General features: G+C 41.6%; 3 protein-coding genes across 10 annotated transcripts; 2 read left to right on the forward strand and 1 right to left on the reverse strand.

Moving 5' to 3' along the window:
- Positions 1–1134: 1134 nt before the first annotated feature.
- GPR143 (G protein-coupled receptor 143) lies at positions 1135–19919 on the reverse strand. Its single transcript, XM_029999256.2, has 9 exons — positions 15393–19919; positions 13898–14344; positions 12087–12196; positions 9362–9456; positions 7916–8008; positions 7305–7414; positions 5840–5948; positions 3128–3245; positions 1135–1818 (listed from the first exon to the last, which is right to left on the reverse strand). The coding sequence occupies exons 2-9, from the start codon at positions 14139–14141 to the stop codon at positions 1519–1521; spliced, it is 1179 nt and encodes a 392-aa protein (XP_029855116.1). The 5' UTR covers positions 14142–14344; positions 15393–19919; the 3' UTR covers positions 1135–1518.
- Positions 19920–29680: 9761 nt separating this feature from the next.
- On the forward strand, positions 29681–162056 carry SHROOM2 (shroom family member 2). Of its 8 annotated transcripts, none has more exons than XM_029998794.2 (12): positions 29681–29775; positions 83893–84044; positions 112896–113000; positions 115313–115444; positions 120749–123398; positions 125374–125477; positions 142598–142675; positions 143601–144359; positions 148021–148572; positions 149484–149664; positions 154429–154701; positions 159204–162056. In XM_029998794.2, exons 3-12 carry the CDS (start codon positions 112900–112902, stop codon positions 159468–159470), a joined length of 5097 nt encoding a protein of 1698 aa, XP_029854654.1. In that variant the 5' UTR covers positions 29681–29775; positions 83893–84044; positions 112896–112899; the 3' UTR covers positions 159471–162056. The 8 variants fall into 8 exon arrangements, with proteins under 8 accessions (XP_029854654.1, XP_029854646.1, XP_029854648.1 ...); XM_029998786.2 differs by lacking the exon at positions 29681–29775 and adding an exon at positions 29851–30132; XM_029998788.2 differs by lacking the exons at positions 29681–29775; positions 142598–142675 and adding an exon at positions 29852–30132.
- An 11174-nt stretch (positions 162057–173230) lies between these two features.
- On the forward strand, positions 173231–183688 carry CLDN34 (claudin 34). Its single transcript, XM_029999107.2, has 3 exons — positions 173231–173323; positions 181086–181221; positions 182569–183688. Exon 3 carries the CDS (start codon positions 182623–182625, stop codon positions 183265–183267), a length of 645 nt encoding a protein of 214 aa, XP_029854967.1. The 5' UTR covers positions 173231–173323; positions 181086–181221; positions 182569–182622; the 3' UTR covers positions 183268–183688.
- Positions 183689–212801: the final 29113 nt, after the last annotated feature.

Consider the following 212801-nt stretch of genomic DNA (forward strand, 5'->3'; position numbering starts at 1 on the left):
AACCAAACACAGCTCTGTAAGGATCTGCCTAAATAATAATCTGATCATTGTTTGATACCTTTGTATCAAATGATTAGTTCAAGAAGGCGATTTATTTAGAATAGCAAATCAATATTTTTCTGTATAGTTTCTGCTGATCCTGCATCTTTACCCACCCTGGGACTCCCCTGAGTAACACAGCAGCTTAAGCTTCGTGTTATTACTGCACTAACCTTTCAGCTCTCTGTTATAATCTTTTTATTTTGTTTACAATAGCTGGGACTGAACTGGGTTGGAAAAGAAAGATGCGGACAGCCAGTGAAGTTCAGCCAAAGTGGATGTGAACAGGGTTTAAAAAACAGGGGGGGGGGCAGGGAGGGACCTTGCCTGGGCTCAAGGGGCTTCCACCGTGCCATCGGTCAAACTGTATCGTAAACAGCTTCCAGCACAACCAGACGTAAATCGTACTACTTCTACTTTTGATAGGAAGTTAAAAGCCTGGGGTAGATACGGTCATCATTTTTTTCTTAACTTTCAACCAATCCGGGGAATTGTTTGGATATAGGTACTTAGGGCACTGCACCAAAAGAGGTATGTATCTGAGAAGATAAGGAGAATGGATTTAATATCTCTTTGTTCAGATGAAGACATAAAACAGAGCATGCCTCAGAGAAAGGACTATTGATTGTACTTATTCTGGTTTTTGATGAGTACTCACATCACCTAGGTGTCTTTTGCAAATGTTAGCTCTTAATGCACTTGCCGTTAACAGTCATAATCCTGTTAGACAAGTACATGTAAGGATCAAACTTAATCCATACTAAAAAATAGTTTGAAGGGTTATTTTTGCTTGAACCAAGAGTGAACTGGAACCATTGTTCTGAAGTGTTTATGGACCCTAGGCTGGGCTTCATTTTTTTTTAAAAAAAGCCTTTCAGCTCCCTAGATAAAACCAAACTGAAAATTCATATAAACAAGCTAAAAGAAGACTATGTCAGTGAGATTCTACACAAACAGGAAATATTTGTGCTTATGTCAGTTTGCTGTCACTAATGTTTTACCAGAGTGTCAAGGCTGGAAATGATGTCTCAGAAATCCTACAGCTGTAATTCTGGATGAGGAATTTTATGCTAGCAAGGCAAGCAAGGCAATACATTTAAAAACCCAACATATTAATAGTCCATTTATTTAAACAAAAGACTCTTCTACCATATGGGGGTTACAAGAGAGATTAAAACAAAATGGATGAAAACGAATCATAAGTAACAGAGATCTTTGCAGAGATATACCCCTGCTGAAAAAGGATCAATCAGGCCTTTATACCTGTTAATGCATCTCCTATAAAGTAAATGAAGACATAAACCATAATATCTGTCTCACACGCTCTCTCTCTCACACACACACACACACACACACAAGTTATAGGATATGCCATCAAGCCATTGGGCACAAACCTAATTCCAGAGCACGCAACAGTTCACACAGTGCCGTGGTTTTATTGACAACGTGAGAAGTGGGCTCCAGCTCCGTGCCTATAAACTACCAGCCCTGGTAGATGGGAGAGCTCCTGGTTAACCTGTCATCACCGCTGGTGTTACCTTCAGACAACATGCTTATAGCCTCATCGGTCTGCTGGCTGTCAGTTGTCGATATCTTCTTTGAATCGTGGATGTTGCTTTGGTAGTTCACTGGTGAGGGATAGGCATTTTCACCCACAGTTGATGAGGACATTGATTCCCAGGGTATTTCTCTTTTTCGCCATTTCAGGTCCACTCTCCATCCCGTCCAGCCATAGAAAGCTAACGTGAAGAGGAAGCCTTGCATCGGATTAAGAACCCCCTAGGAAAGAGAAGCGCAACAGGAGTTACACCAGCAAGGCTCCATTTTCAACTCCAGCAAAACTCTTTGCACGCATTAACAACTTCCCTTTCACTGAACGATTGCTGTCTTTAAAATATGCTATTTGCATGCAAATAAAAATGTGTGGTTTTCCCATTGCAGACACAAACAAATCGGAGTGAAACACCACGACCTGTTGTTCCAATATGCTGAGGTCATCCCAGTGAACAGTAAGCACCAAATGGTTTTCTAGCATGAATTTTAGCTGGTCAACTCCCTGATGTGTTTTTAACTTCCCCCACAAGGTCTAAACTTTTTTATTCACAAAAGCAAATACTATATTTTTCACTAGAAGCCAAGTCAAATATAGGAGAGTAGACACTAGCACACATGAGTTTTTTTAAAATAGCAGGAATTGAGCTGTCTGGAATTGCTGCAGATTCCTGAGGCAGTGAAAATGTCCATCAAAGTGGAATGGAAAAATGGAGAGAGACACTGAAAAAGAAAATCCCAAGTGATTTCCAAAAAAATTCACTCTCCAGGTGAGCAAAAGCAAGGTCCCTGCCACAGGAATGTGTTTGCTCCTTGTCAGAGGAGGTTGTAGCAAATCCGTTACATCGCTTAGCTCTTCAATACAGAACTGCTCAAGGACTTAACTACACAAAGCGTGCTTAGGCCTTACAGGTATTTAACAGCTCCAGAATAAACTCTCTTGGAAAAGGAACCTGCAATATTCCCTCAAATATTCCAATAGGATAAAAAAAGTTAGGGTACAGTAAGAGGCCGGCATTGTACAGCTATTTTTCGGTGCATTGCTTTCAAGATTTTTCATGTATTTGTCCCCAAATAATTATCCAAATGTCATGATGTAAGATGCAATTATTCTTTATAATAAAGAAAATCCTAGTTACAAACAGAAAATTACCAGAAAACGCCCATTTTATTGGGGAAACTTCAGGAATCATGAGCTAAAACTTTGTAGCTTGCATTATGGCAGAGGTTAGCAAGGTTAGACTAGAAATCAGTGTAGTGGTCTGTTCTGGATCTTAAAATGGGTAGCAATCACTCACAGAGAGAATGCATACTCCAGTAAATGGGAGAAAAAGTTGGCCTTTGGTACATTTTTCACAAAGTTTATAAGCAAAAAGCACTCCCAGTGACTACTCCCTTCTCACTCTTTCTGCTTTTCTTCCTTCATTTTCAGAGTGTTTATATCCCCCAAAATCATAAACCACCCGCTACACTGGTCCTGTTCCACCAGTCGTATAAAAGTGATTTCTAAGACTAAGCAATGTCACAGGTGACCTACCATTATAATCCATGTGATCAGTGCAGCACTTCTGATGTTTTTCAGGGGTATTTCATTGATATCTGGCTGCATTTCGAGATAGAACAAAAGGCTCTCATTGATGATATTGGATGACCAGCTATTGCAGGAGTAAAGAAGATGACAACAGTTATACATATATATGTATGTATATGTAAAATATGTTTTACTTTCAAATTATAGAAATTAGGATCACTAATAAGAAGAGTGAGGTTTTTTTTTTTATGTTAAGTCTCAATCTTAAGGGACCAGTAGGTCTCTCAGATCATGATCAAAAACCAGACACTTACCTACTAGCCCAGGCCTAGACAAAGAAATCAATGTAACAAAAAAAATTGAATCTGATTATTTGAGCTTGCTGCAGAACAGTAAGTTGCAGGATAAAATTGAGATGATACACAACTGTGATCCATAATGGGAATATCATGCATGCTGACTTCTTTTGCTTGTGGCTTAAAAGGATAGTGCTTACAGGTAAGGAAACCAAATATATGCATATGTGTTGTAAAAGGCTGCAGAAACTCCAGCTGGCATTAGAATTTCAGGGTTAGATTACAGCAGACTTTCAAAATGTCCATAAAAAAACTACAACGCAAAACAAAAGTTGACTTTAAAACCCTTGAAAATGCCATCAAATTTTTGGAATAAAGGTAATTTCTGTTTCCAAAGAAGGATGAGCATAATCACGCCTCATCCTGTGAAAGAAACTGAGGATATTCTACACTAAATAAAGGTTATAGCAAATGGCTGTAACTTTTAATGACTTCTAAACAGACAGACCAGTGTTTCTTTATAGTTTTACTGCAGCTTCAGAAAGGAAATTATCAGAATTCATGTCATGCTTTCTAAATGGGTTTATACATGTCCTTCCTGCAATTATATTTTTATCACAGTGTAAATCCTCCTGCTCTCCCCTCCCAAATCTGCAGGCAGCTCTTCTACCCCATGTTGCCCCAACCTGCTGTCTTCGACTAATTCATCTCATATTTGACTTCTGGGATGGAAGGGACTCTTCCCTAAGCTTCTGAGACAGGACTGCCTGAGTCTTTCCCTACAATAACCTTTGAGAGAGTTTTTGCACTCTAAAGCTTATGTTTTATTAGGAGAACGAAACGCAAAACTACAGCTGTGATTATTTCATTTAATAGGAAAACCTAGAATGAGACAGCATGGAAATAAACAGATGTCCCCACTGTGTCCTTGGGGAATCGGTCCTTTCTCTCATGCTTGCTCCCAGACCAGAAACTGGCCACCATTCCTTAGGTTGCAATGCACTTCTGCCGTGCCTCTGGGCTCTTTGTTTCCACAGCCCTGGAAGGCTGGCTAAGTCTCTGCTCCTCGTTATTTCAGCAATTTCCAGGAAGCCGTGCTGCGGGGTCCTTCCCTGCCGGCTCGCCCCCTCCCCTGCCGGCTACCCACCCTTCGCACTAGAGACCCCTCTCCCGAGGCAAGCGGACTCTGTTCTTCCCCAAGAAAAGACAATCGTTTCCCTCCGGAGCACTCCGGTTTACAGCAGACAGAAGACAAGAATAGAATCATAGAATCATAGAATCATTTAGGTTGGAAAAGACCTTCAAGATCATCGAGTCCAACCTTTCTCCCTTCTCAGCCTTTTAAAGCAACGTAACATGCATTAATGTACCTGCGTATACAAAACGTAAGTAGTTGTAGAGACTGTTAAGTTTGGCCAAGTCATTTCACTACTCCAGGACCATTTCCTTCCTCCCCGTTGCTTGTGTCACCCACGTAGGTAGCAAACACTTCACAGCGGGGACTGCTTCTCGCCAGCTCATTGCACAGACCCTTGCAGAGTGGATCACCACTCCTTCTGGGGCCTTTAGCGCTGTGTGGTAATTGTGACATCGCAGTAAAGAAAAACATTTTCTCCAAAAGCAGGCCCTATTCCAGCTCAGTTTTGCTGTGTGCTCCCAGTACCTCCAGTTCCAGTTAACCACTCCAGGATCTTTCATACTGGGTGGTGCTGCTGGAGCAAAGGTGCAGGGATTTAGGGATGAGGTGTGCAGCGTCCCTCCTTCCCCACTTTCTTTGTTCCCTCCCTCTTAACTCCTTCCTGTCCTCCCCCAAAGTACTATTTTCATGGAGGAAGATGGAATATTTAAAAAAAAAAGATTAAATGATCAGAAATTTCACACACAATCATACGGAGATTTCTTTTCTAGCATATGACCCTGTATTTCCAGTTGATATCCGTGCTTTTTTCACACACGTGGGATCTGCAGACCACAGAGGTGGTTGCATTATATAATCATAGTCAGGACCATGAAGCCGGTTGTAGTAGCATATTTAATTGTAGGTTTTCAGTGACGTGTTTGGTGACAAGAGGCTCTGAGAACTCTTGAGTACAGAAAGCCATCTATCAGCCCATGGTGCTGGGGAGCTGCTGTTCCAGACAGCTTTAGTCTGGCCCACCCTTTTTTTTTTTTTTGCTATTGTTTCTTGGGGTTATTGTCTTCCTGTTGGTTAAACATTTTTTATCATTTCCTTGCAGCCCTGTGATGCTACATGAGTGATTCAGCTACTTTGTGAACTAGTTTAGAGCTACTTCTTCCTTAGACACCTTCCCTTCCAAGCATAAAGACAAACACATGAAGCAACCCATCAGACTCTATTCTTGTCCCTGACCCTCTCCAGCTGGGAAAAAGGCAGTTTAAAACAAAATAATGTACCTCTTACCAAATAATGAATACCAGCATAATTTTGAAGAAGCGGATCTGGATCTCTGTCCCCAGACGTCTTTCATTCTCTGTGTAAATCCCTTGTCTCCCTTTCAGTAAGGAGGCAACTGGAAAGTATATAATTATGTTCATTAATATACATGTATCTTGTTAGTTATAGGCACAAGGATCCAGAAGAGAGATGTCTGTAAAGAGGGAACAAAGGAACAGATGGATTTGTCTCCAGCAGCAGTTCAGAAGCTGGAAAGACCATCATCAAGGAATCTCACATATAGCCTAATACTAAAGGAAAAGAAGTACACATTATGGATTCCTAAAATGAGTGATACCCCACTAGCTGTTTTTTCTTCTGTCAATCTCACTGAAAATAGAAAACAGTATGGTCAACATACTTTGCTTTTACAACAAAAGGTAGTGGTTACAACTTCTGTATAACATGTGATATAATGATAAATTTATTATGTGATGTTTAGACTAAAATAGAATACATTCTATGCTATTATGCACATTATATTTCATTGGTCAATTGATACAGGATTGGCTACACCTCTAAAACTTGACAGTGTAATGTTAGCAAAATAGACATTATTATGCCACATGCTATTCAGATGTCACAAGGAATATACATATGCACAAACACAAATATACGCAGTGTGTCTTTTCCCATACAAAAAGCAACTTTTTATACGAACAACTTTTTAAAGGGACAACTGTTCTTTTGAAAATTAGTATTACTGAGGGATGCGGGATAGATGGGATGAAGACTGAACTGAGAATACAAGGTCTTCTGTAGCTGGTATTATATATTCAATGTGTAGATGATAAGTATGAATTCAGGTACTGCAAACATCTAGCACTGGTCATACTGCATGCAAAGAATGCATTGAATCTGTGGCTTTTTTTAAGTTTCATTTCTTCAAAGCACTGGATAATAAATTAAATGGGAACTTCAAGATCCTATCTGACTTCTGTACAATTCTCATTTGTTTCATAATCTCAGAATCAGGAGTGACAAAATTCTGATTTTTTTTTTTTTTTTTTTTTTTTTTTTCCTCCAGGGCTGCCAAGAAGTTAAATCAACTATCAGATCTCACCAACATTATCTTTAAACCAGAAAAAGTTACATTCCAGAGTGCGGGTTGGTACCAATACTACAGCAGAGTTAAGCATCCACTACACACTGCCTCAGATACTTCAAATCAAGAGTAATTTAGTAACATAGAAACACCCCTGGCAATCTGCATAGCTTGAGTATGCCATCAGAGTGTCTCTCTAGGGCAAATCTCCCATCAAGATGGTATCTTCATTTCAATAGGCAACTCCCTCCCACCCTTTGCTGTATCATTATGATTTAATGAGGAGCTATCCCACATCACTGAATACGCAGGCATGACTTTTTACAGTATTGTTATGTTGCTAAATCACACACACATACTGAGCGATGCTGGCCACTAGGAACATACCTGCTGATACTGTCCTCCTAAACAGGATTGGGTTGACCACCAGCACTAGCAGGAGTGGGGCATAGGTTGTGATGTAATGTGGGATTGCATGCTCCAAGCCATTTTCACAGCTGAGAAGAAATCATTAACAGCTTACACATTATTTTTCCACAGCTGACAGTTCTGGCTATTCTATCTATGTCACCTTCAACTTAAAAAAATAAAAGGAATGAAGCGAACAGATGCTAAACTTTTAATTCACAGACCTTCAGCACCAGTTCACATAGGACACAAAGCTGATTTTTAACATTCACTGCCTGTGCATTTTTTTCTCAAATTTAAAGGAACAAATAGAAAGCTAAAACCAAGAGTGGGAGAACGGTGGCTCATGGCAGAAGCTGTATCACAGCCCTGCTGCACGCCAAAGTGCATGTATTGCCTGGCAAATTTCTTCAGGGCCCCCTGAAACCCGGGCTGGTATTTCTAGAATACTCACCGACCCAGTGGGACACGCTTGTCAAAGACCAAAAAAACCCCAACATTTGGATGTCTGTCTCTAAAGCTGACCGAAAGACATTTGAACGACCAGAGAGTGCTATGATTTCTCAGTCTGTTCCCAGAGCCCTGCTTACCTGGAGAGAGAAGGGTAGTAAAGCAGTGCAATTCCCTCCACGCAGAGCATCACCGCGAGGCCCCACGTCATCATGTGGTACAGCACAATCGTACTGCAGGCACCAAACAGGACAGCAGTAATTAAAGATATCAAACGTTACACTTTCCACGTTGCAACATAAAAAGAGGAGCCTCGCTGAAACAGAGCTTTACAGATATGAAATGCTGCAGAAACAACACTGGTGGTACATTAAACTAAGGAAAGCAGGTGGGGCGGGGGGGGGGAGTCAGAAAAAAAGATGAGCCAAAGCGGTTGTTCAGGCTTGCACACAGAAGTCCTGTGTCCTCTAACCTATAGGGTGGAAAGCCTTTCCCTTATCCCCAGATTTCCAGAAGGAACCCCTGCACCCTTCATTTCTCCTGCAGAGAGCAAATTAGGGGATTAAAATGTAAGAATGGAGCCAAACAGTCAAATAAACCACCCTTCTGTAATTTGCAGAGAATTATGTTCAACTTTCAGAGTTGGATACTGCTCCCATCTTAGGGAGATTCAGATCTGTGTGTGTAGAAAGTCTTCCATTGTTTACTTTAATCTTAGAATCCAGCCCAAAATACACATGATTTTTTTGGTTAACGGGGATGGGGGAAGAAGGTAGGTCCCAGTTGTTTCAGACTAGAACTATGAGACTTCACAAAATGAGGTTTATCCTCTGCAGGCTGAAGTTAACTCAGAAATACCCATTTTGATAACATCTACCAGACGAACCATGTCTCCAGTACCTGATTCCTCAGTATCATCTGGAAACAGAGTCACATAATTCCACGTATAGCACAGCAACTGAAGGTCATTTTGCCTTTCTAACAACCAACTTAGAAACACCTTTTATTTTCTGCCTGGCGTTAAAGCATGGTACTTTCCAAAGGGTTTAGGTTCTTCTGTTGCAGGCATTGCAGAAAAATGTACAGTAAATACGTATCGTTCTTAAAAAGTTTACAAATGTGATCAGAAGCGTAATAATGACAACACTGAGAAGTGGATAAAATAGAAAATCTGAGAAAAATACCTGGAGAATGAACTATATGAAATTGAGCACTTTCCCCCTCCCACTTTATTTTCAGGATAACACTTTTTTTTTTCACAAGAATCAATTTTGAGTACGGGGTAGGGACAAAAATTGTTATCTTGCTCCAATAAAGTTTATAGAGCCCAATCTGCTCCCTATTTTTCCAAGGGTTAAATGAATCCAGTTACATTTAAATTCCAGTTGGACATAAACAAATCAATATCTGAGCACTGCCCTGGCAATTTAAGCACTTAGCACACCACTCATCCGTGCATTACCTGGTGACCGTATGAAGATCAGATATTTGTACAACCTTCACTTACACACTCAGATAGCTGCAGACAAACATGGACATACAGTGTTGGAAGGAAAATAACAGATTCAGAGCTTTAACTCTGGTACCTCAGTCCAGCTGATCTTCTTACCACCAAGTAAGAATCAACGGCATAGCAAAACAACCACCAGAAGCCAGCACTATATAATAGCTGGATCCACATCTGCAGGGAAAAAAAATGCCAAATATCACAGCTGCTTCTCAAGTACCACGGGGGACAGGGGAGGGACTCAAACCTTTAGCCTGGTGATTTGTTCTTTAAATGCGTGTATTTTCCAGCTGAGATTACGAAGTATGAAATCTTACTCAAAAATCACAGGAACAGCATTGCTGTAGCCAACGGGTCAAGTCATAGGTAAATTGTACAGCATTTGCTTTCACAGCTTACTCTCATTTAGAGAACCTGCTATTTACCTCTCCAGTCCTAACCCTCAGTGTTGTGAGTGAAGCCCGAAGAAATTTATAGTGAGGATGTTTTAATTTTAGGTTAAAATTTTAGTAGTTTCTCAGTAGCTGAGGCATGAAAATATGACGAGGGCAGTCATCACCACAGTGTGCCTGTGCATCATGGGTTCTGCATGTGACGGGTGTTTCCTCCATGCACAAGAACCTGATTCAGGGAACGATTATTAAGAAAAAAAGGTCATTAACAAAAATATCACTCATCTTCTGGAAAAATTATCCTTACTGAACTCTCTGACTGATTTCTTCAATAAAAATCCAAAGGAAACAGGTTCAAGTCAAGTTAAATTCTACAGTGTTCATGAGCTGACCCTATGCATTTTTCCCATGAGCCTACATAAGTGACCTTTCTTTGCCACTGTTCATAAATTCCAAATTTCTTCCCCATAGGAGCTGGCTCTTTGTAATAGCCTGGAACTATTTTAATATTTTGATTACCTTCCCCCTGAGCCCTCTTTCAGTTCTTATCTGAATATCCTTTATCACAGCTCCATAGTAGCATCATTTTACAGCTGGAAAGCAACATACTTGTTACTGAGCCAAACGTCAGTGAATAGAGGTCTACCATTCCTCCCTTCAAAAGGCAAATCAAGCTGGGAAATATTTCCTTTCACCATGGGTGTAGACCCTATGCCTAGTCATTTGCGGCACGAATTATTCATTATTTAATTCAAACACCATGACATTTTCCTAGTGCACAGGAGCCAGAAAATAAAATTCCAGTCTTCCTTCTAATGCGCTTTACTCACAGGACTCAGCATGTAACTTCATCTGCACTTTTACATATTTGCTGCAGTTGAAAAATGTGCAATTTACTATACATACACACACATACAAAAATAAACTGCAGAGTCCTTCCACCCAGAAAATCCAATGAAGACAAGACTGTCTCCAAAAATAATATATCAGATGCACTTAAAACCAAAATCTTCATATGCTATCTCACTTTTTAGAAAAATGACATATCTTGCTACAGTGCCTGAGAGGGTACCCCTCTGCAAACCAAAGGGTGTGATTCAAAGGATATGCCTAAAGGCCTTGCTATTTGGAGTTTGTATTGGCTTGTGCTTAAGTAAAATAAAACAATAGTACTAAAGAAAATGAAAATAGAATCAGAAACATTTTATTAACTCACATGAGAATATGTTAGGGAAAGTGAATGGAAGGAGGGTCGTTTTTCATTCCAATATAATTAAATCTAAGTTTAGCAAGTGACTCAAATTACAGCACTTTGCCAGAGCCCAAGAAAGGGAAAATAAAAATTGTGGTAGACCGCTATGCTGCTCACCATCTAACCTGAGATCCAAATGAAAAACAAACAGTCTGCATACAGTATCTTTGTCACAGTATTTTTATACTACTTTTTGTGTTAAGGGCCAGAAAGTGAAATTTAAGACATAGGGAAACATGGCTTTTGAATAGGACATTCTTGCTACAAGATACTGATGTTGTTGTTTTCCTCTTCCTCAAAGAAAACAAATCAACGTTTGCATCTAAAAAGCGAAACTTAAACATGTATGATGGAATTGAGAATCGATAGATGCGTACAACTGGTATTTGCTTCTATGGCACAACACTATCATGTCTGAAATTGTCATTATATAGGCATATAAGGTACAGTGAGTTCAGTTTGGCATGTGTTATTTTAAAACTACTGGAGCTGAATAATTTTGTTTACATGCAGCATATTCCTTCTATATTGTAAACTTTGAATTGTAACGCTAATACTGTTATTGCTCATGTATGAATTCGTTGGGCCCCCTATGTTCCTGTTGAATTTGGGTAAAATGATGGTCTGTCTTATTTGTCATTTTGGTAAAAAACGTGGCCTTTTTTCTTGTACAGTAAACTCAAATTATATGTCTCAGTACTGTGCTTGTAATATTGGAGTTTTAATCTGCACTTTTGGAACGCATTTACACTTTCTTATTCTTGTGTTTTAATCCAGCAGGTATTTAATTAGACTTGGCCAGATGCAGTGGTTGAACGCCCATATAAGCAGCAATCTGAGCTGTAATCCCGCATAGCAGGGACAGACCTCCTGCCAGCAGCTTTGCGCCTTTGGCTGTATTTATCCTGCAGCCCCTCTGCGTCTAAAACGCACGCTCTCGTGCCACAAAAGCTAATCTGAGCTACCCGAGCTGCTGGTTTCAGTCGGCCCCCGCTGCCACGGCGCAGGCTGCGATTCCCGCCGGAGAAGGCGGGCAGATACCCTCGTGCCACGGGTGCGACGGAGCCGCCGGGGCATTAGCGGTGCTGTGCCGGCACAAACCAAGCCGGCGGTTTCGTCGAGCGGGAGCAGGAGGAAGGGGAGACGATCTCTGTACCTACCGCGCTCCCCACGCAGAAAGCAGAAGGCCACACGTCGGTCCCGTTCGCCACAGAAATGTTAGCTATGAAGCCTGGGAAGCCTAGCCATACACTTGACCTGAAGATCATACCTAAAGAAAAAAAAAATGTCTTAATGCTTTGAACCTGCTGGTGTGATTTGAATCACATGCTTCTCCCCGGCCACATATTTCACATCGCAGCCCAGATTTTGTGCGTCCACAGGAAGGCTACGGCTGCAGAGGAGCGCAGCAGGAACAACTGCACCATTTAAACGTCGGTGAAATCGCTCAGGGGAAGTAGCCGCAAGAGTCTGAAGCTGCTGGGACTTGAAATGTTATGTAGATTAAAATCTCACTTACTTACAGATACTGTCATGCGCTTCCCTAAAATAAATCGGGTGGCATTTAACAGATTGACATAAACCAGTAGCTAACTATTTACAACTTTACCAGCATTTATTCATAAGCTAATGTTAATTTCTCTATAATCCCTTATTGCAGAAAAAAGTTATTTCCCACTTTTCGCTGCCTTCATTTTTAAAAGCAGCTCTTTTCCTCTCTGTCACAGGACTGAACAAAGCAGGGCTTTGGAATTAGGTGAGAACAATACACATTTTTTTAAATGAACTTACAGTTTGTTAGTGAGATTTTTGGGGTTTGCTTGAAATAATAGGCATTAAAGCACCAACATATGGCAGAACAAAACCACGAGGTTTCCCACCAAGAGAGAACAGTTTCGCACCCACCAGAGTCTAATTCAAAGACAGTGATGGATAAATAGTTTGAGTTTGCTGGTGAAAGAGGAAAGGGAGAAAAATAACTTTATTTACTGCTGGCCTCATCTGACTGAAAGGACCTTTTCCAGATGAATGCACACACATTTTTTCCATCTCTCTCTCTTTTTTTATTTCCCCCTCTATCATTTGTTTTAATATTGGTACTTACCATGTACCATGAGAGAACCTGGCTAGGTATGAAAGGGGAAAAGACCTGAAATCCCACTCCTTCCCCAGGCAGTGAGAGAGACTTACAAAACAGCACTACTTCTGTTATCTAATGTGAAGGGAAAAATGTTACTGTAGAAACAAACTCATCCTGTATTTTCATAGCATATGTCATGGTAATTTATACCTAATTTGGCAGTAAATGCCATAGAGTGACAGGACAGATTTAGACACATTAGTTTCATTTTGACTCACGAGTTTTGTTTTATTCTCTGTTATATTCCTCCAGCCTATCAGCCAGGGGCCGGCAGCAGGTTGTCCTTGATAAGGGAGCTTTGCTCACATTTCAAAAGCCTGTGTCCAGCATGATCTGTGTACAGCTGCAATTCCAACTCGTCTGCTGTCGATGTGATGTGCCCAGAGAAGTGGCTGGCACATGAACAAGACGGCAAACGTGGTCTGAGAGGATTTAAAGACATATAGGAAGTGTTTTTCAAATGTAGTCCTAAAGATCAGCTGAGTGTTTGATGTCAGCTTTAGTTTTAAATGTGCTGCCTCGCCTCCGCTTTTATGCTTTACTCTGAGAACCAGCCACTGCTGTGGATTTTAATTTGTTTGAAAGCAGAGATTTTGGTGTAGATTTGTCAAAAGCTTTTACTTCTAAAATGTAACTATTAAACAAGACCTTTCTCCCCCCAAAGGCCCACCACTTTCTGATCTCACTTAGCCCAAATCTTCCTGTGAATACATATAGCATGTTTCCCTCAGAAATCTCTGTTGTCCACTCACCAGATTCATTTAGCTACGGTACCTCAGAGCAACCAGAGCCTGCTGCAGCAAAGGTGAGGGACATCAAGCTGGCGCTTACCTAAGCCACCAAGGATGTCACAAATGGAGATAAGGAGAAGGATGGTGGAAGAGGAGGAGGCTTTGGGCATCTTCCGCGGGCTCTGTCCCTTCTTCGGCAGGAGCTGCAGGATGGTCAGTAGCAGACTGACAGAGGCGCTGCCAATGCAAACTCCACAGAAGACTTCAGGCTGGAAATTCATCACTAGCTGGGTAGCTGCATCCCGGTTCGGGCAGCAGTAGGTTTCTAACCTGGGAGAAGCCATGAAGCGTCCGTCTGGTGGAGGGGCCCCACGAACAGAAGAAAATGCTGCTGCTTCCCCAAGGCAGCGTTCACTTTTTCTTCACCCTCCCCATTAGTCCTCGGTGGTGAGAATCACGCGATTGATGGATCATGTGCTGCTGCTGCTGCTAGAAGTAAATCCCCTAGAGCTGCCTTTCTCAGCCTCTCCTAGCAAGAAGATCAGATCTGAACAAGAAAACACCATGTAATCTGAAACATGCCCCATGCTTGCTCAGAGCCATTGGCAACAGTTCACTCACATATTTCTGCTCGCGCAGTATGTGATACAGGAAGACTTAAACTCATCAGAGCATTAAAGATCGTTGAAAATAAATAAGGATGCAGATACCAAAGGAGAAGCATTACATTTTAATTGTGTTTCTCTTTAGCACCATCCCACACAGCACCCTTTAATTACTGCAAATTAATTGAAAAGATGAGTCCAGACACAAGTAGTCTCAACCTTTACAGGGAGGAGCCGGGCTATAAATCCACACCCAAATCTCAATTTTAGTGATCCAACCCACCCATCTCTGTAATTAAAATTAGAATCACGATATCATATCACTGGAGAAAGAGATTACATTTAGGAAGACAATATTAACCTCATCCTATTTAAACCGCAAGCACAAAAAGTCTTCTCTTTAGTCTGTACTGTCTGCGTCAGATCGGCTTGACATAGAAAATTCCAGGACTTTTGATTTCTCCAGAATATTTTTCTTTTTTTTTTTTTCTTTTTTTTTTTTTTAGTTTGGTAAGGGTTTAATATGAAAACAGGAGTTTGACATGTAATACTTGTTTTTACTTTGTAAGCTAGACAGTATCTTTTAAGTCAGGGGTCCTATTAGGCACAGCAACAAATACTCACAGTCATAAATAAAAAAAGTAACTCTCCCCTCTCCGCTGAGTTTCAAACTCCCTGCATCAGCCCTCACCCCTCCAGAAAACTTGTTTGTAAGAACACGTTCAGGAAATACAGGAGGGAGCATTGCCAACAGACTTGAAGTGAACTGGATGTTAAATAACAGTCATGGATTTTATAATCAGAACAAACGACCTAACCTTTTCTTTCTTTTTTCCCAATGGCCCAGCTTACTTTTTTAGCAGAAATTCTGAAGGCCCGATGAATGACAGTGGGATATTTTGCATGCAGGGGTTAAAAAACACAGAGGCTTCAGCCAGTATGTTTGCCCTCAGCAGAGAAAACAGCCACCAGTCCCCAGTAAAACGGTACCTGCCGAACTCTTCATTATGCAAGACACCTCGTACACTCGATCCCAGCCCAGGATCGCCGATGGGGGCCGTGCAGCCTCCCGGCGCGGGACGGCGGCGGCAGGGCTTGGGTGGCCGCTGAAGCCCAAGCCGCCGGGTACGACGAGCGTCCCGTCCGCCCAGCCTGCTCCGCGGGGCTCCCCGGGGCCGTGCCCGGGCCACGGCACCCAAAGGGCGGCTTGCGGATTCAGACTCCTACACGCAGGTCTCCATACACCAGCGAAGCGTCTGAAGTCCCGTTAGAGCCAGTCGAGATCTTCGGCGGCGATGCTTAGAGGCTAGGCTTAGTCTAGAGAGCTGTTCGGCTCTTCCTAAAATAAATGCCCACGGTGAGCTGAGTAGGCTCCAGTGGCTGTAATGGAAACTTAGGCATACACATCATCAAAGGCTCTGAAATCCAGGCAGCTGAGTTTGAAGCTGAACGTTTTTGCTGGATGTTTTTGCTGCTTTCCAGCATAAAGAGATTTTCCTGCTCCACGGATGAGGAGGATAGGTGAGTGAGCTGGATGTTGCAATCCTATGTTTTGCTGCTACCACGTATACAAAAATACACAGGACAGCAAGGTTGCGAACCAGCTTGCCCTGCTCCAGAAATACAAACTCTCGTTGACGTAAAGGAGAATACCTATGCTCTGTTGTCAATACAAGGCTCTGTTTTCAGTACCAGGTTGGGACTCCTCAGACTTTACTCCACCTCTGTTAGAGCAGTGGTGCATGGAGTTGCCACCTCTCTGTCAAGATATTGCATTGCAATCTACCTGGCTACTCAGGAGCAAAAATTACAGTGATTCCACAGAGACATTATTATTTAAAATAAAGCCATCGTATACCACATATAGAATGTAAATACATATAAATTAAAATAAATCATGTTTGCTCTCATTTGAAGGTAAATTTATCTTGCCTGGTTTATACTTAGAACAGAAAAACTTTTAGATTATTAGATAGAGAAACTGTTGAATAGAAGCCTTTCTTTCCCACTATCAGTTTCTAAAATTGTTCCCCTCACTATTTCTGTTGCCATTTTCCCTCCTTCAAAAATTTGAAAAGCATGTCAAATTGTTATCCTAATCGTTTGTTCTGGCTTACGGATAGGAATGTTTTGTGTGTTTTGCTTTTTTTGCTTATCATTTGTTTTCATTGATCCTGACTGTGATCTTTGAGTTTGCCCATGTGGATTTACCATTTCATTATTTTACCTTCTCCCTCCCCTTTGTTCAGCCACTTTGAAACTACTTTCATTCCTCAGTTGTAGTTTTATACTCTGGAGATTAATTTTTTAATCTTTCTCTCCTTCTCTCTCCACAATTTCGCCAGCTGAGCACCCTATTTTTATTGCTTTACTTCTCTGAGTGGAGGATTGCTTTTTAACCTCTTATTCTGGGTCCCTTCCCCCCTACTCTCTCAGGATTTGATTACATAGTTACTTACAGAGGGAGTAAGTGATTTTTACTGGAAGCAAAGCATATGACCTGTAGCATACCTAATACAAAAAGAAAATAAAGTGACTCATGAGTGAATGGATACCTGCCATGATACAAGTAGATGTGTCTTTACATGCGGACATCTGAGGCTGAGTGGGAGATGGATCTGCCAAATTAATGAGCCACCCAGTATCTCAGCTGTTAGGACCTAGCTAGTCTCTGGCCCTCATTGGTGGGCTCGAAGTATAAAGTGTCATAACAGTCAAAGAAATTCAAAGCTGGTTTGGCAGTCTTATACCTGAGATTAATTTGGCTTCTCGTGATTATGAAAGTAAGAGGATAAAAGCTGGGGACAAAGGCAAAGGAAGCAGAAAAGTAATGAAAGAAACTAAGAGAAGAGTTATTTTGCCTTGTTAAGGAACATTATTTAGTATTCAATAAAACCTACATCATTCTAGACGTCCTAATTCCCTTCCTTCTGAAATTACTGACACAGTTCCCACTGCCACCAGTGGTACGAAACAGACCCACAAACATGGTACGTCTCATTTCTGCACCAAGGCAGGATCTCAATTAGGCAAATGGTGTAGCTTGGAGACAACCATTAGCACACATACAAGAAACATTAACCCCCTCCCCTGCCAGCATTGCAAATACCAATTAATCAAACTCACAGTGTAAGTACAACACTGAAAATTCCAGTCCTGGTTTTGTACATTAGCAACAGTGTGAGAGAATGACAAAAATACTGTGCTCCTTGCAAGGAGAAGACATGTGTACTCCATATGCACAGCTTTTAGAAATACCTACTCACGCTGTCCTTGGACCTGGGACATAATTTTTCAGTCCAGTCCATGTTCATCATTAAGATGAAACACTAGCTTGCCTGCTTCTAAGGGAAAACAACAGGTTTACAAAAATATGATAGGCATGCATCTCTGCTGTTAAGGAGTGTGCTATAGCTTATGCTTGAGTGTGCAGTTACAGATACTTTAATCACTGTTTTAATTAAATCTGGGACTACAGCACTGGTTTACAAAGAAGAAGGAAATTTATGGATAGAGAGATGGAGGAGGAGAATTTAGTTTTGTTTATGTGTGTGATTCAATGCATCACTGCCTGAATTTACAGCTCCCAATAAAGATCTTAGCCACCTTACAAAAATAAAACCTGTATTTTGTCAATGGTTCATGATCTCATAGTCTTTTACACATTACCTGACATAACATTTACCAAACTGATGAAAGCTGGGTCCGTCTTCAAGCTAAATGGATGCAATATAACCAGTTATGTTTTCCCCAACAGATCATGCAATATGTTCTCAAAGGCCTTAACATACAAATTTTCTATATGCTTAGCATTTATCCACATTCATTTTATCCACACAGACCTCCTGCAATTAGATGTAGTTTGGAAGAAATAATAAGATATGTCCTTCTCATAATTATCAGTACTAATTTTTAAAACTAACTTTAAACTGGCATTTTACTTAATGCATAACTGAAATGAACAGGGAAATTCACAGCCCATTATTTCTATTTCAAGTTTTCTGTAAATTTAGGCAGACATATTGGAACAACAGTAATATTCAAAGTGTAACATCTGCCATGATTATAACGGCTACAGACTCCATTAAAAGGAACTGGAAGAAAAACAAAGGTATCGCTTCCCTTCCCTCAGTGATTTGAATATAATTGTAGAGTTGTAAATTATTAATTTACATTTAAGGATGGTGAACATTAATTTAAAAGGATGAGAATGAGTGTATATCTCCTTTGCATAAAAATAATGTTTGAGTTCTTTTTGTTTTCTTTAAGAATGAAAACATAAATACATGAAATGAGTGTGCATTTCAACAGCTCAGTAATTGTGTGTATTTGACTGATGCAATCGTGTCACACATATTTTTTTGACTTCTTATATACCTTCTCCAAGGAAATGTTATCCTACCTGACTTTTGTGAAGAAATGTACACAAATTAGTTATTGAAACTGTGCCTGTTATGCATTTAAATTAGTAAACAAGGTTTATACAGATGAATTACAAAATAACTGAGTAGAAAAAAGCATCCATGGACTGGAGAAAACAATTTTTGCTTACGGATTGGAAAAACAAAATCCCCGATTCTCTGTGCCAGCACTGAGAATATTACGGTCTCTGAAACTGCATTCAGACAGATTTTGTGGCCACATTTCTGGACAAATCCCACCATTAATCATTGTCATCGCTATATTAGTTCACAGAATAAAAAGATACCTCCCTTTCAGCATACATGTAATAAAGAGACCTCGTCCCACATCTACACACACTACATGGGATGCAGTTTGCATAGGAACAGATTGATGAAAAAGAGCCTGAAAAGAAAGAATATTATCCTTTCCACACACAGTGATATTGAAAATTGGATCTTAATGTTTGTAAGCACGTAGAGGGTACCCTGGCCTACAAGATGTTGAATGTCTATCCTGTCCTCAGTATCTTCCAAAGTATCCTAGGCCCCACTACTTCTGCATTCTCTTTCAGAGGTTACGTTAGTTGGTTCCCTCAGGAGAAATTAGGTGGGATACTCCTATATCCTTGTATGATTGTTAGACTGTGGGATCTTGTTAGATTATATCTCCCACCACCCAGAAGTTATATTTTCAAAGCCCATTAGCACTAGAAAATTAACTCATAAAACCTCTAATTCCCAGGCCAGTCTATGTAACCAAATCAAAATACATTACAGCACTAATTTCACAGCTCTTACAATGCAAGAACTCTCCAAGGCTCTGTTAATTAAACTGCTAAAAATCTCAGTGTACCATGGCCAGTTAGATGGTCTTGTTGAGCACTGTAATCAAGTATTGAAGGGAATTCTGACAAAGCATGCGGTCCAGGTCCAGACCACAGAGAGCAGCCAACGCTCCCCTTTGAAATCCCATGAGCATCACTGGGTTTCTTTCCTCTCCAGTGGCTGCATGGCCAGCAGTCAGCCCTGCAGCATCTTGGGACTGGGTGAAGGAAAGTTGCAACCTTCTGCTCCACAAATTGTTGTCTGGTAGTTTCTGAAATGAGAAGAAAGCTCAAAAGCATGGCTTAGGTGGCTCAGGGAATCAAGAGGAAACGCAGTAATAACAGCAGAAACATTATAGTGCAGGAAGCACTTAAGAACCACTCTTCTGACTTTTCCTTTCTTCAGGACTGAAGATCATGACTTCATTGTCAGAGGTGGACTTCGCAGTCCAGGGTGGACAAAGTAATGAGACTGACCCCTCAGTAGCCAAAGTGGTTAACTGGATATACCCTTCAGGCGAGCAATACGGCTACACTATACATTTATATTATAGCTTGGCTACCTCAGCTACTCCCATTAGTCAACTTCCTGGGAGCACGACTCCAAGAAATTAGTTGGTCCTAAAACTGCTTCAGAAAATGCAGTGTTCTGAAACAAATCCTCTGTGTACCTTTAATGCTCCATAATTCAGACCTTCAAAAGAAATCAACCTTTGGGGTTGTTATAGGATCTATGTTACCACAGAAGATGGGCAACAAACACCCCCCCAAAGCTGTTTCCTCAGGATCTTACTACGCCCTGCTGACACGAGTAGGCTTTACACAAAATTTAGACTAATAAAGCAGTACCTCCCACAGCCTTATCCATTCTAAAAGTCGAACAAAAGCCGGGAAAAGCTAATCTGAATGTTGGCACTTTTTCTCATTTGTATGATGCAGTAGGATTCCCTCAAATGTCCCATCAACTGCTAACTGTTCTGCCTTGGTCTCCTGAGACAGGAGACCACATCTATACCTTTAGTATAAAGGGGCATAGCAGTCTACGGGGAGGTGGCATTCACAGAAAGAACTTCTGCCCCCCCTGGATTCCTGGGCATGCTCAAGCCAGCCTTATATCAGCCCTAATATCACCAAATTCATGGAATATCACAAGTCTGGCACTGCTGGACCATAGCCTCTTGTGCATACCTGATGCTTTAAGGCAAACTGGCATACCACTGCAAAAAAAAGACCATTTACTTTATGCTGTATGCATGCATGGACTCTCACAAGATGCTACATCCTACGACCTCCACCTGGACATGGTTCATGTTCTGTGTAACCAAGCTGAGAGTAGAAAGGTCATTTGTAATGAAGGAATTGTGTCTATTTATAGAATGCACTGAGAGATTTATTTACACATTGCTGATAGGCAGAAAAAGGAAGGTCTGTTTGGGGTTAGCTAGCAAACGAAGACAAAGTCCAAGTGAAAAATACCAGATTACAAGGCTTTTTGTCTGCTGTCATACATACTCTGGCCTCTTGCTATTTATCTACCCTTTTAAAAGCCTTTCTCTGCAAAAAGAGCATTTGAAACCCTCCCTTTGGCATTTTCCCTGATCACTCCTGCTCCAGTGATCATCTTCAAGTACCGAATTTAGAGGTAACATTCTGTAGTATCAGAGTTTAAATGCATTAAAGACTGCTTGTTAGCCTCTGAGGCTATGTCCCTCACGTAATTGAAACAGGCCAGTGCCTGGATTTCAGCACATAAGGCCAAGTGGCACAGCACAGTTTGTCTAGAGAATGTTACCATGTAACTTGTGTTATCAAAGAAGATGGACAATGAAAAACACTCCCTAATGTACCATGATCAGAAATGCAGCAGTAAGAATAAATATTACAAATGATGCTTCGCTGAAATGATGGAACATCATGAAGCAAAAAAATCCCAGGTTAATGAAGTTGCAACACACACACACATATGACTACATATATCTATATAGTGTGTATATATATATGCATATACTGCTGAACTCTCTTCCAGAACTAAAAAAGGGTGGCTTCTAAAAAAGGGTGGCTTCATCCGTACTGCCTCGTAGTAACAGTCACTGGCCCACGCTATGCCCCAAACGGTGTCCAAGCATTGCCTAGTTAGCCCGCTGACAATGAAACGGTACAGACTGTCATGTACCAGCGTTTCAACCTGTATGCTCTCACTCTGCTTTTTCGTTTCTTTGTAAAGTGGTAGTCCGAGATGTTGTAATATGATTTGACAAAGGGCCCTAATGCAGGAACTGGAAAAGGAACAGGTATACAGATACCAGAGGGACTATGGCCCAAGGTATGACTTAACTTGTGCCTGAATTTGCCTACGAGCTGCAAATCCCATCCCCAGGGAAAGCTGGGTACCCATTCACCTCCTCTTGCTAGGTTGTATGCTGTCTTCTGACTCTGCAAGCACACGAGGAGTTGCTATTGCCCTTTGATTTTCAATCTTCTTATCAGGCAAAATCATGAAAATTATAAATCCTGAAGCACGCTATGGATAACTATTATGAGTGTTGGACATGACTGCTTTTTTCTCTGACTACAGGTCTAATAGGTCTCAAGATCTGAGCCAAGAATATTATTGTTTGCAAATCATTACATTTTTTCTCTTGGTCACTCACAGTCACCGTTTGTTCTGCAGTGCGTGCTCTTCACCCTCAGAAAATTGCTCTGAGGCACAAAGCATATGTGATGTTGTGAGAATAAGTAAGAACTGAACAAAGTTTGAATCAAAAACATGGGGATAGAAATACCAGAGTATCATGAAATGCTATTCTTTCACAAAATTCAGCTTTATAAAAAAACCTAGATAAAGAACACAGAAGCTTTTTTTTTTTTGGCCCTAAAGAACTGAAGAAGTCAACATATATTTGAGTATTTATCTGAAAGGTTGAGAACTTCTAAGGGTTTCTCCAGCACTAATTATGTGCTGATGAAGCCTTATTTGTAATACAGGAGAAACAAGACACACTTGGGAAAGGTGCCTAAATCACAGAGGAAACATCCTGCTCGAGTTCTTCAACATGGTATTTTTCATTCTGGGAAAATGGATAATTTGTTGAAATCAAAGTGTTTTGCAGAAGAGCATGATTATGCTGAATCCATCAGAAGAAACATGGCAGGTTTCCAAAGGAAACTCTCCCGGTTCCCATCTATGCCAGGATGTCTGTCTCTTGGACTGCTACCGAACCTGTTTCTCCAGGTTCTCAGGACTTTCAGACTCCACAATAAACTGTCAGCAGCTTGCCAAACCTTGAATTACTTGATAAAAAAATTCCATCCACTTCTGCTACAGGAACTTCTTATCACTATTTCAGTTGTTTTGGTCTTTGTGATGGTTATTTTTGAAGACATTCAGTTTCAAACAGGAAGGAGCTGTAAGCCACTGTGCAGCTAGAAAGCTATAATCTGATCGCTGTTGGTGAAATGTGGTGGGATGAATTCCATGACTGGAGGGCTGCAATCAATGGCTATAAACTGTTCAGAAGGGACAAGTAAAGTAGCGGGGGGATTTCCCTCTACGTGAAAAAAAAATGGCTTTATGGCACAGAGCTGTCTTAGAAAAGCAGCAATGAACAGGTTGAGGTCATATGGGTTAAAATTAGGGGCCAAGCCAACAAAGGAAACCTCATGGTTGGTGTTTACTACAGGCTGCCCAGTCAAGGGGAGCCTGTTGATGAAGTAGTGTTACTTCGACTACAGGAAGCATCATACTCCCAGGCTCTGATCCTGCCAGGGGACTTCAATCACCCTGACATCTGCTGGAAAAGCACCACAGCAAGCTGTAAGCAGTCCAGGAGACTCTTGGAGAGCGTCGAGGATAATTTCTTCATCTAGGTGATAGACAGCCCAACCAGAAGAGAAGTGTTACTAGACCTGTTGCTTACCAACACGGATGAACTAGTTAGATATGTCAAGATCAGTGGCAGCCTGGGCTACTATGATCATGTCCTAGTGGGATGCACACTCTTGAGGGATATGGGCCAGGTGAAGAGTAGAGTCAGGATGCTGAATTTTAGGAAAGTAACTTTCAGTTGTTTAATAAATTAGTGGATGGGACCCCCCAGGAAACTACCTTCAGGGACAAAGAAGCTGAACAGAGCTGGCAGCTCTTTAGGGACTTTTTTCTTAGAGCACAGCAGCTCTCAATTCCCACGTGTAAGAAATCAGGCAAGGAAGGCAGGAGGCTGGCATGGCTCGGTAAGGACCTTCTGGTCAAATTAAAGCGTAAGAAGGAAATGCACAGGCAGTGGAAGCAGGGACATGTATCCTGGGAAGAATATAAGGATGTTGCCTGGATGTGTAGGGATGGGATTAGGAAAGCTAAGGCACAGTTGGAGCTGAATTTGGTGAGGGATGTTGTCATGGTTTAAGCCCAGCTGGTAACAAAGCACCACGAAGACACTTGCTCACTCCTCCCCGCCCCAGCCCCAGTGGGATGAGGAGGAGAAAATATAAAGAAACGCTCATGGGTCGAGACCAGGACAGGAAAGGATCACTCCCCACTTATGGGCACTGACAAAAGACAGGCTCAACTTGAGGAAGAAACAACATCAATTTCATTTACTACCAATCAAATCAAAACAAGGATACTGAGAAGTAAAACCAGACTTTGAACTCCTTCCCCCCAGCCCTCCCTCCTGCCCGCCTCAGCCCCACTCCCGGTTCTCTCTCCCTCCTCCCCCCAGCGGCGCAGGGAAACAGGGGATGGGGTCAGTCCGTCATACCTGGTCTCTGCCGCTCCTTCCTCCTCAGGGGGAGGAGGACTCCTCCGCACTCGTTCCTGCTCCGCCGTGGGGGGTCTCCCACCGGAGACAGTCCTCCACCAACTTCTCCAACGTGGGTCCCTTCCACGGGCTGCAGTTCCTCACAAACTCCCCTGCCGTGGGTCCCTTCCCTGGGCTGCAGTCCTTCAGGCACAGCCTGCTCCAGCGCGGGCTTCCCCATGGAGTCCCGGCCATCCTGGGGGGCATCCATCCCCCTCCTCTGGCGTGGGCTCCTCTCTCCCCGGGCTGCAGGGGGGCATCTGCTCCCCCGCTCCCCTCCATGGCTGGGGGGGACAGCCTGCCGCCTCACCGCGGGCTGCGGGGGCATCCCCTCCTGCCTTCCTCCCTGACCTCGGTACCCACAGAGGGGTTCCTCTACCATTCCAATCCCCCGACTCACTGGGGGTTCCCCTTCTTAACTCTGTTCTCGTGAAAGATGTCCCTGCCCACGGGACGTTGGACTAGACGATCTTTAAAGGTCCCTTCAAACCCAACCATTCTATGACTCTACACTTCACTGTATGTTTTGCTAAACGTACCATAAACACTACATAGGATTAACTTTTGCTCCACATACAATATGTGCATGCCTGCCTTATAGATTTCAGCAGTAGTATTACAGATTGCTGTGCCAGTGGAATTGAGGTCTGTAGAGAGCTCTCCAGGAACAAGATATGCAAGTCCATAACTCATATCTTGTAATTCGTTTTTCCCCTGAGTTCTGGCAGTATTCTCACTGGATTCACAGTATTCTTACAACTCTAGCCTTCAGAAAAGAGTTTTTGAATCTTTTCATCTTCGCTGTAGAGATCACACGATACATACATTTCTATCTACCAACATTTCTTCCACCACTGGTGACTAAAATGATATTTCTTCAGCAACTATGGTAGCTGATTACATAGAAGAAGCTGCATTGATACAATTATCAAATAGCTAGGTTATTTTGGCAAACACCACTGAGAACGTGTATGAGTCTGCTCTGCCTCTTTGCCGGAGGGTGCAACCCCTCTAACTGAGCTGACCGAGCAGAACGTGTGCCATGGATCAGCTGCTTCGTTTCATAGCCCAGCATCTTAACTTAAATTGTCGATGAACTATGCATGCCCCAGGGCATCAATTTTTTATTTCAAATGGCTGAGGCAGAGGCACTTTGTCTCTTCACCGAACTGTGATGTTTGGTGGTTAGCTCCAGGAAAGGAGTGGTAACAAACAGTGGGAGGTTGTAAAGGCTTAACTCACCTCAATAATTTACTTTGTGACTATGAGTCAGAAGCCTATACTTCTTTTAAATTTCTCAGCTGCTGGGGAAAAAAAAAAGCCCTGCTGGCATTGCAAGGTCCAGCACAACGAATGCTCTCAAGCCTGAGAGTAAAACACCCTATTCTAGAGTCATCCTGCAGGTATCCTGCGTAATTCAGTGCAGGGTGTCTTAAGGAAAAGATATGTGGTGTATAGCCACAAAGGTAAAACAGGCTGTGCCTTAACAGCATACTGTGCCTGATACTGTTAAACAAAATCCTGCCATAGAGGAGTTTATTCACAGTTTTGGTAATCTCAACGACTAAGTACGGAACAGGTATGCAATCTGTGCAACAGAAGGAATGAAGGCCGAGTAAATTTGGTAGAACAAAACTTCACTTGAAATTGTTTTAATTAAGCTTCAAGTACCAAGGCAGGAAGACAGATGAAGTACTGTGGAAGGAGCCTGGTTTACTGCAGAACGCTTTTGTTGTTACAGGGCAGGGACTTGCAACCTGGGTTTGTGGGAACCATCCCTTAATGAAGTCTGATAGCTCCTTTTGCATGGCAGGAGGAAGTGTTTGGGTAACTTTTGTATGTCACTTCAAAGTATCTTTGATAATATTAATGGCACGTGTTATTACAGAAGGGGATCCCTCTTATACCACATTGGTCACAGATGCATCATTCTCTGTCCTTAGTGTGAAAAAGTCCGTTACTTCCTTTCATACCTTTACAGCACCCTGATATATCTTGCATTTCTACCTTCATTGCTAACTTCTGTATACTCAGACAACATCTGACAAGTGAAACAACGTAAGGGAGAAAACTGAGGATATGGTCACTGAGGCTTTTGTTAGACAAATACAGTTATCATTGGTTTTCTTATCACACAAATGAAAAGTAATATTTTAGAATACATTTACTAAATCCTTTGTTCTTTATAACTATCTGAAACCTTATGAAAGCTGGCAGAAGCTGCAGAAATTCAAATAATAAAATTATCACAATATTTTAAGAAGAGCACGAGTACAAGTCTCCAGCTGGGTTCTGAACAAGCTTCAAATCCCACAGAGAGGGAGGATATAAAAGATCTGAAGAGAAATTTGACCGATATGACAAAAGAGAATTCCTGTCTTGCTTTGCCTTGTCAAACTTACATGTATGAGGAACTTTACATAGTAGTCTCTTAGTTTTCCATTGGTAACATTAAAAGCAAAAAAGGTGTCAGGCAAAATAAAGAAGTCTGATTTCTGAACTGTCAGCCACAGGTTGAGGATCTGCTTGATGACTGTGTCAGACTATCAGGCTCTAAGCAAGCATGAGCTCAAAAATTGTTCTTTACTGAGGTCTCTTAATTGGGAGTGTGAAAGCTTTCAGATATTTTCTTTAGGCAACTGCTTTCCCGAGGGCTACTTGCCCACATCTTCCACTGATGTCATTACAGTAGCAGATTTTGATGGTTTTCACTTGGCTTCCTTAACATAGATGCCAGTTCCTGGCTCTAGATATTCCAGTTTTAAAATCTGTGCTCAGATTTCATCATTCTTCAATACTGGATTTATAAGACCAAATCAAAAAGCCACAACAGGAATGTAAATCTTCAATTTCTTATGGACAACAAAAAGTTCAAGATGAAGAATGAATGTTTGGCAATTGAAAAGAAGGGGATACAAATAGAGAAGGCATTTTGGAAGCGTAATTTGCTCTTCTCGTTAATGATATAAGCTATCTTATCTCCATTTCATTTCCATGTGCATACTTGGGGATACACTAAACTTCAAATTGTTATTCTGGATCTTTCTTTTACCATCATGCTTCCAAACAACAAAATTGTACACTGCAGCTCTTTGAAACTTCCAGCTATAGGTTATTGAGTATACACTGCGGTGTTGACAACCTGATATGTGTTACACACACATAACTGAAGACTTTGTTTCAGATTCCAAGAACAACTGGAGACAGGACATGGAGAAAACTATTTGTATTTCCCTTCACATGTGCCTTTTTTTTTTTTTAATATATTATTTGTCTTACAATTAGCACTTGTCTATACGATAGAAAAGAATTAGAGAAGAAATCTGACTGACGATCTGCAAGCCATTAGAGGCCTTAAAGAGCTCAATGCAATACATAGGTTTGGTCTAAGGTTTTCATTTAGCAGGATCCTCATAGAAGTATGTGTACGTTTGGGTGCCCTCTCCATGGTTCCTTCTGTCCCTTAGTCATGAGGGAACAACAATCATCCTAATCAAGTATTTTTCTCCTTTCTGTATGTCCTCCAATCTGCTGCTGGGATTGATGACCTCAGATGCTCTCAATCCTGAAACCAGTTTTCTTTAGGTATTAGAGAAACATACTATAAGTAATGTTGAAAGTATTGTAGAAACAAATTGCTTTAGTGCAAGGCAGGAGAGCTTTCTGAGGAATAAACCAGCTGAAACAGGAGTTGGAGGGTCAGACTACATAATGAGAATGGCGTAATGGCCACTTTCAGGAGCAAAATATGTGAACTGTCACATATATACAAAACCTTGGAATCCCACTACGTATACCAGGCACCTCCATGAGACAGTTTGTCACACATGGAAGTACCTTGAGGTTCACTAGTCTTTCAGGAACTAAAATACAGATTTTTCTGCGTCCTGGATCACGCAGTACTTCACCTGCTTGACAGTGAAAAGCAAAGGAGGATCGTGTGCTGGTACTCAGGTACTCCAGGCCAAGTCTGGTCCTGATTTAAACCACCGAAACCTCCTCTAAAGTGATGCAATTAAGCGGAGAGACTGAAGTCCAGCAGGAAATAAGCATTTCAGCCCCAGCCCCACCACGAACTCAGCAAAGAGGTCAGGCAACCCCGAACTCAGCATTTATCTCCCATCCGTAAAATAATAATAGAATAGCCCTGCCTCGCACTCCCTCACCAAACTTTTCTGGCAGTCCTTTTGCGACCCAACCGATGTCTGGGACTGTCTGTGCCACCTAAATCGCTTTCTATTTGGGTTTTTTGGGGTTTTTTTTTTTGCTGTAGGCTTCACCTGCCTTTACCACCGCTCCCCGCCGCCGCCGCCAAGCCCGGCCCGGCCGCGTTTCTGACCCCTGAGGCCTCCGGCCGTGCGATCCTCCGGCGCCGGGGCTGCCGGGGCCCCGCGTCCCCGCGTCCCCTCACCTCAGCCCGGCCCCGCCTCGCCCCCGGCTGCCGCTAGAGGGTCTCGGCGGGCGGGCGGGCCGGGCACGGCGCAGGCTGGGGCCCCTCCCGCCCCACAGGTGATGGAGGCAGGACGGGGCGGGGGAAGGCCCGGGAGAAAGCGCCTCCCGCCGCCGTCTAGCCCCCCCTGACCTGCCCTCCATGTTGCCCGGCTTCCCTCCGCCAAACGCGGCGGCGGGGCGGGAAGGGCCGCCCCTCCTGTCTCCTCCACTCCCCGGCCGGCCCGGCGCGGTCCCCCCCCCCCCCCCCCGCCGCCGCCGCCGCCTGGCACCGCGAAGGCGGGGCGTCCCTGGCCGGGGGCAGGCCGCAGCCGCCGGCTGCCCCTTCCTCTCCCACCCCCGTTGCTGCCGTGGGGCCGGAGCGGCGCGGCCGCCCTCCCTCCACCTGCTCGCCGCTTTTGTTCGGGGGAGGAGAACGGGTTGGGGTGAAGGAGAGGGGCGGCCGGCCCTGCGTGTGGCGGGGGCGGCACGGCCCCGGGGTGACTCGGGGCTCACGGACTTTGTCGCCGCTGCCTTTGTCTGGCGGCCGACCCGGGGCTGCTCTCCCTCCTCCTCCTCCTCCTCTTCGCCTGAGGGGATCGCGCTGCAGGGCTGCCCGCTTTTGGGGAGGGGCGAGCTGGGGAAACCCGCGGTGGAAAGCGGGTTTCGCCCTATTTTCGGGGTGAGAGAGAGGGAGGGAGGCGGGGGCGCCTCGCCTCGCCTCGCTCCTCCCGGCGTCCCGCCGTTTGCCCCGCCGCCAAGTTGCCACAAGTTGGAGCCGCCCCCCCGCTGCTGCCGCCGCCGGGTTCTGGCCTCGGCGTGAGACAATACCGCGGGCGGCGGCGGAGGAGGAGGAGGGGGCGGGCGGGATCAGCCCTCTCTCGCCGCCGATGGGGCCGGGCTGGACGGCGCTGCGGGGCGGGTAGGTGGCTCCGCGGGCTGCCGCCGGCTGGCGCGCACCGGGGAGCGGCCGGCAGAGGCAGGCGGGCCCCGGCCGCGACGAGGCGGCGCGGGAAGGAGGAGGAGGAGGAGGTGGAGGGCGGGGGGGGGGGGGGGTCGCTCCATGGAGGACGTGGGGCTGCGGAGCGGGCGGGAGCGTCTGGCCGGCGGCGACCCGCGGCTCGGCGGCGGCGTGCTGGTGGAACCGGTGATGGTGATGGTGGAGCAGCGGGCGGCGGAGGGCTACAAGCTGGTGGAGGTGCTGCTGACCGGCGGGGCTCCCTGGGGCTTCACCCTGAAGGGCGGACGAGAGCACGGGGAGCCCCTCATCATCACCAAGGTGAGAAGCGCCGCGGGCGTGTGTGTGTGTGTGTGTGGAGGTGGGGGGGTCCGGCCGGCTCCGTCGCGGCGTGCCCGCCGCGGTGACAGCGGGCCCGGTCCGGCCGCGCCGCCTGCCCGCAGCCCGGGGCGGCCCCGCCGGGCGCAGGTGCCGGCGGTGGTGCGGAGACCCCCCCCCCCCCCCCCCCCCCCCCGAGGCGGCCGTTCGTGCCCGGGGAACGGGCACCTGTGGGCGCTGGGGTACCCGGCACCGGCCGCGTATGCCGGCAGGTCTGGGGGCGACAGGTTGCTGGGCGCAGTCCGCCCCGACCGACCTGCTGCTGCTGGCCCGCGCTTCCTCGCCGGTAAAAAGCCGGGGCGGTCGTCGAGGGAGCCGGCAAGTGGCCGGGGGACCCGAGACCCCGTGCTGGGCCCTTCCCTCCGTCCCTCCGGGCTCCCGGCGCAGACGGGTACGGAGAGTAGAACTCCCGGCTCTCGGGCTGAGTTTGCTCCGCTGCTGTTGCACTTGCAAATTCCAAATGATGAGGGTAACCTTTTGTATCTCCCTCCTTTAAACAAAAGGTCCTGTGGATAGGGACCAAATCCATGCTCCGAAAATGGGGGTGGGGGAGGGGGAGGCTCCTGGGCATATCTGCACTTTCTGGTTGGGTTTTTTTTTTTTTTCTCATTGCTTTTTTTATATGTCCTTGTATACTTACAGCTTTAATCTCGGTGTATCGGGCATGAGTTAGAGAAATACATCACGTTTTCTAGAAAATGTTTTTCATCTGGGTGTGTTTTGACTTAAGAACCCCCATCCCCAGTAATTGTTGGGTTTTGCTGTTAAGACAGCTTTCTTGTTGCACAGTGAAAACACATTAAAATAGATCCATGTGTAGTTGGGGAAAAAAAATCCTCATTAGCAAAGCGCATTTTACTCAAGATCTGTAGGAAAGATGTATATGCTTTGTCTGCAAGTCCCGTGGATTCTGCCTGTTCCCATTTTAGAAGTGCACAGAGAGTGTCAGAGGTCAACAAGTCCTGGTTTATCCACAGCAGAAATTCTTCTAATCTTATTTTTCAGTTGGTTTCATTGTCAGTTGTCTAGTTGGCTCCCTTCTCCCACCCTTGAAACAACTGCATTATGGACTTCACAAGTTAGCGCTTCTGAAACCATCTTTTTCTAGAGCTCTTCCCTACTGCTGTTTTTCAAGAAACAACAGTGTCAGAAGATGTATATGCTGAAAAATGACTGGGTGTCTGTTGGCCTTTTGCCAGTACCCTGAATTACAGAATATCAAACCTGGGAGCTGTTTGAGGAAAGGAGAACAGAGCTACTTACTATGTCTGTACTAGCTATCAAGTGCCAAATCAAATAATTCCACCTTTCTGGTAATGGCTAATAAGTGCTACATCTAAAGACTGATCAGGGATACTTATTCGTAATGTTACCTAGGTATTAAGTAACAGGCTTAAGTATTTGTGGCATGAGGATGTGGCTGTGGTATGTAGAGAGAAGTGTCTGGAGATGGGAACCTTGTAAACTGGGTCTGTTGCAAAGGAATAATTAAGTGGAACCACAGCCTTGGTATCTCCTGAAACCGTGCTCCTGTGTGGAAGAGAAATCTGGGTCCATCGGTGCTGACCTAGGAAGAAGAGATGACCTGGATCCTTGCGGCTAAATTTTGGAGTGTATTTTCATTTGCCATTGTTGGATGCGAGTATATAGAACTAGTTTTGAAACCAGGGACTGGAGCTCGTGTCCCCAGGACTACAATTCTTTTGCTGCAAAATCTTCCTTGTGATTCGGCCCACTCATCTTGGTATTGAGTTTTGTTTTTTTCTGTACTGCTTCTACTGGTGGAAAGCTACTGGGAAGAATAATGCCGGGTGGTTAAATCAATCCCTCCTTGCAGTCGGAGGTGTAAAGTTTGTCTCCTCTCAGCTGAAGAGAGCCCTGAACTCGAGTTACCCCCTTCCTGAGCGCACGTCGGGATCGCCGGGCTGCCACGGAAGAGGAGATGCCGCTTCACCTGCGCTTCTCCTCTCCCTGTGGCGTGTGCTGTCCCTTCTCAGGTAGGCTGGTGGCTGGTCAGTTGGGGATCGAAGAAAACCCACTGGGCCGAATCCTTCAGGATACCTGTGGAAAAATTCCTGGGTTTGTGGATTCAGGCTGTGCTTAAGTGTGAGCTGGCTACGGAGCTCTGTCTCACTCTGGTCCAGGGCAGCTCTGGGGAAGTGAGGGTGGATGACGCCAACTGCCACTTTTTAAGGAGAGGAATGTGACAAGGTGTGAATGGAGTCTCAGATAGCAGCTACTTAAGGGGGATTTCTAAAATTCTGCCTGTCTCCTTTTTTACCGTTGTCTTAAAAGCAAGATCAGCCTTTGAAGAAAGTTGCACCTTTATGTAAAGGCTGGGAAGTCTGTGGTGTAAGTATTTCCTTCTTTCCTTAGCATGTATGGGACAACTATCGTAACTGCCAGAAAAGTAGCACCAGAAAATACTGTAATTGAAAAATTAGTGAGCAAGTGTATGTTGTTCATTTTGCATCACTTTCTGCGTAGCACACCTCTTGGGTGTTAGTTCCTCTGGTTGTGTGGCTATTTCACTTGCTGACAGGAAGGGAAACTTTTCGTTACAGATACCATAGGGAGAGTCTAGGGCAAGAAGAGCTGCAAACACTACTTGGGAATTTATTAGCTGGAAATCTAGTCAATTAAAACAAGAGTGTCCTTTGATCCACCAAACTACCAATAATCAGGCAGGGAAAGGCGTGCTAAAGAGGAGAAAATGTGTCCAGCCTCAGCAGGGGAATAAGCATGTGCTCAGCGGCTGGAATGTCCGGGGGGGTGGGCAGCCTTCCCTGTTTCATGACAGCGTTTCTTTCTCTAACTGAAACAAGGCTTGGAGAAACAGTCCTGAACCGGGCAGGTAGAATATCAAGTTAACCTGCCAGGCGTGAGCCTTTTTTTTTTTTTTTTTCTTCTTCTTCCCCCTTGCCCTTTTTGTTGTTGCTGCAATAGGCACAGAGGAAAAACGGTGCATGATACAGCTTGCTCGATCTTTAAACATAGCTGGTCTTCTAAAAATTGCCCCACCCACGTGCAAGTGGTGTCGCTAATATTTAAGAAAAATGTCTTTTAGCGTTGTTGTTGTGTTCCTTACTATTATTTTTATAATGTCCCTTTAAAAAAAAAAGCTTTACATTTTTTCTGATCTCTGCATGTGTGTATGATAACATTCCAAAAAAAATTGCCCAAAGGCAGCTTGTTCTTGCCTAATTTGACATCTTGAAATAAAGAACTTGCTTTTTATGGCAACATGTGTATTTCAACAGAAGGTGAAATGACAACTTTGAGGACTTTAATTAGAAGTCTCGCAAGCCTCAGTTTGGTTTTTCCTCTTTTTAAAGAAACAAACTCTGAAGAGGGAGATCTTACTGGAAATAATGGCAATGAAAAGTTGAGGTGCTCAGGTGTAAATCTTGTGAAAATCTCCCATAGCTGCATTATCTTGATTACTTTTACTTTAAAATTACTCTTATCTGAGATGGCCAACTTGTATTGTCAGTCACAGCATTGATTGTGGGTGATGGATAGAAAGTCATTTCACTTCCTGTACTAACAATATTCTTAGGAACTCTGAAGTTGTTCTGCAGTCAACGTTATCCTTATTATATTAATAAATGTGAAAACATCATAGTTTATACGTTTCAAGAAAGATCAACGTATCATTTAAATTCCTCTTTAGTATCAGCTTTACAAGGGCCTGCAGCCGTACCTCCTCCAGCTATGATCTCATTGCAGGCTAATCAAGGCTGGGCTTGGCTGGTATTTCGGCAAGATTTCCAAGTGAAACCTGGACTGTTGCAGGATGTTTTGTTGTTGATTTAGTAGATAGAGTTCTTGTCTCCTGAATCAGTGCTGAATTCATGCCCCAGCTGGAGGTGCTGTCTTTCAAGAAGAAGCAGTATCAGACAGACTCCGAACTTTTGTTTATTTCTCTTTATTACATTGCACTTTCCTAATGTGCTCCTGTTTCTGGTTAGGTGTGAATTGTAATTTGTTTAACCTAATAATTATTTAAATTGTATAAAGGAATGCTTCTCTACTAATTGGCTGCAGGACTTCTCCTTGTGACTTGTATCAATTTATTATTTCAGTAGTAAGGGAAGCAATTACTGTTTTCATTAAGTAATTCTTTATCCTTTGGCCTTAAACATATAACTAAAAGCAATTACTTGTATTGCTATGCTGCAACAATATTTAGAGAGGACCCCCCCCCCCCTTTAATGGCTGTATAGAAATTAATCAAAAAAAAGACATTTTCAACCAAATACCGGTTGCCTCCCTCAAGTTAGGTGTTTGAGGTGAGCTGCATTGCTCGTAGACATTAACAATTCTTAAACTTGGCTGTGAAGCTTGATGGCCAGAAAGCCAGCATTTAGTGGTAATCCTTGGAAATTACTGACCACTTTAATGTAAATGCAGTCATTTGTGTAAACAGCTGATTTATAAGTTATTAGGAGGCATTGTACTGTGGCTGAGAGAATTCTAGGTCTCTGTACCCTGACAAATGTCATTCACTTCTTTCAGTTCTAGAAAGTTAATACATGAAGGATTATTCGTTCTATTTTATTTTCTATCCATGTTTTCTTGGTCATCAAAACCAAGCAAAACTACTAACCTGTATGGGCCATAATTTGAACATGTATCTTGACCAGCAATTTTAAAAGAATGTATTGAATCACATTCTATATTTCTTCTGAAACCTTTATTCAACTTCTTAACTTGTAAGAGGGGTTTATTGTTTAGGAAAGGTTGGTCTGAGTTGGACCTTTTCTTTGTGCTGTTAAATTTGACAGTTGAGAAATTTTAGGAAATGTTTATATATTAGAATGAATGTTTTAGAATTAAAATACTACCATGTAGCTATTTATCTTTTTTCCTTGTCAAATATGTTAAAAGTTGGGTTTTTTCAGTGCTACAGAAACTGGTTTGAGTGGTGTTTACTTTTGTGTCTGGTTGCTGGATCCCAGGTTTCTGTTATTGGAAGAGATGAGTTGGTTTGCTTTGATGCAAGAAGATATTATTGCTTTTTACTTTGGTAAACTGACTCACGAAGGGAATGCTTTCAATTTTAGCACTTTAGTGGCTGTTGAATGAGCTCTCCATCATGACTGTTAATTTACTGGCAGAATGGAGCCCACCACAGTCATATGTGGTGGTAATGATCTGGCTGTGGAAGTCCACAGCTTAAGATGGGTTTTTTTTACAAAAGCATTAACAGTTGAAATGCCACCAGTATTGGAAATTGCATTTTAAAGCTATCTTGGATATGGCTACATGTGATCTACAAACTGTGTAGGGAGTTGAAATGAGAGGTTGGTTTAAAAGGCTTGTGACTTGAGAAGTTTCAAGTCAGTTGAGTTACATGCTTAGAAGTCAACAGTGTGAAAGTGCAATTTAAGAAACGGTGTGTACGCGCTTGCAGTCCTGAAACTGCAGTTTTCCTTTGTGCGTTTCACGCTACATTTCAGGACAAAAATCCTCCCGAGAAGGAGTCAGAATGCTGTGTTTAAAACCAGAACTAAGAAGCTTCCTCACAGCAAGCAAACTTTTAACTTTTGGAAGTACTGATTGCTTCCAAATTGCTTGTTTTTCTCTCCTCTGCATTTCCCCCTTCCAGCTACTTAGGCAAAAACTGTCAAATCTATCATGATTTTTTTAGTTTAAAATACAAACAAAAACATACACATCTGTGGAGTCTGGCAAAGGAATTAGTGTGTTTTGTGGGAATAGTTACTGCAGTAGGAGTTAGACAGTGGGATTGCCTATTTGAATGTTTATTAATTTAGTCTATTTAAAGGGCAGTTTAAACTTATCTTCTTGTTAGTGTCTGTTGCTACTTTTCAGTATGAATTTTGAATGCTACTATAGACATTAGCATAAAAATAAATGACCAGCAAGAGACCTCTTGTTATTGCTTGCTGTTGTCAGAGGATTGCCAGTAACACCATTTATTACCTAGTAATGGTCATGCTTGTGTTTTTGGTTTTTTTAAGAGGAAGAAACAGTGTGGGCTTGTGTGGTGTTTGTGCATATGCTACATATGCTTTACTCAATAGTCTGTATATATTTTTTCCTGTAGAACTTGATTCACTGTGGGTTCTCCCGCTTAATATTTGAAGTATGGGAGTGTGGAAAGAACAAGGTCAATGGGAAATGAAACCCGGTCATGAATAGATTAGAGAAAACAACTGTTTAGTAGTAAGCAAGCCAATACTACACCACATATGTGAGCTTTTTTCTTCCTGAGGCAAGCCATTTGTGTTTAGTCTTCCTATGCATTTGTCATCTATACAGAGAATACCTAATATGTATATGGATCTAGTTCCATGGGTCGCTATTACAGAGGTCTGAGACAGGTCCAAGCCATTAAACAGATTTTTCACTTGCTGTGTTTGAGAGAAAGTGCATGAGGAGTTTTGCAGAGAGGTAAGGTAAAAATTGATGCAGTTATGTTGAGAATTCACCTGTTTAATCTATGCAAACTTGCTTTCTATTGTCTGTGTTTTCAGCCTATTTGATATAAGGTCAGTTGAAGGTTTTTTAAAATACATATAAAGAAAAATACTGATGCCTCTGTGTAAAACTGGGTTTTTAGTTTTGGAGGGGGTTGTTGGAGTTTTTTGGCTTATCTTTAAGATAAGAAACAAATTTGGAAGCTTTCTAATCCCACACAGCACATTATTTTCAGTTTCTTACAGGTTATGCAGCAGATGTGCTGTGCTATACCCATCCTCCCCCCCACCCCAAGAATATTATCGCCACTCTGGTGGTGAATTTTTAGGAGTTTAATTTTTGTACTACTTGTAACTTCACAGATATGGTCATGCACAAGCAAGATGGACTGTGAAGTTTATGGAATGGGTAACTGAATGCTTTTTGTTTAGATGCATTCGTTCAGTGATAGGAAATGTCTACAAAGTAGACTGTAACCAGTTTTTAAATTCAACTTGGTGTAGTTGTAGAATGTGTTTGTATCCTTCATATATACTTTCCAAGCAGCAGACTTTCGGTGGTATTCACCCAGACTTAAGCTAGATGTTTAATAGAGGTAGGTATTTTTGGAAAGTGATTTAGTGTTTAAATTAGACGTGACTTAAGTGCTCTGAATTGCTTTCTGAAGGTGCCTACCATTCATTTGCTGTCAACTGTGAGAAGCTGAGGAAACCCGTGGTTCCTCGACACATGCCTAGATGCCTATGAGGTACCTGTACTAAGGTGAAATACGCTTGAGCAAGATTGTCGTCTGCGTATTTGCAATGTGTGTGGCTATACCTAAAATTGTTGAAAAATTCTTTATTTCTCTGATTGTGCTTTGTTTCTGAACATCACAGGAACGTAGCTTCTCAGTGTGATTTATAGAGCTAATCAGGGGAGAGTTGTAGCCTACCAAGGACAACGACGTTTGTGAAGTTAGGAGAGAACTTCCTTCCCCTCCCTGTAAGTTAATACAGTATCAGTATTCAGTCTTTAAGAAATTCAGGGCATTCTTGGTAAGCACAGGTCAGGTCACGAAGATAAGGGAATGGCTTCTGCAACATAACAAGTTATTGGGGGATCTTCTTAGTGGCATTTGCGTGTACCTGAGAGTCATTGTGGTGTGCCGAACTCCCCAAGGCAGAAAGAGACGACTGTTGGTAAATGCTGGAAATACGGCAAATTGCTGCTTTGAGAAACTAAATAGTTTTTGTCAGGTACACAATGCTCGGGTTGGCTTTTAAAGTAGAAACAGATGGAGTAGAGTGACAACAGAAAAGAGGTGGTTATTTCAAAGCTCTTCTGAACCTGGATGAAATGGCAAAATCAACTGAAAGCTTTAAACTGTTTAGGCAAAGGCAGAGTAGCATCGGCACTGAGGGGAAGGCTTCGTGTCCTGTGTCCCTATACTCCTCCTGCCTCACCCTTCACCACCCTTCCCCTCTGCCACCAGCCCTGCTTTCTCCCCCTTTAAATCTCTCTCTCCATTTCTAAAGTATTAGATTCTTTGAAATATTTAAATTCTACTTATTTATCCACATTGATCAACTCTGATATATGAGTTAGGAAATACGTTGTCATGTTTCTTAGATACAGAGTTTCTAAAGAATTGTACTTAGTTAGGAAGTTTTTGAAGGATGTAGAGTGGCCTGTTGTTCAAGGGTGGTACAAAGGGCAAAAAATAGCCTCGGTGGCTGAAGCCTGGAAATAGGGAATATACGGGGACCTCTACTGCCATGCTTGAGAGGCTGTATCCCTTTGGATAGCTACTAACAGTGCAATTTCATCCATTCTTGCAGTCATTCTTCTAGCTGAACGACCTTTTAGAAGGAAGATAGATTGTGATTGGGGGTCCTCTCATTATTGTGGTTGTAGGTGGCCTTATCAGATGCTTTCTTTGCTTCAGGCTCTTAGCTGTTCTGTCAATTGTGTTTCTGAGATCTAGACCATTTCCATACTCACAGTAGTCTAGTCCTTTGCTGTGTGTTTGTGTCATCTACAACAACAGGGTGTTTAATGTTCTGGTAATAGCAGAGACAGTTATCTCTGAGCAGTTTGGCAGAGATTCTAAGAATGTTCTTGCTAATGTGTGAAGTTGAATTCAATTTGGTTTTGTTTAAACTGTAGCATAACCTGATGAAACTAATTCAGAGCTTTTTTTAAATGGAAATATGAACTTCATTCTAAGCTGTGCTTTTTCTTTTAAATGGAAGAAGATCCAAGTGTTAGTGAAACTTACTTGAAACAAAATCCAGAGCCTTTTAAAATGGCCAAACGTTTTAATTTTAGAGTAACAAATTCTTCATCCTCAGTCCTTCTATTATATTCTCTCTGTGATGGACTTGCAGTGAAGTCTGAATAACTGAAGTAGGAAGGGATCTGTCAATGGGGAGCATGAGAGTACAATAAATTTGTTTGAAAGTGAAGCACAGGTACCTATTGCTGTACTTGAAATTGCAGTACTTTTCCTCTTCAGTAAAATAGATTGTTGTTCTCAAAATCCCTTCACAAAGCTTTAAAAACAGATTAGTTTGGATTTTTTCTCTCTTGAGATAAAACATACTTTGTTATACACTTGCTTTGAAAGCTTCCAATGTAAACTATGAAACAAAGAAGTATCTCCCAGTTTCCCAAATACATATAAACTACTTGGCATTCTTTAGGAAATAAACTACTGTTTTGGTTCAGTGAATACTGTAAAAAGTTACCGTTGCAGGGTAACTTATTTGGAAGCTGTGTATTTTTCAGTAAAATACTGTAATCTTTTAGGATAGTATCATAGAAACATGATTTCATGGTAAAGGAAGCTAAACACTTCCTACACAGTATCAGTTAGTCATCACTGTGTTAATTTTCTTAAACAAATTAGATGCAAAAATGAGTTTGTGGGTGTCTAGCTGGCTGATATCTGATACAACGAATTCTCCAACTCCTGATGCGTATTTGGATTTTGGATAATGAAATGATTACAGTATTGTAAGTTGCTTTCTTTCCTCTACAAATACATGTTTTGTTGATGCAAAAGAAAGGAGGACATTAGATTTTCATTAGAGACATTTGCAGTTGTCTCTTTTTTTTTTTTTTTTTTTTTTTAAATGGAATAGCAAAGCATCCGTTTCAGTTATCCATTTAAATAAAAGAAAGATGCAAACATACCATCTTGACATAAGGTAGTGTCTTGTTGGGTGTTTATATGTGGAAAGAACTTTAAGATAACAGGGAAAACTTGAAGCTTTATGTATCTGTTAAATATAATTAATGTTTAGAATAGTTAAGTCAAGATTTAAGAGAAATGTATACTTTCAAAATCAGCTTTTATAAACAATTTGTAATCTGTTTCTTACAAGACTATTTTGGTAAAGTGCCTTTATTTCTAAATATAAAGGCTTCTGTAAAATTAGAAAGCAGTGTCGTGTTCTGAGGCTGGAAGATGTTATATAAATACTGGATTCTCTTATATGGAGCTCTAATGCTATAATGTTATTTCTACTTTCCAAAAAAATGGTAGGGCAAAACTTTAAAGCTCTGAGGTAATTTTTTTCCCCCTTTTAAACTATGTATTCTTAGTATGTGCAAGAACTTCTGTATTTCCTATTATTTTTCCTTTCCTGTGTTTTGTAAAAGGTAAAAGCCAACAGTTTGCTCCCCTGCTTAACTGCAGTGATCTATTAGCAAGATAAATTTTTTTTCTACTGTCTTTACCTTCTGGGAACTAGATGTTTTTCCTGACTGCTGGGGGAGATTGCTATCGAGAGCAGAGAGGAGGGCTGCGCCTTTCCTGACACCTTGGAGACCTGAGGAGTTTCTGTGATTGCTCAATCTGAAGTTAGGGAGGGGTGTAAGGCAAGTCTTTTGTTGCTCAACTGAATTTCTTCTGGCTGATTAAGGAAACTGTCATCTTAAAAAATATCGTAGCTGTGACCTGTTATATCAAAGCTGTAGGTGATTAAAATGTGAGGGTGGAGAGACAGCGTGGTGCTTTGGTGGTGGTTTGGTTCCATGAAGCCAGTGATGAGTCCGGGTTTGCAAAGCTTCAACACAGAACCCTGTGAGAAGCAAGGAACTGGAAGTGTTAGCCAACTGAAAATTGGGAGAGCTAGTAAATTCATTACCTCTTTTGCCACAGGTTGCTTGTGTACCTGTGTGGAGTTGTATGGCATCTTTGCCTCAGTGTCTGGTGTTGAATAGGACTAATAATATTTCCCTACTTCACAGAAGTCTGTTTCTCAGGTAACACCTGACATGGAAGTGCTGAAATATTATGGTGACAAAGACTTTATAGTCTTTCTAGTAAAACCCAGAACCCGAATAGATGGAAATGCTAGGAGTACATAGAGTTGTCTTAAAAGGCTATAGTTGTGCGATTCTGTCAGGAGTAAATTCTTCTCCACAACAGAAAACAATGTTTTCTCATTGTGTATCTCCGGTGTTCGTCATAAATAATGAAGTGTACAATTAGCTCTTTTCTCACAAAATTAAACCCACTACCTACCCAAAATGCACAGATGCTCTCAGTACCTCAGAAAAGTAGAAGAGATGAATGGAGAGAGACAAGCTGTCGGCACCCGAGTGGGAAGAAAAAAACCCCCATAATGTGGATTTCTTATATGAAAGGTCAACCAGACATTGGAATCTGAGATTTGAAACACTTGTTAGCAGTAAAGCTTCATAAGGAAATACATTTTTGTAGCCAAAATACATGTCCTTGCTGACCACTGGAATTTCCTTCAGTTTCTGTTGACTATGACCTACTTACAGCTCTTTCATAGAAATATACTTTCAGCCGCTTCAAGACTGATGGTGAACTTCTGGTTCATCATCGTCTAAGGTGATAACATAGGATACAAGTTTCAGCAGAATGAAGGGAGCATGTACGTGTTTTCTTCTAACTGCAGACAAACTTAAAAATTTAGTTTCTTTATCTGCACATCAGCAGCACTAACTGGAGACTACTGTTTGCTCCAATATATTGTATCAATGATTGGTACAGTCGCCCCACATTTCAATCTAAAGGTGTTAGGCTAGCATAGACTTTCCATCCTAAATCCAGTGCTGCAAATAGTAGGTCTTTAGCAACCTAGTTTATTTTGCTGAAGGCTGACTGGGGAAATGTTGCATGATCAATTTAATTAGCCAATTAGAGGGAGTGGAGATGAGCAGTAGGGAGTGGCAACATCGTGGTATACAGTCACACACCCTGCACTGTCTTACAGGCTGTAGTCCAGCTGACTTCCAGTGAAAATTAATTTGAAGTATGGAAATCATTTTAGAAAACAGGAGATAAGCATTTACAACTTCTGAATTCTCATTAATGAGCAGTCTGAATCCAGACCTTTACTCTTTCTTCATGTTGTGATTTTAAAAAAAATGCATCCAGCCCTCTTCTGAGAACAAAATGGACATAACTGTTATTAAGATCAGAGTAAAAAGAAAACAGTTTTGCTTGTTTTAACTCTTTGCTACCAAAAAATACTTCACGTTTGAACATCTAGGGGAGCCTGTTCACTAAATCAACACTAAATTAAGTCATGACACATTATAACTAGGTCTGCATCTGTTGTGGGTACCTCTTTGTCTAAAGGCTTGGAATTTTCTGGGATATTTGATTGATGTTGGCTGCAGTTTGTTATGGCCATGTTTTCTTCTCTTTGAGTTCTGGGAAAGTTTCTGTGAGGACTTTTTTGTTCATCTTGTTTTGATGTGAAATGAAAAATTGGTTGTATACCTTCTAATAACATGCTGCTAGGGATTATTACTTTTAGAAAATGTTTTTGAACTTTAGACTGAAAGGTTTTCTTTCAGATTTCTGATTTAACTTTTTTGTAGCAGTTCCAGTGCTAATTTAACTACTTCTTGGTCACTGGAAAGCTGCATCTAGATCTAGACTGTTACAAAACATTTCAAGGAAAATTCTTCATAGATGCGTTTGACTCTGTTTAATAATAAGACTGGCTTCCACCATCTAAAACACAGGTGCAGTTAGTGACCTGAAAAGCAGCTCCCCTCCACCCCCCCAAAACCAATCAGTCTTTAGACACTGGACAGTAATTCTCGTTTGCAGTAAATCAATGAGAGGAAGGAGAAAGCATGCTATTTGGCCATGAAATTTAGCATGTTATCATGTATGGTTGTAATGAGTGTGGGCTAGGGTTGTATATGTAACACTTAATTACAGAAGTCTTAAATCATTCCACAGAGTGATTTGCTCTGTAAATTTTACATTCTTGTAACAGGTTTTATGTTTGTTTGCTTTTACTTATTTTTTTTTTCTTCTAGAGAAGACAGAAGGAACGTGGCGTCCTAGTGGCGTCCATGTAGTTTTATCAACTGAACTGCAATTTTCCAAACTAACAGGAGCAGCAATAGCTTGTTGTTTCCTGTGGGAGTCAACACTAGGAGGTGACTGGGGTACCTTGCCCACCAGGTTTAGGTTTCTCTGCTGCCAAAGTTATGTTTGGATTCAAGAACTCAGTCTCTAGGTTCTGGAGGGAGCGTGTCATAGTTGCCTCTTCTTTCCCATGCTTGGTCCCAGCCTTTTCTTATTTTCCTTTAACCTGTTCCAGTTTTACCTCTGTCTTACCTGGAAGTCTTTATCCCTTATCATTCTCCTCATCTGAGTGGTTCTGGATTCAATTCAACAGACAAAATCTTCCTCCTTTACAGGTTTCTCTCACTCTGCTATTTCTATCCCTAGCTCCAAATCTTGTTCCACCTTTTTCAGCCACGTGCAGTTTGGCTTGCTTGGCCTCCTTCCCTTTTCCTTGGCACCTCTCTGCTTAAAGCCCCAAACCTACCAAATGTTTAGCATGGAGGATCTCCTCACGGGACTTGCAGTTGAGTGAGACTTTGAATAGCTGGATGCTTTCAAATGTGTTTAACTCAAACAGCATAAGGCATATATGCACGTAGACAACCATGTGCGCATCTTGGATGCTGTCAGGTTACTCCTTTCACTGAAGCAGGGTTCACTAGATTGTTTCAGATTAAGTTGCCAGTTTTGCTTTTTAACGTAAGCATTTATTTCTTCATTTGATTTCTTCATTCGTTTCTTGGAACTGGATGAACAATTTCAGTTTAAATTTAAGAAAATTGAAGGTTTGAGGCTGGCGTGCACAATGGAAAGTTTCTGCCTAACAAATTTGAAATATGGCAAATTCATCAACCACTGAAAGAAAATACGATCTCATGATGGGAAGCATCAAACAACTTTGATTACTGAGGTGGCTAATACCACCTGTGGTTAATTACCAAAATGGATCTTAGAGTAAGATGAGGAGATCAGATGATTTTTGTCAAACTATGGCTTAGATCCTACTTTATTAGAAAGGTGTAATATAGAAATAAGAGCAACAAAAAGATGTCTGCTTTTGTTTGTATTGAAGTTTATGGTACAATGAAGAGGAAGTCGAGAGCTTGCAGGAAGAACAGTGATTTTTATGTTTTTGTAGTTGTATTTGAAGTTACTCAGTCTGTTTTTTTAATTCAAAGCCAGAATACACATAATAGACTGTGACCTGAAAAAGTATCCTGTGAATATTGTACGTAACAGAGCACATTGTTTTTTCTCTATCTCTGTGACTCATGCAACCAAGACATCTCATCCAGCTTTAGTTTTGAAGTAGAGTGTCTAGCAAGGTTACTGGATGTTCTGTATTGTTTGATGATAGCTGTCCAGGTGATGATTAAATTGTAGCGAAGCACCAGAAGAATGTGTCTCCTCTGAGATATTCTGAGAGCTATTTCCCTTTCCGATTAGGCTGTGAGTTGAGGCAGAAGGAGAATGATGTAGTAGTTACACATTTTAAAAGGAGAACTAGCTTTAATGTACAGTGACAGAAAAGGAATTTTCCATTCTTGAGCACATATTATTCAAAGCTTGCAGTTTTGGAAGGAAAGCAGGAACACCTTATGACCTCCAGCACATTCCAGTGTTTTGTGTTTGAGGTGGTTTTGTTGTTTGTTTTTTAAAAAGTGACGGTTTCAAATGCATTTTGTTCTTATCTGATTTATGTTCGCAGATCCATTTCCTGAACTGGCCAAAATTCTGATGATGGATGCCACTTTTTCCAAGGGTTTCAAGGTTATATAATTAAAATTAAATCTTGAAGTTCAAAAGCTTTAGTTACTGAATGCTGGACCTCAATCTCAAAGCACTGGAAAAAACCCAGAGTGTAAGCTGTATCTCTGTTACAGCACTTGTAACACAGTGCAAGTTGTGCACATAGGATGGGGACTGTCTTAGAAGGCAAGAAAAGCCTCAGATTTTTAATAGGCAACCATGTGAAGTTTAAGATGCATCAAAAAGGGAGTGCAGGGTCTTGGGTGTTAGAAACAAGGGTGCAGTCACCATAAATAGGTGGGGTTTTTAATCTGGTGCATGACACTTGACACAGGCTTCGAGTTTATTAGGAGGACATTGAAAATTGAGTAGGGTACTGGAGAGTGGCGTAACAGTTGCTTAAAAACTGACAAAATGTATTTTACTCAAGGAAATTGAAACACAGACCAAAATTTAATAGATTTTTAATCTAACTAACATGAAGCCTTGCCATGTTTGAAACAATAGTAATAGTTTCTAACCTTAAGAGGAAAGTTGCAAGGCATATTGCTTAAAGTTTTCTGTTTCTTGGTGGGTTTTGGGTTTTTTGTTGGTTTTTTTTTTTGAAAGATACTTGCTTAATGTAAAACAAGTTATTGGGCTCAGTATCAATGTACCTGGAGGAAAGCAAATCAGAAATAAAGTTGGATTCTGAACTGATAGACCCTTTTAGTAATGTGTCCATTCACAGGTATTTAGTTTCTGAAGAAACAGAAATGGACATTGGGATTCCAAACCAAAAAACTTTGAGTTGTATGATGGCAGAGTAAATGCTAGCAAATTGTAGGATCTGTAATCTATAAAGCCATTAATTAGTCACAGAGGAACTGAACAGTGAAACTTTTGACTGATACCATTCAGGTTAAGTACCGGAAGAAATGGGTTTTGTTTTGTACTGCATTGTGTTTGCAGGATACTCAAATGAAAATATGTGGCTTTGTTAGTAGTTAAACACAGCTTTGGATCCCTGTTCTTCAATGGTCATAAGATTGTTTATATAAGATATGTGATCAGGTCTTACTCTGAAATAGTACAGTATTTTCATTTATTAGTTAAACTCCAGATGACTTTTGAGATTAGAGTGGATAGTGTTGGAATTTCTTAGTCATTCCTTATATTTTTATCCCTGTTTTCTTTTTTAAAGGACAACAATTTCTTCAGTAGTTCTGAAAAAATCACTGAGATTACTTAAATACAAGTTGTAATTAAATCATTCTACTTAATGTCATATCGCTGTATAATGTTTCTGTATTCTGTATTATTTCCTGCTCGTGTCAGTGATTCTTAACCTTATGTTTAGTGTCATGTTAGTGTTTGGAGGTAAAGCTTTCTTTGTAGATTTTTCTCTGAGGTGTAGAAAATTCTTAAATCTGCCCATTCTCTTTTCTAAGGGCCCATCTTGGCAGGGAAAATAAGATCCTTAAGATATTTAGGGTTTAAAATGAAATTGTATTTATTAATATGGATTCTTTAGTTTTCTCATTACTTGTACAGTTGGTTTAATTCCTTCTCATAGAGTTTGGCACACTGTCCTTAATGATGTGTAAATATATCTGAATCATAACCTGTTTTTAATGAAAACAAAAGATGATGTGCTGTACGCTAGGTAGGAACATGTTAAAAATTCTTTGGTACTAAGGTATAACAAACCTCAGTGACTTATTTCTTCCAAGATACTCCCCATGTGTATGGAGGCCTATAGTTCTGTGAAATTCTGTTGGTGCACATCCACTTGTTCATATCTGTCAGGCATTTCATTTCTGCTTTTGAGTTCAGATTATTTCCAGATCCTAGAAAATTAGCTATGCAATAAGGATGATAAATTCCCTTTGAAAAACAGATGCCAAAAAGATTCTGGCTTTTTTTTTGCTGGATGTTGAGCCAAACAAAATCTCTCTTTTGTCTTAGAAATCTCTGTCAGCCACAGGATTTTTCCTGTGCCATTGTTACTGACTTATCTGCTTGTGTTCCTTGGAAAAATTTGGAAATACTCATTGCATATTGAAAACAATAGAACAGTGTGTGTAAGAATGAGCTTGTATGGGTTGAATTGCCACCAGCTTTTTTTCAGCTGTAGAGCAGCTTCATCTTACTCCTTGAAGCATGTTGGCAGACAGTTCAGCGAAGAATACTGCAAGTAGTGACATGGCAGTAGAAAGGAATATTTGAAGCAGACTTAATATCAGTGCAATAACATACTGGGTATTGCTCAAAGGTAAGCTAAGCAAACACTGCTCAGGGGATTGTATAGTACAAGCAGACCATCTTTTTTTTGAAGACTAGATCTGGTGGTTCTGGTTCACGTGCACTTAATGTCAAATATTGTCTGTCTTTTCTGCCAGCGGTATATATAATCTGAGTGGAGAATACCTCTAGAGCCCTCTGCTTCTTAATATTGATGGACAGAGTAACCACTTCTGTAAGACTGGGTAGCTACCATCGCTTAAGAAAAATGGCCAAAAATGTGTGGACGCAATCTGTGACATTAACATTCATTAGTCTGCAAGTGTTGATCCATCATCGACAGCTGCATTGTAAGATGGTAATGGTATAAGCATCAGACTTGATTATGGATTTGAATGCTTGTGCAACTACTTGCATTTTGCAACTAGTGACTATATCTGCTAGTGGTGGCTCCTCGTTTTCCTAAGAAATGCCAAGTGCGTAAGTAACTGTACAGCATAAGGCATGGTGCTCTGAAAAGATGGTAGTCTAGCAAGAAAATGGGTGGACACACCACCTGTTCTCTGGTGATGTGAAATTTACTTCCCTTTAACAAAACAAGATGTAGCCCTCCACTCTTACGGGCAGCCCATGTGGATCATAAAATAAACAGAAGGATTAAAGCATAAGGTTGTCCACTTTGGCTGGGTTTAAGCAATATATGCTATAGTTTGTAGGCTTCACATTGAAAATTAAACAAGAAGTGCTTGAAGAAAATGTTTAAGTGCGTTGTTCCCTTAATATATGTTTCGAAGATGGAGTTGTAAATTTCTTCAACTGGAGTCTGAGCTGTACCACTGGCACTGGTGACAAGAAACTTCAGTTTGTTCTGCAGAATCTTCTCAGATTCCTCTCTGAGAGGAATCTGCTTGTCTACCAGACCAACAACATGCTGAAAGCTGCCTGAAGAATACAATAGCAAAATTTCTGAAATTTTATGAATATGTAACTTCTTAAAGGTGAAAACCTGTGCTCTCATATTGGAAATGATCAGCCACACAGCTGTGGGATTTGGTATGCCACGCTTAAAGACAATCCCATGATTTGCTTGGGTGTGGAGACCTGAAAGGGTGTGCAACAGCACCAGAGGTAATTACACAAGATCACAATAGCAGCAGTTTGTGGTTATCTCAGTGGCTGTATCAGTTTTGTGCTCATAATTATCACAAGGAAAACTTCCTAAGGGAACCTGTGTCATATTGATGTATGGTCACTGTCATAACCTGGCAGGAGTCAGCTTTGTGACTCCTTGAGCGTGGGAGATGTATCAAGGCATAGTTTCTGTTTGCTTTGTAGTTTCAGAGGGAAAGACCTGTGGGAAATAAGTGTGGCCAATACATTTGCAAATGTGATAAGCTCTTAACATGCAGGTCATGACCCTTAACGATGTATTGGGCATCCCCACTGATGAGGAAAACATCTTGGTCTTGCCAATCAAAGATTTCCATCGAGGGCTAGACATTTTTTCCTGACTTGCTGCAGTCTCTGTATAATGACTGTTGCAGGAACATTTCTGTGTATTCTCAGAGAGCAGCTTCTCATTTCTTTCACATTTTAAATTTCATACATTTAGAGAGAACCAGTATTTTCAGAGCTAAGAGAACATACCTTGCTGGTTCACAGAAGAAAAAATAGTTACAGGATAGCTCTGGAAAACTTAGAAGACTAGTAATTTTGATTGAAGTTATGTTGCCTAGGAAGATTCCTGTTCATTTTATTTCAATGTGTATTTATGGAGTCACTGCAAGTAAGAAGGAAACTTATGTGAACTATTTTTATTTAGTCATAAGTTCATGTGAGTGGACTAATTTTGTTTGGTTACACCTTGGCCTATTCTGAGATTTTGTAAAAGCTGAGTATTTGTCAGCTCCAACAGCATTGGAGTTGCAATTTCCTCCTGAAGCTTTAAAATTCTCAGCTGAAATTCTTTTATTTCATAAATGATAACTGTTTGCACTGGTGAGTCTGTCAGTGATGAGCCTCTGTCAGTATTCACTGACAGAATAGTGATTCATCTACTGTCCAGTCCAAACCAGAGAGTCTGATAAACTAGCTGTGCTTTCAAGTCAGTAACATTTCCTTTTTTATAAATAAAATAAATAGCAATATAGATTTGTATCAATCCATTGCATTTTTCAAGCTTCTGTTTGACTTTGGCATTTAAGTATGCTCAAAATGGTCTTACTGCTCCACATGCAGTGTTGCCATGAATCTTACAGGGTGAATGGTACTACAGGGTTTAAGGATTTTTATAGAATAACTATATTGCCTTTATTTCTTTTCCTTTATCATTGGATGCATTTGTCCTTGTATCCAGAGTCAGAGCTCTGTTTTTTGTAGCTCCTTCATTGGAGATAGCCATCCTCTGAATATCTGTTTTATGGATGTAGTCTTCCAGTGCTGTTTTCAAAAACCTGTTTACTCTTGCCAACAACATCTGCTACTCCTGACTATCACAATATTGCTTAGAGACATTGTGACCTTGCACCTCTTTCTAAAAATGCCTCACCTGTAATTGTTGACAGTATCCTTTACTTTCAAATGAAAAAGGAAATTAGTTTTTGTTAGTCTTGACTTGCTAACATTATGTGTTTTATGGTAGCTGCTACATAGGCAGTTTAATGTGCTCTTTGTGTTATGGATTGATTTCCTCCTCCTTCCCCCTCACCTTCCTCCTCAGCATCGTGAGACAAGGATATTGTCTGGGCAGTCATGACTGCTGTATCTAGGAACAGGAGGGCAGCCATAGCAACTAGGGACAAAGTCTGCTGGACCTTGTTCCCTGGTTTCGGAAGTAACTAGGAGTTAATAATTGAGGAAGGGTTCTAAGAAGCAGAAGTATAGTATAATTTTTTTTTTTAATTATTTCCCCTCTCCTTTCCTTTTGATACGGTCTTTTAATAGCAAGTTAGGGCTGTCTGAATCATTTGTGTTTAAAAGTAAATTATCAAATTCATGGCAGGACTGGTTTTTGGTTTTTTTTTTTTGTTTTGGTTTTTTTTGTGGTGGTTTTTTTTGTGTTTTTTGTGGGTTTTGGTTTTTTGGTTTTTGTTTTTTGTTAACCTCACTCTATTTTTAAACTTTTGCCTTTCCCAGTATCTACTAGCAATGTTTCATGCCTGCTTTTAAGGAAAAGGTGCTATTTTACACAGCTGTCTAACTGGCTTTATTATCTTTCTGAAAAACAACAGGCCATCTCGATTTTGTGGTTTCATGATAGGATGTGTTACAGATTCTTGTGTTATAGACTGATACATAATACTCTATAATAACTCTTCTTGCCACATCTTTTCTAAGCTCAAGTCTGTCTGTCCTAATTAAACTCTCCTCATGTAAACATTGGTCAGTATCTCTGACCAGCCTGTTCTTCTCCTTTAGATTTCTAAATTCTGCTGGATTCTTCTTTGGGTGGAATGACAAAAATTACCTGAAACTTTCAGTTTATGATACCATAGGGGATTGATAGACACAGTACCATCATGTGTGAGTGAGAAGGGAAAGCTGATCCCTTCCTAATAATTCCAGATGTTTTTTTTTACTTGTCTGCTGTTGACCACTGAACTGCTGTTTTCAGAGCATGGCCTACCATGATGCAAGTAAAGATCTCTGGCAAGCTCCCCAGTGCTTGCCTGTGGGTCTGTGTTTATTGCTTGGGGGTGTGTGGGCGAGTTTTGTGTGTGTGTTGCCTTATCTACAGTAACTTTAAGCAATGCAGTCTTTATTGCGTGGCTCTTTGCAGCCAGTGCAGCTTTGACTAATCCAGGTAGTCTTGCATCATCAATAAACTTTGATTGTTCATCCTCTTGCAGATGGCTTATTTAAAAAAAACAAAACAAAAAACACCAAAAACGAAACCACAAAAAACCAAGACAAACAAACAAAAACCCCAAACAAAACCCCCAAACAAAAGATGAACAGCACAGGCCATGCTGTAGGTGCCAGTGAGACTCTTGGTATCCTCTGTATATTGTGAAACTGGCCTTCTTATTTCTATCCCTTGTTTTTTCCTTACTGGGTTTTTAGAGAGGAATTTTTTTAATCCCATGACAGCATAATTTTTTAACAAGTTCTGGTAAGAAACCCTGTAAAAAAAAAACCAAACCAAAACAAAAAAACCACTTCTGGGGATGGGGGGAAATGAAAATAAATCGTGTATTGCTTGGGTAATTCTTTGCATTGAGTCCTTCAAAGGATTTTAACTCAACTATGACACAGAAGCCTGCAGAAATCACACTCTGCTGCTGCCTGCTGTGTGTTACTAATGCTGTCTCTTCTGTTGGATGTAAATTGGTAGAAACTATAGTATTCGTGTACTTACCTGAATTTCTCAGGACTGTTGTGGGGCTGCTTTAGAGGTTATTTTCATATATTGCCTTCATTTTGTGAGGTAGCAAGGTTGTTTTAAATGAGAGGTTATACTCTGCAGTATGAGTTGCTTTAAAACATATTCTGATCTTGGTTTGTTGAAGGTTGTTGTGGTGGGTTTTTTCTCCCCCTTGCTGATGCTTCAGTTTGTGACTGTTCTACTGATTCTTACTTTTGTAAGAAATTACTCTGGTATGTAGGAATTTCTAGGATTTTCTCTGAAACTTCTTTTTCTTGAAAATTTTACAGAATGCTTCACTTAAGTGTTAGTGGCAGTGCAACATCTTGCTGAGTACATGTATTGTACACAGGTCGTTACTCAGGATCTGCAGAGTTTTTGACTGCAGCTCCAAATTTTTGATTTTGGCTTCCCAGATCAAATACTGAGGCTCCTTTCTTGATCTCCAAAAGTTTCTAGTTGGTTCTTGGCATTTGTTAGAATAGCAGCATTGTGATTTTAAGTGAGCAGGAAAGGCTGAAAACAAAATAAAGCTGTATGGTCCTATTACTCTTTAGAGAATGGCTTGAAATAAAACCTGATTTGCCGTGTGAGTGATGTGCTTGATCTCACAGACACCTGGCCAAAAGCAGTTTTAACAAGCAGCTGTATTTTGCATTCCATAAGTTCTCCTATACCTTGTTTATAAGACAAGAACCTGATCCCATTTTCTGGTCAGGGATAATTACCAGCAAAATTTGAACATGAGTTACTTTGGGGGTTTTTTTTGTGTAGTCTTGCATAATAACAGTCCGTAGCCTAGTTATTTTTTTTATAAATTATTAAGCATTCTTTAAATTATTACTTAATCAGACAATTGGCCCTGTCTTCTTTCTAGGAGGCAGCTGTTTCTCAGTAAGACAGTCCTATTTGTTGGACTCCTGTCCAGCCAGTCCTTCCTGGATTTGTTGGACAGTCCTGACTCATTGATCTTAAAAGCTTTATTCGGATCATCTACTGACTCTGAAGCTTGACATTGCAGGATGGCTGGGCCCAAAACCACTTGCATACATTAATAATGCTTTCTGTGGTTTTTCAGTATGTTCTTTTTCCATCTGTGGTGTGGCATTACCTGGCTGTATTTGTTTTCTTCCATTTCTCAAGTGCTTAGACAACATAATTCCCTCATCTGGCATTGTCCATGTACGGACATCATTTGCTTTTCTCAGGCTCTAGGAAGCTGTGCAGCTTTTGTTCTGCATTAAAGCCATAGTTACAGTGTTGCTTCCCTTATTTCAAGAAGAGTTCTGAGCTGTGAGTGAGCTTTCTGAAATGACAAGTCTTTGGATAATTGGGGTTTTTTTCAAGGTAACTTGTGCCAAAATTGAAATTATTGGAAAATAAGGGCATGTAAGGTTATCTTGTGAACTAGGTTTTACCCAAGGGCCTGGATCTTGCTTCAGGATTTGTTCGAAGAAAACACTTCTCTCTTCGAACCTCATTTTGGCAAAAGAAACTTCAGTGTAAGATTCAGGCTTCCTTTGTAATCTCCTTTTTCTGTTATTTTGTCACACCCTTGTTCACTTACATCTGTATGAACTCAACTATGCTTCACTTAAGAGAAAATACCATTGCTCCCAACATACTGTGTGGGCTAGCTGGTTGGAAAATACAGCAGGCTGGCTTCTTAGCTGAGCTGTGGGTTTGATTTACTGTAAATGGGCTAATTAAATGTAAGATGCCATACTGCTCATGTTTGGGTGTAAGTAAGCTATGTAGCATTTAGCCCAAGTTGCTTACAGTTTTCTATTTCTGTCCATTGATTTGTTGTAGTTATATATAAGGAGATAATATTGGTATAACAAAACTTGAAGTAAAAAGTAGAGAAATAGGCAAGACAAAAACTGTTTTGTGAGCTGCTCAGGTTGTGCTCAGCATTTCTAGATCTTTTTCAAGTGTAGAACTAGCTCAGATTTTTGTATTTTGTTGTTAAATAACTGAGAAGAGATTTGTTATTTGTTTTTACAGTTGTTCATGAGAGTCTTAATAAAGACTAATTGATGAAGGATCTGTACTTTTTAACCCTTTCATGCAGAGAGACTTAGCAAGCTTAGTATTACAGTACTTTCAAAGAAAGAATAGAGTGGTAGTCTGTTATTACTATGATTGAGATCAATTAAGCTGTCTTAAGGGCCTCATTGTAGAAACAGCATCTTTTGGCATTTGATATTTTTTTTTCTATTTGTTTGGATGAAAAACTTTTCAAGAAATTTGTGGGTGCTGGACCCTCTCTCTTCTGTAACTGAGATAAGCAGTAAAATTCTTACACTAGCAAAATTCACCTATCAGTCTGTTCAGTAGAAGACAGAATTCTGTCCTCCAGCCTTATCATTCTACCATTTTGTACCATCTGTAGACAATTATAAAAACAAGGTAAGAAAATATTGTTTGCTTTTTGCTCTATATAAATAAATGGAAGTGAGCATAATAGCAGCCAAAGGAAACATTCCTCTGTGATTGCAGCAAGGTTTGTCCAAAATAATAGACCCTGTATTTTGTAAATGTTTGGTTTGCCTCTGATGTTTAACATTTGAGGCTCTTTAATGTATTTGGGTGCATACCAGGCTAAGTGTAAAATTTCAAAATCCATTGGTGGAAGTCTTCTAAGACAAGACCACCTGCTGTGTTTGCTCTTCTGTTTCAATTGCTCTATTACACAATTTCTTCCGTTGCCAGTTGAGGAAGATGGAGGAGGCCACTCAGTTAAAGTATCACTTGGCATTAAGTGTTTATGCTGGTCGCCGATTTCCTGGTTTAGGAACAAAAAGTTTTACACAAATGACTTGTAAGTCTTCTGGATCCACAGAACGATGGATCCGTCTTTATGTGGATCCAACCCAACAGAAAGCCAAACCAAGGCTGAACTGCTTCTGCTTTCCATGAAGTGATGAGGTGACTGCAAGACTGTAGTTTCCTGTGCACATCAGCAATTATTCTCAGGTTTTAACACTGAAGTAGCTGTTGAGACTGTGCGTGAAGCTAGCTGTGTCACTCTAGTCATAGCACTACTGCTGGTTAATGCACAAATTGTTAGGAATGATAAATTCTTCAAGCTGTAAAAGTGTCTTCATGTAAGTGTTCTTACGGAAATAATAAGCGCTTTGGTATGGGACTTTAAATAAACCATGCAGAACTGTATGGTAAACAGTAATAATTTTGGCCAAAAAGCATCCGAGTCAGCACAGAAGACGATCCAAAACATTTCTTTGTCTTGTGCAAAAAATAAGGGCTTTCCTTGTACTGAGAGGACAGTAGTGGTCAGCATACCTCTAGTTTTACAGCCAGCCTTCTGCACCTGTAGAAGAAAATCAGATTTGTGGATGTAATCCAAATGATGGCATTGTCTCTGTACCTTACGATAGGTCTGTGACTCTGTTGACTAAATCAAAAGCACAGTCAAATGAGAACCTCTAGAGTTAGTAAGAAAAATTAGGTCTTCTCCTTAGTCCAATCCTTCTCTGTACAAGAAGGCCTCTCAAACATTTGTAAGTACTGATGCAGAATGACTTGCCAATCTTTGAGCCATTTAAAAAGCTCAGCTCTAGCAGCATTTCAGTTAAAAGCCACTTCAAGGAACTGAAGTTCTTCTGGGTAGGGTGGTGCTGGTGTAGGAGACCTTGAAATCGTGCTACAGAAACTGCTGCACGTCCTCTTAGCCACAGTTAATGCTGCGCGAATACTGTCAAGTGATTAAATTTGCATCTTAGAAGATGTAATGAGGAAATCATGCTTTAATACAACTTAAAGTATTAAGATAAATCACAGGCAATTTAATACCATTTTAGAGGCAACTCAAATGTGTTCTGCCACCTGGGTCTGTCACTGTAGTAGTAACGTCCTGGTAAGAAGGACAGATTTTACTCTCTGGACTGTGCTGTGCTGAGCACTTCTGCAGTAATGTAAACAGGTACAGTAATGGGAAAACAGTACGTAGGGGAGCATAGAATCTGTATGGAAGAAGCCCTGTGAATGTTGACTGTTGAGAATATTTTTAGATTTAAAGACCTTATTTTGTCCAACTCTGAGTTCGGTTTGTATAGGAATGATGTTTTGAGGAAATCCATCTTATATCAAGAAAATTAAAGGATCTGAATAAGAGACATCTTCAGTGTCTACAAAGGAAAGCATCTGTAGCTCTTATTGTTTTAACACTGAAAATAATGCTGCTTAGTAGACTGGATTTCATTTGCAACATTATTCTGTAAATACTCTAATGGCTAATGTTGTAGGTCAGTTCTAGGGCGGGTGATGTAGAGGCCATTAGCCTGTGCATTCTTGGTCATCTTTTGATAATCTTCATTGCTGCTAATCTTTTAAAATTTATCTGAAAATGAGTAACAAAAATTGTGAGGTGATGTTGTCCAGGTTTCTATGGTGGGAGTAAAGATGGTAGTCTTCCTCAGAGATAATTTTTGGTTTGGTTTGTTTTTTTCTGCTGTCTATTCTGTCTGTGTGTTTTACTCTCCAGATCTTAGTTGTGGTCGGTCCATGTCCTTTCTACCCCAGCCCCCAACTCCAACACTGGAACAGCTCAAGGTCAAGAATCTGGCTGTTAAAGGAAACTGTTTTGTTTTGCATCAAGATTAATGGAGCTTTAAACTAACCAGGAGAGAAGAATTGTTCTGCTGAAATTGTTAAACATATCCACCCTTTTCAGCAGACGGGTTTTTGTTCTCAGTAGTGCTGGAAATTAGTTTTTAACAGATTGCACAAGCAGTAAGATATTCAGTGCAAGTGCATAATTCCTTTTTAATGAAAGGTGAGATTGGATACGTATAAAAGTGGCAATCATAATTAAGAACTTAAGTAAACCCTAGTGCATAGTATTGCTCAGTAGGGGGTCATTCAGTTAGAAATAACCTAAAATTATAGTCCTATGCCTTTGTCTGCACGTATGCTTTATGTTAGCTTACTCGAACAATGAGATACACTGACTATGGTTCACTTTTCCAAGTGATTTGATGGAGACATGGAGAGAGAATACAATGAAGGCCGTCCTTGTTATCTATTCAAAAGACATAATGGTTCCCACTTTTTGCTCTAAACATCTTCAGGAGTCCTTTGGGGAGCAATATGGCAGCTGCTTAAGTAATTTTGGAACAGAAAAAAAAGTAAAACTCAAGCAGAGGTGTTTTGTCAGTAGCATATTTTTCATATGTGTTAACTTCTGATGCTGCTTCTTCCCCATCGCCTTCCAGACACACTTTGCTAGGCATTCTGTCTGGCTTGTGCAAGCATTGAGAAGCACTACCCAGCAACATGGCTCATGCCCTCTCTGTTCAATTCCATGTATTGGAGGGTGCGGTACTGGAAGTAAAATATGGTATCGCCACTCAGTTCTGGCTCAGTCCAGAATAACTTTGGCCGACTACAATCAGGCGATAACTTGCTAATCTTTCTGATGAGTAGGAGGAGTTCACAGCATGTACGCTGACCGCAGAAGCCTACGCTGTCATTTTTCACTGAGAGGTTATACAGTCCAGAGATGAAATGTTAATGTTTCCTTTCAGCCATACACTTCCAAATTTCGGAGGCCTTTTTTAGCCAGTTCACTTGCATTTATTACCGGCTGAAGTATTAACATCTTCTGCTGTGCAGTACTTTAGAAGTACAGTTATCTGTTTTTATTTTCTCCCTGTAAGACAGGTGATGACCCTAGGGGGTATAAGGCAAAGACCAACAATTGGGGGGTTTCTCCTGCAGCTGGAGTTTTCTAAAGAAAATAAATCAAATCTGAATTTGTACAGGAATGTTTGCCTTGCATTCCACACACTGAGTCAATTTATCTCAGGGGCTCTCTTTTTTCCTCCTCCCCACCCTCTTTTTAAAGGCTTGGTGACTGGAAAAAAAGGAGGGGTGTATGGTAGATTGTAGAAAGAGATTTTGTAGCCACTGGTGCCAGGAATCATCAAGGAATGCTTAAGTAGTGCCTCTTGTGACAGCATCCAGTCTATTGGAAAAGCAGCATGTGCCATCTGGCTTCGATTTTGACTTAATTAAATGCATGCAGCCGTTTTTAACAACTCGGCTAAGATTCAGCTGTCTTGACATTTTGTAAAGAGGTAGAGTTTGGATTTTGTTGGGGAAGCTACAATAGTCACCTGATTTATGTTGTTCAGTTCCTTTTCAGTGTGGTCTGTGCAGTTTGCTGATATTTGAGTGACAATTCTGTTCAAATAAACTTTTAAGACCTGCTGACTCTTGGAAGCCTAATTCAGTAGTGTTTTTCCACTCTAGATTCTGGGATTTTTCTTAGAACTGCAGTTATTGTGGAATTTTTTAATAGTGAAAGGAGATTCTTAAGTTCAGCCAAGTCATTTGTCTAGGAAAAAGGCAAGCTTTGTTGAAGAAGTTAGGTTACTCCACCCAAAGACTCCATATCAATGGGATTTTAGCTCTGAGTGGGGAGGCAGGAAGGGGAAGGATGGGGGGAAGGAGGAGAATGCCTTCTTTGCTCTTAGCCAGAGTCCTCCTTAATGCAGAGAATGGCAAGGAACTACTTTTCATGGCCAAGCAAACCATCTTGTACTCATGAGAGCCTATCCTTTTAGTTCTCTTAACTGTTGTTTCATCTTGCATCTTTAACAGCAGCTTGCTTACGTGGATGAAGGATGTTGAAAAAAATCTCCGCGAACTCCTACCCATGGAATTATAATTAAAAAATACTCTTTTGTTGTTCTGAGTGCTAGGTATCTTGATTTTTGAGGCTTTATCACTCTGATCTTTAAAACTTTCAAATAAAATTCAAGGGAAGACAGTTTCACAGAAATACTGTTATTTTTATTTAGCCTCTAGGTGAGATGAATGAAGACTCGTTCAAATTGCCCTTTTTATTCTTACATCAAGTTTTATCAAGTTGACTAGCGATTATGGTGAAGCATTAGTGTAAAATAAGTCTTCTACCATATTTCTGAAACTCCCAAATGGTCAATTTTTCTCTTTTTCATCCATCTATTGAGGATTACCCCATTTGTTCCCATTTTTATCATTGGAAAGGGTATATTCTTGGAAGGCCCTTGCTGAAGAGGGATTAGTTCTATAGTTACATGTGCAGGAGTATCTGGCCCTTTTCTAGTTCTATATTGCAATAAATGTTTTTGCTTTTTAATCTTTCTAGATATCTTATTTTTAGCAAGTTATCCTTGGCTCCTTGCCACCCATTGTATGAATGGAATTCTACAGCTCTCGTTATGAACGTCAGTTTGCTTAGACCTCTTTAGCTGATTCAGTAAATACAATATCCAGATCCCTCCTGCTGTGTCTTAACAGCTGTGCTGCAGGCTTGGGTTAGATTTAACATTTCATTTACATCCTTCTCTTTTAACCCCTCTCCCCCCAAAACAAACAAAACCGCTAACCTGTAATGGGCACTCTGGCCTGCGAGCGTTCAAGAAAGAAGCTTTAGGAGCTACTTAGTGTGCCTTCACATCTCCATTTCTCTTTACCCGTTCACGTTTGAAATCAGGATTTATGAAAAATTGCTGTTTTGACAACCTTGGTGATTGGTCCACTCTCTTTAGAAGAAAACAGCATGAAGAGATAGCTGTCAAACTTCCTTATGCAACTCTGCTAAACGTGTCTTAAGCCTGGCCTTGAGAGCCCTGTTCCCAAGGGTGAAGGACTGCTGGAGTTCTGCTTTCATACATGTTGAATTCTTGGCCTCTGCATTCAGACTGCTGAAAAAGGTTGCAAATAATGTTTCTTGCAAAGGAGGCACTTACTAGCTATAACCAAGAACATCTTCCTCCTAATGTTAATCTGATTACGGTAGGACTAATTGACTCAAAGCAGTTGAGAATCGAGGAGCTTCAATTTCTTATTGTCCACCTGTACGTGTAATCATCAGGATAAGGAGGCTGGGTATTTGGAACAGCTCAGATTATTGGGAATGATTTTCTCAAAATCACTTTGCTAGTATGCATTGCACGTGCATTATTATTTTTATTTACTGCAAAGTCAAATGCTTGGATTGAGAAGCCCCCAAAACTTTCCTTTTGTTGATTATGAACTGAGTATCAGAGCATGAGATTCTTTTTCCCTCGTGTGAATGCATTTAGATTGTTTTGCTTGTGTTTATCCCAAGTCGTTCTAGTGGGAATGCTGCATAGCCTCTCTGGGCTTGAGGGTGGCACTATTGTAGTGGTAGACATGCTCTTATATAATTTTAAGGAGGCATTTGTCTACTTCTCTCTGATTTTTGGTGACACACTGGTAATATATTCAAACAACAGTCAGTTTTACTTACCATGAAACAGGTAAGCAAGGCAACGGAAGCTGGGATGTTGGAAATAAATCTCCTTCAGGAAAGCTATCTGATGGTTCTGCCTGTTTTGTCTCTGCCCACATATTTATTTGTTTGAAGGAGACTATAGGACAGAAACTCGAACCAGAATTAGGTTGGGATAAGAGGAAAAATTATTCAAGCTAGCAACTCTTACTCAGTTGGATTGAAGTTGGCCACAAGTTCATTTGGCACCTCCCATGATTTGGGATTGTGGGGCATCACTTGAACCCTAAGAGACTGCAAACTAGAAAAATGTCTGAAATTGTAGCCAGGTTGTACTATGAGTTCCTGATCTGAGAGCAGGAGTGTGATTTCTTACCTTCATTGTGTATATGCATCTGTGCTTGGGAGCCCTTTCCCAGCTGATGGTGTAGCAGAGGAAGCTTTGGGAGTTGACTGTATGGAAGGTCTGAGAGTTGAACCTGCTGATTAGTGGCTCAGCTGTAGAGTAAGTCAAGAAGGGTATAAAACAATGGAAACCACCATTGCTTTGAGTGAGATTACCTCTCTACATTTCTTCTTGTATGTTGCTCTTGTATGAAAGGTAGTGAGCCTATCTTCTCTAACCTGCTACTGAGTTGACTTCTGCTTCTTCTTGATCCGCAGCTTTAATTTTAGTTTCATGCTTATTCTAAGGTTTAGCAAAAATGTTTGTTTGCTTTGTACTTATCTTTTCGTAGATACTCCCTATAGAGCACTGAATCAGTGCTTAGTGTTCTGATGAATCACAGAGCATTTTCTTGTGTGCTTCAATGGTAAGTTTAGCAGATGAAGAAACAGTCTCCTTGAACTATGTTGTTGTAGTGCATAGTAGACAGGTCTTGGTGCTTTACTGAGGCTCTAAAAGACCATGATGGTGCAAGCTTTTCATTGTTTGTACAGTTAAGTGTGGTTCTACATTCCCTGATCTCTTGGGGAACTAACTTTTGAACTTGAAGATACTTCTATGGTTTTGGTTTGCTACACTTAAGGTACATACAAGTGCATGCATGTAGTATGAAATGGGGGAGAAGGGCCCCTAAGGTCAAGATCACCTTTATGTGAATATCTTCATCACCCCTTCATATTTCTAATTGTGAAACAGTTACTTAGAGGAGGGATTTCTGGCCAAATAAGCAAAGAATGTAAAAACAAGAGGTCTCAAAGTCCAAGGGCCTGACCCCTTCAAAAACTAAGGAAGAAAAGAGCTATCGAGCTGACTTTTCTAGGATTATTGATCTACTTTGATCCAATGTAGTGCTTGTCATATGAGAATTTGAAGGGCTTTACACTGACTACGGTTTAAATTTTATTCAGAGAACCAGCACTGTGTCTTGTATTAAAACATCTGTATGTTGCACTAAGAAAAAAAAATTAACGTCTTTTGTGTAGCACAATTGACTTGGTTATTATAACAGAAATTGTTATGATTTTTGAAAGTACTGATTGGAAGACACAGGACAGTTACTGAAAATTGAAAATTAAAAAGCTTACTGGGAATTTTTAAACAGGAAAACAACTTTTCCTCTCTCTTCACCCCCTTTTTTCATTTGAGTACTGGAAAAGAGAGAGAGTGTCAATACTTTAATGAACAGCAAGGAAAGTTTTTTGAATAAGTTCTCTAAGACTTTGTATTTTCAAAGAAAGTTTGCTTTAATGTATATTTTCAGGTAGAATATTTTGACCAGCTTCAGTTTTATGCTTTCATAGTTGTTGAGATTTTTAATGACAAGAAGAATGCAGATTTCAAATCATGAGGGGTTTGTGCGTTAATTAGGGTACATAGCCTTTTCTCTGCCAACAGAAGGGCATATCCAGCAGTAAGTGTCATAATAAATCTTGAGTGGGTAGTTCAGAATTTTTTTTTTTTTTTTGTTAACTTGTGTGTATGTGTGACAAAGGGAGTTTCTAATAAGGATGAGTATCTCTGGGTGAAGAGAGAGGTTAAAGCAAGCCAGTCTCACTTCTTTTAAATGTTTGGAGTTTTAGACCTAAGAGAAGAATGAGTCTTCTGTCCAATGTGGATAGGCCTTGCATTTTCTGGATCTTCTTGATTGAAACCTGCTCTGTGACATGTAGCCGGGATGCTTGAAGACAGACCTGTTCCATGGGCAAAACAGAAAGTGGAGTGAACCACATACTTCTATAATGTAGGCACATTCCTCCTGGGCAGGGAAGTCCTGAAGGGTTAAGGTGTTCCTCACAGCTCTGCGAGTACCGCTGCAGCCCTTGCACCTTTACAAGCTGTAATACAGGTAACTACAACATATGAAGTATCTTCGTATTTACAAGACAGCGAGCACTGTGGAGGGTACAGTCGCATCCGAAGCCATATAGCCATATGCATGTTTTGTGGGTGGAGATTTGGGCTGCAATAAACTCCTTAAGTTACATTGCTCAGATGAGAAAGCAAAATATTATTTGTACAGTGTCAATAGTTGAGTGTGCATATATTATATAGATCCCTTTTAAAATATGGGAGGGCTACGACCTCGCATTCCAGAGGAGATTAAGTAGAAAGCATCAGTAAAAGCCGTCTGTAATCAGATTCTCTGCACAGTTTTTCTTTTAGTGCTTTTGATCCGAGATGAAGCCAATGAGTGATGTGAAAGTCACTTTAGCAGAGCATGAAACTTCCTAACTTCATGCATTTGGCACATGTTCAAATGGCTCTGTGTGGGGTCAGTTGTACTTTAACCTTGAGCTTTAGGCATGCTGCTAGAGAGCCCAAGCACTTTTATTTGTCCTCTTCTTTCCTTGGTTAATATATTCTGTCTTAAAAGTGAAAATATTTAACAGAATGACATTTTTTTCATTTTTTCCACAAGTCAGGTGTTAAATGTTATGATCCAGATAACTTTTCTTTCTTTAACCACTCTCCAAATTCGAACTACTATGTTAAACCAGTTCAGTTTGGGAGCTGGCCAAAATTAGCTGAGGAGTTTCTTATCTAGCCTAGTCATTCTGCAAGCATTCCCTTAAAACTCTCCCTGAGTCCAGAGAAATGAACTGGTAAAGTTTTGCTGTGTCTCAGCTCTGCCTGCCCAGCATCTTGGCAAACTATGAATTTAATAGAAATGTGCTCTAGCATTAAATACTTTGGCAGTGATCCTCTTTTACTGTTGCTATTTCTTTGTTGCATTGAGCAAATATATCGCAATATTGCTTTCATGCCAATTAAAGCAATAGGTATTTGTTGTTTGTGGTTATTCCATACTATGGGACAGAGCTTGATACTGTCTTTTGTAGCAGTATTGTGTTTGTTCATCTGTCTTGTGCAATCTGTACAACTACCAAAAAAAAAAAGCTTTTCATGACTGGTGTTTTGTGGCAGTTTCCATGAGTCTAGAAGAAAACTTGTTAAATGTCAACATGTTTAGACATTACCCTAAGATAATTCCTTCATGGTCTCAAATGTTGCCAGTGTGTCCATTTAACAGAGAGGATTTTTGTCTCTTCAGCCACAGAACAACTGCTGAAAAATATACCTCACTTGACTGGGTTATTTTGCTTGCTTTCCTTCTCCCCAGTTAATTGATTTGGATCACTTTTTTGCTTGGCACAGTACTTAAGTCAAATTGGTGTACAGTAAGATTCATGCTTTGCTACATGTCTTCTCATACCACAAAAAATGTTAGCGCCTTTTTTTTTTTTTTTGCCACAAAGCTCCTTAAAACACTTTTGCACTTCTGTGCCGTTTACTGAGAGACAGGCAGATTTTGAAGGCTGGAGTGTGGTTCTGTATTTCATTTCTTCCATCTATCAGTTTGTTTAGCCTCCGGGATGTGATCATTTGCAAACAATGCACAGCCTGGTACCAACTATTATAAATTTGTCAGCCACAAAACAACAGACAGAATCCCTAACTCAAATTTTATACGTCGTAACTTTTTTCCCCAAAGATAAGCTGAATATTTGATAGGCTTAGGCAAACCTGTAAATATTTCAACCCTATTAAAATTGCAATACTGTAAATATTTCAATGCAATTTATACTTGAGATAGTTGTATAAATATAATGTTCAGCACGCTGCAGAATAACGCTCCAGCATAAAAACTTTATGCTTGAAAGCAAAGGGAGGGGTCTTTATTTTAGGGTGAAAGAGCAAAACTGCTACCTTAAATGTTCTTCAGTTTTTCTGTGCTGTGATTTGCCGGTGTTGGAGCCCGAGTGTTTCACAGCAGGTATGGCTGGGGCGGGACGAGTGCCTTCGAGGAGGCGAGGGGCCGCCGTCGGGACCTTCTGTCCCGCACGGCGTTTGCACGAGTAGGAGCAGAGCCGACGAAGGCACCGCGTGGATCTTTCCGTGCCCGCGGAACCCCGGGGCCGCTCAGAGCCGTCTCTCCGGCCGGCGCCGCAGGGCAGGCGGGCAGGAGCTCCGGGAGAGGACGTGGTTGTGCGGCGAGGCCGGCAAATGTCACCTGGCCTCTCGCAAGGGCCAGCTCGGCTTTGCTTTCTGGTCCGGTGCCAGGAGGTTGCTTTGAGTTGTTGTACACCAGCTGACGGAATTACCCTTTGGTTTTCCCCCTTAGTAACAGGGCAGTGTAAAAGCAGCCATGAAGTTCTGTAAGGGCAAATTTTTATTCAGCTTTGTGTTCTTTTTCCCATTTTCTTTTCTTTTTCCCTTTTTTTTTTTTTTTTTTTTTGGTAATTGGGAAAATTGCTGTTACTTTTGAAAAAGCTGGTACGGTGTTGTAGGTTAAAGATGATGCTACTCTGTGAAAGGAGGCTGACTTGGAGTTTTGGGGTTAAAGTAAATTCTTCCACTGTGTTCTTAGAAAATTATGATATGTTGCAAAATGGAGTTGCCTTAAAGGTGCTTTTAAAAAGTATCATCCGCTGTACTGAAAATATCCATAATGTTGACGTTGATTAAGATGTGACTTTTTCATATTTTTCTTTTGCACAGGATTTAAGTATGTGCTGATAAATCTTATGTAAGATTCTTTTAACCAGTAAATGAACTGCACTTTTTTTACTTGTAATCTTGTGGTAGAAGACTCAGAGTTTTCTAAATGAGTATTTTTTTTCTGGCCCTGTGCTGCTTATATTTTAAATCCTCTTGACAAGCAGGGCAACTGTTGTGCTCCTTGCACTTATGTATAATTAACAAGCTGCTTGTATTGCCTCCTAATCTAGATTATCTTCCTGAAGAAAAAAACGTTTTCCTTTCGCAAAGACAAGAATGAAAAGCAGAGGTGCAGTGTTATAGCAGCATGGAGGAATAGCATTACCAATTAATAATACTATCAGGACAAGGAGACTTGTGTTCCTTATCACAAGACAATTGCACAATTTTTAAAACTCAGCCAATTTTTCCTTGTTTGTATTTGACAGGCTCTCTGTAAGAATCCTGAAGATGCACATTTGGTTTAGTGTGAAGTAGGCAATGTTTTCATTGAGTTTCGAACTCTTAGTTTCCCATTTGTAGGAAACTTTTTTAAATCACCTTTTCACAGCTTTAAGCTGTTTTAGTGAGTAAATCATAGCATCATTAAGTACACTAACTTACTAGTTTATTCACTGTTTTGTGCTAAGCTCTTGGAAAATTGATACTGAGATAGCCAGCTATAGTTCGGATGTCAGATGATATTGCTGGCTCTGTGGCAGCAGACTGTCTGGTCCTGTATCTTTCAGAAGATCACTGTAGAGAACTTTGCATGTGTAGCAGAGTTTATGCTACCTGTATTCCTCTGGAGATTTGTTTACAGTGAAGTAATGAATGGGGAAAACTAGTAGCCTTTAATGCAACCCACAGGGTAGTGGCTATGCTGGGTAGGACTGAGAGGGTGAACTTTTGAAGCAAAACGAATACTCTTTGTAGGCTTCCTCTTTCACTCCCAGTAAGTTACTATGCAATATAGGTGGGTGTTGGACCCCAGAAGCGCTTCAGTCACTTCTGTTAAAAACAAAACTATCCAACTAAGAGGTCTGTTCTTTGCATTTTATGCCTCGCTGATAAATAAGAAATATGATACTTCCAACGTGAAATGAAGTGCAGTGGTATTCCAGAAATAGTATATGGATATTTCTCTGGATCACAACCTTTAAACTTCATGGAAGAACCACCGTACAGAAAAAGTTCTAAAATAAGAAAAGTAAACCAGTGAAGAATTCAAAGGTTATGTCCTAAAAAGATAGTGCTTTCAGCAAGTTAATTCCTATTTTGAAACAGTCTTGAAATACAAATAATAACTATAGTAGATAACTGATAAAGGAGGAAGGAGAGAGGGATTGGTATTTGTAATGAGAAAACTATGAATAGAAGACAGAAACAAACTTGTGGTTTGGATAACCGCATGGAAAATGCAGTGAGATTTTATTTGTAAACTCAAACTGGGTGATGCCCAGACAGGGAAAAACCTATGACTGATAACTGTTACGGATCTGTTGTAGCTGTAGAATCCTGTATGTAGCCAACCAGTCTCTCAAGCTTCATGTAACTAGCTAATATTTCAGAGTAAGAGAATTCCTGCTTTTTCTGTACAGAAATATAAACCAGTGGCTTAGAAAATGAAGGAAGGAAGAGGTACTGTCCAGTAGATACACCATGCTTCCTTTGACTGGTAATGTCTATGCACTTTAGAGAGCTTCGTGAAATGTTTTGTCTTAAAGTTACTTTATACAGCTCGGAAAATAAAGTATGTGAACACAGCAGGAGTCCCTGCAGCTTTCCTCAAATACTGAAATGGAATTTTTAGGTCTTTTATTGCACAGTTATCTAACTTCCTGCACTTCAGTCTTACTCATGCTCTGGAAACCCCCTAATGTAAAAAGCCGCAGTTCTTCCCTCTGTTGAACAGCTCAAGAGGTATCAACCACAGCCCACGCTGGCACAATACTGTGGCTGCTAATATCTGCTGTGTGGTACGGACCCAGACCGACTTAAAGGAACTACTGCTAGCCCATCTCTGCCTTCCTGTATCTCGGAAGGAACGGATGTGTTTTTCTCCACAGTACACTAGAAGTGAAGAGTATTGTTCAGCTTACTGGGAGGAAGCTGAGAGTTTTGGGAGGTACTCCCAGAAGGCACATCTACACCTCTAGAGACAAGAACAAAACTCAAGAACACCAGTGCAACTTTCCTCCAAATTCACATAGCTGCATGTCTTTCTGGGGTGTCTGTGTAGTGTTTTTCTCTTGCTCAGGTGCATTCGAAGGTGTAGACGCATGTTTCTGAAACACTAGATGTACGTAAACAGGAGGAACTAAGCCACCTGAATTCATGCTTCTCATAGTCCTTAGCTATTCTTGAGATAGAGAAACTAACAACAACACGGGAAGTATAGGGATAGCTGTCTAATAAAAAAAAAACAGTGGGTTGGTACTGACTTGCTTAGTAAGAGGCTTGCAATATGTTCTTATTTTCAGCAGCCCGCAACTTTGATCTGTAGTAATAATACACTCTTTTAATATTAAAAACAAAAGCTCCAAATCTACTTCTAGGTATACCATTTGTTTTACCTGTTAACAGGAGAACTGTAGTTCTTGGCAAAAATAGCCAGGTTCATCTTCAGGAGCTGAGATGACAAATACCTAAAAAATGCATTAACTGATCTTCAGGTCCATACTTAGGCCAAACAAAAAACTCTAGAGGCTTGCAAATTGGTCATTACAGTGTCTGATGTTTAGCTCTTAGGGTCCATATAGGGTTTATAGTAAAGAAGCACTTGAAATAGGTAATTCAGAAACCTCCCTGTTAAGCAAGGAGCTGCTTAAAGAAGTATCCCAACATGAACATCTGAACAGAGAAACAGTCTGAATTCTCCCCCGTTCGTTCAAAGAGGGGAGTCGGGACTGCAGTAGCAAAGGGAATTTACAAACCACAAGCTTAGGGTGAACTGTTTCTTCACTCCCCACCGCTTTCTTCTTTCCTTCCTTTTTCTGAGTAGGGGATTATTAATTACTCTTCTTTTAAAGCAAATGAGGCAGCAGCAGAAGCGGTGCTTGCTCATCTTTTATGTTCTATCCGCATGTTGGGATGCACGTCCAGAAAATGGGAGGTGTTTCTTGCTCTGCTGGAGGACAGTTAGAACTTGCACCTCCTATAGCTGGGAGACTGCCCTAACCACCAGGCTGGCTGCTGGGACATTGCGGTGCTGCTCAACCACTGTGCAGAAGGAATCCTGGACTGGTAGCGGGGGGGGGTGAGAGTGCAAAGTGAATGTGATTAATTTTTTTCCTTTTTTTTTTCCTTTTTTCTTTCTTTCTTTTTTGTATACCATGACTAGGATGCTTTTTGGAGGAGAGGTGAGTGGGCAGTCTTAGGTACAGATTTCAGCTCCTAGTATTTATGTCTATAATGAGGAACATAAAGTGCATAAACACTCGTGGAAGCAGAGAGAAACCTGCAGTTACTCTTCTCTAGGAATATGCCACATCTGTCAGATGTTTGGCTAAAAGAACATCTTTCCCAAAGCCCCTTCCTAGTAAGTTGAGATTAAAATGTGTTTCTGCATCATTAGCATTTAAAGGATGGGATATACTGAATCACCTAAAAACCCAACCTATTCAGCTGCAGCCCAGTCCTCAGTGTAACTACTGAGAGACAGAACCACTCGGCGATGACTCTCTCCAATTAATTTTTTTTCAGCATCTTAAAGTACACCCACTTATTCTTTAAGCAACTGTGAATGAGGAATCCCAGGAAGGATTTACCGGTGGGTAAAAATGCATTCATTCAGCCACGGTTTGAGGCTGTTCTGGGAAACAGCCTGTTATTTCTATAGTAAAAGAAGGCAACAAACTGCCTTGTTGGTAAGATTGCGTAGACTAATGCACAGCCTGAAGTAAGCTTGAGCTATAGATTTTAAGCTTCAGCTGGGAAATGGTGGAAGACCTGTTGGATGATGGCTTTACCTAAGAATGCAAGGTATTCTCCAAGTTTCTGGAAGTGGTATGGTTCAGCCCTGCAGGTAGCTGTGTACCAGTGAAGACTTAAGCCTGCGTGGTCAGCGATCCAGAATGAAGGCAGGCACGAGGCAAAGGCAGCAGGCATCTTCAGAAACCAAATTGTTACTAGAATTACATGCCGCTGAATGCAGTTTTTATTTAAAAAAAAAAAAAAAAGTTTTCATCCTCATTATTGAGTTTGTGATGCAACTAATGTAATGCTGATCGTAGTCTTAGATGCATAACAGAATCTTCACCAGATATTACAGTTCCTGAATCACAAAATGTCAAATTATCCTATAGGAGGCTGGTCAGCCTCTGTGCCCAAAACAAAAGATGCAGAAACATGTTGCCTGTTTCATTTGGAAAGCAGAAGGCTTTCCAGTTGCTGGTTTAGTCAAACCTTCAACTTCCTTTTACCGTCATAAATAAAATCTTAATAAAAGGTTTTTCCTACAATTTAGAGTGTAAAAAATTACTGAATTTAGAGAGAATTTAAATACAGTGCAAACAAAATTTTGCAGTATGTAGCTGTTGTAATGTTGTACGCAGTTTAAATATTTGAGTATCGTTCAGAAGAGTAGATTGTTTCTCTGCTGTTTTTAGTGGTGATAGATGTTTCTGTTGAACTCAACATGTAGCTAAGTCCTGTAATGCTTTGTGACCTAATGATCTTTGCAGGGTGAGTTTAAGATGTGCATTGAAATTTCAGCCTCCAAGTTGGTGTTTACAAAAATACGCCTCCTTTGTGATTGAATCTCAGCCTACATGCATCGATCTTATGCATAAAACAAAATTCAGGGTTTTTTTGTCTAGGGAATCCTTTGCACTTCACCATTTGAATAATCAGGTCTCTGCTCAGCATATGCTTTTGGGGGAGGGCAGATTGTGGTGACAGGCTTGAGAATGAAAGGCAAGTTTTGAATGTAAGTATTGCCTACAGTGGGCAGGCTGTCCAAAAGACCATGCTGCTTGTCTCTGAAGGTGGTTATAAGAATATGCCTGTGGGAAATTGTCAGGACTATCAAACCGTGGGTTAAAATACTGCTCTGCTCCCAGCTCTTGCATACTTCAGCGTTAGGCTTTAAGACCTGTCTTGTCTCAAAGGAAAACAGCTGTTTCATGGTGTTCATAAATAATACAGACAGTATCTTGTGGGTTCCACAAAATATTCAGTTTCCTTAACAGCGTTACAGACTCGTTTCAGAACGTCAGTACCGGCAGTCTTTAATGGTCTGTCAGTTATCAAGATGTACAAGTTCAAAATCTCCTGTGCAGTGTGATATTTAGAACAGCGAACCTCCTGGCAACACTGACATCCTAAACTGGCGTGCGAAGACATGAATTTTTCATTAGTATGGTTGCATACTGCTTGAATACATGCCTCTGAGAAGTGTTCGTGTTCACCAGCATAGGCAGCAGTGGGAGACATAAGCCATATGTATGATGACATGCACATGTGCATATATAGTGGGAAAATAGGAGTGTAATTATAAATTTTCTCCTATTGTGCAAGAATTATTGTACAAACATTCTTCCCAAAAATTCCACTCGTACTTGAGCAAGTGCTGTGCGGTGGAGTTGTGACTTGTGCTGCATGAACAGGATGTGCCTTTTACTAAGTGCATCTGCACATATGACAGATACTTCTGCCAAACAGAAATACAGATGTTTGTCAAACTGAGTAGTTTTGTCATAATTAAATATATACCCTCTTAATCAGGAAAAGCAGCTAATTGCGTGTGTAATGTTTTGATATTTCCTTAAAACTTTTTATTTTTAAGTCTTTGGAGTAATGTGCCTGCTCTAAGAGCTAATTATGTCAGCAACATGTGTCATACAATGAAGCTTTTGAAAAAGAGCCACAAATGAAAGCCCATTTGGAAAATGTCCATTTAGAGTAGTAAGCATACTCTAATTTCAGAATATAAGAATTCTCCTGTGCTACATCACAATTTACTGCTAAATCCATGCAGCTTTTTGAAGCTCCTATTTGTTTGTTTTGTATAAACTTCTGTTATTTTAATCCATGGTGATTTTAGTGCATTAGTTGCTAACTGACAGCACAATTCTGTAATTTCTGAAGAAAAAAATAACCATTGTCATGTGAGTATGAATTGCATGACCCAGTATAATGATCTTATTGGTTAATTATCTCTCATTAATCCTAGGAAGAATTAGACCTCTAAAGTAGAGAAAAGGTGGCAAGATACTCACAGAGATGCCAAAAATGCTTGCATATCTAAAACCTATGGTAAATTTTTCATGAGGAAGGAATTTCTTCTAATGTTCCCTGATATTAAGTAATGGATTTGTAAGGAATGGTATCTAGAACAACTACACAAAAGGAAGAACCTGAAATTATGAACACCTAGGTCTGTTTAGAAAAAAGGAAAATTTCTTTTTTTAAGAAAGATTTTTTTTTTTTTTTTTTTTTAAATCTGAAATATATGGCAACAGAGTACTGACGGTTAGGGGAAAAAGGGCAGGATACCATAATGTGAATGATGTCTAGGGGTATAAATTGCTATAGATTAGTCCCTCACCACAGAATTGGATTTTGTTTTTTTCACGTTCCTGAAGAAGTCTCAGAACAGACTTAAGGTGTTGGTGCTTAATTCTAGCTACATGGATGTTTCATGCCCTGTTCAGATGAGTATGTGCCCTAGGAAGGTAGATGGGTACTATTTCATCTTGTCAATAAACTGCATAAAAACACTGGCAGGCTTTTTATTGACATGCTTTAATTATTATGGCATCATGAGAGATTTACACTGATTGCATTAGCAGTCTGTCTCTGTAAGAGCGACTCTGTCTGACCATACCACTCAGCTCAGATACTGTAAGTTGACAAGGTGGAACAGCTTGGGCAGGAACTGCTGTGCAGTCCTTTCTGCAACTTGCTTTGTGAACTTTGTTTGATAATTTGGGGAGCAATTGTGCTGTAGTTCGTGCCCTAGAAAAAAATATTTAATACTGTAATTAGTGTTTGCTTTCTTCATCTTTTCATGTTTGAATTCTGGGTGAAAGTGGAGTGGTGGAAGCTCTCTTCCTTTACTGGGACACTGATAAACAACAACAGAGGAGAAACTAAGGGCAAGGTTACCCAGACCTCTTTTGTTTCTGTAATAATACAGATTTTTGTTTTCTTGAGGGTCATCCCACTAGCTTCCGAGTTTTTATTGCTTTAAGAAAGAAGAATTGCAATTGCATACAGAGTGCACAGCAGAAACATGGGTTTGGTAGAGTGGCAACACATACCTGCATCTATTCAGTCTGAAGTACTACATACTTAGAGTAAATGGGGTTGTCTAAATAATGATGAATTAAGACAGCTTTACGGTTTGTTGCCCGTTTTAACACTGGGGTAGGGGAAGAAGGAATAAATGCGTCTTCTTGTTTGAACTTGGCTTTAAATATTGGAATTGTTGAGGAAGATGGTGGCAAAGGAAGGCTTCAGTCTGTAATTTGGGTGCTCTGTGAGCCTGAATATCAATTCTGAACAGGGAGCAAAAGTTAATGTAAAGAACAAAGTCTGTTGTCAAATTTTAAACCCCTCAAATTTTAGAAGGAGCCGGACCCTTTTGAAGGTTTTTTTGTTTTGTTTTCTTTGCAGAGAAATGGGTAAGGGAGTCAACAAATACGACATGTTTTTAAAATTCAGCACCTTAGAGAGACTTTTTTTTTCTTTAAAGTTGAGTAACAATGCGAAGGGGAGCTCTTGTTGAAGAAATTGCTGTTGGTTCTTATGAGAGCACGTCATTCTCTTCTCAGTAATGCTTATGTCTGTAAGATTGTTGCTTAGACATGTAACGTTATGTTCTGCTCACTCTACTGCATAGCAGTGGGTTTCTAAATGAATACTTCAGCAGTAACTATTAAAAATTACTTTTACTTTTGTGATAAAGTCAAGTTTTCAGGAGTTGATAAGAATATTCTTACAAGAATTATTGGGGAACGTTATACTTTCTCACTGTCTGAAAAATGAGCATCTGTGCTATGACAAAAATGGAAGGTTCCACATAGCAGGCGTGACTATAATGCAATGATGGTATGAGTATGTCAAGATAAGTATTCTGTTAAAAATGGGCTGTTTGAGAGAAAGTATTTAAAATGGAAACCTAATACTGTTTGTAAAATTCCTGTGGCTTTTGGCAGACCCATTACAGTGCTTTTTGAAACTTAACAGGCAATGAAGCAGTTTTTTCTGTTGCTGGGTCTTAATCAGTACTACCTGTGTCTAAAGTATTGCTTTTTTCTGGAAACTACAGCAGTCTGTAAATATAGGCATAGATGCAACTTTAGTTTTATGTAAAAGGTTACATTTAGACTGAGTGACTGAAGGAAATAGGTGAAATTTATTTTCAGTAAGTATTCTGTTGCCGTCTACTAGGTCTTTCAATGTCTTCCTTTGAGGCATGTCAAAGTTCTTCACAAAAAAAGTTGATGAAACCAGACTTTTCCTTTGTAATTAATGCATAACTGTACCTACATGACCATACAGACACACCAATTTTTTTTTTCCTTTGATTTGTCAGTACATCCTACCCTTTCACTAGTTATGCAGGGGTTTTTACAGGCTGTTGGATTGCATTCAGTATGTTATTGTCAAGGACACATTGGCAAGCTGTGACGTTATTTTCCTGGGTTGAACAGGAAGGCAGAAAGATAAGCCAACCTTGTTGGAAGTGTATGGTAGTTGCAAAGTAAAAAACCTTGAACCTTATGATCATAAAGATTACTTTGTCAGGTTGTATTTTTCCTCTTGGAAGTCTGTTTCTGTTATCAGTCTGAAAAGATAAAATGTGAGTTGTTTCTATGCATAACCTCTTTTTTAACCATTCTTATCATTGTTCATAGTAGCTGAAAGTACAAAAATGTAGACCTATAAAAAATGCTTAATGTTAACTGCACAGATTACATATATAAACAGCCTATATATATATAATAATCCATAAGTAAACTTGCACAAGTAAATATGGATAAGCCAACCCTTTCAAATTTCTCTGGTAGGAGGTTTGTTAGAGTAAGTAAACTGCATATAGAGAAAGAAGTTCTCTTTTGGCCTTTTGGCTATTTTTTTTCATAGCACAGGTATGTGCTCCTTTCTTATACAGGTTATTTTGTCATTTTGGAAAAAAGATAGGAAGGTATGTTTAAGAACAGTGTGAGATATCCGTGAGTTCAGATGGGTTCCCTTGCGTTGGATGCCATTAGCTTCTGTGAAATGCAAAACCAAACTCTTGGCTAAAAGTAAATGGGAGTTATTTCTCAGTAGTTCTTGTAAGACATGTACAGCTTGTCTGGACAAACGCTATACTAAATAACAGCAGTAGGAGGGTGTCTAGATGTTGATGAGGTGCTAGAAAAATCAAAACTTGAGCTATGCTTTGCAAGTGTTACGTTGGTGTGAGGGAGGAAGGGGACTGGGGTTCTCCGGGTTCAGGATCAGCACCACCAGCAGGCTTCTTCCACCGCCCCTGCTTCCAGCACCTCCATCTTTTCCACTCTTGTCTTGGCCTTATTCTTACTCCAGGTAAGGGTCCGTTTTTGCTTTGCTCTTGCCTGGGTGCCAGCCTGGGCTCATCAGGACTGTAACGGCTGGGAACCTTCCCTGCCGGACTTGTGCTGCCCTGGAGGGGCTCTTGCATAGAAAGATCTCCAAAGACTACAATTTGTACCTGTTGAGTTGCTCTGTGGAGGTGGGATATACGCAGGCCTGCTGGTGTGAGTTATGCGGGCTGAAAAGGCCTGGATATGCTTCTAAATGCTATTGTGGTAAATCTCACAGAGTTGGAAAAAGCAAATTTTATTTAGAAGCTGTAAAATGTGTTTAGCAAAGCTTGGGTACTAATAGCAAAAAAACCATCCCTGACACTAAGCAGTCCCACCTTCCTTTTCCTGATACATTAGCTCTATGCTTTCAAAGCATCAAGGTGGTTTTTAGTTTAATTTTTTTTTTTAATTCTAGTACAAGTGTTCGGCAGTGATGAAATATTTCCAACTTCCATTGCTGAAACAATGGAATCACTTTGAAAAAAACTTTAAAAATAAACATCTGTCGTTCAGTTTTTAAAATCTACATGAAGTCTCTCTTCCTAACACTTTTCATCTGGAAATTGTTATCATTAGTTTCTTGGGGCAAAGAATCATTAAATTTTTAACTTCAGATACTTTAATTGGTCCTCAATTTGCAGAGCTCGTAATGGCCCTGTGATTTAAATAGATTAAGATATAATAACAGTATCCTCTTAGAAATAGTAACAGGTGATTTGTAATCAGAAAAGTCTTCTCACAGGCCAATGGTAGGTATTGTTTTGAATGTAGGTTGGAATAAAGTATTAATCAGTTTATGTATATGTATTAATTTTTAACAAGGGAAATGGTGAGTGCTCTACCATACTTTTTAAACACTTCTGGTTTGAGGAACTCTGAAGTTAGGTTTCAGCCTGGACTCCGTTTTTACAGCTGTAATAAATCCCCCACAAAAATGGCCTGTTCTAGTGGAAGTGACAGCAAGCCCTTAATCAAAACAGTGGAGTGGACACAATTATAAAAATTGAATAAGTACTTAAAGAACTGTACCAAGTGACAGCTTTTCAAAATATGGTGCTTTCTTTAAAACAAAACTCAAAAAGATCGCTGGGCAAATATCCAGATGTTTAAATACAGCAAATAAAGAGCAATTGGAAAGGGCCGTGATAGACCGTGTCCTATTACTGAACTCTACCCTTTAAAAAAATGTTTCCAAATTGATTTTTAAGAACCACCTGTTAGCAGAAGGCAGCGCTCCTGCCAGCCTGACAGCTCACGGTCTGCGTGGCGCAACGGGGGACACTTTGAAAGAGCAGCTGGCCGTGGCGGGTTTCTCTGCCTGGTCAGAGGTTTTGCGACGATGACCCTGAGCCATTGCCCTCGGGTCTAGGGAAGAAAGAAACTGCTGTTAGGGAAATACATTGCCCTGGAATAAACGTTCCTAAAATTTAGTGCTGTTTGCTGTGGTGTTTAAACATAATCTGGGAAGAGCAAGTATGGGGAATGGCTGGTGGGGTGTGAAATGATGATACCAGGCAGGAGGGAAGTTCTGGCTTCTCTGTTAAGGTAGAGTGTCACCAAATGCAGCAGAGACTTACCTGCCTGATCAAAGTGCAGCAATTGCTAAGTTAATAGTATTGCATAGTACTGCGTAGGCCCAGATTTTGCAAGTTGGTAGCACATCCATCGTTAAGCTTTCTTTTTTTTTTTTTTTTTTTTTTTTTGTATGCTGTTCCTTAAAGTTTGCATTGCGTGGTTAATGCTGGTTGTTGGACCCGTGGTCTGTGGGGAGAGGTGGTTCGGGGTTACGGGTACCCTCCAGTGACTTGAAGGTTTGTGTGGAATTCCTTGCTTTGCTGCAGACATCCTGCATCGTTTTGGGCCTTGTTTCCCTATGTGCTTCTGAGCCCATCTGTAAAAGAGGACTAGAGTTAGTTCCCAGCCAGGTGTCCTTCCAACAGTCTCTTTAATGTCCAAGTACTAAATCACACGTGGGAGAGAAAGGATGTGAAAGAATGTTAAATCAAATGTGTTAGCCTTGCCCAGCTTCTAGCGCATGCATGCCTGTGCGAGATGCCTGATGTGTACACACCCGTTCTCTGTACCAGTCTGGTCCTGTTGCAGTTTGCACCCCTGTTTTATCCTGCCTCAGTTTGACCCATGAATCTTGCTGGTGAATGCAGCCCTTGCTGCTCAAGACTGCATTTACAGAACATGTAGCTGGACTTAGGTCAGTTCTGTTACTTTTATGTTGATTCCTGAAAGTTACACAAATGCCAGGCTTGAACTTTAAACCTATTTCTCCTTTGTTTAACTCTGTGCAAATCAAAATAATTAACACTTCCTACATTTAACTTGTTCTGAAGATCTCATACAAAGATCGTTAGTTTTTTGAAAAAAATCCGTATTAGATGCTCATAAGATAAACAACCACAGAATCATTTCTTGGCTGTACAAGAAGTGAATTATGATAAAATAGTTTATCATGGCCTATAGCAGAATGCTGATAAATGGTGCTGTTTTTTCCTGTGTTTGTCCCTGGGTTTGGGTTTCCATCCCGTCTCCCACCCTGTCCAAAGAGAGCATGGACAAGAAACCGTCGTCATTGTAAACAAAACTAGATCTTGTGTGACATGGCATTTCCCCAACCTGTCTCCTGCTTGTTTATACAGGTGCCTATAGAGGAATGTGGGTATTTTAAGTAAAGCGTCAGATCTGATAAACACAGAAGTGAAGGGGTCACATTCTAGAAGTGGTGCTTACCATCAACACTGCAGCATTTTAAAGCTGCAAATACAGGCCATTATTTTCTCTTTTGTGTGTATTGCCAACAGTGGAAATAGACTTGTAAGTGTCCTTTGAATGTGTTTGTGTATCTAGCTGTTAGACTTTTCTCCACAGCTCAGCTCTTCCCCCATTTCAAGACACTCTCTCCTTCTCACAGGAAGAATTTCACATACCAGTTACATGTGTTGTTTTTTTCAATCACTTTTTTTTTTATCTTATTATCTACATCTTGTATTGGTGTCTCTTCCTGTTTTGCGGATATGGTATTTTATAAGCAAAAATAAATTTGGGAAGATACGACAGTTAATGTAGATACCGTTATGATGGCAGAAGTCTGCAGTTCCAATCCTCCCTGATGCAGGGATCCCAAAGTTTGCCTTTGCTCTTGGTTATAGGGAGGTCATCAGGGACAGCAGGGTGAGAGTTGGATGCTGTCCAAGCAGATGCTTTTTGTCAACAAACATCCTTTTCATCTCCTTTTGAAAACACTTTTTTTGGTAGCAATATCAACATCCCTGCTAAGGATAGGAAGTCATGGTGTTTACTGTTGTTAATTCAGCATAGTAAGGGGGGTATGATTTTTTTTTTTAATACATATCAAAAGCATGGTTTGAGGGCGTTTCTAGAACTCTTTACTCATCCAAGATGGGCGGTGTAACTATACCTGTTTTTTGAAGGCTTATGTCCATTATTTATAAGAAAATAAGGTATTGATTGGGGGTTTTTTTGTGTGTGTCTTTTGTTTCCTGCTATTGCTATAAAAATTTTAAGATGTATACTTTACGGGCATTCAGTTCCTGCAAGTACTCCAGACTGAGCAGAGGGGTTGTTCAGTTTACATCGAGTCGCATCTGCCTGCTGACAGTGACTGAGGCAGATCTCTTCTTGTTGACTCCTTGCTGGGTAAAAAACTGGCTGGGTGGCTGAGCACAGATAGTTGTGGTGAACAGAGTTTAATCCAGTCGGTGGCTGGTCACAAGTGCTGTGCCCCAGGGCTCGGTTTTGGGGCCAGTGCTCTTTATCAATGATCTGGACAAGGGGATCGAGTGCACCCTCAGTAAGTTTGCGGATGACACCAAGTTGGGAGGGAGTGTTGATCTGCTGGAGGGTAGGCAGGCTCTCCAGAGGGATCTGGACAGGCTGGGTCGATGGGACGAGGCCAACTGTACAGGTTCAACAAGGCCAAGTGCCGGGTCCTGCACTTGGGTCACAACAACCCCATACAGCGCTACAGGCTTGGGGAAGAGGGGCTGGAAAGCTGCCCGGCAGAGAAAGACCTGGGGGTGCTGGTCTCTTCTATCTACCTCTACAACTACCTGAAAGAGGTTGTAGTGAGGTGGGTGCTGGTCTCTTCTATCAAGTAACTAGTGATAGGACGAGAGGAAATGGCCTCAAGTTGTGCCAGAGGAGGTTTAGATTGGATATTAGAAAAAATTTCTTCATGGAAACAGTTGTCAAGCATTGGAACAGGCTTCCCAGGAAAGTGGTCGAGTCACCATCCCTGGAGGTATTTAAAAGACGCTGTGGATGTGGTGCTTAGGGACATGGTTTAGTGGTGGACTTGGCAGTGTTAGGTTAACAGTTGGACTCAATGATCTTAAAGGTCTTTTCCAACCTAAACGATTCTATGATTCTATGACTGTTCTTGAAAGACTTCGTCTTAAAACCTCCCTCTGCATTTTCAAGGCTTTATTTTCAGCTATTGGCCTAGTTTTTCTGGGCACCTGAAATTCAGAAAAAAATGGATGCTAGTTAGATAAATAATGTGGGCTTAAATCTTAAAACTTGGGCTTAAATCCTGAACACAGCATAGCATAGCTGATTCTGTAGATGGGTGAGTGAAATACATTAATGTTTGAGGTGTGAAAAATAGTTGTGAAATTTTCAAGTGTATTTGCTAGTTCTAAAATGTTCACGTGTTTTGGTTGGGATTTACACTTCTAGAGAAGGTCTGATGAGATGGAAAGTTTCTCAATGGGTAGATAAATAAAAACAATAAATTGTAAGACTAGTAAACAGAAAAACAGAAAACCTGAAGGAGAAGCTGGAATGGCACTGTCTCAAGTTTAAGCAGAGGAGGCAGGTTAGTAGGGCAATATTTTTTAAGAGGTCTTTTCCTCGTGGATTTTTTTTGTCAGCGTTTCTTTAGATGTATGCAAAACCCAATGCTTTTGTTTAGTCATTATGACTAAAGGACTTCTAGTGTAACTGAAGACATTGTATTTTTCCTGTCTAGCTAACTTTCCCATTTCCACTTAAAAGTGCATTGTCAAGTGGAATTGCATTCATACAGCCGTTCAGGGATCTGACTACGAAAGGTTTATGTTTAAATTTGTTCAGCTCAAGGAGACTTCTACTGTGAATGGATATGTAGTTTTTATTTTCCCTAGCTGCAGCTGATCTGGAGACAACATATTAAAGAAAGCTACTTCTATTTTTCACTAAGACAGCTTCAGCTTTGTGCTCAGGTTTTGGTTTTTAAAAATTTTTTTTGAGTTTTTTTTTTGATTAATGTTGTTTTGGACAGCTAGAGTCTCTTTGGAAAGCTTGCACTGTGTGGAATGTGTAGTCTCCCTGCTGAAATGAAAACTCGGAGGGGGTAACTGAATACTCCCTGCCGTCAGTGCATTGCCAGCCTGAAGAAAAAACAAACATGCTTGCTGAGAACAATGAACATTCCTTGAAACCCTAGGAGACAGATTTTTGGCCTTTTTTTTTTTTTTTTTTTTTTTTTTTTTAAGACAAAAAAAGACCCTGTTGAGGTTTTCAGGCCCAGGTGGCAGGGCCCAGGGCCTTCTCACTCCTTGTCATTAGGTTCATGCCTTGCTCAGGGCATAAGGGTTGGCATCCACATTTTGGAGTTTAAAATGTGTCCTCTTACAAGATTTTTTTCTCCGCCCCCCCCCCCCCTCCCCCCCCATTTGACCTTCTCCCTACAGTTCTAGTGATTGAACTCAGACTTCCATTAATATTTTTGTGCTGCTTTTCTAACCTGCTGGGGTTCAGACCTCAAAATGCAGTTTATTTAGTAGTAACCAAAAAATGCATCTCAACACTTGAAAGACTTGCAGTTGCCTGTTAGGAGGCTTGAGATATATGAGTCCCACGCTGCCTGCTCTTTTGTTCAGCTCTGCCGGACTTTAGGGTCCCTTGTATGGGAGCCACTCTGTACCTGACATCCCTGAACTGAAATCTTTCCTTGCATCTAAGCAATTTCCACTGCTACACACTTGTTTTCAACTTTACTGAATATTTGCAGCAATAATTAGGTATTCTGGTAAATTCTTGATGTTCAGAGGATATGAAAGAAGATCAGAGGGCAGGTCATAGCTTAAGAGCTAGATGTATCGGGATACAGAAACTTGCTCTGTCTTTAATTATCTGTGGCTTTATTAAGATAAGTTCTGGAAATATATTTGCTTGATTAGTATTAATAATGAGCTTTTTAGAATGGGATATAAGACCAAGCATTTTTCATTGCATTCTTTTTGGCTTAGATTTACAGGTCTGAAGATTTTTAAGAACATTTATCCTGAACTTATATAAAGAGAGCTTTTATGTGCCTGCAGTGAGACTGCTGTGGTGTATGAGATCATCCTAATGTACTTTCATCAGGAGATATTGCTTTTTTTATTAGGTTATTTAACTTATACTGTTGTTGCTGGAGTGTTCCTAAAACCTGTACTGTGAGCTTCAGAATTCATGAAGTTGGGTTTCCTCTGGATTTATCTCATTGATGATTGACTTTGATGCCTCAGAAGATGGCAGTTCTTTATGAAGATCCCTGCAGTTGGGGCAATTACAAGGAATTATTCTTTGTAGGTTCACTGGCATTTAATAATGTGGGACTGGGAGATACTGTAGTCAACGCAAAATATAATGAAGACATAAATGAAAGTCTTTGCTTTGAAGACAAAATGTCAAATCTACAAGAGGTGGGATACGGATTGTGAGCAAGTGAGGGAGGAATGAAATTAAATGCGCACATCATGAGCCCAAGCATCTCAGAAGACGGAGGCTGTGTTGACAGCAAAAGACATGGGAAGAAACTGAGAAAGCTGAGGGCCTGAATTGCAAAGTGTTCAACACCTACAGCTATATTTAGACTTACAGAAGCGTAGAATCATTTAGGTTGGAAAAGACCTTCAAGATCATTGAGACCACCTGTTAACCTAACACTGCCAAGTCCACCACGAAATCATGTCCCTAAGTGCCACATCTACACATCTTTTAAATACCTCCAGGGATGGTGACTCGACCGCTTTCCTGGGCAGCCTGTTCCAATGCTTGACAACCGTTTCCATGAAGAAATTTTTCCTGATATCCAATGTAGACTCCCCCGGCACAACTTCAGGCTGTTTCTTCTTGTCCTATCGCTTGTTACTTGGGAGAAGAGACCGACCCCCACCTCACTACACCCTCCTTTCAGGTGGTTGTAGGGAGCGATGAGGTCTCCCCTCAGCCTCCTCTTCTCCAGACCAACCAGCCCCAGCTCCCTCAGCCGCTCCTCATCAGACTTGTGCTCCAGGCCCCTCACCAGCTCGGTTGCCCTTCTCTGGACACGCTCCAGCACCTCAGTGTCTGTCCTGTGGTGAGGGGCCAAAACTGAACATGGTATTCGAGGTGCGGCCTCACCAGTGCCCAGCACAGGGGACGATCACCTCCCTGCTCCTGCTGGCCACACCATTTCTGATGCAGGCCAGGATGCCGTTGGCCGCCTTGGCCACCTGGGCACACTGCTGGCTCATATCCAGCCGGCTGTCGACCAGCACCCCCAGGTCTCTCTCTGCCGGGCAGCTTTCCAGCCCCTCTTCCCCAGGCCTGTAGCGCTGCGTGGGGTTGTTGTGACCCAAGTGCAGGACCCGGCACTTGGCCTTGTTGAACCTCGTACAATTGGCCTCGTCCCATCGACCCAGCCTGTCCAGATCCCTCTGGAGAGCCTGCCTACCCTCCAGCAGATCAACACTCCAGCCCAATGTGGTGTTGTCTGCAAAGCTACTGATGGTGCACTTGATCCCCTTGTCCAGATCATTGATAAAGATATGTCGTGGTTTAACCACAGCTGGCATGACGCAGCTACTCGCTCACTCTCCCCCACCCAGTGAGTGGGGAAGAGAATTGAAAGAAGGTAAAACTCGTGGGTTGAGATAAAGACAGTTTAGTAGGACAGAAAGGAAGAAAATAATAATGATGATAATAATAATAATAATAATAATAATAAAAGAATTAGAATATACAAGTGATGCACAATGCAATTGCTCACCACTCGCTGACCAATGCCCGGTTAGTTTCTGAGCAGTGATCCACCCCACCCTGCATGAGAATATTTATTCTCATACTAAATCCAAAACATAACACTATACCAGCTACTAGGAAGAAAATTAACTCTATCCCAGCCAAAACCAGGACAGGAGAATGCTGTGGGAAACAGTGTCAAAAGCTTTACTGAAGGCCAGGTAAATAACATCCACAACCTTTCCCTCATCTGCTAAGCGGGTCGTCTTGTCATAGAAGGAGATCAGGTTGGTCAAGCAGGACCTGCCTTCCGTAACCCTGTGCGGACTGGGCCTGATCCCCTGGTTGCCCTGGCCATGCCATGTGTTGGCACCCAAGGTGATGTGCTCCATAGCCCTCCCTGGCACCGAGGCACCGAGGTCAGACTGACAGGTCTCTCGTTCCCCAGATCCTCCTTCCAGCCCTTCTTGTAGATGGGCATCACATTTGCTAACCTCCGGTCAACTGGGACCTCCCCGGTTAGCCAGGACTGCTGATAAATGATGGAAGGTGGCTTGGGGAGCACTGTCACCAGCTCCCTCGGTACCCTTGGGTGGATCCCATCTGGTCCCACAGACCTGTGTGTAAGTGGTGTAGCAGGTCGCTAACCGCTTCCCCTTGGATCATGGGGGCTTTGTTCTGCTCCCCATCCCTGTTTTCCAGCTCAGGGGGCTGGGTACCCCAAGAACAATTGGTCTTACTATTAAAGACTGAGGCAAAGAAGGCATTAAGTACCTCAGCCTTTTTCCTCATCCTTTGTCACTGTGTGTCCCCCTGCATCCAGTAAAGGATGGAGTCTCTCCTTAGCCCTCCTTTTGTTGTTAATGTATTTATAGAAACATTTTAGCTGTCTTTTTATGGCAGTAGCCAGTTTAAGTTCTAATTGGGCTTTGGCCTTTCTAATTTTCTACCTGCATAACCTGATTTGAAATCAGTTCAAACTGTTGGTACTTGCTAGTCTGGCTGATCAAGCTTTTGAGATTTGTTTTAAATTTTGAAAATGAGTAACTCATAATGTGTTTTTTTTTTTTCCTTCATTGGGGTGGGAATTGCCAAAACCTGACTCTTTAATTTATCTTGTGTGTGTTTCGCCACATGTTATAAATAGTTGTGTAAAAATTCAATGCATGTGAGAGATGCCTGTGGCAGCAAAACAATCTTCCAGTGAATTTCCCTTAGTGTTGCTGTGTTCTTCAGTAGTGTGACGTGTTGTTTTTCTTCCTTGGATCTCAGACCATGATCTCTTCTTCCAGCCAGAGCTGTTAGCTGTATGGATTGTAAATTCTCAGATATTTTCCTAAATGTTATGTGCCTTATGAAAATCACTTTATTTCCTAGACCTGCTTATAAAGCAGTATTTGGGGGTTTCATTGCATGCCAGATTTTTGGAGTTGACTGTGTGGTTAATGTTATTGACTGTGTGGTTAATGTTTCTGTTTACCTTCTGTAGAGAACCAGATTTTAAGATGCCTGCCCAAAACTCTATTTGCAAGTAGAATTACCTGTACAGTATTGAACGGAGCTCAAGATTACAGATGCTTTTGACTCCCAAATTTCCATGAAGCTTTCTAGTTTTCTCTGAAGGTTTCTCCCCCTTCCTTTTCTTTCCTATTCTAATTGTCTGTGTATCATTGCTCTGTCTCTGTAGCATTTTTGAATGTTTTTTTTTTAAATTACTTTAAGCACTTAATTATTGTATTAATTATTATATGAAGCCAATATTGAAAGCTCATTAACTTAGTGTAAAGGTGGCACTACGCAACCTCAATGTTTCAACTGTTTCATATGCTTTTTCTTCAGATTGAAGATGGGAGCAAAGCTGCAGCTGTGGACAAGTTACTGGCTGGGGATGAAATTGTTGGCATCAATGATGTGGGCCTTTCCGGCTTCCGACAAGAAGCAATCTGTCTGGTGAAAGGTTCACACAAGACACTGAAGCTTGTAGTAAAAAGGTAAGCTTGTGTCGTTCAGCTGGAAAACCAAATGTATTTCAGGCTATAAGCTACTGGGCAACTAAATTTGCCAAGACTCGGCAACATGATCTTTTCATTCAGAGTTATTAATGCGCACATTATGCGGTGTTACCCTCCTCCCTGAACACAGACTCTTTATGGAAGAAGACGTGGGGAGAGGTAGCCTATTGATCAGAGCAAGAACTGAGGCAGTATGTTCTGTGAATTCTGTGTGATGTGATGAGTCGGGACGCTGTTCCTTTCTGTCCTCCTGAAGTGCAGGGCCTGAAGCCGGCTGTCCAGCCAGCCCTGCTTCCCCGCCGTTGGTGAGCCGACATGGGCCATGCTTTCTAGAGCGTTTGCTGTGCAGGCCAGTTGGGCTGTGAGGAACGGGTTACATGGGAAGCTTTTGGAAAAGCTTTTTCCCACTTTTTGAGGATATTTGAGGTCTCAAGCGTTTCTGATGTGGTTTGGGTAAAGAGTACTTTCAGTTAGTTATTAGTGAAGGGGAAAAACTGAAATGGTTTATCAAAACAGAACACATTTTCTGCATGGAAACTTTTTGTTTCGTCATTTTGACTTACAACTTTTAAGTACGCACTTTTTTGCTAACTTGAATTAAAAGTAAATTTCATAAAATAATTTTGACAAAAGTGAACAGCTGTTAAAGTAGGTCAAATCTTGTAACTTCTGAAGAAAATTCAAACCAGGAAATTTGAACAACAAAATCTTTCTCATTAATTTCCTACTCTGATAAATCAGTATTTTCTAATTAATTACTTTTATCAAATTATACCAACCAGTCTTTCATGTGAGAATTTTGGGTGTCTCTGCAACAAAATTCTTTTTTTTATTCTAACAACACAGAAAATGGTGAGAATTGGGGTTTGACAGGTATGATGATCCAGTCTGTAAATAAAACCATAGTTTGAGGCTGTCTTAAATGAGGACTGTCTTTTGTGAAATAGCACTGATAGGTAAGAGGTACGAAAGCATGCTTTTCACCTTTGGTTTAAGAAGTTTTTTTTGACAGGAGGAATTATGGGAACCTGAATCTCTTCCACAGGTGATAGTTTTTATCCTCACCAATAGCTACTTCCGGAAACTTTTCCAAAATTTTTGTAGCACTAAAGCTAATAAATGCAAAATAAAATGCATTCACAACTATTATAAATCATGTTGATATTCAGCTGTTTCAACTTGCACTGGCTATTCCAGTAAAAGCACTTTTGTTAGCAGTGGTTACATCAGCTGTTTCTGTCACAGAAAGGGAGAGCTTCAGGGTTGAGAAGTTTTATAGACGTTGAAGAATCTGCCAAGACAGCAAGTCTTAATTACTACAAAAAGCTTTAGACCAAGTGGAAAGATTCCCTCTTTCCTGGTGCTTTTCAGTTTTATGACAGTAACTTGCTCAGAATCTGTGAATTCTGATCTATCTTTGGAAATGGCAGAATGTTTGATGCTGAAATAACACTCCTAAGAGACACAGCTATGCCATTCTTGTCATTCACAAGTACTTCACTTCACACATGTGATTTTGGAGAACTTTCGTACAGCTAATCAAGCACTGATTTGCTGCTGGGGATTTGCGGCTGTTCTCTGCAGGCAACAGAGCCCCATTGCTATGCATGCCTGTGTGCAGTTCGGTGCAAAGCTGATGGATTTTCATCAGTCCTTTCTCATCCCTCCTTTTTTGACTTCCCTAGCACATGTGCAACGGGCAAAAGCAACCTAGCTGTTGTAGCCAAGAGGCTGAAATAGTGGCTGTTTTCCCTAACAACATTTTTGTCTTAAGTTCATGAAGACTTCGACAGCTCCCAAAAGAGGCAAGAGCCTTTTGGGTCATTGACAAGCCTGCATAATATTAGATAAAATTTCATAAAACTTACTGAATGAAATTAGCTAGGGCTTTTGTCTGTGGTTTTTCAACTTTGCTCTTTCTCTTGGAAAGTTGCCTTAGGACATCAGTCCTTTGACGGTCAGAAACCTTTTAACGTCCAGTCTCATTTTATTCTTGGCCAGCTTGTTCTCATGCACTGCTGTCTGTGTGCTGAAATAGCTTTTCTTTTCCTGTTGGAAGTTCAAATGATGCAGGTTTTATAAAAGCCTTGTTGCATGCTTTCTTTCAGAAGTTATGGTTTGAACAACAGTATTGTTTTGTTTTGTTTGCCCTAAATCTTAGGCTGAATTTTTATGAGTGCTTTAAACAGTCCTGTCTTTAAGCAAACCAGTTGTTTAGTCTTTGTGAGAGCACTCCTGCAGGTCTGGATTGAATTGGATCAGGGAACTGATCTGACTGCAAAATTACTTGGGGAAGTAGGTTTTCAGCTGGATAGGACCACCACTTTTCAGAGGCAGTCTGCACTTTAATTAATTACAGCAATCTTGAAATGGCTGCCTTAGCATTTTTAGACTATTTCAGTCTTCTTTAGATCCACCCTTACTGTTCTCTGGGGAGACTGGGGAGAGTCCCACAATTCCCTTTCACTGAGTTACATATGAGATGAAGAACTGATCTGCAAGTTGTCTTAGCATCTTTTTGCCTGCTTGCCCTGTGTCCTTTGTCTAGCACTGTGATATTTCTCTCTAGTGTTGGATTTAACATTTTATTCCCTGGGGGTGTCAGTGCAATAATCTGAAGCACGAAATAGACCGATGGTTTGAAGTTCCACAACCCAGTCCTGAAGGTTAAAAGAATCTTTGTTTTAATCATGTTTGTCCTTGCTTTCAGTGAGAGTTAGCTTGGGAAGCCAACATCTAGATTTTATGTTGAAAACTTTTTTCCCTAGGGTTGTTTGTGGTATCTATTTCTAGACTGATCCAGAGGTGAAGAGCAAACTTTTAAAAAACTATCAGGATGTGGAAAAATTACTTTTTCACAAAATTATTCTGGAAAGTAGAGAACTTCCTTCCTATTAATGTCAGTAGAATTAATCCAGAAAAAACAGGTTTTATTTGTCACTGCTGAGAAGCATGTCCATGTGAAATTCCTCCATATGGGTCACTCCTTCATGCAGTAATGCCACATCCTGATCTTATATTGATCTAACTATTTCTGTACCTGGGAAGGAGTAAGGGCATGCTATTTTCAGTTTAGAAGTCTAATATACTTACAGCCAAGACTAAGTGAAAAAGTTTTGCCATGGTGAGTAATGTGTTTCATTCACAGCAATTAACTTGTTGACTGTGGCAAAAGTTTCTCAAGGGGCTGGTGGTGTTCAGCAGTGGTAGCTGGCTTCCACAAAATTATATTTACCCACTATTTTTAAAGAATCTGATGCTTGACTTGCATAGGGAAAATAACATTGGTCTCTAAATAGAAGTGCCTGCAGTACCAAATACTCAGCATAAATGAGCTGGCTATCAGCATACATGCTTTGCTGTATTTTTTGGAAACATAGCATAGTTGTGGTCTAAACCAAATCAGGACTGTGCAACTGGCTCAACAACAAACATGATGTTTAAGTAGCTTACATATATTGATGGTTGAACAAGTGCGGTATACTTTTCGTCTTGGATTAAAAGAGGACTCAGGAGGCTTCATGTTGCTTTCTCAAGTGCATTTGTCAAAACAACACATCTTAATTACTTGCTAGTTCTTCAGTGTAGTACTGAGTTGTTTCTTGAATAGATTCCTTTCTTAGGAAAATGGAACGGAAACTGTGCTTAGGACATTTCTTACAGGAATTGTATGTGAATTTCTCTTGGTTTGGAAAAAGACGTGTACATGTCTATATGTACACATGTAAAATTGCTCTGAGTGTTCATATGAGTGTTGATACAGAGGTGGTTACCATATTCTGTAATTTAACTGTTCTGCATACGCTTCTAACTTAAATTCTCTTCTAGTTATTAAATATAATCTCTATTCCTTTGCACATGCTAGACATAAGTGTACACCACAAATCCATTAAAGTTTTGATTAGTTTTTCACTATGAATTCATGAGACACATTAACTGTTAAAAATTGACACATAGGTGATGCTTCCATTTGTGGTTTATTAATGTTAAAGAGAGGATGGGATTATATGGGCTTTGAGAGCCACCCTAAGAAGTTATGCGAGGTTGTCCTGCTGGCTGCTTGAATCGTCTGTTAGTGGCAGTGGGTGGGCAAGGGAGGGAGTAGCCATGGACGACTTCTCCTCAGGGCCTGCTAGTGATGGGAAGCTGGACTTTCAGTTTAACCTGACCAACTCTGCAGGTACTGCAGAGAACCAGCCTTAAAGTTCTGGAGTAGTTCTGGCCATGTTGTGTACACATGTAAGCAGGCGTGTTTTCTTTCCTTTCTATAGCATTTCATTTTGATGCTTTTGCGTGGCCAAACTGCAAGCTGGTTTTGCAATGCTGAGGAGTCCCTTGTTACAGGAGAGGGAAAAAGCGAGAGCAAACACACTTGCCATCAGAAGCGTAGTCTGAATGCTGAAATTTACCGTGCAAAATCCTAATAAGGGAAGTGAATGTCATGATATGTGAACTATAAACACCTAGGCACGGAAAGTTAGGGTAATCTTTATTCACATGGCACTTCGTGAAGACAGACAGCCATTCAATTGAAGCACAGCAGAAGGAGAGTTTTTAATGAATGTCCCGAGGGCTCCAAGATTGTACAGTACTGTCTCAGAGACCTGAGAACTGAGCAGAAATCCAGGAATAAAAATCTGACAGTTATTTACAGCATTCAGGTGGAAGATCACTGAAATTTAATCATGTTCTGAGCTGAAACATGCTCAACACCACCAGTGACCTTTCTGTAGTGGGTTTTGTGTAACTTACCAAGGGGATCTAGTTTTACCCATTTATGACTTGTGGAGCAGCTAGCTGTGCACCTCGTAGCTCCTTGTGGCTGCAGGAGTACTCTGTGAAACTTAGCAATATCAATTTGTGAGATGACTTGGGAAGATGAGGGATTTGCGTTTTCTGTACAATTACAAGATACAGACGGAGGACTGCGAATTCTGCCTCTTACCTGTATTTGGCCACTCGATAGTTCTAGTTTTGTAGATATCAAAATTGTTCATATAGGAAATGAGTAGAAAAATGCATGTAGCTTTGTAGATTTTTAAGCAAGTATTATACGCATTTAGTCCACAGTTATGGTTAAGTATTGCTCAATAAACTAAGTGCATTTGTGGAGAACCACTGTTGAGTAAGAGTAAAATCCATTTTGCCGTTAAATTTTATTTCATTGTTTCTGGAACTAGGGTCTGTTACAGCAGAACAAATAACAGTGATTTCTCTCTTGTTGCCCAGTAGCCATAATTCTTCGTTTTTGAAGATTGACCTTGGCCTTAACTGACCAAGAACAGATTTTTTTTTTTTTTTTTTTTTTTATGCCTGTATTTTCAGCCAGACTTTGGAAATAGGTAGGAAACTGCAGTATGACTTTACATGGCTGTATCTGCATGCACATAACATTGCTTTAAGAAGTAGGCAGGTGTGATAGCCCCTCGCTACCCATGTTTCTTGGAATTGATGTGGGTGTGGAACAGTATGTGCCTGTGCAGAACTTCATTACACACGCCTTGGGAGTGGGCATTTGTAACAGACACACACAGCTTTAAAGTTCAAGGCTTGAACATTTCTGTGTGGCTGCAGCTGGTGGAAGGGCTGGGCTGTTAAATTCCCATTTTGCAAATTCACTTGAGAAATGGGTCAGTGCATCGCTGTAGGCCCACTCTTCCGCTCTAAAGAGGATGGCCGGTTTTAAATGTGTGCCAGATCCGATGTCCTACCAGCCGTTGCTGCTGTCCGGGTCTTGCGATGGAGAGCGGAGCAAGCCACGTGTGTCAGGATATGTGACAGGGTATCACCAGGCTGGGGCCTCTCTTTTTCTCCTTTGGTGCTGCCAGTGAGTTAGCATGGCTCATGGGGGGTGGCAGGAACCAGATAAGCACAAACATGACGTGTCGTGCAAATTGCACAGCACCTGCAAGCCTGGTTCAGGAGCCCTTGGGGTGGTTGTCCTGTGTTTTAAGGAGCGCCTAGCAATCCCATCAGGATCTTTCCGTGAAGGAGTGTTTAATGGAGCAGCTGCCAAATAAGTCAGTCCATACACGCTCAGTGGGGGTCTACGGAAGAGGCCAGCCGGCGTGGCGCTCCCCTCCCACTCGGGCATGCCACCCACCTCCTCCACCGGCAAACCCAGGGCTGGCTCAGCCTCCGCTGTGCTCCTCCTCCTCCTTCAGCTGTGAGATCCTGCGCTACTGACGGAAGGAATAGACACGACAAAAGGAGGAGGGCACGCTTTCATCTTGTATTTTCAGCACGTTATACCCTGGAAGAGTCCTGATGAGGACCATTTCCCCTGGTTGCCTAACTGTCTGCACAGTCATTTAACCAACGTGTTAACAGTGTCAATCCGCATTCCCTTCACCATGACCCTAGCAGCACAACCCAGGTGTTCGGATGTTTCCCATGCCAGCTGGCTTTTTGGTGGGGTGTACATCTAAAAAGCAATTTTATTTCTTAATTTTCTGCCTACCTCACCCATTTCTTGGTTGCGTTAACGTGATTTGATTCATGCTGTTAGTGACACAGTAATGGACACTTGAGGTGAACATAAGGTTCCGTTCCTTCAATTGGTGGTATATTGTCCCTGGTTTCAAAGAGCAGATTGTTGTCTTGTGGGTTTGGATGTTTGTCTTATACAACTGTCAGGACTCTCTCAATACATATGTTGTGACTGACGTGTTTTCATCTTGTGGCAACTTTCATAATTTATTTCTTTACAAATCTAAAAAATCTAGCCTGTAAAGCTTGAAAAACAGAAAGCCAAATATACAACAGATGTCACGACGTTCTACCAAGTCAACTCCATTAGGGTGATGTTTGGAGTACTAGGAAGGGCATAGACATTTCCTTGTAGGTAAAAGGAATCCTCTATAATTTGAATATGCTTATTCAGAAGGTTACTTGTGGCAATGCTATTCAGTTTTGTGAAGTAATTACCAAAATTAGGCAATGTTGCTTTTTTGTGGAATGGAATATGCATCAGATGGTAACAACCTGTGAGTCATGACTGGTTTTAGGTTTTGGGTTTTTTTTCTTCAGTCCTGCAAGCACTTGTCGAAATGGTTAATTTTGAGCATGAGTAGTCTCATCCAATTTAGTGAGAGCACTCACATGACTGAAGATGAAAAAGTATACAAGTGCTTACAGGATTTAACCATAGCTTTTTACCAGGCAGTACATTGGATTTATTCTTAAAACTGGTGAATTTCAATGTAGGTGGTGGAAACTGTGATATGTAGCCCCTTGGGTGAGAGGGGGAAAACAGGCTAGCCTTCTAAAATTTGGGGGTCTGAAGACTTACTCATTTCACATAGTACTTTCACATGCACATAGAGAGGATATTTTTTTGTGTGTTTGATAATACTGTAGATCTCTGCAGACTCCTGACCGAAACAGAATTGTAACCCCATCCATTAAAGACCAAATAAATAATGTTTTTATGTCATGAATCTTCTTTGCATTTGAAAGGAATACTTTACCATATGTTGTATGCGTTTTGAAATACTGAATTGTTTGGGGTTGCTTTTAAGCACTTAAGAGCATTGTTTTTTTTTAAACACTAGTCAGGAACTTTGACATGCACATGTACAACTTCAGGAGGGTAGTAATAATACTCCTATTTCAGTGTGTTGCAGTTCTCCTTGTGGTACTTTTATTTTAGGTTACATATTTAACCTCCTGAAGATTAAATGACTGACAAGATTGAGAACTTGGACGCTTCTTAAACATTTCAGTGTCAAGTAGCCTACTGTGTTGAGCACAGAGATTTTATGCTCTACTTGGTCAAGTAACTGCATGTAACACCTTCCAACTTGAAAAGATTATAAAAAGGTTTTAAAATAATTTCTGAATCCAACCCTTAACTCCAGAAATATGAGCACTTAAAAGAAGGGCAGGAATGCAAGAGTGTTGCAGCTTTAGTTACTGAATAACTGAACAAATTTGCATCTTATCTCTTAAACAATAAACCCATTATTTTATGGTCATTGCTGCTGAATCTGCATAATACTGGATCACCTGGCAAAACGAAGTCTGGCACAGAGACACAGCTACCACACTGCTGAGTTATACGGCCCTTATGCTTTTAGTCCAGCTTCATGCTGCGTGCAGAGTAAGGACAGAGTGACAAAAGCCGGGGTTTGGGGAAGTTTCTGCTGGGTTGCAACTGAAATCAGAGTCAGCTCTTTAGTCTGGCTCGTGAAGCAGCCTTTTCGGCAGGTGGGCACCCAAACCAGGGGTGGCATCTGATGGGGAAGAAAGCGCTATGGGGGATGGTAATGTCTTCAAAATCTGGTCTGTCATAGGACATGTCAGAGCAAAACAGCTTTCCCAAATAAAACTCGAAGCATCTTAGCTCATGGCGTTGTTCTTTGTGGAGGCTCAGTAATTTGCATCATGTGGCTATAGTGTTTTAACCAGGAATGAGACAAACTAAGTCTGGGCTGTCTCCTGAAATGCCCTGGGACTGGAGGAACTCTCTTTCCCCACTCCCATTTTTTGGGTCACCTTGGACGTGGTTAGGTAAATTGCAGCTGAAATTGGTGTGGGAATGCACCACACCTGTGTAGAAACACCGGTATTTGGAATGTGGTTTCTGAGGAAACTCAATTCGTTCGGGACAGCTATCGAATGGTGAGCGCATTGCAGTGAGCGGCTGGGAGGCAAAACACGCTCGTTGTTCCTGGCCACAAGCAACCCGAGGGCTTCCACGGCCGCGTGCTCCAGGGATGCAGCAAGTTCCTTCTTGCTGAAGGCAGCACGTTGGGCCAGGGTAGGCGGCCGTGCGCTGCTGCGCTTGCTGACTCCGTCCTGGGCAAAGGCGCTGGCGGGGAGCGCGTCCAAAGGCTGCTCTGCTTGCTATTCCTCGCTCCTGATCCTTCGCCTCGGCCATGGTGAGACAGCCTAAAATCCCCTGTGCGTTTAGACTCCTGCTGCTGCTGTTAGTGTTTGCCCTGTCAGAGGCTGCGTTTTTCTTCAGCGTTACTGGTGAATTAAGCCTTTTTTGTATTTATGTTAAAGGTTAATTTCTTTAGCGCCTTACTTACATAGCATGATAATTTCCAAAATATTTGAAAGTAAACCCTGCTGGAACCACTGTTTATAGCTGGTTTTTCAATATGTGAAGTATTTTAGATGCTTCCAGATGATAAATAATAATTTTTAAAATGTTTTATCATCCTTTAGAGGAATTCTAATAAATCATGGCAAAAGCTGAGGTAAGAGAATGACATCAGTAGTTTAATGCTATCTAGCCATCAAAAGGTAGCAGAACATGCACAAAATAAGGATGAGGAAAAAGTATTTATGTAGCTTATATAATATACCATAAATCCCAACATCAACACTTTTATCTCAGACATCCAGATGTGCCTGTCTAGTTCGCCAAGGCAGAGTGAGGAAAAAGAGTTCCAGAATATGAAAGCTTTATCATAGTAGTCTATTGTGAATTTAGCAGGCAGGAAGATTGATGATGTTATACCTCATACAACTTAATACCTCATTGTCGACAGTGCATATCTTATTTATAAATGAAATTGCTGTTCCATCCTGCTCAAGCCTGTACAATTGGGCTGAGGTACAAGGAAAACCAGAGCAAACTGTGATGGTGAAATCCCGATTTGCTGAAGTTAATGACTGAACTCTTTAAGGGCACTAAGACCTGATAATTTATTTGCATTTATTTGTTTTCACACACTGAAGCAGAGCATTTTGCAGGCCTCTCTAGTTTCTTTTTATGTAAAATACAACTTCCTAGGTCATGGGATAGGAAGGGAGCTACTCTGCTGTGCTGCAACAAGGTAAGACTCCTTCCAGAATGGCTTCTCTTAAAAGAGGCACTGTTGACCATAGTGCGGTGTTGCTGTTTGCTCTGTTTTCAGATGCTGGGTGACTCATGGGAAGAGAAAGCAAAGAGCAGTACTACAGACTTTATAGGTCTTGCTATGGTTGAAAGCAAGGCAAAAGGTGATTATGTAGATCTTTGTGTAAATTTTGGTGGGTGAGAATAGGCATTTAAGGTAGGATGTGCTGTTTTGCTAAAATTTTAGGGATTTGGACAGAACCTATATCATAGAATGCTGTCAGTTACTTGTCTGTCAAAATACTGGTTCAATTTGCCATTCTGAGACATCTGAATATTAATAGGTTGCTTTTATTAGTTCTTCTCTATCTTTTAGAGCCCTTCCCTCCCCCCAGAAGTCCATAAATCAAGCACATAGGATCATAGAATGGTTGGGCTGGAAGGGACCTTAAAGATCATTTAGTTCCAACCCCCCTGCCATGGGCAGGGACACCTTCCACTAGACCAGGTTGCTCCAAGCTCCATCCAACCTGGCCTTGAACACTTCCAGGGATGGGGCATCCACAGCCTCTCTGGGCAACCTGTTCCTGTGCCTCACCACCCTCACAGGGAGGAACTTTTTCCTTACATCTAATCTAAATCTACCCTCTTTCAGTTTAAAGCCGTTACCCCTTGTCCTGTCACTACATGACCTTGTACAAAGTCCCTCTCCAGCTTTCCTGTAGCCCCTTTTAGCTACTGGAAGGCCACTATAAGGTCTCCCCAGAGCCTTTTCTTCTCCAGGCTGAACGTCAGCTCTCTCAGCCTGTCTTCAGAGGAGAGGTGCTCCAGCCCTCTGATTACCTTTGTGGCCCTCCTCTGGGCTCGCTCCAACAGGTCCATGTCCTTCTTATTTTGGGGGCCCCAGAGCTGAACGTGGTACTCCAGGTGGGGTCTCATGAGAGTGGAGCAGAGGGAGAGAATCACCTCCCTCGACCTGCTGGTCACTCTTTTGATGCAGCCCAGGATATGGTTGGCTTTCTGGGCTGCAAGTGCACATGGCTGGGTCATGTTGAGCTTCTCATCAACCAACACCGTCAAGTCCTTCTCCTCTGGGCTGCTCTCAATCCATTCTCTGCCCAGCCTGTATTTGTGCTTGGAATTGCCCCAACTTATGTGCAGGACCTTGCACTTGGCCTTGTTGAACTTCATGAGATTTGCACAGGCCCAAAGCTTAAGCCTTTTAGGGTCCCTCTGGACACTATACCTTCTTTCTAGCATGTTGCCCACACCACACAGCTTTGTGTTTTCAGCAAACTTGCTGAGGGTGCACTCAATCCCACTGTCCGTGTTGCTGACAAAGAAGTTAAACAGTGCCAGTCCCAATACCAAACCCTGAGGAATGCCACTCGTCACTAGTCTCTACTTGGACATCGAGCCATTGACCACAGCTCTTTGAGTGTGACCATCTAGCTAATTCCTTATTCACCAAGTGGTCCATCTGTCAAATCCACGTCTCTCCTATTTAGAGACAAGGATGTTGTGTGGGACTGTGTCAAATGCTTTTGCGCAAGTCCAGGTAGATGATGTCCGCTGCTCTTCCCTTACCCACCAATGCTGTAACCCCATTGTAGAAGGCCACCAAATTTGGCAGGCACGATCCTGTGCCTTAGCATAGTTTCCAGGAGGATCTGCTCCATGATCTTGCTGGGCACAGAAATGGGACTAACTAGCCTGTAGTTCACCGGGTCTTCCTTTTTATCTTTTTTTAACATGGGGGTTATGTTCCCCCTTTTCGAGTCAGTGGGAACTTCCCCGGACTGCCACGACTTCTCAGATATGATGGATAGTGGCTTAGTCCCTTTGTCCACAAGTTCCCTCAGGACCTGCAGATGCACCTCATCAGGTCCCACGGACTTGTGCTCCTTCAGGTTCCCTAGATGGTCTTGAACCTGACCTTCTCTGACAGTGGGTGGTTCTTCATTCTCCCAGTCCCAGCCTTTGCCTTCTGCATCTTGGGCAGTGTGGCTGGTGCACTTGCTGGTAAAGACTGAGGCAAAAAAAAAAATCATTGAGTACTGCAGCCTTCTCTATGTCCCGGGTAACCAGGTCTCCCATTTCCATCCAGAGAGGGCCCACATTTTCCCTAGTCTTCCTTTTATCACCAGTGTACCTATAGAAGCTTTTCTTGTTGCCCTTGACATCCCTGGCCAGATTTAATTCTATCAGGGCTTTGGCTTTCCTAACCTGATCCCTGGCTACTTGGACAATTTCTCTGTATTCCTCCCAGGCTACCTGTCCTTGCTGCCACCTGCTGTAGGCTTCCTTTTTGTGTTTGAGTTTGTCCAGGAGCAGCTTGTCCATCCATGCAGGGCCTCCTGGCACTTATGGTGGTTTTTGTTTGTTTGTGTTTTTTTTTTTTCAATTCTGCGTCAGTTCTTTTTTAGATATACTTTTTGGGAGTTACTTCCTTTTATGATAAGATACTAGAAGCTGAAAACGCAAAAACAGGAACTCCTTCTGTTTTGCATGGAAAAAAAAATGCTGCAGTTCCATTTGCTGCTTCCAGAAAAATACGCTGACTTTGTTGTTGTTGTTGTTAGAATTTGTCAGCACTTTTCTTGGAAGGGCAAGAAGGGAGTACAAGGTATTAAGATACTCGGTGTATAGAGATCAAAAACAACCAGCAGAGCCACAAACACAGTTTTGCTGTTTTAGCTCATTGCATTGAGTTTTAGTGAGTTACAGACATTTAAAAAAAATGTGGTGGTATCAGAAAACAACCTGGTAATTTCAGGTGTCTCAGTCAGAGTGAGTCATATTAAAGGTTCCCAAAATTCAAAAACTGCTGAGTAATCTCCCTTTGAAAACAAAAAGAAAAAGCAATGAACATGTCTCAAAGTCCACGTTCAAAAATGGAGACACCCAGAATCTCTCCTGACTTCTGAAGATCACAGCTATAGCAATTAAATGTCTGAGGACTTCTTTTAAATGTGCAAATAAGACTGCCTGACCACAACAGATGCCTTTTTTTTTTTTTTTTTTTTTTTTAAATTCTGAATAGTTTCAGGTCTCTTGTTTTCTCTGTGGTTGAATCCTTTGCTGGTAGCGCTCTCTTGTGGCTAGTGTTTTCATTAAATGACTTAAAAGGGATTTCAAATATATATATATAATTTAGAGATTTCTGCCTTAGAACAGACACAGTCTCTTTTGGATAAGCATTCCTAAATTAAATGTGGTAATATATATTTTGATGATGCAGGAAGGTCAGTCTAGACAAAAGCACCCCAAATGTGCTTGCCAGAAGATCTCGAAGGGGGCACGTGTATTGAGCGTTAAGGTTTTTAACCATTTTTCATCTTTGCATTTTTGGCGAAAAGCCATATGCCTGAGCAAGGGCAGGTGAGAGGCGCGGAGGAGAGTGAAGTCCGCGTTGGCAGCCAGAGTCAGCTGGAGGAGAGACTGGGACGGGCACCTTCGGCACCAGATCTCGATCGCAGATGCTGATTTTCCTGTGGCGCTGCTCTCAGCGATGAGCAGGTTACTCCCCACAACTTTGGTTATTAAAACAAACAAAAAAAGGATCTGGGAAACCTTTCCCAGTGAAACTGATATGTGTGTTCCCAGTGAAAGCTCTTCACCCTAAATTGCTGTTTTCTGATTCCAGGGACGGGAGAGGAGAAGATGTGGGGGGGATAACTCTTGAAGTGTTCTCTTTTTGAATTACAAAGCTCTTAGCTGGTGTTTTGTTTTTCAGTAAGATGGTAGAGCCTTCTGGAAGCTTTAGATGGTGGCATGCAGGCGTTTCCTTTGAACTAGGAACATACAGCTTCCTCTCTTAAGAAAAGAGCAGTTATTAATGAAAAGTTGTTTGGTACTACTTAGACTTGATACCATCGTGATTACAAATCCAGTGTCCTAGCTCTATAAGCACATCTGTGTTAATACCAAGTGTGTTAAGTTGTCTGTAGGCTCCTTTTCCTTCTACGCTGTAATCCAACAGCAGCTAGAGTAATGATCCCAGGTTATTTACTTGGTTGTACTTTCTTGCAGACAGGCAGGTTTACACTTGAGATAAGGCCTTGAGTGAGAGGGGTCTTCGTGCTCAAAATACTTAACTGAAAAGTCTCTGTTCTTTGATAGGCTGAAATCTTTGTGCATGGCATTTGTCTGGTCACCCACCTTCTCTGATCTTTGGATCCTATGTGTAAAATAAGCACAGTAATAATCCCAGTCCTTTCAGGGATATTTACAGCTGTTTTCCAGCAAATGTAGTGCCATTCCCAACAGTCCTTGTAGTGATGGTAAGATGAGCTTGCTTTGTCTGCTTGCTGTTCTGGCTGCAGTCTAGCAGGACAGCTCATCAGTCTGTGATAGCAAATTAAGACTAGAAAAAAGCTTTTTAAAGCCAAATTAAAAATCCTATTAGCCAACTATATTTTGAGGTTTGAGTTTTCCTTTTCTTTAAAATTAGGGAGATACTTGCTTTTTAACTTGTTTCTCTTGTTTTTTTACCACTGTACCAATGTAATTCTAATACTTTTTCAGACAGTGGATTCAATGGTACTCACTCCATGCAATTTATTCTTCTGTTATACAGAGTGAAGACGGGCTTGCTGCTGGAAATTCAGGAAAAAAGTTCTTATTTCCACTTGATTTTACTTCTCTGTTTTGGCAAATAAGTCACCAAGTATAGAATAGCATTTGTCAGCTGGTCTTTGCATCCTCATTCACACAACAATAACTCCATGTTTTATAGACTCTTTCAGAAACAATGTCAGAAAAGTGACCCATCAAACGAAAGTCTGTCTTTCTCTGGACTGAGTGTGCATGTGCACACACATGCATGTGTGTTAATGTTGATAAGCAAGGGATCACGCTAGGTTACCTTTATTCAGACTGCTTCCAAAACCCCCTCATTATGTTAGATTTAACATCTGTGAGAAATCACTACTCTCACCTTTATATAAAGTACAGTAATTTTTTGATAGAATGTTGCAGTCTGGCTGGGAAAGTTTTAGCCATATACCATCTAACTTCCAGCAAGTTCACACAGTGGAGCTATTGAACTTCTTTATTATTGCATAATTCTGCCATATGCTGTCTTAACTAGACTTCTTATTAAAATCCAAATATGCCTGCATAAAATAAGACCACTTCTTGCCCTTTTGCCAACCTTGTCCTCCCTCCTGAAGTTTGAGGATTTCTGTAGATCCACGGTACTTCCAGCATTTCCTTTGTGACTATAAGCACACCCTCCTTTGACCTGTGAAAAGCCATTCATTTTTTGTATGCAGGATGTGGGTCAGTCAGTTGGTAAGGATGCTGCAGTGCAGTCAGCTTCTCATGGCAATCAGTCTGCTGTGTTTTTAGCACAGAAGAAATAAAAATGTATAGTCATTTTGTGTTTAGTGTGATGGGTCAGTAAACCTAAGGAAAACCTGATCTCGGCACATAGGCCAGTATATAAGAAGAAAGTTTCTCCCTCTCATTCTCCTAGACTGATCCTTAAGGATACAGCAGAACTAATCTTTTTCATTTTCCCCCAAATAAACTCTGTACAGCCTGTTGCTGTATCCTTCACATCCTCAGGTACGATGATGGTCAGCAACCTTAGAAAGCTTACATGTGCAAATCTGGCCAGTGGCAGGGGATTAATGGTGTGACTATGGAATAAAGCTGATTTTTTCAAAAGATTATTAAAATAAATTGTCCTTTGAAAGAATTCCCCAGAATTTGTAACATCGGTCTCCCTGGGGGATGGAAGGACGTATCTGCCACTTTTCTCCATAGGCGATGATTTCCAATGCCTTTCTGAGTCCTGGGGTTATTATTTCTAGGGATATCACAGGCTGCCTCTCTTTTAGAGGAAGCACTGCTCCCTGATATGGCTGGCTGGTTGGTTTTAATGTATGGGAAAAACATCTGTAACTCAAATGTTATTGACAGCCCATCAGATCTTAAGAGGCCCAGGCTGTTCTGGAGATTTTCTTTTAGCTTTGCTCCTTGAGCAGATTTGTCATCTCACAGGTGACATTAACTTCTTTACAATGCAGCGCCCTAGACTGGTTTATTCACCCGCATATTTGCTTAGAAGATTGCAAAAGGAAAGGATGGGACAGCTGAAAAAAGCAGTTTCAGCAGCGTAATCTCAGTGTATTTTCCAGGTGCCATGTCAAACACCACTTCAAATTAAGAATAAAAGCCTCCCCTCCCTCCTCCTACTCCAGGAACAGTCCTCTGGTTTCATTTTTTGGGCTTTGCTCAGCTTTTGCCCGCCGAGTTCCGCAGGCGGTGTTCACCGGAGTCGGTCGGCGGAGTCGCTGGTGTGACTAATCAAAACTGCTATGGCCTCTTAGCGGGGAGCGGTAACAAGGCTCCTTTGTGAGTCTAATTATATCCCCTAAGCTGGCACAGCGGCGCGGATTAGTACAAGAGGAGGACAGTTGGTCGCGGAGGGCTGTGGGGTCCCATGCTCTGCCCGGCCGGCGTTCCCCGCTTTTCCCGGGGACGGAGCCCCCGGCGGGTGCCACCCACACCCCACGGCCGGGGCCCCGTCGCTTTTCTCTTGGCCCAGTCCCGCTCCCTGACGTGGAGGCTTGCCTGCCAGCCGGGAGCCATGCCTGGTCCCTGAGAAAGGGCTCTGGGAAGGAGGCACTGCCCGGCGCGGTGCCCGGGTAGGTACCTGGGGCTGCGCCGGAGAGGGGAGCCTGCTGCCAGGACGCCGGCACCTGATCCGCTCCGGCAGCTCCTCGCCCCTACGGCCCCGTCGTTGCGATAAGCAAGCGCTCGGGGCTTTTTTGTACCTTATTAACTTGTCCGGGAGGGTGGGGAGAGGGCTATGCGGGGTTGTCTCAAATGCATCCGATTAAAATTTCGTCATAGGATTGTTGAAGCGGAGTCGGCAGGTGTGGAAGAGGGGAGGTGACTTTGAGAAGGGTATTTTGTGGTTTGCTTGCCAGTTCGCCTCCCGCTTCTCACACGGACCTGGCTTCGGCGTGCTTTGTGTCACTGAGCAAAACAATTTATCTCCCAGCGAGGCCGTGCGCTGGGGTGGTTTGCAGTTGCTACTTCCTAAGAGGTCTGCAACTAGTCTTCTCGGGCCGGTCTCTTCATCCCAGTATGTATCGTAAGGACAAATGGAGTAGCAGAGTCAGTCTGTTAGTGAAACTTAAAGTGTCAAGGCCTGAAAGTTTTTCAGTCTTGAGCTTTTATTGGTGTGAAAACAAAATTCGATGGAAAGAGTTTCCCAGGCTGTGAGCCGTTTGCCAGCTTGTGCAGAGGTTACACAAGGATGCAAGGGGATTTTTACAGAACAGTGCAAGAGGAAATGAGTATGCTGCTAAATGTATGAGACCAAAATTGTTCCTCCCTGTAAATCTAAAGAAGGGATTGTGGGATTTCTCCTTGGGAAGGGGAGAATTATGAAGTAGTGAGCAAAACTGGGGGGGCAATCTTTTAAATACACTTGTGTTACGCAGTGTGGGGAAGGGGAGGAAGGGTGGTAAATGATAAATTTGGCAGAGTAGGATTTTTTCCTCACTGCCAGGCAGTTGCTGCTTCCTGCTCTTTAAGAACATATGCTGTGAAGGTGGGGTGCCGGAGCAGCGTGGGCTCAGGACGTGTTTCTGTCTCTATCTGCTTAGCGGTGACCAGACAGAGCAGCCAGCTCCATTAGAGAAATCCTTAATCTAGTGGGACTAATGGAGCTTCCCTCCAGTGTGAGCTGCTCAGATGGGAACTGCCCGTTATGTTTGTGGGGCAGAATCCCAGAAGAGTTATGATCAATTTTTGTGGGTTACTGTTTGTTTATAATAAAGCATAATAATACATAGCAGAGAATTGGTACATAAAACACATCACACATTTCTGCTGACCTTACTGAACTTTAAGTGAAGCTATAAAATACTGGACTTTCATTAATCACTTGGAGCTCATATGTAGTATTCAGTGTGTCTCTTTCACTGATCTTTTTGCATATATGGAAGACATCATTTCTATTCTTTGAGGCTGTTTAAGCTTCCCTGAGGGAGCCCTATACCACCCTAACGCCAGCGTTACAACCCAATTTTGTTTTCCAGCTGAAGACTAAATCTAGTACATATAATGCAAACAGCTGAGTAGTCACTGTTAGAGCCATATTCACTGCTACAGGTTTAAAACTAGTGATGTAGGCACAACTTGCATGTGAATATAGTATTGTTACTTGTGAGATTGTCTGTAGATACCTTGCATCAGGATTCATACCTTGGTTTATGTGGGAAAAGTGCACGGATGAATTCAGTTATTAAACTACTCATTTGCTTCAGAGGGATGCTGACAGCCCTTACAGCTTTTTAACACACAAGCTTTAGCAGCAGGAGTAACTGTTTATGAATACTAGCTAGAGCTTTTTTTCCCATGTTTTGTCATCCATTGTAACTGATGTGGCCTTGGAAAATCATTGAGGTAGTTTCCGATTTGATTTCTTTGTATCCAAGCGCATGTTTCAACTTGCGGTTTTTTAGTTTTATTTTTGCCAGATTGACTCTCTTGTAAAACTTATTCTTGGTGATAATTAGGGTGACTAAAGATTGAGATCTGAAGGGATGGTGTGAGGTGGGCTGGAAGAGGAATAATCTGGTGAAGATTTGTGTTGTTATTGCTGTGAAGTGTTTCTGTTTTCAATCTTGCTCGGAAAATAGCTTTTATTTTACTGGGAAGTGACTGAACCCAGCTTTCAAGTCTAATGACGTTAAATTGGGTGCGTATCTTGGCACGTTCAGTTTCTGCAAAATAAGCCTAAAAGCCTGCAAGAACATTATCCACTAAACAAAATCAGCTCTGCTCTGGGAATCCCAGAAATCAGAGTTGTCTGGGCACTTTTAAACTTCCATCTCTAAGTGGTTTTAAGTGTTTTAAGGCTGCCATACGTCTGCTCAAAGTAAGGCCTGTATGTGTTCCCAGGGTATCCAAATCAAGGGAAACAGCATTGTTGCAGTTAATGGGTTAAGTAGGGTTTTATTTTTCTGATCAGCATAAATTCACTGAAGACTTGAGTGTGTTTACACAGTGGCTAGACTGGCATGGGTTCTTCACCTGGGCCAGCGGCTTGGACCGGCAGCTCTAGGAGCTGCTGCCGCAGGGGTGGGCGCAGGGGACGGCCACTTATCCGTGTGCTCCGCTGTTTCTCTGGGGCAGGGGCTGAGGTGGCTGTTGTGGGTGAATCTTTGGCAGAGGTATCGCTGGTTTGATACCCTTGCATTCATTGCATTTCCTTTTCGTGAACTGTCAGTCCTAGTTCGTGTCTGCGTTTCTGGAAGGGTCTCACGTTACTGAGTGGAGAAATCAAGCCTTTTATTTTCAAGGTTCAGAGGTACCCCTCGGTATGTGTGATGGAGGGAGGAGGGTTTGGGCAGGGAGTGGAGACAAGGAGAAGTCTGTGTATCCTGTAGGTACAGTACTGTGCGCAGAGAGCAAAGGGACCCATCTTCTCCAGGCACAGCTGCTAGTCCTTTTGCAGTAAGAAGAGTGCCACTGTCTTTGGATGACCCAGATACTCGCCCGTAAGAGAGACGATGCAGGGGAAGAAAGGTCATTCTTACCAGTTCTTGCTCCTGTGGCCATCAGCTGGATCTTAGTCTTGTTTAACCACTGTGTCCTTATCAGCACTGTCTTGTAGCAGGGAGGATTGAAGGTGGGGTCCAGCTCTGTTTCTGACAGAATAAAATGTCAGGAGGTGAAGCAGGACGTAGAGCCAACCTCAGCAGAGGAGCCAGCTTCTTTCACTTGGCCCATTGCGGACCCTCTAGGGATGGAGGGCAGTGGCCTTGCCTTTCTCAGGGTAAGGTGCAAATCTGCAGCCCCACAGGCTGGTAGGAGCTCTTGTTGACAGCAGTGACAATGTTATACCTGCCCATGCAGATCTCCTCTACTTCAATGAAGAGTCTCTACACAAAATGTTGGAGATTGGGTCTGAATTAATACAGGCATAGGAGGAAAGGAGCTCATGTTCCAAGAAGTTGCAGGAAAATATCTGCCCTTAGCCAATGGAGAAATTGTAGATGGATGCGTAAGTGTTTCAAATTGTACTGCTTCTTGTTATAATGCTGTTAGAGCTGCAGTCATCAGTTGGAGATTAAGGAGGGGATATAACTTGGAACTGAACAATTAGCTTCTCCACCTGAAACTTGAGCTGCCCCTGGGAGGTAAGGAGGGAGAGGTAACCTCAGAAGATGATTGTGCAACTATAATCACCTTACGCCTTGGGCTTCCAACACGTTAAGGCAGCTGAGATTTCATGCCCAAGTTATGAGATCTGTCATGTGCCAAAACTCTTAATGTCTGTTTTAATCTGAAAATAGTTATTATGACAATAAAAATGCTTTTTAAAACAGTGCCGTATATCACAGAGTGATTCACAGTTGCATAGCTATCTCCAAATGTCACATTCAGTAGAAGCACTATAAATTTCTTACATACACTTGTATGTTAGCCCATAAGTGGCTCTTCTGGAAGGGGAGGTTTTCTTCCCCTTCCCCCTTTAATTATTTTTTTTTTATGGAGCAGGTTTTTCTTTCAAATCTCTGTTGTCCTTTGGAGACCAAGATGCCTCGAGGGAAAGTTTCTGCATAAAAAGCTTATTCAGTTCTTTATTAATGTGGAAAATACTGTAATTTTTTCTACAGTATTGCACTCATCTTTTGTCTCAGTTATGGCTAAGCTGGAATAAACGGGTCCTGGATGCTGTGTGACGTGGCCAGTATTTATTTGGAAGATTACTTGAGAATGCAAGTGTTGTGAGAATAGGCTAAGAAGCAATATCTGAATACTTAACAAGTGCACGCTCTTAAATAGATGAGCAAAAAGACTTCATGTGGGCCTGTTGGTTCTACTTCTCATTCTAATGTTTTTTCTGGCTAAAAAGGACTATATCATTGGTAATAGAGACCTGTGGTATTGTTCTAAATATTTATTTCATTAAATATCATTCCTGCAGCGCATCTGCTTTTGCCATTCCTCTTTGTGAACAATTTTACCACATAACGTATTGTTAAGGTTGCATTATCCTTTGCATTTCTATGCCACCACTACCAGCACAGTTTCAACAGAGATTTAGAAAAGACTTTTGGGTAGGGAAGTCTAAACTGAGCCACAAGTTTTGTCATTCCGTATGAATTCCCTTACTGGTCCTGTTAGCTGGTGGTATTTTCAGTATTCCTTCTCTTAGGTCTTGCTGAACCGGAGTAATTTCTGCTGCTGTATTTGGGGAAAAAAATGTGGTATGGCACTTGAAAAAGTTTCAGAAAATGGGAAAGCCGGAATCTGACTGTTGCTCTGATGTAGAAATAGTTGGAGGGTTGAGTTAGAATACTGATGCAGAAATTCAAGAAACAGGAAACTGAGTTATTGCTGGTACGGCACTGTTGGTCTTGTAATGTCAAGATGTCCATAACTCTTTTTTAGTGTAGTGGTGATCTCGATATTACAGCTTCAGACTGGACAAGAGGGGATAGTAATCATTCCCTGAAGAAAACGGAAGCTGTTTGTGGGCAGTTTGCACCAGTTTTAGACTGGGAATAAGATGCTTCTGTGTTTCAGAAGTTGGATAAATAATCCCCACCTTAAGGAAGGACAGGTACTGGGTTTAATTTTTATGCATGGAAATTTATAGTTATGGTATTGCAAATCTAGAGGTGTTGAGAGCAAGATTTTTACAGAGCTCAAGATACCGCTTTTAAGGTCTATAGGCTGGAGAAAGCTCAATTGCCAGTGTAGGGTATGTCAGGAGTAAATTGGGGTTGGGTAGAGTGGAGCAGAGGGAGCTGAGAGAATCAGAGATTTCTTTTTGAGAAGAGTATCATGTTTGGTGATCTTGTTTACTGTACTTCTGAAATGTTCCATCAGAATCCACAGGACAAAAGGCAGATCCTTCTCTTCCTGTGTTTTCTTCATTCATGTTGAAGGTCAGTCAATATACACATCCACACACGGTGTGGGATTATATTTTTTTAGGCATACTATGTTGATTATTCTTAGCTTGTAGATAATGTGGGGGTTTTGTATGTAGATATGTTGAAATTTTGTAGGTTTTGGAAGGTTCCGCTCTGAAGACTAATTTGAATTCAGGCCTGCAGATTATCCCTAGACTAAATAGATTTTGAAGGCAGTTTATCTAAACCATTAAATAATTCTTACCAGCCATTGACAGAGCTCTTAAATCTAGTATAATTAACTAACCTGATACACTGAATTTAATACATATTCATTGTTTTCGTACATGTTTTAACTTGATTTTAAGTGACTACAGTGCCATCTTCTATCACTGCAACTTTCCTTCTGACACTGCAGTAGATCCACAAAGAAGCCTGTCTGGCTGCCAGCATAAAGACACAGGTGGGAAGAGGCCGTGTAGGAACCGGCCCGCAAAGGGAGTGCAAGCTTGCCGTGTTCTTGGAGAGGGGAAGGTAGGAATAGCCAACCCCAAACAAGCATGGGACAGGGGCTGGAGAGAGGAAAGGATGCAAAGATGGAGGCGGTGATGGCACTCCAAGGGGTCTTGCGCTGGTGACTCCAGCCAGGGAGATGGTTGAGCTGAGCAAAGAGCTCCCGGTGCAGAAGGTGAGGATAGGAAAACTTCTTGCGAGGAGCTTCTGTAATTGCTAGGGATTAGGAATTGGGTGGACTGCTGTTAGACCAGGCTTGTTCATTGCTTCATGGTTATTCAGTTGTTAACAGCTTTCCTTGATCAAGACACAATTTTCTTCACCTATAATGTCTTTTCAATACACTTTAACCAGAAAGAATAATAGTTTACTATTTGGTAAGTTAGAGGGATTCACAAAGTTGATTAGAGCCCAATCCTAATTTAGTTTTTTCTGCTTATCAAAATAATTTAAACTTTGAAAAGGGTTGAGTACACTAGGGCAGTCATAGATTTGTATTAGGATGACAAGGCTGCTAATGACTTTTCTCTTTGCTTGAAAATTTTATTCTTTATTTTTAATTTCTGTACATGGGTTTTGGTGTTGCGTGAGACTACCAACTGTTCTCTCTCAACTGTTCATCTTCTGCAGTTTGTGTGTCTGCATGTTACATGCACAGTCTTAGACGTCTGGGTTTTTTCGCCTGTGGCTGAACCAGCCGTCACCAGACAAGGGGATGTAGGCAGCAGGGCTCAGCTGTCTGAGGTCAGAGAAGAGTTTTTTCATATACCGAGCCGATTAGTTTTCATCATTGGTTCATCCCATTCCAGTGGAGCATGTCACAGGGGATTTTCCCAAAAGAATAGATGCTAATAAGGAGAGGTGGTTCTGACAGACAGATGGGGTGCGTGCTGCTGTTAATGAAGAGAAGCAGAGTCTTGAAACAAAAGCTCTGGTGTGGCTCTAGTGTTGCCGGTAGTAATTTGAATTGGTGTATGTCAGCCCTCCTGTGTTTATTTTGGAAAACAGTGCACAGCTGGCAAACTAACAGCAATGTTGCTGTTGATGATTTCTGATACTGACCTTCACCTTTAAATTAACTTTCCTAGGCTACCGAGCTGGCGTACTAGTTTTTTAAATCTCATATAAGCAGCATTTGATCAATTATGATGTGAAAGCATTTCCTTTTAATCTTCAGCAGATACCTAATATAACAACCTTCAACAAATTTTCATCCCAAATAAAGTTCCATTCAGGCATTTTTTTGTATTCAGGGAGTAAATGTGAAAGAGAGGAGATGATGTGGGTTGTTTTTATAAAGCTCACTGTAGATCTGCAGATGTAAAAGGCATTGCCTTAAAATACTTACCGTGATGATATTTACCAGTAGTTTTTCAGTTTTATTGCTCACCATGAACAGGCATTTTAAACATTTTAAGTTTAATTTCTATAAAAGTGAGGGTGTGATGTCTCCACACAGCTAACTTAAAATTTCAAGTCCTGATGTTTCTGCCTCAGCTAGGAATGCCCCGTTTGTTGGCTTTTGAGAGGGGTTTATGCAGTCAACTCTGTGCCTCAGCCAAACAAAGCCTAAATTTACTGTCCCTCTTTGAAAGGACATTTAAGGCTGTCCTGGATAGGCAGTGTGAATGCTGGCATAGAATGTACTTTAGAAAAAGTGTTTAAATTGCTGCTGTGTAGGCTCAGGACAGCAGGAAGTTGGGGCATCCAAGGCTGAATCTGAGTGAAAGGCAGTAGGACAACCTTACAAAAAGGGAACAAAGCAGTTCAGGCTGTGATGCTCTAGAAAGAAACAGGGAGATGAATTCAGAAGTGGACTGTGGGTCAAGATTTAGAAAGGTTTTGGTATATTGGGAAGACCAAAAACTGGTGGTTGGAGTGCAAAACCATCAACCTGGACAGAGAAGTTGTGGGCATATTTTGAATTCTGAAAAGCCTGAAAAGTGGCTTTGCATATGTGTATGGATATATATGTATATATCTATACATATATATATACACACATACATATATCTCTATACATATGTAACTTTTTTGAATCATCCATATTGGTTAAGAATGACAGACCGTGAAGGTTTACATCAAAATCTATTGTGGGAGTTTTTTTAATTTGGGGGTATCATTCAATACAGAGTTGTTGCATGAAGATTTTCAGGGGGATTTTCTGTGGTTTTTTTCCTTCTCGTATTCTTTCGCACATACATACCACCCCCCTTTCTTTCTCCATTTTCAAAGAAATGAGGAAGAAATAAAGTGGGAGAGTAACCGTGTTCCGGAAGTGTTCAACCTCACGTTTTGGATGCTTTGTCCTCTTTTTAATATCATTTTTACCCATTGTTTGGTTCTCTGTTACATCCAAAGATACAGACAGGTATGTCGGGAGGCGGGACAGCACTGAGAATGACAAGGGGAAGGGAGGAGGGTTTTGTATTGCACTTAACATAAAGCTTCTTTATGGAATTGATAACAACTGTTTGAGCCTATATTAGGGTAACTCGTGGATGTATTGAATTATTGAGAATGACACGAAGCTGTTCACATTCCTTATATAGTTTTGCTGCTGGACCTTGGTCTTTTGCCAAATTTTAGATACTTCATTCCTATATTACCTTGGCAGGTAGAGCTGCCTGTGGTGACTAACATAACATGAAGTAACTGGAATTCTGTGACTATAGTTGCCTGAGAGAGAAAACACCTCATGTCTTTGTCTGTGGAGGGTGATGACTCCTTCAATACTCTATAGAAAGGAATGTTGTTTGTCTGTTTGAAGGGAGGGTAAGAAGAAGGAAAGAAGACTTTTTGACCAAGTAAGTGCTCTTTCCAGAAAATATGTGATTTGTTCAGGTAGCAATTTTATCTTTTTTTTTTGGTTTTAGAAACAAATCATCCTATTCTAATCATGAGCTCCCAGGTTAGGCAGTTGGGTGAGGTCTTCACAATCTGCAGGGAAAAATACATTGAACTATTTTTGGAATGAAAAACAGTGACATTGTTAATTTCTTGTTATTTGAGGCCCCTGTGGGTAACTGCAGCTTCATGATGGTTTTCAGCCTGCTTTTTTTCTGCCAAGGATTCAGAAGACTAAAAAAAAACCCAAATAATGTTTTTCATAAATTAAGTGATTTAGTAGTTTATTTACAGTGGCTTTTTGCACACCCAATTAATTGCATTATATGTTGGTCTTCTAGTGTATTTTAATCCATTGAGCACAAAATTGGTAAACAAACAACCAAAAAAAAAAAAGGACATGGCTTGGAAGGACTTTTCCCCCAGCACATGCAGATTTATAAAAAATTCATTAATGAAGTGTTGGTATGTCTGGCCTAGTGTTATTTTAAAGGAGGTGAGGTGAGAAAGCTGGGAACTGTGAAGCCGTTTGGGATTTATAAGGGGACAAGCAAGGGCACCTGTGCTGTCACTACAAATTCTTGAGATTTTTCTCTATGTGGACTAAAAAACAATGGATGAGTGGCTTGCTGAGGAGATCCTAAAGACTGAACTTCTCATAGTTAACTTGCATGGTTGGCACAGGGCAACACAGTTCATAACTGGCCGTCTGAACAATGTATGAGAGGATTTTTTTTCCGTAGGACAAACAACGCATGACTTGGTTTATTTGGCTTTGAAAGAGTCCGAGGGCACCTTGTGAGACGTACCATTCAGTACGTGCAGCGTCCGAGCGTGCTTCTTGTTTGAGAATGCCGATGAATTGTGCGTGTGACCTTTAAGCACGTGTAGGTTTCCATTTTATCTCAGCACTGCAGCCTTTCTGCGTTTCCTTAGCGTTGCATCCTTGGCGTGCAGGCAGGGCAGTCTTCTAGCCATTTACCTTACACTGGAATTAGGACAAATTCCAAGTTGTAGGCAAGGTTTAAAATAACTGCAAGTAGTTTGGGCCTCCTGCTGCAGCTGTGAAAATGTGAACTCGGGCTATTTTAAAAACAAAGTGCTGGAGAGAGGCTTTGCTTTACTGCTGGAAAGTCTTGAGTTGCATCTTGGTGAATGGAGGGAGAACAACTTTATTCTGATAGCTGCTGTTCGGTTTAACTACACTTACTGGTTCCCAAATTCTGGGGCTTGCAGGGAAGTTGTACCTTGAAACACGTGGACTATTCTGTGAAACAGTGGTCTGCAGCTTTGCGAACAAAAATGTTCTGTAGAAACTAAAGTGTCTGACAACTGAATATGTTATTTTAAAGAATCTTTAAATAATGACGACAACAGTTTTAACTTGGAGAATTAGTGCTGATGGTGCGAAACTGTTCTTTGTAGATAAGGCTCGGTTTTGACTGAGGCCACTGACTCATCCCTAAGTTAGGAAAAATTGGGAACTCTTGTCTAAACCTGGGTTTTGTTTCCTGGTGCAACTGAACAGTAGGAAGGAAGCATTGCCTGCGCAAGGACTGCCACCAGCTGCCCGCTTCTGGCTGGATGTGCCAGAGGGAGCCCTGACTAGAAAAGATGACTACTGATTCGAAGCGGTGCCGCCAATTCTGCAGCCCACAAAAGAAAAAAAAAAAAAAAATTACCATGCGGTGTTTCGGGGCCACAGAACAGCGTGCCGCTTTAACGTCCCGGGGAGGGATTAATTAGCAGGAGAAATAGTAACAGTAAGAGGGAGGAAGCGCAGAGGGGAGCTGCAGTTGAGTGACTGGCTCTCCACAGGAGGTGCCTTCCCTGTCAGGAGCGGCGTTCCCGCCGGGCGGGGCGGGGGCGGGGCCTGGCCGTGTCCATCTCCTTCGCGGGGGTGTCGGGCCGCGCGGTAGTACTCCGCGGAGGGGGGGGGGGGGGGAGATTGAAGCCGTCCGCGGGACGGACGAGCTCAGCCATTTTGAAGAATTGCTTAGATTTAACGTGGAAAGTCATGGTACGGGTCGGTGAATCTTGGGCGACGTAAGGACGTGAAATAACGGAAGACAGCCTTGAAAAAGGGAAGTGACTGAGCAGTCCTGGTTAAAGTGCCCCATTAGCATGACTGTTCATTTTCGGGGTTCCAGAGTTTTACCTGAAAAATCCCCTTAGGAACTGTTCATTCCCTTGTTCTCGAGATGGGCCAGAGCGGCTCCGTGTGGGTATGTCACCGCTGCTGGTATTAAAAACGCTCCTCTGAGCTAAAGAGAAGGGGCCAGTAATGAGGGATGAAAAGCTGGTTTTCTGTTTCAGAAATACAGTACAGCCTCTGTCGTGCGTAGCTGCCGCTAGCTGCAGTGAAAGATTTGCAGCCTCGCGCTTACCCGTGAGCCTGCAGCCAGGCCTTCCGTCTTTGTTGGCTCAGCAGAGGGCTGGAACGAAACGTTAACAGACAAATAAATCCCAGCAATTGCTTCCCGCCTGGACGCAGGCCCCTGGAACCGCCTGTCCTCCTTCTGCTTTGGGACTCCAAATGCAAAAAAGCCTGTATGATAGGGTTACAGTAAGGGTGCTCTTTGGTAGATGAGAATAAAACGAATTCTACTGGGGGGCGAGGGGAATACATGCCTCTGTTGGTGTATCTGCCACCCTTTTATCTGAACGGTACCTACAGGAGTTCAGAATGTGTTTGAAAACAGAGGAGATGGCTCGTATTCATTGGCATTGTTGTATGCTGAGGTAGTTCAGTTACTTTATTCGATTTCCTGTCTACTTTTCACTGTTAAGATATTTTCTGACTTTTGTTGTTGTTTACAGATAAGTCTACTTGTCCAGTTTAATTGTTTTTCTTCGAAGTACATCTTTTCTGCCCCCCCATCCAGTCAACTCCCTCACTATTGCTGCAGCAGTCTAAACCAGTATCTCTCAACTCTACAGCCTGTGAAATTCAGTGTCTTTCTTAATGACTTCCAAGCAGTAACTATAAAAGGACAGGTTTATTCTGAAAAACTGCATTGTAAAGGTTGTTTTATTGCTAGAGTATTTGCATACATGTGTAATTGAGACCACTATCTTAACAGATTGCTTATAGTCAATAGAAACTGTTTTTTTACCTTTGTATCATATCTTCAGAGCTTATCAGCATTTTCCTTCCAGCAGCTTTTGTAAAAGCACTGGTAGAAAGACAGTCTCAGTGAAATGCTTTTATTAATGCTTCCATTAATGCTAGAGGTTTTCTGGGTTGTAGGTTCAGATGATCTCATTCTGTCACTCAGAATTAATACAGAGATATTACATTAGAATATAAATGCTCAGCTTCCAGCATCTTTAGTTGCCTGCAAAATATTCATGTTTTGAGTCTTTTAATCTTTTCTTTCCAGTCCTCCTACCCATTTGTGCTGAGTTTTGGAATCAATATTCATGCTGTGCTCCACTTACTAGGAAAAATTGTTTCTTGACATGCAGGACATAGTAAATGTAATTAAATTATGAGAGTCCAGCAGAAAGCATTGTTGACTATGCACAGTAAATTAATTTTTAGTCATGTTGTGGACTTCAATGAAAGCAGGTGTCTACATGATTCCACCTTCTAGGTATCCCACCTTCTAGGTATCCCACCAGCATTTTTAGGCTCTTCAGTGTATTACGTCTAAAAAAAAGAACTCTGAAAAATATATGTGTCCACAAATAAAAAAAATGAAACAGAATGTGTAAGTTCTTTTCCACTTGACTTGCTTCATGTCACAACTCAGTCTAGTATGTTCCTCCCCTTGCTTGGCTGCTAAGGAAGATGAAAGTGGTGGTGGATATTGTAGCACAGAAAATGCCATCTGAAAATGATGTTCATGTAGCGAGAGACTATCTTATGAAGATCTTGAGAAGTTCCATGAGGTACAGTACTGACTTTACAAGTGCATCCCTTCTGTTCCTTCCCTCTGATTGGATTCCTCCTACCATTTGCCAAGGCCATAGCAAACTGTTGCAGAAGCCCTCTTCCCAACCTTAATTTCCTTACGCTCCAAACATTGCCTTGTATAGTGCTAGTTTTCTAGTCTTGTGTTTCCTTAGTGGTGCATCATAGAAAAGTAATTGTCTCATAGTAGATAAACCTTTTTGCTGAATTGATGCCTAAGAGGTCTGTTGCATTTGCCTAAATGGGTATTTGTGGTTTGCAAGCTGGTATCAGTACCTTTTAGAGGTGAGCTGTGGGGGAAAAAAGCCCTTCGATGTTCTGTGCAGCTGAACAGTGGAATGATTTTTTTCTGTACCTGAACACAGGCTTGGGGCATGCAAGGACTGTCTGGAGCCCATCATTGCATGGCTGAGCAGAATCTTTTGCACTTGTTTGCTCTGAGAGTATTGGGGCTCTTCCACTCACTCTCTGAATTTCATATCCTACCAAGAAGAATATAGTGATGCTCTGCTTAACTGTTTTCTCTTCCGTCATGCTAGGAAGAGTAGGCTTTTGTTTATGGAAACAATTACTTCTTTTTTTTAGTGACAGTAATGATGCTACACTTCTTAGTGAAATTACAGCTTCCCTGTAGAATTAGTATTCTTTTGTAATCCTGCATGCAGAGTTTGGAAAGGCAATTCATCATTGAATCCATAAGATCTTCCTGAATGTGCTGCAAAAAGCCATGTACTCAAAATTTGACCTGTTTTGAAGATAGTGGGTTTATAATGAGCTTTAGTTTTGTTCTCTAAATCCAGTGGCTGTCTGATAATCCAAATTTATAAAAAGGGGGAATGAGTAAAAAAATTTAGAACTGCCTTTAGAGTTCAAGCTGAAAATAGGGAACAGTTTCTCAGCTTAGCAAATGACTTTCCTAACTCAGACAAATTACTTAACATTGCAGTAATAAACTTCATAAATACATAAGTGAAATACATAAGTGCATTAAAAAACCCTCAAGAGCTAAGGTCCTATAAGCCTTTGTTTCAGACTGTGACTTGGAAGGATGGGATTTGTCTCACCTTATACCTCGTCTAAATTTTAAATTACACTTCCCCCAGGATGAGCCAAAGAGAAGGGCAGGATGAATTACCTTCAAGAAGTTTCTGCTTCGTTCCGGGGCGACTGAGAGGGTCTAGGCAAATGGCCTGTGCTCGGTATCTGCTCACTGAAACAGAAGTAGCTGAATTCCACCCAAAAGGCTTCTTTAACATTGCGGGAAAAAGAATGCACTTATTTCATGAGTGCCAAGAGGTGTTACAAACAGCAAGCTCTTGGAAGGAAGCGCAAGCTGTTGTTACTAATTCCTGAACAGAAGGAAGGGGCAGAGGACTGTAGAGCAGTTTTGCAGAAAGGTTTGCAAGGTACAAAGCTCTAACAACTTGCTGTTGTACTTCTTAGACGGGATCTCTTCAGTTACATGAGCATGTACATTTGGAGGTGATATCCAAGTAGGTATTTGGGGACTTAGATGAATCGATGAACCATTTTTGGAAAAAAAAAAAGTTTGTTTTTTATTTCTTTAAAAAACAAACAACAAAAAAAACCCAAGACAAACAAAAAAACCCTGCATACCTGGGGTGCCAAACATTTCAAGACCTGAAGCAGAACTTCGCTGAAGTTAAAATTATTAGTTACATCACTCTAACTTGTGTGAAACAATGTACATGGCTTTATTCCTTCCTGTCATTAAGTGTTTTCTTCCCACCTCCTCCCATAAGCACATACCTACAGTACAACCTTGCAAAGCCCTACCGTACTGTTGTCATGTTGTAAATGTCTCGTAAGTCCCAGTATTAGCTTTAACTGTTAAAGCTCTGGATACATGTCCAGTACTTTAAAATTCGTTTGCCTGTCTCCACCCCTCATAAAAACCACCCCACCCCCAAAATACATAAAATTAAAAACAAAAACAAAACCCAAACCCCAAACAACCAAAAAACAAACAAACAAACAAAAAAACCCCACCAACAACCAAAAAAAACCCCAAACCAAAAAACAACACCCAAGCACAGACCTTGGAGAGTATTGATGTTTCCCTGCATCTTGAGCATTTTAAAGGAATGCTGGTGTCTTTTCAAAACTGCCATGCATGTAGAAAGTTGTCTCATTTGCTGTCATTTAAAGTCATTATGCCTCTGTCTTATCTGTATAGTGTTTGGCTACTGCCCTGGTAGATTTTTTGCTGCGTGTCACTTTACTGAACTGTTTGCATTAAACTAGTACACTCTACCTCTCTCGTTTTCAGAAGAAATGACCTAGCCTGCAGGCCTCACTCCTGGCACGCAACCAAATTTACAGAAAGTCAACCTGAGACAGCCACGTCACATGTTTCCTCGTCCAATGCCTGCACTTCCTGGCACTCGCGCTATCATGCAAGGTGAGTCTCTGCTTAAGTTACACGCTTTAAGCTCCAACAGCGAGACAATAATAATGTAGGTCATGTCGTTGAGTGTTTTTTAAAGCAAATACAAATACAGAATCGTTGTGTTATACATCTTTAGTATTGACTGTCCTTTCAGTGCTTGAAGGGGGAGCGTGGGAAGTTTGACGTATGGATGAATGGATTTCAGAAACAGTATGTGATATGTGCGTGTGATTGAAAGGTAAGAAACTAGCTTTAAAGGCAGTCAAAAGGTTATGTTTCTTGTTCTCCATTTCCTTTCAGTGTCCACTGGTAAAATCCTAAACCTTTATAAGCTAAAAGAAACCATCAAAATTAACATACTTAAAGTGAAATAGTAAAGGGAGAAGAAATTGAAAAATACTGTTTCAGGCTATTAAAAAGCCTTTTCCTAAATGTAGGGTGCAGAATGTTTTAATGTTGGACTTTAAGGTATTACTGGTTTTATTAGTTAAACTGTCTTTCCGTAATCTGATCTTCCCTACAGCTGTGCTCTTGCTCGTGTGGAGAGGTAGTAAGACCAATGATTTTCAGTCCTATTTAAAGCACCTTAATATTTGTTAGGTCTTATCCAGCACTAGGGGAGAAAGGCTGGCACCCTTGTGAAACTTTAAACTTTTAGGTAACGCCTGTTTGTGTCTGGTTACAGGTTCTTGTTTGTTTCTTGCTCATAGGTGACATTTTCATGAGGTTTTGTTTTGTTTTTTCTTTCGTTGCTTTTCTCTTAGTTCCCATTGGGCCTTAATTACACTGAGCATTAAAGAAAATTAGTCTGGAACGCAATCCCAGTTTGGAAAATAGGCTTGTGTTTTCTATATTTACTGCTGTACGTTCTTTGTCATTATTTCTTGATGTTAATTTATTGTGGTAGTTAAAACAGAAGAACATTCATACTTTAAGATTTTATTTTATTTTTCATTTATTTTTTACAATCATTTTTACATCATTTGTTTTCTTTGGAAGCCCTCTACTGTTTTTGAAATAACTTGCTGTATACCCTTGAATAAAGTATGAATGTTAACATTTAGACAGAAAGGTTTTTTAAATGCATTTTGTAATACTTCATTAACAGAAGTTTTAGCACATTATATTTCTCAAATCCTCAATTATAATTGCTGCTGTTTTGCACTGATTTAAAGAGTTTGTATTTAAATTTCATGTAGATGGGCTGAATTAGATTTATAGATTTGAAGACAGCAAAAGTCCTTGTACATAGAAGCAAAATTCAGAAATTTCTAAAAACTTTATAGCGTCCTGGTTGCAATGCTAACTCAAGAGTATTTCTACTTTCGGTCTACTGAGTCTTCTGACTGAGCTGTAAATCAATATATGCTTCCTGATGGTTGTCCTTGTACCTTGTGAAAGTAAAATACTGCAAGACACATGTCTCAAAGTGTGATTTGATAGGAGCTGGGCAAATAACAATATTTAAAAAAGAAAAAAAATACTGATTTGGTTCAAGGCCAGTTTGGAATGAGCTTTGGGCAGGAAATTGTGGGTGTAAAGGAAAAAGGGGAGGGGAATAGAGCAGTCCTCTCCCCCCCATATATCAGAAATAGCAGCAACTGCTGGTAGACATCAGAATTAGTAAAAAGGGCAAATTCTGCTTTCTTAGATGCTGCTGAAAGAGTTAGTGGCTTTAGCACAGTCTAATACCAGGTTTCCCAGGGCACGGCCATCCTGAACCCCTTGGCTGCCTGTGCTGCCCACTTGAAAAGTGATGTACTTGGGAGATTTGTCGGTCCTGGTGTCTGTTGCCCAAGACAGTTTCAGTGGCAGAGCTGACTTCAGACTGTGGCTGCTGGAGGCCCAGCATTCCCAGAGTGCCAGCCCAGGGATTTGGGTATTTTGAGGATCCCAGTTGCAGAGGGGGAGTTCTTCGGGCTTGCTCATCTGCAGAAAGAGAAGGTGAGCAGCTTCAGAGGTTCCCCACTTTCAAAGTACAATCCACAAAATCAAGAAGCACCCTGCGCTCTTAAGTCAAGCACCAAACTGAACAAGAGACACAGTAATCAGTAGCTGAAAGCAGCAATATGCAAGGAGATAATAGAAGTAGCCTGAGGAGGGGATGTTTCTAGCCCAAGGATCCCATCCTTGAGCTATTTCTGGAATTTCTTGTCCTTCCTTGAGCTAAGCATTTGAGATTTGGTATTGACGGCCTAAAATCTCTTCTGAATGTGCCTGCCTGCATTCCCTCTGTGAGTGTGAAAACTAAACCACTTGTAAAACATGGAGAATTCTATCAGGGGGAGAGATGCTTTTGCTTTCTTCCAAGTAGGATATACCCGGATTTGGCGGCGAGGGGGGGGGGGGGCTCAGCTGGACAAAACAACCCTCTGAAAATTGTCCTTACTACCTAGGTAGATGCTAGATTAAGCTATGGGTAATTCAGTTTGGTTTGGGGGGGGGGGGGGGGGGGGGGTGTTGGCTCATTTTGGTGGAGGTTTTTTGCCAGCCTACTGGATTTGGACCTTTGAGAAGGTGCATGTTGATAGAGGAAGACAGACAGACCGGAAGGGACTGTACCAGTGTAGATAAGAGAGAGGGTAGTTCTGGAGCCCAGGTCTCCACATCCACCACTATATGTGTATTTTTTTATCATGCGACTTTCATTCAAAAACTGTAAGCTATCTTGGGAGCACTAGGTCAGGTCTAGGTGCCTCTCACACAAGGCTAGAGGGTTAGACCTTGTAAGCTTTTGGTGCCTTCATTTCCCTCTGTGAGTCTTCTGCTGTCCTTTTCACAGAAGTCATACCGTAGCAACATGGATGCAGACTTTTTTCCTAGCCCACCCTAGACTAAGGCTGAGTGCACTTTTCTGGGAGGTGTGGATATGAACTATCTTAAGTTGCTGAAAGTTTAGACCCTTCATTTTCTTCCAGTAGGATATACTATAATAGAGGATCTTATAATTTTTGTTTTGTTTTGTTTTGTTTTTTGAGCCCCTGGGTGTGCAGTTGAAACCAACAACCTCTTCTACTTTGTTCTAGCCTTACAGGTGTGGGTGTGAGGCAAGTATGCTTTGAGAAGGCTGCTTAAACTGAGTTTTTGGGGCAATTAGGGTCAGGTACATCTGGTCTGTAATCCCATGCGGTCTGAACGTGGTCTGATTTGCTGAGATCATGTCATTTCTGGGAGGGCCCAGAAGCAGAAACTCATGCCCCAGGGTTGGTGGGGTGCTTCTTGGCCAAAGTGGCCAAGGATGGTGTTTGTAGATTATTCCTGGACTTCACCTGCCAGACTTCAACCAGCAGTGTAGGTGTTTTTATGAATCCACTCTAAAAAAGGCATTGAGAGAAGGATATCCTGGGATGCCAGGCTCGGGGAGAGAAATGGCTCTTGAACTCTATTCCATGTCAGGGTTCATGGGAGGATTGCCCTGCAGTTAGGAACCACAGGAGGCCATGCTTTGCAGTAACACACCACCAGAAACTTTCCTGTCCTTTCTTTGAAGCTTTTGCTGCATCTGCTGGGTTTCCCGTAGGCGTTTTTGGGCAGGCCTTTGACCTCGTATGCTGATGATCTCTGCTTCACATTTGATACCAGCAGATCTACATGAGAATTGTAAATTGAGGGTTTCCTGCACAAGTGTCATCTTTATTTTAATCGATGCCCAGTATCTCCTTAGTGCTGAAGAGGGGGGAAAAATATCAGCAATTCATAGCAATATCTGGCTTACATTCTTCATTAACAAAGGCGATCCTAATAATGACCAAGACATTTTTTACATGAACCACAGTATCTGCCTAAGATGACAATTAAGACCTTTTTAAGTATTCAGTAAGATGTTTTAAAATGCTGAAAATAAAAGAATGAAAGAACAAAAAACCCACAAGATGAGGCCAATGCCAGTGTATCTTGTTAATAAAATGCTTTTAGAAAATAAGCACCAAGTATACCTTCTCTTATTTCACATAAAGTGCTTTTGACCATGTTGTATAAAAAAAGTTATAAAGGCTATAGTAATAGAGGGGAAAAAAGCAATTCTCATGTTAATACTGAATTCCAAAGAACTGTTGTTGACCTTTGCAATATTTTTGACAGAAAAAACGACCTGTATCACCCTCTGTATTTTTTATGTGGACTAACGTAATTTCATTGCTAGCTTTCACAGGTTGCTTTACTGCAGAAGATTTGATAGATGCTTCATATAATTATAGCTACAGGGAAGTGGAATAATTCTGGGATTTCTACCCAAGGGGCTTTGCATGCAAGGGCAAGAATTTGAATTTGGTATATAAAAGCAGGAGGGGCTGCCAGTAAAGTTCAAACAAGGAGATGTGATGAGAATAATTGGAAAGACTATCGTCTCAGCATGAGTGTGTTGGATTGACAGGGGCTGGGTGCTGTGAAAGATAGGAAAGAAAGAAAACAGAACAAAACTGATTGGGTAGAAAAACAACAGAAGCAGCAAGATTTTGAAATAGTGTTCTAGGCAAATGATCCAGAGAAAGTACAGTGTCAAAGATGACATTTCTATAGAGGAAAGAGTGGCAGAGAAGAACTGGTGGCGGTAAGGATTCTTGAAGGAAAGTCAGCAGCTTAGTTTTGGCCATGCAGACCTTACGTTACTTGGGCATCTCCTGACATTTTCCTGTCAGTGTTGTGGATCTGGGTGGAATTGAATGATGTTGTGAGGTTGTCAACCTGAGAGTGGTTTGAAACCACACTGATAAGGTGCATGCGGAGCCTCAGAACTAAAATGGTGGCATTTGAGGCAAATGTTTTTAGTGAACCTCTGTTTAGAAATGAAAATATTAAATGGATGGACAGATTCAGATAAGCAGGACAAGGGAGTAACTTTATGGGCTGAAGAAGTTTAGGGTGAGATTACAAAAGATGAACAGGGAAGTACATGACTTAAATAGCTGGAAGAATCAGGGTGCCTGGAAAATAAGTTGGTGTTCGTCCTGGGAAAGAGGGAGCTAATGGAGCTCAAACTAAATGAGGCTAAAAGTAAAGGCAGCAAAATCAACAAATTGCAGAGGGAGAGGGGAGCCTTCAAGGAGATAAATGTGCATTACTTATTGGTCAACTTAGAAAGGGAAATTGAGTTAGTTATTAAGGTTTCAAGCTTTGAATCGGTGGCAGAGTATAAAGATAAAGCCTTGACTTCGTGTTCAAACTTCCAATTTTATTAGATTGTTTGTCTCGTAACTGCTATGCAGATGGATCTTAACCAATGTTAGTAAAATTGGTGGCTATGTATTTATAATTCTGTTGTGGCATTTTTTGACTGGTATATTTATGCTGAGGCTTTTTGTTTATTTCCTACCATAGTTGTTCTTCTCATGACCTGTCAAACTCATGGGATCAGTCAAGTCTACATCGCACTTCTGACCAATTCAGCTCTTTGGGAAGTATGGACAGCTGGGACCACACTCCACAAGTAGCCCAGTACGGAAGGCTTTCTTCTGCAAGATCTAATAGTAGCATTGATCATCTAGGGAGCCAAAGTAAGCGGGATTCAGCCTACGGGTCTTTCTCCACAAGTTCTAGCACCCCTGACCACACTCTATCCAATGCAGACACTTCTTCAACAGAGAACATGCTATACAAAGTAGGCCACTGGGAGACTGCTAAGCACGGAAATAAGTCTGGCCAGTTCTTGAATGACAGCAGTGGAATAGAGGACAAACCTGGGTATTTGCCAGCTCCCATCCAATATGAGAACAACAGAAGTCCTAGAATAGAGGAACACACCGATGGCAAGCTCACTAGCTCTGGAAGATCCAGTTTTGGACCTGTCTGGTATGTTCCTGATAAGAAGAAGTCTTCATCTCCTCCCCCCCCACCTCCACCTCTTCGTAGTGACAGCTTTGCTGCTACCAAAGGCCATGAGAAAGCCCATGGCCCTGTGTACTCAGAGGGTGCCAGCACGCAGCACTTTACAGCCCTGAACCGGTCTCAGCCCAGAAGTGACTGGAACTTGGAAACTGTGGAGCAGCAGCGGCGGCCCTCCAGAGCATGTGACAGGAGGGTCAGCAGCTCAAATTATAAATCTGATCTCAGTTCAGAACACACTTTTTCTTCAGCTGGTGAAAGGTACAATAGTAATGCAGGAACTGTGAACAAACTGCAGTCATCCTTGTCCAGCACAGATGTTCGGTTTGCACAGCCTACTTACAGTTACCACCACCAGCACCAGTACAGTGATGAAAGCACTTTTTTTCACAATGCAAGAATCTTAGCTGCACCTAAAGATCAGCAACATTACCTGGCCTATAGTGGCATTCAGGAGTTACCTACAGATCATTTTCATGGCTACAGTTCAAACCAAGCCAGTCTGCTCAACACTTCCTCTTCTTCGAACAGTGCTGCTGAACAGAAGCTGGACAACACTGGACAGAGTCGCTATTATTGCGTGACAGCAAAACAGCCTTCTCAGGGAAGCTCAAAGCCACTACAACTCAAGGATGACAGCTGGAAATCGGCAGTGGGGACTGATGCATTGCTTGGACCTCATGAAAATCCTGCAGTTGTCACAATGGTCCAAAAACCAAAATACTATCTACCTCAACAACCTGTTGAATCCTCACTGAAAGGGTGTGAGAACAGTAGTCATTACCCAGTGGACAGAGAGGGGGATGCTAGGTGTGCTGTAGTAGAAGAAGCTAAAAAACCCAATCAAACTGAAAAGTCTGGACAAAAGAAAAACTTTGAGAGCAGCTCTGAGGAAAGTGAAACAAGGTACGGTCAACAGGAGTATGTAAAGGGCTGTGTCCTTACCACTGAAAACAGATCTGCTCAGAAAGATTTTAAGTGGGGGAAAGATGAGAGTAGCAAGATTTCTCCTCAGAAGACTCCAATGTTGCACTCTTTAGCTCAGGAAGGGAAAAAACAGTCTGACAACAGCCCAGAAGCAGTACCAGAGCGACAGGCCCCATTTGACACTCACTTGTCTAAACAGGCACGAAGGAGCGATCGTTTTGCAACAACCCTGAGAAATGAGATCCAAATGAGAAGAGCGAATCTGCAGAAAAGTAGAAGCACTGCTGCATTAGTAGGGTCATCTGAAACGGAGGAGTGCAATGAGACCTGGAAGCCAGATTCAGCAGAAAATGTCACTGCCTCCCCAGATGCTAACTTTACCAGCACCTACAAAGATCACCTCAAGGAAGCACAGGCCAGGGTTCTGAGGGCGACGTCCTTCAAACGGCGGGACTTGGAGCCCAGTCCCGCTGAATATCTCCCCAGGTCACCTGAGCGGAAAACTGGTAGTTACAACTCCTCATTATTGGCTTTGGTTTCTGAAGATGTGTCTGGATTCCTCGAGGCTACACAAGCTAAACCGAACCCTACAGGGAGTGGCACTCATCACGTTTCTCGGATTGGAGCCAGGAAGAGGTTCACAACAGAGCAAAAACTGAAGTCTTACTCTGAACCGGAGAAGATGAATGAGGTGGGGATGTCAGAGGATGAGTGCCGTGCTCATTGCCGTCCAAATACATCTGAAGAAGCCCTGGGCTCGTTTGCGGACAGGTGGAAATTTTTTGAAGAAACAAGTAAGCCTGCATATAGGAAATCAGCACAGAAACCAGCTCCCCACAGTCTAGCTGAGGGGCAGCCTGAAAGGCCAGATAGGAAAGCTCACGGTGGACAAGAGGGAGACGAGTCATGGTATGAGAGAAGAGGTCGGGCAGCCTCTGTTGGACTTGAAACTGCACATGCTTCAAAAGATAATATCCACCATCGTAGCAGCAATAAGGCTGCTGATATGATTGTGAAATCTGAACAGCCGCAGCGCCTGGGAACCTTTGCAGAGTATCAGGCATCATGGAAGGAGCAGCGGAAGCCGATAGAGCCAAGGAGCTCAGGAAGGTACCATTCAGCCGATAATATTCTTGATGCAGGCCACGAACAACATGAGAAACCCCAGTACACCCATGAGAGGTCTAGATCATCCCCTTCTACTGATTTCTACAAACAGGTACAAGTGTCTATCGCATTATCCTTTAAATTGCCTGAGGTGGGGGGCAGGAGAGCGGTGGAAGGGGAAAGAGAGCATTTTTGTGAACATTTCCAGTTTAGAAGCACAATGTAGCATTGTGTTTGCCTTTTGTCGGTAAAGGAATAATTGTTACAGGTAGCTCTCATAAGTAAAATTAAGAAGATCAAAGTTTGTATTGCACAAGAACTGAATGTAGCAAAGAGCAACTGGATCAAGTAATTTCTTGTGTGTTGTAGCCAGATGGAAGAAAACTTGATTTGATGATATCCTCTTTTTTACAGTAGAGGTGTAGAAGGATCAAAGCAATCTTCACCCAGAGTTATTTCTTCATTGGTGTGGCTGCCTTACCCATTTTAAGGCTTTCAGTTCTCTGAAACTATGAAGAAAAATGTTCCAAGGGGAAATAATATCTACTTTTGTGCAATTTTGTTAATGGTCTAATCATTTGCCATAGATGTCCTCTTTTCTTCTAAACTTGCTTGATGCAAAAGCTACATAGGACAAAACTTCTGCCTAATACAGTTTAGAGATTAAAAATACGCCTGTTAATATTAAAGCTACACTACAGCAACAAGTGAAACTGCTTAGTGTTTCATTTTATGTCAGTTTGCTTGATTTAAGATGCATAAATTCATTCCTTAGAGAGATGCCAAATGTCTGTTCAACTTTCAAGCAAATACTAAGTTAATTGTTAACTGAGCGGGGCCAGGGAATGGTTGGCAGGTGTCAGGAGAAGTAAACAGAGAAACAAAGTCTCTTAAGTTCTCTGTTTAAAAGATGTTGTTCAAGCTGCTACAAGATTGCCTGATATGTATAAGGAGTCATAGTGTATTCAACTTGCGTTGAACTTCACCTTACGCAAGAAAAGAATTGAGGCAATGCAAGTGTATCTTATTTTTTCCTTTTTTTTTTTCCTTCCCTCTTGGTAAAAAAATTGCATACATATGTACATACACATCCACACGGCACCTCTGTGTGTGTGTATATACAGGGAGTAGAATGAGAATAGCTCAAAAAGAAACAAAGTATGTTTGTCTCTAAAAGTTGTGGACTCTTTTTCGTTAAGTTTTTTGTGGCTTTAAGTTTTGGAAAAGTTATTTTTGAATGCTATGTGCAGACTTAACTATGCGGATAATTTACTAGGGTAGAGATTCCAAGCACTGGATATACTCACCTGGAAGTTATTTTGAAAATTAAATTAAATAAATTATTTAATAATTGCCTACCCAGCAGAAAAATCACCATATAATCTATTCCATGTATGCATTTCTGGTTTATTAGTCAGTGCCTTTGAGTTCAGTATAGGACTCCTGGGGCAAAATGCAGACACCTGTTTAGGCACCTGGAAAATATGGTGATAAGTGCATTGAAGATGCTTACAACAGACTGAAGTAAATAAAGATGTTGTTTCGCATATATGATTCAGATGATTCCAGTGCTAATGCGCAATTAAATTTCCTGTAGGTTCAGTGTTTGTAATGCAAAACTATGCTTTGGGTGTGGTTGTTTGAAGATAGTGAGATAATAAAATTCTGGAACAGTGATGTTGTATGTTTTACTGAGAAACTAAAGTACATGCTTAGGGATTGAAAAGCTGGTGTGTACTTGCCTCTTCTAAACCATGAGCAACTCTTCTGTAAATTCGTTGCTGCATTTTTTTTTTTGTCTTTGCCAAATAGAAGTTGTGAAGGTTTATATAAATGTTAAGCTCTTCTGTAGATCAGCAAAGTAGAGCAGTAACTCGAGCACAGCCAGGTCGGTAGTGCTGCACACGAGTTCACATAGCATACTGTACTACTTAAAACCAAACAAGCTTAAGACATGCTATGCTGTTGACTTCATGTATATTCAAACAGAGCAAACCCACAAATAAGAGGTTCCATAATCACAGATTTTTTCGGGAGTCTGAAACATGATGACTTGGTGTCTTACTTGTGCTATAAACCATTTTTAGGAAGTCTCAGTTGAAGTAAGGAGGCAAGCAGAGGATTTAAGGGAAGATGGGGAGCGTATTTTCTCTAAAGTTAACAATCTGGATGAAAGGAACTGCACTCTAAGGTAAGTATTTCTTAATTTCTGGCTTTAAGAGATTTCTTAGGACAACTTTGATGTGATTTTTTCCTGACCCAAACTGGAAGTTTTGCTATGATGATTTCAGAGGTTTTGTAATGCTTTTTTCCCTTGTTTCCCTCCTTCTCCCCACACACTTCAATGTGCATGATAGAATTAATGTTGGGACTGAAATTTATGGGGACTCTAGGGTGAGCTTGAAGAAATTGTCAAGTGTTGAGTGTATTACAGTTTGTTTGGAGCCAGATGATTCTTATTTGTGTGCATGAAACGATGCAGATATTTTTCATATTTATCAGTTACAGGTTTTTGGTGGGGGGGAGGGAGAGGGCGGGGAGGGAATGCTTGAGGTTTCCCAAAAGAGTTTTCCAGTATTATCTGTGGCAAAGACTGCATGCTGCTGGAACATAGTAGTGCTGTAAATTGGACTTTTCTCTACTTGTGCCTTTACAGAATGCAGTACATGAACAGAAGCCACCAAAAGTTGTTTTTCCATTTGACGAGTTCCCCTTTTCTCTGTTAATTCATGTTTTAATTAAACTGTACAATATTTTCAGACCCTTTTCAAATGTATGACTGACTGTATGGACAATGCAGTTAAAAACCTTCAATGTCTAGGGGGGTGCCCTTCTCCTGGCCCGCAGTTTGCTGGAGCCGTTGTAATGTAAGCAGTGATTTCAGCGATCGCTGATACTGCGGCTGCTTAAGTGGCGTGTGGCAGCTGAACTGAGATGGTGCACACATTGCTATCGCCAGGTTTGGTAGCTCTGGTTTTTGTAACAGGAGAAACACATGTATACGAAAAATAACTTCCATGGGCTTTCCTCAGTTCTGTAAGTGGTATTAATCTCTCAAGGGGAGAGAAAATTACGAACTGTCGCAAACGCATACTCTAGTTGTGGCTGTAAAAGCTTGTAAAAAATTAGTATTCATTCATGTGTTTATACAGTTGTATTTTGCATTGCTTATGGCCCAGCTGAAGACACCATCTGCTATTTTTCTAATTCTTTGTAGCCCTTTGTACTTACCGTAGTGATTTCAAAATGAATAGGCCATGAGGGTGTGAGTGTGTGCGCAGGCGCGTGGAGGGGTGATTGGGCTGGAGGGGAGGGAGAGGGGGAGGCGGCAGCACAATCAGCCAGGAGCAGACGAGCTTCTGTAGGCAGACAGCATCTCTGGACAAGTAAAATTATTTCCATCCACCAGTGCTGAACCCTAGTCACAAAAGCATGTGAATAATACTCCTACGCCAGCATTTTAGCAGTGTTTGTGCAGCACAATTCTTGCTTTATAATCACGGAATCCATGAAAATCACGTGACTGGGCACCAGCTGCAATAACCTTTTTTTTTTTTTTTTTTTTTTTCTAAGCCGAAGCCTATTTTGACATACTATTTCAGATGTAGTATTTGGCCATTTCACCGCGTTACAGGAGGTTTTGTAAAATGGTCTCTTTCGCAGTCTTTCCGTCAGCACTTGTGTTATGCAGAGGGCTTATATGTCTTCCATATTCAAAAAACTAACTAAATAAATCTGTCATTTGGGAATTTAATTTCAGTGCTGTGAACTACCACTCCATGATGATGAATGGCTGTCCTATGGGAAAGGATATGTATTTCCATGTGCTCATTTTTTTAACAAGGCATTCTTGTGCTCAAAACCGACTGGACTCATCATGACATGAATTGATTTTATGATTTTTGAGCTGCCCTAAAGGCATTTAGTTTCCTACTTTTAAAAGCTAGCAATCTGCAAATGGCTAGCAAATCTACCTAATGCATGGTATATTCTAGAACATGAATATTAACCAAACCTAAGGTCTTTCTTGTGGTCATATTTAATACTTTCTTTGAAAATTTGGGTTTGGATTATATTGCCGATGGCCCTTATTTTTTTGCTACTGGGGCCTGTGTGCTACAGTTGCCTTTGTGCTACCAAAGCCAGCATGACCGTGCTGGACATAGGAGCGGCTCTTCAGCATTTGCGTGGGTTAGATGTGCAGGGACCCAAGCTGAGAGCCAGCTGTGGAGTCCACAGGTGCCTTCTCTGGGTTAGAGACTGCCCAATGCTACAAGGTGCCTCTGGCCTCACTCCCCGCCAGTTGTTCTGGAAAAAAAAAAAAAAAAAAAAAAAAAAAAAGAAAAATTTGCGTTTTAAATAAACTTTGAATGTTTACCATTACAGCGTCCCTGATAATTTTCAGGAGAAATATGAGTCTTTTTAATGCACTGAATCTAGAATAAGAAAAGGTTGGAGTATTGTAACAGCAAATGGTTAAAAAACAACAAAAAGAAGAGTATGATAAGCAATTTTTTTTCTCCTGGGCTTTTTGCCTCTGGTTCATTTTGCTACAGTATTTTTTTGGTGCTGTTCTTTTTTTAGCACACAGTTGCAAAACCTAAATTAACATTACTTCGAAAAATTGGGATTTTTTTTTAAGTTGATGAAGATAATTTGCGAACTCCTTTCATCTTTGGGCTGTATTTTACCCCTCTGAGATTACTGAGTGCTTTCAGTGAATTCAGGTTGTTTCATCTCCCTCTTCAGAAAAGCTACAACGTGTTCTTCCGAATTGCAGTATTTAATAGCTTGGAATATTATTTTTTATAGGAAGAGAAAGTAGTGGTCCATAGTAGCCATTATCATCTCTCATGGAAGAACCAAACCACTCTTGTTATGAACCTACAGGCATGCAAACAGTCATCTGACATGAGCCGAATATTTTTATACTGAGGCTTGATGTGATTCTAAGTATGTTCTTAACTTTAGGACTGCTTAAAAGTGTTACACAAGTCTGCTCATCTGTAAAACAAAAATTGATGCTTTTTTATGTTTAATGATGCTACTCTTTCTATTTCAAATTAGTTACAAAAGCTTAGCTTTTTACAGATGTAAAGTCTATCCTTCTTGAAACGTGTCTCTCTCTCTGTATTTGTCAAATGACATATGCTGGTTATATAATTAACTTCCCTATAGAAGTCTCCACAATTTCTAAACAGACATAGCCCTTCAGAAGGTTAAAGGTGGAAATTGGTGCTCTCCCCTGTAGTCTGTGGCTTCCTGCAGGATGACACGGCACACATAAAAGTCAATCTACATCAAAAGAATAGTGCATTATGATCTAATTCTTAAGATTGCCATCTACTAGAGATGTTCACAGCCATTGCTTTTATTTACTTTCTAAGAACATTTGACTTGTATCTCTATTAATTTGTTTCTGCAATGTCTATGAAAATTACATAATTTCAAAAACTGAAAAAGGATTTATGAGATCACAGGTCACAGAAAATCTTTCAACATTTAATAGGTGTCAAGTACAAGAACATGTGCATGTCAAGTATAGGACCACAGCATGACTCAACTCTAATTAAACACTGAAAGATGTTTCTTTTCATTTTTTCATGCCTTAGCAGTTGCTACTGTCTGAGCTCTTGAAGACAGAGGAACAGCCTTTACCGTACAAAACCTAAGTAAAAATCATTTCTTGATGCCTAAGTTGACCTAAATGCCCAGGTTTAATGTTATAAAAAAATCTTTGACAAGCCAGAAACAGGAGCCTATAGAGAGGTTCCCGAATTCATTATTAGGCAGTTCATAAGGAAACTGATTTTTCAAGAGCTGGTAAATATCTAGCCTCCAGACTTACCAGGTGATGCAACAGCAAATTATTTTGCAAGGAGGAAGGAGAACCTTCAGCAACACAGGAATGTGAATAATCTTATGTCTTCTGAATCAAGTCAGATGGAAAAGAATTTACAAATGGGTGATACTCCATTAATATATGTGTTTATATATATCAAGCATATATGGATGTTTGTGTGTGTGTGTGTATACACACACATAAAACATACATGCGTGTTTTGATAGTTATTTCTCTGAGCTTGTTCTGTTTTGTGACTATTATAGGGGTTGGGGGTACATATCTATAAAGACTAACTAGCAGAGGAGAAAAAAACCAATCCACATTACACATTTGGGCAAATTAGTTTCTCATGTAATCTCATGTTTACAATGATAATTGGTGTAAATTAGGCATTGCAAAATAAATTAGACATTGGAAATACTCATAGAAACTACCCCGTTTTTTATAACTCCAATAATTTTAAGTTCTATATTTGGGGTTTTTTACTGGGCTGTCAAAAAAAGTAGTATAGTAGCAATAGACAGTGGTAGTATCTGCTTAACGGGGAACTTAGGTATTGAAATGCAAGACTGGAAGGGTTTGGGTTTTTTATATGTAGCAAAAGGGCCGTTTGCTTAAATAGTTAAGAACTCTGCTTGCAGGCATTGCATGACATACTGATTTTAAACTTAGATTCTTTATTTACGGTATATACATTGTTAAGAGTCAAATTAAGAAGTTTTTCCTGAATGGATATTGCAGGATGAGTGTGTCTCAATCATTGTAGGACTTATCAAGATATCACCAGAGCTATATAAGCAAAATGTTTTCACCCTCTTCCCTTTTCCTCTTGAGGAAGAAATAGTATGATCTTGTGCAACTGCTTCCTTACGAATCAGTGAAAAATTACTTTGGCAAACATTTCATGCATGTATTAACAAGCTTTATGGTGTGGAAGAGGTGTAAGTTCTCTGTTTTACACTTCACCTACAACTGTTGTAATTTTTCACATAAATTCTTCTAAAGGAAAGAAATACTTCCTATCAGTGTGCTAAGTGTAGAATGACCTAACAAGTAGTATTTTGTAGAAAATGAACTAAATATGCATGATTACTTTTTTATCTAATGTGCGGTGTACTAACAATTTCTGCATTCATTTTCTTCAAGAGTTTATAAAGTGAAGTGTTCTCTTTTTAAAATCAATTTAAGTATAATAAGGACTATTATAAAGGTTTGAGTGCTCTTTTTAAGGGAGATTAACTATTCAGTTAAAGGGAGAAGAAAACATGCTTTTCATGTAGTCAGAACATACCAGTTTGTTCGAAGTAATGCTTCAGATATCTGAATTCCTAATGCTAATGAATTTGCATGTGAAAATGCCTTCTTGCATGAAGTTAGAAATAAAAAAAATTCTAAAAATTGCAGTTTTCCCTTTCCAGCAGGTTGTGTGCAGCTACTTGGCATCTGGAGGAAGTGCAGAAGAGCCAATGTGCATCCTCACAGGCTCTTAGCTATTAACAAAGACTTAAGTACGTAAGCTGCTGAAGCCCTTTCTATTTACATTAGCGTTTCTTTATCATGAGATATGGATTATTAATGCATCTGTCAGACCACTTTTTTTGCCAGTGATGTCATTGTATGTATCATATGGACTAATGGGTGATGCAGTACAGTCTTGGGCTGTTTCAAAGTTTGTATTTTGTCTGAAACTGGGAAAACACTTCTGTGGCTCTTCCCATGCATATAGAGGCAACAAAGGAGGGAGAGTCTGGCAGCATCTATTCATGTATTAGGAGTCTTCTGCCAACTTTTACCTTCCTTAGATTTCTGTAAATACTTGTAATTAGTACAAGTTTCATTGCCATGAACCACTATGTCTTTCCAGCGTACTAGTGTATGCAACTGACTAATAACAGCTAAATAAATATCACACTTTGAGACAGACCTTGAATCACTGACACATGAAGGAAGCTAATGGAAGTTAATGCTTAAAAACACAGGCCAAAGGTCTACCTAAGCAGGTTTCTTTCCGCTGACAGAACAGTAGCAGATGCTCGGAGGAAATAAAAACAAGGCAAACATGGAGCCATGCTGCTGCATATCCTTGCCCAGCCTCTGCTGATTTGCAGCTAAGAGGTGCAGTCCCAAGTATTTGTGGTTAACAGCCCTGGATAAATTTTTCTTTCAGAAAAGCGTCTAACTGGTTTTGGACCCACATTGACTTTTGACATTCGTAGCTTTTTGTGCTGATGTGTTGTGAGGAAAATCACCTCTTCTGCAGGGGGCGGGTGGGGTGTCTGCTCTATGAAAGCTGTTGTATGGCTTTGCCCATCCTTATTTTCTTCTTCTGTGTCTTCCTGCGTTCTCATATGTTCCTTTTGGAGCAGTGGGAGAACTGCAACAACATTAGGGTGCACTATGAATTCATAAAGTAACATAATGTTTCCTTTATCTTGACTTTTTTTTTTTCTTTTACTGCTGTGGAGTACAGATGATATGTTCATAGAACGGTCTGTGAAATCCAGCTTTTCCTTCCTGCATAACAGTAATTTCAGTTATACATCATTGTATATGTTGCTGAGGTATAGGAAAAGCTATCCTGTGGGTTATTTTGCATTTATTAAATCTGAATTTCATCTGTTGTTTTATGGCCAATTTGCTCAATGGTAGAAAATCTTTGCCTTGTGTCTTTATTACTCAGAATAATTTCCTTACAGCAGCAACTGTTGCCACCTTCTTTTTCACCCCTTTTGTAAACCATCTAGATCTAACCAGTCCTGTTAATCCTGGGATGATGCAAGTGAGGACTTTGTCCTGTGGCAATCAAATTTTTAACAGCCTCTGGTGAGGATAATTTTTTTTTTTTTTTTTTTTTTTTTTTTTAGAATCTTCTAAAAATCCAAATGGTCTCTGTTATCCAGATCACTGTTATCCACATGTGTAGTGACTCTTTCTAAGAATAGCAGTAAGGCATCCGAGAAGCAGCTTTTCTGTGCAAGCCCAAATGGTTGTCATTTTAACATGCTAGTTAGTGCAGCTGCTGAATCTTTTCATATAATTTCTACCTGTTTGCTTAGTTTAGATGTTAAGTTTATAGTTCTGAAGTTCTCCAGATTCATAATGAATAATTTTTTTATTGTTGCTCTCTTTCTCTCATTCTCTCTCCAACACCTTCACACTTTCCCACCTTCCCTCCCTAAACCTTGCATGTGTCACTTTGCCCAAGCAGTTGCCCAAGTATCAGAGGAATGGGTAGTTGTGCATCACAGCTACTGTTTCAGCAATTTCCTGTGGGAGTTTCAGGTGATTATCATGTAGTCCAGGTAACTCATGACTACCCACTTAATGGTGGACAGCATCTGAGAGTAATTCCCGCATAGGCTTGTTTTATTCACGGAGATGTGAAGGGGAGTCCATGTCAATTTTCTGCTGTGGCCTTATTTTCCTCTTATTCTTACTATTGTACTTTTGGCCCTATAATCTGTCTCAGATACCTGCGTTTTGAAAAAAGCGCCTTTTTTTTTTTCTTTTTTTGTCCTAACACCTTTAATAATTTGTACCTCAGTCTTTTTTCCTCTTTTTCTTTTTTCCTTCTCCCTCCTTCCCCCACCTTTCCCCCACCTTCCCCCCCCCTTTTCTCCCCCCTTTTTTTACCTTAACTGTGTTTATACATCTTTTTTGCTAGAATAGTTTTGGGTTTTCCTCATTTGGGTAGGACATTATTTCTCTGGTGGATGTCCTTTTAATTACTGTTTAATCCAGCCGAGAGAGGGGAGGAAAAAGGGTGGTCTTCTGGGGGTTTTGGTAGGTGTTACACATTTTCTCTGAGTTCCATATATAGTATCTTCTGTCGCATTTTATCTCTTAACATTATACCATCTGGCTTTTTCCTTTTAAAAATATTCCTTTCATGTATGTAAATGCCCTTTTCAAAATTAAATACCACAGTGTGGATTCTTGATCTTTCAAGAATGATTAATCTAAATACATATGGCCACTGGCACAGGGTAGCTCTTCAAGTGGCAATGTTTTGAACCAGATTCTTCTCATACCTCAGGATCAAGGCAGGAGTTGCGTGATAAATTGTCCCAATTGCAGCCTTTTTCTTCCTCCTGTTGTCCATTTTAAAACTTTCAGGCTGCTTGAGCTGAGAGATGGGTGGTTCTTCAAGAGCATCCTAAATGCATTATTTTGCCATCTAGGACTGGTCGTGGCTAAACGAGCGTGCTAAACCTTGCAGGCTCCTCTCATTGCCTTCCCATTCTGCACTCTCCTAGTGGTGCTCAGCCCAGCGGCTGTCAGGTGCACGTCCTGCAGGTCGATGTGATGCTCCGCTCTGGCTCAGCAGCAGCTGCTGGATGTCATTAAATGGGTGCTGGACCGTCTCCAAAGCCTGCGCTTGGTTTACAGTACGCTACAGTAACGTCACCCTGTTTCTCCCCCATCCAATTTGCTCGTTCCCCACACCCTTGAAAGTGTGGCTTCTCCCTCTGCCTCTGTTAGGTGGGTTTTGAATCCCTGTTTCTAAATGTGAGGGTAGCTACACCACCTCACGTACCCCCTTTTGTCTACTTCCAGCTTCTTATTACTGAGTGAAGTTCCTTTCGCTTAATTGCTGCTGGCACATCTGTTCTCCGCTGTGCATGCAGTGACAGCTAGGGCTATGCGAGGCCACCATGGTCTGATAAAAGGAAGTGTTGGAGGGTAGTTTCTTCTTACGGAAAGTTTCCTTCCCTGCCCAAAAAGGTAAGTGTTACCTAGCGTGAGAAACTGGGAGAAGTCCTACACGTGGTTCTGAAGGTACTGAAATTGGGGGTGGGAGAAAGGAACGGCATGCAAAAAAGTTTGTGGGAAGACGAAGAGAGATAAATTTGTAAGCATTAGTCCATTTTTGTGTTCTGGTTTGGTTTTACTGCTTTCCCTGGAAAGAGGATTAGAATGAAAACTGTCTAAAGACTTAAGTTTTTGTTGCATCACTTGAAATCCAGCTATCTTCTTGTGGCTATTTTAATGATAACAGTTGAGTAGGGAGATCAGAGATAATATAAGATATAGTCTCCGGCGGTTATACTCGTAAAAGCATCATATACTGATGTATTGTGGGTTTTATTTTTCCCTAAGTTACTTGATGAAAAGCATCTTTGGAAATAGGTAACTGATTTGTCTCCACAGTGCAGCAGTTCATATATTTCTAACATATGGAGTGGCTTTATGGTGTTCTGGTACTAAAAGCTAGCCTGTGAAATGTTCACCTTCTGCTATAAGCCCTTAGGCAACATGGATTATGATTTGCTGTCACGCAGGAGACTGTTTATGCCAGTAAATTTGAGTAACGTTTTGTGCTAAAAAGTAATATGACAGCTAAAACTTCCATTTCTCTGCATGGGCCAACCAGACTTAACCACAGTCTGTTAACCAGTTGTGTTGTATTATGTAAACGGGTGAGTTTTCTTGAAGTCATTCTCTATCTTGAAATCAAGTAGACAGCTGTGGGAGATATAAAAATTTTAGGGGAGATAGGAAAATTTTAGGGGAGGATATTAACTGGATATCAGTACTGTATCATAATATCTAACCGCTGTATGTGATTTTGCGTGCAGTTAAAATAACATTTTCCTCTTAAAGTGGTCACCTTTAAAATGATCTTTTAATACATATTAAAGCCTTATCCACAGTTTCTCTATTAAGTCTTTAATGCGTTCTTGTAGAAAAATTGAAAGGAGCTTGAGCTTTGCTCTGATGAAGGCCACAATGCCTTTGGTTTCTAAAGATGGAGTGTGGGGGTGGTAATTTGCTCGTGCAGCATGAAAGCATTTAGTTCTTTCCCTGCAGAATCTCCTGCAAGAGAGAGCGCCTGTACACACAACGCATGCAAAAAAATTCAAGCTGGAGGGCTGTTGACGAAGACGGTCCTCTAAAATTAAAGACTTGGTTATTTGAACGTTGTTCAGAAAGGAGCCTAGTAACACACTGATCTTTTAAAATAATTTTAAATATTTAAAACTTGTGGAACTGTTGTTGCTGAAATGCAGATCATGATTTTCACAAATGAAAGGAAAAACCCTTTAAAAAATTAAAGGACTTTTAAAATCTCTTTTTTTTTTTTTTTTTTTTTAATAACCAAATCCAGGGGGGGGGGGGGGGGGAAGGAAAAAGCTTTGAAGTCTCTGAGATCTTTTCCCTGAGGTCAGAAGTTTCTGATGATGTAACATACAATACAGACCAAGCCTTCACTTATCAAGGTTAAAGTTGACGGAGCTTGTATGAACTTGTCAATCATAGGAAGCAGGCAAAAACAAGCCAGCTGTTGTGAGGCATGGCTTTGAAAATCCTCTGTGTTACAGTAAATGAGACGCAGAGGTTGAGACAGATTCAGTTCTGCAAGGCTTTCAAACTGGCTGGCACATTTGTAAGGATGCAAAGCTCACATATCCAATGAATATGGGTAAACAGCTGTAAATCCCGGTAAGATTGTCTTGTCTTTAGTGTTAAAGCGTGAGAGAAACAGCTAGAGGTGCACGCCTTAATTACCTTTTTCTGTCAGTTCTGAACAGAAATTTGCAGTATTAATTCATACAGTATTTCTTTTGTTCTCCAGGTCTTTGAGTACAGGCTGTGTCTTCTGTCCCTATCAGCAGAAGCTACAGTAGAAAATTAGGAACGATGCAATGCTTGGTACAGAATTTTATTTTGCTTAGCGTAATCGACTGCTCTGTTCACTGATGGGTTGGGAGAATAGAGGGAAAACGTGAGTTAATTCCAGCTAAGATGCTTTGTGTGCATGTGCTCACACACACGCGCTGTTTTTAGCAGCTTTTGTTTTCACAGTTGGCATCATGTACACTGGAATTAGAAGGCAGTGCCTTTCAAAAATACTTGTTTTCTGGACTGAGGGCTGCAGTGCTGCTGTTGTGGCTCGGGGTGCCAGGCTCGGGGTTCCTCTCGGCTAGGGGTGGTGCGAGAGCTTTTCATCTTGTCGTTTTCCTGGCAAGCCTGTTACTGTGAGTGCAGGCTCGCACGAAGACCTTTTCCACAGCAGCAAGAGATATTAGCTGGGAGTGTAAGAGAATTGGATGTGACTATTGGAAGCAAGCGGTGAGTGCGGCTCTGAGTGAAAAGATGGCTATTGAAATGTGTGCATATGCATGCTAATTAATTTAAATAACTGGTTTAGGATTTTTCTTTTCCTTTAGAGATGAGCTACGTGTTCATTTTGGTGCCTGCCTGAGAAACCCAGGTGACCTAGCTATTATTCACAAAGTGTTTAATTTTATAGCTTCTGTTCTGTTACTGAATTTTTGTTCAGCTGCAAGCAGCTGTTTGCGGTAGTAATAGCAACAAGAAAATAGCAACAGCATATCAGAAAAAAAGTCTAGGTGTAAAAAAAAAAAAAATCAAAGGAGTGGCAACTGGATCGTAGGGGGTGCTTTTTTTAGTAAATTGACAAAACAATCAGTTTTGTTTGAGTTTTTAATGTGACTCTGATTTCCTTGTTAGCAGTGTTGGAAAGTATTGTCTTTTGTCTCTGCAATGGTTGCCATTTGTGTAATATGATGGCTCTTGTTATACTGTTGGGATATTCTGATGATTGAATTTAGTGTGTAAGTACAGAACGCATTAACTGCTTGACTTAAGTGAGCAGAAGTCATTTTAATTCCATGCAGGCAATCCCCTGTGTGCTGGGACAGGCATGCAATAGATAAAGCAAGTAAGAATACAGCCATAAAAATTATCTTTTATCATCGATTTTTGATGTGCAGCAGAATGGAGGAGGGGCTTTTATTTTCTGAAGTAAGGAAAGAAAAACATCCCTCCCTCTGCCCTTTCCCACAAGCTTCTTCCCTTCTGCATAAAGGCTCCTATGCTGTTATAAGAAATTTAATTTTAATCGGATTTGATTTTTACTGTAGGCCTATGCGTTGTGCTGCTACCCATGATTGACTGGCCTACATTTCATCCATCAACATATCTTTGCTTATCTGCTGCAGAATTAGAGTGGGTCTGTTGAATTTATTGCTGATTTTCATGGGGAAAGAGGTAACATTTTTAGAAAAAGAATGAATGTGAGATGAAAACCCATGCAGGTAGGACAGGAGAGAAATTCTGATGGGATCAACGGGCTGGCAAGCAGTGTCTGTTATCATATTTTATTCTGTGATAAAGCCAGGTGATAATGCAAGGGTTGTTAAGCTAGAGTGACATTTTGCTTTATCACATCGGGTGCAACAACTAAGCTGTATTTAGTGTGACTGACTAAACAGATAGCTGCCATCCGGGCACAGATAATGTTAACAGGCATTCAGAGACAGTACTGGAAAACCAAGACTCACATCATGATAAATGGGTTGTAGTGTAACAGTGATGTGCCAGGGGGTATACTTTGGGAACTATCTTGCTGGTTTTCTACCTTCAGTTGTCTTCTGAAGTATATCAGGGCATCTTCTTTTCCTCTTTCTTTCTTCCTCGCTCTTTCTTTCTTCCTCGCTCTTTCTTTCTTTTCTTTCTTTCTCTTTCTTTCTCTTTTTCAAGAGCATTCTCTCATCATTCAGCATTCATTATTCTTTTCATCTTAACACATGCTTTGATTTTAAGACTGCTTCAGTAGTGCTTCTGGGATGCTAGTTGCCATTATCTGTATCTTCAGACCAAGGCAGTGAACAGCTCTACTTTTTTGTAGTGACTTATGTGCTGTGCCTCTTCCTGCAGTGATTGTTATGGTACAGCCATCATGGTGATTAAATGGTCTGTTTACTGGAGGGTCTTTTATTCTACGCATTTGTCTTTAAAGATTTCTAAGTAGTTTTGTAGTCCAAGTTCTTATTTGACATCTTTGGAATATGCTTCATGTGTCACTATATGGTGGATAGTGCATGCTGTACTGACTCAGTAGTGATAGCAGATATAGTGCTCATCAGAAAAATGGACCACTGGTAATACAATTGCCCTTGTATTGGATGTCCAAATTGTGGTGTTCTGGTTCAGTGTCTCTTTGGCATTGCAGTATTAAAGCAAATTTAAGGTTTTCAAAATCTTTGGAGTCCTGGAGCCTCAGAAAGAAAAAGCACGTGGGACTCAGATGAGGATTCAGATACCTTAGAAGTAAGATGTCTGCATGTGAGTGAAGTGCTGACTCAAGTTATAATCCATAGAAATCTTTAGCTTGATTCAGTTGGCTAAACACAGGTGTCTAGTGAGACCTGAGATAGCCCAGCGTATCCCACTTGGCTTCCAGCTGCCATCTCTTGGGGGGACTGATGCCTTTGAATCTTTAAAGTTTCTGAAATGGTAGAAGGCACCTGTGTTTTGGGTAACTAAATCAATCCCCCAGACAGTGAAACCAACATGTGATTTGCTTGTAGAGACTACTTTAGGGTGACCTGAATCTACTGGATTGCTTTGACCATATCAATATGGATTAGACCTCAAACTTTTTCCTAAATTTCAAACAATCTTAGCTTGTGCATCCTGTTCCAACTTTGTAGCATCCTGTTGTGGTCTCAAGCAGAGTTATACTGGGTAGAAGAAACTACTCTTTATTTGCAGGCTGTTGCAGAAGTGCTTTTGGATCCCACTGTGCCAAGTGCCAGGCAAATACACAACGAAAACATAGTTTCAGCACGTAAAGTTCACAGCTGAAAAAGTAGTGTATCAGCAAGGGCTCTGCCTATAAACAGGGTTTTGGCATAAGCAAAGACAGTGTTTCACAATTGCTTTAAGCCACGTAATTATCTGGTTTGAGCCAGGTCAGCTCCTTGATGCAGTTTTGTGTGGGGCTGTACAATTCCTACTGCTAATACAATGGAGAGGCCAAGAAGACAAAATTAGAGAGGACTAAGAAGGAGACTGCCTCTTCTGGCAAATACCTGCATTTAGATCAGTTTAAAGGGACTGCAAAACTGTGGCCTTGATTATGAGGGGGTGGTTGTTACTGTAGGGTGAGGACTTCTATTGAAGAGTCTTACTCAGGTGTGAAGACCTTTTTCCAATGTAGCTTGTAGTGTTTGAGAAGGAATTTAAGCTAAATCAGCAGCAGTCACTCCATTTGCTCTCTTTTGCCAGTAAGTTAGTGCAGGACATGTTGCTTACATAACTATGCTTATGTTTTATGGTGAAACTTTTGCACAGAGGTCAGGTCTTTAACAAATGTTGCATTTTTCAAATGTTGGCTCATGCATTTTTGCAAAGCTTATCTAGTCTGGGATTTTAAAGTTGGAGTGTCTTGTGGCACTGTTTGGCTTGGCCTGAAGCATTCTCAAGAAATTGTAAATCATACAGATAAAAATCAGACACATTGAGCCGATCGAAGTGACTTCCATTTATTGAGATAGGACATTCAATCAGATCATTCTACCTCTCTGTCCAGGTTTAGTGAAATCCTGAGTATAGGGCAAATGAAGGAAGTGGTTTGGGGTTGTTTTTTATGGCAACCAAAAATGTTCTCCTTCTGATAGGCATCTATACATAATGATTCATTTTGGTAATTCCTCATTGACTCCACTGGCAGGCTCCTATTAACGTGTGTGTATGTATATATAGCTCTCCATGGTTTAACTTGCATGTAATAGCTTACATCACTGTTACCTGTTTCTGGTTTGTTAGAATAGCCTGTTGTGTTATTGCTGGGGGCCCTGGGGGTGTCCAGACTGGGGAGGAGACTTGGTTGATTTCCCTGGCTTAGTGTTTACTTAGCCTTTACATTTCAGTCATGAGCATGTACGCCCCAAGCTAATGGAGCCAGAAGGACACTGAGATGTACTTGCCCATCTGGGTAGAAAATACTTCGTGCCGTTATGGAGATACACATTTCCACCCCCACGGTGGTAAGTGGTGTTGGTGTGTTTGCTGGCTGTGGCCGTTATGTGGAATGCGCAAGCCACAGAGCAGAGCTCCTGCCGAGCTCCCCTGGCTGATGAGTGCACAGCCTCTTGTCTCTCCACACAGTCCTCCTCTGGGAGAGCTGAGCCCACTTCTAAATGAGAGCTTCTCGAAAATGGGAAGGACTGGGTTTTGTAATGAAGCAATTCCTTCTTTTTGAGTTAGAAGCATATTTTGGGTTTCTTCCCTGCACCATTTAGATATGAAGGCTCCTATACCTAAACACCAAAAGCAGGTACAGTAGAAAAGGCTAATGTTAGCCTCCTGTACTAGACTCACCCTTACTGAATGGCACTTTGTATCAACAGCCTAAGTCTGTTGATTCCACTTCCTTTGCAGTTCAGGTTAAGTGAGTGGTGTAAGTCGTCTGACAGTCAACGCTGTAACGTCATCACGTGCCAGGGATGGGGAACGTGATGTGAGCTTCCCGATTTGGTTGCATGAGGAAGGCTCTTGCATTTGGATAGTTGTGGCATTGTATCATGGGGATGGGGATGAGGGAGCTTTGGGTTTGAAGATAACTTAGAGTTTAATGTTTTTGATGGCAACTGGTTTGTTATCTAGAATGAAAGTGGTAATTAAGTCAATTGTCGTGTTTTCAGATGACTGTTCTGTCTCTCTCACTTTGTGATGTTTGGTTATAAATTATGAGTTCCTTTCAGTGGTAGGTTATCCTTGTATAATCCTATGTGCTCATTTCTGAAACAGCTGTATCCTGCGCATATCATTAGCACCAACAGATTTAAAGTAGCTTAGTGGACTTCTTCGTATTGATAATAATGTAACACCTTTGCAGGTTCTTGTCACTGTGTTCTCCTGGGGCTTGAAGCTTGCTTTCTTTTCCTCCTTTCTGAACAGTAAGCTCAAATCTCTCCAAAATAATGTGACAAGCATGTTTTGCATGCGGACCCACTCACACTGAATGCAAATTAGCCTCAGTGTCGAATGTAGCCACCTTTCCTCAGACCCATTTTCTGTGGCACTGCAAAATGTTTGATTAATTTTGTGGAAGCTGTATGAAGGCACGTGTGTAATCTCTGAATTTTATCTCCACGTTTGCAAATGTAGCGTCTCTAAATTTCTCTGTGCTGTGGTTCTTTATTTCCTTTTACTCTATTTTGGAAGGTGGCAGGACTACTAAAGCATTTATTGCTTCTGAGCCAGGGTAATATTAAACAAATTTGGTTTTATGCTTTGGATATGTAAACTTGTCAGATAAGTGGTATACTCTGTCCTGTTTGCTTCCACCAGCACACCCACTCCTGATGTGCATGCGAAGTTCAATGTATACTTTGCAAACTGGCTGAGGTAGTGCATGTAATTTATGTCTTTGCGACTTTTTGTGCCATGCCCTTGATTCTTCCATGCACCTAAGTGCAGCTGGTATACTGTCTTATGCTATGGCTTATGTATGTGATGGTGAATAGAGAGGCCTGAAGAATTTTTTGACATGGGTTAACTAGGAGAAAATTACGCTCTGCATGGGTTATTTAGACAATGAAAAACACTGATTTAAACACATTATTTCATACTTAAGGCCTGCAATCTTCATTCAGTAAATATTTCCATTAAAATTAGTGGAACTATTTACAGGCCAGGTGCTTACATTGAACTCACTAGGGAAAACCAGCTGACTCTAGAGATGCTATGTAACCAAATCTGAATAGCGTTGGTCTTTCTGGCCTTACATCATTTTACTTAACAAAACTGTCCTTCGTCTAGTGTTAAAATAGAAGTCAATAAATGCTGCTTTGTAAAACAGAATTGACTCTGAATTTGTCAGATGACTTGACGTTGTCTGAACCAACTGCTCTTGGTTAAAAGCAATATGAAAATATCTGAGTTTAAACAATATTAAGCTCCTCATTCATCTTAAATTGAAAATTTAGCTGTTAAAATTGAATTTTAAAATTTAACACTTCACATGAGAGAGAGAGAGATTATGTATGTGACTGTTAAGGAATTAAATTGTGAAAAAGCCATCTCTCTTGGAAGTACAATGCTATTTTATTACTGACATGTAAAAATCGGTGTGAAGGACAATTATTTAAAATCCCATACATCGGGCAGTTTAATGACAATGTCCAGATTTATTTTAGAACTTTTTTCTATGAGTGCTAAAACATCACAGATCCAAGGACTAAAAAATAATTTTGAATGTAATTTGATTTTACAGGTGTGAAAGTAGAACCCACATCTAATCAGTTGTCTTCCCACAATACTTCATTTTAAAAATTTGTTTTAATTTAATTAAAATAGTAATGCAGTGAGTAATTGCTCCAAATTTTTTCTTCTTGAATTAATAATGGCCTTTAACCTATTATGTATTTTATGTGATTTTATCTCAAATTTCGTTTTCATACTGGTGTTAACCGCCTATAGACTTATTCTCAAAACTGGTACAGTAATGTTAATAACCTGTTTACACTGAAAATTCAAGTTAACCTTACTTTACAAATAGGCTGGGAAAGATGCCTCTTTCAGTCCCCTCGAAAGAAAGCTTGGGCAAGTGCATGTCTACAGGGTTACTACTTCAAAATACAGAGACCAGCACTGTTGGCAGCAGAAATTATATTAGCAGCTCTCTGAAGCCTTTTACTTCTCTGTTGCAGCTTCTTTTCTAAGCTCACAGTGTCTCTTCAGCCTCCTTTAAGCAGAGAGCAAACCTGTCTCCTCTTGGGGCTTCAGAGGTACTTTTCTTTTTTTCTGCCTTCTGTTTCTTTCCCAATTTGTCTTTATCTGGTGAGCACAAATGAGCTACATGTCTTGTGGCAAAGCAAAAGCCTGGAGCTGCAAAAGCCTGTTTGCTGGCTAGAGAAATAGAGAGTGTAAAATTGGAGTAAACCCCAAAATATTTCTGTCTAAGATAAGGCCTTTTTGGCCATTGTTTGTCATTTGTGCTGACACGGCAAAAGAAGTTCAAGTTTAAAATAAGCCTGACTGGAAAATACTATCCTTTCTAAATTTCCTTTTGTGTCTTTTTTTTAGGAGATACTCATTTTCCCTTTCCCAGTTTTTTAGCTTCGGCAAGCATTTTGTTTGCACGCATTTCATATTTTACCAGTTATGCAAAAATTCAACCTCCAGATTCATAATTAAAGTTCATGGTATTCAATTCACATTTAAAATGACACTGAAGTATAAATTTTGCACATGGAGAAGAAACTTGTATTCCACACTTCTTTACTGACTCTGAAGCAAGAAGAGAAATAAATTTTAGTTTTAGGATTCCTCTTCTTGAGACAGTTTTATTTTCTACCAACATTTGCACGTTTGGCTGTGCCACATACATCAGCACTTGAGGTGTGCTGTGCATTTAATTATGCCGTGCACACTGCAGTGCCTTCGGTTACCCGAAGGTTGTGTCTTTTCCTGCGGTGCTCCATGCCCTAATTTAGCCTGACATTATGCTTTGACTCATCACGTTAGATTAGGTACACTGTGTATGCCCATACATCAGAGGATGTTCTTGTGACGTACAGTTACCATAGATTGGAGGAGTTGGTGTTAAATGTTGGATGTGATCTCAGCGTTCAAGCTTCCCGCATCGGTGCGGTGGCCTCATGCCAAAGGAAGTAAATCAGCAGTGCGCTAACGATGTGTTCTTCTCTCTAGGCAAGCTGACACAGGGGCCCTGAGGGAAAACCCACAGGAGAAGAGGGATCAGCTGGACCAGAATTTAGGCCACAAGTGGAAGGCATCTGTCAGACCTTTGCATGCGCGAGAGCCTACAGTTCTGCCTCACGAGAGGCGGGGGAGGTCTGGGACATTGCCTAGTGATTACCGATACACTCAGGAAAACGTGAACGAGAAGAGCAAGGATCATAGCCTGCCTCATCTGCCCTGCTCTGAGCCACAGACCTTGAACGAGAACCACTCCTGTCTGTCCCGGGGCAAAGGAGAAGAAAACCATAGGGTAGAGCCGGCGCTGCTGAACAAGAAGCGTGGACCTGCTCCTCAGAGGCCACCGCCGCCTAAAAGAGATAAATACAGGCGACCGGACAATTCTGTGCCATCGCTTGGCACCTCTTCTGAATCTCTGCTGGTAGCGCCCAACCGGCCCTTTCCGTCCTCGTCCCCCAGCTCTGCCGAAGTATTTGCCAGTCACTCCTCTCTCTGTCAGAGTCCTGCAGCTTTCAATGGAAAATTGAAGAGTGCTAATCCACAGCAGCTCCAGCAAGCATCATCCACGGAGAATGTTTGTCAGCACTTAGAAGAAAAAACGCACCTTAGGTCTGAGTCTGTATTATCTTCCAAGTATCGGTATCTTCAAAAACCTGGCATGGAGACATCAAGGTCCCCTTCTCCTCAGTTTGCACCACAGAAGCTCACTGATAAACCTCCTGTGTCCGTACAGGATGAAAACCCAGCCAGGTACTAGATGTAACTCCTTTACTATTTTATTAACACTTTTTGCCTAGTTAGACCTTATTAATTGTTGACTGTTCATTTTCTTTACTAAAAGCACATCCTTTGCGTTCATTAAGCGTGAACCATTACAGCATGTCCTAAAGAGACCTAAGACTTGTGTGAAATTCCAGTCGGTGCCATTAAAGTCCTTCAACTGGTCTGTGGTTTCTTTTAGTTGACTGATGCTGCTCAGGTGTTACAGCTGGTAGTTAGTAGAAAATGAAAGGGATGGAATCAAATGGATTTTCCACTGTAAGCCTGGGTGTCATATATGAATATGAATTGGTGTAGGGACAAAGCAGATGTGGGAAAGGAAGCTGTATCCTTTGTGAGAACATCTGTTTTGAAAGCACACACAGTAAGGTACACTGTCAAATCATGACTGTTTTCATGTTGCTTTTATGATGAAACATGGCACTCCAGGTAGTCTGCGGGAGGGGTCTACAGCAGAGTTTGTGTTGAGATGGGCTGAAGATTCAGCAGGAGAATGTCAGTCCCAGAACTGACAGAATTAACTAACTCAGACAAACAAACTGAAATTAATTGATTGCTCTATCCATCATATGCTGCTAACATCATAAAAGGTTGTTCTCCCACAAGATAACAAACTCTTCCAGGAAGCTCAGGCATCTTAGTTTTCATAAATCCTTCAGCACTATAATTCATGGTTAAAGAATGAAAACAAAACTTCTAAGCTGAATGAATGCAGAGGTTGCTTCTCTTAGCAAAAGTAGTTGGAATAGCTTTTCTCTACTGTAATGTAAATAGTTGAACAGACTCAGTGCTGTTTTCCAGTGTACCTTGTGACATAGAAAACATGAATCACTTTTTTCCCCTAAACATGCCTTGATGTTTTTCCTCTTGTAACTACTGGAGGAAAAAAATGAGATTTCATCCTGCAGTGTTTTTAACATAAAGTAATAATACCATTTACTATGAAAAGTGCAACATGTCATGTGAACCCTAGCATCTATGTGTAAAGGTAGATGACAGTAACGACTTCCTTAATGTATTGCTTTATTAATAGATACTCAGGATGCCTAGAAAGCTAATTGTATTTGTCCTTCCTTTTTACTAAGCTTTAATGTTGAAATGAGCACTGAGGTGTACCTAATTATATGCCTATATCTGAATGATAATACACTTAGCCTGCAAATCTTTTGTTAACATTTAAAATTCTTAAGTCCAGATAGCTCTTGTTTGTGCATAATGTATTGTGCTCAGTTAATAATTACATTACTCAATAAAACAGGTATGGCAAAAAAGGAGAGACATGCGGGCCATACCTCTGAACCTTCTATATGGTATTTATTTCATAGGAGTAAAATACATCAAGTAGTTTTATCTTAATATGCAATTAATTAGATTTGGCTTATTACTTCTATTGGCTCCTTGCATATAAGCTTTTGGACATGCCAGTTTGCATGCTGTGGGCAGCAAATGTTTGATGATGTCAGCATGTGGCTGTTCACTCTTCTTTAAGAAAGGTGCCTTGTTTATCAACAGGGTAAACTGAGTGAGTGTGCAGGGTTTCCTGCAGTGTTCTAGGTAGACCAATGTAGTGTAGGGAAATGGTGGTGGTGTGCAGAGCCCAGCTATTTCCAGAGATGACTGTTTAGCAATAATAAAGATGAAAAGACTGCATCAGTAGATGTGCATCAATAGATGTCCAGTAAACATGCACTCAAGTCAAGGAGTGACTGTGCTCATGGTTGGAGTAAAGCTTCATAATGGCCACAGGCAGAATAGCTGCAAAGCAAAATTTCATGCCACAGTTCCACAAACGGAAAACCTTCAGAAATCAGGAGGATAGTGATTGCAGAAACAGAATTTCTGAAGCACCTGGTGTTGAACTCTCTTTGCTCCGACTGAAATCAGTTGACTTGATGATGCCTTAAGTATCTAAAAAATCTTTTACTAGGCTGAGAGGAATCTACTCGGAGTCTCAAAAGAGATGCCGGGCATTTTAGGTAAAGAATTGCAGTCAGCTTACTTCTTCCATTTGTCCCACACACACTTATGCATGCATCTTGTATTTCCTCCAAATTCAAAAACGTGTTCCTCTTCACAGTCTGGTGGAGTTCAAAAGGCGTGGGCTTTATTTAAAAACAAACAAAAGAAAGGGGCAGTGGCAGGCCTCTGCCCAGCTCTGCTGCAGGCAGGCAGGAGGGCCACATCTGCAGGCAGGGAGCTGGGGCTGAGTGGCTGACATGGGAGCGAGCTCTTCAAAATGGCAGTCACCTTGAACAAAAACACCCTGACCGCATTGGAGTTGGGGGGGGTTCAGCATGGGCTGGAAAACATGCCCTGAAAGTTGGATCAGAATGCTAAAGCGTGTCTGCAAAGCACGTGAGGAAGGTAAACACCTATTGGGAGGCAGCACATTAATTCAGAAGCAAATATACCTTTAAAATATAAGATACAACTTCTGAAAAATATGAAGTCAAACAGATTTAGCTATTCCCTACAAAAGAAAAGTACAGCACAATAAAGTATAAGTTTATTTTTAAGGGAAGCGACACACCCACACTTAGAGGAAAAGAGCCGTAGTATGTCTTGCTCACTTATCTGAAAGGCGGCAAGCTACCCAGCCAGATGAAACCAGATATTTTAGCTAGTAGGCAATGTTCCTTTACTTGCTGTAGAGCTTCCAAACCCACACTATGACAGTAATTTTAAACTTTCTGCAAACTCAAAACCACCAAACTAGACTTCAGTTTCTTAAATGGTTTACATACAGTACAGATGTTTCAGTAATGTTATTTAACATGTTATTGTCCAATTTAAAAATCTAAGTTAGCCTCCTCTTCAAATAGCTTGCCTTAGGTAATGTCCAAGGTGGCCCTTTGTGGTATGCAGGACAGAATTTTTGCTGTAAGCTTCCCTTAAAAGGAGTGTCCAGAATTGTGTGTTATCCTCTTCAGTGGCTGTTGTTTCTTCTTTAAGTAGAAAACTAGGACACTATGGTAGGATCTATTTAATAAACTTCTGTATCTTGTGTGAAATTTTACAAATACAGATTATTTTTTTAAATCATGTAATTAAGTTTTGAATTATTTCCAGGTTTTCCATGTGTGATTATTTGTTATTCTTGTAGCTCAGCAAAGGCCTAGCCTGCAGGATGCTTCCATCTGGTCTGTTGTCTCTTCCCTTGGAAGAGCTGGGAATTGATGTGAGGGCATCACAAACTCCCCAGGCAGCTAAGCCGCCTGTCAGGCCAAAAACTGAGGCCACTGTTGGATGTGTGTAAGGCAGCGAGGTTGAGCTCAAGGCATGTTTTCCTCTGTATGTGTGGCAACAAGGTTCAGCAGCACTGGCTCAAATCCGGGGCCTGGCTGCTGAGATTGTACTCTCATGTTCATGGAAACAAACAGAAGTCCCATAATGTGAGTATTGTGCAAGGCTGATGTCAGGATTACTTACAAATGCAATAATACTATCTAAAATGTGTGGGCAGAAAAGAAAACATGTAGATTTAGGGTTTCAGACACAGTGCAAGGAATATTCCATTACCTAGATCTCTTATCTACCTTTTTTCGTCTTTGGGCTTCCCCTCTGATTTGCAGATAAGAACTGAGATGTAAGGTTCTTCCATTTCTAAAGATGAATTTTTCTTATTTTCCAGAATTGAAAGGGTTATAGACAACAATACTACGGTGAAAATGGTTCCCATCAAGATAGTTCATTCTGAGAGCAGTGCAGAGAAAGAGAGTCGGCAAAGTCTTGTCAGTACTATGGAGCCTCCTGCTTTACCCAGTGGTTTGGAAAAGGACCAGATTAAAACACTCAGCACTTCTGAGCAATCCTATTCACGTTTCTGTGCTTACACCAGGCAAGGTGTAGAGCCAGAGCCAGAAGCCAGAACCAAACCCGCTGACCCTCAACCAGCTCAAGAACCTGGGAGCAACTTGAAGGACAGCAGTGCTGCCACGCCAGCAGTCAGCTATGTAAAGGCCAAAGAGAAGACCTTTGAAGACTGGAAGTCAGAGGAACTAGCTAGAGAGATTGTGGGAAGAGATAAATCTCTGGCAGACATACTAGATCCTAATGTGAAAATAAAAACAACAATGGATCTGATGGTTGGAATATTCCCTAAAGATGAACACCTCCTAGAAGAAGCTCAGCAGCGCAGGAAGCTCCTGCCAAAAGTTCCTTCTCCGAAAATTTCAGAGGAGAAGTGAGTATTACTTTCTGTAGGCCAGTGGCTCCTTGTAAGCTGCTGTCCAAATTGTGCCGGTTTTCCTAGGGTGCTGAAGCTCTTCCTACTGTTGAGGTTTGGGCCTTTTCTGAGACTTTTCCATTAGAATACCAGTCAAGCATAACACTGCTAAGGATACCATTGATGACAGAAAAAATAGTGTTGTACAATATGAAAAGTTTCCTGAGACCCAGTTGAAAACTGTTTGTGTGAGAACTTAAGGAATAATTAACTTCTCCCATTTCACAGTGATTAGATATTTTACCAAGATCATCCGGTTTAGTAACTGGATAGAGAAGGAATAATATTTTAGCCTTTTTTATGTGATGAAAATTTACAAAGACATCTTGAAGTGGGCATGAGGCATTTCCTGGAAGTGAATGAGAACAAAGTAAGAAAAGATATGAATACCATTAAATTCCATCTATGTTGATGTTCTGTGGGTCTTTTGTTTTCTTGATATCAAATTAAGTTGTAGCCTTCTCGAGAAGTTAATGTGTAATTCCATAATAAAAAAGATAAATACTTACATTGTAGTAGCTCACATTTGGCAGTCTGAAAGGATACTCTCTCTGATACTGAGGTCTTTGCACTTCTTAGTATAATGTAACTTTACATTTTGTTTCCAGCTGAGATATCTTAGGTCCATTTCACTCATTGTAATAGTGGAAGGTCTTCTGCACTACTCCAGTTTTAGCTTTTGGTGGGCATGTGCTGAGTTCATAGATATTTTCTTCACAACTAGTATTTATTTATCCTATTTCCATAGGTAATGGCTTGCTTTCTGGCTCACCTGCTTGCTTGGTGAAATGATGGCTCTAAAAGGTTGTCCTTTCTTTTCAGCGATTAGGGTGTCAAGGCAGTTAATGAAAGTTTTGACTTTTTACCAGGAAAGAGGAGCAGAGCGCGCCGTCTGCCATCTCCCTGACAACCAATTCTACTTACTACAGCACATCTGCACCAAAGGCAGAGCTGCTGATTAAAATGAAGGACATGCAGGAGCAGCAGCAGCAGCAGCAGAGCGAGGATGATTCTGAAGATGAGCTGGATCATGACTTGTCAGAAAAGAAGGTAAAAGACGTTTCTAAAAGTGTAGTGGGAGGCTCACGGTTACGTGTATTTCATTAACTGTGAATTTACTAGGTAAACACCCCTAAATAAAAGGCCTTCTAGATGCACAGGATCACTTGGAAAATCAGCCTGGGGTGGGGGGTTTGGGGTGGGGGGTGTCGGGGGGGGGGGGTGTTATGTGTCCAACTGTGAATTTAGGTACTCACATTAAGTGCTTTTTTGCAGCTTGGTGCACATTTTGGAAGGCCCCAAGGGAAGAAGTTTTGGGGAGGTTATTGTCAAATACTGTTTTCCATTTGAGATTCTAGTGTATTTCTCTCACTTGCTATGTACAAAGAAACAGTAGTGCTTATGTATCCCACTGTAACTGGTGGTGGTTTTAGTTGTTCCATTCTTTGGAAATTTAGGGCCAGAGTTTGGGTTTGTCATGAGAGAGAAGGAGGACACACACCTCCTTCTTCTCCTCTTTTTCTTTTTTTTTTTTTTTTTTTTCATTTGTTTTCATGGGCAACAAACCACTTTGCCCTCTATTTCTCCTATCTCCCAAATTAATAACAGTAGGGATGGGAGATAGCTATTCAGCTTGGTGGATTCAGTGGCAGTTACTCATCACAAGGGAGGCAGTCTTCTCCACTCTTGTTTATTCCCATCCTTTGGTGTTTTATTTCTGATCTAAGGTCAACATAATCCCCTAGGTATTAAAATGATGACACAATGTCATTTCTGTGGTTTGAGAAAGTGTTGTCCTATGTTAAAATCATCACGCTCATCTCATTAGTGATTTGGCACAAAATATTTTAATCATAGTTCCCAGTACGGATAAGCTGGAGGAAGTGGTCTGTTCGATCAATTAAAGTGATGTAGTTTAACTCTGTCTACCCAAGCCAGTGGTGTGCAAATCTTTTCTGTTAAAGTCAGCTCTCTGCTTCATAATCAACTGCCAGGATGCATTTGGTAATCCAGTCCCAAAGAAATGTCTTTTAATTAAATATTAGGAATATATTTAGTTGCCAAGAATGAGAGATTCCATAGGAGATTCCCACCTCTGGTTCAGTGCAGGAGTGGATGCCACTGCATTTGAGGGGGCTGTAGTGTTTTCTGTTACCACTCTGGTTATTTCAATCTCCCTCAGCCTTCCCTCCCTTCCTCTGCTCCCCCTGCATCACACAGTTCCATACGGCGTGCACTGCTGGGGGCACGGTGTGGTTGCAGCAGGAGAGCTGCCCTTACCCTCTTGCCAGACAGCTGCTGAATCCAACAGCTGTACTACTTAGGCAAATTAAGGATTTCACTGCATTTTGAATAATTTGGTTTTATCTGATGCCACACATAACAGTCACGTTCATCATTTTTGCTAGAATTAGTCTCCTCCTCATTAATTATGGAGTGTATATATGGGGAGGGGGGCGTGTTAAACTTAAGCCTTTCTTGTTTGCCCAACAGACTAAATACTAAAACTTTTGTAAGCAGAAGTGCCGTTTATTTGTGTTGGTGTCTGTTAACAGGAAAATTATGTTCACCCTTTACATACTCCTCCCTCCATCCCCCCAGCTCCAGTATACACCGCTAATCATATGAGATAGGAAGTATTTAATGAAGAGCTTTTAGCAAGCTCCCCCATCTTCTTCTCTGAATATACATATTGTTGTAGCCACGCACACATTGCTGCTTGCTTCTCTTCCTGCTCCTCCACATGTGGTAAGATGTGAGCATTCAGTTCAGTGGGCTTTCATCTTGGATCTTGTCAGAAAACGTATAAAACTCGTGGTAAGTGGGTCAAGGCATCTTTATAAAACAGCCAGGATATATAACTTGGCCCAGTTTCACATATTTGGCAACAGTTTAACAAGGGATCATTAAGGACCTGAACACTTTAATAGCACACTTTACGACTTCAGTTATTTTAGAGGAGGCATACGCCCAGAACCTGTTCCTTGATTCCTAGAAATCGGTCAGTTCTGTTATAAGATATCTTAATTGCAGTCCACTGTGGAATGATTGTAATATTTGTCATTCTCTGCAAACCAGAAATGTGTGGTGCTTTTTTCTTTTCTTTTGAAATAAGTATAGGAATTTCATATAGATTCGTTAATTTGGGGTGGCGGGGACGCGGGGGATGATGACACAACTATCCCTGTATCCCCAGCTAGCAGGAATGGAATGTGTGTGTCTCATGTACTGAGTTTAATGTAGGTTTACCACAATTATAAAATATCAAACAGAAGTTGAAGATGCTACAAGAGTGTTTTTTATAGTAAGGAAAATCCATGTGTGGCTGAGTAGGAAGTGTCCCTTTTGCCTTTAGGAAAGTTTCAGCAACTCCTGAAGAGTGTAAAAGTAATTGAAGAGTACCAAGTTTATTCTGCTTTTAGGCCTGAACTTCATGTGAAATGGGGTGGTGAGCTGAGAAGCAGAGTAATTTACGTGAAGTATGCCAAGCAGTGAACCACCTGAGCAGCACTCTGCTGAGCTACTTTCTGTGTTGCTAGTCAGATCAGCAAGAATTACTGGAAAAAGATGAGGTTTTATTGTTTTCTTGTTTGCTGGTACAGAATTCACAGCTATAAATTATTCATCTGCCAGTTTCAAGATGTAGATTGGAGCTTTTCTGGCTCAGTAGATATTGAACGTAATACAGGTTTTCTGCTGGTTAGCAAAAGCTTGTAGTGAGCTCAGTTGTTGCACTCAAAGGCTGCTTCATCTGGGTAGGAAGCAATCAGTGATCGTAATCCAATTCTTAATAGATATGACAGTCTTAAAGAGAGGCAAGTACCTATGGCCTTCTCACCTGCAAAAGCAGTCCTTTAGAGGCTAGCTTCAGCTGCTTGGGAACATGTAAATAGGATGCTACTGGGAAAATGGCTTTTTTGGGGGGCTTTTTTTTTTTTTTTTAAAGAAAGAAACTTGGAGAGGGCTGATCTGGATCGTCAGACCAGATTGGTAAATGTTGAGCACACATACGGCTTTTTTTCATTAGAGAAAGTTGCAGCACAGCTGCAGGAGTGGAAAACTCGAGATAGTAACATAGAGCACAACAGTATCCTGTTGTGTTTTGGATGGTAAAACAGCAGCATTGTGCATGTCATCTGAGGGAAATGAGTATGTAGCACTGTGACCTACATAATCCAAATCAAACTGCATTTGCATTGAGAGAAGAGGGGGGAAAAAAAATCAAATCCTGCAGATTAATCAGTCAGTAAAGCAGGCATCTGTAGAACTGCTTACTACCTTAATCTTTTGGGCACCCAGACTAACAGATAACCCAAATCCAGATTAACCTGGCCTGAGTATATTAAATCAAAAAGGAGAAAACCAGCCCAGATAGTCCATGTGTTGAATTTCTACTTTCAAAAAGGCTGTTAAATTTTCAGGGTGTAGTTGCTTTCTGTTAAGATGGCAGGCTTTTTTTTTTTTTTTTTTAATTGTTTCCAAAATAAATTGGCAATGACTGTTCAGTGGCATCTGAGAGTGGTAGCTGCTATCAGTATGTTTCTCAGTAATCATGAAGGCTTGTAATCAGATTTGCATTTAGAAAGCAGAGTTCCTAAAGAATGTCATGAGTAATTTTTTTCAAAAAAAAATTGAAGGAGTACTGGGAAATAATGACTATTTTAAAGGATGTAATTTTCATTTAGAAATTGCACTAAGAGGTGTATGTTTAGAGAATGCTTTGGGAATTTTTCTTTCCTGAAATCAGCTGAATACTAAATAGGCATCTACATTTAAATGAATGAGGCATTTTTAGGGTGTGATTCATCTCATGATAGGGTAGATGACTAGCTGAACTGACTTCCACCCCTTGTGACAACTGAAAGCTAATGGGCACATAAGAAAAAAGACCTCTTGCCCAAATGCAGGGAGGTAGCTGGGCAGCACAGATGGAACACAGGTCACTGAGGGATGAGATCTGGATTCTTGGTCTGGCTCTGCTGGTGATGCACCTGACATGCTTTTCCTAAGCCTGGGTATGTGCATCCCAGGCAGTGGGGGAATATGCTAGAGAAACCCCAAAAAACTGCAGATGAGGTGGTATATTCACCAGGCATAGGACAGTGACAGCCAAAGATACTTGTTTGGTCCTTCGGCAGAGACGCTTTGCACAGCTTCACACAGGGCTGCTTTATACGATACAGAAGTAGATTTTGTTCCCTGTTCTGTGCCACAGGGACTGTGACTTCCCTACAGAAATGTTGCAAGGCAGTATTAACGCTAAGATTTTCTGAGAGTGGAAGGACTGCTATTGGAGGGATGCTAATATTATGCAGAAAGGAAGAAAAAGCTAGACAGTGCCCTGGTTTTAACTGCGTCATGTGGAAAATACAGGATTGTTTTCCCAGTGCTGTTTATCTTCCTAAGTGTAGCTCTTCAGAAAGGTATTACGGACCTGCTATTTAGAGAGAAAAGGATGCGCTGTGCTTTATGCTGTTCCATAGCAGGCTTTGAAGCTGTTCAAAGAAGAAGCAGGAATGCTTGCTGGGGCGGGGGGGGGAGCGGGGGGAAGTCCTTCATCTTTTGCTATAAAGGTCAATTGCTTTAACACAGGTCTCAAGCTGAGCGTCATAGACCTACATCCTGAACCTTTGAATCCAGATGTGTAGACCTTAGACATATACTTAGACATACATTTATTTGTAATGCACTCATTGTCAAAGCCACATGGGAGTTTCAGCGTATTAAAATGCTAGATTTCTGACATGACTTTCAGAAATGGGGAGGAAATATGCAGTAGTGCTAATAAATTCTCATCCCCTTTATTTTCCACAGCAAGAACTTATTGACAGCATTAGTAGGAAGCTGCAGGTGCTGAGGGAAGCACGGGAGACACTTCTGGAAGACATCCAAGCAAACAATATACTGGGGGAGGAGGTAGAGGCCATTGTGAAAGAAGTCTGCAAACCAAATGAGTTCGACAAATTCAAGATGTTTATCGGCGACCTTGACAAAGTGGTCAACCTCCTGCTGTCGCTATCAGGTCGTCTGGCCAGGGTGGAAAATGCCCTTAATAACCTGGATGAAAATACCTCTCCAGAAGAACGGGTGAGAAAGGCCAATAATAATATCACTACATCTAGTGAACCTGGTGTGGGGGTTTTTGCTTGGTTTTGTTTATCTAAATTGCAGAGCTCAAGAGGAGGGATAGTGAATGGATAAATCTCATAAGGCCATTTTCTTTAGATTTCTTAAAACTTTTCTCTTTGCCTTGCTTTTAAGTGGTGGTTTAGGGTGCAACATACTGGAAAACAGACTTCTTAGCAAAAGTTGAAAGAAAGAGGGGGAACTACTGATAAGAGCATAAAAAGGAGGCAAACAAAAATATTCTAACAATTCAAGATGGGGAAAGGAGTGTCACTTTGAGCTGTAATGCAGAAAGCTTACTGACTTCTTTATACTCAACCAGGATCTTGATAAAAATCTAGAAGGTTATTACAAGGAAAATGTTTCTCATCTACTACAGCTTCCCCCACAATGCCAAGGAAGAAACAAAAGCAAGAAATTACAGCACAAGTCTTAAAAAAAAAAAAAAAAGGGGGGGGGGGGGCAGGAGGGGAGGCATTGCAAAAAGAATTTTTCAATAGAAAACATGTTTTACCCAAGCAGAATAGCCCAGTAGTGTTGCGGAGGAATCCCAGCAGATAGCGTTCAAGGCGCTCTTACCTGTTGGATCCCACCTCTGCTGGGAACACTTTGTTTAGCTCCAAATCCCATCAGGCCTTAGCTGGGAAGGAGATACCTAGCGATACAGATACGCACCAAAGGAGAGGTGTAGACATGCGTGAAACTTAAAGGCTAAAATAAAAAAAAGGGGGGGGGGGGGGGATATGTGTCAAGTGAGTTTAGCTTCTACAGTTAAATGAATGTGAAGTGGGATTTTTGGCTTGTAGCTGTGGACTGAAATGCCAGCAGTCCACCTAAGTGTTGTAACAGAATTTTTTCCACAGGCTGTTGATTCATGTTATGTTTCTTCAGCATGTTCTGTTGTTTCACCGATAAGAACCAGTAAGTGCTGGGACTAGTCTGAAGCTGTGTTTTTGCTGTTTGGCCCCAGCTGCTGCCAAACATAGTTGTTTAATGGCTGTCCAGACCCCTTTCTGACTGAGGCAAAGGGAAGTTATTTGACAGCTTATTAGAGGGCAGATCAAAGCTTCTGAAACTTAAGGAAATTTAATCCTTCTTTAGACTTCTTTTTTCTGAATGTGGTTGCAGTTGCCTAATGGGCTCAAAGATGGGAGTGTGAGCTGAGAAGGAGCTACCAGATGATATGATCATTTAAGAAACACAGTTTGAGAGCTGTGATAAAAATAGCTTATTGGCTAGGTGTGGAAAAGGAAGAAAGGGAGTAGGTGGTGTAGTAAGGGCAGTCAGAAATTGTGTGTTCTGCTGTCAAATTTAGACTGACAGAAATCCAAATCCCTAATGTATTTTAATCCCCATTCATCTTCTCATGCACTGACACGAAAGTCTTGGCCAGTCTTGGATAGTAACATCAGAAATACATCTAAAAGTGTTGGTCAGAGATGCTTGTCAGATGGATCAAGTCCCCCAGTAGTTTGACTATAAATACAACGCATGTAGGGTTACGTGTGCATTTCTTTGAATTCAGACTGGTGCATGTGGCGCTTTTGGTTCTCCTTCGGTATTTTGTACGTCATGTGATGATATTTGGTGTACTACTAATGTACCATATAAACAAAAGAGGGGAGATTACTTCCATCCCTGGGGAATCATAGGCCTAGTGATCACTGATTTTTTTGTTTGTTTGTTTGAAGCTGATGTTGCCTAATAAGCATTACTGTGATAGTTTTCCACTTTCTAGGAAGCACCAGCAGCTCAGCAGACTTTCTAAATAAACAGTCTGTCAGTAGGCAAATAATCACTGCTGGATTTATATTCTGACTATTAGATGCTGTGTCATAGGTCTCTTTTGCCACAAGGAACAGTATCAGGTATTTCAACTTTAGCTTCTGAAAGAGGCTTCATTTGAAATAGCTACCAGCTCCCTTCCTTCCACACAGTGAGACCAGTGTCTTCTCATTACTTTCCTTATCAGTCAAAGCCAGAGCGTGTTGAGAGCCCTAAAGCGCTGAACCAGCAGTCCACAGATGTGATCAGGTGCCTAGACCCACAAGACCTGTTATTGTAAGACTAGAGACAAGTGCCAGGGATAGTAGTTTAGGAACTGGATGCTGGGAAGTCAAATACATGGAGGGAGTTCCTCTTCGTATGGCTGTGGTTGAAAATAGTGAACAATTCTTGAGAAAGACTCTCAGTAGAAAGAGCCAAAGATTGTTCCATCAGAGGAGCTTCAGATGGCCTGTGTTTGTCTGGAGCTTCAGAGCAATGCTAACTGCAGAAAACCCTTCTGCACTCTCCTTGGCTTTGGTTGGTTGAAGACGGTCAGATGAAACCATCTGACATCATTTACACCTTTAGGCCTGGTGAGCCATTTACCCATTGCTCAAAGAACCTCCTCAAGTATGGTGTCTTGAGCCTGCTACACTGTGTTTCACTTTGTCCTTCAAAACAGGCTTTCTGGTGTCAGTCATCTTTGACAGAGGTAAAAGCAAATTAAAGAGGTATCTCATTTGCCTTCTTCCTTTCTGCATCCCATTTCTCTTAGGTATTCCCTAAACCTCCACAAAGGCAGAGGTACTAAGGTGTCATGCAAAGTTCATAACGAAAGTAGTGTTTACTTTCCTTAAACTGTCAGGTTACTCATGTTCAACTTAAAGTCATGCCATAGGCTTGGTAAGAAGAAACCATACAGCTTAAATCTCAGGAGTTGTTATGAAGGACTAAACATTTGATTTTTCTTGTGTCTGTTGACAGTGATAGCAAATGGCTTGAAAAACAGAGCTATTTCATCCCAAGGTTAGGCAGGTAACTACAACTGAGCTACCAGCTGGTTGATACATGCCCTCTTGTGTTCATCAAATTCTGTCTAATTCTTCTGCTGCTGCTCAGTGTACACACAAGCTGCAAGGCTGCCCTGGGGAGCGGTCTAGCCACGCTCCCGAGTTTGGGCTTGGCTGTCAGTTCCCTTGGTGAATTTAGGAGAACAGTACTTCCATCTCTTTGCAGCAGATAGTTCTGCTTGCAACTTGCAGTGGGATGTTTTTTCCCTGGCTTAAGCTCAAAGGAAGATTAAACTGTGGTTTTTCTAATAATGTGTGATTTCTGTGACTTGTCTTCCATAGCTGTCTTGAACCCTGAGTTAATCTAGGCTGTGTATTTTAAGTACATTGAGAGCACAAGTCTGAAGGCGTTTTACCCTCTGAGCTTTGTGCTGTCTATAGAGAAAGAGGCAGCACAGGATATGTGTGCAACTCTGACAGATAAGTCATCAAGTTAAAGCTTGCTGGTCTGTATCCCCCTTTGTCTCATACTTCCATCTTGAAAAGACTCTATTTTGTAGTCTACAAAAACACTTTTCTGTAAATCCTTCAGGCTTATTATAGCATGTGTGATTTAACATAGAGTCCAGATGAGAAAAATGGACACATTTATTTGAACAGACTGTGGTTTATTTGAAGACATAGGTTCTCAAAATTCATCTCTGAAGCAAAGCTAAAAGTTATGGAGTGGTACCTCTTAGGGGCACTTTTTAATTAAGTTCAGAAGTCTGTACAGGAATTCTTGACGTCAGAGTAGGCCAGCCATACTCTGTTGCTGGAAAAAGGCGATCACTTCTAGGCAGACATCTGAAATAGGTCAGATTAATAATGCTCCTGTTTCTTTCCATATACTGCTAAAGGAGTGTAGCTGAGTGATTCAGGTGTGGCTGTCTACTGTGTAGACAGGTGAAGTTGGATGAGATACCTATGTGTGAATGGGATGTAGCTCCTGCCTTCTTTCTTTGTGTGTTTCTCCAGTCAGCGTCCCTTTTTCCTATTTTGTCTCTCGTGACGGCACAAAGCAGAAAGTTTACAGCCCTTTTGGGAAGATAATACTTTTTTTTTTTACTTTTTCTTCCCTCCTGTTGTCTTGCCCCAGCTCTCACTCTTGCTCATGTCTTAAGACCACACGACTTCACATCTTATGGAGAAGCCATGTGGATTGCAGCAGAACTGCAAAATACCCAGTGTCAGGAGCTGTGTAAGAACAAATTGCTGCGTTAATTAGTCTCTTTCTGGGTTCTCTAACCACAGCTGTTTCAGTGTGGAAGTTTGGTGCTGTGTATTGAAGATGTAAGACATTGCTGAGTGAAGTCTTAATTTGTAGGACTTGGATGTTTCTCAAAGGCAACTGTATTTTATGTAACTATTTTGAACGATTAGATAGTAAAGTAGTCTTTGAAGTTCTTGCTCTTGAGGCCAATAGAAATTCATGGTGCATCTTTCATTGATTCACTACATTTTTTCCCTGTTTGTTAATGCATTTTATTAGAATAAACTTTAAAGAGCAATCTTACTCCCCCTCTCTAAATATGCAGGAAGATCTTTGTCTTTGCAGATAAAACAGACTTGAGACTTAAACACTGAAGGTGTTGTCCCAACCTGGTGAACCCAGTGAATTTTTAACTGTTTTTCTTTTCTCCTAAGCGGACGTTGGTAGAGAAGCAGAAGCTGCTGACCCAGCAACATGAAGATGCAAAAGAACTGAAGGAAAACCTGGATCGTCGAGAGCGTATTGTCTTTGACATTTTGGCGAGCTACTTGAGTGAGGAGAACTTAGCAGACTATGAGCACTTTGTAAAAATGAAGTCAGCCCTCATCATTGAGCAGCGAGAGCTTGAGGACAAGATCAAGCTGGGGGAAGAGCAACTGAAGTGTCTGACCGATAGCCTCCAACCTGAACGGCTCAAATAAGAGGGCTGAGTTTGACCAAGGATGTGAAAAATGGGAAAGATGGAAGGGATGGGGGAGTTTCCAAGTACACAAATGAGTATCTTGGCTTGTCTCAGTGTCCAGTAGAGAAACAAGTGCACAAGAGAAAAATAGCTCTCACAACAGCAATAATGCTCTCTTTCTTTTTTTTGGGATGATGTATTTAATTTTTTAGAACACATTTTTATTGCTGGACTCTTCAGCTGTTTCTCATTGCTTAACTTACAGAAAGCTCCACAGAAAAGGATAGACTCTTAACCTTTCTGCTCAGTAAGTTCAAAGTCTGTTGCAGTTGTGCATGCAAACAACAATGTTTTTTAGAATAGGTTGTATTCTTTCTTTATGTTCAGATGCTGTACAGACTGCTGGGAAACCCAACAGCGATTTATGAATGCACACAAATTTAGAAGCTCTAAATTTAGTGACTTTTTTTTTTTTAAAGACACATTAAATAGGGGAAGCGTGCATCTTATAGCTAATATATTCAGATTGCTGAAATGTAGTGTCACTCTGATCCTGTGGCATCAGACACTTTTTTGTGATATTGTATATAGGATGGCACTTTCCCCTTGCAGAAAATAACTTTAAAATCCGTCTCAGTTAAACACTTTTTAAACCAACTTGCAAATCACCTAATGGCTACCTTGCTGAAGATTTTTTTAAAAATTATTTTGCAAGACATATTTGTACACCCTCTTACTGCAATGCAAGTGATTTTCTTTACCAAGTTGTACTTGATTTAAGAAACGGGCTGGAAGTACTGTGCTGATTTTGTTCAAAACATTTCTCATCTAAATTATTTAGAAGGCTCATTTTCTCTTTCTTGTGCTTTTTTATGCATGTTCTTATTCTTCTTCCCCCACACCCTCTACACTTTATGAAAATAAATGTAGGCTAAGGACAGTGCTTCTATTTTTCTTCTGATTGCTCAACATTGTGATGGTTTTATGTAGACAGTTAAGTTATACTGAAGTTGACCTACATAATGCTGTTCGTTCTTTCCGCCTTTTCATACTACCAAATGCAATATAAACACTTCTGCCATGTAAATACTGCGCATTACTCAGAACAATTCTGCTTTGTAACTGTGAACATAAGTGGGTTTTGTTTGTTTGTTTTTTCCATTGCACAATGATAAATGAGAGGATGCTAGTTCACAGTACCAGATTACTGGTTGTGTTCTCGTAATACTGCCATTGACTTGTAACAGATTATTTCCAGTAGCTCTAAAAAGAGATGCTAACTCATGTTTTAGCACGGTAATAGGTTATGCTGACTTGCTCAGATACCTACAGAGAAATTCTGTAGTGTCTAAGCGTCAAGTACTATGTTAAGATAAAGTTTTGCAGGCAAAGGAAAGTCTTAGATGACTTGTGTATATGCCATTTATATTGTAGTAAGGAAAACATTTATCTCTCCGTAGACAAACAGGTTACCCAACAAGAAGCCATTTTCAAGGCTGATGTGAATGCCAGTCTGTAGCTAAGCAGGTTGAAAATACAAGTAGTTAGGTGTTGAAAAAAGAGAGAAGAGAATTCTTCCCACTATTCCTGCAGTGGCAGCATTCACAAAAGGTTTTCTGTCCTTACCTGAATTCTCTCTTTTGCGGGGAGAGAACCAGAGAGGCGCTGATGAGCGAATTCCTTGCGAGTTGGGGAACTGGGGAGCAAAAATCTTCTGGAACCAGTTCCTTTACAGACAGGTGCAAACGTTAAAAGGACTGTTGCCCCCCTTATAGTGCACTACTTTGTATACCTGGACCAAATTTTTAATGACATTATGTTGATGTGTATCAGTTGAGGTCAAATGGAGCTACGGTTTTACAAGACCTACAGCTGACCTTTGTTTCTTCCTCCTAATTCAGAAATGTAGTCTTCTGGCATCTCACGGTTATATGCTGCTATGTTCCTAGGACAAGTGATCCCTTTGTCCTTAAACTTATCCCTTAACCATAACAAACCCCAAACTAAACAATTCCCAAATAAATTATGCTTGTCTTTTAGCTTGGAGAAAAGTGTGCATTGTTTTATCTGTGGCATTTTAAAAATTTTACATATTGTGGTTACTCTGAAATGTGTATGTGAAATGTGAATAATAATATAATTACAATGTGTTTGTATACAGTACTTTGATTTAGATCTTTCTGATAAAAGTAGCAATATTGTGAATGCTATATATATTATACTTTTCACAGAACAGTTGCGTAGACACCATTCTCTCCTTTCCTTTTTCAAAACTGTTGAAAATCTCTCACCCTGGGAACCTGAAGATGGTTGCCTCCCAATGTTATATGTAAATTTGTAAATAGCTATACTGTTGCTTTTTGAAAAAATCTGGTGCTAATGTTTTGCCTTTGGCATCCTGGGGATGGCTGTTTCTTCACCCTATGTTGTTCTCAATTCTATAGATCTCTTTGTATAGTGAAAGATTTCCACTATGTTTCTCCAGCTGTTTGGATCCTGCAGCCCAGAGTGAAAATGTACAGTTTTCCTGCCTGATGCTTAACACTTACCTACTGACAAATGGTATTGCTTGACTTTGAGAAAATAAACTGTATATTTCAACGTAGAGTTAGTTTTTGTGTGCAGTTTTAACTGTCAAAACCTACTGTTTTGCTGTGCAGTGTTAGCCATCTCGTGGTGACCATCAACAGTGCCTATAGTTTTTAAAGGCCAGCCCAGTTATCTTGTGGTCTGAAGTAGCTTGCTGTCTTTTCACACATTATTTAACATGTTGACTAATTGATCATTGTCAGGTTCCCAGTGTAAGTAAGTACCAGAAATGTGTTCTTGTCTATTCAGTATTTTAAGTGTGTGAGTATGAGAGGGCAGGAAGGAAGATGTGTTATGAGGTGGATAAAATAAATCAGTCTCCCACGACTTACAGACTATATACCAGGGAAGGAGTTAAGATTTTTCTACTTGGGCAATTATACTGTTTTGGCTTCATCCCATGTTTAGAATGATACTTCATATGGAAATATCTAAAGTCAGTGGTTCTCAAGATTTTTTTTTTTTTGCAAGAACAGATCACTGTGAACTCTCCGTCTCTAACAGACTTCCACAGAAACTGTTTAGTTTCAATTTAATGGGGGTTCTCAGATTAACTGCAGAATCTTCTGCCTTATTGGCAAACACTGTCAAGTGTGCAGAAGTTTGTAGCAGAGGTGACCACAGATAATGTTTTATAGCTTGATAAATCATCCTGGAAATGAATAGTCTGTGAAGGTCTTTATCATAGAAGCTATCTGGGAAAAGGAAGTTAGGGAAGGAAAAATACTTGGGTATTTGTAGGATTTTTCTGAACTTCTGACTGCTTTTCACCCCTTCTCTCCCTCTGCATGTACATGAACCCACCTCTGTGCCTGGTTTCCTGGGTGCGTGGTGGAATTCTCATAATCCAGGATGGCAACTTTAGAGGAGTAACAGTCTAGTATTTGTGTACTGTTTGAATTGGAAAAAATTGCTTTTTTTTAAACTGAAATCAGGCTATTTTCCGGTTTGGGGTATTTGAGACCCTCAGATTTTAAAGGAGTCACCATTTCACAGTGTTCTTTCCTAATCAAGCTCTATTGATTGATTTCGGTGTACTCTAATTGTCTCAGTTTTTACAGCTGAAGTAATCTCTTGGCAATCCAGTAGCTAGCAAGGCCTTATGATGAATGTGCAGTAGAATACTAACTCCTGTTTTAATGGCATCCAGTCATTTATTGCAGAAGTTCATAGGTTTGTTCTAATTAAGGGCTTCTCAGTTGTGGGGTTTTTTTAGAGTATAAATTGTTTTTTCTACATACTTGGGTGGAACCTGCCCACGGAGTAGACGTTATAAAAATTAATAATTACATCTTTAAAGTACGGGAATATATATTATCAGTTGTCATCACATTCGCTTACTGTAGTTCCAGTCTGTAACTTAACTAATCATAATGATCCACAAACTGTAAGATGGGTTGCCCATGTGGTTTAGCAGCTCACCTCTGAAATCCTGGGTTTCCTTCTCCCTACTTACTGTTTTGATAATGTTTCTATGAATAAAGTTGTTCCATTTGAAGTAGGTTTATTTAATACATCTCAGGAGAAAATCTGAATTGAAATAAATTCAGTGCAGTTTAAATAGCAGAAGGTATTTTCTCTCTCAGACTACAATAGCACACCTACAAGCAGAGAGGTGTCTTTTCAAGACGGGTTATGTTTAGGACCTTTTTCTCGGTTGTAACCATGTGGCCAGATAGGCTGAGTTTTATTTTCGTAAAAGCAGCTGAGCCTTTCCTGAGAACAAGGCTAGTAAAATGCATTTCTTTTTTTCTCCTATGTTAAAAATCCTCACAATGGCTTCATTTTTACGTGCTTTGATATCTCTGTCTTGGAGGCAGTCTCCTAAATTTGGCAGGGGAAGATGGCCTTGTGTCTAGGCTGTGCCTTCCGCTACTGCCAAACATGTCAGTATTAGTGGAGTCTGTTGCTATAAATCCAATTCTCACTTCCTCTAATTTCTTCTGGATGCAACAAACTGCTAAGTGGTGAGGTTAACAAGAAACTTACCCACTAATTGTCATTACCTATTGCCTGCTGCTGCTTTTGAAAACCTTGCTTGGTGCTGCCTGCTGCCTTGGTTGGGATACGGAGAATATCCGGATTACTGATGTGGTGGTTTCTGGCATCTCTTCTGGGATGAAGCGGGATGAGGAGTTCTGTGCGTCTCCTGCTCGCTAGGTGTGAGTTGTTAACCTAAAATACAACAGTACCGCTAGCGACCAGCCAGATTCCCACCACATACCCACTTTTATTGAAATATTTTTATTTCCTATTTGTGACTGCTTGTCTTAACACAGGAGAGATTTTAATTAAAGCAAATACATTTGTGACAGTGGAGCTGAAGATGTACAAGGTGTTGAAAGATACGGAAGAATAATCATGCTTCTTTTCAGTAACATGAATCTCCAGCAAAATGGTATCTTACTGAAGCCTGCGTGCTACAAGTCACAGGTGAGAATACTCAGGAATTCTAGATCTGTGTTCATATATTTTAATGGAATCAGTGAAAGAAAGGCTTCTCTTAAGCACATACTAAGTTGCAACTATGTTAACTAGACTTTATTCATTCCAAGCAGCTTCGTAAGAGAAGCCAGTACTAGCTCTGGAAAAGCTGTGGTCTGACACGCGTTACCAAGAGTTGGTAGTTTGCTGCTGTTCCTTGCGATAGCACCGTTTGCTAGCCGCTGGTGGAAAGCGCATTCTGTAAACCGGGTAATGGAGGCATAGTTACAAGAGTTTCACCAAAATGCTATTTTGATAGAGCTGTAAAGTCCAAAAGCCTGAGAGGCATTAACAAAATCCTCCTGATGAAGATTGTTTCAAGCATTTAATTTCAACATGTGTTTCACTTCCCAGCTGTCTGCTCTTCATAAAGTGTTTGTTACTTGATAAATTAGGCTTGTGTCTTTTCTAACAGCCTCAGAGAAATATAAATACAATGAGCAATTGCAGACTAAATAACAAGCAACAGAAGATAAGATTATTTATCTCAGTATCTAAATATAAAAGCATGAGTCTTCTGAGTACCATTCATAGCCACTCCCAAGAGTTACAGCTTCAGCAGCTTTCACGCACAGGTATGGTTCCTCCAAAGATAAAAAGGCAAATCGGGCTGTGATGATCGAAGTGGCCAACACTGACCTGAAACGGGTGGAGCAGCCAAATTATTTCTATTAATAATGGGGCGATACAGATCTCCAGGAGTTGAAAACTAAGAAAACCTGGAAGGATCAGTGCCCTGAAGGAAGAAAAACTAAACCAGCAGTGAAGTGCTTCAGGGCTGTGAACTTCCTCCTATTCTCTTTCTCCATACGTGATACAGCAAAACCATGCTGTCTCCATACGCTAGGGCAGGCTTTTTTAATTACTGCAGTGTAAAAAAAAACCTTAAAGCATCTTTGAAATTTAAACTTATGGGGGAACAAGTCGGGATTTCAGAATCTGGGGTCTCACCGTGTGAGGAGGAGACCATCGTGCTCTTAAATGCGTTCAGTAACGCCGCTTTCTTGGGTCAGGAGGCACTGGCACAGCTCTCTGGCGCTAATGAGCACTCAGCATTAAGGAAGACATCATCCTTTCTCTCTAGTCATCCTAAATTCTCTAAACAGCCCAGCTAGCGAGGTATGCTGGGGTGCTTAAGTTACCTGGGCTGGGAGATGAGGGTGGTTTGCATTTTATGCGCCACACCGCACATTTGCTGAGTGACTGACCTGGCTTGTTCTCTGAGGTTTTGCTTCCATGATTGCCACTTCTTAAGAGCTTGCTTTACCACCAGGGTTTTGGTTGAGGGCAGAGCAATATCCAATTCCTGCTGGATCATCATGTGCTGCCAAGAAAGCATGATTTAGAAAGCCAGAAGCAAAGCAGGCCTAAATATTCAGCCCCGGCATCTGGGTACCAAGAGGGAGCAGAGGATCTTGGGTTTCTGTTCCTAGGACTACTTACATACTTCATGGTGGGCAATCGGTGAATTAGAAAACAGAAATAGTCCAGGGAGAAGGGTGACCAGAATGCCCCAGTGCCCTACCTACCCTCCAGACGCAGGATATTTCATCAGGCTCTGAATCCAACCTTAAAGTGCCGGCTAATTCCAGTGTAAGTGCCAAAGGCTGTTGAGGACACAGCTACAGATGCACCTTTCTTCTGGTTTTTTTTTTTAGTTTGAGGTGCCTGCGTGCAGACACCGATGTTAGTATAACTGTTGAAGTCCAAATCTTCCTCTTCAGCTTGTATGGGGTGCTAGATCTGGGTTACCATTTAGGTACATAGCTGGTGGCCTAAATTAGGAGCCTGATTGGCCTTGATTGCCTCTATAGGCAAACTGAGATAAGGAAGAGCTTGGTTCAACCCAGATACCTCTCCCTTCCCTACCTCCTCCTCTTTCTCTAGGAAGACAAAGCTAATTTAGGCATTGAAATCAAAAGTGGGATTAATCCATGCCTTAGATCCCTAACTCAGCATTAAATTCTAAAAGCCCAGGTACTGTGGTGCACAGCATTCATTGCGGGTCTGCGGGTGCACATACTGCCTGCACATACTGAATCCTTTTGATTTGAATACAGCAGATACGTCTCTGGCATTGGAGACCTGGGGATTCGTACAAAACTCTGTTCAGTTACTCTGTTCTCCAAATCCTTTGTGTGTTTGTATACATTTATAGTTCGAGAAGTTAAAAAAAATAGCTTTTCCTCCTATTTTTACTGCAGTGGGGAGGAAAAACAACTAGGTGAGTAAACTCTGTTGTCACACTGGTTTTGCAAAGGTGGAGTTTAGACCAGCATTTTTATGCCATGGGCAGTTCCACCACACAAATAAGAGAGATGATTACAAAAGAGGCAGAGTGGTAATGGTCACTACTTGCCACATATATGGCAAACAATGAAGAGGAAAGTTGTATAGAGCGAGAATGTTAGTCTGGGTGTGTTCAAACAAATTGCCATGTCATACAGTGACATGCAAAGCAATTAATCAAGGAGCAAGTGGTGGAGATCACATGGACAGGGTGATGGCATATAGACGAGAAAACAATGACTTTCAGAAACCGTGTGGGGTGACAGTGAATGAACAGCTCATATGAACTTTATGTTCTAGGGAAAAGGCTGCAACACTGCCTTGGAAGAGAACATGGGGAAAGCAGGATCTTGCTAGGCAATATTACTAAAAACTTTCTAAACTTTAGAAAATATTGTGTCTAATTCTGCTATCCATATCCAATGGAAAGGTGTTGAAAAACTGGAAAACATGAGAAAAGACTCATGTAAATTATTAGAGTAGAGAGACTATCTTGTAACAACAATACCGAAGAGCGCTGGAGATCTGAAGATCGAAACTGGGATTTAAAGATTGCCATGTATGCACTACCCAGCATCACATACAAAATGAGACTCATTTAGCAGAGAAATCCCTATCAAGAACCAGCGAGCACAAGACAGACACATGAAAATAAAAATTAGGTGCAAATGTTCCAAGGGTGTCAGGAGTACAGTACGGTTGTCATGAACAGCGGGGGAAATGTGCAGTGGGAAGGTCAGGGCTTAAGTCTCTGGAAGTCAGGAAACTCGGAATGAAAATTTTATGATCGCCATAAATCCACCTTTCGTGTTTGCAGTTCTTACATTACATGGTCACATACCAAGGTGTGACTACTTTGGTAAATATTTAGATTGCCAATGGTTTTATAACTGGGGTCTTAAAAGAGCCGAAGTAATTGTAACACGTGGCTTTTGTAGACTGGCAGGTCAGCAAAATAGGTGGGAGTTTGCAAGCCCTCAGCTTGCAAATGGGGCTCGAGTGCTCCAGGCAGCAGGTCTCAGGCGATCTTTCTTCTTCCATTACAGACCCTCTCCACGCATGCATCTCCAGGGACTGCTACAAACTCTTCTCCCTATACTAGTTTGATTAGTTACTAAGATTGCTTTCGTTTTTCCTTTTTTCTGAGGTAAGGCGTTGTATATGGGCGAGTCTCCTATCAGTGCTCCCGCACCGAGAAACTTTACTTTCTGTACAACGTTTCCCTGGGCCTACATAAAGCTGACCTCTCTTCATCTGCTCCTTCCAGGTGGTTGCCTCCCTTCTTGAAACGGTCCCCTGGGTGTGCTGGAGCAGGTATGGTTGGAGGATCGCTGGCCTTTCATCTCCTTTGCCTTGTAATTGGTAAGCTGGCTACGTAGTGCTTTGAGGGAAAGCAGGGGCAGTTGGACACCTCTTTCCCCCAGCGCCCAGGTAAATGACAGACTAGCACAAGGATAAAAAGTAGAGCTGTCTTACCTTCGAGGCAGAGTTGCTGCAAGAAAACACTTTTGAAAAGCAGCTGCCCTTCACATATTTAAGGAATTTGCCCTTTCTGGAGCTCTTTACAGAACTGCATCCTTCTGCTCCTCACTGGCACCCTGCTTGTGGTGCTAAAGTAGTTCATGAGAAATCTATTTTGCTTTCTGCAGACTCCTATTTTATTTGTGTCCTGGCTTGTCAGAACATTTGTATCTGCTTCCTACTGCATCAATCTTAATAGGGTATTGGTCCGTTCAAAGCTCACAGTCATTGTACAGCTATGACGATAACCAGGAAGGGGGCTAAAGGCACAGAAACCCTTTTAGGGTGTCAGTAAAGATCCTGAAGATCTTCCGGTAGCCAAGGTCACAGCCACGATCAGCTAATGAGCAACCAGTGATTTACGTGTTTCTCCTGAAGTCGTACTTCAGTAGTGCCCTGCGATTTGTGCAGCCAGTTGCTTTGTAAACCTTTAAAACCCCTATGACATGTTACCAGCTGAAGTTCTCTGTTGATCTCTTACTTTTGTTCCCTTTACTGAAAATCTATGGGAACTTGATTTTCTTGTGACTTCTAACAGCTGATAGGACAAGCTGCTAAGGCAGCTCCAATGAAGTGAAAACAGCCCGGCGTTGTAACGCTGCGGTGCTCGGTGCTCGCGCGGTGCAGAAAAGCTGCCAAGGTGGAGCGAAACCGGAGTGTGACATGTTGATAACATCCTCCCATCAGGTGGTCTTTTCTACTAGCTCTAAAATGTCAGCAAGTCTGAGGGAAATGTCTGTTAAGCTTCAAATGACCTACTTTTGGGTATCTGGGAATAACCAGAAGCCTACCCAAACCACAAGAGTGCATCTAATTTTAGCAGCCCTTCATTTTGTGCATGCGAGCTTTTGTGTTCTGCATCTCCAGGAAAAAACATCTATTTCTTGCTGAGCCAAAGACAAATTTTGTTGGTTTTAAATCAGCCCCTTGTTGAGTCCAATCACAGTGAAATCATCCCTCTTGAAATTATTGAGTCTGTAATTGTCATCTCAATTTTGCTTCAAAAACTAATACCGAGCCCATTCCAAAGGACCTACAGTTGCCAGTCTCTGAAGAAAACTTCTAAACAACCCATGCTGGAGATAATCTGGGCAGCTGTGTTTTGTGTGTTTTCATTTCCCCCTTGTTTTTAATTGACGGATAGTAAAAGGGTCAACTTCTTCACAGGAAGTTTCTGTGAGTCTTCTAGCTCAGTTATAAGGGCAATCCAGGAAAAGTTAAGGGCAAAAAAGAGTTGTTATTGTGTCAGCAGGGAGTCTGAGAACGCTGCTGGTGGACGAAAGATCTCTGACGTAGTTTGGACAGAAGCACTAAACGAGTATTTGACCATTAATAGGGATATTAGTGCTGTGCAAGATTGTTTGGAAGGAAGCAAGTCCAGACCTGGATGGAGTACAGGCTCCCCAGCTTCCAATACCTGAATGGGACATTGAACACCATCTCTCTTGCTAGCAGGGACAGCATACAATGTCCCTTATATGATGTCAGAGTCCACTGGAGTGTTAGACTAAAACGTGTGTTTAAATCTCACCCACACTAGACCAAAAAAAATATAAACAGAACGAACACACAGGATGGTAGGGACTGAGCATTTTGGACACTTTATTTGGGTCTTCACAAAACAGAAGGGAAATCAAAGCCAACAAAATACACTGACATAATGGCAGTAGCACAACAAAACTATTACCAAGTCCTCTGGAGCCAGAGAACCTCCCAGCTGATGGGATCAACTCTAAATGCAAGCAGCACCCGCTGGCAGCTTTGAATGGGGTGAACTTAGTTTGGGATTGAGTTGAGTATCTGATAGTGTGTTGAGCTTGGCAGCAGGTGCCTCTCTTTAGAGGCAAGCCTTGGGCAGTCTGGCTGCTGCACGCTCCTGGGCTTAGCAGGACAGAGAGTGATAACCGCTCCGAAAGCAGAAGTCAAGCTGTTTAACAACCGAGCCCTTTGCCATGCTATGATAAGAGCACCCCTGCCCCAGGGTCATGTTTAGGAACGTGGGGAGGATCCTGCTGCGGCCTCTCCATCCCACCACCGCTGGCCACCTCCATCTGCAGAGCAACGCGGAGCCTACCCACTTGGAGGGCTCCCAACCCCCTCGCCTGGAAGGTTTCTTCCCCCTTCCTAAGGCATACGCAATGAGGTGCAAAGGGTTTTAACCCCTTCAGAAGCCCATCTTGCTTTTGGGTGTTTGTTACTGCAACAGCTGTAGAGTTTATCTATGCAGGTGTCCCGTGGGCTCTTTGTGGGGTTAGCATCAACAGTGGGGCAACAATTGCAACGAGGTTATCGTGCGCTCTCTGAAAACACATCCTCATCTTTTAAGCGTCCTGCTTTTCGATGTCATTCAACATACTGTTGACAATATTTGTGATCCGCGTTTGAAGAGGCACAGGCAAAACGGGCAGAGAGTCTACTGCCGCTGAGCGGAGAAGGACTTGTAACGTGGGTTGTGTTGAGTTTGGTAGAGATGTTTGTCTCGTCTCTGAATTTCTCGGGTTTCAAAGGACAGCTGTTTGCCCATAAAGGGATACGGTTAGAAAAGGTGTTGATGCAAATATTTTTCTCAGACTCGGGCTGTGGGTTTAGACGCCCACACTTAGGTTCAGTGTTGGATTTGGAGAGGTGTCGGTCTGATGATCTGCTGAGGACAAGCGGTGACAGAGTGAGGATGCAACAGCTCTAATCCCCAATTCACTGATCACAGACTGGCAAGCTGTGTGCAGGGAGGCTGCTGTGTTTCCTGAGAGAAGTAACCTTTGTCTCGAAACAAAAAGCGAGCAAGTACTTGTACCTGAGCCCCTGAGCTGTTTACCGGGCTCTGTCTGCTGCCTATTTGGTATCACTCGTTGGGAAATGTATCTTGCACAGCATCTTGATTTCAGGCTGGTTTTTTCAACGTGGTAAATGAAAGGAAAAATAATGTGAAACAAATATTTCCTGTTCTGTGGTATTTAACAATGAAATTGTAAACCACAGAAGGGACCAGGCTTGATCTAAAGGTCTTTGAAGTCAGCAGAACTATTCCCACTGATTTCAGTGTGCTTTGGGTCAAGGCCACAGGAGGAAGAAAACAAATGTTTTCTGCTTGAAAAAGTATTAATCATTGGCATTCAAAGAACAATAAAGTCTGATGTGTAAAATGTGTTCCTTTAAATAAGGCAGTCAGAAACTTACTTAATTTCCATCTGCTTCCTAATAATTTGTCACTAATACACTAAAAAGGAACACGTTTATGGAAGTCATAATCGTATACTGAGAAGAAAAAAACCTTAGTACTGTTGTTTGCTTCTTATCTTGCTTCCATTCCATTTCGTGCGTATTGTATTTCTCACTAAAGTAATGGTGCTTATGCTGCTGGTTATGTTATCACAGACTAAGCACTGTAGATTTCCAGTTGAATTAAACTTCACTGCGCTGATGGCGGTCGACAAATATATCGCAATTATTATTTTTCTGTACAATTTAAAGTGTCACAATGGGGGTTTTTTTGTGACTGAGAAGAAATAGGTCAGAGATGCAGCATTTGGGGGACAAAGAAGTGTTGTTCAGGGAGTAGCACAGGGGGTGCTGCTCCTATCGCATGGTGCAGCAGCTTCATATGTAAGATCAGCGATAGGTTTGCCTGCAAATTTTGTCTCACATGGTTATTAAATCCAAGAAAAGGAATCTATCCGCCAGCTGCCTACTGCCCAAGGATGCTGTCCTTCTGAATCAGCAAGACCCATCACCGTGTCAAAAGGCCACGCTCAAGCCTAACACATGACAACGAGCCCATCGGGGTCTATACGTGTCAGGGCTTTTTGGCACGCAACAGCAAAGCCCGAGTAGCTGAGTTTGAGCAACAAACTAACACCATCTAGCTGCGACCAGCCAGAGAGGAGATCCCAGCCTGGTGAGCTGCGGAAGAAGGTAAGACTGTGTTGCCATAGCCAGGCTGCGTTACCTGCACATGAAACCAGTGAATCAGCATCAGCTGGAAGGTAACAGCAAGAGGGGTGGAGAACTGGATTAAAGGTGATGCAGAAAACTGAAGGATATGGATTAATGCCATTTTGCAGCCTTCTTTAGTGGTGGCAATGACCAGCCATGGTGCGTGTTACAGGTGAGAATTTTTCAATGAGGGCTTCCCATTTCGGGATGCTTCAGTGAAATAAACCTCCTCGTCTTTCAACACCAGCCCTGGAAATGTCCCCCTGTTGTAGGGGCCAGTGCGCCGTTTGGTGATTAGCATAGTTTATGCTAGGTGTCAAAGAGGAGAAACCAGAACGGAGTTAAGAACTCTCTTACTGTTTGTAAGAACCATTGTGAGAACATTCATGGGAAAACCACAAAGCAAGGCAAACATAACATAATAAAAAAAAAAAGTGTTGGGTTTTTGGGGTTTTTTTAAAAGTATCTGAGATAGCAAGCATGGTGCTGTTTGTACAGAAGTATCAACAAGAGACCAGTTCAGCTTGCGTTTACTCCTTGGGAAAATCTCCTCCTTCTCCCCTATATTTCTTCCCACTGCAGAGCTGCACTAACTTGGGTTGCATAAGCACAGGAGGAAAACTCTAACAAAGAAGAAAGGGTTATGAAATCACTTCATTCTCTCTCAGATGAGAATTCTGTGTCCTTCAGGCGGGGACATCGTGGTGGTCTCAGGCTGGAAGATCATGTAATCACAAAGGCAGATTTTCAGAAAGTGTCTTACAGAAAACTGAATTTCCATGGGAGTTATCTATATACCTTGGTAAGTGTTTTAGAGCAATTAGAAAAAATGGCATATGGTACAGCTTTCATATTTTTATAATATGTTAATGATTAACTGACTTCCTACATCTCTGTTGACCTAGTGAGAGAGTGACGAGGAACCGTGAGGTACCTACTTGGTAGAGTAACAAGTCAGACAATTTGCACGGGCATTATTTTCCACCTCTCTTCTGGAACTTGCTTCATCCAGCTGACACTGCTTCAAAGTCTTAGGCAACTCTCAGACTCACAGAAGTAAGTCTCCTTTTTTTTAATATGACTTATTTTATGAAGTGCTGATAGAGAACAGATGGAGAGAGATTTAAATATTTATTTGTTTCCTATAAAGAATGTTTTCCCAACTGGGAATTGAAGAATTAAGTTTTCAAGCATTAAATCATAGGGATATTGCTAAGAAGAGACCTTCTTAATTACTCTGCTGTTGGGTTTTTTCAAACTCCCTTTCTGCTGCAAGACTTAGATTGAACAAAGGACTTGGTTAGTAAACCATATCCAGTATAGACCAATAAAGCTGTATCTAGGCTATAAAACTTTACAAAAGCAGGATCTGAACGTTAATTTCGAAATCCATGCGGTGCCTGGCAACATCTGAAGCAAAAATAGTTGCTTAAAACATGAAATAAATGGAAATAAATCGATTCCTGCTTACATGAGCTGGGAAAAATAACTGTGTATTTTATATAGGAAGAGTTTATCATGAACTTTCTCTTCAAGGTGGTTACGAGTTGCAGTAGAATTCCTAAAGCAAAATCATCTTTCAACAGGCAGACAGGCTGCAGACAGGGAGATTCACACTTCGCTCTTCTATTGTTACATCTTTTTAGTGTTTTTCATTTTAGCTGTGCTCTCACTTACAAAGAAACAAGTATTGTCTCCTATCCTTTTGGAAAGCTTTCCTTTCAGCCACCCACCCGACGTCTACGAAGAAAACCTCACCCTCAGGTTGCTGCGTGCAGGTCGCGTGCTCTCCGATTCCCCCTTCCGTAGGCAGTTCCGTACGCGCTGTCGGCACGGGCAACGCTTCTGCCTCCCGACCGGCTGCCCGTGAGCACGTCCAGGCGATGCTCTGGGTGCCTCGGGTGTTCTCCGTTTCTCCCGCAGGCACCAGGCAGCATTCGTTCCCGTTCTTTTCGGTAGAAGGCGACTCCTCCTGGGCGACATCTTCCCATGCCCCACGCCTGTACTCAGTGCCCTCGTCTTCCCAGTCGCGTGTGAGCTCTCTGGGACCTGGATGTGGTTGCCTTAGTCACACTTCAGACCCCTTAGTGCTCTTTTCTCTGTGCCAGACACCCACAGCGGGCAAGCCTTTGGGCTTCCCTCTGCTTTCTGAAGCTTCCTGAGGGGATCCCGTCTCAACACAGCCAGAGTATCTGCCTTGGGTTTTGGGGGGCTCTCGTTCCTGGCATGTCCCTAAACTGTTCTACTTGGGCTCTAAATGGAGCTCCCTTCAAGGCAGAGGCAAAACAAATCTGTAGAAACTATGATAATACGGGGTCATGTGGGTCCTAGGTCAAGCCTACCGCCATCTCACTGCCTACAAGCCTGTGACATTTCCTTATTTAACAAGAGCTTAAGGTAAGCTCGGCCACAGAAAAGTAAATTAGGGCCTGAAAAACCAGTGAGGTGTATCAGTTTCTCTTCATCCTACGACCAAAGCAAATCAAACAAAATCTTTTCCTGAAATAGGCAAAGAACTTTTACACAGCTAAATTTCAATGTATTCTTACTTGATGGAAGAGAAGTGAAGATTGCTTTGGTTTCCTTGTTTTGAAACACAATGAGAAAGTGGAAGCAGCAGAGTTTGTAACACTGGATATTGGCATTTGGGAGGAAAGGGGTACATAAGGTGTGTTAAATCTGGCGATTCTCTGGAATGACTTTTAAGAGTCTATGCCCTACTAGTTTGTCTTTTCTAATTGAAAATAAGTATGGTTGTGACAACTGAAACCCAAATATGAGACATCAGGGTTCAAGACTTCATGAATGTCAGGGAGACTGTATTCAAGGAAGGGGTCATAAATGCAAACTTTGCATCTAAGAAAATAGGAGCAAAAGAATTGCTACACTGAGTGTTTGTTTCAATGTCTTTGGAAGAAGCTAGGAATAGACTGATTTAGCAGCCACTGCTGGCAACTCTTGTGGCAGGGACCACAGCAAGAAGGTAACCTTAGAGATAAAGCCACACTTCAACCAGAGCTGTGCTGTGAAACAGTGATGACAGAAGGGTAAAAAACATTTCTGAAGTTCTCTTCTAGACACACCTGAACTCAAGGGTCTAGAGCATTAGTGCAGTCTTTGAGTATCATGTCAAGGATCATGCAATTTGTATAAGACTTCCACAAATTCCCATGACAAGCCCCAGCTCCATCTCACGCTTCCCTGCAGCCTCTTTCTGTGTCTGAGACCTCGTGTTCCAGGTGTCGATGACCGGCCCATCCCGCTCTGCCTGGTGCTTCAGGTCCCAGAAGGGCAGGAGATACTGCAGAGGGGATGCTGCTGCTGGGGAATGTATTACCTAGCACACACCAACCTCTGAAGGACCTCTGCTAAATTGCAAACTCCACGCCGCTGAAAGCTAGTGCCATCTGGCCCTCAACCCATCATGTGAAATGATGCGTTTAAAGACAAGTCTTGCAGGTGATTGCGTGGTGGGACTCTCTTATGCCACCCTACAAGTTGGGCAGCCCCTGGCACAGACCCTCACCCCATGAGGGAGTGTGAGACCCAGTAACCTGAGAGGCCCATTTATATTTAAATGCACTAATTAAGAAAACATGCTAGCTTTTTTCCCTGCATTTACCTGCAGGGTTTTTTAAATCTTTGTTTCAGGAGCTTAAGGCAGGTTGAGTTTTAGAAAGCAGATCTGAAACCCAGCTGATGCATATAGACTGCTGCATGTAATTTAAACAGCTTTTCAGAGGACCAATATTAATTCCACAAGTGAAATGCATTTGGTGCCATTTAGGTTTCTCTACTCTGAGAACTGATATCATAGCCCCAGCCTTTTGTCACTAGCAATTACTGGAAGTAAAAGAAGCGTTGACAAAATTTCAAGTATAGCTCCATTTCTGTTTGCTCCTGCTGCTGAGAACATCAGGAGATGGGACTGTGGCCAGAGAGAACTGACCTTTACTGACTGCAGCATTTCATTTTAGTCTTTTTAAAGGTAAGCCCGATGCACAGATGACCCAAAAAAAACCTCTGCGAAAGCACTTGGCAGTTGAGAGAGCAGCTTGCTTGCATTTTTTCCCCTAGAAGCAAGCTTGCAGCTGTAGGAAAGTTAACAGAGCTCCTGGGCATCCTCATCTGTTTCTTGTAACTGAGAGGAGGAAAGTCCTGTCTCATTCCACCCCTGAAGTATACGGGCAATGGCTCAACACACTTTTCATAAACAGCTACCCACTGTGCAGTGCTTGATTTAAATAAAAATAAGCAATAAAGACAAAAGGATCCTTCAAGTTTCTGTATTTGGATGAATTCACTAGCATGTGTCATCTTTTACGGTTAGCTTCTGTCTTCCCTGTGCAAATTTCGATTGAATGCTAGCAAGTTTACATTTTGTTTTTACTCAGGTAGGGTATTTAGTTAAAAATACATCTATGAAGGAAAGCCCTTTCTAATGAAGGAATTGAAAGGTGTATTAAGAGAGAAAAAATGATAGCAAGGGACTATTAGGTGAGAAGCCTGTAGAAGCAACTCTCCATTTTTAGCTATTGTGTCTAGACTTCCCAAAGACTGTCCCCAGAAGCTGCTAGAATGCTTGTTGGATTGGACTGAATGGATTTGAAATGAAAGTGTTGATGAAATCATGGGACACCGAGAGATGGAACTGTAGCCGCCTCTTAACACACTTCTCTTGCTTCTTTGGGTGAAAAGGGGTTTCAGTCATGTTTTTTTGTCCACTGGCACACACACCACGTAGACCTAGCTTGTTCCTCCTGTCAAGTCTGCCTTTGTAGGCTACCTCCATCCCATGAAATAGCTGGCACGCAAACTCTGAATGCTGAAATCTGCAGCTCTGAGTGAGCTTCCACATCAAGAACCGCATGCCAGTAACACCAACTAATTGTTCAGAAGACTGCCTGTAGCTGACTGAATGTGAGTTCATATGCCTTAGGAAATTTCATATAGTGTTACATCACCGTATTATTCAGACCATATAGGTAATCTTTCTATACTAATTAAATTAATTCAAAATATTTATATAATTACCGAAGTATGAAGCTAGCCAATAGATAATGCCAATGCTGTCTGTGTTAGCACAGACTGCCATATCACCTGGGCTTTGAACTGTATTTTATCCAGTATAGCTCTAAACACGTAGGGACTGAACTTTTGCATTTTTCTCTCAGAAGGCCGGAGAGGGCATTTGCACAGGGACCAAAAGATTTTATGAAAAACTATTATTTCTTCCCTTTTTTTATACAAATGGCAAGTTAGTGATGGATCAAATTCTTCCTTTTCGAAGAGAATGCCTCTCTCTTTGAAACCTACAGGAAGGGAACTGCTAAAGTCAGGGCTGCTGTGAGCCCGAGCCACCTGCCCGGCCCTGTCACTCTTCTTGCTATGAGGTTGGTTCCTTCCCTCCTTCTTTCCTTCCCTCCCTCCTTCCTTCCCTCCTTCCTTCCCTCCTTCCTTCCTTCCTTCCTTCCTTCCTTCCCTCCTTCCTTCCTTCCCTCCTTCCTTCCTTCCCTCCTTCCTTCTTTCTTTCACCCTTCCCTCCCTCCTTCCTTCCCTCCCTCCTTCCTTCCTTCCCTCCCTCCTTCCTTCCTTCCCTCCCTCCTTCCTTCCCTCCCTCCTTCCTTCCCTCCCTCCTTCCCTCCCTCCTTCCTTCCCTCCCTCCTTCCTTCCCTCCCTCCTTCCTTCCCTCCCTCCTTCCTTCCCTCCCTCCCTCCCTCCTTCCCTCCCTCCTTCCCTCCCTCCTTCCTTCCTTCTTTCACCCTTCCCTCCTTCCTTCCCTCCTTCCCTCCCTCCTTCCTTCCCTCCCTCCTTCCCTCCTTCCTTCCTTCTTTCACCCTTCCCTCCTTCCTTCCCTCCTTCCTTCCCTCCTTCCTTCCCTCCTTCCTTCCCTCCTTCCTTCCCTCCCTCCTTCCCTCCTTCCTTCCTTCTTTCACCCTTCCCTCCTTCCTTCCCTCCTTCCTTCCCTCCTTCCTTCCTTCCCTCCTTCCTTCCCTCCTTCCTTCCCTCCTTCCTTCCCTCCTTCCTTCCCTCCTTCCTTCCTTCTTTCACCCTTCCTTCCCTCCTTCCTTCCTTCTTTCACCCTTCCCTCCCTCCTTCCCTCCTTCCTTCCCTCCCTCCTTCCCTCCTTCCTTCCTTCTTTCACCCTTCCTTCCTTCCTTCCTTCTTTCTTTTTCACCCTTCCCTCCCTCCCCCCCCCCCCCCCCTTCCCGTTTTTCCGTCTTTCCCCCTTCCCCGCGCTCTCCCAGCACGCGAGCCGCCGAGACGGGTCCAACCCGGGAGGGCGACGCCCCCTGCAGCTCGCGCCCAGCTTCCCTCGGCGGCTGCGAGCGGAACCTCTGCGGGTTTTGTTCGGGAAACGCCTGCCGGGACTCCCGGACGTCACCCTTCCCTCCTCGGTCCAGTAACCCTTCCCTCGGTCCAGTAACCCTTCCCTCGGTCCAGTAACCCTTCCCTCCTCGGTCCAGTAACCCTTCCCTCGGTCCAGTAACCCTTCCCTCCTCGGTCCAGTAACCCTTCCCTCGGTCCAGTAACCCTTTCCTCCTCGGTCCAGTAACCCTTTCCTCGGTCCAGTTACCCTTTCCTCCTCGGTCCAGTAACCCTTCCCTCGGTCCAGTAACCCTTCCCTCGGTCCAGTAACCCTTTCCTCCTCGGTCCAGTAACCCTTCCCTCGGTCCAGTAACCCTTCCCTCGGTCCAGTAACCCTTTCCTCCTCGGTCCAGTAACCCTTTCCTCCTCGGTCCAGTAACCCTTCCCTCGGTCCAGTAACCCTTTCCTCGGTCCAGTAACCCTTTCCTCCTCGGTCCAGTAACCCTTTCCTCGGTCCAGTAACCCTTCCCTCGGTCCAGTAACCCTTTCCCCCTCGGTCCAGTAACCCTTCCCTCGGTCCAGTAACCCTTTCCTCCTCGGTCCAGTAACCCTTTCCTCCTCGGTCCAGTAACCCTTCCCTCGGTCCAGTAACCCTTCCCTCCTCGGTCCAGTAACCCTTCCCTCGGTCCAGTAACCCTTTCCCCCTCGGTCCAGTAACCCTTTCCTCGGTCCAGTTACCCTTTCCTCCTCGGTCCAGTAACCCTTCCCTCGGTCCAGTAACCCTTCCCTCGGTCCAGTAACCCTTTCCTCCTCGGTCCAGTAACCCTTCCCTCGGTCCAGTAACCCTTCCCTCGGTCCAGTAACCCTTTCCTCCTCGGTCCAGTAACCCTTTCCTCCTCGGTCCAGTAACCCTTCCCTCGGTCCAGTAACCCTTTCCTCGGTCCAGTAACCCTTTCCTCCTCGGTCCAGTAACCCTTTCCTCGGTCCAGTAACCCTTCCCTCGGTCCAGTAACCCTTTCCCCCTCGGTCCAGTAACCCTTCCCTCGGTCCAGTAACCCTTTCCCCCTCGGTCCAGTAACCCTTTCCCCCTCGGTCCCCGACACCCTTGGGCCCGGGACGCCCGAGGTGCCGTGGGTGCCGCGACCCGCGGCCGGGGCAGGCCGAGGGTTTGTGCCGGACACTTGAGACTAAACGCATCCTTATCCCAAACTTTCCCTTGAAACGAACGCTTCCGGCAAGTGACACCTCTCTGTTCTCGTCTGAGGATACCTACAGCGTGAGCAAAACCTATGGGGTGCTTATTAGTGTTCATAACGATAGAGGCTGCAACCAGGAGCCACATCTTTGCTTTAATTTTGACGTGTTTTCATACGGCAAGCAAATTCCTCTAACTATTTCACCTTGATATTTTGTTCCCTATTTTCTTCCTGACTCTTAATTCCAAGAGGTCACAAGCATAGGCTTCTGTCTGACTTTACAAAACAGGCAAGTTTGAGAACTGTAATTCAATTCCATCATCGATCTCAGAAGTATTTCTTTTTCACCGTGATTTGTTTCTAAGTCAGTGATACCACCTTACGTCAAATAAGCTCCAGTGGGCAGGGTGTGGAGAAATGAGCCAAAATGAATCATTTCCTACATAAGCAATTTTTTGTGTCTAGACATTTGGTACCTCATCTACAGCCCATCTGTGTTAGCTGGTTATTCTCCTATGTTTTCAGAGGTTTTGTATAAGCCTTGAATTCTTTCAGCCTGCATGTTTGCTTGTTCTGTATGTTTTGTGAATCTCACAGGGGAAAAAAAAGAATTTTTCCTATTTTTTAGTTTTATAATTCAATTCTGGACACCATTCTAAGTAGCTTAGCACATGAAGGTTTGGTAGAGGGCTCGGTAATCACGGATACAATCTCATTTAATTCTGTGAGCAGACAGGTGGGCAAATTCAATCCGTGAAGATAATACACTGATACCATACTCTGAACAGCTCTCAATGACACGGATCGGCCTGCTTGCCTATCTTCTACGACCCTGATATCAGCAAGTGGTTTAAATGAATGTTTATGATGTATACCAAAAGTGTTACAGAAGTACGGGCTCTGCACAAAATGGTATTTTAATATGGTTCGGGTTTGGCCTCTGTGTGCTCAGCTGATTCAAACAGCAGCAGAAGGGAGTCAGCGCAGGACTCCTTTGATCACGCTTTTTTCGGTCTAGCATCTTCCCCTAGACGTGTACAGAAACAACGCTGTTTTGATGTGGAACTGGGGCAGAAAGAAAACCATTCATAATACCCTGTGGGGCGACTATGCTGTATGGCTGGTAAGAACTCTTAATTAGATAGGGGGGTTTACAATCACTTTGTAAATAATGTAGCAGATTGAGAAACCATTTATAAATTGGTTTTGGTTTAAGTAGATAAAAACACAGAAGGCTATTCTGGAGCAATTTCCTCTGTGCAGGAAGGGATTAAATGCACATTTGCAATAATGGAGATTAATATGTCCCACAGGAAATCAGTCCTATTGGAGATACATAGATGAATGGGGAGGCCAAAACGATAAAATTGCAGATGTTGCCGTGTTTGGCTGGCGTCAAAACTCATTTTGTCCCATCCTGTTATCACTGGCATCAGCTTCAGGACTGAAGTAAGTATATGGTGGGCACCAGTATGAGATGATGGACAGTGTTTGCTTAAGGCCATATTGTTATGAAGATATTTTTTATTTAAGATTTCCACAGATGGATTTTTGCAACTAGATTGTATCACCAACTGAATTTGTTCGTTTAAGATAAGTAAATAGAAAAGTTATTGCTAGAAAAGTTGCAGATCTGTCATCTTATTATTAGAGTGAACTTGGTACAGTATTTCTTCAGTCTTGAATGCAATGGGAGCAGCAGAAAAGGTATTTTAGATAACTCGTAAAGATCCCTAGAACCTCTCAGATCTACATAATAAATTCAAGGCCACATCTTCTCTAATCACAGATCATTCCTATAATTGTTCAGAAGGTTGTATGAAAGATGTAGGAAATTAACAGATTTTTTTTTTTTTTTATTAGAATAAAACCCTAATTTGCACTTAGAATGTACAGTCAGCAAACAAACCTAAAATCTTTTGCTAGGTTAAATGACTAAAATCTTTTCCACCACAGCATTAGGATGATTTGAACTGGAGAAGCTGGGCAGGTTATGAATGAGTGTGATTTGCAAAGGTAAAACACTGAAGTAATCTTGGTTAATGTTTGAGGGTAGGAAAGCAAAGGCAGCACATCCAGGCTCCAGCCCCTGCACACAGCACTACGTATTTCTGATTAATTCAAGTGTTTCTGCTAATGCATTCACGGTAAAATAATCTAAAAAAGGTCAATGTTCAGTGGTCGTTATTAGGCTTTGTGGCCTGGATCTGCTCATGCCTCTGAACTACGGCGCGTTCCGCCTAACGCTGGTCCCAGCAGCTCTCGGTGAAGGCAGCACAAAAGCAGAAGGTCTGCTCAGGTTGGGTCGCTGCGCTGAAAACACGGCTGCCAGGGGAGAGGAGAGCGGCTTCTGCCGCTGCTTCGTAGGATCTCTTGCGACAGCCAGGATCTGCGGGTTTTGTCAGATTTAGTTTCTACTAGCCAGTAACCCTAGGGCTCCTATTACATGTAATGTGTATAAGGATCTTCGAGCATAATGGTTAATTACCGAGGAAGAAGATAACTTGGGAAAAGATGTGAAGTTTCCTTTTGTGAATGTAAAAAGGAGATTGTAAAGGGAGCTAATCAGAGACCTTTTCTTCTCCTTCTGATACAATGACATATACAGAATTAAAACCTAGATGCTATTTGTCTACGGACATTAAAACTTCAAGAATTCATCTCAGTTGGGGAAAGATGACTACCACCCTCCCCCCGTGCACATATTCTCTCCTGCTTTTTCTTTTTCACTACCAGGTTCACCTATTCACCCAAATAATAATTGCCTTTGTAATTTTAGACTGTGTTTCTTCCCAGTGCCTCTCTTCGCATGGCAACCGTGTCCGGGACAGAGTAGAAGACCTCCAGAGGATGAGCTCCCTGGCCCGCAGCTCGCACCTCCAGCTAGCCGCCTTCGCTCTGGGTACGGTAGGCTGGATCCTGTGCACCATTTCAATGGGAATTGTGGAGTGGAGAGTGTGGCATGTGGACAACACCACTATCATCTCCTCTGGCATTGCCTGGGTGGGGATTTGGAAAGTCTGCTTCATCAGTTACCTTCACGTCTCGCCTGGCTATAAAGAACAGTTCTGCCATAAATTCAGTGGCTATGACTCCTCCATCCCCCACGAAATTTATGCTGCTCAGGGTCTCCTGTTGATCGCCATGTTCATGGGCTTGCTGGGAGTGACTGCCACAATATTTGCTCTGAGGAATGTTTATATGGGAGTCACTCGCAAAACTCTCATTACCCATTTCTTCCTGGCGGGTGGCTGCTTTTACATACTCGCTGGTCTGTGCGTCCTGATTCCCGTGAGCTGGAATTTCTATTCTGTAACGCACAACCAGAGCATCGCTTTTCCTCCTTCTTACTACATGCCCTCCAGCCCAGCGGCGCAGGAAGCTGGTGCTGCCATTCCTATCGGGATTGTAGCTGTCATCCTCCTGCTGCTGAGTGGGACTTTTTCTCTCTCGTACAGATTTCCAGCGACCGCAAACACTATCACAAAATCCTGACAGGATAAATCCCTCCCGTGCTGTTTCAGAACAAGAGCACAGTCAAGAGATAAGGACAGCAGCATGAGCGATTTTATAGTCAAGGAACTGCAGAATTTAATTTTAGTCTATAGCAGCCACACTATTTTGTTATACGAACCAGCTGAATTACAGTCTTAGTTGTCACATATATAACCAGAGGTTCGTCTTTGAGATAATTGCTGTTGAGCAGCAACTGCGATTAAGTTTTACCAGTTGTCCTCTTTTGTATATACAAACATTATTGATTAATTTATTTTTTTGTGTAAGATATTTATCATGCTCAAAGAGCTGACTCTGAACTACTGTCCTGTTAGAAAAACGTGAAATAAGACGTATTAAATGTGAACTTGTTTCCTTGTTGGTACTAAACTATTTTGTCCATTATTTAATTACATCTGTAGCAAAGTACGTTTTGTGACAAGTCAAGACTTTTAACACCAATAATATGAGTGTCATCACGGTTGTGTCAAATGAGTCTTCCCTGAATTGTCTTACAAAGGTCTTGCCAGTTTCTCCTCTTCCTCCAGGGCACATAAAGAGCTGTGTCTTTAATGCTTCTATTTTTCTTTCAAGCTATTTGCGTTTTATGTTGCAACATGTTTGCCTGTGGGCAAGGTGCGCTCTTAGTTCCTCACTTAGGCAGAGCCAAAAAGTCTGCAAGTGTTTGCTTCTTCATCAGACACTTCACCGAACCCACAGGTATTGCAAAAGACGGAAACAACTTCTACAAGTTATTACAAAACTGCTGTCAAAATCAGTGCTCTCAGTAACCGGGAATATCCAGTACAACTTTCAGGGTATGATTCATTTGACCTGATGTAGACATCTATACCTAAACCGGTCACTTCAAGCTCCATTTATAGTCAATGTAGAGACAAAGAGAGCTTTTTTCCAAAATAGATGCCTAGAATGGCTGGGAGAGGTCATGCTCCCTAAAAACCGGGTTCTCTTAACCCACTGTAATGGCGGTAATAACTACAGTTGCTAACTCTGGCGTACACAACCAAACTTCACCTAAGCTAGATAAAGTTAGGTGAAATGAATTTGTCATTTAAGTAGTGTTTCATATGCCAGTGCCATTAAAAAAAAAAAAAGAGAGAGAAATGTCCCACATGCTGCAATAAGGGCAACTAAAAAAAAAAATTAAGAGGTTGAGAAGAATGAGTAAACAGTGTTGACAAACTGATGATCTCTCGAAAACAGGTTCCCCCAGAAGTTATTACACTTTTAAAGAAATGCTACAGGAATCTAAGTAATTTAGTTTTACTCTTTTAATTGTCCTCTATTTTCTAAAATACTCAGGGATTCAAAGAAGAAAAGAAAATGTAACAAAAATGTAATAATTCTTGTACATTACAAGAAAAGGTAAAATGCCAGCAAACCAAGTCTTATTGCTTGTGGCTGTTACTACCTCAACTTATCCTACCAGTCCAATTTTTCCTCCACACGGTCTCAACTATACTGTCTATACAGAATCTCTGTAGCACCTTCATTTCCTCTCCAGTCTTCCAGTCTCTTCTGAAACAGCAGCTTATCTCATCATTGGTAATTTTTTCATCTGCTGCAGGGATTTATGTTTTGACTGTTTACAATGCTGCAAAGCACTTTCAAGTGGTGTTTCAATGAAGGCAAGTAATTTAATAGCTTGTTTATTATATATTGTTTCTAGTTTGATTTCTACTATACATTCTTTACAATGTTGGTAGGTTTCATTTTTAAATGTGCAAGTCAATAGAACTGTTATCTCTTCCCACAGGGCCTACAATAATATTAGATTTTATCTTATTGTAGTTGTAAGGAAAAAAAGATCTATCCATGTGTTTATGCCAGCATTTCCTCACATTAATAAACCACCAATATTCCCTGGCAAGGAATTTGAACTTTAACAGAAAATGACTGATTCTTCAACTTTTTTGAGTTCATGTATGCACAGATATGTCAATAACACCAACTGTACTTTTTAGCTGCATTCACTAAATGATTGGGTTCGATTTACACGTATTCTTCTTGGCTAAAAGAAAAAGGAACAAACAACATCAGACACATGCCAAGTTTCTGCGTTGCTGCCACAGCTGTTTCCACCGGCGATTACGTTCATCTGTCCTGATGTATGGCTTTGAAACGCTGGTGGTGTGTGTGTCAAATGTAGGCTAGATGGTGTGGAAATTCCCCAGCTAAACACTGGAATAGATTACCTAAGGAGATGTGTGGGCTTTTAAAATAACATTTTGTCAAAAATAAGTTTACATAAATAGTGCTATGAAGACTGTAGGTATGAGTGAGCCTATCTCAAGACAGAGGGGTGATCTACATGGAGCTCTTGGTATCCTTCCCCACTGTACTTTCTAGGTCTCTAATACAGCAGTCTATCAATAGTCACATGGTCCAGATTATATATTGATATATGATAAAATGTAGTCTACAGTCAAATAGAGGCTATATTAAAACTCCCAGTCCTTCCCTGAAGAAGAGATAGGAGAAAAAAAAAAAATCTTAGCTCAGAGCAAGGGAGGGGCAAAGCCATTCCATCGATTTCAATGCGATCAAGCCTGTCTAACCTTGATCCCTCAAGGCTGTGTGATTCATTAAATTTTAGTGAACGTTTGCATTCATTAAGATTTTGGTATTGGAGGGCAGCAAAGCTCTTGTGCTTTTACTTCACCAGCGAGGAGGCATAGCTGCTTTGTGCATATTTTCATGACACGTTTGTTTTAGAATTTGAGAAGCTAAGTTACCTTTCAGTAGGTCAGTTTGTTACCATGTCGGTTGTGCTTGTATAGCTATTTTTAGGGTTGTCTGCAAAATCAGGCAGCTGAAATGAAATGATTTTGATTTAAAACTCAAAAATGCAACACTTTTTTGGAAGGCTGTTTTTAACCTAGATTGCTTTACGGAGCTACGCTATAGCCTGGCCCCACAATCATTTGTAGTAGCACAGTTGAGGACGGGCAGCAAGCTGTAATGCAGACAGGAGTGAGTGGTCGGGGCCTTGAGGTAGAGAGATAAGGGGCAAGAACCTCTTAAGCAAATTTCACCGCTGAAGAGATCATATCGTGAAGCTCCGTCTCCAGCTTCAGTGCAGACTGGGACCTGCTGCGTCCCCAGTGACAGCACTGCTCGCCTTGTGGGCTCCACCCTGTCTAGGAATGTCTCCACGCTGGCCTCAGTCTACACATAAACCAGTCTCGCTTTATTTTTTCTGAGTTGACAATAAACAAGTATCTTGTGATTCACTCACATGTCTGAATTCACTGCTGGGGGCATGATCTGAACACCAAGACTCCCTTTGAGTTCTGCTGGGTATCCAGGCATGATGATAAGGCACCCATCTTTGACCTCCATGACATACTCCTTGGCATCCATCTACTGCATGATGCGTTTTGTTCACCTCATTTACGCGTACCATCTACCTCACCTGTCCGTTCATGGCCGCAGACCAAAATGTGTATGAATATGTGTTCAATACTCCTCTCAAAGATGGATGCTCAAATAGTGGATGGAGCTGAAAAGTTGCCTAGCAGTAAAACAGGCCGATAGGACAAAGTCTACTGAGATTTTCTGCCCAGGTGAATATGCAATGCTGCCCAACATGATTTGTGTTCAGGTAAAGGAAGAGGGAGGAACTGGAGACATTGTACTGCAGAGTAGGTCATCAAATTAGTCAGGTTAAGTCAGTAAAAAAAATTTTTATTCAAGTCAGCAGTTTTATATGAAGACAGCCTTAATTGCCGATTTAGCTGATTAAAAACAACGCTAGGCTCAGAAAGAAATGTCTTTGTTGTCACATGGCTTATGGTATATTACAATGATGAGAGGGAGGGTGTTTTTCAGGAGAGAGCTATTTTTAGACCTTGGACCATTTTTCCCTTAGAATGGAAAAACTGAAATGTCACAGGCAATTTCCTGCTCTTTAGGCCATTAAAATACTTCAGGACAAAGAGTTTTTGCTTAAAAAATGTAGGTCTGGCTGGCATAGTGTTTAACAGCAAATTGTTTTCTTAAAATAGGAAACCAATGTACATTAAATTAAAGGTTCCCAGAAGACACATGTTCTCTGTGAAAATATACCTTTTTCAAAACTGAACTGGGATTCCTTTCATTCTTGCCAACATCTGTATTGTCAGATCCAGTATCGGCTCATAAAAACATATTTTTCAACCGACATATTTCCCTTTCCACTACTCAAATAATTTAATCTGTTTCCCTTGCTTGAGAGAGGCGAGATTGTTCAATAATTAGCACAGTGGTTTGGAGTGTATTGGCTCTCAATTATTGTGTCAAAAACAACTATACGCCAATCAAGAAAATGTAAGTGACTCTCATCTCAGAATTATAAAACCAATAAATACCGGCTTATAATCGGGGATGGGGTACGATATGCACTGTCAAAAGCCAATTCACAGAACGTCACGTCATCCCCTTTCTCATGGGATTTATGTGGAAAAGACTGAGTGTGAGGTTAATGCCCAGAATGGTATTTGAAGAAGCTTACACATTCTGACTGTCCAAGGTTACTGCACGTGCAGGCTGATTTTCAGCAGCTGACTACGCAGACTCATTATGGTATAAATTGGGAAAGGTAAAAAAATAGATCTCGCTTTGAATTAACATTGCCAAAATATTACCAGATACCTGAGATCAGCTGATGAGAACGATTTGTACCTGCCCATCCAGCCTGCCACACATGGCCTCAGGAAAGACATTGCAAGAGAGAAAACATACGAGAAACTGAAAACTAGAGGCATTGCACCCACCTTGTAGGTACATTGCAGTTGCTGGCTGACTGAAATCGAGGGGGGAAAAATCCCTTGCACAACAGAAGTGCTTAAAAAACTGGAACTGGAAATGAAGCATTCACAGCTTGGGGAAGAGATTGGAAATACCAGTGCTATTGCTGAATAGCAGTTTGAAGGTATGGGAATAAAACTGGCCAATACGGAGATGTTTCGTCTACCTCTAAAAGAACTATGTAATACCCAGTCGCTAGCCATGGCCAAATAAAAGGACTAGATCTTGGGGTGAATTTGAAATCATTTAAAGCCAGATTTCTAGTGATTTGTCCATATAAAGTTGTGGCCATCCACTTACTGGACTTTCAGAAGTCCTACTGAAAAGCTTAAGCTGTCCATATGCGACTTTCAGAATAATTGATTTCAGCGGACCTCACATGTGAGCTTTAGTATTACAAATATGTGTAAAATCTGATGCACAGTCTTTCCACACAGCAGCTTCCTATTTATAAAATAAAGATAGTAGCAACTCACAAAAAGTTACAGCAATAAATACATTAAAGATTTGTATGATAGGAGCCACAGAAGGCACTGAAATAGATCTGCTGAACCACTGGGTTTTGTTTGTACTCCGAAGCCATACTCAGGGATGCAGAAGTCCCTTGGGTGTGTGACACTGCCTTGCTGTTACTAAGAGCAGAGGCAGAATAGGAATGGTGTCATGCAAGGCAAAGGAGGAAAAAACTGGGACAGCAAGGTAAAAGAAGGAAGAAAAGAGAGGGAATGAGAGAGAGGCAGATTCTAGGATGCTATGAAAATAAAAAAAAATTATTGCTAATTGACATAATGATAATTATTTAATAAAAATTACAACAGCAGGCAGAGGGGCTGACTAACAAGTGATGGGTCAAATGTGGAAAAAAAGATAAACAAGAAAGCAGGAATTGTGTTTCAATGAGAGGCCAAAATGAACTGAAGAAAAGCAGAAGGAAAAAAAAGAGTTAGATGATACAGAAAGCGACGCTGCAAAAGAGCAGGGAGGGGGCCCCCCATGCCCCCCATCTAACCACGCCGGCTTCGGCAGAATCCTCCTTGGTGGCAGTGACTCAGGTGGGAGGAACCGCATCTTTCTGCAGCACTGAGGACATCAGGGACCCAACCAACCGAGCGCAGGCAGCAGCCGCGTGTGCTGAACCCCACCGTGCTGCCCAGGCCAGGCAGTAAAATAATTTACGGTACTTTTTTTCCCCCCCCAATGTATCCATCCTGGCTGCGTTTGCCTACGGCATGGCTGCGGCAGTTCACAGGGGTGTCTGGACCATGCCCGGTTTGGTACCACCTTCGGCTGCTCAGCATCAGGTGTGCTGGGCTGGATGCCGGGTGTCACCTCCCATGCAGCGCTGAGCACGGCTTACCGGTGACAACTCTGTCACCTCCTCCAGCACCGCTCAGGTGGGAACTGGGAAACCTGAGCAGTCGCTGTGGAGTCTCCAGGGACTTTTGAATAAAGGTCTGTCACAGAGTCAGACTCAGCGAAGACGTTACCGCCAAAACCTGGGTCGCTCAAAAGATTTCACCGGCTGCTACGATCCTGGGAGCGCTAGCAAAAACTTACAAGATTTGCTCTAAGAGATATTTAAAAGGGCTGTGCTCAAAATCCACATACCAGCTTTTTCCTAGCTGGGCGGACGTTGAAAACGTTCGCTGGTGCGTGTGTGTTAATCCCCGTGAGCGGCAGTTTCTGTTCTGCAGCATGCAGCCATAGCGTCTCATTTCCCCTTCTCCCCACGCCAGCCCGGGGCGCGGGAAGCCAGTGCTGGCACTCCTACCGGGATCACAGCCCTCGTCCTGCCGCTCATGAGTGGGACCCTTTCTCTTTAACATAAACATGCTATTGTGCTGGATGCCAGGGCTCCTTCTGATAATGCAGGCTTCAGATGCCTGTGAGAAATGTGAGGCAGTGCTACAGGATAAACATAGCAACCCAGTGACTTCATCTGCTCAAGGAGCTCTCTGGGTTCAGCCGTGACTCTTCAGTGACATTCATAAGTTGCTGTTTGAATTCAGGGGAACAGAAATAAAATATGCGACAAATGATTTTTCACCCAAATAATTATTTCTTATTAACTAAAACTCTGAAACACTGCTACGTCTTGGTCAGGTAGCTGAGTTCACTTCAGTGTTATTTCTAAAGCGACCTTCTGCATAGGTGGACTTTGTTTTGTTTGTTTTTCAGAGGTATGTAAATTCAGTGTTCATCTAATTGAATTTTGCCTACTGTAATCAAATGCTGTATCAATGGTGCCTTTACCAAAAGGCACCTAAAGGATGCTTTTTTTTTTAATAACATGGTTTTAGAACTGACCTGCAGTATTTCCGAGATCATGGCCTTCGTTATGCAGGAGGACAGACACGATATTTGCCCTGGTTAAGTGTAGCTTTAAATATTATAACCTATGGTAGGAATAAAATGGGATTGTTGAAGTGACTGTACTTTTTAATGTAAAGGTTTCAAACTAACTGGTATAATACCCCTCTGGCAGGAAGGCACTCCGCACATGCCAGTTCATCCTATCTTTCTGTGAGCGCAGACCATGAAAGCATACCCCATGAACCTATCAATGTGATTAGTTGCAAGAGCGTTAATACCTTATCTTCTTGCTGCTATTTCTCAGAAATGTTTGCATCTGCCAAGACATCTCTCCACAAATAGCTTCATTTCCAGTGATAACCCAGGAATTCTGAGACTTACATTTTGCAGCTGTGCATAGTAAACGTTACTTGGTGTGCTAATAGTCCAGAATTCCCAAATGGTCCTGGTGACATTCAAAGCTGATGCAGTCACCGAAGTTGGTGGCAGTCTTCACTGCCTCCAGGGTCCTTCTAGCTGCCGTGCTCAGTCCAGGCCTCTGCTCTTACTTCTCAGAGACCTAGCAGTGCTTGAGATTGCAGCAGCAAATACAAAGTACTCGGGAGTAGATATAACCAAAACGAACCTGAGTGTGAAAAGATAATTCAGGCTTTTAGCTTGAAAAGTGAGTCTTACAGGAGTCTGATCATGGAAATCAAAAGGAATTTAGGAAAGTACTCAGCATCTTGCAGTATTGCTCTTTAATTTTAGTCTAAAAAGGCTAAACTCTGATATGCAATGTAACTGCCTAAGGACATGCTGTCGAAACTTCTTGGTTTAAGCTAAAGAAAAACCAGGTAGTTTGAAGAAAACTATCAGAAGTCCATACTACCTAAATTACCCCATTATTCTATTTGCAAATCATGTTGTTTCTAGAAGATCTGAAAAGGAACTCCAATTCTTTTTAAATTACCTAAATTAAAACCACCTTTATTGTAATGGCCACTCCAATGCCTTAAGAGATCTAAGATTTTTTCTTGTCTAAACAACTAGTGCAAACTGGACATCAAGAGTGAGACAAAAGAACACACAAACATACAAGCAATGAAGGAAAAACCATGGGAGGCATGGGAGAAGAGCAACACTGAACAGAAGAACTATTAAAAAAAGGTTGTGAGGGGCAAGGGAGAAAAAAAGTTGAGTGAGTCACTGAGAACAAAACTGTGGGAGAGGAAGGAAAATGCGAACGAAGAGAGAAGCAGAAAGAGAAAGCCAGAGGAAGGTAATTTAACAAAGACAGGGAAGAGCAGAGGATAAAATCGGGTTGGAGGTTCAGAAAATACAGTTTTTGCCTGTGCAGAATTCAGCCTGAAATGGTCTTCTACTCAGAAAATGAGAAGGGACACTTTTACTTTAGGGCTTCAGATTCAGAAGGAAGACAAAAAGAATAAGTTACACAGAGAAATAACTTAGCTGGCCTGTGATTGCATCATTGACTGAGGACCTAGCACTCAAACCTGGAGAGCTTAGAGTAGGTACATCTGACAGTGGAGAATGCAAATAACTGCAGATTTATAACACATAGAAAACATATTTTGCAGTATACGTGAGTCTTGGCAGTTCCTGTCCTCATACCAGCATTCATCTGCCTAAGCCTTTCTCAGGAATTAACTTTTGGAGTTACGGGGATTTGTAAATGGATGGCCAACATCTTTGAGATGACCAACATCTTCATCCTGAGAAGGTATATCCATGTTAGTCTTTCCCAACTAATACCTTTCTCTGTCCATTCACTGCAGTCTGATGCATTATGCTGCAATAGGAAGATGTAACCCCAAAGCCAGTTTAATCCATTGTTTACACAACATCTTAGAAATTGTGCACAGTTACTGGAAAGCCAGCAGAGGAAGCCCGTGTTAACACAGCCTTTTACAAATGCTCTCTCTGATTAATTCAGTGCTGGAGAGTAAACAGAAAAAGCAAAAAGTCCCAATGAAAGAGAGCACTTTGTCTTTTAAAGCAGAAACAGTTTACAGTAGAGTGGATAGACTTGCTAGGAGGAGCTTCTGCTTTCAAGCTTTTACAAATCACAAACTTTTTTATATCAGTCCACTTTGGCAGATTGGTGTTGGTGACCAAAGTCTGGATTAAGAACCACAAAAATGCTGTTACCCAGCTCCTGTGGTAAGTGATGTAATCTCTGTGCAATGCTAGACACACAACTGTTGGGAGATGCATTCATGTCTGTGAAGTACTCAGAAAATTGTTTGCATTGCTCAGACAACACCTGGACGGGTGAACTAAGGATCAGTGATTTAATATCACTAAGGGTGAGTAGTAAGCAAGTAGCTACAGATACTAGCTTGGTTTTAGGACAGGCTGCCTTTTTGCCAAATCATCACTGGGAAAAAGATTATCAGCTGACATCATAAAATGAAACCAATTAACATTAGTTGAGAAACTGGGTCTTGTCCTATAATAGACATACATAAAGATTAAATATGCTTTAAAACTCTACTACCCTTAGTTCAGCCTTCTCAGAATAACCAACTCGCAATGGGATTATGAAAAAAAACCCCATGTAATTTGTGATGCCTGTGTTAGTTATTCGAATCCTCTTTTCTGATCACTTGTCAAATAACACTTTTCTTATTTTGCATGAGTTCTTTTTCTTCTTTCTTTTATTATAGGTATTTCTGATGTGCTACATTGTACTTCCTCACACTGAAAGGCTGGAAGGTTACTGTTGAGAGAAATAACTGATTCAAACCAGGGGACTAAAAGGAGTTGATCTTGACTAAGAAACTCTCTACTCCCATGCAAGGCATGAAAGAAAGTTTCCTTCTTATTAATTTAAGCAAAATTGTTAAAAGAGAAAGATTCCTCTTAAAATAATTTGGTCAAGTGTTTTAGATCACAGATGCAATTGCAGTGCTGTTGACTTGCAACTGCCATCCATAGCTCCTTGACACTTTCCCTTAACAGAAATCTACCTCCTTTAGTAGTTTCAATGTTGATTAAATAAGTTAGTTTAAAATTTTCTGGTTAAATTTCTAAATTAAAATCTTAGGACAGTAATTTGAGGATTTTTTATAAATGCAGCCTACTAGAGTGAAACCAAGTAATAATTTGTCATTGCTAAAAAGTCCTGAAATTACTCCTTTGGCTTACCTGCTGGAGACCTGGGCTGGGATGAGGAATGAGTTGGTGCCAACGTCAGACAAAAGTTTGGATGCTCACATGTTAACATGCTCTAACATGAATTTTAGAAGCCCAGAAACATCAGTTTTTACAGCTTTGTACCCAGCACAGTGAATGAGAATAAAATTCAGTATTTTTCTTCAATCAGATTTTAAAAGAAAACCTACCTTCAAAGCCCATGCACAGAGCAAAATACCACACAGAGTTAAATGCCTGGAAGCTCTGGGGACACCCTATTCCTCTGTTCCTTCTGCTGTGAAACTGGGTCACCCAGCGGCAAAAAAAATGCAAGATTTTGATAATACGGAAAAGCTTGGCTGCACAGCTGGGGCCTCAGCAGTGCTAACCACAGAACCTGTCTTGTTGCTCAAGATAAGGAGGGCCTTGAACCCAGGTCACTCACTTTTAAAAGAAATGTGCTTTCATGATAGAAAATGGTGATTAATGTCCTTGCAGGTGTTTTTTTAAAGTAGCTGTCACTGCATGTTGTAAGGGGTTGGGTCCACTTGATGAGAGTCAAATGTGCTCTCTCTGCAGCTGCTGGGTTTTAGGGTATTCCAGGGGTGTGGATGGATCATGCTTCTAGAGTCTAATGGGGCTTTTAGCAGGAGTTACCTACCTGGCCGGGAAAGCCTTGGGCTCTTGCTCAGTACAGAACTTCAGGCATCGTTAAAGCTTTGCAGGACACAAAAAGCACAGCTTAGACTTCGGATCACCCCAGAATTCAGTCCTTTCCTTCTGTAAATTCATACTTATCATATGCACTGGGTTTTTCGGTGAATGTTTAGTTTTCTGCATGGCCAATATCACACCCAACAAAAATGTGGCAATGGCTGATCAGCTTCAGGTTAAAAATTTCTTGTCCATCATTTTTTTACATTGCCTAATTGGAATTGCTTTCCATATGTTAGGGTGGGGTTTGTGTATAGCATTAATGCTTCCTATAGAACAGAAATTGTGGTATACTGAGGATGCTTTCAGCTCATCTGTGGATGTTTTATGGTTCAGATTCTGGAAAGCCCCACACTATTTGAAAGATATCTTCTAAAAGTTTTTGTGATTTGCGTTATAATCCTCTTGCCTCCATGGAAATTATTGCCAACCAAGACTGCCCTATGCTAGCTGCTGCCATGGAGATAGCAGCGATATGCTTGGGCCTCTTTGGTCTGTGGAGTATGTCCAACAAAGAGTTTCGAAAATGTATCTAATTTTGTCTAGTGGGAGGAATCCTAAACACCATTCCATGCAATGCTGTTTTAACGCCAGTAATCCTGAGTTCAATTCGTAGTAAAAAATCAAGCCATTTCTTTTTCTCCTGAATTCAAATTCTCCTCCAGCCTAGGAGGAGGGTTCCTCCTCAGGAGGCTGGGGATGCTCTTTCTATTGATTTCACTTTTGCTGTGATGCCATTCTTAAGCGGGGTCTTAATGATCTTTGGCGGATATTTTTTTATAGGGTACATCCTACCAATTAAAAAAACAATGGTCTAAATTTGGGCTTTTGCAAAGAACAACAAAAAAGAAAATTCATTCTGTCGACTCAGAACAAACCTGTCCTCCTTGTAGCTCTGGGTTATCAACTGATTTCGTGGTGCTCAGAGAAAGTATTTGTTACCAATAGTTGCTCTGGGACTGTGTGAAATATCTTGCATTTTTAAAAGAACTTTTGCAACAAAAACCTGTGGCCAAGCTCTCTCACATTGCTGTTGGATATCTTCCATGGCAAAATTGTACATATGTAAGGGCTATCATGGATGTTTCAGCAATTCATGTAGAAAACCTTTGTGTTTAGTTTGGCTAGCCAGTTTCAAACTGCATCTTTAAAACAGAAGTTTTCTGGAAACAGAATAACAAAGTGAAGGATATCTGTGCTTGGCAGAAGATGGAACGGCACCTCATATGTTATGTTGTTTTGAGGCTTTAAAAAGCTTTGGCCTCTTATCTGTTGCTTTTATTGAAGTCCTTTACATTACACACTTAAATGTATCTACAGTGTGGGTAAGCAAATTCTGTCACTTATAACACAGGTGTTCCACTTGTATAATTGGAAACAGAAACCAGCTATGGGTGTCCTCTAGTGAGTGTTGTGTCTCCTACTGTCTCCTGCAGGATGTTATCCCCTATCAAGGCCACACATTGGCCCTGATCTCACCAAATTCCAATCCGATACCTGTGGGCATGTACAAACACTAAAAGACTGAATGCCTTTACAACATTAAAGTTAATGGATATTTTACATTTTAGACTCAACAGCTCATTAAATTGTCTTTGAAAATAATATTATTGATTGACAAAACTATAAGCTATAGCAATATGAGGAATTGTTTAGCTCTACAGCAGTATTTACTTTCAGTTGTTGCCTTCTCTGTCAAGTTATTTATTAAAATTTAAAAGGTCTTAAAAAGTGAAAGGAAGGGTAGGTGTCTGTTTTCTTGATGATGTCTGGTTCACGTGCAGACTTTCTACCTCTTAATGTCCCACACTTTGGGAAGCAAAACTTGACGCGTGAATTTGTTGTGGCACTGCATAAAGGTAAGTAAATCCTACATTTAAAAGCTCAAGAAATTAGTAGAGAGTGGTCTTTAAAAGCAAGGACTGCAAATCTGATGAGAAATGTCATCAAGTGGGCAAACTTGCCAAGACTGGGATGGGGAAATATTGTCCACAATGGCCGTGTCAGGTATTTGCAGGTTTTTAGGCTAGCTTTACTTTGCATGGCTTAACTTATGTATATGTCCACAGCCACAACTTTGTGTTTATTTTCACCTTTCAGAATGTATGAGGATTAGAAAAATCTAAGAATAATCTTTGTCTGTCTGGAAAGGGATTGTCTTAGAGTGGTTTTGTGCATTGTCACTAAAATTCTGCAGTTTCTTCAGGGCTCCCCTGAATGCGTGTGCCAGGGGGCTGCAGAAGAAGGCACAAGGAACCTTAGGCAGCATGGTTGTGAGCCCATTGTACCTGCCTTACTTCTTTTTGCAGCAAAGTCACAACCCTGGTCTTCGTAGTAAGGAAAAAAGGTAGGTTTAGTACTCCATTTTCTTACCTACAACTGAACTTGCAGGGGAGGTACACACATGCCAACAATTCACTAAGAAAACCAGCTGGGAGTTCAGTGGGTGGGCACCAGGATGCACGAGTAATTACCCTGAGATAACCAGAACATGGCAAACTTTATTGTAAATGTGCGGGTCAATGCAAAGTCACATACGACTAGCACCATTGTTTTTTATTGCAGAGAGATTTTGCTACGTGTGAACTTGCTTCATTTTTGAGAAAGCTAAATCAGAAGAGTCACTCTAAATATGCACCAGATGATACACCCAATGATTTCAGAGACACGGTGGGTATTGCCATTCTGTTGGTGAGGGCTGTTATGCCTTTAAAAGGGATGGATCCTCGTGGGCGGCCATGGAAAGCAAATGTGTCGTGATCTCATCAGCATCTCCTACTCGTGTTACCTGAATGCAGAGCGTTTGGAGTTTGGCTTTGCAACCACAGCTTTGCCTGCACTGACCAGCCGTGCTGGTAGACATGGGGGTTTGCAGTTCTCCACAGGACATAACAGCACTTCAGAGCTCCCATGTGGCCCGTCAATATCTCCTTCACGGACTATGATGCTGTGACTCCAGCTCATGGCCAGCAGTCTCAGCCATGCACTTACGCGTCTGAAAGTTTTGCACCTATTCCTGATTATCTCATGTCCCAAGGGCAACATGGTCCCAACATACTCTGGGGGAAAGCATTTGCGGTGACAAAGGTTTCTCGAAAGTCATTATCTGGGCTTTCCTCCTCAGACAAAAGGTCTCCCAGGAGGGTCAGTTCATTTGGGATGTCCCTCCAGGGTTTGTCTGGGAGCTGATGGTGGCAGTAAACCCACAGTTCCTTCCCTACGGCACTTCTGTTTTGAACAATAACCAGCCTCAGGCTCACAAAAAGGCGCGGACAGCCTGCACCACGCTCATTTGTGAATGAGCCAAAGCAGAAACAAGGCAGAAGTATTCAGCAGCAACAGAATTAAAGGTTGCCATCATGTGCAAGGCTTTATACAAGCAGTGGTGGCAGGGGCAGCGAGCCAGTAAAAGCTTGTGACAGACAGACACAAGGACTACTTGGGGCATCCCACGGTGGCCTGCTGAGGGGTCTACAGTCGAGAAAGCAACGCTTTCCTTCAAATAGCTTCCAACCCTACGTACGGCTAATAATTGGGGTGTTCAGTCCAGGAAAAACAGACAGGTCTGAGAGAAAAGCCTCCGAAAAGGATGTCGTGTAAATGCCGGGCTCTCGGGGCCCTCAGCGCCCTCGGCCTCCATCGACGCCTCTCCTCCCGTCGAGCGCCGTGACTCGCTAACGTGGGCCCGGCACTCCGAGGCCGCAGAGCTCTCTGGAGGAGGCAGACGGCCCCCCGCCTCCCCCGCCAAAACCAGATCGGGAACCCGCTAGACGGCTGCAGGAGAACCGAGGCCGTCACGACCTGCCGGCGGCCCCGTAGGAGCCGGCCGGCGGGGAACGTTCCCTCAGCGCCGCGCTGCCGGCGGGCGGCAGAGGGCGCCGCGCCCGCCAAATGGCGGCGGGTCGGCTGGGGCCGGGCTCTGCCGTTCGTTCCCCTCCGCCCCGGCAAGGACGGCTGGCAGGGGTGGGTTTAGCCCTTTCCTTCTCCCTTTTCAGGCCTGGCAGACCAGTATAGTCCACGCGGGAAGGAAAGTAGGTCTGTCTTCGGGCCAGCTCTCGAACGCTGGAGAGGGACTCACGCCCAGGTAGGCACATGGACGCGCTCCCAAAGGGCTTCGGCTGCCCCTGGGTAAGGAGAGACCGGGCTGCTTCGTTCGCAGAGCGAGCTTCGTCTGGAGGACCTGCCCCAGATGGTTTTCCTCAGAAAGCTGCCTCTCTCCGCCGTCTGCAGACATGACAGGCGGAGATCAGTCTACTTGTCGAGACAGGAGGTTTTTGCGGTGATTTATTGTAACCCCCCGCAGCACACCCATGGAGAAGACGAGGCGAGGCAGCGAGTGAGCATGCATCCATGGAGGTGTCCAAGAGCCCCCTTCAGAAATGTGCATCAGGAGATGCACGGCCAGGGTGCTGGAGAACTGGTTTTGATGCAGGACAGATGTGATAAACCCTCTACATCCCTTTAGCCCTTTCCCTCATAATTCCAGTCATTTAGTTAATACCGTCTTTTTTTCTCATTCCTTGTGTAGTCTCATTGAATTTTTTGCAGCATATGGTGCAAGGTACATTAGTTGTATTCGTCCAATAAAGTTTTTTTTTTTTCCCCAAAATAATACATAGTTTAACAAACTTGAGCAGTATTTTTTTTTCCTTTGAACACAGTGACATTCTTTACTACTGATGTTCACAAAGTGTTTCCTGAGGTCAAATTTAGAATTTGCAGGAAGGGGAATAAAGATGCCCCTGCTTCCTGAACATTTTTTTCTGACTTATCAATACATTTTGCCCTATTCCACTGACTTTGAAGCTCAAGCACTTCTTGAAAATCAATTTCAGAAACTCATCTGACTCCAGTTACGCAGGACTGAGACCATAAAGGTTGTTGAACTGTGCAATATTGGCATGCTGTATTGAGCTGGAGCCCTCCTAGGGTGCTTGCTCTGTTCCCACACTGCACAACGCTACTCTGGTGTGGTAAAAGGATCTTAGTGTTACTTCAAAAACATATGTTCCCATATTACAAGAGAAGGTACTGCTATGTGTATATCACAGGGCAGAATTAAATTTACATATCACATTTCCAAGGTTCTACTTTGTTACACTGAGAATGGAGCTTAGAGGCACGGGTCTAGTGCAGGAACAGCACCGTACCATAATGCTGTTTTAGTTCTCCTGGAAACTGCGGTTGAGTATGGCAACATGGTAGACCACTCTCTACTGCTGCCTGGACTGAGACAGTCACTTGCATGATAATTTATTGATGTAGCTACAAAGAATATGTTTCTTTTACAGCAACTCTCTTTTTTTAATGCCTAAGTTATACTACTGTGGCAACAATGATTATGATTATTGTGAAAAGAGTTTTTAAGGCAGAAAGACAATCTTTGTCTTCTGAAGACCTCAGTTTCCTGCTGCCAGAAAGGTTTTTCTTTCGCTCTTTAATTTTCCTGGTGCTTGATATTGTTTGGTAATCTCCCCTCTACGGCGCTGCCACTTCTAACAGTTCAGGAAAGCAGACATTACAGAAAATGTGTCCTGAGAAACACACTGTGTATCACATGCCAAACTCTTACGGATGTTTCAGGTTGTTCACATTTTAATCTGGCCAATGAAGTCAATCTGGAGGAGGGCCTGGACAGGCAGCGATGAGATGTTTGGATTCAGTTTAAAGGCAAACCATCAAACAACATTTCTTATGCCGGTAAAAGGAAACCAACCTGAGGAGCCTTCTGGTAAAGACTTCCTTCCTTTGGAGAATTTATGGAAAGAAAAAAAAGCGCTTTTTATTTAAAAATAACTTGTGGTTCTCTCAAAGACACAACTAGAAAGAGCCTTGACCAGGTAGGAAACACCTGATTTTTAATATTCTCTCTACTTTTAAATCTAACATTAAGGTATTGGTTTGGGTTTGTGTGGTGGGGTTTTGGCGGCATGGTAGGGTCCGCAGGGCCGGCTGCTGTGAGAAGCTGCTGGAAGCTCCCCCGGCTCCGAGCCGGACCCGCCGCTGGCCCAGGCCGAGCCCGTCAGGGACAGTGGAAACACCTGTGGGAGAGCAGATTTAAGAGGGGAAACCTGCAGGGAGTGGGGGATTGGGATGGGAGAGGAACCCCTGTGCCGTCCCCTGTCCCCCCCAGCCATGGAGGGGAGCGGGGCAGCAGATGCCCACCTGCAGCCCGGGGAGAGAGGAGCCCACGCCGGAGCAGGGGGATGGATGCCCCCCAGGATGGCCGGGGCTCCGTGGGGAAGCCCGCACTGGAGCAGGCTGGGACTGAAGGACTGCAGCCCGTGGGAGACACCCCACGGTGGAGCAGGGGACAAGTGCGGAGTCCTCCTCCCCCTGAGGAGGAAGGAGCGGCAGAGACCAGGTGTGAGGAACCGACCCCAGCCCCCATTCCCCGAGGAGGGAGAGAGAACCGGGCGTGGGGTTGAGCCAGGTAGGAGGGAGGGGTGGGGGGAACGTGTTCTCAGGTCTGGTTTTACTTCTCTTGTTTTGATTTGGTTGGTTACAAATTAAATTGTTGGGGTGTTCCCCCCCCCCCCAAGTCAAGTCAGTTTTTTTGCCTGTGCCCATAAGTGGGGAGTGATCCCTCCCTGTCCTTGTCTCGACCCACGAGCCTGCCGTTATATTTTCTCCTCATCCCACTGTGGCTGGGGGGAGGAGTGAGCAAGTGGCTTCATGGTGCTTTGTTGCCAGCTGGGCTTAAACCACGACAGGTATGTGGGTAGCAGAGTATGACATCCACTTTAAACTGTATGATGAACATTCAGAAGGATTTATGTAATTAGATATTACAGAACTAAGATAACACAACGGTGCAGAAATCTTAGAACTATCAGACAGCTAATGAGTTGCCCTTTGCTCTACCATTTAAACACATGCTACTTGAGCTGGTATAAGTCCACATTGATTTAGGGAAGCTGGGGGAGGAGGCTAGCTGCATAATGCACTGTACTCACACACTGTTTGGGCTGGGATTTTTCAAAAGAATTAAGGGTGATCGGTGCTCAGCTGCTTTTGACCAGAAGCTTTTCTTTTTCTTTGACTGGAAGTCAGTATTGGACATCTAAATCTTTTAAGTTCCCTCCCATTCCAGCTTTCAGGTTTTTATCTAAATGAAAACCTGAAAATTCAACAGGGGTGAAAAGGTAAACTCCTTAGCAGGTAACATTGATAGAGAATACAAGACAGAAGGCAAAACTAGCTATGCAGGATTAATACTGCTACACCTAATTTAACTGATGCTCTCATGACCGGCATCATTTGGATAAGCATTACCAATAAATCTACTTCTTAATAAAGATCTACAAAGCTAGAATGAAACTGCAATACTGTGCAGCAAGAGGGAATGTTTGCGTGTATATAGGTATGTGTTGTGCCCTCCCTAGTGGCATAAACATTTTTTTCTGGCTGAAAATTTTCAGGTTTGGTCTGGGTTCCAAAATAGATTGAGATGGAAAGAAAGAACTTAAAGTAACATTAATTCTGGGAAAAGATGTTAGACCTATATATAGGCAACTTCCAGTAAATACAATGATATGAAAGATGACAAAACATGTAATATAAAATACTGAATTAAAACAACAGACAGAACCATGAAATAGGTAGAACTTCTATTCTTTGTTCATAGTTTTCAAATATGGGTTGATCACCAAAATGCATATGCCATGTGAGCGAGCAGGTTCATGGATATGAATGAGTAAAGTTCCTATTGAACAATTTGTAGGACTGTAGCCAATATTGCAAACACATTCAAAAGATTTTATTTTCTTACAACCAGGAAATAAAACCCCACAATCAATATTAGTAATTAAATTGGTTTACTTCTAATTGGTATGTATATAATGATAATAATGCATTGGGGTTTACTTCAGTGCTCTCATAAGAATCTGGTTGGCTATTTAGCTTTCATAAAGACTGCTGAATGTTTCCTTGTAATACAAGTGATTTCCTTTGAAAAGATAGCTGGTTTCTCTCATGGTTACTTTGCTGGCTTTTAATCTGCAGTACCACGAGCAGGCAAACTGAAGGCTGTGGTTTGTGAATCATACCACTATCTCTGCCTCTGGCATCGCTTGGGTAGGAATATGGAAAATCTGTTTCCCTCCAAACTAGAGGTGTCTGTTGAATATAATGTAGTGTGCTGCCTTGATTTTCATGTCAATTAAGTATTCTTCCCTCTAGAAATGTATGTTGTTCAGATGCTCATGTTCTGTGCATATTTTGTGGGAAGATCAGGAATACTTTTCACCTTCTCCTCATGGAAGGTATTTATGGAAATGTTTCTCAAAGACCAGTTGGAGGTGAACACGTGAGGCAGGAGGAATGTCATTATGTCTTTTCAGGCCTCTGCCTCTCAGTCTCTGTGAGCTGGAATTTCTATTCTGTTGTAAACAATGGAAGTATCTCCTTTCCTCCTCCTTTCCGCCTGCCTGCCATCCCAGCCAGGCAGGAAATTGGGTTTGCTCCTCCTCTAGGGACCCTGTACGGCTTTGCATTGCTTACATATGGGATCTTCCTCCAACAACCTGTGAAGTCTTCTGTTGAGATAAATCCTGTGACTGTGCCACCTTAGCTGTCGATCAATGGGGCACACTCGGTGCCAGCAGCCAGTTGCAGGAAGCTCTTTGGCCTGTGATCCTATATGTATAGGTAATATCTGAGTTAGCCGCAAATAAACGAAGGCGATGGTTGGAAGTCACAAAAAGAAAACTGTTGGTTTTGCTAACTGGCTAACATTTGCAAGAATTGGGCAATGTGACTGCCAGCTGCTAGGGCTTGCAGTTGAGGTCACCTTCTCTTTGTATATAAACATTAGTCATTTACTAAAGAATGTAAAAAACAGGTGTTCGGTGTTCACTGGTAATCTGTTCTTTTAATGGGATGCTGTAAGATAGCACCTGACATAGAACAATTCCTTGTATGCTTGTTGTTATTAACACAAACACACTTGTACTGTTACTTATGCAGTGACATTGGTATGCATGGTACAGAAAAGATAAACAAAATGACAGATGCCTAAGCCAGATGAAATTACCATTAACCTAATAACAGACAGAAATAAAGGAAGTATGGCAGGAAAATGTGAAAGAACATAAAATCACTGCAAGCTTTTTTTTTCTTTTTAAAGAGGCAGTTCTGCATTTTGTGGCTAATACAGGAAGTGAAGGTTGAAGCTGCGAACTATTGGAGGGAAATTTGGCTTCCAGACATGACTCTTTAAAAAGATCTTGAAATGCAGGAGTGCTTTTCACACAGGATGACAAAAGATATTGAAGACCAAGAAATTTGCATGGGAAAAAAACACACTGATTTGTGGAAAAAGGGAATTAAGCTATCTTCTGAACGTATGCCTTCCAAAGAGCTTGCTGTCAGCTGTGTAACCTAGCAGGACTTCTGATGTTGTGGCTCCGTCTACACTCAAACCTGCACATTTTGTTTGAACTGCCAGGAACAGATTTCATTAGATACTTCAAATTTATGGGTAGACAAGTCCAAAATTAAATTAAGAAAGCATTTAAATAAAATAAATCTAAATGAGAATGTATTAATAAAAAGTATCCATTCTTCTACGGTAGACTGTAAATTTCTCTAAATGGGGTACATGGGGACATTTACATTTAGCTGCTTTGGCAGAGCAAAGACTTACTAAATGAAAGTCAGGCCTCCCCACTTTCCATGCACAGACCCACCAAGTACCCACTGAGAATGAGATTCACTGTCCAGTGCTGCCCTGCAGCTTGCTGCTCGGGTCCTGCTCTGGGAAACCTGACGGAGCTGCCTGGCTTTCGGTTCCCCAGCTCCCTCGTGGGGCACAAGGCAAAGGGAAGGGGGGGCACACAGCAGTGGGGAGCATCGCCTTTCTGCATGGTGCAGGCAGTGGGCTCTCGCTAGCGGGTGCTTCATTCAATGAGGCATCGCTGGAGGTGAGCCTATTTGCTTTGGTTAGGATATAACAGCTGCATCAAGGAGTGATTTGTTCAAGTCACACGTTCACATGATGCGAAACATGCACGTTTCACGTATGTTGACTATACCCTAACAACAGACTGTCCTTTCTCATGGTAATTGCAATGGGATGATGTGATTTATGTTGCTATTGAAAAACACAGCATAGCTCTAAACTAAAGACACTGGACTGTTTTTCTCCCAGGTACAAGGGGGATGTTACAAATGAGAATGAAGAAACTGCTGTTGCTAATTATGGGCTAGCATTTAAGAATGGTAGGATACTGTTCTGCTGAAGACAGAGCTTGAAAAGTTAAGACAGACATGTATAAGGAAAGTCTGATACAGTATTAGTTGGTGCAATATGCAGTCAGTGCGCTGGCAGCCTAACTGCAGTCAGACTTTGTGCAGATACCATCAAATTGTGTTTTGAGGCTTAGTGGGGTAGCTTTGAAGATACTACTGAAGCATTCCTTTTCAAGACAAGTTACACTGGGGTGATGCACATTCAAAAAAACAACAATCCAAAGAAAAAGTAATCTCAGTTTTCATTCGTGTATGGTTGTCACACCTACATTTCTAATGTAGGAGATAGACAACTACCTGAAAGTGGCAAATTTTTAAAAAGGTTAAGCTCTTCCAAAAGAGTGTGAAATGCTCAGCTGGGGGTGAGCAATCAAGCAGCACTCTAGCAGAGCTACAACATTTTTCTGCGCTTGTGACAGCATCATTTTCTTTTTGTCACAAATTGTCGTAGCCTCCCAGCCAAAATTGTTGGAATTTTTTCCATTGTGCATGAAGCATTTTTACACAATAATTCCATCTATTCTTAGCAAGATGTTCTTTGGTGTGAATTCTATCTATTGTTAGAAAGTGTTTTTGAGAAAATAAGATTCTAATCTTGTGGCTTTTTGCCTTGATATCGAGAGAGTTACTACCAAATATGCAGTCATATCTTTTGTTAATAAAACCAAGTTACAGGATCTATTAATAGAGTAGTAATAAATAATGGTGGTTGGGGGGGGGGAGGATTATATGTCATTTTACTTCTGGTAAAATGATACTCCCAAAGGATAATGATATTAGGAAAATTAGCTGCTATTAACCTAGTTCATACACAGTCTGTCTTGTAGAAAAAAAATGGTGCATTGGAATAACCTCTGTGGAAAGGAAAATGTCATTTATAAGTTTTTCCAGCCAAAAGAAAAATTCTGCTATTTCAGCCCTAAAGCATACTTCTGACATATGCTTCAAGGGGTGTACTTTGTACAGTGCGGTCCTAAAACTTCATCGTGATGTTGACAGCCACAGCAAAGAAAGAAAACACAGTCAGGAATCTCACAACAGAAAAGAGAACACCACCTGAGATGGGCATTGCTCATTTTCTAGACTTCCCTCTATTCTCGTAGCAGAATATAGGACATCCTAAATATGCTGACCAAAACTTCAGCAGAGCTAGTGGTTATAGAAAAGTGCATACTAATAACGTATGTCAGCTGGATGGCAACAGGAAGACCCAATGGACTACCATAGCTTCCATGCACACAATTATCACATTCTGAATAGCATTGTAAATTAATGCTTTCTTTTTTCTTTTTTTCTGTGTGACCTCCCTATTGTTCTATCAGATCTGATAATGGAATTAAATCAGTATAATCCATAATCTTCAATTCAGGCATAGATTAAAATTATGTCTCACCAGACTTGAAGCACATCACACATACTGTTTGGTTTTGGGGTTTTTTTTTGTTTGGTTTGGTTTTTTGTGTTGATGCAACTCCATGAAACATTAAATGGCCTGCAGATTTGTTTTCCCCCAGTCATGTCAGTGATTGGCAGAAGTGGTGTCTGAGGCCTAGAACCCAAGGAACAGTTTTGTAGGCAGCTCACCTCTTTAGGACGGCCAAGCCTGGAAGCTGGGCATGGCAGCCCCCTTTCCATCTTTCAACTGGACGTCTGCAGGATACTGGCAACTGCTAAAAGGAAAAAGCTGCAGTCCCTCAACCTTCCCTCATGGAAATTTCCCTCTGGCAATCCCAGTGTCAGGGCTTGAGAAGGAAACACGTGCGGCCCTTGGACCCGCAGAGTCTAATGTCAGTGGCGCTGGCCAGGGCCATGCTGGTCATCCAGGAAGGTCTCTTCAGCTGCATACTCAGTGTCGTTTTAAACCTTTCAACTTTGGTTTTGACAGAACCTTGCGTTTTTCACTTTGGCATCCCAAAAGCTGGAAGCGTTTAGTGAAAGAGGCAAGATACTGTGCAAAGAGAAGGTCTGGTGATTAGATCAGCTGTGTCCTGCTCCAGAGAACTGGGTTGCAGCCCTGCTTTTGCCACAAAATTCTTCATTCTTCGTGATAATGGGCAGCCATTTATAAGAGATATTACTAAAGGGTAGTATCTTCATTATCTGCTTCAGGCAATTCAAAGTGTGTAACTCGGACATAAAAATCCAGGGCTTCCAAAGCGGGATGCCTGCATTGCTGGTAGAGTCAGTAGAGAGGAAAATACATTCACTTTTCTAGAGGGGCACAGAAGAGAAGCTTGCTCTGCTTGGAGCCAGACCTCATCTTCAGTGTTACTTTGGCATTACCCAAGGAGTAACTCAGTACACATTTCCCCAGCATCAAACTGTTCTGTGGGTACTGACCTTGACATAAGGATTTTTCTGTGCAGATGAGACATTGGATCAAGTAATGAATAAAAAACTAGATTTTTAACTTTTTGCCAGATTGCTGTGTTTAGTGACAGAAGCTCACTGCTGGATACTGATCTTAATTCAATATAGTGAGCTCAGCAGATGCTTTTCCTTAGGCTGTATTATTGCTATACCAAGTATAGCAATATGGGTTTTACAATACTAGGCATTACAGAAACTTGCAGATTTTCCTATAGTAAAGGTGAAATAAAGGAAAAGAGACCTGATTTTACAAGTTTGATTTTAAAGGGCTGAAAGATCTTAGAATTAAATTTTAAAAGCCAATTACAGGTTTTTAAACACTGGAAAAAATTCTAAGCAGCCAAAATGATCATTTAAACTTTCCTTAACATTATATGTGATCCACTGAGAATATTAATCCAGCTATATTTAAAAAATAATCTCTGGGGGTCAGTTTAAATATAAATGTTAATGTAAGCTTAACAAGAACTTGAGGATATCTGAACTTTAAAAGCTCTCAGAGCGCATAGAAGTCTTCCGCCTAGGTAATTTGTCTAGGTAGTTTTGGTGAGACTGTGTTCACTAAGGAATGATCATCAAACTAATTCTGCTTATTTTTATTTTGCTGTTTTGAACATTAGAAATGAAAGAAAATGGAATTTCTTTGCATCTATCCTGCATCTAGCAATGATTTGTTACACCATTGTAAAATATTGACTTGCTTCCTGCGGGTGGTGTTGGCTTAAAGAACAATATCCATGCAGCTGGGTTGGCAGTGCTGTCCAGAATAAATTCAAAAGAAAACAAAAAACCAAAACCCAACAAGAAAAAAAAAATCTCTGAACAAATGTCAATGACTGATATAGAAGAGGAACTATTCTGGTTATGAATGTAATACTCCTATAATATCAATATAATAGTACTATGGCTGTGTTTTTCTGATCTGGGCATACCGGGGAATTCTGTAAGGAATTCTGCTTTTCTGAACTGGTATAGCTTTTGGGGGTTCTGAGATTCAGCACTTCCATGCACATCCACCACATGTGAAACGCACTGCAGGCCAAAATAAACCATTGAATTGTATTTTTGCCTTCATTTTAGAAAGGGCGGACTAGTGGGGACTATTATCCAACCCTGTTTTCTAGTTTGTTGGTCAGTCATTGTGGTGAATGGGGGGCAATGATCACTTCAGTCCAAGCTGAGTGAAATAAAGAGGAGATTTCTTCCTCCATAAGGGTGGGAATAACACAAAAACCACATCACAGCAAGGATGGATGGGGGCTATGATGCATCTGTATGGAGAAGACAGAATAATCACAGTTTCCTTTAGCACAACAGATAGGAGGCATCAACTAGTAACAGCACAAAGGTTCAAAACAAAAGGTAATACTTCTCAAAGTGTATAGATAAAGATCTTTGCTATATATATATTGCGGATGCTAAAACAATTGGATTAATTCAATAAACAAAATCCCTTGGGAGCTGTTGAACACAAGGATAACAGCTCTGGGCCAGAACATCCTGAGCTGGAATTTGCTGGAGATTAGAAGATGGTTCTTGAAAAATGTCACTGTATATCTGTTTTGTCCTTATACTCCTCTGGGCAGCTGGTAGTGGCCACTGGTAGAAACACAGTACTGGGCTGGATGGACTTTGGTTTGACTTGATACAATCATTCTCAGGTTACAGAAGTTTTATAGCATGTTTCCAGTATCCGAATCACAACGCGTATTGCCAGTGTTATTCTCGTATTACCAAAATGGAACGTATACTTACTGGAACACATGTGAACTGGCACGTTTCTTTAGATGGGAAAAAAAAAAAAGGGGGTTGCAGGGGGTTGTTTTGTGTTGGCTCTTTCCCTAAGAGTGTGCAATACCACAGATAATACATCTTTGGATGAAAATGAAAAATGAACTGTAATAATGTGCTTTTGTAAAACAAAATTGGGCATATTCTGCACAGCAAACATCTTGCGTTGGAATAAATATCTCTCTGGTGATGTCAATGTGAGAACAAGCACTACAGTGTTGTTGAAGTAATTGGGAGTCACTGAGCAAATGTGCTGGGGAATCCTGCAGAAAGCCTATGTATGGTAATTTATCTAGGAAGTTCTCTACTGCTGTTTTTTAAAAGCTTTATGCAGGAGAGTGAATACATTTACCATCTTTCAGATCAACACAAGACACATCCCAGTCTTCAGGCCTTCCACCGAGGACCCTGTCTGAGGGGTACGCAGCACCAGCAGCAGGGAGGGGTTCTCCTCGCCGTGGGGTGGCACAGCACGCACACTGGCTCTAAGGCAAGAACACAAAAACCCATGTCCTGTTGGAGCTGAAACGCGGTGGGCTGTGGTCACGGGGGGTACAGCAGCATGCTGGCATGAGAGGTTTCTTTGTAAAATCTAACAGGACAAATAACTCTCCCTTACCTTAAGTATAAAGTGCAACAAAACTGCGGAAGATAACTTTTTGCCTCCAAGTTTAATTTAACTAACATTTGAAAAAAGTCAAGCTAACTTCAACAAATTTTTTCTTAGATAAGTTGCCTTACAGCAAAGTGTTACAATGACACAAAATTGTCATTGCAGTCACTGAAGTTAGTATAATATGGGGTAACTCTAGTACAATAAGCCTTAAATTATAATCTCAGTCAGTTGAAATATATATTTGTACGCTGGGGTTCACAATTGTCTCTGCTCACATCTCCACAGGTTCTCCCTAGCACCTACCATCTTGTCCTCCAGCCTTTGGGTCCTCTAGGTCAGCTCCACCCTTTCTTCCACCATCCCATTTTATTTTGGGCACATGACAAGTCTGAGCTCAGACTGAATCTGTTTCTCAACATTATTTTTTTAATAAAAATTAATAGCAGCATGAATAATGAGGCAAAAGGAATAATAACGTGCCAGTATACAATCATACTGCAAATGGTTTGAACCATTAAAGCATTCCAGGTCCTCTGTGGCCAATTGCAAAGACCTGGATAGAGGAGGAAAAAACAATTGTATTCTGCCAGGAGAAGCTGTTAAATTCCTGTGAGCGAATGTGGTCCTGACTTAATTACCACTTCCAAGAGCCTATTTATAGCTGTCTGGGAAAGCACTTAAGTGAAATAGGCTTAAGTTTGCAAATAGAATAAGTGGGTGAGTATTCACAGTGAAGACAGAGATGAGAGAGAGAGGCAATGCTGGAGTAACTACCCCCTACCCTCTCAAGCCCTGCGGTGGGATGTTAGAGCAGGAGTTTTATATTGACTGAACTAGCTAGCTGACTTGTCAGATCCCTACAGAGAATTTTAAAAATCTAAAATTTTAAGTGTTGTGCAATTTATGCACAGCACTTCATGAGGAGCTTCTGACTTGAAAGTTGACTGGGATAGAACATACCATGAGAAGGCACATGAAAAATTTCTTGTGTCTCTATGAGAAAAAAAAAATTAAAACTTTTCATAATTATAAACATCCTAAATGTTTGGATAGATGAAATGCTGAATCTGGGCATTTAAATGGCTGGCAAGCTGGCGTGTAGCATGAAGAATGGGATTCGTCCAGGGGAACATGGTCAGTGAGATTTCCTGAGTACGAGCACGTACACTGTTTGAAGCAAATACTATTGGCAGCTGATAAATAAGTCGAGTGAAATGTTATATTAGGAATGATAAAGAGAAACTCACATTCCTTCATCCCAGGCCTTTTAGAGACAAATGAGTAGGTGCCATGAAATGGAGGATTAGAAAGGGATATGCAAGCTGGATGTAAGCAGGCCTGCACACTCAGAGGAATTGATCTGTATTTAAATCTATTGCTACAGTTATTTAAGATCTAACTTCTGTATAGTTCATAACTTTTCTGTTTGTAGCCAATATAGTCTTACTAAGCTGTGAAGCCTAGAGGAGTATCATATCTTACTGTTTCTACATAATTCGGTTTCTTTAAAGTTTTCTGTTCAATAATTCCACCTATATACTGTGTATTAAATCAATGTCACAAATGAAGAATTTTGGCATGCCACAGGATTTCAAATGTGCGTTATAAAAGCACATTATATACATATTTCAGTGTTTTATGGGCATAATGATATGGGAACAAGTAGTTGTGTATACATTTCATTGCAGTATCTAAGCACTTGAATCGCATTCATTCAAAGGCTAACCACAGCCTTAACACTTGAACTAAAAATACCGTAAGGGACTATTCATGTGCCCAGATGTACTGTCCTCTTTGTCATCTACCTCACATGTCATCTATGCATACTATGCACTATGGCAATGCAACTCTTCATGTTATTCCCCTACCAGGAAGTGAAGCACTTAACAATAGCTTGTTGTTATTTATTTACTTGGCTGGATGTGGACTACTGACCCAAAGACTAACTACAGACCTTCCATGGCCCATTTAATTGCAATTACTATGACGAAAAGAACCAGGGAGAAAAATATCAATGATTGCAAAAGGCTTGTAGGATTACTTCTCCTTTTCTCAGATGGACTTGTTGCTGTAGAATGAATAAATCTTCCCCTATATAAACGCCTCTTGATAAAACACTCTTGTTTGTGAAATCTTTCAGTTACACTTCATGTTAGAGTCAGACTTATCCCTTGGTTTTTTCCCCCTGATTTGGGATTTTCATTCTGTTTTCTACGTGGAAATACCCTGCCTCAAGAAGAGTTTCTTATTAGACATGCTCGGTGTGTAGAGGGCAAGACTTGCTTCCTTCATGTGTACACAGACACAGCTCCCTACTCTGTCTCCCACCCTGAAAGCCCTTGGGGATTTTACATTTCTGTTTTGCTTCCTGGCACCCTTCACACCTCTGGCTGAGCCAGAGAATGATCATCAACAGACCCTCTATTCCTGGAGCCCTGCTCTTGGCTGCTGTCAGCAAGCGAGGGTTTGCTACTCTTCAGTTCCTTGGAAGTGGGTGACTGATGATCACCCTTCCTCTACTATATGCCATAACAGTGTGTTGTCTATTATGCCATCCTTGAACCCCTATGTAATCCACAGGGATTAGCTCTTTTCCAGTTCCCCTTCCATACCATCTCAATTGCTACCCCTATGGAAGGGATAGCGTTTCACCTTGTTCCACATACTTAAACCCAAGTGTCAGCTCTCTCCTTTCCCCAGCAACCCTCTGAAAGAACTTCAGATGCCACACCAGCTTACAGCTGCAAAAGCAGGGCAGCCAGCACAGTTTCCACCATGCTGGAGGATGCTTAAATCTCTGTACGGCAGCCCAAGGAGAGCCTTCCCCGAGACACATTTCCCAGCAGTAAAGCAATTCAACCAGCTAATAGGTTGTCATATGCAGTGTGCAGATTTATTTGGTTTGGAGAGATGGGCCTTAAAAGATAATCTTTCTATGTGTATGTGTACACGTATAGGTGTTTACATATCTCTGTGTCCTCTTTATGTCTTAATTTATCTTTACATTTATATTCATGTTTTTGCATATGTGTATATGTGTGGTGAACAGAAGAGTCCTGACAGGACAGAGCTAATGAGAAAATATGTCCCAGTCTCTTATAATTTTATTGTTGGATACGGGAAAAGGAGCAAGCCTCAGCTTGCAGGATGAGTGTGATAGCTGGCCATCAGGACAATGATGACAAAGCAGCCTTCGCTCTGCCATTCCAGAAGACATCTATGGTCACAGAGAAGTTTCAATTTTTAGTTAGGTGTGAAGACAGTATAAAGGTCCCACACAGGTTGGAAGATCTGGCAAATGGGAAATAAATTGCAAATAAGTGCTCACAACTAGAAGATGAGGATGGAGTTGTTATACGCAATAACAGTTCTGACTGGCTGCCATTTTCCAGCAATTGTGAGAAAGAAGTGGAGTGCCAAAACGAGGTTGGGATTTTTATGCAGAATGAAGGGCTTTTCCTGTGGACAGTATGAAAGTTGGAACTTGTTATCTACAACCTACAGTGGGAAATGTTATCTACACTTCCTATGG

This window comes from Aquila chrysaetos, chromosome 23 (assembly GCF_900496995.4).
Source record: "Aquila chrysaetos chrysaetos chromosome 23, bAquChr1.4, whole genome shotgun sequence".
In the NCBI taxonomy this organism is placed as follows: Eukaryota; Metazoa; Chordata; class Aves; order Accipitriformes; family Accipitridae; genus Aquila; species Aquila chrysaetos.

Excerpts from the sequence above, each read along its gene's own strand:
- GPR143 (XM_029999256.2), bottom strand. The coding sequence starts at position 14,141 with ATGGCTTCTCCCAGGTTAGAAACCTACTGCTGCCCGAACCGGGATGCA. Across the intron at positions 8,009-9,361 it reads AGAAGATCAGCTGGACTGAG|TACGATTGTGCTGTACCACA; the intron begins GTACCAGAGTTA and ends TGGTGCCTGCAG. Across the intron at positions 5,949-7,304 it reads TAGGAGGACAGTATCAGCAG|TTGCCTCCTTACTGAAAGGG; the intron begins GTATGTTCCTAG and ends TATACTTTCCAG.
- SHROOM2 (XM_029998786.2), top strand. The coding sequence starts at position 29,917 with ATGGAGGACGTGGGGCTGCGGAGCGGGCGGGAGCGTCTGGCCGGCGGC. Across the intron at positions 30,133-83,892 it reads AGCCCCTCATCATCACCAAG|ATTGAAGATGGGAGCAAAGC; the intron begins GTGAGAAGCGCC and ends CTTTTTCTTCAG. Across the intron at positions 149,665-154,428 it reads ATGACTTGTCAGAAAAGAAG|CAAGAACTTATTGACAGCAT; the intron begins GTAAAAGACGTT and ends TATTTTCCACAG.
- CLDN34 (XM_029999107.2), top strand. The coding sequence starts at position 182,623 with ATGAGCTCCCTGGCCCGCAGCTCGCACCTCCAGCTAGCCGCCTTCGCT.